The sequence below is a fragment of the Netta rufina genome (assembly GCF_964035555.1).
Source record: "Netta rufina genome assembly, chromosome: 1".
NCBI lineage: Eukaryota > Metazoa > Chordata > Aves > Anseriformes > Anatidae > Netta > Netta rufina.
Genome location: NC_140123.1, coordinates 74,133,364 through 74,412,474, shown reverse-complemented (window position 1 = coordinate 74,412,474; position 279,111 = coordinate 74,133,364). Strand labels below are relative to the sequence as shown.

At 36.3% G+C, this 279,111-nt stretch overlaps 1 protein-coding gene across 2 annotated transcripts; it reads left to right on the top strand.

Moving 5' to 3' along the window:
* Window positions 1-35,575: 35,575 nt before the first annotated feature.
* Window positions 35,576-171,163, top strand: NLGN4X (neuroligin 4 X-linked; the record flags this gene model as incomplete). Of its 2 annotated transcripts, XM_084306532.1 has the most annotated exons (6): window positions 35,576-36,047; window positions 103,720-103,779; window positions 107,022-107,174; window positions 157,788-157,973; window positions 160,598-161,387; window positions 170,314-171,163. In XM_084306532.1, 6 exons carry the CDS (start codon window positions 35,576-35,578, stop codon window positions 171,161-171,163), a joined length of 2,511 nt encoding a protein of 836 aa, XP_084162658.1. The 2 variants fall into 2 exon arrangements, with proteins under 2 accessions (XP_084162658.1, XP_084162659.1); XM_084306533.1 differs by lacking the exon at window positions 103,720-103,779.
* Between the last annotated feature and the right edge of the window lie 107,948 nt (window positions 171,164-279,111).

Here is a 279,111-nt window from a genome sequence, read left to right as displayed (position 1 = left end):
TATGTGGAGCTCTTGCTGTTTCAACTTGATCTTTAATTTCAGTATGTCTCAGCATGGTCTTGAAGCTCTCTTTGGACTCTGTTCTTTTGACTTTGGGCATGTTCTTAATCTTTTTTTTTTTTTTTTTTTTTTTTTTTTTTCCCTTCAGATTGCTCTTTTACCCTCCCCTTTCTCTTGTCTTTCTTCTTTAACTGTATGTTGTTCTCCTTTTTCCTCCTCCTCCTTAATCTCAGGCTTGGTCTCTCTCTTCTCGCTGACCTGAGGATCAACCTTTTTCTTTGACACAAGTCTGGCAATCTCTCCCCTTCTTTGACCTTAGACTTAGCCTTTCTTATACCCTTTGTTTTTGCTATATTTTATTTTACATTCTTTCCTGGCATTGCTGCTTTCTGGCCTGGAGTTCCTCTAAGGGGATTTGTCATTTCATTTACCATTCAGAATTTCTTAACACGGCCATGGCAAATCACTCTCTTCTGCATCATCAGCAATTCTGTTGTGTGTGTTTCTGTTTTGGGCTCAGACTTCATGAGTTTAATTCTTCCTGACTTGTAGTAGCAGTCTACAAATTTTTCAGAGTTTTTTTTTTTTTTTTTTCTGTAATACAAACTGCATCTACCAACATTGTTTCCAGCTTGCTTTTTATTTTGTTTTGCTTTTTTTTTTTTTTTCCTCTCACAGATTTTCCATTCCTTCCTTCCTTCCTTCCTTCCTTCCTTCCTTCCTTCCTTCCTTCCTTCCTTCCTTCCTTCCTTCCTTCCTTCTTTTCCTCTGGGTCTTCTCAGTATTTTCACCTGTATTTTCACCCAGTATTAACTGATAAGGTTTGTTTGCACCCATATTGCACTGTCATTTTCATCCTTTGATCCTTGAGATTACTATTTGCTGGTGTTGCAAAAAATATCAAATTTTCATAATGAAGTTATATATTATTCAAATATTTACTGTTCTTTTAAATATTTACAATTGTTCTGATCAGGAGTTTTAATCTGTTTTATCGCATATAATAGCTTTGTTTTGATACAAGTAGTTCATGGCAATTGAGATGTAACCCACATGAAAAATGAATCTGCATTTTGTCTGTCTTATTAGCAAAGATTAGTATCTAAACATTTCTGAAGGCAAGAATTTTCAATAAATATTAGCTCTATTTTATAAAAACTGGGACCTCCACAAATTCACATTACTTGTTTCTAAGTGACATTGTGCCTTACAAAGAATTTCATTCCTCCTCACTGGACTACTTCCTGTAGAGATAGCCTCAGCCTTCCACTTTCTGTAGTATTATTCCTCTGCTGCTGCAGGTATCTGTTTGGTAGCAGCCTGTTTTCTCTGAAGAGCAGACTGTCATTTATGTTATTCTGTTCTGCCTGCTTTCTCTTTCCATATCTGGTCAGGGTTTTTCCTGATCTTGCAGACCTTGCACAGATTCATATATTCCCACTCTTTCTTGTAGCTTGTCTCTGAAGACACTCACCTGTTCTGTGGGATATTCTAGTGGCTTGTGGCTGAGGATGCTGTCCTTCACCTCTGTCTCCAGACGAGTGTCAGTATGTTTTTTCTGCTTTCTCTGAGTGTGCTACCACATCTGAATGTGTCAGGAAGGAATCAAGGCCAGAAGCACATGTATGTTTGTAGGTTTAACTATTTAATGCAGAAAGAAATGAAGCAGAGGATCATGAGGAAGCTGACATATTAGAGGGAGAAAGAAGCAACACAAGAACTTCCACTGTATCTTTCTTGAAGACTATGAATACAACAGAGCGAATAATAATTTAAAGGAACTGTGTATATTACAGGCTTCCTGTCTTCTTCTGATGTGCTACTTTTAATTCAGGTTGAAAATTTTTTCCCCCCAGGAGGTTTGTCTTGTTACTGAATTAAAGCAGAAAGAAATGAAGCAGAGGATCATGAGGAAGCTGACATATTAGAGGGAGAAAGAAGCAACACAAGAACTTCCACTGTATCTTTCTTGAAGACTATGAATACAACAGAGCGAATAATAATTTAAAGGAACTGTGTATATTACAGGCTTCCTGTCTTCTTCTGATGTGCTACTTTTAATTCAGGTTGAAAATTTTTTCCCCCCAGGAGGTTTGTCTTGTTACTGAATTTCTGCTCTCTGGCCAAAGAGATCAGGCACCTTTAGAAAAAGAGAAGTCACATTTCACAGCCTTTACACTTACATTTACACTTACATACAACACTTTATACTTGCATTTTGCTGAGGCGATCGGCTCCGGGGCAGACGTGTTCTGCAGCGGAGCAGGGGGACCGAGGCGGGCAGGGCTTTTTGTCCGGCATCGAGGCCACTCGGGGGAGCCGCCGGGACCCGGCTGTCCTCGCGAGGGAGGCTGACGAGGCGAGGGTGGAGCCAGCAGCGCCCCCTCCCAGGCTGTTTAAAAGTTGCCCCTAGGGAGCGCGAGCGACCAGGAGCGCGGCGAACAGGACGGGCAAACAGGGCGTGGCACGTCGAAGGGCGTGGCAGTTTGCGCGGCAGTTTGCGTGGGCAGGGCGAGCGGGGGGCCCATTGTCGCTCTTTTGCAGCTGCCTCTCCCTTCGGTGCTTGTAACCTGTTTGCGTAGAACCTGACCATGGTATCGACCAGGCAGAAAACCGTGGCCTCCGCATCTCGTGCGGCATCTCCAGCCACGGTCGCCAGTGTGGCTACTCAGACGGAGGGCTCGGGGAAACACGCAGCCGTCCAGGTCCTGGGCTGCAGAGTGTGCCCCAGCCTTCTGTCGGTCTCCGACAGCAGTGGTGGGTATGCCTGTGGGAGGTGTGCCCAGGTTGAAGAACTGCTCAGCCAGGTAGCGGAGCTCCAGGAGGAGGTGAACAGGCTCAGGAGCATCAGGGAATCAGAGAGGGAAATTGACTGGTGGAGGTGCGCTCTACCCTCTCTGAGGCAGGCTCACGAGACTGCCACGGCACAGGCGTCTCCTGTTACGCAGAAGACGGAGGTTCCCTCCTCCGGCCAGGCAGCGGGAGGAGACCTAGATCAAGGGGGGGAATGGAGGCAGGTGCCTATTCGGGGTGGTAGGCGAGCCCTCTCTCTGCCCACCTCACCTTCTCATCTACCCTTAAATAATCGATATGAAGAACTAGAGCAAGACAATCTAAATGACAAAGTAGACAAACACCCGTCCCAGTTGGAGGGGGCGCCTAAGACAATGCGACCTACACATCGCATTGCCACATCATCCTTCAAAAAAGAAAGAAGGGCTATTGTTATGGGGGGCTCCCTCCTGAAAGGGACAGAGGGGACCGATATGCCGACCGGACCCAACCCGCAGAGAAGTCTGTTGCCTCCCTGGGGCTCGGGTGAGAGACTTTGCCAAGAAAGTCAAGCGCCTGGTACGGCCCACTGACTACTACCCGCTACTGGTCTTTCAGGCTGGTAGCGATGAAGTAGCAACGAGAAGTCCGAAGGCGATCAAAAGAGACTTTAGGGATTTGGGGCGACTACTTAGAGGATCAGGGGCGCAGGTGGTGTTTGCCTCTGTCCTTCCGATAGGGGGGATCGAAGCTGAAAGACGTACTGTTCACATAAACTCGTGGCTTCGAGACTGGTGTGACCGGCAGAATTTCGGTTTCTTTGATCATGGGAAGGTCTACGCTACACCGGGCCTGATGGCACCAGATGGGATGCGCCTCTCTCGGAGAGGGGTAAGGATCTTTGGTCAGGAGTTGGCAGGGCTGATAGATAGGGCTTTAAACTAGAGTCGAAGGGGGAAGGGGCTAAAACCAGGCGCGCCGGTGAAGACCTAAGGGATGGTACGCTAGAATCAGAGGGGCTGTGTGCCAGTGAGGTCCTTTGGTCAGATCCACAAAGTGCTGAGTGTAAGGAGACGCACTTGAAATGCTTTTACACGAACGCACGCAGTATGAGGAATAAAATAGATGAGCTAGAAGTCCTGGCCCAGTCCCGCAACTACGACATCATCGGCATAAGCGAAACCTGGTGGGATGAGTCCTGTGACTGGGGTGTTGCGATAGATGGTTACAGGCTCTTCAGGAGGGACAGGCAGGGTAGGCGAGGTGGTGGGGTTGCGATGTATGTGAAGCAGGGGCTGGACTGTGTGGAACTTCAGGTCGGCGATGGCAAAGTTGAGAGCCTCTGGGTAAGGATCAAGGGACGAACGAATAAAGGGGATGTCGTTGTGGGAGTCTATTACAGACCGCCTGGCCAGGACGGTAGCGCCGATAAATTATTCTTTACAGAACTAAGAGAGGCCTCGAGATTAACTCCCCTTGTCCTTATGGGGGACTTCAACTTGCCGGACGTTTACTGGGAGTGCCACACGGCTGACACGAGCAAGTCCAGGAGGTTCATGAAGCACCTAGATGATAACTTCTTGGTGCAGGTGCTAACGGAGCCAACTAGGAAAGGTGCCCTCCTAGACCTGTTGCTAGAAAACAGAGAGGGTCTGGTGGGAGATGTGGTGATTGGTGGCCGCCTCGGCCATAGCGACCATGAAGTGGTTGAGTTCAATATTTATGGTGACAGAAGGAAAAGTGCCACCAAAACCTCATCCCTAGATATGGGGAAAGCGGACTTCAGGCTGCTCAGGGAACTAGTCAGCAAGGTCCCCTGGGAAACTGCTCTTGAAGGCCTTGATGTCCACCAGTGCTGGTCACTCTTTAAGCGATGCCTCCTAGAAGCACAAGATCAGGCAATTCCAAAATATCGCAAGTCAGGCAGGCAGGGAAGGAGGCCGGCGTGGCTGACCAGGAATGTTCTAATGGAGATTAGGCGGAAACAGAGAGTGTTTCGCTACTGGAAGGAGGGCCAGGCGTCATGGAAAGAATACAGGGATGCTGTTCGTGTTTGTAGGGAGAAAGTTCGAGTGGCCAAAGCACAGCTAGAGTTGAAGCTGGCTGTGTCTGTGAGAGAAAATAAAAAGGGTTTTTTTAGATATGTAAATGGAAAAAGGAGAACTAAAGAATACATAGGGCCGCTCCTTGATAGGGAAGGTCTCCTCACAGACAATGACGTAGGTAAAGCAGAGACGCTTAACGCCTTCTTTGCCTCTGTCTTCAATGCCGATGATGGGCTTCGGGACCCAGGGTGCCCTGAGCTGGAGGGCCGGGACGGTGGGGATGACAAACTCCCAACTGACCCTGAACGTGTACGGGATTTGCTACTCCACCTGGATCCCTACAAGTCCATGGGTCCGGATGGGATTCATCCCCGGGTGCTGAAAGAGCTGGCGGATGTCATCGCGGAACCTCTTTCAATTATTTTTCAACGATCCTGGGAATTTGGAGAGGTCCCGGTAGACTGGAAGCTGGCAAATGTTGTGCCAATTTTCAAGAAGGGTCAGAAAGAAGACCCTAGCAATTACAGGCCTGTCAGTCTCACGTCAGTGCCTGGTAAAATCATGGAGAAGTTGGTTCTCGGACTTATTGAGGCACACCTGGGGGACAAAGCAGTCATTGGTCCCAGCCAGCATGGGTTTGTGAAGGGTAGGTCCTGCCTAACTAACCTGATTTCCTTTTATGATAAGATCACCCGTATGGTGGACCAAGGGAAACCAGCTGATGTGATTTTTTTGGACTTCAGCAAGGCTTTTGACACGGTTTCCCATAGGATCCTACTGGACAAAATGTCCACCATACAGCTAAATAAAAACATCATACGATGGGTGAGCAATTGGCTAACGGGCAGGGCCCAAAGGGTTATGGTAAATGGGGCTGCGTCAGGCTGGCGGGCGGTCACCAGTGGGGTCCCTCAAGGCTCCATTTTAGGGCCGGTACTTTTCAATATTTTTATAAACGATCTGGATGTAGGAATAGAGGGTATTTTGAGCAAGTTTGCTGATGACACCAAACTTGGAGGAGTTGTGGACTCAAATGAGGGCGTAAAGGCCTTACAGAGGGATCTGGACAGGTTGGAGAGCTGGGCGATCACCAACCGCATGAAGTTCAATAAGAGCAAGTGCCGGGTCCTGCACCTGGGACGGGGAAACCCTGGCTGCATGTACAGACTGGGCAATGAGACGCTGGAGAGCAGCCTAGAAGAGAGGGATCTGGGGGTCGTGGTAGACAGCAAGTTGAATATGAGCCAGCAATGTGCCCTGGCAGCCAGGAGGGCCAATCGTGTCCTGGGGTGCATCAAGCACGGCATCGCTAGTAGGTCAAGGGAGGTGATTGTCCCGCTCTACTCTGCGCTGGTGCGGCCTCACCTCGAGAACTGTGTGCAGTTCTGGGCACCACAGCATAAAAAGGACATGAAACTGTTGGAGAGTGTCCAGAGGAGGGCTACGAAGATGGTGAAAGGCCTGGAGGGGAAGACGTACGAGGAACGGCTGAGGTCACTGGGCCTGTTCAGCCTGGAGAAGAGGAGGCTGAGGGGAGACCTCATCACAGTCTACAACTTCCTCGTAAGGGGGTGTCGAGAGGCAGGAGACCTTTTCTCCATTAACACTAGTGACAGGACCCGCGGGAATGGGGTTAAGCTGAGGCAGGGGAAATTTAGGCTGGACGTCAGGAGGGGGTTCTTCACAGAGAGGGTGGTTGCACACTGGAACAGGCTCCCCAGGGAAGTGGTCACTGCACTGAGCCTGTCTGAATTTAAGAAGAGATTGGACTGTGAACTTAGGCACATGTCTGAACTTTTGGGTAGACCTGTGCGGTGTCAAGAGTTGGACTTGATGATCCTTAAGGGTCCCTTCCAACTCAGGATATTCTATGATTCTATGATTCTATGATTTGTTTTAAGTAAAAAAATAAAAATAAAAAAAAATACCAACACTCATTTCTTAGACGTCTGTAAATCAACGTTAGCTCAGTTGATATACATGAAGAGTGGGTGGTTTGTTTTCTTACTGAAAGCCCACAGTCTTTGACTACCATCCAGGATACCTATTTTCCACACTAATTACAAGCGATGCCTGAGGTCTGATTCAGTTATTTAGCATTCAAATTAGGGAAAAAGTAGAAAAAGGGCTAAATCAGGGAAAAAGTAGATTTCACTTCCATGCTTTTGATACTCTTCCAATTGTTCTGTGTCCACTTCCTGCTGCTGCATCATTTAGCACCTTTTTAGCATCTTAGATCATTTTTGCATCTTTTCTCTTCTGAACATGGCTCCCCTCAAACTTTCCAGACAATAAACCATTCAAAAAGCATCATCTGTTTATCAGATATTCCAACTTCTGGGCTACTGATGTTAAAAGAGCATCACAGAACTTCCCAGACACATTTTCCTATTGCGTCCTCTATAATTTTCTATTTATAGTATTAAAAAAAAAAGAAAAAAAAAGTTACACTTGTTATGCAATGTTCAAACCATGGGGAGAGTTTATTAATAAAATTGTCATAAGAATGAATTTTATATGAAGCTGAATAAATAAAGTGTGTAAACACTGTAACTGATACATTTAAAGATGTGTTTTAAAGATGCTGACTGTGTTTAAAATGCTACATTTTGTCACACACACTTTATGAGCTTGACTGCTCAAACTGAATTTGCTTACAATACTCCAATCATTGTGATGAATAAAACTGAGAATTAAAGAAAAAAAAAGTGTCTTGTAACTGGATATTGTAAAGAACAGTCAGAGGTTTTTAGAATAGCTGGAGAGAGTGGGTCATCATGTTTGCGGAAAAAAAATATAGTACAAAGATTTTGTTTCTAAGGTATTGACTAAGATAACTATATAAATATACTGTCGGAACACCAGTCTTAGTTGCGTTTGAATTATGTTTGCTCCATCACTCTTAAAATCAGAGACTCTTCAGATAGTTCTAGGAAATGAGTTAAATACGTAAGCTTAAACTGAGTAACTATAGGCTAACTATAGTACCATCAGACTATGATGGTACTATATGAGTCATTGTACTGTTGACAAAGACAATTTTTGACTTTAGAAAAATAAACTTAGAAAGGCTGCCAAATTCCCTTAACAATTATATTAGACTTTTATAATTTCGAGGAAACCAGTTGTCACAAACATAGAGGAAAAAATGTCACTTCTAAAAGGAAAATATATATTAAATACCTCTATGTTTTGTCTTAGAACTTGACTATTATTCCTCTAACATGCATGCCCATACTTGCCCTAAGAGCAGATTGATAGAAAGGAAGTGCAGTATTTGCAGTTGTTTTTATAGAGAGCAATATTATATAGATAGAGTCTAAACAAGAGGTGTAAATGGACAAGAGTGGTGAGAACAAAGTGGTTTAGTAGATTATATAAAGTCTAAACTATAATCTAATTGTCTACAGTTAAAATCAATCTGACAAGGAGAATTAGAAGATCTGTAAGATAAATTGAAAGATAAGAACAGTAGAGGAAGTAAATTTGGAAAACCTAATGCACAAACAGCACTTTCTTAGTTTTTATTCTTCTAAGCTAAAGACTATAGTGATGTTATAGAGAGACAGTAGATGCAGCCCGTGTTTACCAGCAAAGCTGAGTTGAGTAACATTCAACAGTAGCAGAAATTAAACTACAAAGACTGACAAAATAAAGAAATACAAGTTTAAAATAACTGAAAAAGGAAACTGTGTTAGCTTTAGTGGATTTTCACTGTCCAGCCATTCCTTAAATCCTTTCTTATTTCTTATGTCTTAGATTTATTCACTTACTACTCTTGGAGAATTAGAATGTCTGTCAAAATCTACATGAGCAGTGAAATCTCCAATTAAAATGAAATTGTTATATCGAGATATTTAAGATATTACTATAGCTTGGAATAAAGATTGCCCTAAACTTCAACATCTGATTCCTCAATGGGTGTGTATGAAAATTTACACTGTTACCAGGTTTTCTCTGTGATAAGTGTCCAGATGGACACTTTCACAGTTTAGCTGGCATGTTTCATGCATTGTTTATTCATAAGGAATGTTCTTTCATTCCATATTTGTAAATTTGTCCCTTTATACATATCTCCCTGAGATATGGATATTCAGATATCCATCCACAGGTATATATTTCCAGTTTTTAGAGATAATCACCTTCATTATATGGGACTAAGGACTGTATTTGCAACTGTTACAATGAATTGCATTTATAGGGATTGATTTGTCTTTAATAAGTCAAAAAAAAAAAGGTAACTGAGAATTATTCATTGTGATTAAGACTGCAGAATCCACTAGTAGCAAGTAAGTATTAAATCCTGATTTCATTTACACTATTATTTTAGGTCAAAAGTTAAGTCCAAAATCTTTTTTCTTTTCTTTTTCTTTTTCTTTTTCTTTTTCTTTTTCTTTTTCTTTTTCTTTTTCTTTTTCTTTTTCTTTTTCTTTTTCTTTTTCTTTTTCTTTTTCTTTTTCTTTTTCTAGATATAAGAAAATATTCTGATATATGAGATGGAATCTCAGTGCTGTGATCCTTAGGATCTTTATTTATAAGAAGTGATAATTTCTTCTAGTCACTATACATATGCATACTTGGAAAGTCTGTGTTTGTATGTGTGTGTGTATAGATATATACTTTGAGATAACAGTTTATCAGTTATCTGGAAGTCATGTTATGTCTTATTGACAGGCAGTTGGACACTGAGAGCCATGTAAGTTTGTGGAACACATTTGTCAACTCACTGCTTTGTTAACAAGTTAGTAGGACTGCTTGACCCTTTCTTGTGCAATTTGTTTTAAAATCGTACTTTTCACATAAAGTGCTTGTCTGTATTAATCAACATAGTTAAAATACGAACAGATGATATGAAATTCATCTTGGTGCATTAAGAGAAATAGAAAAAATGAAAATAAATACAAGCAGTGCATGCATTTCCCCTGCAGAATATGCATCTATGCCATAAATTCAAATGTTCAACTGTACTTTTTTTTTTTTTTTTTTTTTTTTGTGGGAAGAAAAGTATTTTATCTAATACGGTCTTGGAACTGAGGTAAATTACCTGAAATAACTTTCTTGACACGTTACCTTTTGAGGTTTAAATTGCAGTGTCTCAATATAGTCCTGACAAAAAAGACTAAGTAAGTATTTAATCATTTGAAATAGTCTATCTAAAAGGATAACATATTGGTAAATAAGATATCCATTGAAAAGTAATTTGGAGTACAAGCTAGAGTATTGAATTGCTCACTGTTCACAAAAAAAACTTATGGTACATTCATATTGTTATTCTGGTCATAATTCCTTTTGTGAAAATAAAAATAAAACAAACCCACTAAAAATTTAGTGAGAAGATAGTTAAATCCAGGGAAAGTAATTGAAGTCCTTGAAGTGAACCAGGCTTCTCTGAGACTTAAATATTTAAGTTTGACTGAAGGTCAGCTGAGGAAATACCCTATTGCCACTTTGCCATAATAATTTCTGTAAACGTCTATGCTAAATAATTTTAAGTAATAATAAAAAATAATCAAATGATTTCATATTTGATATTTGAATGTATACAACATACATTTAAAGAAATATTTTTATAAAGATCATGTTTTTTTTTTTTTTTTCACTTCTTTTGTCTTAAAGTACTTTCTCTAGTCTTTTTTTTTTCCCTGAAATTCATAAAATTAATATTTTTGTGGTTTAAAGGCAATTTACTTCCTTAGCAATGATTGATCAGAAAAGAAAAAATGTTACTAATAACTGTTAGGACAAATGTTAATGCACTATTGTAATGTAGTTATACTCTGGGTACCAATATTATTTATTATTATTTTTAATATTGAAAATCAGAATTATAGGTGATTTCATATGTGTCTTGTTTCACTGTCTATGACTCATAAGCATACATTTTATTTTTTTCTCTTACTGAAGAACATTATATATTTCTTCCTCACAGGAAAAACTTGTGCTGTAAGTGAAATGACAATATGCTGCTTCCTACGAGGGGATTCTGAAAGCTTCTCAAAAACACAGCACAGTGGTAAGTACTAAAAATATAGTCACAACAATTAAGTTATCTGAAAAATAAATCACAGATATGAACATCAAGTCTCTCTTGCTAGTGTTCTTAAATTTGTTTTAAATATATGTTTGTGATGACTCTTCCAGCTAAAATGCTTATGTACTGCCATGTGTTCACGGAATAAGACCTGGAATATAATCCATTCTAAATATTAGTGTTTATTCATTATATTCTTTTTTAGTTCTTGAAATATGGAATGGTACCTCTATGTGGTTCAAAGATGTTGGATTAAGCCTGGATATTGTGACACTGTTAGCTAGTAAGGTTTCAGTTTTCCAGGCCATTCTATACCAGATAGAGCTAATAAAGTTCAGTTTTCAAAACATGGTTGGGTTCCAAAGTTCTTGGAACTCTTGGAGTTCTTCAAAAGGGGACATTTAAATAAAGCACCTTGGTTGCTGTTTCATTTTATATTCTGTTTCATATTGTTACCATAAAGATCTATCTTTCTCTCACTTTATTAGCAACGTATGACATAGCATAATTCAATATACAGTGTACACATAGACACAAATGTACATGTCTATATATGCATAATTATATATATATATACACACGTATTTAAGCATTCCTATGATATCAATATGAAAAATGTGGCAAGAATTTAGATTATAAATGTACACATAGACTATATCTTACTTGCAAAAGAGATCAGATTAATCTATTGCCTTTTTTTCATATCATGCCTGATGCATTGGTTAATAAGGAAGGATGGACATAAACAAATGACCAGAAAAGTTTCTCTGATGACATAGCACTTCCTTCTCACTTTACATGCTCTATGAACTTTGAAGCAGATGTATTTATTTTTTTTTTTCTGTAATCATTGCACAAGATGAAGCTTCAATTTACACGTAGGATTATCATTCAGTCTTACAATCAAGGAGAAGAAATAATAAGGTATCTGAGGTGATAATAGAGTTGTGAATAAACAATAATTTGAAGTATGACAGACTAGTTACAAGATATGAGGGTACCATTATGTGAAGTGTAAAAATCAGATGAAAAATATAACAGCTTTGAAAACTCATGTGATTTTTGCATCACTGAGCCATGTTTATTCCAATTTGTTGTAATATAAATGTAATAAAATAAAACATTTTATGAGCAGGAGCCTGTTTAATAGTTTAGCACCCATGTTGATCATGATTGTAGCTGAACTCCTAGTCATTATAATAACAAATAGTACATATGCATGAGTATAGAAGATAGGATTCAATTACCTATACTCCTCAGAGAACTCATTATATATATATATATAACTTTTAGGAAAAAGGAAAGCAAATTATATAAATAATACAAACTTGACATAAAGAAAGCAAAGCTGAAGTAAAAGTCAAAATAATGACTTAGTTTCTTTGTAACTAAAAGTTTATGGCAGTTTTATGTTTTCTTGTACAAAATCAGCCACAGAGAAGTTCCAAGAATGGAGAGAAACTCTCATGTCAAGATCTGTCAGAATATACTGAGATAAATCACAGAAGAATGGGAAGGGTCTGGAAGGGAAACTGAGGGATAGTGTGTAGTTTTCACTATATTCTCAGAATTTTGTTTGCTTGTTTTGTTTGTTCGTTTGATTTTGATTTTGTAATAATCCAGATGATTCATGAAGAATGAGAAGAAAGGGAAGCAAGCAATAATAAAACAGAAAAGTGAGATAGAGCTTACTGATGTCTGTTTTTTAACTCCAGCTTAGGTTTGTGGACATCAGAAAGCAATTGTGTCTTTTGAAAATTTCCTTGTATGTGAAACAATAATTGGACTGTACACAAAAGAAACCAGAACTGTAGAAAGTAAAACTTCAAATCTGCTTCAAATTTATTTTAATTTCTCTGCTTGCTGATATCCTGAACTGTAAGTTGTCACATGCATGTATGTTCAATTACCAACATTAAGTTACTCCTCCAAAACACGACCAAAATATGCTACTATATGTTAAAGAATTTTCTATTTTGTCTAGAAGAAGGCTATATTGTTATGAGAAGTTTGTCAAGAGACAAACTGAAGTGGATCTGAAGGCTTTCAGAAAAGTGATGTCCCAAACTAACTCTGAAGATCAGTATTTGCAGCAGATGATAGGTATCCATTTCAATGAACAGAACTGTGAGGGCGATGTGAATCATTTTCAATGTTGTTTCAAAAATAATGTTGGTGACTTTTGCTATATTGTACTTGCATTTAAGAGCAATGCAGAAAGGAGTCCCCATGATTTGATCATTTCAACATTTTTCTTCATCATAAACCAGATAAAATTCTTCATCATGAACCAACAATCAGAATGATATTTCTCATGGAAAGAAAAGTGCAACTTATGTTTAGAGTATGCAGCAAGCACTTGCCATGCATAATATGGAAATAAACATGAAAGAAAGCAAACAGTACTCAGATTTTGATCTTACTTCATAGGTAGTTGTCTGTTTAAATGGCGTGATTTCATTCTAAAATTCTGACCTGACAGCTGACTGTGCAGATGGAGCCCTGTGGTAGGCCATAGAACGCTGTGCAGTTTCTTTAATGTGCCCACATACTGTCTGATTCTTGATCATGTTCTCAGATTCTGATCAAGCCTTCTGCCTTGCATCATTTATGATAACAAATGTGAAGGAATAATAAAGCCTTCACATTGGAATGGAGCTATAATTTTCTCCAATTCTAGACTTACAAGTTTTAGGAAACGGATCAGTTTTTAATTCTCTGAGGAAGACCAGGGCACAATATAGCTATTACCCGTAGAGTTGTCAGCTTACTTCAGTCTCCTTTTCAGCTCTCAGGATTCAATGCTGTTGATCAAAATCTTTGCTTTGCTTCCTGTTGTCAGGTTTTATGAACACAAATGCCAACATGCTCAGCTGAGTACTCCAAACTCTTGTTAAATGGTACTTTCATCAGATGGTTTTTTTCTGAAATATTATCAGTAAATCTAACCTTACAAATTCTGTGTAGCAATCTCAATAGGTTCATGACATTACTGATGTTGTGGTGTGTGAATTAGAACTGATATATTTTATTATTGCAACATTTAGTTCTGTGTTTCATTGTGACTGATCTAAACTACTTAAATGTATACACACTCTAATGATCTCCACCAAAATGTCGGTTTCTGAATAATCCAAGTGAGCAAGATTTATGCAAATACAAAATAACAGTCACCAAAACTTTCCAGGCGGGTTATTTTATTTTATTTTATTTTATTTTATTTTATTTTATTTTATTTTATTTTATTTTATTTTATTTTTTCAGGTGGCAATACAGTTGAATATACATAACACCTTTACCTAAAGGTATAAAAAGTATAATTTCAGTGGTGAGTTCTGATGACAAATAAAATTCCCACAATTTCCTTAAATCTTTAAGAACTATAAACAATTCCGTAACAATTCCATAAATACAATTGATTTTTTAGGCAATTAATTTGAACATTACATTACTTAAAGCAGTGTACAATGATGATAATGCAGAACTCAAAATAACATAATTTCAATGTTATGCAGACTGGATGGCTAACTGGAGTTCACTGAATCATAACATTGTCAGCAGCAAGCAAGTGAAGGAAAAATAAAAATTAATTACATTGTGTTTTCCGTAGGCAGCTCATATGAATGATTAAATTATTGTTATTATTTATGTTTTCATGTTAAATTCAAAGAACTGAAGTGCAGATTTTACTATTAACCGGAAAGATGAAATAGGAAATGTACTGTACTGAGCAACAGAAACCTCTTTTTAAATTATTATTATTTTTAATTAGGAAGAATAGTAAAGGACATTTGAATATAAGGTCCTAAGGCAAAAAAATTACACGCACAAGATTGTTTTTAATGCTATCAAGGTTCAAAACACACTGCATCTTCATTATTAAGTAATATGATTAAGCAATATTACAACTGTGATAAGTTTTGCTCATTTTGTTTGGATAACTCAGTGGTATGATGAAGGAAGACCATCTCCTACACCCTTTGCTAAATACCCGTTTAGGTCTTGGATTATCAGCTCTAGTTTTTAGAGTAGGAGACAATGAAATTATGTAGAGCATTTTAATGCAGAATAAAATCATAGAATCATAGAATGTCTGGAGTTGGAAGGGACCCACAAAGATCATCAAATCCAACTCCTGGCTCCACACAGGTCTACCCAAAATGTAGGTTATGAAATCAAGAGACACATTTATAAAACATGGAAAAGTCTCAAATTAAACGGTGTATGTACATATCTGTTTTTTTTTTTTTTTTTTTTTTTTTAATATTATTTTTATTTATTTGTAATGCACATGTAGCACTATAAGAAACTCAGCACCAGTACTGCAATTCTGGGACAAAGTAGGTAGAAAAGCTTCGTTAGAATCTCAAAATTTTGTTTTGGTGATTTTTTAAGAAACTGTATAAAGATGAAACTTGTTTGAATAAGACATCTGTTTATCAAACAGCATATCAGGAGAATTAAGCTTGTTTGTTCTTTGAGACAGTTTTGGTTACTTAAATTCTGTCTTCTAGTGCATTGAGACAGTTTTGGTTACTTAAATTCTGTCTTCTAGTGCAATTTTAGGTGTCCTGTATTTGTCTGTTAGACTGCCAGCACCACTCCAGAAGGCCCAGATCTCCAGTATTATGTTGTATCAGCTAGCCCTATGTGGAAGGGTTGCATACTCAAACATACACACCTACATTACCATGTTCATGTTCTGGATAAGTACCTAGGGTACATTAACTAAATAAACTAGATCCCTATTGAGACATCTAGCTCACAGGTAGTCATTTAGACAGAATAAAGTAAAATAAAATAAAATAAAATAAAATAAAATAAAATAAAATAAAATAAAATAAAATAAAATATCCGCTATCTAGAACTTAAATTTGTCCCTAGTTTTTGATCTGAAAACAGATATATGTGTGTGGTAAGCAGCAAGCCAATCAAACAAGATGCTGAACATCTGCGTATGTACAGAAGGTTATCTTTGTGTGTCTAGGGAAAACTGTGATTCCTGTGAGCTTTTCAGGTTCCTAGAATATTACCTGGGATTTTTGTGGCTCTAGGCCACATGTAAAATGTAAATGTAAAAAAAAGGGGCATGTAAAATGTAATGTAAAAAATAAATGTAAATGTAAAAAAAAAAAAAAAAAAAGTAATGTAAAGGAGAGGGGCTCCATGAGTTTATGGGCTTCTGAAGTTAACTAGTAAGTAACATGAAGACTATGTGTATCCTCTTCTGAATATAAATCTTGTGCTAGATACCATTTTTTGTTGATGTTGTTGTTTGTTTTTATTTAACTTCAACCCCTTGGAAGTTTATCTTATGGGAAGCAGAGGATTGAAGCGGTCTTCTTAGTCTTACAGCCACTGACAAGATTGCACATAGCTGTTCTGGATGGATAGGAGTGAATTTGAAAATGTTGTTGTTTCAGAGAAGGCTGAAGGAGAGGAAATAGTCTGCATTTTGTTTTTGAGAAACTGACTGGATACTTCATTTGATTAAGTGCCTTTAAAAATCCTAGTATTGTATTGCTTGAGGAAATAATGTAGCGTAGTTCTTTAGTAGTGAAAAATTACCAAATTATTTCTATTCTGTTCCGAATACAAGAAATTCACCACAATTATACTAATCACTGCCCTGAAAACATATTGATACAGCTGTTGAGTGACTAGGGTAGATGATGGCATGTTTCTTTCTCTCTGAAATGAAAATAAAATAAAACATTTTATTTATTTATTTATTTATTTTTCCCAGCAGGAAGTCAAACTATTTGTAGAAATGTCTTAGAACTGAAAATCATTATTTGATTCAGAAGGTAAATGTTTGTTTGTACATGTGAATATATTATTCATTTAGATTTAATTGAATTACATTTTAGACCCAGACACCTAGTATTATTGTTCAGCTGTATATTTTATAACAGCTTTTTTTTTTCTATTGACATTTTGACCAAAATAACTATATACAGCATTTTTTCTATTGAATCTTTTATTATAAAAGACAAAAAGTTTCTACCTAAAAGGTTCATTACTAAAAAAATGACAGTTTAAAAAATGACATTTTCTTTCATATATGCTGCTTTGCATTATTCTTTCCCAAGGACACACACACACAAGAGAGAGAGAGAAAGAGAAAGAAAACACAACATGATGTGCAATATTGTTATCCACTACTTGAAATAAAGTTCAGAATTATTGTGTGTAGGTGAAACTATCTAGGTCACATCAAATTTAGATTCCGTCTGTTTTCAGGTATTACAGTGGCTTCCTCTCCTGATCAGATATGAACTATCACTATTTTTTTAACCTGTATGTGTCTTCAATGATAGTGATGGAAATTTATCCATCTGTGCTCACAGCATGAATATGGATTTAAAGCTTACACAACTATTCACAGAATGTTATCAAAACCAGATAAAATCTTTGTTTTATTTTTTTTTTGTTTTAACATTATTTTTAGCAAATAATTGGTAAAAATTGTTGCTCAGTTATTATTTAAAAAATCTGCAATTTTTGTTGTTGTAAGAAATGAATAATTTCCACTTATATTTATTAATAAATTTCACCACTTCCCTGGGCAACCCATTCCAAGGCATGACTACTCTTTCTCAGAAGAAATATAAACTATACCTTCCCTGGTGCAACTTGAATCCATTTCATCTAGTCCTATACCTAGTTATCTGCAAGAACAGGTTGACAGCCAGTTCACCACAACTTTCTTTCAGGTTGTTGTAGAGAGCAATAAGGTCTCCCCTGAGCCTCCTCTTCTCCAGACTAAACAACCCCAGTTTCCTCAGCCACCCCTCATATGACTTGTGTTCCAGATCCTTCACCAGAGCCTTTGTAGCCCTTCTCTGGACACGCTTCAGGGCATTGATGTCCTTCTTGTAGTGAGGGGCCCAAAACTGAACACAGAACTCGAGGTGTGGCCTCACCAGAGCAGAGTACGGGGGGATATCTCCTCCCTGGCCCTGCTGGCTACACTATTCCTGATACAAGCCAGGATTCTGTTGACCTTCTTGGCCACCTGGGCACACTGCTGTGTCATGTTCAGGCGAGCATCAACCAACACCCCTTGATCCTTTTCCTCTGCACAGCTTTCCAGCCACTCTGCTCCAAGCCTGTAGCATTGCATGGGGTTGTTGTGACCAAAGTGCAGGATCCAGCTCTTAGCCATGTTGAACCTCATCACATTGCCCATAGATCCATCCTGTCTAGGTTCCTCTGCAGGGCCTTCCTATGCTCTGGCAGATTGATACTTCCCCCCAGCTTGGTGTCGTCTGCGAACTTACTGAGGGTACGCTTAATTCCCTTGTCTAAATCATCAATAAAGATATTAAAGAGGGTGGGCCTCAACACTAACCCTTGGGGAATACCACTTGTGACCAGTCACTAGCTGGATTTCACTCCGTTCACCACTACTTTCTGGGCCTGTCAATCCAGCCAGTTTTTAACCCAGCAAGGAGTGGATCTGTCCAAGCCATGGGCTGCCACCTTCTCCAGAAGAATACAGTGGGAGACGGTGTCAAATGCCTTGCTGAATTCTAAGTAGACTATGTCAACAGACTTTACCTCATCCACCATGTGGGTCTCCTGGTCAGAGAAGGAGATGCACCTGGTCATGTAGGACTTGTCTTTCATGAACCCATGGTGGCTGGGCCTGATCCCCCCACTGTCCCACATATGCTATGTGATTGCATTCGAGATGACCTGTTCCATCTGGGTCCTCCTTACAACCCTTCTTATAGATGGGCATCACATTAGCAAGTCTCCAGTCATCTGGGACCTCTCCGGATGACCATGACTGCTGATGATGGAAAGCGGCACAGCAATCACATCTGCTAACTCCCTCAGTACCCTTGGGTAGATCTCATCTGGCCCCATGTACTTGTGATAGTCCAGGTGAAGCAGCAGGTCTCTGACTGTCTCCACCTGAACTGTGGGGGGTTTCTTCTGTTCCCCATCCCAGACTTCCAGATCAGGAAATTGATTACCCCAAGGATAAGTGGTCTGACTAGTAAAGACAGATGTAAAGGAGACATTAATTCCCTTCCTTCCTTATAGCTATTTCTAATTATTATATATATGTATATATATATATATATATACTACATACAACTTTGTATAAGGCTCTAAAAGTTAACTCGTTAACTCTTTTTCAGTTTGTCATTCTTCCCTTCAGAAACTTATACACATACACGTAGTATGACCTGAAATGTAAATGCAAAACAAAACAAATAAACAAACAAAGAGATGGAAAGAACTTACAGATATAACAATATAACACATTAATAGGCAAATGAAGCACATCTACTTCATAATTAGTGTTATAAAAGTAAATATCTATTACTAAAGCTTATTTCCAATTAAAGTTAATTTTCCCTGCATAGAAAAACACTTGCACTGTATTTATAGGTAATTAATTCAAGGAATATATATAGTATAATGTAATATATATATAATTATCTGCATGTCAAGGTTTGCTTTTCTGAAGCTGATCAGAATGCTGTCCTAACTCAAGTAATGGACTTCCTATCACAGAATCACAGAATCACGGAATGGCCAAGTTTGGGAGGGACCTCTGGAGATCCTCTAGTCTGACCCTCCTGCCAAGCAAGATCACCTAAAGCACATTGCGCTGGATGGCATCCAGACAGGTTTTGAATATCTCCAGAGAAAGAGACTCCACAGCCTCTCTGGGCAACCTGTGCCAGTGCTCCATCACCCTCACAGTAAATAAGTGCCTTCTCATATTCAGACGGAACTTGCTGTGCTACAATTTGTGCCATTTGCCTCTCTTCCTGTTGCTGGGCACAACTGAAAATACCATCCTCTTGACATCCTCCCCTCAGACATTTATGCATATTGATGAGGTCTCCTCTCAGTCTTTTCTTTTCCAGGCTAAACATGACCAGTTCTCTCAGCTTGTCCTCATATGACAGGTGCTCCAGTCCTCTTATCATCTTCATAGCTCTCCTCTGGACTTTCTTCAGTAGCTGTACTGGGGAGCCCAGAACTGGACACAATACTCCAAGCCTTACCAGGGCTGAGTAGAGGGGAAGGATCACCTCCCTCGACCTGCTGGCAGCACTCTTTCTAATGCACCCCACGACCGTTGCACCATTGGCCTTCTTGGCCACAAGGACACATTGCTGACTCGTGGTCAGCCTGTTGTCCACCAGGACTCCCAGGTCCCTCTCCACAGAGCTGCTCTCCAGCAGGTCACCCCACAGCCTGGTGTTTTGGGTTATTCCTCCTTAGGTGTAGGACCCTGAACTTGCCCTTGTTGAACTTCATGAGGTTCTTCTTGGCCCAGCCCTCCAGCCTGTCTATGTCCCTCTGAATGGAAGCACAGCCCTCTGGGGTATCAGCCACTCCTATATTTGTGTTGCCAGCAAACTTGCTAAGGGTGCACTCCATTCCACCATCCAGGTCGTTGATGAATAAGTTGAACAAAATTGGAAACAGTACTGACCCCTGTGGGGCACTGCTAGCTACAGGCCTCCAACTAGACTCTGCACCATTAAGCGCAGCCCTCTGAGCTCTGCTATGCAGCCAAATGCCAATCCACCTCACTGTCCACTCATCTAGACTGCACTTCCTGAGTTTGCCTATGAGGATGCTATGGGAGACAGCGTCAAAAGCCTTTCTGAGGTCAAGGTAGACCGCTCCACCGCTCTCCCCTCATCTACCCAGCCAGTCATCTCATCATAGAAGGATAGCAGATTGGTCAAACACGACTTCCCCTTGTTGAATCCATGTTATTCTATTCCTGATCACCTTGAGATGACCTCCAGGATGAGCTGTTCCAAGGATGACCCTTTCCAGAGATGGAGATCAGGCTGATTGGCCTGTAGTTACTTGGGTCCTCTTTCTTGCTCTTTTTGAAGACTGGTGTGACATTGGCTTTCTTCGTTTTACACTGGGATACTTCCCTGAATTTCTTTGGGGAAATTAATTTATCTGTAAATATGAAATTCATATTATTTGAACCAAGTATTTTGGTCTTCCTGATTTTAGAGAATCATATATATATATCATTGACAGGAAAAACAAAACAAAGCAAAACAAACTTAAATTCAAGATTTTGTCGGAGTAATTAAGCACTACTAATATAATTATTAAAATTTGAAAATCTATAAATATGACAATACTTCTAAATAAATTTATCTATTCTGCAATGCTTGCTAATTATTATCACATCATAGCATAAACTGACCATAAACAAACTTTAATTTAATTAATATTCAGTTTTTAAAATATTTGTTTCAAATGTTGTAATTTTTTTCTTTCGTTTCCTAGAAAATGCAAGCTATTTATAAGTCTTTTATTTTTCATTTGAATGACAGTTGATTGGCTTATTTCAGTGACATTGAAAGAAGTGGATGATGCTCAAGTCTTCTAAGATGGTAACATACATATTTAGCAAATTGATTGGAAGGCTATTTTACCAAAAATAAACTTGTAAATATTTTTTCTCAGTGCTTCTGATATACCAGTTGTGAGTGAAAAATACTATTTACCTTGTATATCCCAATTTTCTCAATATATTTGCTTTTAGACTAAGGAGTAGTTTATTTGGGTAACACTGTTACATATTGATTTTTATGTTTTTTTTTTTTTTTTTTCTGTTTGACCATCAGGAAATCTAAGCACTGACAGGAGGCAGGTTTTGAATACCTGTGGCGGTTCTGAATACCTGCTGTGCAACCTGCTCCAGGTGGCCCCACTAGAACAGGGGACTCAGATCAGATGTTTTGTGTTTGTTATGATTATGTTCTGGACTGAAAGAAAACATTGCTTATTATTATTTTTTTTCCAAGTGATTTCTAGTTAAAAACAAACTAGGGTTCATTTTATAAGGTGCTCTTTTTGTGTGTGTGTGAAAAATTCATTTAAATGCTTAGCTGCAAATATATAAAGAAAATATAGAAATAACTCAGAGTTTGTGGTGGTACTAACCTTTTATTTTGGAAATATAAAATATTTAATCAACATTGTCAGAATATGACAACAACATTTAAAATGTTTAATATTACCAATGTAGACCTGATGTACAGAGAGAAAAGTGTCTTGGTGACAGAGTTTAGGGAAAAAAAAATATGTTACAAATATGGTGAAATAGTTATAAGATTTAAATATGCCAGGAAATCATTGCCAGAGAAATAATGAATGAAGAATACTGTATACTCCAGTGCATATGAGAGACAATAATAATTTTTTGTTTCTTATTAAAAAAAAAAAAAAAAGTGGTTAACAACTTGCCAAAGTGATAGTTATATCATCAGTTTGAGAATCAGACTTCAAGGAGAGTAGCAGCAAACAAAAGCAAAAATTATTTCGATTTTTAGTTTTCTAGCAATCAGTAAAATTACTGATGAAAACACATATGTACACTTTCCCACCACTTTAAAAATAAATAATTATATAGAGCATTGAGCAAGATCTTTAGGTGATAGATTTCTCCCTCTCATGCCAAAGAAGGCATTATAGAAGGAATTATTTTGAAGAATAAAAGTGTAAGTCAGATCAGACAGGAATTACTGACATATCTCCAATATGAGGTAGAATAATCTTCTCCTCTGTCAAAGGGATTTAATTGTCTGCCCTGACCTCCATCTGTTCAATTAATTGACTGCATTAGTTTGTGGCAGATATTTTTGGCTGGTATTATGTCTTATTAGTGGGATTTCTTAAGATGATATAATAGTAGCACACAGGAAGCTGTAACTCCTGCCATGTGACAACATACATTTTTTTCAAGACTAACCTAAATCAGTTGACCATGGGCAGGAAAAATATATTAGCTCTTCCTAGTCAACTTGGCAGCTGCAAATTGTATTCTCATCCATTGTTTCTGCAATATCATCCATGTGGGAATGATTAAAAAATAAATAAATCCTTTATAAAATAAATGAAATCAATTACCTTTACAATGTAAAAATCAATTCTACATATATATCTTTCTTTATATATTCTACATATGTAAAGAGAATAAGAGGAGGTAGGAAAAAAGGACAAGGGAGAATAAAAATTCTGTAGGAAAGAACTGTGATTTAGTGAAAAGAACAAGCTAGTGGTGTGCACTCTGTGAGAAAGGTTTGAGAATTAGCCATAGGACTGAGTAGGCCACATGCAAAAGAGGAAAAAGATGGAAGATATTTTGGTAAGAGGACACATTTTGAAGCATGACAGACCAGTCTAGGAAAGATCATAGAAGCAAATAATATCCTGTGTTGTAAGGGACTCACTAGGACCATCTAGTCTAAATTCTGGCTCCACACAGGACCACCCAAAAATCAAACCGTATGTCTAAGAGTGTTGTCCAAATGCTTCTTGAACTCCAACAGGCTCAGTACCCATGACCCAGGCTCCCTGGGAAGCCTGCTGAAATGCCCAGTCACCCTTTGTTCTTCGGCTAAGTGAAGAACCTTTTCTTGACATCCTACCTGTACCTCTCCTGTCACATCTTTATATTGTTCCCTCAAGTCCTGTCACTGTCCCCAGAGAGCAGAGATCAGTGCCTTGATCCACTCCCTTTGTAGGTCAGATTCTCAGTCTGACTTAAATCAAATGACCTCAGCCACTCTTCATACGTCTTTCCCTCTAGACTCTTCACCATCTTTGTTGCCTTCCTTTGGACACTCTCTAATACTTTTATATCTTTCTTATGCTGTGGCACCCAAAACTGCACAGGTTGAGGTGAGGCTGCACCAGCACAGAATAGAGATGGACAAGATAGTGTAGTATAATGTTTTGTCATAATATCATATTGTTAAAAATATTTTTTTTTCTCATTTTTTAATTTATTTTTTTTTTTAATTATGAAATGCACTAGTGTATCTACTAACCTTCTGTTTTCTTTTCTCAGCTGTGATCAGAACTTTATACTATGTATGAGTCCACAGTACAGCTACTGTGAATATTGCTACATGTATGTGTTTTGTGGTCAAAGAAATCTGTGAAAAATCATATGATTCACTTCTCCATCTGTTTGCAACTTTGACAGTACTCATAGTTTTGCTTTCCTGTGGAAATAGTTAGAGTGTGCTAAATGATAATCGTGTTTCATAGGTTATGTTAGAAAGTCATTCATAAATAGTACTTACTGTATCAAAAAGATCATTGGAAACACTTCAGAAAAGAGTTATGTTTTCTGTCTAACTGAGAAATATAAGCATAACAACCATAAACTTCTAACGTAATTCTATTTTTCCTCAAACCTATCAGTTTTATGTTAGGTGTAGATGGTGAAAATGAACTGATTACCTTGTTCACTGAGATGTGTCTTTGCTTAAGGAGGATACCATGCAGTAGTTTTGTTGTTGTTTTTCTGAATTAACAAACAGGAGGATTTTGGGAGGGAGAGTTAGTATTGAAGAATAAAAAGAATGGAAGGTGATGAGAGAAAATAGCTGAAGGTTAGTCTAAATTCTCTGTACTCAATCTCTTACCAATGGATGCCATATCATTTTTAATTTACCACCAGTAGAACTGGTCAAAGAACAGTTCTAAAAATTGGAAACTGAAAGCAGAATATGCTCTTTCTGATTTTATTCATGATAATTTCCTTTGTGTATAAAAATAACAGGAAAATTACAACTTTTCTTAATACTGTATGTCATGGTCACGGGGATAACTGTATATTGGTAAGAGGTAAGAGAAGAAATCATAGTTCTGTATTTCAGCTGTACTTGTACTCCTTACACATAACCTTCAGGATGTTTTTATGGTGGCTAGGGTTCAACATGTTTTATTGTCAAACACTTATGTTACAGTAGGAGGAGTTGCTGCCTGAAGTGTATGCTTCTGTTTTTGGCAGAATATCTACATTTTTCACATATGAGTGAGAAGAACATGAGCTTCACTGCTGAGCTTAGTTTAGAGGAGGTATATTCTCATTGTGGTAGGCAAAGATGGAACCTTTCCAGTAATGGGAGTGGCAAGGAGAGCAAGGAGGAAAAATGTAAATTTCAACATTCATTGTTGTTTTTTTTTTTCTACTCTGTTACCAGTTCTACTTACTGCAAAGTAACTAAAATATACTATGCTAAAGTTCTGAAAAATATTTCATGCAAGAAAATATAATTAACTAACTATGAGAAGTTCTGACCTGTGCTATTCTCTGATCATACCTGGGCATTGGCTGAAAGGTAACACTGTGCCTGGAAGTTTGCTAACAACCATACAGAATAAATGCTTTGGCGGGACAGTGCTGTGTAGCTCATGTTCTGTCCCTGTTTAGTTTGCTGCTTACACCTAAATTCCAGTGCTACTGCAGTGACCTGAGAACAAAGATCTATATCCTTAACAGGACTTCCCTATGTTAATATCCTGCTTAATTTTTAGGGGTCCAAATTACAAAATAGAATTCAAGTTCTGAAGTCAACTAATGAAATCACACTTCATTGTGAATTCAGCATAAACAGGACATTAAGCAGATTATATGTCATAGACTTCATTTTGTGTGGATTCTTAAGATCATTGATTGGTGGAGGGAGTACAAGGCAGCAGACAGCATAGGAATGGCTGTCTTGCTCTTGTCTCCTAGATCTAGTGATTCTGGTGACCCCATTCTGTATAACACTTTCTGGAGACTTGAACTGCTGAGGCAAGCTGTCTTTCCTCTTAAAGATAAGAGGCTCAAACCAGCATTTGCCAGAAGAAAAATAACTAAGTTAGAAAGAAAGCAGCACAGGAACAGAAGTTGGAAGACATTCTTCCCTTCTTTTGTGAATTTGTCTACTTTCTAGCAAATACAAAACTTAAGGGGAAGAGTAAGTGAGAAAAAGTGATGATGTGATAGTATTTTTTAAAACTAATCCTGAGTCCCAATTTCATTTTCAGAGTGCTTCATGAAATGACTACCACAACTGTATAAAGGCTTGCTTGAAAGAGAGAATATCTGTCTCATGGAGTTTCAGCTTTATGAGGCTGCAAAGTCATAGCTTTCTCATAGTTCAAAGGTGAAATTCCCAGGGTAAATGTCTTTGAATTTAGGATCAAAAAGGCTGCACATAGTCCTCACAACCATCCCAGCCTTGTTTGAAATCTAATGCTTATAACACTAAAGTTGGGAGGTGTGGGTTTAAACTTCAGGTTAATGAGGGTAGTCACTCGATTCTCCCATTTCTAATATGAGCACATAATTATGTCATTATCATATATATGCAAATGAAGACAGTATCACCACCTGGTAACTGAACTAGGTAATACAATGAAAATATCGTGCCTGTGTCTCCCACGTATTTGCGTTTTATGAATATGTGCATTTATTTTATGAATATGAATAGGGCTGCAACTGTTTTTCTGCTGCGTAATGTATTAGGGTAGAGATAACTATGTGCTCAGCTGGATTAAATTGCTTTTCTCACCCTGTATTTCGTAATTATAATACATGTAATGTTTCTTCTTCTTGGACTGGAATGCCAACAGGATGATACCAAATTCTAATCATTAAATAATCTCAAGAGATCAAATTGCCTAATAATTGGTCTTTCAATCCCTTTCTCAATTAGTCCAACATGGGTTTTAGATTCTTGCATCCCTGAAAAGGACACACACATAGGCTTAATGAAGAAGACAGAAAGAGCCCTGATTTATAGGTAGACCAAAAAAAAAAAAAAAAAGATTCCCTCAGGAATTTTCTTAGGTCATTTGACCTTGCTTGCTGGACGGAAGTTAGACACATTCAGGAATATTTATTTTCTGTGTCTTGAAGTGATAGTAGGCGATGATCTTTAATATATGTGAAATTTTATTTGAATTATAAAGGTCGATTCTACAAAACTAAGAAATGCATAAAATAATGATTTTTGTATGAACCTCTTTCTTTTTATTTTTATTTTTTTTATATCCATAATTCTAAATTTTACTGAAGACATAAGAAATTTTACTCTACAGGAGATTTTTCCATACTGAAACTCAGAGCTGAACATCCTCTTTCAGATCATGACCTTTTCTTTTGGAGTAACACATCTAAATTTCCAAAAACAGAGGTGGCAAAAAGAAATAGAGAGACCTACAACATTTCTTTTACAAGGTCACAGAAATAAGAGCTGGAAAATAAGTTAGCAGCCATGCTAGACTGTACTGATTATATTTTTTTACATTTCCCTGAATATATACTTGAGGAATAATATTTTCTTAGACTTCGTAATCACAATTAGACAAAGACTACCAAATAAATTAAATGTACGTTGCGATCGATGCCTATAGTCATATTTCAAGCATTGGACGCTTTCTGAACAAAAAAGACTTAGTACTCTGTCACACTGCCTTGCTATATATTGTTATATATTACACATTGTTATATATTTTTTCATGATTATGATTTTTTTATGACGTCTCTTAAATTCTAGCTTCAAGCATTTGAATGGCTAGTGTCAATTCAGTCATAAGAAGCTTAAATTCTTAGGAATAGTCAAATTTTGACCTGAATAGAACACACATGGAATTTTGGCATAATTAGTAACTTGAAGAGTTTAAACAGTTTATACCTTGCATTTTTTTCAATGCGTTGAAACAATTGATTTTTTTTGTCACTCCATTGACGTAATTGATGACTCATTTATTTGCAATCTTTACCAACTTATTTCAAGAAGCAGATAAAATCATGAGAATTGTCTACCCATTAAAATTTCTCCATGCTCGTGTGTAATAGCAATTAAAAATACAGTATAAATATCAATGCAAGAAGTCAAACTGTCTTAACTGGGCATTTCCTGTTAGCTTTGGGTCCTCCTGGGTACAATAGTTTTTATCATTTTACATACAGGGAAAAACTAAGGAAAGACTGTATCTGTGATTGTTCAACAACAGCTTTTTCTAACTAAATGCAAATGCTTTTTTTTTTTTTTTTTGGTATCACTACTATTATTATTATTTTGTGTCACTAAATTTTTAAATCCACAAGAGAATATTAATTGTGAATTAATGAGGGATGCATTAGAATGTGATGTAAAAGACAAATGACGGTATTGTGAATTACTAAAAAAAACCTCCAATCCCTATTATCTGCTGAACTTCTGTGATTGAACAGCAGTCTAATCACACTGACATATAGCTTGGTTGATCCATTAATAAATGTAGATATGGTGTTCAAAGTTCTTCAATTGATTTCAGCAATTTCTTGTCCATACTGAGGTTTATAATACTGAGTTAGAGTTATTATAAAGTCTGGAATTTATTTATTTATTTATTTATTGGCAGTATTTGCGATGTAACAAGTGAATAATTACAATATTCTTCTGGTTTTAGGCAATTAACATAGTGAGTTAATCACTAAAATGTATTCTTATCTAGTTCATCCCAAATATGGGATGAACTTTTCTAAGATGCATAGTTTTCATAATTTTCCAGTCAGAGGTAGGCCCAGACATGGTATTTGCTTTTATTCCATGCAGTAATTAATGGGGGAAAAAATGATCACACATTTGGAAAGTAAGTCATCAGTAAGTTATCAGTATGGGATGAAAGGAAACATGCTTTTACTGCAACCCACCACTCGTTTCACTAGCACCTAGTTTGGGAGTAATGTCTTCAAAAGTCCCAGCAGCTATTACCCAAATAAATACATAAAGAAGGTAAAATAAATAAAGAAGGTAAATAAAGAAGAAAGTAAATAAAGAAGACAAGTTACATTTCTTTCTGTAGACTCAGCATGTAAAGGTGTATTAAATAGGTGACTGGATAAATATAGATACACATCTAACTTTTTGTCATAATATCTAAGACATTCTTATATATTATATAAAATATTCTTATTTTTCTATTTAAGATTAATCTAATGGCAATTGTTGATTATATGTTTACCTCTTCCAAAAATTTTAAGGATATACAAAGCAAAATTAGCTAGTTCATGAATAGCAGGAATATCGTCTCCCTTATGTCTTGATATTTTTACATATTTTTTTTCCATGTGTCATTCTGTGTGCATAAATGCGTATGTATGAAACTGACTTGGTGAAAATGGCAATTTCCCTAGCAAAAAGCCCATAAAGTGAAAAAGTGGGATATTTTCTGGTTAATATGGTCTTTTTAAAACAATTTTCTTCACAATAATTTTTAAACCATTTAAAGATTTGTTGCATGTGGTGTTCATTCATAGATTATTAAGTATTTAAACTTTTTTTTTAAAGAGAGCTCTTTAATAAGAAATTATTTAAAACCCTGATTGTTTCTATCACCATTCAGCTGGCTAAAACCCAATAGTTTTTAATAACTAGAACATGATACTGTAAATAGGCTTTTGATTCTGGCTATTTATCATCTTAGAATTGCTTTTTGTGAAATGAACCTGTCCTGTACTTGCACTGGTGACTGCCTGCAATTTGTTTATATCTTTGCACTGTTTGGCAAATGCTGTGGGTCAGGCTGTTATGGATCAGACTGTGGGGTTGAGATAACTAGTTATATTATTTGTCTTAGCCACCAGTGTGTTTCTTTATGCATTCAGGATCCTTAAAAACAAAATTTCTCATTCATTTCTGATTCATGCATGCAATGAATCAGAAACACAAACGTTATGTGATTGGCTCCGGGGCAGACATGTTCTGCAGCGGAGCAGGGGACTGAGGTGGGCATCAAGGCATCAAGGCCACTCCAGGCAGCTGAGGGAGCCGCCAGGACCTGCCAGGACCCAGCAACCCTTGCGAGGGAGGCTAAGGAGGCATGGGTGGAGCCAGCAGCACCCGAGACCAGGAGCTGTGGACAGGATGGGAAAACAGGGCATGGCACAGCATTCGCGGGGGGTTGGGGGGGGAGGGAGGGGGGGGGAGGGTGCGGCAGTGCACACCAGGAGGGTGAGCAGGGAGGGCAGGGTGCCTCACTGCTCTTTTCCAACGATCTTTTCCAACAATGGTTGTAACCTGCTCATGAAGAGGTCAGCCATGGTATCCACCTGGCAGAAAGCCATGGCCTCTGCATCTCTTGCGGCCTCTCCAACCATAGTCACCAATGTGGCTACCCAGACAGAGATCTCGGAGAAACACGTAAACGAAACACGAAATTGGTCTTGGGCTGCAGGTTGTGCCCGAGTCTTCTGTCACTGTCTGACAGCAGCAGCAGTGGGTGCACCTTTGTGAGGTGTGAGGTGTGCCCAGCTTGAAGAATTGCTCAGCCTAGTGGCAGAGTTTCAGGAAGGGGTGAGTAGGCTGAGGAGCATCAGGGAGTCAGAGAGGGAAACTGACTGGTGGAAGCATACTATACCCTCCCTGAGACAGACTCACAAGCCTGCAACAACACAAGTAACAAAGGTTCCCTTATCCCACCAGACAGGCACTACACAAAAGACAAAAGTCCCCCCATCCTGCCAGGCAGTAGGAGGGGACCTAGATCAAGGTGGGGAATGGAAGCAGGTTTCTGTTCAGGGTGGTAAGTGAGCTCTCTCCCTGCCCACCTCACCTTCCCATCTACCCTTACATAACAGGTATGAGGCTCTAGAATATGACCGTCAAAATGATGTAGAAGAAAGCCCATCCTAGTTGGAAGGGATGCCTAAGGCAAGGCAACCTCCCCTCCCTCCCCCCCCTCCCCCATCACTACATCATAAAGAAAGAATGAAGTCTTATTGTCATGGAGGACTCCCTTCTGAAAGGGACAGAGGGCCTGATTCACCATCCAGACCCAACCCACAGGGAAGTCTGCTGCCTCCTCTGGGGCTGTGATAAGAGACATTGCCAGGAAAGTCACTCACCTGGTACAGCCCTCTGACTACTACCCGCTACTCATTTTTCAGGCTGGTAATGATGAAGTAGCAAGGAGAAGTCCAAGAGCAATCAAAAGGGACTTTAGGGCTTTGGGCCATCTGTTTAAAGGATCAGCAGCACAGGTTGTGTTTCCCTCTGTCCTTCTGATAGGAGGGGTCAGTATTGACAGGCAGACTGGGCTCGTCAATACATGGCTCTGAGACTGGTGAAACCAGCAGAACTCTTTTTTTTTTTTTTTGATCAAGGGAAGGTCTACTCAACACCAGGCCTGTTGGCAGCAGATGGGATGCACCTCTCTCAGAGGGGGAAAAGAATTTTTGCCCAGGAGTTAGCAGAGCTGACAGGGCTTTAAACTAAAGTTGAAGGGTGAAAGGGATAAAACCAGGCCAACCAGTGATAAACTTAAGGGATAGTGTGCTAGAATCAGAGGGACTGTGTGCTAGTGAGGTTCTTTGGTCTGCTCCACAAGGTGCTGTGTACAATGAGACCCATTTGAAGTGCTTCTATGCAAACGCACGCAGTATGAGGAATAAACTAGATGAGCTGGAAGTCTTGGCCCAGTCCCAGAGCTACAACATCATTGGCATAAGCGAAATGATAACACTGGTGTATAGCAATAGATGGTTACAGGCTCATCAGAAAGGACAGGCAGGGCAGGCGAGGCAGTGGGGTGGTGTTTTATGTGAAGGAGGGGCTGGACTGTGTGGAGCTTGCAGTGAGTGATGTCAAAGTTGAGAACCTCTGGGTAAGGATTAAGGGATGAACAAAGGGGATGTTGTGGAAGTCTATTACAGACCACCATGCCAGGATGACACTGATTAATTATTCTTTGAGGAACTAAGAGATACCTCGAGATCAACTGCCTTTGTCCTTATGGGAGACTTCAACTTGTCAGACATCAACTGGGATTACCACACGGCTGACAAGAGCAGGTCCACAAGGTTCCTAAAGTTCCAATGATAACTTCCTGGTGCAGGTGGTAAGGGAGCCAACTAGGAAAGGTGCTCTCCTAGATCTGTTGCTGGAGAACAGAGAGGGTCTTGTGGGGGATGTTGCAATTGGTGGCCATCTTGGTCATAGTGACCATGAAGTGGTCGAGTTTAAAATTTTTGGTGACAGGAGGAAAACTGCCACCAAAACTTCAGCCCTAAAATGGGGAGACTTCAGGCTGCTCAGGCAACTAGTTAGTAAGGTCCACTAAGAAACTGCTTTTGAAGGTGTTGGCATCCATTGGTGCTGGTCAGTCTTTAAGCAATGCCTCAAAAAAGCACAAGATCAGGCAATTCCAAAATATCAGAAGTGAAGCAGGCAGGGCAGAAGCCTGGCCTGGCCGACCAAGGATCTTCAGCTGGAGCTTGGGCAGAAAAAGAAAGTGTGTGGCTGCTGGAAGCAGGGTCAGGCAATGTGGATGGAATACAGGGACGCTGTTTGTGTTTGTAGGGAGAAATTTCATGCGGCCAAAGCCCAATTGGAGTTGAAGCTGGCCAGGTCTGTAGGAGACAGTGAAAAGATTTTTTTAGATATGTGAAGAGAAAAAGGATGACCAAAGAAAACAAAGGTCCGCTTCTTGATGGGGAAGGTCACCTCATGGATGAGGACATAGGCAAAGCAGAGATGTTTAATGCCTTCTTTACCTCTATCTTCAATGCTGATGATAGGCTTCGGGACCCAGGGTGCCCTGAGCTAGAAGACCATGATGGTGGGAATGATAAACTCCTAACCAACCCTGAATGTATGCAGGATTTTCTGTTCCACCTGGATCCATACAAGTCCATAGGTCTGGATGGGATTCATCCCAGGGTGCTTAGAGAGCTGGCTGACATCATCATGGGACCTCTCAATTATTTTTCAATGATCTTGGGAATCTGGAGAGGTCCCAGTAGACTGGAAGCTGGCAAATGTTGTACCAATTTTCAAGAAGGGTAAGAAAGAAGACCCTAGCAATTACAGGCCTGTCGTTCTCACATCAGTGCCTGGTAAAATTATGGAGAAGATAATCCTTGAAGTCATTGAAGCACACCTGGGGGACAATGCAGTCATCGGTCCTAGACAACATGGGTTCACAAGGAGTAGGTCCTGTTTGACTAACTTGATTTCCTTTTATGAGAAGATCACCCATCTAGTCAATCAAGGGAAACCAGCTGATGTGATCTTTTTGGACTTTGGCAAAGCTTTTGACACAGTTTCCCATAGGATTCTATTTGACAAAATGTCCAGCGTACAGCTAAACAAAAATATGACACGATGGGTGAGCAATTGGCTGATGGGCAGGGCTCAAAGGGTTGTGGTAAATGGGGCCACATCAGGTTTGCAGATGATCACTAGTGGGGTCCCCCAAGGCTCCATTTTAGGTCCAGTCCTCTTCAATGTTTTTATAAACAATTTGGATGTAGGACTTGAATGTGTTCTGAGCAAATTTGTTAATGATACTAAATTGGAGGACCTGTTGACTCTGTTGAGGGTGGAAAGGCCTTGCAGAGAGATCTGGACAGTCTGGACATCAGGGCAATCACTAACTGCATGAAGTTTAACAAAAGCAAGTGCTGGGTCCCACACCTGGGACAGGGCAGTCCTGGCTATACGTACAGACTGGGTGGCGAGATCCTGGAGAGCAGTCCCTCAAGAAGGACATGGGTGTCGTGGCTGGTAGCAAGCCAAATGTGAGCCAGCAGTGTGCCCTGTCAGCCAGGAGGGCCAACTGTATCCTGGGGTGCATTCAGCATGGAATTGCTAGTCGGTTAAGGGAAGTGATTGTCCCACTCTACTCTGCACTGGTGCCGCTTCACGTTGACTTCTGAGTGCTGCTCTGGGCACCACAGTACAGAAAGGATGTGAAACTGTTGGCGAGTGTCCAGAGAAGGGCTACAGAGATGGTCAAGAGCCTAGAGGGGAAGATGTATGAGGAGCAGCTGAAGTCAGTTGACCTGTTCAGCCTGGAAAAGAGGAGGCTGAGGCGAGACCTCGTTGCGGTCTACAGCTTCCTCACAATGGGTAGTGGAGGGGCAGGCACTGATCTGTTCTCTTTAGTGACCAGTGATAGGACCTGCGGGAATGGTGTCAAGCTGCGACAAGGGAAGTTCAGGTTGGAGATCAGGAAGAGATCCTTCACTGAGAGGGTTGTCATGCACTGGAACAGGCTCCCCAGGGACGTAGTCACAGCACCAAGCCTGTCAGAGTTTAAGAAGCATTTGTATTGTGCACTTAGTCACATAATCTGAATTTCTGGATAGACCTGTGGGTGCCAGGAGTTGGATCCTCGTGGGTCCCTTCCAACTCGAGATATTCTGTGATTCTATGAAAATTTGGTTCAGCAGAAATAATACGTAGCTGGTATTTTTCCGGTCTCTAGTGTTCAGGTGTTTTACATCATTTGTGGTACATATCCTCAGATAAAGTCATTAAAGAATGGCAGGGGTTTTGAAAGAATTTAGTTTTTGTTTTTCTTTTGCACAGATGCCTGTCTTCGTCTCAAAGAATCAACATAAATATCTCTGTGTATCTGTTTTTTTTGCTTTGTGTTGTTTTGTTTTGTTTTTAATTTGAAATCACTGTCAATAAGTACTTAACTTGGAATTTTCTGCTTTTGAAAACTGATTTTCATGAGACAGAGTCCTGACTGAAAATTGAACCTGGTAGTCCACATTTAAAAATGGCTTATGTGATAGTTTGTGTTCATCCCATAAAATGTATAGTATTAGTATTAGTTTCCTATAATAAGGATTTTTCAAACTGTGGAATTGCCATTTGTGATTTTAAGTTGAAAAATGTTTTAAAAGGGAGCTCCTCCATTTATTTGGGTAGGGAGAAGAATGTAAGTATTAAGAAGTGTTGTATTGTTATTTATGCTTCTTGTAATGGTATGCAACTTGTATTTCATTAAAAAATAACATGATTTATTTATGATTTGCCTTCTGTCTAAGAATTTAAATTAGGAACATGTAAGAAGGCAAAGTTCCATAGTTGTAACAGTGTAGGTCAAGATCTGATTTCTGAGCAATTGTATTACACATTTATTTTTCAGTTGCAATTGTCCCTTTTTGTCAGAAATTGTACAAATAAAGACAATATGAAAACCAATGCCATAGTATCTAATTTTAACTAATTCCATTTTCGCATTTGCTTTGAACTAAGATAATTCTATTACATTCGCTGGAATGTCTGAATTATGTGGAGGGAAATTGTTAATCATACAGAATATTAGGCTTACCTGTGGAAAATAATATATAGAAGTCATATAACAACAAAGAGAGATTATCCAATGCAGCAAAACATCTAATGAACATTTACTGTGGGAATACAAGTGTGGTTAAAAAAGGAGATGTTTATTCAGGGCAGAAAATACCCTGGAGCAAGCAATTAAATGTGGGATAACTTTCCTAAAAGCATTAACATTTGGGCTGTGGTTTGGTTTGGAAGTACATACAGAAGCAGAGTGTTTGGTTTGTTTTATAGCCTTGGACAAGTTTGTGAAAATTTTCAGTTTTCTTACCTTGTGTATCTTCAGAAACACATAGCTAAACAAGGTGGCTAAAGTTCATAAAAGATTTGTGGGTCGTTCCGTATAAAAAAAGAATGAATTTGATTTATTTGTTTATTTTATGTAGGTTTATGCCAATAAAATGTGTCTGTTGATTTTAACTGTTTGCTTTCTTTTGGCTACAGGCTGACTGAGTGGGCTAGACTTGACTGGAAGGAGCCATTTTGCTGGGGAAGTGGAGTAACTGTCGATCTGTCCCCACTGTACTGGCCAGGAGAAGCTGTGTGTTGCCAGGAGTAAGCCAACACTCAAGTCTGGGATGGTCCCTGGGGACAAACATTATTTTGCTTCTTCAGATGTTGGAATTTGTCTACAGTCAGTCAACTGAGGCACACATTAGCTTTTGCTTTTTTACTGCCTGAACAAGATTACACTTTTGCCTCACTTCATCTACTTTTGCCTGCTTTTTTATTTTATTATTTTCATTTTCTTTGACTCCTTTTTCTCCTGGTTGTGGAAGAAAAGAACACTGCTGATGTTCATTTAAATGATGTCGAAACCAATGGGACTTCTATGGCTGCCTTTGATCTTCACCCCCGTGTGTGTCATGTTGAATTCTAACTTCCTCCTATGGATAACTGCACTGGCTATAAGATTTACTCTCATTGATGGTCAAGCACAATACCCAGTGGTTACCACGAATTATGGCAAAATACGTGGTTTAAGAACACCTCTGCCCAATGAGATCCTTGGTCCAGTGGAGCAGTATCTGGGTGTTCCTTATGCCTCTCCTCCAACTGGAGAAAGGCGATTTCAGCCTCCAGAACCTCCATCATCTTGGACGGGTGTCCGAAATGCCACACAGTTTGCTGCTGTTTGCCCACAGTACCTGGATGAGAGGTCACTGCTCAACGACATGCTGCCAGTCTGGTTTACAGCCAATCTGGATACTGTGGTGACATATGTTCAAGATCAAAATGAAGACTGCCTGTATTTGAATATCTATGTACCCACAGAGGATGGTAAGTACTCTCAGGAGCACACTTCAGCTCACTCACCAATTCCTGCATGAGTTGAGTAGCTAGGTCTTTAAATCATCTTGCTCAGTTTCCCCCATATTTTATCTGTAGAAATGGATCATGTCCATGAATACTCATCATAAAGAATACTTCACAGATTGAACATGTTTGCATGAATTCTTCTTCATGTATCAGTGTAACACCACAATTTCATTTGCAGCCACAGTGTAACACCAGTGTATCCAGTGCCACAGGGCAGGGTGTGTAATCTTACAAATCTTACATCTGAACTAGAGCTGAGTTCAGATGAGGAACACAGGAGAGGAGAGAGGAACAGGGAAATAAACATTAACAAGAAGTAACTTTGTATTTTTCATTGCATGGATGGTACAAATGCTGCAGCATACTCATTTTAAAGAAGAATTCTCCCTTCCCCCTCTTTTTTATTATTATTATTTTTAATTATTTTATTTTACTTTATTTTACTTTATTACCTTGGAGCCTATGGTTAACTTATGAACACAAATGCCAACACACAACACCTTGAAAGTTTTCATGATCTCAGTCTTAAATATTGTAGCATTTTGGCATGCTAGATATATCTTTTGAGGTGCAAAATGGTATTGCTTCTTACAGAAAACAAGACCTTTTTTCACCAATCCTCAAACGATTATAGTTTATATCCCAAGGAAATAAAAAACTCTTCTGACAATTATATTTAATATTCTGCTGAATGCCAGTTCTTTCAGCCACTTAGAATGTAGTTACTGGTGCATAAAGTGACAGATTTCTCCCAGATATGCAAATCTCTTCACTTCAGCTGAGGGTTTGATTTGCATAACTAAGACATTGTTATTTCTCAGTAACCATACTCTAAATATGCAAATTTTGTTCTTTATTGTAATCCTTTTGACTTGATTGGCTTCTTTACTCAGAATTTCCAAGCTGTTTGGAAGCCTTAAACATACCACCTTTTTTTCCAGTTCTCATCAACTGAAGCCAAAAGCTAAAAGCTAAAAATAAAGGGATAAGGTTTGGGAATACTGGGAACACTGCAAACACATACTATCAAGCTGCTTAAATCAGAGGACTCTGAAAGACAAGGTGTGTGTAGGCTGCTCTGTATGTGTGTATATGTATGTGTGTTTATGTTCACGCATATGTATTTACTAGAAGGAGCCACATGTTTCTTTCCCTCTTCTAGTTTCATTGCACTGTACCTCACTCCTAGGTTATTCACATATATAGTTCCCATAATTCTTTATATTGTGGATTTTGTCTGCAGCTTTTAATTTGTCACTATGGTGGGTTTGTCCTAAGAAAACATTTAAGGTTAAGAATTTAATTGTTCTCACTGCTAACTTCATGTCATTTTAAAGGCCAATGTCATTACATTCATATATTCCTCTAATCTAGTAAAAATAAGTTTTTTGTTTTTTGTTTTCCATTAAATAAGGCAGAAAATTAGAAAGGGAAAAAAATATATATAAATTTCTAGAATAATATTTTATTTTATATCATGTGGGTAATAATGAAATACTGCGTGCTGAATGACTAAGAACCTACAAAATTCCTTGTATTGTGGGTAATAGCAAATGAGATTTGCTGTTAGCTTATAAATAAAAAGGACTGATAAAATTAATTGCACTCTTGTACACCTTTATGTCCACTTAAATTCTCATCATTTTAGATTTTTTGTTTATACAAAATAACTTCTTATAATGGTAATAAATTGTCTTTTATATATTCACTCTCAGGAAAAAAAAAAAAAAGTGTTTAGTTGAATAAAATGACAGAAAAGTTTTGGTGTTGGTAATGAGCTGAAGGCTAGATTGTTCCTGTGTGATATGACAAGTGTTTTTAACCAGCTCCAACAGAGAACAAGAAATTTCAAAATGAATATATGGAATACATGATGTTTTAATTGTATGCTGAAATTTTATCACTACTTAACTATAGCTCAGTGTAGCTCTTTAGTAAGGAAAATACGCAACCTTCTGCTCATAAAGAAAACTAAGGAGAACTGACCTCCTAAGTTACTGTGTCTTCTAACCACAGTAAACATAAATAACCTTAAATTGTAGTCCATACAATCTGATTAAACACATTATGCTTCATTATATGAGTCATAGTTGGCAGAAATAAACTATGTTGTTACAGAGACCATGAAATTAGCTTTTGAAGCAGTCTCAAAGTGAGTGACTTTGAGTTAAATTAACAATTCCAATTCTTTCTCAAGCACAGATTTATTTAGAAAAGCTTTGAAACTGTTTTATGTCTGCAATAAAAGGTGAATGGAATCATCCCAACTAATTAATGTTCTGACTATGAAACTTAATCTGAATCATTTTATGCCTTAAAAAAAAAAAAAAAAAAAAGATAAAAAACAAGAACTGATGAACTACTATAATGAATTGACTATGGCCACATGCAGTGCTTGCTTCAAACCAGTTCTAGGGAATTAATAACCAAATTGTAGCTTTGTTCTTTTTTTCTTTTCCTTTTTTTTTTTTTTTTGGCACTGCATAACATGGCCTGTTTCTTATTGTTTCTGTGGTTTGGGCAAAGGGAACCAAATTTTGGTCATGTGCTTTGAATAATGAACTGAAGAATAAACACACACATTAATTCATCTGATTTCAGAATCATTTCACTAGAATTCTGCCAGTATAAACTAATGGAAACAAGAGTAAAACCCAGGCCCTTTAACTGGATAGATAAGATTTATATATTTGAATCTTATATTTTATATATTGTTTTATATATTTATATCTTATATATCTTATATTTATATCTTATATTATATCTTACATTTATATATCTTATTAATAAATGTATAAGATATATTATATATTTACGTTATATACTATTATTTATTATTATTTTATTATTATCATTAATAGTATATATTATTAATATTTTATTAATAATATTATTATATAATGAGATGTTATATGTACTAAATGATTATGATTCAGTTTAAAGAAACACACTGAAATGAAACAACACAAAATTCGATAGTTGCTTAAAATACCTGGAGCATCTACATAAAGGAATTAAAATGTCCATTAAACATTTAGATCTGTAATAGTCATTGACTTTTTTTTTTTTTCTGACCCATATGTTCTGGATTTCAAACATCAAATGGCAGTGGCTGAAAAACTTGTCAGAATTTTCTATATTAAAATCTTCCTAAAAAAAAAAAAGGATCCTTGTTTTTAGATATATATTTTTTTTCCGTTTTAAACAAAAATATTATTTATGGTAAAAATTAAAGCACATACCTAACTGAATATTATGAAAATTATGTCCATGTAGAATTTTATTATTTTACTTGAAAATTCACTTGAAATTCACTTGAAAAATTGTTTGTACTGACACTTTATGTAGGGTAGCTTTTATATTTCATTAGGTAGAGCATTTTGGTATTTGATTTTTTTTTCCTTTGACTTTGAAAGAGTTTTGCTACCACTATAATTCTTCAAGATATGTTTGTTTTCTCATAATAAGTATAAACAATAAATACAATTTCTCATAACAAGTATAACAAGTATAAACAAATAGGTGGTTATTTAAAAGATAAGAATAAGCAATAAAGAAATATTTTTAAAAGTCTAATCTATTATCATAAGGAATTGAAAATAATAATTGAAAAGAAATTAAAAGAATAAAAGAAATTTAAAGAAATATAGTAAAATTAACACTCTGTCCAAACTGTTTTCTAAACATTTATCTTGATCTCCTGAATAAACAATATCCCATTTGTGGGGAGTGTATGTTGCATTCTCAGCTTTTCCAGTTACTTTAAACTGCAATTTTCCACAAGAATACTTGAATGTCAGTTTTGTGGAGGTCATCTAGGGAAATGATATTGAGGACAGCCTGTTTATTATAACTTCAGTCTGAATATAGGTTTATCTGCAGTGGAAATGCTAGATTGAAGAGGACACAGACTGTTAATCGGCTGTGCTTAATCCCTGGCCTTTATCAACTGAATCTGTGGATGCTGAAGGAGCTTGCTAACTCCTATCGTAACTGGGAAAAAATATATAGAAAAAAGATATATATTTAAAAGAACTTTAATAAGCTATATATCTAAAAGAACTTTAATTTGGATTTCTTTCATGATAAATGTAAAAGTTGTATTAATATCACGTTGAGATAAAAATCTAAAACATCTTTTTGTTGTTTAAAACCTCTCTTCAAAACAAACAAGAAAATGAAACAAAAAATGATTTTTTTTTTACAAACATATATATTTTACTTACTTTGTTATATGGGAAAAGGGTACAAAGTGGGTAGCTCGTAAACCACCATATATCTACTAGGGATTGATTCATGAAGTATTTGGAATCTTCAGAGAAGATTCAGCAGAACAGAGAACTACTCTGTGAGATTCTGAATCATTTATATCACAATAAGTACTGCTAAAGTGACAAGAAAAAGTGATAGGTAATGATACATATTAAGGATGAGTAGGCAGGTCATAATTTTTTGATTAGAATAGAGAAATTGAGAATGCTCTCCAGGATTAGTGATGCATACATGTATAACTGTAGGGTACCAGGAAGAAACAAAGTCAGCAAAGAGATCAACAGTATTCCTTCTCTGAGCAGTAGTGTGGTGGAAAGGTACTTGCTTCTTTAGACTCTGTTTCTAGTTGAATAAGCAATGAAGAAATCAACAACTTGATCAAAGCCAACAAAGAAGAGGTGTGTTAGGTGATTTCTATAACTTGGATGCTATGCCACTTTTTGTTATTAGGCAGATATCTGCTCAGTATATAACTGGATGTTTGCAGCCTTCTTCACATCATTTCTGTTGAATTGCAGCATCTGTTTAATTTGGAAAATATTTTTTTAACAAAATTGTCTCTATAAAATTAAATTGATAAAAATCTGTTCAAACATTTATCTTTTATTTTATTTTTTATTTTTTTTTTTTGGGGGGGGAGAGGAGAGAAAGACAAAGACAAAAATAAACAAGATGAGTCAGCTTAACAACTATTTGATGACATAAAAAAAAAAAAGTAAGCTATTCAGTGGGTTATTTATTAATATGAGGAATAAAGGTACCTATATAAAAATAGTAACAGAATGAAAGATATATGTAATTTTTATTAAGTTTCTACAGTCTTGACCCTCCAAGAATTTATATAATTTCAAGTTTCAGTAGATATATCTGGAATTTATCAGGTAATCTCAAAAATGCAATTTTTCTACTGTTTCTTCACTGCTTTTGTAAATGTAAGTAGCTATATAAGAAATCAAATCCAGGTTTTATGTAAATATCTTGAAGAAATCAAAAAACTAATATCTAGTGTTTACATCTCTGTAGTTTTGATACTTCCTGACAATCTTTATCTTTATCTTTATCTTTAATTAAAATCAATTATAATTTGTGTACTCGATATAGAAATATACAGTTTTACTTCTCTTGTTTGATGTATTTAGTTATATTTAAAATATTTATTTTTTTAATATATATTTAGTATATTTTATTTTATTTTATGGAGGATAATGTTTGAACACTTTTGTATTACAAATAATGTTTTTCTTCAACAAAACATAATATAACAACGGTTTGTTTTCATTTTTAAGATTGTCACAGTTTCTGTCAATACCTTTCAGTCAATCTCTGTCTTCTTTGGAAAGTTGCATATTGAGTATCAAAATTGCGTTGTCACTCAAATATATTTCAGACATACAGTACAAAAATTATACACAAATAGAGGTACCCCTTTTTAAAAAGCTTGTGTATCTATCCAAAGTGAGAGGTATTAACGATAGATAACAATTATAATATGAAATGATAATGTTGGAATTACTGCATATAATCCCAGTCAAAAAGAACTGCAAAATTTAACAACAGAGAGAAAATCTCTCTCCATTTAGAAAGATAGAGTTCCCATTGTGTCAGAACACCTCAAACCTTTCACTGCAAGGGTTCAACATATCTCCTCTTCTTAATCAAAAAATATTGCAGCATCTGCAAGAAAGAAGAAGGCATATGTCTCACTACCCTCTGCCTACTAGGATAAAGCTATGGGTAATCCAGGCCCTTATTTCACATTGTTGCTTTTAACAGTCACAAATACCTTCTGACAGCAAAGAACAGGAATCTAATCTAGATGAAATAAAATTCTTAAATCTTTAGAGATAAACTCAGATTTAGTTGCTGATTTCAAAATGTTGTTCTTCCCTTCAAGAGTTGCCCATTCCACAGGCACTTTACAGGATTGTACCCAAATGGCTTTTTCAGGAATTGATATGCAATGAAGCCTAGAAAGAAGGCTCAGGATTCAATATGGCATTATCTAATCTGAACAGAACTTTTGGCAGAATTCCCCAGAGTCTCATCATTGCCTCATGCTGAAAAACCTGCTGGATGGGGGGGGGGGGGGAGGAGAGGGAATGTTCTTTAAAATGCTGTAAATCAATGCTTCTACCGCAGAGAGAAATTAATGTTAGTGCCCCTTTGGAGATGTAGAGGCTGTGCAATTTGGCTCTGTGATGAAAAAAATACAACAGTCTTTAGTCATGTGGGTCATGAGACAGATCAGACAGACGATTTTACTTCATTCTGTCCATTGACTCCCAATAGTCTTTTTAGAGTATTTTTTGTTTGGTTGGTTTGTTTTGTCTTTATAACTTTTTCCACTGCATTCCTGCAAAACATTCCTATATATGCTGGCCCTATCTGCTGTGTGTCTTCTTGCTTTCTTCCAAAACACATAACAACCTGACATCTAAAACTGAGAGTTTCTCTTCTACAAGCAATGGCATGGGTCCTTGGTAGATGTCTGTTTAATGAATAGTACAAAAAATACTCTAATGTTAGTAGCATCTTGATTACACCATTTTGACTAGCTTTGATTTCATTCCACTTATAAAATTACACTGGAAAAAATAAGGCTTTATGATCTCATTAATCGTGTTTCAAGTTTTGTTTTGTTTTGTTGCATAGCTCTGCACATTTATTGAAAGTTATTTGTATCTTTTTGTTCTGGTTTGATTCACTCTCCCTTAGTACATTAAGTGCAGCTTCAGACAAAACTGACATTTGCTGAATAGCTCAACTAACTAGCAAAGTTCATGAATCTGCATCTGTGGAAATACTTAAAGGAATTATTCTTTTTCTGATTAGCAGGGATCTGACCTGTTATAACCCTCAGAGATAATAGAGTCTTGGAGTGATTTTCCAAGAAAAATCTTTTAAAAGTAGACTGGAAGAGAAGTAGAAAAAAAATAAAGAACAACAATGTGGCCGTCATGGGTAATGTGTGAACCAAACAACTATTCATTTCTGCTCTATAAATATTTAATTATCTACAAAATAAATCAATAAATTAATAATAAGAAGAAAATTGTTCCTGAACATTGCACAGTACTTTGTTTTGTCATCCTTTTTTAAAGTGAAAGAATATCTCCAGCATTCAGTTCTTTGCCTCAGTGCTTCTTGCTTATAATTCCAGATAAGCATAATATTCTCCAAATGCCAGATAAGGAATTAAATGTTCACATTTTGTGATGACAATGCATTAATTTTTAGCCAAATAGAGGACAAAACAAAACAAAACAAAAAATATATTTAATTTGTGTTTGTGATATTATCATCATCTGAGGGAATATGGATGTATTTGTTTTCTTAATATTTAGGGCTTTTTTTTTTTTTTTTTTTTTTAGTGTGGAGATTGCTCTTGCTCTTCTGTTGCACAAAGAGACAAGCGATAAGAAATAATTATGAACATGAACTAATGCTTACAGCTATCTGCTGGTGCTGATGTGTTAAAAATCCATTATAGAAATGTTATAATAAAAGGAAAATTTATCTTTTAAAGTTCTTGCTGTAGGCAAATGTCTAGTGAAGAATAAATTTATTGGCAATGGTAAGCCAACTTCATGCACTATATATAGGGAATTTTAGTCAAAAATAGGATTTCTGGTGTCTTGTTCCAAACTAGTTATTATCTCTGGGTTGTTGTTAAATAGATTTTTAATTGACAGGGCATGAAATATTTAATACAATGGAGAGAAATTACTTTATGCTGACTCAAATGAATGTCTGATAATCACTTGTAATGTTTACAAGCCATCATAGCTGGAAATCCTGGATGCATTGTCTGATTTAGTAAATATTCAGTTAGGCAAATGAAAGCCCAATTCAAAAATGTAAATTTTATCCTTTTACAAATAACTTAAAATACCACATAAAAGATAATTAGATTCTTAGAGTGGCTTGAAGATGTTAAGCAGTTAATTCTTCATTTGCAATACTATAGCACCAGTTCTGCTTTCATTTGCTATTCTTGCTTTATTTATCCAGCAGAGGGAGCACAAGTTTCCAGCAAACTCATTTTTTAAGAGCTTTGCAAATGGTGCTGGTGAATACAGTAGAAAAAAAACCATGCAGACAGGTTCTGGTTAATGCCCCTAAAGTAGATCACAAGGGATCCTGTGTACCTTTGCAAACCTGAAAATTAATAACACTGTGAGTGTTGGTTCTATTTTTGTGGAGTGAGGAATTTATGTACGAAATAAAACCTGTACAATCAAAACATGCACTCACGCTTACAAATTTACAGCAAACTTTTTATTTTTATTTTTTAAATTAAATGATGTTTTAAATGAGAAGCATACTGAGAATATACCAGTTAAACCAAATAGCAAATGACACTACTTGATTTTAAACTTACTGAATAGCAGAATTGATTCTAAAGTAGAAAAAAAAAATAGTTCTGTTAAGTTATGGTGAGTTGGCAGCAATATTTTAATAAAAAAGCTGCAGGAGGAGCCTGGTGCGAAGCGAGGGTGGCACCACCTCTCCAGAAAGGGATGGCAGAAAGTTTGCTGGGTCAGTCCTGGGCTAGAGGCTTGTGCGTGAAGCAGGGTTAAGGACTGATAGGTTTTGTTTGTGTTCTGTTTTTTTTTTTACAAAAATCATTTTGTACTCCTAATTTATAGACTTGATTTAGACAGAGTCAGATATTTGTCAATGAATGCCATTGACTCTCCATTTTCTTTTTTTTTTTTTTTTATATGCAAAACACCAAAGCATTTTGCACCCTCTTATTTCACCAAGGCAAAGAATGTTAAACATGCCTAAGCTTCTGCCTCACTAATAATATAGAGAAATTAGTTTTCACTGTATTCATACTGGAGTTAAGTTATATTAAGTCATGCAAAATGCCAAATTGCAAAAATAAGGGTTTCCCCTCCAAAATACCCTTCCAGACATAATGTAGGTCCTTTAAAATGACTGGTACATTAGTGTTCTTGCTGATTTGAGATGCTTTTCTCATCAGGACTCTTTCTACCTTACCTTGTAGGTAAGGTGAGGGTTCTTGTGCTGCCTTTAGAGAATAGGTACAAGAGTAGTACCTATTTAGTAGCTGATGTAGTAATTGATGACTAGGGTGTGTCTGTGGGAGTTGGATCACATCAGATGTTTACTATGATGGCATCTAAAACCATGCATATGGCATAATTATTATGCTTAGTCACTAACAATTACCTCAAAATATATTTAAGTCAAAGAAAATGACAGAAATGTTGTACAAAAAAGAACAGCTTAGTATGACAGTCTCTTAGTGGGATTATTTGAATAAAAACAGATTGAAGAAAGAACTGAATACAAATAAATGCAGTAATACGAACTAAAAAATAAAAAATAAAAAAATCTAACAATCCACTATGGATGGCTTATTCCTTATTTTCATTAACAAGGGATTATTTATAATACCTTCAGTCCTATTCCCAGAACAAAAATATGGTATATGAATTGAATAGGTAAATTTTTATTCTTAACTGTATCTGGTTTTGTTGTTGTTTTGTTTTCTTGTTTTTGTTGTTGTTTTTAACCATTTTCACAGTAACCCACTAAGGGATTTTTTTAAGGCATTTCTTTTCTCTTTCTTCAGTCTCACTATTTGTTGTAACTTCTTGTTGTTACTGAGTTCTGTCATGGTCTCTTTGCTCACATTACAAGTGAATGTCTTATGTACACAAGGTATAGCCTCAATTTCAATTTCCACAAAAAGTGCTATCCAGATCTTTTTCTCTTGTTTTACTAAAGTTAGAAGCAAAAGAAGCTAAAAGAAGCAAAATCTGAGAAAACATGAGTAAGGTGTCTTAAGTAATTTTTGGAAAGGAGACAGCTACCAAATAGGTGGATCAGAAAAAGAACTATTTAGTGGGTGTGAATGAAACATTTGTACGAGGGAGCCTGCTTTTCTTTCACATCTTAATCCCTCTGTACTGCATTCCTTCAGAGAGACACTATGCTTAGTGGTCTGCATTTGTATTGCAGGAAACTACGAGGATCTCATGAGGTCTGTGGTTGTACATTGGAATTTTCTTTAATTTAGTTCTTATGGTTTTGTTGGTTTAGGTTTGGTTTGTTTCTATTTCATTTTTCATTTTTATTGAAGCAACTCTTGCTCACAACTTATTTGTCATCATGAAATGTTTGTCCCACATCCCATTGTATGAATGTGCCCAACAAGTATTTGGGATATTGCAAGACTTGAGGCAGGGATAATATTCAGGTATTACAAGCATCAGTTCTCTAAATGTATCCAGTTGCCTTAAAAATGTATCTAGGAAAATAGCGAAAGATCTCCATCATGTAATACCCATCTTGCAGTCAATTGACAATTCAAGCAGTCATTTAATCTTTTTGCACCTTTGAAAATATGGCCTGTAATACTTAAGATAATTTTCTCTTACATTTACATAATTGAAGAGGTTAGTAAGCAATGATAAGCATAAAAGATACTAGCATATATCAATCTTTAGAAATATTATGAAATAATTTATGCCTCTTGTGAGTGTTGCTGCCACACATGTTGTTTCCTAATAGATTATCACACTTCTAAATGTAGGCTCTTTTACCTTACTTGTTTTCCTAATAATACTAATTATGTTAACATGAATAATAATCAGGATGGCTTTAGTATTGTGATTATCAACTTACTTTTTAAAAAATCTAAATATGTAGCTTTTGGTTTTGGTTCTCTCTACCTCCCATTTCCTTTTTTTTTTTTTTTTTTTTTTTTTTTTTTTCTGCACTATAAGTGGGTTTATTTTAAAGGATTTTTTCACCCTGAAGCTCTTACTGAATTATTTCTATATGTGATATTTTACCACAAGTAAGCTAGTTTCTTGGCTGTTTTGTCACTTTTATGTTTCTTATGTAAATATTAGGTGGTACCATACATAACTTGTAATTTACCTGCTCCATTTTATGTAGAGGCTCATAACAACTTAATTTCTAAATACACAGGGGTGAAGCAAAAGTACCTGAATTTTCATTCTTTTAATTATTCATTTTCCCTACCAAATGTATTGTATTTTACAGGGTTTGACTGAGATGATTTTAGTCATCTTTTACATCTGCAGATTTCGCTATGTGCTTCCACTGCACCATGTTTACTTAGATTTTTTTTTAATTTATTTCTTAAGATGTGTTTTATTTCAATTTATTTTATAATATTTTATCTTAAAGTCTTGTTTGCCTAAGGCAACATTTTTTGTGAAACTTTTTTTTTTTTTTTTTTTTTTTGAGAAGAACTGGGAGAGTATTTTGTCATATTTGCTTAATTTCTCCCAGAAAAATAAATAAATAAATAAATAAATATATTATAAATATAAATATAAATCTATTCCTTAGGCTTCTAATTTCTCTTCATTTTTTTTTTTCTTCCCTGTATACAAGTAATAAATAATTTAGTAATAAATTAGTAATAGTAACAGTTAATTAAGTAATAAATAATTAAGTTAGGCTGTTACAGGAACGTTGTCGATACTGATTTTTTTCCTAGGTAATGACCCATAAAATATGAGTGGTCAGGAATTCAGAAAATTTGATTTCTGTCTGAAGTGATATGATTTGGGATATGTAGAAATATTATTTCTATACTTGTTGGTGTGAGTAATCTCAACAGGTGAGAACTTTACAAGATAGGTTTTCTAATCAATGCATTAGACAGATTTCGTAAAGTCTGAGGGGAACTGAGAGTATTTCTTACAGCTATCCCATGAAATTATAGATAGACAATCTGCCTTTGTGCCTTGGTTGCCTGTTTAGAAAATGAGTATCAAAATGGCTTTTTCTGATATGTCTCTGGGTGGTAAAAAGACTTTACCACCATTATACCATGATGATTTTAAAAAAAGAATAAAAATCAGTAGAGGAGTGTAAGCTTGCTATCAACATTTACATGTAATCCTTTGCTTTCAGTGTTCACAAAGAAAGTTGTTTTCCTTGTTTGTTTGTTTGTTTGTGTTTTGTTTTGTTTTTTTTCTTTTTCCAAGAGATAGAAGACATGCTATAGGAAATAAGACTATATATATATATATATATATATATATATATATATACTTGACTAAATATTATTATATTATATTATTATATATCATTTAGATATTGAAAAATGGGGGAAAACTTTGTGATTGGAAACGGTATATAAGATGCCATGTATTTAAAGTCAGAAGAGGTCAGGTAGCTTAATGATGAATGAAAGAAAAGTTGTTATTAACGTGTGTTGTATAGTTAATAGCTTCACAAAGCTTATCAAAAGCATGAATGACAGCAAAGCATATAATAAAATTAAGTAGTCAGAAATTGATTTTGGAAGAAAGTATGCCGTTTGCATGCTTATTCAACATAATGGTTTGGAAAATTTTTATCAGTCTTTTAATTTTCTTTACTGTCTTTCAACTAATAAAGAAATTACTCCTGAGTACAATATAAAGTGTTTGCTCTAACAGACTGACCAGGTGGCTCTAATCATTAGCTGATGTAATTATTGCAGACTGTTCTGAAATGCATATTTCTCATGACCTATAAACATTCTCCTGAGACTGGATCTAATAAGATCTAATAAGATCTAATACTTGTACATTGGTCCATCACTTTTGGAATTCCAAATGATTTTTTTTAAGCACAAAACTTGTTTAGTGCCCTTTGCAGTGAGCTAAGACAGTGTAGATCTAAGGCTTTAACCTGTGTTGACCATTTTCATTTTCTTGTGGTTGTTAAGCAAATGTCACTGGGAGCAATCAACATCTCCCTTTCTCACTTTCTCCCTTTCCCACTTTGTCACTTCTCCCCAGAGCTTAATTCTTCAAAGACACTATGTTCTTTTTGCATGCATCACATTTCCTTTTTGCAGAACTAGACAATGATTTTGTTGAGATAACCCAAGAGGCAGTCACACCTCTCCCTGTTCCCAGTTCTTTACTAATAATAAATAAATTAAAAATAATAATAATTTGGTCATGTAGTCCCTAATTTGCTTTATTATCAGTTAGCTGCAACCTTGACTGTGACTTTAATTTGATTTCAAATCTGAAATGTTTCCATGGTGGTTGTGTTTCCTTTCTACTGACAGGTACATTGTTCCATCTTCTCCACGATCTAGAATGGCAGAAAAGAGCTAAGAGTAGTCAACTGCAGTATAAGAAACAGCTACATGAGTTATGTGCACATTCTATAAATATGCTGACTTGTAGTCAAAATATAAAAAGTATTAATGATATTTAAGCTAAAGCATTTTATTTTATGATTGTTGTGAGTTTAAGGTATACATCCCATGAATTCATCCTATATCTCATCTGAGTTGTAATGGTAATGGTTCACACCTTGGTAATTTAAACATGTTGGATCTAGTAATTAAGATGACATATAAATAATTGTAGTCATTGCTTTTGAAAATAATATGAACTTCAGGTGAAACAGAGCAATAGAGCAAGGTTTACCACCCTATATGCTTATCAGCGGTGAAGTCAGATGATGTCACTCATTTAGCCTACGATCATTTTTAAAGTTTATGAAGAAATAGTGTTAAGATCCTTATTTACTGTTTTCCAAAAATGTGTTGGCTTGCCTATAACCCAGAAAGTTTGTGTGATCTTGTGATTTTTTTCATGAAGAATGAAAAATCACTGACATATTTGACTGATTTCTTTGAAAGTTACTTTTGTATTTGTTGGCTATTTCATGCAAAGATATACTCAGATAATTCTCATTACTCTTCTTTCCTCCTTACTGTGTGATAGGGTATCAAAGATAACATCATGTAAGGAAGCTAAAGACAAACTCCACATTTTTTTCTGTAATGTCATATTCCATAGGTAAGGCTATTGGCTTAAGAAATGAATAAAGAAAAACAAAGCGTTTCTTTATTTTATGAACAGGGTTGTTAGTGGTACAGATTGGAGGAAATTACTTTAACAAAGCTGGATGACCTCTCTTTTCTTCTGAAAAGAAATATTTGAGTGCAGACATTATTAATTTAATTTAATTTAATTTTATTTTATTTGGGGGTGGGGGGAGAGCTAGGAGGGGGCAGTTATATGCTCTGTTAGATATAATTTAAGCACTCCATTTTCTTTTCTTCAGTTCAGTAGATGGTAGATCAGATCTTGTCCAGTCTCCTCTCAGAGCTCCCATGGAAGTAATATCTGATAGAAGACAAGTCACAAAGTGTGTCCACGTTAAATACATGTATTTAGGCATAGAGATGGAAGAAGCTGGGCATGTTTGGGAACAATCCAAAACTTTAGCGATGTTGGGAACTACTAACACTTAGCAAATGCCCACACAATACATTTCTCTAGTTTGGACCTCATGGGGCAGGACTGACTTGCCAGCATAATTGTTGAAGGAGGAAGCAGCAGCGACATACAAAAACTTCAGTAATTTTTACAGTCATAGAATCATAGAATGGTTTAGAAGGAACCTAAGATTATCTAGTTCCCGACCTCCTCCTCCTCACCCCTCCCACCCCGCCATGGGCAGGGACACATTCCACCAGACCAGCTTGCTCAAAGCTCCATCCAACTTGTCATTAAACACTTTCAGGGAAGGGACATCCGCATTCTTCATTGGGAAGGCCTCGCCCAAATTCATAACAGGCCAAAGAGAATGTGGAGCACATCATTTCAGCCTTCTGGTGAGAAAGGCTTTTAAAGAAAATCTACATATTTCCAGAAAGAATAATACAGATACCAAAGGATAAATGGTTTAGAAAGGTTGTGATGAGATGCACACTTTTCATTACAACCTTTCCCACTTTTTTTTTTTTTTTCTGTTGTTGTTGTTTTTAATAGAACAGCATTTTAACTATTTCTTAGCTGTTAATTATATCTATCTTCAGCTTTATTTACAAATAAGTTACTTCTCTAAACATTTGTCTTTTTATTTTGTCATTTGGACATTTATTCAGTCATATTTGATAGTTCTTTTTCATCTTTCAATATAGGCCAAAACCAGTCCTTTATTTATTCATAAGTATATTCTTGTTTCCTAGAAAAGTCTTGATCTACGCTTTGATATTGGGATGTTGTCTTAGGTTTCTGCAGGTACAGATACTAGTTTTGTAGTCTGCAAATGACTATATGGTAGGCTGACATTGACTTGTAAAGAGAGTTTACATAATATTTTAAAAGATTAAGTATATTCCAATAAGTGGAAATGAGGTCCAAGCATTTGTATTAGATTGAAAGTATTCAGTTCAAGAGCAGTTAAACTGGTGAAGAGTTCTTGCATTAAAAAACTCTTAATTTCTAATATATCCAAGTATATATGTTAATTTAAAAATATATTACTTTTCCCTAATCTAATCCATACTTTAGTAACCTGAATTAAAATATTTTAGTTAGGGGTGCAACTTTATGGCATTAGCCATTTTAAGGGCTAATGAGGGATTTCCATCTCAGGGAAGATCATGACTACTCTGAATCAGGAAATTTGAGTAGCTTAAGGCAATCTATTTCCATTGCATTTAAATTGATTAACTTTGCAGTTATTAATGAGCATTTGTACCTGGATAATTAGAAACTTCTCATGTTTTAGTGCATTCTGGAACATCTTGTGCATTCTGTCTCTTGAATTTTTCATTCTCATTCTTCTTCAGTTACCATATTCATACATATTATATGTAAAGATGCAAAGATGTATTCTTAGTTGTTTCTTTTTTCTTATTTGTTTGATTTACTTCATTAATACGTTACACAAATTTTGTTACAGATATGTTAGTAGTTCTTAAATTTTAAGAATTTTTTTTGTTACTTCTTTGCTATCTCATGGACTTCTCTTTCCCCAGATCACTAATTTCTTTTCCAGTGTGTCTGGTAAGTGTATCTAAAAATAGTATTGCTGTATTTTATTGCACACAGTGGCCATCTAACTATCTGTTCTTCCTTTCCTTTATTGTTTCTAACGATCCAGATGGATGTTCCCTTAAAATAAACAAACAACACCAACAAAAAGATTTTTTTTCATCTGTATCAATTTTAATTGTGTATTTACCCATTCCATGATTACAGCATTGTATTCACTAGAGATTTCTGTATCAGCCCATGTACTTAAGATTTCACTAAGCTGCTAAAGAAGCACAAAATTATGACCTTACAAGATTGATAACATCATTAGTTAGCATTAGCTATCTTAGTAATTATTAGTTAATTTCTTTTACCTGTTTCTTCTAGGACAGGCATATAAGAAACTGGAAGCAGGTATTCTGAAGTAAAATATAGATGTGATTTTACTCTTACGGATATCTTCACTACAAGAAACTAGCTCCACTTTCGTTGATCATAGTCATATTCAGGGGTACATGAATCTTTGATCTGACTCCATACAGTCATACTTACATATATACACATATATCTTTTTTTTTTTTTTCTGTACCAATCTTGTAGATAAAAGGAATATTTCTTTCTTTAGAGCTGTCAGCATAGCACATCCATTAGCAATAAATAGATGTAAACCTTTTAAATTAACAAACTGCCTCAAAGCCTGCAGAGTAGTCTCCAAGTTGTATGACAATTTAGACGGCCATTAGGAAAGTTTTTGTGTAATTTTGTTTGTTTTGTTGGTTTTTTTCCTGTCATTTTTAGTGAACTTCTCATTTCACTGTATTTGTATATAAATATTTTTTCTCAATATTCTCAATTTTCTCAAATATTCTTAAACTTTTAAGAGTGTCTTCTGGGATGGATGCAAGTAAAAGAGGGCAGAAGAGAAATGGAGACTCTTGTATTCATTATGGGCATTTAAGGCATTTATCAAGAGTATGGCAGGCAGTCTGTTTTCTCTGCTAAGGGAGCATGAACCCACACATTCTTCTTAAGACGAAAGTACTTCAATCACTATGAAATAAGGTTATCACAATTTTAGAGTGATTTTTTTCTTATCCATTTCTATTTAGAGGACATAAGAGTTGAATGATTGTTGCTCTAGACAGCATCATAGAAAACTTTGCTAATGTGCTGTTGGAGGAAGGAGAGTTAGGGTTTCTAACTCCTTCTTCCATGAATACTTACTTATTTCGCATTCTGAGTATGGAAAATGAAGCTACATCAAGAAGTTTATTTTGAAGAAATAGAAGTGATACTTCAGTATAAAGCCTATCAGTTACAAAAACAGCTAAAATCAATTTCTGTTCCTTTTAACCTCCTTTGACTCTGTCACTTTCTTCAAGTTCTCTCTTTTTTGTTTGTTTGTTTGTTTGTTTGTTTGTTTGTTTTTCCTCCCTGTCTTGACACTTTCATCAAAATTGATTTCCTTATTTACACCTTTCTGGGAATGCAAGAAAAATTCAATGCACTCAATTCTCATTGGATATCTTATTCAATCTTCTTTCCTTTTCTTTCCACTAAAACAGTAAGGCATTCTTTCATCCCTGGAAAATTTAATTGTGAAAATTCTATGGTTTACTCCATCCTAACACGAATATTTAATACATTTTCACCATTACATTGCATGGATAATATTGTTTTCAATCCTGGATTTGAGAATAGCGAATTTTAATCCCTGGGTATGGGGATAGCAGGCTTCAGGCTGCCCAAGGAACTAGTTAGTAAGGTTCCCTGGGATTTTGCTTTTGAAGATATTTGGGTTCATCAGTGCTGGTCACTTTTTAAGTATCACTTCTTAAGAGAACAGAAACAGGCAAATCAAAAATTTCAGAAGTCAAGTACCCAGGACAGAAGGCTGTATGGATCTTATTGTAGAGTTTAGGTCAACAAAGAAAGTGAACGGCCAGTGGAAACAAGGTCAAGTCACATAGGAGGACTTTGGAGATGCTGTTTGCCATTGTAGAGAGAAAATTTGTCAAGTTTCAAAGCTCAAAGTTAAAGTTGGCCAGTACTGTGAGGAACAATAAAGAGGGCTTTTAAAAATATGTTAACAGCAAAAGGAGGACCAGAGATAACACTGGTCTGTTAATTGATGAGGATGGTTACCTCAAATATAGGCACATACTCAAAGCAGAGACTTTTAATGCCTTCTTTCCCTCTGTCTTCAACACTGATGATTGGCCCTGGGACCGCTGGAGGACCCTGGAGGACCATGACTGCAGGAGTGACAGACTCCAAGGCAACCCTGAAGTTGTGCTGGATTCCAAGAGGATTTATTGTTCCAAGTGAATACATATAAAGGCCTGATGGAACTGATGGGATTTATCCCAGGGTGCTCAAATAACTGGCTGATGCCATCACGAGACCTCTCTCAATTATTTTTCAGTGGTTCTGGGAATCTGGAGAGTCCCCATTGACTGGAAGCTGGCAAATGTTATCCCATAGGGCAAGAAAGCAGACCTTGGTAATTACAGGGCTGTCAGTCTCTCTTCAGTGTCTAGTGTGGTGGTTTTACCGTGCTGGGCAGCTAAACACCACAACCGCTTTCTCACTCCCCCTCCTTAGATGAGGAGGGGAAGAAGTAAAACAAAGAGCAACTCATGGGTTGAGATAAGGATAATTTAATTAAAGGGAAATAATAATAATAATTAAAGAAATATTATTATGAAATAAACAATTTAACTAAAGGGGAAAAAAAAAGGAAAGGGGAAAAGGGAGGGGGAAAGGAAAAAATAAAAAGGAGGAAAACAAACAAATAAAACAAATGAAGGCTATGTGGAAGTGCAGCAGAAAGAAATTACTCTCTACTTTCCACATATGAGCAATGCTTGACCAAGTCCTTGGAGCAGGGCCTCAGCGCACATAGCTGGTGTTCGGGAGGAGGACTGACGTTTTCACAATGAGCCCACCCCTCCCCTCTTCTTCCTGTTTCCACCTTTTATTGCTCAGTGTGACATCATATGGTATGGAATATCCCTTTGGTTGGTTTAGGTCAGCTGCCCTGGTGATGTTTCTCTTCTTGCTTTTTGCCCACCCTCTAGGAGGGTTAGAGAGAGGCCCAATGCTGTGCCAGCACTGCTCAGCAGTAGACACAACACTGGTGTGATAACACTGCTGTTCCAGCTAGAAGTGCAGGGCACAGCACTGTATGGGCTGCTGCAGGGAAAGTTAACATTCCAGCCAGACCCCGTACACCTGGTAAAATTATGGAGAAGATAATTCTGTGTGTTATTGAAAAACACTAGAGAAACAACACAGTCATTATTCATAGCTAACATGTATTCAGAAGGGGAAAGTCTTTAATATCCTTTTATGAAAAGGTCAACCCACCTAGCTGACCAGTGGAAGCCAATTGATGTAATCTTTTTGGATTTCAGCAAAGCTTTTGATACTCTTTCTCTCGTTCTCTTGATACTCTCTTTCTGGACAAAATTTTCATCATAGAGCTAGAAAAATACTTAATATGATGTGTGAACTCTTGGCTGATGGCTCAGTCTCAAAGACTTAGAGTAAACAGGGTTGCATCGGGCTCTTGACTAATCAATAGGCCAGTTGTCTTTAATGTTTTTATAAATGATCTGGAAGCAAGACTCAAATACATACTAAGTATGTTTGCAGACAACACTAAATTAGGAAGAGCTGTTGACTCCTTCAAGATTTTTGCAGAAAGATGTTGACAAATTAAAGAGCTGGGCAATCACAAACCACATGAATTTTAAACAGTGCTGGATATTGCATGCAGGACAGGGCACTCCTGCATGTTTGTCCACAGTGAGCAACAAGAAAATGGAGAGCTGTCCCTGGGAAAGGAATCTTGGGGTTTTGGTTGACAGCAAGTTGAATGTGAGTCAATAGTAAGCCCTGGCAAACAAAAGGGCCAACTGTATCCTGGGGTGCATCAAGCACAACATTGCTAGCTGACTGAGGGATGTGATTGTTCCTCTGTACTTTGCACTGGTGTGGCCTCACCTCAAATAGCGTGTGCAGTATTGGGTGTCACAGTATAAGAAGAATATGAAACTCTTTGCATCCAAAGAAGGGCTACAAAGACAGTGAAGGGTCTATAGGGGAAGACTTATGAGGAGCAGCCGATGTTACTTAGTTTATTCAGCCTAGAGAAGAGGACTATGAGGGAAGACCTTACAGTGGTGTGCAGCCTTCTCAGAAAGGGGAGTGGAGAGGGAAATGCTGGTCTCCTCTCTGATGACCCGTAGGACCCAAACAGCATGAAGTGCTGGGAGGTTTATGTTAGGAGAATGTTCTTCACTGAGAGAATGGTCAGGCACTGAAACAGGCTCCATAGGGCACAACGCTAAGCCTTCTGGAATCGAACAATTTGGACAACACTGAGATATATGGTCTGATTCTGGGATGGGCCTATGCAGAGACAGGAGTTGTACCCAATGATCCTTGTGGGTCCCTTCCAACTCAGGATATTCTATTATTCTATGTTTTGTTTGTTTGTTTGTTTGTTTGTTTGTTTTTGCTGTCAGCAGCTCTCATGTGGCCCAGCAATGCAAAACTATGTGAGCAAAACATTACTACCTGGTATGATAAGAAATGCAAACAAACAAACAAACAAAAAGAACTACAGAAAGGTTTTCATAATATCTTAGAACCTACTTTTAATTTGGTCCTGTGGAGGACTGTATTTGAATTTGGTATCTTTTCAGATGAAAGTCATAAGAACAGAGTACAGTGGCTTATCCCTGCCCCCTCTGGTGCATGCTGCACTGGTTAATATGATTATGCTGACTGGGGTGATGGTTACTGCTGTAGAGAAGGTAGAGCTCCTAAATTAATCTTTGCTTTCCTCAATGGGTACATTAATTTGGATCTTTGTTATTCAAACTACTGTTTTTTTTTTTATTTGTTTGTTTGCTTGTTTTTAAAATGTGTAGCAATGTGAAGCATTGAAATTGAAGCTGAAATTAATTAGCAATGTAATTATTTTTATAGAATGATTGACATAATTCCACGAGGTTGATTTCCCTGTGAAACTAAACTAAAAATATATTCACAAAAGAAATCTTATAGTCTTTCTAATAAAAACAAAACAAACAAACAAACAAACAAACAAAAAACTAGAACAGATGAGTGTATGTATATGGCAATCACAAAAGAAAAAAAAAAAAAAAGATCTGTTTCCAGTTTTCACGGGATGTTTCAAATCTACTTGATTAATTAATGTTTGATAAAAAAGTTATTTTTACATACATACACACTAGATGAAAATAGTAAAATAGTACCAGTAAATTGTTAATATGCTTGCAATACAGAGTAGAATTGTTTGGCACTGATAACAAACAAATTGCAGCAACACTCTGCTGGACCAAATGTGCTCTTTGACTGCAAATTAAGACCAGCAATATCATATGAATAACAACATTAGGTATAGAATAGAGCTAAAAGGAATATTGATTTCTCTTCTAGATCTGTAATTAGAGCAACAGAGAGAAATATTTTGCATAATTATAATAGTAGAATAAAAAGTGTAAAAGCAAAACTATTAAAGATCTCACAACAGTGAAAGATTTTTCCACAATAAACTTCTTTGGAAGACAGCAGTAAGGTAGGCAGTCCGGTCTCAGAAAAGACATCAAATAATACGTGGGGATACCAACCTCATTCAAAGCTTGTCCGAGTGGTAGCATTGTATAAATGTTCAACTGGAATATTGAAGGTATTTCAGCAGAAATGAATACTTGTCAAAGTTGAATAAAGTAGGACATAACGGATTTATAAGAGGCTGCCCTGCAGGTGTTACTGTTCATGCCTATGCAGCACCCTTCACTGTTGTTTAATTGCATCTTCAAGGATGTAGCATTTGGTGTTTCATCTCTACTGGAACTGCAATTTGGTGTTTCATTGTTACCTAAGAATATACATCAAAAAGCTTGAGATTTCCTCTGACTGCTCAACACTAGAAATGATGAATATATCAGATCTCACTGGAAAAGCTCCATGACAGGAGATGTGATAGTGTGCAAGTGTGGATGTGTAACTCGGGTGGAACTGGGGGACTTGTGTCCCCTATGTGGTCCTTTCACAGAATCACAGAAACATTTTCATCACTTTCATCATATTACTTTGTACCTGTGATCACTTTCATCACATTACCTTGTAGATCCTAGGTACAGCTTGGTGCTCTGGTGTGTGAGGTTATAATTACAAAGAGGGATTGTGAGTCCATGATGATTAGCACTGAGAAGTATCAAAAAGGTGTGGCATTTGGGACTTACGTGGTCTGAAGCCACCTGAAAATAGTACAGATAAATAAATGATATGTTTGCTCTCAGAAACAGAAAGACATAGATGAGGTCAACAAGAATTCTTTATATTACTGCAGATGTTTTTTTTTCAGTCACCCTGTACTATTTTAGATCAGTTTAAATATGTATTTGATACATATACATTTTTTTTTCCTTCAAAGTCAATTTAAGTAAAAGGCTAGCCTAAAGTAGAGCTTATCAAATTTTATTTGGAAGTCTAAATTGTACAGCAAGCTTAGGTTGCTGAACTTTGTGTGTCTGTGTGTAAAAAAAAGTACAAACAGTTTCTGTTTACTAGAGAAGGAAGGGAACTGATCAACTTTAACTTGACTTTTCTTGTTCACAATAATTAGAAAAAAATAATATTTCATTTAATGAAATAAACCAAATGATATCTTAATTTCATGTAAACAGTAGTAATTCAATTTAGCAGTATCAGATATTAGAAACAGATTTTTCTGTTTGTCAATATTCATTTAAGCTAATACTACATTTACTTCAGTTTTCTCTGACATGGAAAAAACATGCAGCACTGTATTGTTTAGGTTAAATTGTAACAACCATTATATATTTGTAATGTTGTAATAAAAAAGGATTTTCATCCTACAAATATAATTTTTCCCTATGTTAACATTGCCATTTGATAATAATAAATCCATGATATTCAAAATAGTTGCCATCAGAAGTATACATTTGTGAGCTGGAGATTTAAAAATAAAATAAAATAAAATAAAATAAAATAAAATAAAATAAAATAAAATAAAATAAAATAAAATAAAACAAAACCAAACCACAGCATTTTGAGATGTAGGATGTTTCTGTGATTAAATGTAATAGTCTAATAGTCAGCTGCTAGAGGCAAAACCTTGGCAGAAGGTCTTCAGTATAAAATTCTATGCTAAGTATTGCTAAGCTAACCTCAAATGAACCAATGTATCTACATTGTGCAGTGCTGTATGGGGAACATAACGGGTTGCTTCACCCAAACTAAGTGTTACCATTTAATATAACCAATTAGCTTGGGCAGGAGGAATGTAAAACAAGTCGTTCTTCTTCGAGTCACCAGTAAGACTGGAAGCAACAACCCCAAACAGCACTACAGGCTGGGAGATGAGTGGTTGGAAAGCTGCCTGGCGGCGAAGAACCTGGGAGTATTGGTTGATAGTCGGCTGAATATGAGCCAGCAGTGTGCTCAGGTGGCCAAGAAGGCCAACAGCATCCTGGCTTGCATAAGAAATAATGTGGCCATCAAGGCTAGGGAAGTGATTGTTCCCCTGTACTCGGCTCTGGTGAGGCCACACCTCAAGTACTGTGTTCAGTTCTGGGCCCCTTGCTGCAAGGTCACTGAGGTGCTCAGGTGAGTCCAGAGAAGGGCAATGAAGCTGGTGAGGGGTCTGGAGAACAAGTCTTAAAAGGAGCGGCTGAGGGAGCTGGGATTGTTCAGCCTGGAAAAGGCTCAAAGGTGACCTTATCCACTCTACAGGTGCCTTAAAGGAGGTTGTAGTGAGTTGGGGGTTGGTCTATTCTCCCACGTGCCTGGTGACAGGACAAGGGGGAATGGACTAAAGTTGTGTCAGGGGTGTTTTAGGTTGGATATTGGGAAGAGCTTCTTTACCAAAAGGTTTGTTGGGCATTGGAATGGGCTGCCCAGGGAAGTGTTTGTCTATATATTTACTGATATTCTTCATTCATTCTCATTAAATTAATACTTTACAGGTTTTCAGTTCATTTGAATGAGCTTTTATATGTGCATTTACATGGATTGTAGTCGAGGTTGGCCACCTCAGAGCTGGTGCAGCCATAGCTGCAGCACCCGACCACAAGATACAGGGGGATCTTGGGCCCTTGCTTTGCCAGGGGAGGCACTGGACTGCAGCGTGACCAGGCCGCACCTGCCATCTCTCCAGAAAGAGGCTGACTGGGAGTGGGCATTGCCAGGGCAACAGTGACTGCACCCACTCCCTCTGACTAAAAAACAGCCTCTGTGAAGGTGGCAACGTGTCCCTGCCCACCATGAGGGGCCAGCAGCACGTGCATACTGCTGTGCAGCTGGTGTGGCAGGGCATGGGACCTCTGCACTCAGTATTGGCAGTCTGAGAGGTCACACACCTATCATGGTGTCCACTAGGCAGAGAGCTCTCTCCAGAAAGACTGTGGTGACCCAGATGCAGGGCCTTCTCAGAGACGTGGCTGTTCAGGCCTCTGGCTGCAGGGAGTGCCTGAGTCTGCCACTGCCAGGGAAGGAGGGCAATGGGGAGACCTCCTGTTCTCAGGTGGAACATCTGCTCACCATGGTGGCTTAGCTCAAGGAGGAGGTGGAGAGATTAAGAAGCATCAGGGCATGTGAGCAGGAGACTGACTGGTGGAGTAACTCCCTAGTGTGCCCGCGAGAAGGGCACTAGGGGGATGCCCCCCAGAGTGTGGTAGAGCCAGTTGCTGTTGGGCAGAGGGAGGGGATCAAAAAGATGAGGAGGGTTGGAAACAAATCCCAGTTCGGTCCTGCAGGCAATCCCCTTCCCTACCTACTTTGTTTCCCCAGGTGTCCCTCTGTAATAGGTTTGAGGCCCTGGATCTTGAAGGACAGGTAGGTAAGGATGTGGTGGAAGGCCTGCCTATAAGGTCATGCAGGAAGAGGCAGTTGACACTGTGCCTCAAGACAGCCTCCAAAAAGAAAGAAAGAAGGGTAATTGTAGCAGGATATTCCATATGAGAGGAACAGAGGACCCAATATGCAGAGTTGACTCTCATCAAAGGGAAGTTTGTAGTCTTAGAGCCCAAATCAGAGATGTCACCAGGACACTCCCCAGCCTGGTGTGCTCGACAGACTACTACCCGCTACTGATCTTCCAGGTAAGGGGGGAGAAAGCTGCATCCCGTAGTCTGAGGGGAATTATGAAAGACTTTAAGGCCTTGGGATGGCTGGTGAAAGAGTCTGGGGCGCAAGTCATTTTCTCCTCCCTCCTTCCATTCTGGGGTGATGTCGTGGGATGGAACAGAAGGATCCGGTCCATAAATGATTGGCTATGTGACTGGTGCTACAGACAGGCTTTAGGTTCTTTGATAATGGCTGGTTTTATAAGACACCAGGCCTGACAATAATATGCGGGAAAGCTTTATCTCACAGGGGCAAAAGGATTCTGGGACAGGAATTAGCAGGGCTCATTTGGAAAGCTTTAAAATTTAATCTTTAAAGACCGGGAGACCTCCCACCCCACTAGGGTGAAATCGGCATGCTCAGATCTCTCCCTGAAGTATCTGTACACCAGTGCATGTAGCATGGGGAATAAGCAGGAGGAGTTAGAAATATGTGTTCAGTCAGGAGACTATGATCTAGTATCAATTACAGAGACATGGTGGAACAGCTCATGTGACTGGAATGTGGTCATGGATGGGTATGTTCTACTCAGGGAAGACAGGACAGCAAGGTGAGGTGGCGGAGTTGCTCCTTATATGAAAGAGCAACTGTGTTGTATTGAGTACTGTCCAAGAGTGGATGAGGAGTGAGTTGAGAGTCTGTGGGTGAGAATTAAGGGGCCGGCTGGCATGGGGGATACTGTTGTGGGTGTCTATTGCAGGTCACCAGATCAGGATGAGGAAGTTGAAAAGGCCTTTTACAGGCAGCTGATAGCAGCCTCGCGAACACAAGCCCTGGTTATTGTGGGGAATTTTAACTACCCTGACATTTGCTGGAAGGCCTACTTAGCCATCCTTCCACAGTCCAGGAGATTTCTTCCGTGCACTGATGATAACTTCCTGATGCAAATTGTGGATGTACCAATCAGCAGAGTAGTTCTGCTGTATCTTGTCCTCACTAACAAAGAGGGGCTGGTTGAAGTGGTGAAGGTTAAGGGCAGCCTGAATTGCAGCAACCATGAGATGGTGGAGTTTGGGATCTCATGTGGCAGGAACAGAGTACCGAGCAGAATCACAACTCTAGACTTCAGTAGGGCCAACTTTGGCCCTTTGAAGCATTTGCTAGGGGAAATTCTATGTGACAAGGTACTTGAAGGAAAAGGAACCCAAGATAGCTGGTTAGCATTCAAGGACTGCTTGTTCTGAGCTCAAGAACAGAGATTCCCAACACGTAGGAAATCAAGAAAGGGAGCCAGGAGACCTGCGTGGTTAAACAGAGAATTGCTTGGCAAACTCAAGTGGAAGAGGAGAGTCTACAGATCATGGAAGGAGCCAGCCTGGCCACTTGGGAGGGATATAAGGCAGTTGTCAAAGAATGTAGGGAGGCAACTAGGAAAGCTAAGGCCTCCCTAGAAACTAACACTAGAGGCAATGTAGGACTACTCATTAACGAGGTGGGTGCCCTGGTGACAGAAGATAAAGAGAAGGCAGAGTTACTGAATGCCTTCTTTGTCTAGAATGCCAGAGGCTCTCCTGAGGAGCCCTGTGTCCCTGAGGCCCCAGAGGAAGTTGGAATAAAGGAGGAGTTTGTCCTGGTTGATGAGGGCTGCGTTAAGGAGTGATTAAGCAATCTGGACATCCATAAGTCCATGGATAATGATGCATCCACGGGTGCTGAGGAAGCTTGCAGAAGTCATCACTAGGCCACTCTCTATCATCTTTGGTAAGTCATGGACATCGTAAGAGATGCCTGAGGACTGGAGGAAAGCAAATATCACTCTGGTCTTCAAAAAGGTCAAGAAAGAGGATGCATGTAACTATAGACCTATCAGCTTCACCTCCATCCCTGGCAAAGTGATGGAACAACTTATCCTTGGCCTTGTCTTTAGGCATATCAAGGATAAAAGGGTTGTTAGGGACAGTCAGGCAGTCAACATGGCTTCACCGAGGGGAAGTCGTGCTTGACCAACCTGACAGCCTTTTATGAGGATATAACCAGGTGGATAGATGATGGTAAAGCAGTGGACGTGTTGTCTCTTGATTTCAGTAAAGCCTTTGACTCCATCTTCCACAGCATCCTTGCAGCTAAACAGAGGAAGTGTAGTGTGAACAATCGGGTAGTGAGGTGGACCATAAACTGGCTGAAGAGAAGAAGCCAGAGGGTTGTGGTTAATGGGACGGAGTCAAGTTGGGGTCCCGTATCTAGTGGAGTCCCTCAAGGGTCGGCACTGGGACCAGTGTTGTTCAGTATATTCATCGATGATTTGGATGAGGGAATGGAGTGCGCCATCAGCAAGTTTGCTGGTGACGCTAAACTGGGAGTGGCTGACACACCGGGAGGCTGTGCTGCCATTCAGAGGGACCTGGACAGGTTGGAGAATAGGGTGGGGAGAAACTTAATGAAATATAATGAGGGCAAGTGTAGAGTCCTGGATCTGGGAAAGAACAACCCCAGACACCAGGATAAGTTGGGGACTGCCCTTCTGGAGAGTAGTAAAGGGGGGAAGGACCTGAGGGTCCCGGTGGACAGCTGGATGACCATGAGCCAGCACTGTGCCCTTGTGACCAAGAAGGCCAATGGCATCCTGGAGTTTATCAGAAGGGGTGTGGTTAGTAGGTTGAGAGAGGTTCTCCTCCTCCTCTACTCTGACCTGGTGAGACCAAATCTTGCATACAGTTCTTGGCCCCTCAATCCAAGAAGGACAGGGAGCTGCTTGAGAGAGTCCAGCTCAGAGCCACAAGGACGATTAATGGAGTGGAGCATCTCCCTTACGAGGAAAGGCTGAGGGAGCTGGGAAACTGAGGGATGACCTTATTAATATTTATCAACATGTAAAGGGTGAGTGTCAGGAGGATGGAGCCAGGCTGTTCTCAGTGACATCCAATGATAGGACAAGGGGCAGTGGGTGTAAGCTGGAAAATAGAAGGCTCCACTTAACTTTGAGGCAAAATTTTTTATTTATTTTTATGGTGAAGGTGACAGAACACTGGAACAGACTGCCCAGGGGGGCTGTGAAGTCTTCTTTGGAGACATTCAAAACCCACCTGGATGCGTTCCTGTGTGACGTGATTTAGGTATTCCTGCTCTGGCTGGGGGATTGGACTAGATGATCTTTCAAGGTCCCTTCCAATCCCCAACATTCCGTGATTCTGTGATTTCTGACTTTTGCTGCTCTTTGACTCTTTCTGATACCTCTGAACATAGCATAAGGAATGAAGATACTCAGCTGTGGCCCATTTGTTCTGAAGCTGCCCAAAGATGAGCTGTATGAAGTTCAACAAGGCCAAGTGTCGGGTCCTGCACCTGGGGCGCAATAACCCCAAGCAGAGCTACAGGCTGGGAGATGAGTGGTTGGAGAGCTGCCAGGCAGAGAAGGACCTGGGAGTGATGGTGGATAGTCGGCTGAATATGAGCCAGCAGTGTGCTCAGGTGGCCAAGAAGGCCAACGGCATCCTGGCTTGTATAAGAAGCAGTGTGGCCAGTAGGGCTAGGGAAGTGATTGTCCCCCTGTACTCAGCTCTGGTGAGGCCGCACCTCGAGTACTGTGTTCAGTTTTGGGCCCCTCACTACAAGAAGGACATCAAGGTGCTTGAGCGGGTCTAGAGAAGGGCGACGAAGCTGGTGAGGGGCCTGGAGAACAAGTCCTACAAGGAGCGGCTGAGGGAGCTGGGCTTGTTCAGCCTGGAGAAGAGGAGGCTCAGGGGCGACCTTATTGCTCTCTACAGATACCTTAAAGGAGGCTGTAGCGAGGTGGGGGTTAGTCTGTTCTCCCACATGCCTGGTGACAGGACGAGGGGGAATGGGCTAAAGTTGTGCCAGGGGAGTTTTAGGTTAGATGTTAGGAAGAACTTCTTTACCGAAAGGGTTGTTAGACACTGGAACAGGCTACCCAGGGAAGTGGTAGAGTCACCATCCCTGGAGGTCTTTAAAAGACATTTAGATGTAGAGCTTAGGGATATGGTTTAGTGGGGATTGTTAGTGTTAGGTCAGAGGTTGGACTCGATGATCTTGAGGTCTCTTCCAACCTAGAAAATTCTGTGATTCTGTGATTCTGTGAATTTTGCTGCAATGGTTACAGAAATGTTCTTCTAATATTTCTGATAGGTTATTGGTTTTCTGTTCAGTTCCTGACCCTAAGGCAATGAAACTACTTTATACAACATGACGTGTAGCTAGATTATTCAGTCATGTTGGCCATGACTAAGTTGTCCTGGATTTTCAAAAGTAAATTTGACAGTAGCTTTTGGCCAACAGCCAACAGAAAGTTTTCAGAATGAATTCCCAAGGGAACAGGAGTTAAGGTTGTCTCTTACAGTGTGGTCTGAGGGAGCATGTTAATAAAGGAACGTATTCCTGAAGAACAAGCATTTATTTCTTCTCATACTTTTATTTCTTTTGTATATATCATGGAGTAATAAAAGTCCCATCAGAGGTTTCAGATAAACTTTTTTTTTTTTCTTTTTTTTTCTTTTTTCCTGGACTGCTAATGCATCTTCTATTGGTAGGTTTTGCAGTCTGATTTGTCTTTCAGTCACATTTGGCAACTTCAGAGATGGACTTTAATTCTGACACTCCTAAGGATAAAATGCTTGAACAATATGGTGTGGCATGTCATGGACAGTTGTTTATGTCTTTTTTCTCTCTTAAATACCAAGTGTATTTGAGATGAGTTTTCTGCTAAATTAATACCTTTCTTTGTTTCTTAGTATCATTTCCAGGTTTTCATATATAGTATGTGTATAAGCAATGGAAGAAGCAGTACTTGGGTATATATTTATGGTTTGTCATTAAAATAGTTCTGCTACAATAAACACTGCAGCTACCCTAGCACATCATCTGGCAAAGTACATGCTATGCTTGGGCATGCTGAGGGTAAAACAAAGACGAACAACTAAATAACCTATTTGACTCTCTGCTATCAGCTGATCCTTTTACAACATTTAGGACCCACAAGCAGGCTCATGTGCATGCACAATAGAATCCATCTTAGAAATGAGAGGATGATAAATTTAATGAGGGCTGAGGAAGAAGGATTTTAATGTAGTAATTTTGTCTTTTTCTAGATCATTTTCCCAAAGCTGCTGAAGGCATACTTTCTCCCTGCTGTTTCATTATTACAGCAAATGAATACTGTAAAATAGTCTTCCTCTCATTCCATCTTCACAAAATAATAATGATATTTTATATGGAAAGTGACGTATTGTTTTGCAATGCTATTGAATGTAATCCACAACTATCTTAAAGTCAATATTTATTTTAACAATGAATACGAAGATTTATTTCTAGAAGTGCAATAAACACTACAAGTGCATGACAGTAAGACTGTCATATTTAAAACAAGGATTGGGACTTCAGGATCATAACAGTGAAAATGTTGACAATGTAATGCATTAAGATAAATAATTTTCCATGCCTATTCAGAATTCATGAGGTAAGAAGATTATATCTACAACATACGAGAGAGTAAATCATGTTATGCAAAAAAGGTGGGATGTGGTACACGGAACTTTTTGAAGGTTTCACATAGCCCTCTTGCTTCTCAACTGGTTATATACTTAATTTTAACTTTCATCAAATTTTGACATTGTAGTTAGTTTGTAAATATGCAAATGTGTCTATAAACAAGTATCTGTGAAGCTGAATCAGTACAAGAAAGAATAAGCTTCTCAAAGGTTGGACCAGATGATCTTAGAGGTCTTTTTGAACCTAAATGATTTGATGATTAATCACAGTTGATTTTTATATGCCAAGGTACATTTTTGTAACTTCTGTGTCATAAAGTCTATTCTCAGACTGTATGTTCCATCTTTTTTATTTCCATTGCAAATGTGAAATATGATGCCACAGGCTTCATAAGCCAAAACAGCAATGCCTTCACTAACACAAGTTTTATTATTATGACTTTGCCTGTCATGTCATAAATCTTTGCTGCTTGATGAAGGGAAGGCATAGTGCTTTTAACAAAGATGGTAGAAAACTCTAGAATAAATTATCCTACTGATAAATGGGGAAAAAGCAAAACCAACCAACCAAAACTCCAGAATAAATTATCCTGCTAAGAAAAGGAAATTTAGATGTTTTAACACAAACCTTAGAGCAAGAAGTTAATCCATGAACCCATTTTTTTTTTTCCTTCAAAGGTTTTACTTAATATAGAAAAGAAGACTTTTCAGCTTACTCGATGTTTATAGGATTCTGAGCTGGTTCTGAGTTTAACAATTTTGCTTCAGAAAAGAATGAGTATGTGCTAGAGTCAATGATATAAACAATTACTTATGTCCAGATTGTTCCTTTAAGAAAAGTCTTGAATGACATCTGGTGCATAATTAGCATTGTCCCAGAAAGAGCCCTAGAATAAGCCTGTCTAGTGGCTTAGAGACAACCTGCAAGCTCAGTCTCCTTTTTGCTCTCTAATTCCCACAGAAATTCAGTTATTTTAACATAGCAGAGGTAAACATTGATTGCTGTTAAAATGCAGAATCTAAATATTGTGTTCTCCATGTAAACCTACCGACATCAATACAATTGCTCTGACTTCACCACTGCACTTATTTTGTTGTTGGTGGTTTTGTTGTTGTTTATTTATTTATTTATTTATTTATTTATTTTCAAATGGGTCATTGTTGTGGTGTAACCCAGCAGGCAACTAAGCACCACACAGCCCTCTCCCCCTTCCCAGTGGGAGGGGGAGAGAATGGGGTGGGGAAAAAAAAAGTAAAAGTTTGTGGGTTGAGACAAAGATAGTTTAATAGGGCAGAAAAGGAAGAGAAATAATAATAATAATAATAATAATAATAATAATAATAATAATAATAATATACAAAGCAAGTGATGCACAAAACAATTGCTCACCACTCACTGACCAATGCCCAGTGTGTCCTCAACCAGTGGTCTCCACCGCCCTGGTCAGCCACCCCATATAATTGTTCAACATGATGTCATATGGTTTGGAATATCACTCTGTCAAGTTTGGTTCATCTGTTCTGGTTGTGTCCCCTCCCAGCTCCTCGTGCATCCCCAGCCTCCTCACTGTCAGTGCAGCATGAAAAGCTGAAAAGTTCTTTGCTCTGTGTAAGCACTGCTCTGCAACAACTAAAACATCGGTGTATTATCAGCATTATTCTCATCCTAAATCCAAAACACAGTACCATACCAGCTACTAGGAAGAAAATTAACTCTATCCTAGCTGAAACCAGGACAGTCATTGAAGATGTAAACCTTTGCACTAATTTCACAAGTAAAATTGACTGTAAATTGGCCTGATTTCAGAGGAGCTATGTGCCTAATACATACATACACTTTTCAAAAATACCAGAGTCATGACCCCATTCCAGAAATGTGTTTGTCTTTTTATTTCAGTCTCAGTACATGTAAGTCACTTTCACTGTGTTGTAAATTGGTTCCAGATATTTCACTAACATTTTTAAGATGTTCTGAAGAATAGGGTTACTTGATTTATATCTGTATGGCATGGTTTGTCATTATAGAAGAAGGACTAGGAACAATATGAGTGGAAATTGGTTGATATTTTTTTCTGTTGCAACTAGGAATCAGAGATTTTTGAGAATCAGCTGTATTAAGTGTCTAAAGGCTTGTCATTCCCAGGCATCTACTCTTTTATCAGTTGTAGTTCTTGCTTCCCGATTACATAATGTTTTCCGATTCAGTTCTTAGAGATAAAATTAGTTTTATCTTTCCCCAGAAAAAAATCTTAATCCTTCCTTATTTGCTAATAACTTCTCACCTGCTCAAATATTTCAAGGAATACAACCTTTTCTATTGCAGCTCTGGAAGCAAAGTCACTGCTTGTCATACTCTAAGATATTAATTGCTGCCTCTGCTAGACAAACTACTCAGATGATTTTATCCTAGATCATTTCAGTCACAGTTTTTTAACTCAATCAGTTTAAACAGTGGTTCTTTGCTAATGTGATACATTTTTGTCTCAGATGAACACTGGAGAAAACAAAAGTACAGTTGAATTATCTTCTAATAAGAAGACAGAATGAAAGATGATGCAGAAAGGATGAGATTTAGTCCACATATGACTATTTTCAAAAAGTGTCACAGAATCATAGAATGGTTTGCTTTGGAAGGGACCTTAATGATTATCTAGTTCCAAACCCCTGCCCATGAGCAGGGACACCTTCCACTAGACCAGGTTGCTCAGAGCTCCAACCAACCTTGCCTTGAACACTTTCAGGGATGGGGCATCCACTGCTTCTCTGGGCAACATGTATCAGGGCCTCACCACCCTCAGAGTAAAGAATTTCTTCAGAATATCTAGTCTAAATCTCTCCTCTTTCAGTTTGCAGAAGTTACGCCTTGTCCTATCACTACACTCTCCAGTAAAGAATCCCTCTCCAGTTTTCTTGTAGGCTCCCTTTAAGTACTGAAAAAACATTGTAAAGTCTCCCTGGAGCCTTCTCTTCTCAAGAGTGAACAACCCCAGCTACCTCAGACTGTCATCATAGGAGAAGTTTTCTAGCCCTCTGACCATCCTCATGGCCCTCCTCTGGACTCGCTCTACCAGGTCCCTGTCTTTCTTTTGCTGGGGACCCCAGAGCTGAACACGGCACTCCAGCTCAGGTCTCATGAGAGCAGAGCAGAGGGGAAGAATCACCTCCCTCCACCTGCTGGCCGTGTTTCTTTTGATGCAGCCCAAGATAGCTTTCAGCTAAGCCCAAAATGGCTTTCAGGGCTGCAAGCGCACATTGTTTCTTCTTTCCTGGCACTGTTTTTTTCACTGACTGCCATGACTTCTCAAATTTGATGGACAGTGGCTTAGCATCTTCATCTGCCATTGTCTTCAGGATCATATAGCTCTATAGATCTACTGTATACATCTCTTGTAAAGATAGACAATATAAGCAATAGAATCATAGAATATCCCAAGTTGGATAGGACCCATAAGGATAATTGAGTCCAACTCCTGGCACCACACAGGTCTACCCAAAAATTCAGAGCATATGTCTAAGAGTACAGTCCAAATGCTTCTTAAACTCCAACAGGCTTGGTGCTGTGACTACATCCCTGGGGAGCCTGTTCCAATGTGTGACCACCCTCTCAGTGAGGAACCTCTTCCTGATATCTAGCCTGATGAGACCGATGACCTGGAGGTAGATGTTTCCACCACCATGCACAGCAACGATGATGACTTGTACTGGCCCCCCACGATCAACTGCTCCATCCTGCCCACCGCCCCCTGGGCTGCTTGGGAGCCCATCATTGACAGAAGCCACCTCCCCAAGTTCCTCTCCATACGCCGCCTTTCTGTGACTCCTACATGACGGAGGAGTCACAGAATCATAGAATCACAGAAACACAAGGTTAGAAAGGACCTATGAGATCATCTAGTCCAACTGTCTTCCTATCACCAATACTACCTACTAAGCTACTAAATCAAACCTTGTCCAGGCACTTCTTGAACACCACGAGGGATGGTGACTTCATCACCTCCCTGAGCAGGCCATTCTAGTGCCTAACCACTCTTTGAGAGAAAAAGCTTTTCCTGATATCTAATCTAAACCTCCCCAGACGCAACCTGGGGCTATTTCCTTGAGTCCTATCATTAGTTGTCTGGGAGAAGTGGCCGACCTCCTCCTCATCACAACCTCCCTTCAGAAAGTGTAGCATTGAAAGAGGTCACCCCTGAGCCTCCTCTTCTCCAGACTAAACAACCCCAGCTTCCTCTGCCACTCCTCATAAGATTTGTGCTCCAGACCCCTCACCAGTTTTGTTGTCCTTCTCTGGACATGCTCCAGGACCTTGATGTCTTTCTTGTAGTGCGGGGCCCAAAACTGAACACAGTACTCAAGGTGTGGCCTCACCAGATCAGAGTACAGGGGACTATCACCACCCTGCTCCTGCTGGCTACATTATTTTTAATACGGGCCAGGATGCCATTGGCTTTCTTGGCCACCTGAGCACACTGCTGGCTCACGTACAGCTGAGCATCAATCAACACTCCCAGGTCCCTTTCCTCTTCACAGTCTTCTAGCCACTCTGCACCAAACCTATAGCACTGCATGGGGTTATTGTGGCCAAAGTGCAGGATCTGCCATTTGGCCTTTTTGAACCTCATCTCATTTACCTCAGCCCAGCAGTTCAGCCTATCCAAATCCCTCTGAAGAGCCACTCTACCCTCAGGCAGATCGGCACTCTCTCCCAACTTGGTGTCATCAGCAAACTTACTGAGGGTACACTCAATCCTCTCATCTAGGTCGTCAATAGAGATAGTAAACAAGATAGGCTCCAGTACTGACCCCTGGGGGACACCACTTGTAACAGGACACCAGCTGGACTTAACTCCATTAACCACTTCCCAGTGGGCATGACCCTCCAGCCAGTTCTTTACCCAGAGAAGAGTATATCTGTCCAGGCCACGGACAGCCAGTATTCCTAGGAGAATACTGTGGCAGACTGTATCTAAGGCTTCACTGAAGTCTAGGTAGACTACATCAACAGCCTTTCCCTCATCTACCAGTCTGACCACACGTTCATAGAAAAAGATGGAGTTGGACAAGCACGACCTGTGCTGGCTGGGCCTGATTCCCTGGATGCCACACATGTGCTGTGTGATCTCACCCAAGATGATTTGCTCCGTAGCTTTCCCTGGAACAGAGGTCAGGCTGACAGGCGTGTAGTTCCCCAGGTCCTCCTTACGGCCCTTCTTGTAGATGGGATTTGCATTGGCAAGCCTCCAATCCTCTGGGATCTCTCCAGATAACCAGGAATGCTGATAGATGGTGGAAAGCAGCTTGGCAATCACTTCCAGCAGCTCCCTCAGCACAGTAGGGTGAAGCCTGTCTGGTCCCATGGACTTGTGATATTCCAGACGGAAGAGCAGGTCTCTAAATGTCTCTTCCTGGATCTCAGGGGGTGATGCTCTACCTGAATCACAGGGGACTTCCAGATCATGGCATAAAGTACCCTGAGGATAGCTGATCCGACTGTTAAAGACATGTAAAGAAGGTGTTGAGAACCTCAACCTTTTACTTATCCTCGTTGATCACATTCCTTGCTGCATCAAGTAAAGGATGGAAATTTTCCTTGCTTTTTCTCATGATGTTAATATATTTGTAAAAGGATTTCTTGTTCTCTTTTACTGCAGTGGCCAATCTGAGTTCAAGATGGGCTTTTGCCTTTCTAACTTCCTCCCTGAATATCTTAGCAACTTCTTTGTAGTCGCCACAAGTAGTCTGTCCCTACTTCCAGAGGACGTAGGCTCTCTTTTCTCCCAGAGTCTCAACAAAAGTTCCCAATTCCTCCATGCCGGTCTTCTTCCCCTCTGGCTCACTTTCTGGGACTCAGGAACAGCCTGCTCCCGTGCCTTTAAGATTTCCATCTTGAGGGGTGTCCAGGCTTCCTGGACCCCTTTGCATTTCAGGAGTGACTCCCAAGGGATCCCTGCAATAAGCGTCCTGAACAGTCAAAGTCTGCCCTCCGGAAGTTCGGGATAGCAGTTTTGCTAGTTACCCTTCTGACATCACCTAGAATAGAAGACTCTGCAATTTAGTGGTCACTCTGCCCAAGACAGTCCCCAACTTTCACATCTCCCACCAGTCCTTCTCTGTTAGTGAAGAGCAGGTCTAGTAGGGCACCTCCTGTGGAAGGCTCTTCAACCAGCTGTATCAGGAAGCCATCTTCCACACACTCTAGAAACTTCCTAGACTGGTTTCTCTGTGCAGTATTATATTTCCAGCATATATCAGGGAAGTTGAAGTCTCCCATAAGAACAAGTGCTGGCGATCATGTAACTTTTGTGAGCTCCTCATAGAATGCCTCATTCATCTCTTCATCCTGATTAGGTGGTCTATAACAGACCCCCAAGATGTCACCCCTACAAGCCTTCCCCCTGATCTTTATCCACAAACACTCAAATTTATCATTCCCAATGCCAAACTCTTCAACATCAAAAACACTTTTTAATATAAAGAGCCATACTACCACCCTTCCTTCCTTGTCTGTCCCTTCTGAAGAGCTTGTAGCCATTCATCACCATACTCCAGTCATGGGAGTGATCTCACCATGTTACAGTTATAGCAACTAGGTCATAAGTTAGCATGTTGCACAATCGCTTCCAGATCCTCCTGTTTGTTGCCCACGCTGTGTGCATTGGTATAGATGCACTTCAGATGAGACATCTGCCTCACCCTCCGCTTCAATATTGTTCTCCTAAGTACTTCTCTGGTGAGCCCTGTTTTATCCCCTTCCCCCATCTTAGCTAGTTTAAAGCTCTTGCAACGAGTTCTGCTAGCTCCTGCACTAGGATTCGTTTCCCCCTTTGAGACAGGTGAGTTACATTCATCAACTATAGGGCAGGGGTTGAGTAAACTGCCCTGTGATCAAAGAACCCAAAGTTCCTGTCTTGACACTAGCCTTTCAGCCAATTATTCATTACCTGTGTTTTCCTAGCCCACTCCGTGTCCTTCACCTCCCCAGATGGTACAGAACAAAACACCACTTCACTCCCAGTCCTTGAACTATATGCCCCAAACTCTTGAAATCTCTTTTCATAGTTCATAGGCTTCTCTGAGTGATTTCATCACTGCCCATCTGAACTGTGAGTAGTAATCAGTGGGGTGAACCAGCTCTGGGAGTTTTCTATTTTTGTTCCTGACCCGGGCCCCAGGTAGGCAGCACACTTTCCTACAGCTCAGGTCTGGTCTGCAAATAGGACCCTCAATTCCTCTGAGAAGGGAGTCACCTACCACAACCAGCCTTCTTTCTTTCCTGGCAGAGGCAGTCTGAATGCTCCACAGCTGACTGCCTCATCCTTGGTAACCTCTTTAAGGAACCTTCCTGTGCCTCCCCATCTACCTCCCCTTCAATGTCCAATGCCACACCTATTGTTTAGGGGGACCTGGGAACTCAAGGGAAGCAGAGGGGGGGTTCACCCATGATGCCAAGCAGGGACCCTTTCCCAAACCTCAGGTCTCCCTTCTCTGCCCAACAGGGACAAGGCAGGGGGTCCAGCATTAATTGTGGGGTATCTCTTTGGCGCCTTTCCCTCTGGCATGCCAGGGAGCTACTCCAACAGTCGATCTCCCGCTCACAGTCCCTGGTGACCCTCAGTCTCTCAACCTCCTCTTTCAGCTCTGCCACCATGCTAACTGAATCTTCCACCTGCTTGCACCTCACACAGGTGGAATACCTGCTGCCCTCCCACAGCAGACTGGCACTCCCTGCAGCCAGAGACCTGTATAGCCACAGTTCTGGACAGGCCCTCTGTTTGGGTGTAGTGGGTTTACGTGGCAAGGTTTTGGTAGCAGGGAGCCATAGGGGTGGTTTCTGTGAGAAAGATCTAGAAGCTGCCCCATGTTTGGGAAGGGCCCCATTGTTTTCCAGATCCGAGCCAATAAGCGATGTTGTTTTTCGCCTCTGTGAGAGCATATTTAAGACAGGGAAAAAACGCTGCGCCACACAGCAGCCGGGAGAGTGAGAGGAGCGAGGAACAGCCTTGCGCCAAGGTCAGTGTAGAAGGAGGGGGAGAGGTGCTCCAGGCGCCGGAGCAGAAGTCCCCTGCGGCCTGTGGTGAGGACCATGGTGAAGCAGGATGTCCCCCTGCAGCCCATGGAGTACCACGGTGGAGCAGGGTTCCACGCTGCAGCCCGTGGAGGAGACCACGGTGGAGCAGGTGGCCCTGCACCGATGGAGGCTGCCGCCTGTGGAAGACCTCTGCCGGAGCAGATTCTGGGCCGGACCTGTAGCCCGTGGAGAGGAGCCCACGCAGGAGCAGGTGATCTGGCAGGAGCTGCTGCCCGTAGGGGAGCCAGGTTGGAGCAGTTTTCTCCTGAGGGATGGACCCCGTGGTACGGACCCATATCTGGAGCAGTTCTGGAAGAGCTGCTGCCTGTGGGAAGCCCACGCCGGATCAGTTCATCAAGGACTGCATCCCGTGGGTGGGACCCCACAGCACAGGGGACGAGAGTGACCGAGAAGGAGCGGCAGAGAAGAAGTGCTGTAGACTGACCATAACCCCCATTCCCCGTTCCCCTGCGCCGCTCGGGGGGAGGAGGTGGAAGAGGGTGGATGGGGGGAAGGTGCTTTTGTTTTTTTTTCCTTTGTTTTCTCACTTCTCTCGCTTGTTAGTTGTAGGCAATAAATCTTACTATCTCCTTATGCCGAGTCTGTTTTGCCCGTTACAATAATTATTGCGTGATTTTCTCGTCCTTATCTCAATCCTTGAGCCCTTTTCACATATTTTCTCCCCATTCCTCTTTGAGGAGGGGGAGTGAGAGAGCGGCTGTGGTGGAGCTCGGCTGCCCACTCGAGCGGAACCACGACATTGGGTCACAACAGTCTCTCTGCCTGGTGGAGACCATGGAAAAAACTGTGGTCACAGAGACTGCCGGTAGGTAGGATAGACTCGCAAGTGAAGAGGGGCAGAATTCCTGTGCCCAGCCATGCAAGCTCTCACACCCACCACTGCAGCATGCTGTGGTTGGTTCTCACACGCTGGTCACCCCTCCCCATGCCTGGTGGGCAGCGATGAGACACTGTTGCTGCCCTCCTGGATGGTTTTTCTGGGCAGGGGGAGTGGGCGCAGTCACTGTTGCCCTGGCAACGTCTAATCCCCATCAGCCTCTCTCATGAGAGCTGGCAGGTGCTGCCTTGTCGTGCTGCTATTCCGGGCCATCCCTGGTGAAGCAAAGGCCCAAAATCCCCTGTAACTTGTGGATGAGCGCTGCAGTTTTGGCTGTGCCAGCTCCGAGGTGGATGAACTCGTCTACTCAAGTCCATCAAGGATTTCTTCCGAGGCCTCAACATAAGTGCTGTGCATTTGCTGTGGGAGCCTATCAACCCAGAGGGGCTGAAAGGGTTTGGCTATGCCGAGTTTGAGGACATAGACTCCTTGCTGCAGGCTCTGAGCCTCAATAAAGAGTCCCTATGGAATACAAAGATATGAGTGGACATTGTTGATCAAGCTCAGGATAAAGATTATGACGACTGCGGCTTCAGCAGCTGAACCTGAACTATGCAGCATGCCCAAGGAGGAGAAGGCCTCTATGGCCCATGCACTGCAGTCCAACCAGATGGCCTCCATCTTCAGGGGGGCCAAGCTGGTGGACACAGCAGCCAAGATTTTGTACTTTAAAAAATTTTGGGACACTGCAGTGGCACAATCAGTCAGCACACAGCGCACAGTACCTAAGGCAGTACGTGGAGCAATTCTGAAGTTGTGAGTTCAAGCCTCATCTGGCACAGGACTTTTACGGGCTCCAGCAGGTGTACAGGTATCCCCTACCCTCCCTTCTCCTCCCCTCTCCCCCTTCCCCCATGCTGCTACCTTGGGGTTTTCCATCCCAGGATTCTGAAGGAATTGGCTGGTGTAGCTGCCAAACCATTCTTGATCATATTTGAAAAGTCATGGCAGTCAGGCGAAGTCCCCGATGACTGGAAAAAGGGGGAAACATCACTCCCATTTTTAAAAAGGTAGAAAGGAAGACCCAGAGAACTACAGACTGGTGAGCCTCATCTCTGTGACTGGCAAGATCATGGAGCAGATCCTTCTGGAAGCAATGTTAAGGCACATGAAAGACCAGGAGGTGGTCCAAGACAGCTAGCATGGCTTCACCAAGGGCAAACCATGCCTGACCAATCTGGTAGCCTTCTATGGTGGAATGACTGCATCAGTTGACAAAGGAAGACCAACCAATGTCATCTACCTTGTCTTCTGTAAGGCTTTTGACATGTTCCAAAAAGCATCTCATTGCACAGTCTGTACATATAGCCAGGGTTGCCCCGTCCCAGGTGCAGGACCCGGCACTTGCTTTTGTTAAACTTCATGCAGTTGGTGATTGCCCAGACGTCTAGATCTCTCTGCAAGGTCTTTCCACCCTCAACAGAGTTAACAACTCATCGACAAATTTACTCAAAACACCTTCTAGTCCTACATCCAAATCATTTATAAAAACACTGAAGAGAACTGGACATAAAATGGAGCCTTGGGGAATCCCACTGGTGACTGGCTGCCAGCCTGATGTGGACCCATTTACCACAACCCTTTGAGCCCTACCTGTCAGCCAATTATTCACCCATACACACTGCTGTTTTTGTCCAGCTGTATGCTGGAAATTTTGTCCAGTAGGATCCTATGGAAAACTGTTTCAAAAGCTTTACTGAAATCCAAAAAGATTACATCAGTTGGTTTCCCTCAATCAACTAGATGGGTGATTTATTAACTGAACATGAGCAAAGCAACAGCGAAAAATGCAGTGTGTTTATTTTACTAGATATATTTTGTACTTAAGTCTGGCAGGAGGAAAAGAATACTGAAAAATCAAAATTATACTGTCATATACTGTAATAATCTGCTTTCCGTATTATTTGTACCCTAGCTAGAGGCATTTTCTCCATCTAAACTTGAATATTTGTGAATGTAGAATTAAAAAAATGTTGATGCTTTTATGAATATAATGGTCATCTCTCTTGTGTTTTAAAGATCTAAAAAGTGTTTCTGAAAGGTTTGTCTGGAAAATATAAGTGCAATGTAACAAATTTACTGTGGTATGACATAGAAAAGCTACTACTGCATTCCAATATCTATCACACTTCAAAATTGAGGTAGCTGTAAAAGTTACCTGTCAAAAGGTGAAACAAAAACTTTCTTGTTTCTAGTTGTAGTAATAGGCAAATGATTACTGTTGGTGTGTGATATTTGGTCTAATCACAACTGCTGCTTCTGCCCCAGCTACCTGAATAACCAGCTCTCCAGCAACTCTATCATCAAACCCAGTTTAACTGCTACAGACTCCATGTGTGCAGTGTAAGCACTGGCAGTGGTGCTTTTTTGATGCTTTCAGAAGTCTGTTGCTGCATGGAAATAGTTTCTTCACCTAAAGCCAAAACTTGGTGTGGCAGTATATGACCATTATACAGCTGTCATACAGAAAAACCTTTACTTTAAAGTTCAGTTTAACGCATTCCATTAAAACCAAACCAAATCAACCAATGAACCAGCAAAAATGAACAAACAAGAACAACAAACAAGCAACAGAAAGTTATATTATATACTTAAAGAAGAAATGTTTGTAGTGCTAGTGAAATATCTGACATTTCTCCACGATTTATATGCTTCTAAGTTTATTGTATAATATTTTCATGTAGATGGCCTTTCATATCATCAGAGTGAGCCTATCTGCATGTTCTAAACTTTTGTTTTATATATTTAGAAAATATTTTACTTCTATTTGACTTCCTTCTTTTTCATGAAACAAGGGCATTTCTATTCATGAACACATAGAAATACTATAGAAATACAACAGTTTTACTTAACACTATCCAAATCTTTCTTGGCTATGGTGATTATTTGGACAGGTTGAAAAAGTGCTGACTGAATGCGATGTGTGCATTGCATTGCGACGGGTTACATCACTAGTCGTAACATGATGTAACCCAACGCAGCATGATGTAAGCGTCGTGAAACATTGGAGATTTAAAGAAACATCAACTCTACCTTTTGTCCCTCTTCCCCTTTGCAGGATTTAGCTGTTATTCTTCTTCCAGGAATTAACAACCCATACCATTTGCCAGTATATGAATGCTCATATCTTGTTATTATTGTATACATTGACAGCCTCCCTTCTAATTATGGTCAATGTAGTCTCAATCCTGAGTCATATGTTATATTTATTTCTACGTATATCATGTAGGTACAGTTGCTATTTATAAGACAGCATAGATTTCTGGTGAAAATAATAATAATAATGGAATCATGTTTTGTTTAAAAATATTTAATAGAACTGAAAGGTGCACGTGGATCAATGCATACTTGAAAGACTGGTGTTATAGCCAGGCAGTCAGCTTTTTAGATATGGAACTCTCAGAAATCTGGTCTGCTGGGGGTTGATTTGGTTCATCTGTCAGAGAAGGGAAGAACATCTTCAGATACAGCCTTGTCAAGCTGGTGAAGAGAGCATTAAATTAAGTTGCCAGAGAAGGGGAACCTCAAAACTCCCAACTCTATCAGTTTGATGCCAGCACCAGTAATAGATGTCCAGAACCACAAAAGGGATCAGAGATCAGTGGGAGAGTACCAGAGGAGCAGCACAAAAGAATTCCAACCTCATTATCTGAAGAAAAAAAAAAATAAAAATCATAGGGGACTTTGCTTAAATGACTCTATGCAAATGAGCATAGCAAGGAGAATAGTATAGAGAGGAGTTAAAGATGTGCACATGTTTGTAGGGGTATCACAGAATCACAGAATCACAGAATTTCTAGGTTGGAAGAGACCTCAAGATCATCAAGTCCAACCTCTGACCTAACGCTAGCAGTCCCCACTAAACCATATCCCTAAGCTCTACATCTAAACGTCTTTTGAAGACTTCCAGGGATGGTGACTCCACCACTTCCCTGGGCAGCCTGTTCCAATGCCTCACAACCCTTTCAGTAAAGAAGTTCTTCCTAACATCTAACCTAAAACTCCCCTGGCGCAACTTAAGCCCATTCCCCCTCGTCCTGTCACCAGGCACGTGGGAGAACAGACCAACCCCCACCTCACTACAGCCTCCCTTGAGGTACCTATAGAGAGCGATAAGGTCGCCCCTGAGCCTCCTCTTCTCCAGGCTGAACAAGCCCAGCTCCCTCAGCCGCTCCTCGTAGGACTTGTTCTCCAGGCCCCTCACCAGCTTCGTCGCCCTTCTCTGCACCCGCTCAAGCACCTCGATGTCCTTCTTGTAGCGAGGGGCCCAAAACTGAACACAGTACTCGAGGTGCGGCCTCACCAGAGCTGAGTACAAGGGGACAATCACTTCCCTAGCCCTGCTGGCCACACTGTTTCTGATACAAGCCAGGATGCCATTGGCCTTCTTGGCCACCTGAGCACACTGCTGGCTCATATTCAGCCGACTATCCACCATCACTCCCAGGTCATTCTCTGCCTGGCAGCTCTCCAACCATTCCTCTCCCAGCCTGTAGCTCTGCTTGGGGTTATTGCACCCCAGGACCCGGCACTTGGGTTGAACTTCATGCAGTTGACCTCAGCCCATCGGTGCAGTCTATCCAGATCCTCCTGCAGAGCTTTCCTACCCTCGAGCAGATCGACACACGCACCTAACTTGGTGTCATCTGCAAACTTACTGAGGGTGCACTCAATGCCCTGGTCCAGATCATCAATGAAGATATTAAAGAGGACCGGCCCCAGCACCGAGCCCTGCGGGACTCCACTAGTGACTGGCCTCCAACTGGACTTGATGCCATTCACCACAACTCTTTGGGCCCAGCTATCCAGCCAGTTTCTAACCCAACGAAGCCTGCGCCAGTCCAAGCCAAGAGCAACCAGTTTCTTGAGGAGAATGCTGTGGGAGACGGTGTCAAAAGCCTTGCTGAAGGCAAGGTAGACCACATCCACAGCCTTTCCCTCATCCACCCAGCGCGTCACTTTGTCATAGAAGGAGATCAGGTTCGTCAAGCAGGACCTGCCCTTCATAAACCCATGCTGACTGGGCCTGATCGCCTGCTTGCCCTGAAAGTGCTCCGTGATGACTCTCAGGAGGATCTGCTCCATGAGCTTCCCTGGTACTGAGGTCAAACTGACAGGCCTAAAGAAGAATCTAGAAACTGCCCCATGTTAGGTAAGGGCCCTGCTGCTGCCCAGAACCGGACCAATAAGCGACATTGTTTGCTCCTCTGTGAGAGCATATTTAAGAAAGGGAAATAAAACTGCTGGGGAACAGCAGCTGGGAGAGAGAGAAGAGTGACAAACAGCCTTGCAGGTGCCAAGGTCAGTGAAGAAGGAGGGGGAGAGGGTGCTCCAGGCACTGGAACAGAAGTCCCCTGCGGCCTGTGATGAGGACTATGGTAAAGCAGGCTGTCTACCTGTAGCCCATGATGTTCCACAGTGGGGCAGTTCTCCATGCTGCTGCCCATGGAGGAGACCACAGTGGAGCAGGTGGACCTGCACTGAAGGAGGTTGTGGTGGTTGTGGAGCTGCAGCCCTTGGAGAGGAGCCCACGCAGGAGCAGGTGACCTGGCAGGAGCTGCTGTGTGTGCGGGACCCATGTTGGAGCAGTTTGCTCCTGATGGGTGGACCCCATGCTACGGAGCCATGTGGGAGGAGTTCTTGAAGAGCTGCTGCCTGTTGAAAGCCCCCGCAGGATCAGTTTGGGAATGATGGCATCCTGTGGGAGGCACCCCACGTTGGAGCATGGGAAGAGAATGACTGTGAAGGAGCAGTGGAGATGAAGTGTTAGGAACTGACTGCAGGCCCCATTCCCCATTCCCCTATGCCACTTGAGGGGGAGGAAGTGGAAGAGGGCAGATGGGGGGGAAGGGTTTTTCAGTTTCATTCCTTTGTTTCTCACTTCTTGTGACAGCTTATTAGCAATAAGCAATAAATATTACTATCTCCCTACTCTGAGTCTGTTTTGCTCATCATGATAATTGTTGAGCGAGCTCCCCATCCTTATCTCAACCCTTGAGCCCTTTGTCTCATATTTTCTCCCCATTCTCCTCTGAGGAGGGGGAGTGAGAGAGTGGCCATGGTAGAACTCAGCTTCCCACCCAAGTAAAACCAACAGAGGAAGTCAGGCAAAAATGCCAGGAGTACTTCATGAATGAAAAAATAGCTCCTGGCCAAACTCAATCAGAAAAAGGAGGACTACAGAGAGCAAATGGGTAGCCTGGGAAGAATACACACAAATTGTCTGAGAAGCCAGGGATCAGGTTAGGAATACTAAAGCCCTATTAGAATTAAATTTGGCCAGGGATGTCAAGGGCAACAAAGAAGGGCTTCTGTAGGTATGTCAGTGATAAAAGGAAGACTAGGGAAATTGTGGGCCCTTTCCAGAAGGAAACGGGAGACCTGGTTACCTGGGATATGGAGAAGGCTGAATGACTTTTTGCTTCAGTCTTTACCTGCACCTATGTCACCTAGTGACATAGCCCAAGTCCCAGAAGACAAAGGCAGGGACTGAGAGAATGAAGAATCTCTCACTGTAGGAGAAGATCCAATTTGATCTGGATCCACCAGAAACCTGAATGTGCACAAGTCCATGGGACTTGATGAAATGAATCCAAGAGTCCTGAAGGCAATGGCAGATGAAGTTGCTAAACCACTGTCCATCGTACTTGAGAAGTCGTAGCAGCCCAGTAAGTTTCCAGTGACTGGAAAAGGGAAAACATAACCCCCATTTTTAAAAAGGGAAAAAGGAAGTACCAGGCAACTACAAGACAGTTGCCATCATCTTTATGCCCGGCAAGATCATCGAGCAGATCCTCCTGAAAACCACGCCAAGGCACATGGAGAACAGAGTGGTGATTAGTGACAGCCATCATGGCTTCACTAAGGGCAGATTATGCCTGACAAATCTGGTGGCCTCTTACAGCTGGCTTAAAGCATTGGCGGATAACGGAAGAGCAACTGACCTCATCTACCTGGACTTTTACAAAGCATTCACACTGCCCTATAGTACATGCTTGTCTCTAAAATTGAAAGACATGGATTTGATTTAGATGGACCACTTGGTTGATAAGAAATTTTCTTTATGATTGCACTCAAAGAGTTGAGGTTAATGGTTCAATGTCCAGGGAAAGACAAATGAGTGGTGTTCCTCAGGCTATTGGGTATTGGGACTGGTATTATTTAAGGTCTTTTTTTGGTGACATGGACAGTGAGATTGTGTGCATCCTCAGCAAGTTGGCTGGTGATACCAAGCTGAGTGGTGTGGTTGACACACTGGAGGAAAGGGATGCCATCCAGATAGACAGGCTTGAGAGGTAGGCCTGTAAGAACCTCATGAAGCTCAACAAGACCAAGAGCAAGGTCTTGTACCTGGGCTGGGGCAATCCCTAGCACTAATACAGGCTGGGCTATGAGTGGATTAAAAGCAGCCCTTCAGAGAAGGATTTGGGGGTGCTGGTGAATGAAAAATTGAACATGAGCCAGCAGTGTTTGCTTGCAGTCCTGAAAGCCATCATGGGCTTAGCTGAAAGCTATCTTGGGCTGCATCAAAAGAAACACGGCCAGCAGGTGGAGGGAGGTGATTCTTCCCCTCTGCTCTGCTCTCATGAGACCTGAGCTGGAGTGCCGTGTTCAGCTCTGGGGTCCCCAGCAAAAGAAAGACAGGGACCTGGTAGAGCGAGTCCAGAGGAGGGCCATGAGGATGGTCAGAGGGCTAGAAAACTTCTCCTATGATGACAGTCTGAGGTAGCTGGGGTTGTTCACTCTTGAGAAGAGAAGGCTCCAGGGAGACTTTACAATGTTTTTTCAGTACTTAAAGGGAGCCTACAAGAAAACTGGAGAGGGATTCTTTACTGGAGAGTGTAGTGATAGGACAAGGCGTAACTTCTGCAAACTGAAAGAGGAGAGATTTAGACTAGATATTCTGAAGAAATTCTTTACTCTGAGGGTGGTGAGGCCCTGATACATGTTGCCCAGAGAAGCAGTGGATGCTCCATCCCTGAAAGTGTTCAAGGCCAGGTTGGTTGGGGCTTTGAGCAACCTGGTCTAGTGGAAGGTGTCCCTGCTCATGGGCAGGGGTTTGGAACTAGATAATCATTAAGGTCCCTTCCAAAGCAAACTAATCAAACAGTTCAGTGATTCCATGATTTATTCCTTTATTGTTGTTATTATTATATTTTGAAGCTTAATACACATAGTCAAAATATTTTTGATTGTTGTTGCCAGTTTTATGTCAGGCCCACATCTTTTCTTGGTTTTCTGTTACAATTCAATGCATTTTTTTTACCAGGCCATTTTAGCTCTGAATTAGTCAATCCCGTTTTCTCTATTGGTTAGTGTGATTTTCCTTGTGCCTCTTTCAGGACCAGCATTTGTGTACGCCACTTATTACTGTGTTCATTCTAAAAGTATGCTCACTAGCAGGCACATATTTCCTCTGCAAATTTGAATTTTCCTTGGAATTTGGCTTTACTTTTTTGTGTGCTTGCATGCAAGTACTTATGTGTTTGGCTTTTATGGTTTGAGAAAGGTTTTGTTTGTTTGTTTGTTTGTTTTAAGACTATTGTGAAGCAGATATAAGTTTTTAAAGATGAGGAGAAGATCACATCTTATCCCTTAGTAACACAGATTTTTTTTTTTAATAATTCTAAATTTGGAAGAGAATGTCAAGCTACAAATCAATTAATACAATGAAATGCAGAATAAAATCAAAACACAACTTTCAGGAAAGCAATGTTTTAATTTTTAAAATTAGGATTGTAAATATGTAATATGGAAGCTCAGCAGTAAATTTACTTCAAATACTCATTACAGCAAAGATATCTCTTCGTTATGACTTTGCATCTTTTTGCTCATTCAGTATATAAGCACTCACAAAGGAAGGATTATTTCTTTCTCTAAGAAATTATTTTCAAAAAGCCAGAAATGAAGGCCCTCCACCATGTACCCAGTGCTTTCATTGCTTGTTGTACTGTGGGGATGGGGATGGCAGTGAAATAGAGGAGCTGATTTTCTGTTGCTGCACTCTCTCTAAGAGATTGACAATTGACTAGGAGAAGGCAGAAAGGATCCTCCTGTGATTAAAAAAATAAAAAAATAAAAATGTAGAGCTGGTATCAAGTACCCCTTGCCATTCTTTCACTGAAAATCAAATTTAGAAAAGTCATTCCACGTGAGTGCTCAGGACAGTAATGGATCCTGTCTTCAGTCCTAGTATTACTCGAGCACCTGCTTTTGGTTTCACTGTTGTTGCATCTTGAACAACTATGTTGCTGCAAAAGTCAAATTATTCCATGCCATCATTAAAACTGAAGTTTAAATTGTTTTATAAAACTATTACAATAATTTTTATCCTGGTCCTTTTTCTCAAGCTGGCTGCTTTATAATGCACCAGAATAAGGAATCCTGATAGTGAAAAAGACTTGTCACATTTAACCTTCACTGCAGTTTTCTTCCCAGGTAGTTGGTTGTTGATATATTTTGTGAAACATACAGTCCATGATTTCTGCCCTATAAGAATAATGTTAAATATAAAGCAGTCCACTTGAGTCAATAAAATAAAAAATCATAACTATCTGTTTTGTCTTCTGTAGAGTAGTTAATGTCAGTTAAATGGTGTAATATGATTAAAACAATACAAAATGTTAAATGTTTTGTATTTCTTTCTTTGTTGTATGACTTCATTGCTTTTTTAAAAAAAAAAAGTTTTTATACTATTGAAGATGAACAAATTTTAAACATACCAAATTATTTAGAAGAGTTTAGGAGTTTAACACTTGTGTTCACAGAAATGTTACTCTAAGTCTTACCTCACACATAACATAGGGGAACAATAATATTATCCCTTTTATATTTCTGTTCTTTAGATCAAATTCATTTCAATCTCTTTTAATAATAAGCCCATTTTTTCTTCTAACAATTTAGAGTACTGATGTAAGACTTTATATTTTTTGCTATATTCTGTGTGAAAATAAAACTCAATGTGTATGTATCATTGTGGTGGTTTCACTTGAGTGGGCAGCTGAGTTCCATCACAGCCGCTCTTTCACTCCCCCTTCTCAAAAAGAAAGGGGGAGAAAATACAGTGTGAAGGACTTAAGGGTTGAGACAGAGATGGAGAGATCACTCAACAATTATTGTGATGGGCAAAACAGACTCAGAGTAGGGAGGCAGTAAGATTCAGTGCCTATTATTAACAAGCTAGAAAAGTGATAAAGAAAAGAATGAAACCAAAAGCAACTTCCCCCCATCCACCCTCTTCCACCTCCTCCCCCCAGATGGTGCAGGGGAATGGTGAACAGGGGCTGTCAGTCCTTAATGCTTCTTTGCCAATCCTTCATGGTCACTTTCTTCCCCTGCTGTAGCCCTTCCCTCAGGATGCTGTCCTTCCCAAAGGATCCTGTGGGGGCTTCCCACAGGGAGCAGGTCTTCAAGAACCACTCCAGATATGGGTCCGTAACATGGGGTCCACCCATCAGGAGCAAACTGCTCTAACATGGGTGCCCCACTGGTGGCAGTTCCCCCAGATCCTCTGCTCCTGCATGAGCTCCTCTCCAGGGGCTGCAGCTCCAGCCCCAAATCTGCTCTAGCAGAGGTTTTCCCAGGGCTGCAGCCTCCTTCAGTGCAGGTCCACCTACTGTCATCTCCTTCATGGGCTGTAGCATGCAGATTTGCTCCACCATGGTGCACCATGGTCTGCAGCCGGGACAACCTGCTTTACCATAGTCCTCACCACAGCCCACAGGGGACTTACATGGATACTTCTTGGAACACTTCCTGCCCCTCCCCCTTCACTGACTTTGGTGTCTGCAGGGCTGTTTCTCATTCCTCTCTCTCCCAGCTGCTGTTCCCCAGCAGGTTTTGTTTTGTTTTGTTTTGCTTTGTTTTGTTTTGTTTTGTTTTCCCCTTTCCTAAATATGATCTCACAGAACCACAAACAACATCGCTTACTGGCTTGGCTCTGGCCAAAGGCAAGGCCCTTATCTAACACAGGGCAGCTTCTGGATTCTTCTCGCAGAAGTCACCCACATGGCTCCGTGCTACCAAAACCTTGCCACATAAACCCACTGCAATCATTTCTGATAAGACCTGCCATATCTGGTTATTATGCTTTAATGTAAAATATTACTATATTTTCAGAATTACTTCACAATATGCTTTGACATTCTCAGGACTGTTTTGTTTGTTGTTGTTGTTGTTGTTGTTTTAACAGTTCTCACTTCTCACTGCTATGACTAGAGAAACACTCAAGCCTTTTTTTTTTTTTTTTTTGGAAGTTGTGGATACTTTGGGACTTAGAAATTGTATTTCTAGCTCAAGTTGTTTCCACTGTGCATGATGATTCATTTTTACACTTCCTACAATAAACTTCCTACTTTAAACCTCCATCTCAGTGCTAGTCTTGCTTTTTATTCAAGAAAGAGAAAAAAGCACACCTATTTTACAATTCATCTCAACCTTGGGCAGACATTCTTTCTCTCGACTAACTGTAGAAGATTGCTGGGGTAAATAGGTCACATTCCGTAGGCATTTAGATGTATGTTGACTTCAGTTTGAAAAGCAGCACCTTACGTGTCATCCATCATTTATCTAGCTTTGTAAACTAATATGTAAACTAATATTCTTTCTGGTCTTGACTCATGTAGTTTCTGTTACTGGAAGATACCATCATTTGTCTTCTTTTTCCAGGTCATTAGCAAAATGTTAAACAATGTGAGATTAATGTAGAGAATCTTTCACTACACCATTAATCTTTTGCAACATTGAAAATTTACTTTTGGTTACAATTTAACATACTCTGTATAGCTTTTTATTTATTTTTTATTTTTTTTATTTTTTTAATCCACGGCATTACTTCACCTCTTTCTCTGTGAATGTTATATCCTCAACATCTTCCCACCAAAGTGGGTTTATCAAATACTTTATGAAAACTCAGTAAATTTTATTTGCAAGTTTCTTTTTAGCAAGTATTCTCTAGAACTGCTTAAAGATTTCTAGCAGATCAAAGAGCAATGTTTTTTCTTTAAAGACAGCTGTGGGTTCTATCAATGTATCTAAATGCTTTTATGATGCTTTTAATTTCTCTTTTCCTTAGGCTATAGTAACATTATTTTTCTTGATTTTAATATGAACATTATCTGTTCCTACTAATCTCATATTATAATAGCTTAATTTAATTAGCCACTGAAGTTTTGTTTTGTTTTGTTTTCCTGACAAATCAACAATTTTATCCTCAAAACATTTTAGAGAATACAATATGGTTTATCCTTAATGAATTTAAGGATATATGTGCTAGCATTTCGTCTTCTGACACTTCAGTTTATCAAAAATGTAAATTATTTTGATTCTTTCTTTTGCGTTGTTAATTAAATTACTTTAATAAGATAAATGAACATTATCTTGTTGTTTTTATTATAAAAATAGATACCCAGAGAAGAAATAGAGAGTAAATGAAGAACAAAGTTAAATTAACAAATATGAAATCACAGAAAATGAAATAACGTTAAGTTACTACTGAATTGCTGAAGATGGGCAATAACTGAAGACAGCATGGGCTCTACTTAATTTGATAGTCTAGGGTAGTAGAATATGTATTATGGGTAGTTAAGCATAAAGCTAGAGTATAGCTAACTGAAAAAAATGGAAAAAAATTGAACATCATGGAATAAAAACATGAATGAAGGGTCAAAGACTTGTAAGAAAGTCTTGATTGTAAAAAAGTCATTTTAGAAAGCTGCCCGGTGTGAAGAAAGTATGATGATAGAGGATGAAATATCATGAAGAACAATGAAGAAAGAAGAACAATGAAGAAAGAAAATAACTTGTCAAATGATGTCACTTTCTTGATGTGGAAATCTGTGAGCTTCTGTTCAGAGAAGGAACATTTTATTTTAAGAGAAAGAACCCCGTCAGATTCTTTGTAAGTTGAAATATTCTAGCAAGTTACAGCATGGGCTTGGATGGGTCTTCAGAAAAACAGGGAACATCTCCCCAGCACCACCAAGGTGATTTAACACCGACTGAACCAGAGCAAGCCTGACCCACGTGCATTGGATGGGTCCTGCACAACCTCCGTCCAACAGCCCCTCATCCAAATTGCTTTACAGGCCCCTACTTTGCAGGCTCCCACATGCTTTATGGAAGGTTGCAATCTGCTACATGCAGCAGCTTCTAACCTCTACTGCCAAAAATAAAGGACTTAAAATCGTGTCTTCCCCATCACTCAATCACAGCCACAGCAGGTGGAGGAAACTCTGTTTTGTGCCATACCACTGATGTTAATGGATTTACAACCTATTTTCAAAGGCAGGAAAGGCAGGAGCCCAAATCTAAGGGTTGTTACTGGAATAGCTTTTTTTTTTTTTTTTTTTTTTTTTTTTTTTTTAATAGCAGAAATTAATAATAAAGGCAAGAAGAGATATAATGCAGTAAAGTCAATATGGGACGGAGAGGGGCAGTGCACTTTGGTCACTATGAATATTGTATCAGTTAAAATGTGTATGACAGCAAAGCTATATTTAAATGCTGAAATGCAGAAATATGTTTGCACTGAACTTTAGGTACAACTTTTGTGGAATTATACTTTTGTTGCAGGAATAATTGAACATATGCCAAAACTAATGTGCTACAGGTTTTAGAAATTGTGCAAAATCAAAGCACACCCATCACTAATGCTATGAGAAGCTGTTGATAATCTTTGTATAAACATTGTTCTGATTACATGAGGATCTATTACAGAATTTATGTTGAAATTCAAGCAAAACACAAAATTTTACACACAAAAAATATGCAAGATATCCAATTTTTCATGGCTTCTCTTATTTCTGAGGGATTCAATGACTGTGGTAATCAATAAGCTGAATTTTCTTCCTTTCTCTTCTTCTGCTTTCTATGGCTATTTTAATCATGGTTTGTTGACAATACTGGTGGCACCCAAAAGAAAAGAAAAAAAAAAAAAAGCAAAACATTGAACATTCTCATCATTTTCCCATGTTGCTAAAAGGTCCAGGTATGGCATGTTAAAAGGAGCATGGAGAACATGGCAAATGCCACACAGGCACATATACATACACATGCGCACACAGTAAAAGTAACAAAATTTGGCCTGTGGCAGTTGGCTTTATGCCTGTAAAAGAGTCTTCCTTCCTTCCTTCCTTCCTTTCCTTCCTTCCTTCCTTCCTTCCTTCCTTCCTTCCTTCCTTCCTTCCTTCCTTCCTTCCTTCCTTCCTTCCTTCCTTCCTTCCTTCCTCCCTCCCTCCCTCCCTCCCTCCCTCCCTCCCTCCTTCCCTCCCTCCCTCCCTCCCTTCCTTCCTTCCTTCCTTCCTTCCTTCCTTCCTTCCTTCCTTCCTTCCTTCCTTCCTTCCTTCCTTCCTTCCTTCCTTCCTTCCTTCCTTCCTTCCTCCCTCCCTCCCTCCCTCCCTCCCTCCCTCCCTTCCTTCCTTCCTTCCTTCCTTCTTTCCTTCTTTTCTGGATTTTGAAGTGTGATATTTTCTTCTTGATGCTGTCAGTGGTAGGAAGCTGGCTGTGGTGCCAATATATCTGTTTTGTTTTTGTAAGTGTTCTTTAGTACTGATATGAGTGACTGAGTAACAAAACCAGACAGGCAGATATAGTTTGGACACCCTCGCTAGCTCACTTTGTCAGTGACCTTCAACACACTTACATCCAGTATCTTATTTTCCTCAGCAAAATGCCCAATTATATTTAATTTCCTCAAACAGATGGTAGGTGTTTAAAATTGTAAATTGCACTAACTGAGTCAAGAAACATTCAGATCTCTTTTACAACTGAATACAAATGCAGAAATAAGTTCTAGTTTTTGCCTGTAGGAACTCAAGTACATATAGCAGTAGATTTCACCAGTATGCATACAATAATATTCTTTAAAGAAACCAAAAGAATAAAAGTTTGACCTCTTCTTTTTGGTAAGAACTATTCATTTATGTTTATGCAAAGAAGACTGGAATTTGATTTCTCATAACTCATTGCATGTACAATCCTTGTTATTCAATGTATAATTCTACAATTCCTATGATTCCCTTTAAATGCAAAATTCAACTTGTCTTTCTTAAAGCAAAATAGTAAAATCATATTACTTAACATAATTATTATATCAATATATGATTTTATATGTTTAACATTTATATGTTTTAACATGCAATGTAGTAATTATACCATATAAGTCCTCTTTAAAAAAATAATAATAAAATAATTGATTCTAATCTTATACTTTTTGTCACATAATGAAAATTTACAAGCTACTGTGGTTCTTTTCTAAATTTCTGGTAAAGCATGAAACCAACACTGGAAATACAAAGCTTAAATTCTGCAAGTGAATTTAGAAAGCAGAATGGAAAACTAAATTGAGACATGAATTATCATTAACATTGTGCAACAGAGAAAAGATTATTTCACTAGAGCAGTTATATAATCCACAAAACATTACAAATCAAAATCAGCTAACTAATATTATCAAGTTATGGAGATCACTTGGAGCAGATACTAGTGAGAGAAATGCTGTGATGTTGAAATATAAAAGCTTAAATCATGATTCTGGCCATCTGTTTTGAAGTTAGCATAATGCAACTAATAATTATAAAACATGCATGAATTCAAACAATCCTTCTTCAGCTTTAACATTTGTAAACCGATAAAATCCTGGAACTCAGGTACAGAGGCATATAATAGTCAACCTGACCTTCTCTTGAGAGAGGTCTGCTGCTTATGAAGGGCTTGCATCAGGGATTTCACCAAGGTGAGCCTTGTACAGTCTGACTGTTATCCACTGCTGTTGTTTCACATAGGCATAAGAGATGCAGCCACTAGCAGTCTGAGGAATATCAAGAGATATTACAGCAGTAATAGTACTGGGTACTATTACTAATAGTAGCAGTACTAATTACTAATAGTAGCAGTACTAATTACTAGTAGCAGTACTAATTACTAGTAGCAGTACTAATTACTAATAGTAGCAGTACTAATTACTAGTAGCAGTACTAATTACTAGTAGCAGTACTAATTACTAATAGTAGCAGTACTGGGAGCAGCAGTAAAGGACTCAGGAATGCAGGTAGTTTTTCATCAGTCCTCCCAGTCAAAGGGAAGGGGTTTGAAAGTGCCAACCACTCTGGCAAATCAATGGATGGTTGCAGGACTGGTGCCACAGACACGAGGGGTTCAGCTACATAGACTATAGGACTTGCTTTGAGAAATATGGTCTGCTGGCAGCTGATGCTCTTCCCCTTCTCTGGCAGGAGAAGGGGAAGAGCATATTTGGTCATATGCTTGCCAACCTGGTAAAGAAGATTTTAAACTAGAGCTGCTGGGGAAGGGGAACCTCAGTACATCCTGCTCCTCCAACTTTGATATCAGTGCCAGATAGATGCTCAGAGCCTGGAGAATGGTCACAGGTTAGCAGAACACCTGAAGAGCAGCACAAAGGAATTCCAGCCACTACAACCAGAAAGTCAAATTCCTCAGGGGCCCACCTCAAATATCTCTATGCTAATGCATATTGAACGGGAAATAAACAAGAGGAGTTAGAGATATATGCATGCCTGCAGGGCTATAACCTCATTACAGAGACATGGTGGAATAGATCCCATGACAGGAGTGTTGGAATGGAAGGATACGGGCTCTTTAGGAAGGACAAGCAGGGGAAATGAGGAGGAGGCATCACCTTCCATGTCAATGAGCAGCTGGAGGGCATGGAGCTCTGCCTGGGGATAGCTGAGAGCTGACAGAAATGTTAAGGGTCAGACTTAAAGGGAAGGCAGGGACAAGTAACATTTTAGTGTGAGTCTGCTACGGGTCACATGACCAGGAAGAACAAGCAGATGAGGACTTCTATAAACAGACAGAAGCAGTCTCATATTCACAAGCCTTGGTCCTCATAGGGAACTTAAACCACACCAATATTTGTTGGAGGGACAGCACAGCAGGGCATAGACAGGATTTATGAAATGGGTTTAGACAGGATATATGAAATGGGTTTATGAAAGGCAGGTCCTGCTTGATGAACCTGATCTCCTTCTATGACAAAGTGATGTGCTTGGTGGATGAGAGAAAGGCTGTGGACGTGGTCTACCTTGCCTTCAGCAAGGCTTTTGACACCGTTTCCCACAGCATTCTCCTCAAGAAACTGGCTGCTCTTGGCTTGGACTGGCGTACGCTTCGTTGGGTTAGAAACTGGCTGGATAGCCGGGCCCAAAGAGTCGTGGTGAATGGAGTCAAATCCAGTTGGGGGCTGGTCACTAGTGGTGTTCCCCAGGGCTCGGTGCTGGGGCCGGTCCTCTTTAATATCTTCATTGATGATCTGGACCAGGGCATTGAGTGCACCCTCAGTAAGTTCGCAGATGACACCAAGTTAGGTGCGTGTGTTGATCTGCTCGAGGGTAGGAAGGCTCTGCAGGAGGATCTGGATAGGCTGGACCAATGGGCTGAGGTCAACTGTATGAAGTTCAACAAGGCCAAGTGCCGGGTCCTGCACCTGGGGTGCAATAACCCCAAGCAGAGCTACAAACTGGGAGAGGAATGGTTGGAAAGCTGCCAGGCAGAGAAGAACCTGGGAGTATTGGTGGATAGTCGGCTGAGTATGAGCCAGCAGTGTGCTCAGGTGGCCAAGAAGGCCAACAGCATCCTGGCTTGCATAAGAAGCAGTGTGGCCAGCAGGGCTAGGGAAGTGATTGTCCCCTTGTACTCAGCTCTGGTGAGGCCGCACCTCGAGTAGTGTGTTCAGTTTTGGGCCCCTCACTACAAGAAGGACATCGAGGTGCTTGAGCAGGTGCAGAGAAGGGCAATGAAGCTGGTGAGGGGCCTGGAGAACAAGTCCTACAAGGAACGGCTGTGGGAGCTGAGCTTGTTCAGCCTGGAGAAAAGGAGGCTCAGGGGCGACCTTATTGCTCTCTACAGGTACCTTAAAGGAGGCTGTAGCGGGGTGGGGGTTAGTCTGTTCTCCCACGTGCCTGGTGACAGGACGAGGGGGAATGGGCTAAAGTTGCGCCAGGGGAGTTTTAGGTTGGATGTTAGGAAGAACTTCTTTACCGAAAGGGTTGTTAGACATTGGAATGGGCTGCCCAGGGAAGTGGTGGAGTCACCATCCCTGGAGGTCTTTAAAAGACGTTTAGATGTAGAGCTTAGTGATATGGTTTAGTGGAGGACTGTTAGTGTTAGGTCAGAGGTTGGACTCGATGATCTTGAGGTCTCTTCCAACCTAGAAATTCTGTGATTCTGTGATTTCCTGTAATGTGTTGATGATAACTCCCTTCTCCAAGTGACAGAGGAGCCAAAGAGTGCTAGGTGCTATGCTAAAGCTCATTCTCACCAAGAAGGAGGGACTGATGGGGAAATGTAAAGCTCAAGGTCAGCCTTGGCTGCAGTGACAATGCAATGGTGCAGTTTAGGATCCTGAGGGCAGCAAGGAGAAAGCATTGCCCATATCTTATATTATACCTGCTCATTTGCCAGTATAGTATGTTACATATACTTCTGGACAAACTCTGCAGTGAGATTTGTATATCCTACAGGGACTTACATGTTCTTGGACCTTTTTTTTTTTTTTTTTTTTTTTTTCAGGCAAAGGTGGCAAAAGTATCAGAACTGAAGTCAGTTTCATCACAGTGCATACTGGTATTTTCATAGAAGTCAACAGGACTGCTCATATGCTAAAAACCTATGAGTTTTGTGAGTTTTGCCAGCTTAGAGGCAATACATAGAAAAGGAAAGGGTGTTTATTTAAATATTTCAATATATATAAGAACTGATTGTTGGATTCGCAGTTTTGTGATTCAGGAAAGTAGCATATAGATATCTTTTCTGAATTTCAAAATGACTTCACTGGTGAGAGGGGTGAGATGGGTGAAAGCAAATGCTGTCCAGTATTGTGCATACAGACGTTAGCATTTTTACATTCACACCTCATCAGGTGCACCAGTTCAGGAGAGAAATGTAAGCTGTCTGAGGTCACTGCCACACTTTCATACTGACTGTGTTGCTCTTGATCCTTGTACAGAAAAAAAAAGTAAAAAAAAAAAAAGTATTTCTGCCTGACTTAATTTAAATAACTATATGATTTTTTTGTTGTTGTTTGTTTTTTTAATGAATGTTTCATTAAACACTGTAGGCTCAGTCCAGTCCTCAGTCAAACAGAGCAGATTCAGTTACAATGGAACTGAAAAAAAACTACCCTTATGTGTTGGAGGTCAGTGAAAGGATAAGCTGGCTGCACAAAGCCTTCTTTCTTCTGAGCGGTTGTAGACAGTTTTGTCAAAGCAATGTACTTTATTTAGAAGAATGTAAGTTCTATATGTGGTGTAACTGCATAACAAAGATACTTCTTTTTTTCTTGAACATATGTAACTAACTTATTTCCATGATAGCTATTAATTTTCAAAAACAATAGTGATTTATATATTAAAATCTATCAAAAAAGTATTAACTTTTGTGATTTAATGTGATTTCATTGTTTTTAAAATTATTTTCACTATTTTTTATTCAAAACATTTTTAATTTTTGTAGATTAAAATAAATCTCTTACAGACTTTTGTTCAGATTTTTTAAAGTATTTATTTATGTAACGATGAATTATTCATAAAACCTGGACACACTGGGTATTGGTCAGCAGGTGGTGAGCAATTGCATTGTGTATCATGATCATCATCAATATTAATATTAATAGTATTCTTCCTTTTCTGTCCTATTAAAATATCTTTATCTATGGGTTGCCACAAGCTTTTATTTTCTGAAATCTTTGACTGAAAGAAATGGATGCTCTATTTATCCAAAGCTACATAAATGAGGGCTTTATCTTTTGAAATTTATAAAGAACGATTAATGGGAATTAGCTGCTAATATGAATACAGAATAGTATTATCAGAGTGCACTCAGGCCAAAACTTTATGTAACGGCATAGCTCCTGAATGATAAATATTGTTACTATTTATTGTAAGCTCTTTTTGGTCTTAGCCAGTTGTCAGGATCACATATCAACTGTACAGATAGTCTGAAAATTTTCCCTGCACTTGCATTTGCATAAATATAATATGTTCTTCGTTGAGCTTAATCTAATTCAACACAATGGTTTGGAATAAACTTGTAAGAAAAGAACTCCCTTATCAATCAATCAAAACTAGTAACTGCTATTAAACACTACTAAATAATTATGTATAAAACATTCCTACCTTTCTAACGTGGTTGCCTCCTTCTCTGAAACTTTCTGGAACAACGTGATCACTCTGTGTGACAATTAATATATTTCATTGCCCTGTACTAACCTGTTGGAAGATATAACCTCCTATATCACCCATCTAGTTTATTGAGGGAAACCAACTGATGTAATCTTTTTGGATTTCAGTAAAGCTTTTGACAGTTTCCCATAGAATCCTACTGGACAAAATTTCCAGCATACAGCTGGACAAAAACAGCAGTATGTATGGGTGAATAATTGGCTGACAGGTAGGGCTCAAAGGGTTGTGGTAAATGGGTCCACATCAGGCTGGCAGCCAGTCACCAGTGGGATTCCCCAAGGCTCCATTTTATGTCCAGTTCTCTTCAGTGTTTTTATAAATGATTTGGATGTAGGACTAGAAGGTGTTTTGAGTAAATTTGTTGATGAGTTGTTTACTCTGTTGAGGGTGGAAAGACCTTGCAGAGAGATCTAGACATCTGGACATCTGGGCAATCACCAACTGCATGAAGTTTAACAAAAGCAAGTGCCGGGTCCTGCACCTGGGACAGGGCAACCTATATGTACAGACTGTGCAATGAGATGCTGGAGAGCAGCTCCGCAGCGAGACACCTGGATGTTGTGGTTGATAGCAAGCTGAATGTGAGCCAGCAGTGTGCCCTGTCAGCCAGGAGGCCCAGCTGTATCCTGGGGTGCATTCAGCATGGAATTGCTAGTTGGTTGAGGGAAGTGATTGTCCTGCTCTAGTCTGAGCTGGTGCAGCCTCACCTTGAATACTGTTTGCAGTTCTGGGCACCACAGTACAGAAAGAACGTGAAACGTGGTTCAGGCTGGATATTAGGAAGAGGTTCTTCACTTTGAGGTTTGTCGCGCACTGGAATAGGCTCCCCAGGGGTGTAGTCACAGCACCAAGCCTGTCAGAGTTTAAGAATCATTTGGCCTGTACTCTTAGTCACATGGTCTGAATTTTCGGGTCAACCTGTGTGGTGCTAGGAGTTGAACTCAATTATCCTTATGTGACCCTTCCAACTTGGGAAGTGATTCTATGATTCTATAACCTCTTTTAAAGCATGTCAAAGCTAGTTAAGGTCTGATTTAATGTAGTTATTTTTACCCAGGGAAACAGCTTGTGGGGAACACATAATATAGGGCATAGAGCAGTCATTACTCCTGTCTTATTTGGGAGGAACAATAAGACAACAACACTGACCTGTAAAATATGATGAATTTCATCCCACTTTCAATCTTTGTATATGGAATAATTACAGCACAGAAAAATGCAAGCAATCTTTCTTAAACTAATGCATGGGCAATCATGTAATTGAAAGCTATACACAATGCATAATACAGAGCTGAGGTTATATTAGAATTTCATATTTTTTATGCTATCTATTTTACAACCTGATAAATTTTAGTTATCTGTAGAAGTCTCTGCATGGATTTATTTATTTTTTTTTCTTCTAACACATTTGTTAGAAGACTGTGAAATAACATCTTATTTTATTTTTTAATTCTCACTAATTCATGAAACACAGAACTCTTCAGAGATTTTTGCTGCAATTTTTCTGTCCATCCTGTTTTTAATATGACACAAAGTTGTCATTTAATCCTTTCCTTTTTTTTTTTTCTTGAAAAACAATCAATCTCACAAAACAAACAAACAAACAAACAAACAAACAAACAAACAAAACAACCTTTTCCTGTCTATATAGCAGCAGATACATATTTGCTGAGGTCTGAAATTCTAATGATGTTTTTAGTGCAGCTGGAGCCATTAAGAAAATGCTGTGGAGGAAAACAAATCCAATCATGTTACTTGTTATTTAGGCAAATGTTTCTGCTGTACAGAGCTGACTGTTTCAATACAATTATTTGTTTTTTGTCGCTGTTTTTGTTGTTAATGGTATCAAAATAATGGCCACTGTAATCTTGTGTCTTCTGCTATTCAGAGACAATGTAAGTGTTACAACAAAACCAAACAAATCAAATTCCAGAAAAATCAAGTGAAATTCTAAGCTTTCATTGATTTCCACACTAAAAATCATCTAGAGTAGTAGGAATATAAGTCTTATTAACTAGGAGAGATGGGAAACATCTAATTTATGTCAAATGACTGCATTGGAATATTTGAATGAAGTTATTCATAGGAGTTGCATACAATGTATAAAGGATTAAATTCTGAAAGGAGAAATTAAAAAAAAATACTTGAAGAAGTTCTAACATTTTTAAAATCTATACCAAATGAATAAATATCTATATTTATTTATTTATATATCTGTAAAATCTATACCAAATAAATAAATAAATAAATAAAATGCAGTTTATTCATGGAAATTCTTACCCCAAAATGTAATTCTTTTTCTTATAAACTTGTATCATGATATCCAACATAATTTTATGATAATGTTTACAATGCTTGAATCAGTTTCCTCACAAAAGAGGAAAAAAGTGCATTCTTAATGTACTAATCAGTGAGATCACAGCTTCTTCTATTTCTTGTCCCTCTTTTAATCCTCCCTTATGCTTTAAACCTAAAGTTTTCCAGAAGATGTACATGTAACAGATGTTAAAATCACTTGCTATTAATTTATTTTTCTTTTAATATCATGAATAAACTGAGTCCCTTGACTGTTTACTACAATTTATCTGTCCCTGAGGACAAGATATGAGCATTTAGTAAAAACCCTGTACCCTGTATTCAAAAGACTTATAAAGTCTTTTGAGATCTTGCATATGTCTTGAAATATTTGGACTCCTGCAAGCAAGGATGATGGCTAGCATGCCTGCTTACCTGCCTGTCCTGTGATTTTTGAATTTGTCAGATTATCTCCAGCTAAGGCAAACCAATCTACTAAAAATCCATCATTTTCTATCCTTTGACAGGTAATTCTTGCAGGGAAGTCAGAATCTTTACTATCAGAGTAATAAACAATAATCTGAAAAACAGTAAGTTGAATGGGTTTTATTATTATTATTAATTTTTGGAAATGATAGAAGATTAATATGTCCTCAGTCCTACACTTGTACAACCTCATACAGAAGCGACACAACTCTGTGAAAGAAATATAACCTTTCTTAGAGATATACAAGTAATCTTCACCTAGCATACTGTTTCATACTTTTGCATAAACTAAAGCAGAAACTCCTATTTTAAAGATGCATTGTATTTTAAAATGGAGGCTAATTGCATGTGTAGAAGAGTTGCCTGCAATGTTTTCTGCAGGTTTGCAAATATTTACATCAAGAAAAAATGTGCTGACAATCAATTATAAAAACCCTACTGTTTTTTTCACTAAAATAAGTATATCAAAAAATAAAATCTTACTTCAATTATTGTGTCATTAACCAGATAAATTTTCTAAAGAAAAAGTTGTCCAGAACAGTAAAAGAAACTATTGTTAATATATATTTTCTGCTTTTCTGTTTCATTTCTGAAAATGAGAATTCCAAAATACGTTTGTCGTCTTTTAACTTTTGACCTCAGAAAATAAAAGGAAATTACCTAGTTATGCATGTGGACAATGAATGCAAACACTTACATTTTTTACATGTAAAATTGTCAGATTTTAATTTCATTTTAGCACCATTATGAGAAGAGAGTTCCAGAAAATAAACCCATGCTTTTTTTCTGGATGTCTATTAACCATGAAGAGCATTTTCATGTACATATATGTATATATTTTTGCACATATATACACCCAACCATAAACGCAAACACACATTGGCAGTATATGGTAAGTAAGAATTAAAGGACATTTCAATGTAGCCAGTGTGCATATATTTCTCTCCAAATAAATTCAGCAGGCTTTTTAAAATACAGATACATAAGGAGGTGATTGCTTTTCTTTAATATGTCTTCTAGTGTAGGTGATCCACAGACAGGTTCTAAGACAATAGTCTTTTTCTTCAATAATCTTTTCAATAGTCTGTTAATTATCTTTTTCTTCCACTTTTATTTGAAATGCCTACATGCCTCATTTGATCTCTCTTCAACAGCCAAGTGAGAGCTTCTTGGTACATCTACAAAGGTATCTAGAGAGTCTTGGCCATAGTTGTAAACCAGGGATTTAACAATTGTATGCTAAGTGAGAATCAAGATAAAGCTAACCCACCAGTCTTGGGAGAAATGCAGAAAATATAATTCCGCTTTCCTATTGCTCCCTTGAGACAGTAATGAACTGTTGACTTGAGCTATTGTAAAACTATAATAACTCTCTTGGGATAGGAAACCAAGAGCTTTAGAGATCTATTGAAAGGTCTGCATAAATAAGAAATATCACATATCACAGAAAGAATGACTATTAAATCCTGTATTAACCAAGTCTGAGCTGGACCTTTCCAGAAGATTGAACATGTTCTGTGTGAAACTGGGAGGTCGTGTTATAATGTGTTGTGTGATTTATGAAAAACTGAGTGCTTTCCCAAAATTACATAATTACATGGGACAAAGGTCTACCATGTGACAGATGGAACATATAAAATGAAAAAAAAAAAAAAAAAAAAAAGGCTTGGCTTCAGCTGAAACAGTAGTTGATGATTTTTTGCTGTCATTAGAATCTTCAGTATGGATGGCTAAAATGCACTGGTAAACTGCAAATAGGACCTGACTGCATTCCATATATATGATATATATTATCTTATTGGAAGTAGATTTAACATGAATAATAAATATGTCTAAGAAAACCTGCAACTTCAGAAAATCTACTTCTGAATGAGATTTTTAATCATATTCAAAGGAAATATGAGCCAGAGAGCTTGTGTAGCACTTGAGGAAGGATTCAACCTTTGGGCTATAAGTAACTTGGAAAAGGAAAAAGAAAAAAAGAATAAAGTAATGCAAAACTTGAATAGTGACTGAGATTTAGAACCTCTATCTGACATTTCTCAAATAGATAGATTAGAGAACAAATATATTTCACTGACAGTGATATTTCACCTTGTTAATTATATACTTAGTAGATATAATTGAACGTACTCATGTACTACATACAGAATAACTTGTGTGCAACTGAACTGTTTTTGTGTGTACAGGAGGTTTTGTGTGCACAAGAGTTTCATCTCCTGCTTCTCACATTCAACTGATTAGCGCTCTCTTTCCTAATCCTTTACTTCAATCAACAAAATAAAAATGTTTTTTACTGTAACTTCAATTGCTTTATTTCATTTTTCAGTTAGCATATATAACAGCAGTGGTTCCAGATTATTTCTATAGAAAAACTTTATGCTGGCTGTATCAAGAAGACACAAGCAAACCAGTGAACAAAACATAAACCAAACAAGACATACTAATATGTCTTAAGTACTTTAACAACCATTAAGCACATTCTTTCTTATTTACAATTACGTATTGAGATTTACTTGGAACCTTTAATTTGGAGGGCTATAAGGGCTAGAAGAGTAAAAGCAAGTCATAAAATTATTAACTTAACTTAAAAATAAAGTCTACTTCCCACCACTCCAAGTAAGTTGATTAGACTGCTTGTAAGACTAAAGGACACTAAATTTTTTTTCAACCTTATTAACTTTATGACTAAAAGAAAAATAAATAATATCTGTGTTAACAAAACTTAATTCCTAAAAATTCTTTAAAACTTAATACTGGAATATCTGAAGATATTCAGCAATAAAATGTAAGTTTTTCTAAAATAAATAGAAAAAAGGCCTGAGTTTATCCTGAGTTCATTCAAATCAGCAAAACATACCCTTTGCCTTACACAGGAAAGGCACAGTGTCAAATGACCAACCATTATACAGAATTATATAACAACATTTAAATAATTTTATTAACATTTAATATTATAAATGCAGAGTTTAAATAGTTTATTTACTGTTTATAATAGTTTATTTAATTCTGTGATTCTGTGATTCTGTGTGATTTAATAGTTTTTAATAGTTTTGTCATGGTTTAACCCGGCCGGCAGCTAAACACCACGCAGCCGTTCGCTCACCCTACCCCTCCCTCTCTGGGACGGGGGAGAGAAATGGAAAGTGAAGCCCGTGAGTTGAGATAAAGACAGTTTAATAAGACAGGAAAATAATAATAACAATAATAATAATAATAATAATACAATGGTGATAATAGTACTACTACTAATAATATGTACAAACAAGTGATGCACAATGCAATTGCTCACCACCCGCTGACCGATGCCCAGCCTAACCCGGTCAGTCCGGCCCCCTCCCCCCGGCTAGCCACCCCTATATATTGTTTAGCATGACGTCAGATGGTATGGAATAGTGCTTTGGCTAGTTTGGGTGACCTGTCCTGGGTCTGTCCCCTCCCAGCTCTTACTGCACCCCCAGCCTTCCCGTTGGCAGGACAGAGCAAAAGGCTGAGATGTCCTTGGCTTGGTATAAGCACTGCTCTGCAACAATTAAAACATCGGGGTGTTATCATCACTCTTCTCATCCTAAGCCAAAACACAGCATTCCACCAGCTACTAGGAAGAAAATTAATTCTGTTCTAACTGAAACCAGGACAAGTTCATTTATTTAAAATACAGAGTTTAATAGCATTTATATATCTGTGACATATTCACACTTCATATGCAAACTCAAAGTCAAGTGACTTTTATATATTGTATATTTTGAATATTGTATATTTCAAGTATATTTCAGTCCATCTTGAAAACACAGTTCCCAATAAAGACAAATAAAAAAATATATGGTTAAATTGGTGACATAACATTATTTATTTAGTAGCCATATTTCATTTCTAAACTAATGTACAAATTGTGCTTGTTCATATTTCACTGTTCGTATAACCTTTTACATTGCAGAAGGCTACTTGCTACAGGAGTGAGCACAACATAATGTGACAAAGGTAGTTTAGTGTCATTTTTTAAAGTCAGAAAACAGATATATTTATCAAGGAGAGGTGTGGGGAAAACTATCATGCTTATTTCATCTTCCTCCCATAAATGCAGGCATGTGCGGACATGGGGGGGAGGGGGGTATATGCTCGTATGCATGTATATGCCTCAAAAGTTTGTTGTAAAAGAACATTAAAACATTAAATAAAAAATAAAATTTATTCTTTACCAAATTTTTAAACGAATAAATGCAAGTTCTTTTCCATGGTAAGTAACTATTTTCAGTTATTTTTTTCATTTAATCTAAAGAGTATGGTACATGGTATAATACAAACTAGGGCTACTTTTTGACAAATTTTGTGTCAGGGATTGACTCAACTCTGCTCAACTCTGTGTTTTTCCTATGTTTTCAGTTTCCTTTTTTGCATATCTTTTTTGTTTATTTGGGAAGAAAATATAAAATTTAAGGAGTTCTATATGGTTTGTCTTAGACCATTCAAGTTGTGTAAGACTCAATGCCAATTTTACTTGAATTGAATCCGTTTAAAATTCAGGTTGTGGCTAATCGTTAATGAATCTTCATGAGGATGAATAACATGAAGACATGTTATTGAAGACAGTGACTGAAGCCATTATTTCTTCAAAGTGACAGAAATCAATTGCATTTCTTATGTAGAAACCATACTTACTGGGTTTTTTTTGTTTATATTATTCTTTTTTAATAGCACATTAATTTTTTTTTTTTTAGCACTTTTAACTGAAGTAACTGCATTGTCACTGAATATAATACATTTTTTCAAATATTTTCAATTTGTTCTTCTTGACATTTTATGTTTATGTGCAGTTTGCATCCTTTTTGTTTTTCAACTTCAAATGTAACAGGTTTTGACATTTTTGTTACATTTTTTTTAACTAATGTTTTTCTAATTATTTTTATTTTTGAGAACCTGCTGTTTTTGAATTCTCTTTTTTCCCTTTATTCTCCTCCTCAATATGAACCCAGGAGCCAACACAAAGAAAAGCGCAGATGATATAACCAGTAATGATCGTGGTGAAGATGAAGGTATTTTTTTTTTTTCAAAACTCAACCCTGATGCATGAACATAAACTTTTTTAAAAAATTATTTTTATTTTAATAATATTAATTATTATTGTTATTATTGTTATTGTTATTTCAACATGATTTTTAGTCACTTATTTGCAGAAGCACACTTCAGTGTTCTTCTTTATTTTCTTCTTTAAAAATTGCTTTGTTTTTCTTTTTAAAATCCAATTTAACATATGAATGTAACTCCCCTGTAAAATATGTGTAAAGGTTATTCCTAAATATGTGTGAAGTGAGTAATAAATATTATTTAAAAATATGTACTGTCATTGTCCCCCTCCACCATTCTTTCTTAGGTGAGAAAATGGAATTTGAAAACAGGCATGTGCTCTTTTCTCTCTTATACATTTTGTAAATTCATGTGCTTGAAAAATCATGAAAAGACCTCACATGTATTCTTTCTTTCATTTCCATCATTTCTCCCGTGCACATACTGTACTGGATGCTGTTGCATCATGGTTTATCTTTGATATTTTTTATTTTATTTTATTTTATTTTATTTTATTTTATTTTATTTTATTTTATTTTATTTTATTTTATTTTATTTATTTTTTCCCTGCTTGTAATCAGCTAGCCTCTGAGATACATTCATTATGACTATGAGCAGATTCCCACTGAAATCAATTACAATCTTTTTCATTGACATCTTTCAGTCTTAGATTGGATTTCCTGAAAGGAAATGTTAAAGTTTACAGTGAAGTACCCCCAAAAAAAGTTTTACAAGGAAATACTTTTTTCTTGCTTTGGCACAGCAAAGGCAGGATACGCTAAAATAGAAAGAAGTCATGAAATCTTCCTCTATTCTCACCCTTCCTTTTCATTAAAGTTACTGTCATTTTATAATCTCTTTGTACTTACCAAATTAAGAACAAATATTTTCAAATTAAATGAGCAAATGGGAGCCTTGGGAAGTTTATTGTTCTGGATTTGGAGCAATCCATCTCTTATTCCTCTCCTGCTTGGCCTTTCTAAAGTGCCTTTATATTTTTCTTCAATCTGACACCAGTTCAAGTACATTTGGAACGTTTATCCTCTTGGTTCCCCTTAGAACCACATGTATTGTGTTGAGGTTGATTTTTAATCTCCTTTTTTTCTTGGCAGATCATCTCAATTTTAGCTATTTTACCCATATATAAAATACCATAATAAAAACCTCTGGTCTTTAATTCACACTTGTTGCCCTTGACTGTACAGTCTCCATTGCTGAATTGCACTATTTCTTATAATATAAAAATGCTCTGCAGAACAGAGCAAAGTTACTCCATTATTCTCTGACTTTCTTCCTATTTCTCTTCAATTTATGCTTTTTTATAAATGACAGTATCATTATTTGCTATAACAAATTGTGCAGCTAATTTTTAAGCTAAAGATAAATAGCAAGTGAAAATAAAATTGCTCTAAAACCATTAGATGTTTAATGATGAAAACATTTTTCAGATTTTTTCAAACTTTATAAACAGTTATAATTTTTTGATCAACAAGGACATCCAGTTTAGATCTAAACACATAAAACATAAAGCTTATTTCCCTTATGTTGAAGCCAATCATGTTCCCATTGAAGGAGAAGAGGAAATCTCCCATTGAATTCAGTAGTGAAAGATTAAACTCTGAGTAAGAACTATGTAATAAGAAAATATTAAATACAACAACTCATGCCATGAGACTTTGGGGAGAGAAAGTGAAGGTTACTCTGTACCACAAATAATTGTTTTAAATAATTATCACTTTCATTTACTGAGAGCTTAGCTTAAAATTTGCACGAGACACTTTTTCATGTACTTTTCTGTGAATTTACAAATAAAAAAATACATGTATTAAAATGTACTTCATTGCTTTACATGACCTGTTTAATAGTAACATTACTCTTGTAGTTAAAATAATTACAAAGCTTTTTGTTCTTCTGCTCAAGTACAACATATAAAATACGACACGTAGAGTATGTATCTTTTTATGACAAGGTGGAGTCTATAACAAGCCTTAGATTCTTATGTCTAGGTAGATGTACACTGGTAACCAATCATATTTTCTTTGTACTCAACTGATGTTTTTTACATTTAGGATTGTGCGTGCACATGAGGAAATTAATAATTGGCTGTATAAATATGACCAGCCATAATTTACCTTTAAGTATGTTCAAATTAGTTCCACATATAGTTAATTCTAACAGCTGCTTGATGAAATGCCTTCTGTTTTTTAACCTTAGACCATATTTCAACTGTTTCTGTAGAGCATAAGTTCCTAATTTAGTTAGTCTGATCTCCGGAATCAGGAGCCTACATTTTTTATTATTAGAGGAAGAGATATAAATATAGTCCTAAATATACTCCAAATCATTGGTTAGTGCATCTTTATGACTCACTCTGAAGTATAAAAATATTGCTATCAATTTCATTTAACTTATTTTAGAGAAATCCATCTGTTTATCTGTATCAAAGTAGTAAATAGGTTTTCTGTGTGTACAAAAGATTAGCTATATAATTCAGGCTCATAGATTTAATGATTTTCTTTAATGCTTAGCTACTACAATGTGGTAAACCATGACATAGAAGACAGTGATTGATTTACATACAAATACAAACAAACAAACAGAAAAAAACCTGGGTTGTAAACTCAGTTAAATTCTCTGTGTTTTTTAACTCTTGGGCTATCTAAAAGGAATGAACAGTTTCCTATGTTTACTTTCATAAGAACAATTTGATTTTGTGATATTATCTGATACTGAACTATTGGAAATATAATTTCAACAAATGTATCTCAGCGAGGAATAGGAAAGTATGGATCATTATTGTAATTTTGTTATTATTTATGTATTAGTATTTCTAAATTGGAACATATTTGACTTCGAATACTTTAAAAATACAAGATTATTCCACTTTTTTTTTTTTTCTTTTTTTTTTTTTTTCTATTTAGGCATTTAAGTGTTTACATCTGAATTAATTTATTGTAATATTAAAGACTTCTAAGGGTGTTCTGAAAATATTTAATAGAAAATAGTATTTGAAGTAACAAAGAGAAATATTTAAAATATAAACATATTAGGCTTATAGGAACTGTGTAAGCTTGCTGTTTTAAGTGGTGATGATGACATGGAAAACATGAGAAACAGCTAAGAATAGTTTTAGCAGTTTTATAAACTGTTAATCCTATATTTCATTATTTTTTATTACTTTATTATGTTTTCCTTACTTGAATTTTTTCAGACATTCATGATCAGAACAGCAAGAAACCAGTTATGGTCTATATCCATGGTGGATCTTACATGGAGGGTACTGGCAACATGATTGATGGGAGCATTCTTGCAAGTTATGGAAATGTCATTGTTGTCACCCTCAATTACAGGCTGGGGGTTTTAGGTAAGTGGCACTTTTTTTCATCACCATAAATACATATATTGAAGTACTTAGATGGTATTTTCATTAAATAGCCAGTCAGATAGAGATATTTGAATGTTTATTAGATCTACTGATCAATCATAAATCCTCGAACCATTATTTATTTATTTATTTATAAAAAGAACATTCTTGCTGGTGGATAGTTTGACTGCATTATATCATTTTGAATGTTGTTTAGTATTTTCTGGGGACCAAGCTACGTCACACCAAGCTGTCTTCTCGGCTGTTTTCACATTAATCAAAAATTACTGGACTTTTGTAATGAAGTTAGTGCTGGTTTCCCTTCAATTTATCATATCATATATGCTCTTTGTTCAGTATTTAACAACTGTTGGGGAATTGTGTCTATTTATCATTGAGATATCCTGAATTCCTCATAAAAAAGAAGAAAATTAATCAAGAATGAGTACTTACTTGTTTCAAAATGGTTGCTAATAGCAAGAAGGATGTTACTATTTGCAATTTTTGTAGGCATGTTTGTTTTAGGCCAGAATTTTTATTTAATACAGAAAAAAAAGAGGCTTTATACACTGATGGAATTTATGTTATAGGTTAAATGGAGTCAAGGGGTTTCAAGGAGTGATATAGAATTATCTTCCTAAACATAAGGAACATTATAAACATGAATTATACTGTTAAAATGAATTAACACTACTGTCTTTCAAACATTTAATTAATTTCTGCCTTTTAAACTGTCTTTTTCCTTCTCTCAGCATTATCGGGAATAACAGAATATCCTTAGATCCATGATGTACTGGGTGTGGCTGGGATGGAGTTAACTTTCCCTGCAGCAGCCCATACAGTGCTGTGCTCTGCACTTGTAGCTAGAACAGCAGTGGTATCCACGTGGCAGGAGATGAAAACTTTTTTCTGCTTTCTCTGTGATTCCATCTTTTGGATAAACAAGCATATAAAAGCAGGTTTTCTCCAAATGAAGCTTTATTTAATGAAGCTTCATTTCTTTATTTCTTTTCCATAGAAAACTAAGCTAAAATTTTGCTCATCATAGCAGACTTTAGAGCTACTTTTTGTCACCTGTATGCTTATATTTCCAGCATTTTAGGAAGCAATTTAATTGTGCATTTTTGATTTACAAAGATTTTAAATCATTTCTTGATAGCAAAGCTGATCTATGTTCTTGTTATGTACTGTTTTGGAACAGAAGAATCTTCTTTTGCTGAATTATTAAGCAATGTTCTATCTCATCACAACAAAGAGATTATTTTTGTCCCTGAATTTGACTCTTATTCAAATATAAAATAACTTGTTTTTGTTGTTGTTGTTGTTGTTGTTGTTTTGTTTGTTTGTTTTTGTTTTGTTTTTTTTTTTTTTTGTTTTGTTTTTTGTTTTTGTTTTTGTTTTTTGTTTTTTTTTTTTTTTTTCAAAGTTAGAGGAAGATTTATACATAAAGCAAGGAAGATAAACGTATTTTTTTTTGTATTTATACGTGCAGTCATAGTACTCAGAAACACACCCAAAAGAAGAAAAAAAAAAAAGGAGAAAAAAAAAGACACAACAGGTTTTTTATGTACATGTATATAAGCTTCAACAAAACATTTTTTGTTGTTTTTGTTTATTTGTTTGTTTTTTGATAAATAAAAGTGTATGCCCAAGGATCATCGTGATAGCTGTCACCAAAACAGTTTATTGAAACACTCTATTTAAAGTTTTTTATCTTTTTTTTTTTTTTTTTTTAACAAAATGTATTGAAGGATACAGACGTTGCTAGAGATATTTAATTGTCCAGCTTTTACATATCCATCTAAAGGAAGGAGAAGTTTGCAATATTTTCTTTTACGAATTAATATTTTATACGTATATATATATAAATATAAATAAATTTTAAAAAAACATCAAAAATGAACATTAAAGTAAATAAGCATATGGAAAAAAGCATGTTTATTCATTTATATATATATATATTTATATATATATATATATATATATAATTATTACCAAATATCATTTTGGGGTTGGCAGTATTTGTATCTAGCACAGAAGTTTATCTTCTTCAGGAGGAAATTCTCACTCAGAGAGTGGTGAGGCACTGGAACAGGTTGCCCAGAGATGTTGTGGATGCCTCATCCCTGGAGGTGTTCAAGACCAGGTTAGATGAGGCCTTGAGCAGCCTGATGCCAGGGTGGCATCCCTGCCTATGTCACGGGGGTTGGAACTACATCATATTTAAGGTCTCTTCCAACCCAAACCGTTCTATGATTCTATGACTCTATGGCTCTGTGATTCTTTATGAAACATATATTTATTTATGTAGGTTTGTTTCAAACCCTTTTCATTTGTGAGTTTGTACATACAAGTACACATACAAACATGACAAAAATGACAGGACTTGGTAATTCTATTGCTATTATCATATCCTGTGACAGGGAAATACACACTGCATTGGTCAGACATCATAATGAGTTACTGAAGCCCCTATATACGTATCTTTCCTTTGGAAAAATTGCACCTGAATGTACCCAACTATTATTATTACTATCATAAATGTTAGTTCTATAATTTCGGTATATTTAGTAGATTTCCTTTCATTCTATATTTGTCATTAACAACAGCAGATAGAAAATCTATGTAGATGATCACTGTACAATATTAGCCAGAAAAATTTCAGCTTGAGGTCCTGGGAATTTATCTGTGACAGAAAACTGGAGAACAAATTGTTAACAGTGTTTGCACATGTTTAAGAAACCAGTATTTTGACAATGCATCTTCATAGATGAGGGGAAATTTAAATTATTAGAAACCACTTGCTTTACCAGACTCTTCTTCACTGGCACAAGGTGTCTGGCTTCTAGAAATACATATATAGTTATGATTTTTTTGTCAAGGTAATAGAATATAAACTATACTTGCTTCTTTTACTACAGGATATAATATAATCTTTAATTATATATAAATAAATATATGATAAGTATATATTAAATATATAATGTTTATTATAATTATTGTTTAATTTTTTGATCATTAATCTATGATCACCTTATAAGTTATTGAAAGTCTTTGAAAAGATCTGTGTCTAATAACAGATGGCACTCCATTATTCAAGTTTTTAAACTAAATATTAGCAGGCACCACAATGACAAGATTTCCCCATCTTTGTGGAGATAATACTTTATAGATTGAAGTCTGGTTGTCTGTTGGCTATAACTGAGATACTGAAACTTCTAGTCTTAAGTAATAACCAGAAAGCAGGCATCCCACGCAGAAAAAGAAGACTTTAATTGCAGTAGCTGAGACACAGTGATCTATAAATAATTATAACTGGCTGAGAGAGACAAATAGCTTCATTTCTGTCTTTTCTTATTGCATCTGACTTAAGAATAAGCCTTTGGACTCTGCTCTGAGTAATATTTATTTGTATCTCCAAAATAGATAAGAAATGCTGTTCTCTCTTTTGGAGGACTGCGGAGCTGCTCTGCAAAGAAGTACCACAACTTTTTCTCTGTGTTCAAGCAGCACTATGGCAAAATAACAGACAGCTGGACACAGGACTTTCCAACCTTTTTATTATTTCTTTTTTGGATTCCTCTGGATAAAAGTACTGCTGGTATTCTTATTGGGATTTCGAGACCCCTAAGGATGAATACAGTGGTAATATGGGTTGCAGATATTGTTTAGAAGGCCATATTTTCCCTTTGAGTATACATCTCCTGGATAGGATCCTTTGAGACAGTAAAATAGAAGAGGTTTAGCTTTTCCTTTTTACACAATATATGGGTACTATGCACAGTGTAGTGCTGCTGTGCCACGTTTAAGTCATTGTACAACACTTTAGGGTTTGGGGAGATCTTGACTGCCCAACTCAGCATCTCTCATTCCCACTAATGCATCACCACAATGCTGAGAGAAGACACTGTTAAAGTTAAAGGAAATTGGAAATTTTGAAAGTGCAAGTCAGTGCTCCTATATTGTGATAAATTCTGCATTGTACCACACAGAAATACTAAAACTTACTGCCCCTCCAGCCCAGAACTCATGCTTTGAGCAATGTGTAGGATGGCGTTTTTTTATATATTTAAGCTATTAAAAAAATAATAAAAAAAAATAATAAAAAAAAAGAATTTTCAAAAATCCCATACTACTTAAGGACTTATTTAACTGAAAAAAAAAAAGTATAAATACAGAAGAGTTAGATGATTGGGCAAAACAGATATCCTAAGTCTAATAATGTTATGGTATTACAGAAGAAAGATGGTTAGAACAACCTGACTCACTCAGTTTGGATATTGCTTAATTTGTTATTGTTCAAATTCTTAATCTTAGTGGGTATGCTATATATATATTTACAACCTAGCTATCAATATTGTGGTAACATCTTTTTCAGGGTTAAGTAACAGACAAAACACAGAAGGGGAACTTCTGGTTCCCCTAGCAAAACTGTTGTTTTGCTGTGGCATGACCTGAATTGTTTGTTTCTTGGGGACACTTGAATATGCTGAGCCCCAGATTAGCTTGTGTAACAGTAGAAACAAAATCTGGAAAAATAGGAGTGAGAATTCTGGAAAGAAAGCCATAAATCTAGCCTCCCTTCTTCCCCCACCTCCACATCTACCAAACAAACCAACCAAGCAACAAGAACAAAAAATCACAAAACAAAACCAAAACCAAACCAAGCCAACCATCCAACCAAACAACAGCAAAATGCAAAGCCCCAACACCCCAGAATTATTTTATGCAGTTAAATTCAGATGCAGTGTTATAAAAATGGAAGAAATCTTCAGAAAATAATTAACATATTCAAATATGAACTTGATGTTCTTGTGTGAGCTATTACAGCCAAAACATGAGATGAATTCTAGAAATATGAATCATATTTTGGAAGCCAGAATTAAATGAAACATCTAATGTAGTAAATGAGACACACTCAGAGTTCAAAATTATAAAATTTGTTTAGCATTATGGACACCATTTAGAATTTAACATTTTCTTCCTCTTAGAATTCCAAATCATGCTGGTAAGAATGGACTTTTTTTTTTTCTTTCTCCTTCCTTTACGGTAATAAACATGCATTTTAAGTACTCAGTCTTGAAAGACTGGGCTACCTTTTAACAGAAATTATATCCACATGTAATTACAGCTCTCTATAAATATTAGGCAATTTAATATAAATCAGAATTTATTTTACAAGGAGTCTCTGTACTTATGCAAGTTATAGAGAACTTTATCTTTCTTTACTTCACTAAGTGTTTGGTTTGCAGGTTAGAACACAAATACATTGAAACAGTATACGTTGTAAATGAACTGCTTAGGTTTTGACTGACCAGAAGCACATCTGTGGACTGCAAAGGGTGATGTAAAATGTTATGTAGGTTACAGATTCTTTAAAAAGTCACTATAGTTTAAGTAAGCAGAATATGAGATAATTTAACTTACTGAAACAGAGAGGTTAATGAGTCAGTGACTACTCAGGTAAACCTTGAATAAAACACCAGTTTCCTCATAGCAGTTTGGAAATTTTCCCAGGTAACATGAATGATGTAAGCAGTTATAAACTGTTAATAAATCTAACCTTCAAGGTAACATTTTAATTAGTACCTTTACATATTGTTAGTTTGTGAAAAATATATGTTGGAAGCTGTACAGAGGTAATCAAAGAAATGAGTAGTATATGACCTCACTTTTCACCTAGAACAGAACTGAATTCTTTCATATTCACAGTGTTTGTACAGTATTATACTGTAAGATTCAAGATTTATCTTCACCAGTGTAGCTGTTGAGCAAAATGACGCCTTTATGTGTGTGTTTTTGTTTAGTTTAGTTTTTGTTTTGTTTTTCGAAATTGAGACATGCAGATCTGTTCTCTTTGTGCCTCCAGGCCGCCCTTCTTTATCTCCAGTGTGTGCCCACTAGTACAAGAAATTTAAAGGTGATCTGCTGGTAGAAAGCACCAGAGGTAGATTAGTACTCATGAAATGACCCTGGAGCTGGAGCATGCAAAGTAAATCACAGTTCAGTGCTTACACAAGAAAGGAGTTTTGTTTAAACTCAATTTAACTTATAATGATTGTTTACATCATTGATGCCAACGTACGCATCACTACATTGTGTTACCTACATCTTTCAGCTTCATGCACATTATTCCCTGGTTATGTTGGTCCCTGGCCTCCCCTGTTAGTTGTCCAACAACTGTGTCAGCTAATGTGTTACCATAGTGATTTTCTGCTTTAGTAAAACTAGTTCCCATCAATGATGGATAAATGTTATTTCTGTTGGTACCAACACATTTTTTGTGTACATCAGAATTATTGTATTTGATATTCATTTATTTGTTTGTTTATTTATTTTATTATTTTTTTTTGTTGTTGTTGTTCTATTATTTATAACCTGTTGTTAGGTCACAAAGTTGGATTTGCACAAACGCAGCTGAGAAATCACATACATATCCCACTGTTTTTAGACTGTCATGCCACTACATCTTCTGTTTCAAACATGAGAAGCAGCAAGTACATAAGTTACAGTATCAACAGAAGCTATATGCATATTAATTGAGTTTCTAACATTAGATATACTCCTTTCATAGAAAGACTGCATGGTAGCACTATGATTACATCTTATAATCACAACAGCTCTTAATAGCTTGTTCTGCTCTCATGTGATTTACTTCTTTAGCACCTGAAATCATCTGACAATTTAAAACTCTTGACAAGATTAGGTAATTAAATCAGTAGTCAGGGGCACATTCTTAGAAATGTGATTGTTAAAACTGGAGTTTAGCAATACTATTTTGAATGAAAGTTCCTCTTACCCAAGTACAATGTGATCTACCTCTTCCAGGCTTGATGGATTAACCCAGCTGATTGAACTAGTCAAGAATGCTGTGAGAAAATATTTTTTTTTTTATCATAAACTATATTGTCAATGGAGCAGAAAAGTAAAAGATGCTGTAAAACATAAAAATGAAAAGTTTAAAAAGATGAATTTCAGGTAATTCTCTCAGTAGCAGTCATCATTTGAGCGTTTCTAGCAATATCAAGGTAAGTGCTGCTCTATCTAGATTAATATAAACACATTTATGTTTTGAGAAGTGACTATGAAAATGTTCTTTTTTTCCTTAGTGTATATCAATTTAGTCATTATTATATATATATAATATACGTATGTTTTTTATATTTATATATTTTATATATATATATATTTTTCCCCCAGATTTTTTCCCCTGCAGGTACCTTTTTTGTAGACAGGAACTACATGTTTCAGTTATGTTAAATGTTAACATAAATCTTAAATGTTTCAGTTTAATAGTATTATAAAGATTCTGGCTGAACAAAAGAAAAACAGGTTAAAACCTTCATTTTATATGAAGTCCTCCACTGTTTGCAGGGTTTTGCAATGTTTATACATAAATTAAAAGAAAAAATGTAAAGTGTTACTCACTCACTGTAACAAGGCAGTATTCTTTTCTGAGGAGGCAGGGGAGCAGTGTGCAAAGGGTCATAGAGTTAAAGTTGCATGCTTTCACCAACCAGTGAGATGTACTCTTGGAAGGAACACAAAACAAACACATTTTTGTTTTAATTATTTCAGACCTTTTTGTCATTCCTTGTAATGACAAATTGATGGACACAGAAAAACTGAAATATTTTAACTGCTTTCAGTAACCTATCAAGCCAGTATATATCACAGTATACAGAGAGGAAAAACAAAACAAAACAAACAAAAAAAAAAACCTCTCTGTGTGTTTATGGAGCTTCTGTTTCAGAACTGCCAATTAATTTTTGCCTTGAATAGCTCCTAAATCTATACAAGGAATCTGAGTATTAAATGAATAAAACGTAAGTGATAGATGTTAAGTGAGTTCTTCAGTAGATATCTTCAGGTAAAGGTCAGCAGTTGACAAAAGTCATCAATTTTCATCTTTTCATTTCTGCCTTCTAAATGTTTTCCATTTAGGGAATTGATAAAAATGTGTTCTTTTGGCATTCATTAGTCCCAGGTCTCCTATGGTAACACTGGTTCACTTAGAGCTTAGATTGATTAAAAAAATATAATGATGCAAGATGTAATACAATTACAGTAGGAAAAATGGGAGGACTTATAATAAAAACAACAATGAAAAAAATGGTTTCAGAGTTTTCAATTTTTATTTGTTTCTTGTTTCCCAAGCTATCTGTGGATTGTATTATGTATTCACCTAAAACTAAGTACCCCCTTTGGTATCTGGGAAATGGTAAAGTAAGCACTTATAGCCTTTATCGAAACTTAAGAGAAGAGACTAAAACCAGAGTTTTATTCATTGCTATAACATTAGATTACATAAAATCAGATCTTGTATGTTTAAGAAAATCAAATCTCTCCAAGTAGGTTGCATAGGTCTGTGTTCATTTTCTAGAAATGTTAAAGATTTTTTTAACATTTACTTAAGTATGTGATTCTATATTTGATATACTATCAAAAATATATATTTTTTTCACATTTCAGTTGTGCTCCATTTATAACAAATAACATTTGATTGTAAATATTTGTGCTCTGTGAAAATGATGTTCCTATGTTTGAATAGCTAGTAGTTACCTAATTCCCTACAAATCTCATCCATAGCTAATTGAGTTTCTATGAAAATACTTCGGCAATGACATGGTTGAGAGCCTCTGGTTAAGGATTAAGGGACAAGCAAATAAAGCAGATGTCATTGTGCCAGTCCCCTATAGACCAAGCCAGGATGGTAACACCAATTAATTATTCTTTAAGGAACTAAGAGATACCTCTAGATCAGATGGCCTTGTCCCTATAGGGCACTTCAATTTGCCAGACATAAACTGGGAATACCACACAGTTGATACAAACATGTCCAGGAGCTTCATAAAACAACTTGATGATAACTTCTTGATACATATACTAAGAGAGCTGACCAGAAAAAGTGACCTCTCAGATTTGCTACTTGTAAACCAAGAGTGTCTTGTGGGTTAAGTGGCAATTGGTGGCTATCTTGGTCATAGTGACCATGAAGTAGATGAGTTTAAAACGTTTAGTGATAAGAGGAAAAGTGATACCAAAATGGGGAAGAACAGACTTCAGACTGCTCAGGGAACTTGTTAGTGAGGTCTCGTGGGAATCTGCTTTTAAAGACATTGAGGTTCATCAGTGCTGGTTGTACCACCTCCTAAGAGTGCAGGAACAGGCAATTCCAAAATGGCAGAAGTCAATCACCCAGAGCAGAAGGCTGGCTTGACTGAGTAGGGGTCTTCTAGAGCTTAGGTCAACAAAGAAAGTGTATGGCCAGTGGAAAAGAGGTCAGGTGACATGTGAGGACTGCAGAGATACTGTTTGGCATTGCAGGGAGAAGATTTGTGTGGCCAAAGCTCAGTTAAAGTTGAAGCTGGCCAGTACTGTGGGGGACAATAAAAAGAGCTTTTAAAAGTATCTTAGTAGCAAAAGGAGAACCTGAGATAACACTTGTCTATTAATTCATGAGGATGGTCACCTCAAATATAGGGACATACTCAAAGTAGAGATGTTTAATGCCTTTTTTCCCTCTGTCTTCAACACTGATGATGGACCCGCAGAATTTGCTACTCCAGCAAGATATATATAAGTCTATGGACCTCAATGGGATTCATCCCAGGGTGCTCAAAGAGCTGGTTGATGTCATCATGGGATGACATCATCTCAATTATTTTGCTATGGTCTTGGGAATCTGGAAAGGTCACAGTCAACTGAAAGCTAGAAAATGTCGTTCCATTTTTCAAGAAGAACAAGAAAGAAGACATTGGTAATTACAGCCCTATCAGTCTCACTTCAGTGCCTGATAAAATTACGGAAAAGAAAATTCTGGGAATTATTGAAAAACACCTTAAAGGCAATGCAGACATTGGTCACAGAAAACACGCATTCTTAGTTAATGGATTTAATACTCTTTTAGTTCACCTAGTTGACCAAGGGAAGCCAGCTGATGTAATCTTTTTGGATTTCAGCCTAGTTTCTGATACTTTTTCTTATAGTATTCTTCTGGGCAAAATGTCCAGCACACAGCCAGACAAAAGCATTATGTGATGAGTGAACAGTTGGTTGATGTCTGGAGCTCAAAGTGTTATAATAAATGGTAATTTAATGGTGGTAAATGATGAACCCTACTAATGACTAGCCACCATCAGACTGGTGGCATTCCTCCTGTCTCCATTTTAGGGTCTGTTCTCTGTAATGTTTTCATAAAAGACTTGAGTGCAGGACATGGAGACATAATTGGTAAGTTTATGGTCAACACTAAATTGGGACAAGCCGTTAACTCTGTTGAAGAGAAGCCTTGCAGAGAGATCTTGACAAGTCAGTAAGCTGGGCAATCACAAACCACATGAAGTTTAACAGCAAGTGTCTGATTCAGCACGTGAGATGGAGCAATCCTGGATATATGTAGTGTCTAGGGAACAAGACTCTGGAGAACAGTGGAAAGGGATCCCTTCCCATGTAGAAAGGGACCTGAGGATTTTGGTTGACAGCAAGTTGAACAGGAGTCAACAGTATTCCTTGGCAGGAGGCCCAACTGTATCCTGGGATGCATCAAGAATAGCATTGCTAGATGGTTGAAGGAAGTGATTGTCCTGCTCTAGTCTGTGCTGATGCGGCTTCACCTGGAGTACTGTGTGCAGTTTCGGGCACCACAATATAAGAAGGACATAAAACTATTAGACAGTGTCTAAAGGTCACTCATAGTGCAACAAAGATGATGAAAAGTCTAGAGAGAAAGACATATGTGGAGCGGCTGAGGTCATTTGGTTTGTTCAGCCTAGAGAAGAGGAGAGGTGAGACCTCATTGCAGCCTACAGCTTCCTCATGAGGGGCGACAGAGGGGGAGGCAATTATCTCTTCTCTCTGGTAACCAGAAACAGGACCAGGAAATAGCATGAAACTGCATCAGGGGAGGTTCAGGTTGGACATTAGGAAAAGGTCACTGAGAGGGAGGTCAGGCACACACAGGAAATATTCCTGAGGGAAGTGGTCATAAAACTAAGCCTGCTGGAGTTAGAGAAGCATTTGGACAACGCCCTCAGACATGTGGTCTAATTTTTGGGTGGTCTTGTGTGGAGCCAGGATTTGGACTGGTTGATACTTTGTGGCATCCCTGCCTATGGCAGGGGGGGTGAATTAGATGATCTTCCAACCCTTCCAACCCAATCCATTCTGTGATCCTTTTGGGTCCCTTCTAACTCAGAATATTCTATGATTCGGTGATTCTATGATACATTTCAAAACAGTAGAAAGGTATAAAAGAATACATTGATTTTCACAGAAGATAGTCTAGTCTACAACCATTACCAGGTCAAGACTAATCAATCATGACAAAAATTTCAAACCCATTTACTTTCAGTGAAATTTTGTTTGTCCTACTGAAACACAATCAATTAAATTTTCCTTCTGTTCGGAATCTTTTAGGGAAAAATATCACCAGTAAAGCTTTATTCTTTTGGCACAAGTAACTTAGTTCAGATCACTTAGCTATTATAATCCTTCAGGATATTTTTCTGTGAACTTAATAATTTTCCTTTTATTGCTAATATTCCCCTGTTGCTTTTACAAAGGGAAAAAAAAAAAAAAAAAAGGTTTTCTCTCTCTCTTTCTCTTTTTGATTTTTATTTTACTTTTTTTTTTTTTAATTTATTTATTTTATTTTATTTTATTTTATTTTATTTTAATTTTAATTTTTATCTTACTGTGGAAAACAGGAGGAATCAAACACACATTGGTTAAATACAGATATCTTAGACTCAGTTGTTTTTCAGCATAGACTTGTATTGATAAAAATACAAGAAATTCAATTCTGAATATCCTTGAATAAAGGTTAGCTTGCAGATGTTGAATAGAACATAGAACAAACTATGACTCATAAGGTCCTAATTTCATCTCTACTTTTCCTTTGCTCTTGAGAGGAATTACATTGCTTCATTGGAGACTTCTTAAGGAAGCAAAAGATTTCCCTTTTCTTCTAATCTGTGTTATAGGTTGATAAATGAAGCAAACCTGTTTGTTCATAGTAGAAGAGTGATAGTAAGCGCGTAAATTGCTTTTCTCTGTCCAGCCATAATGAGGATCTCTGAACATGTTTATTCAATTTACATCATAAAGTCTCTGGGAAAGTAACTGTCTTTCTGGTGGTTGGTTTGTCCAATGCAAGGGCTTTCCTTGCCTGTGACTGTTGCTCCTAACTGGTAATGCCACAGAAATATAGTAAGCAGCAAAAAGAGGCTCCCTTCTGTTTGCTGGAGGCTGTCAGATTGGCACAAGCAGATCCAGAATCTTCTGAATAGCTTTACTTTCACAGACCTCATAATGCAGGTACAATGCAACTTCCAGCTTGCAACCTGACTTCTCTGATCTGTTTACATCTTCTTCTGCAGATGGGCTATGCTTTTTTTTTTTTTTTTTTTTTTTCTTTTTTTTATATTTCTTTCAGAAATGGACTTATCTGCATATACAAATGTTAAAAATGCATGTTTAAAGGAAAGACGTTTTAACCATTTTCTTTTGCTTCATGGAAATGTTTGCTGCTTGTCAAATGTACAGAATTGGCTATTTTATCAAGAAAGAAAACCTGTGCTTTACTGAAAACATATGGACTCTCATTTATTTGATTTTTTTCATGTGATTGTAGTCAAGGCTCAGATGCAAGCAAACCTTATTGACATCTTTATAGTTCCTACTGATGCCAGCTAGCCATACCTTTGCCTAATAAGAGAGAATCAAGCTTCTGTTTCTTGATTCTGAGAGAATCAAGAGAATCAAGTCTTCTGTTTTTCTAAATGTGTTGATGACTGGATAACCCGCCTTTAAAAAGTTATTAAAAAAAATAATAATAATCCCTCTCTTCATAATGGTTATTTTAATTAAAAGTCAGTAGTTTACCTCCTCCCTTTTAGGTCTTTCATACAGGATGTGTACAAGGACATCATTTATGAAAAACATTCTAGAGATTTAGCTTAAATACAGTCTTCTTAAATAAATTTTAAATATATATATATATAGAGAGAGAGGAAAAAAATCCATTCTGTATGCCTGCTAAAGTAACATAGATGTTGAATTACTTTTCTGGTTCATAACTACATTCAATATACTCAATAATCTGTAGGACAAATTTGTCTCGCATTCATTGTGAAGTCCTCCTGTTTTTACCTCTCTGTTTAAGACATCCAGTTTTCACCTTCAGATTGCTTCCCTAACAGCTATCATATTTTCTTACTGCACAGAAGGTCCTCCTTTCCTTTTAATAATTTGACTCTATTGTTTACAAAGATAATAACAGGAAGTAAATCTATCAGATAAAGAAATATCACAGCCTGGTAATCAGTTACGTATCAGTTACATCAGAAAGGAACTAATTGCCATTATCTGGGCATCTGTCAAAAGACAGTGTTTAAAATAATTATATATTAACATTCTCATATATTAGAACATCTATGTCAACTTAAAGAGGAAAATTTACATTTAGAAGCCCTGTAGCCTCCCGCTACCAAAACCTTGCCATGTAAACCCAATGCAAATATACAATTACATACAATTATATACAATTATACAATTATATATTACAATTGTATAATGCAAATATACAATTATATTGTACTTAGGAAACAACCAGGCACCTTCCCTTTGTTTGTAAGATGAAACATCTTTACTGTTGTTTACTCAAAAAACAGGAGTGCACCAAAAATTTCTCAGCAGGGTCACTTGGTTAGTTTCAATCTCACATGGCATTAGTTAAATGATGTAATTGAAGCAGTATAATTCAGCAGAAAGGTACTGTACTCAAGAGTCCAATTGCAGAAGTTAGAATCTATTCAGCATTCTGGTATTCAGAATGGGATTTATTTATTTATTTATTTATTTATTTATTTATTTATTTATTTATTTATTTATTAAGGAAAACTGCAGGATCAGCTAGAGATACACACATATTCAAATAACTATATCCAGTTCAGTGTATTATTCAGTATATTGTAATTGTATTGTAGTTAATTATATCCTATGTTTCCTATGTTTACTTTTTTTGTTGTTGTTCTTTCTTTTTTGGTGTCTGTGTGTGTTTGTTTGAAAAAGATGAATAAATTAAAAACGGATGACAATGTAGAAGTAGTAATGCTGACCTGCAGTTGTTAAACAAATTTTTTTAAGTTGCCTGTAAGCAGCTACTTGTACCATAGCAATAGGGACATTGTATAAGATATTACAAAGCACATGCAGCTGTATTGGCTTAAGGTTGTTTTTTTGTCCCCATAACTCAAATCCTGAATGTATAGATTATTTATATATATGAAATAATATAGGAACAGTTCCCTTCAGGAAGACAATATACTTCCTGGGCTTCCTGTAAGAAAACTTAGCTACCTCTCATGTCATGCTGTTAGTCTGCTCTGAATGTATCATGGGATAACAAAAACAAAAACAGTTAGTGGACTCTTGCTGAAACACAAATATTCACTCCATCTGTGTTCTCAATATGATGTCCATGTTAAATATGACTCTCCTCTCCTCTCCTCTCCTCTCCTCTCCTCTCCTCTCCTCTCCTCTCCTCTCCTCTCCTCTCCTCTCCTCTCCTCTCCTCTCCTCTCCTCTCCTCTCCTCTCCTCTCCTCTCCTCTCCTCTCCTCTCCTCTCCTCTCCTCTCCTCTCCTCTCCTCTCCTCTCCTCTCCTCTCCTCTCCTTATTATTAGTGAAATATATATATTATTATATATATTATTATATATATATATTATATATTATAATAATATAATATATATATAATTATATTATTTTAATATATTATTATAATATAATTATAATAATATATTATATATTATTATATATATTATTATATATATATTTCACTAATAATATTATATATAATATATATTATTATTATATATTATTATAATTATTAGTGAAATATATACATATGGTAGTTGTGATAAAATATTTAGGATTATTCAATTTAGAATCAATGAAAATTTCTAAGGTAATGTAGTATATGCTCCTGTCATTTATGCACAAACTTTTTCTTACAGAAATTCTGCTCTCTTCAGTGTGCAAAGGGGAAAAAAAAATAAAGAAGAAAAATAATTTCTCAATGTTTCTGGCTATCTTTTTGATAGGAGACGGTGATCTACAAAGTGATGTTTCATGCTCCAGCAGTTGCTTATGATAAATAAATCTATATTTGAAACTTTTCTGACATTAATTCAAAACATGATCTCAGGTCTAAGGAATTTTTGTTTTCTGAAAAGTTTTAAAACATTTGTAGGAAAGAAAAAAAATGCCATAAACAAAATTGTACTTTTTCATTCCTTTTTAATTCAAGTATCTCCTTTTTAATATCAAGGAATACCAAAAATAAAATAAAATAAAATAAAAATCAACTAATCAACTGAGTTTTAAAGAGAATAATGTTCTGTCAAAAACTTTTACAGAAATTGGTAATTACAGTAGATAAAGCTGATTATATTAAGAGAGTCATTTAAAAGACAAGAAAGGATATTTTTATACTGTGCTAAATAAAATATAAAAATATAACAAATAAAATATAAAAATATTAAGAAGCTTGAAAGCTACACCTGTTAAAAATATGTTTAAAAATCCCTGTTTCAGCAGTCTCATTTTCTAGTAATGGCAATTTAAATCAACATGTGAGAAACAGTAAATTTTTTTTTTTTTTTGCACTATGGGAAACCCTGCTCTCTTAGCCTCCATGAGACCTGAAATATTTAGGAGCTTACTATTTGTGTATAATAGAATTTGAAATACAGGCTTTTCACTGAAGAAAGTAACTCTTTATTTTATTTTTTTTCTTTTGTTTTTGTTTTGTTTTGTTTTATTTTAACCAGAATAACTGGCAACACAAGGGTAAGGGCTGAAGATGTTTCAGAATCATCTGTTGTGGGAATGACTCTGAAAATAAATATTGTCTTGTAGATACCTGAAGGAGGTGCTATTTCTTTCACTTTCTTTCACTGTTAAAATAGCATTTCAGACTGGAATTATCTGTTGGGGGATGGGGGTGGGGGGTGGGGGGGTGTATCCATCCTTTTGATTTGGACTGTTTTACAAGTAATTTTTATTCACAGGAAATAATTTGTCATTTTCTACAAACCATCAAATTATGTAAATATATTCAACAAACTTTGTAAGTTATCTTAAAGAAAAGTTATCTTTTCTGTGCTTGGTAAGCTACTAAGCATAAATTAAAGCAGATTCCCAATAATACAGATTTTTTTATACAACATTTATCTGATATAGTTAGCCAGCCTCTTCACCCATGTATCCTTCCCTGAGTTGGTTGAAGGAGCAGTGTAATAAGATGGAGATAAAAATGACATTATATGTGTGAAACACCAAACAGAATTGGTATAATAATACACACATTGGTGTCACTTACAATGCAAGACATGCTGAATGAATGGAATCCTGACAAGATCCCTGGAAGGGACAATGTACACAATATATAATGGGAACATTGCACCTCAAATCAGAAACATGGAAAAGACCTGACAGCATTAACAGCTTTGAAAGCAGAAGACATAGTCCCAGTGTTTGGCATCTAACCTTTAAGAAAAATAAATCAATACATTTTATCTATCTATCTATCTATCTATCTATCTATCTATCTATCTATCTGTCTCCCAAGCTTTTAAATGCAGAAAATAAAAAGGATTTGTCAGAATGGGGTGACTGAGTTACAAAAATATTGTAAAATTCCATATAGTTTGAAAGCAACAAATGGAAATGAGTTTTCTTATATATGTGACTACACTAGCAATTATACCTTATTCACATAATGTTCTTGTTGATGGTTATGTCCATGACAATAAAACCAATTAATAAGATAGCTGTTTGTATGACAAAGGAGATTATCTGCATTGTAACCGAAATATTCTGGAAAGATATCTTTGGGAAATATGACAAATCAATAAGATGATGTATGTACAACATAATTTTCCTATTTCCTCACGAATGTGTAGTAATTTTCAGTTTTTAGTTACAAATATTTTATAATTACAGAATTGTTACATATGACTTACAGATAACAGATATTCTAGTGTAAACCACCCCAAGAACTATTTTATGTAACATGTAGTTCAACTATTACATCCAAATGATGCATAAGACATAGGAGTAGCTCAAAATAAAAAGAGAAAAGAACAAAGAATCAAAGTGAAAAACAAAACGTGCTAAAAAGGAATTAGGACATTTAATTCTCTCTTGTTACTTGTTCAACAAGCTGTATTCTGTATATAGCAGGCTGTACTTGCTTCTGTTGATTTATTCATATAATAAATATCTTCCTTAAAGAAACTAGTTCCTCTAGCTTGTCATTTGCATAATAGATTAAATGATCATATCAATTTACTTTGACCATTTAAGTGTAGTTTTTAATTACTGAAATAATTGCTAAAACTGATTTATCTTTTAATAGTCCAGAGCAGAAAATAAATAAATAAATAAATACATAAATAGTAAAATAGGGATATTGGGGAAAATAGCAATCATATATATATAATATATATATATAGCAACAATCATGTGAAGGTGACATCATTTTTCCTTAACTTTTGTTCTTCAAGTGCAGGACAATATTTTAAATAAATAAAAGTAGATTTCATGGGATATAGCAGTAATTAAATCATCCGAAATTTCTTTGATTTTACTTTTCACTGAAATTTTTAATTGTTTCATTTCATCAAATACTTAGATACATAAAATAGTTATTCTGGAAAAGCTACTGTGATACTGTCATGAGATTTAATATGCTTGACTGTTAATCACATTTTCCTCAATTCAAATGGACTTCCCTTACTACAGATTGTACCCAAACTCTACCAATATACTATCTCCTTTCTACAAGTGAGCAGTTATGATGTATTCTAGCATATACACAGACCAAGAAGACTGGACTTTACAAGAGAATGAAGTTATGTGGACCATAATCACAACAATTTGCTTTTCCAAAAAAATAATATATATATATAATTTACTAAAATGTATACACTGTTGCAAAGCAATTTAATTTTTACCCATAAAATTCCAGGAGGAAAGCACAGCACTCATAGACAAAGTTAGTGACTTATGCTCAGTATAAAGAACAATGAGATTTACAGCTTCACTGTCTCTTAAATATTTCAAACTAGACACAGCATTGCTATGCAAAGTATTTAATATACTAAGATACTCCCAAGACAGTCAGCAAATGGAAGAGAAATGAAAAAAGTATCAGCATACTTATCAGCTACTATATGTAAAAGGCAGGTTAATGAATTATTGAAATTTCCTGATTTAGAAGACATTCTTATTTCTGTCTACAAGTACAGGACATATGGCAAAGCCAACCATCTGCACCATCAGTGCTTGTCTGCAAGAACAACTTTTTCAACATTGTTAGCAGCCAACATGGTTTACAGGAGCACAGCAACAGTGCATAAATGGCATGAGCATGCTGAAATGTGATACCTCATGTGATAAATGATACCTCAATTACCATATCTTTAAAGATCAAGTTCAAGCTCTACTTTTCATACTTAAGTATTATATTTCTTCATATCTTACACCTGACCATGCATGTGGCCACATTTCTATTTGAAATTTATCTTCAAATGAGAAAGAGCAGAAGTAGTTTGAAAGAAAAGAGAACAAATATATGAGATAGCTCCTTCATATCTTGGTTGAGCTTCTGTTTTAGGCAATGACAGATAATTTTTTAACCTGAATTACTTTACTATATTTGAATAAAGTAACATTTCTCGTGGAGTGAAAGTTCTTTTATAAGAACAAATCCCATATCATGTAAAAATTATTAGGGGAATAATAATATTATAACAATATTAATAGGGAAAAAATAAAAATCACTGTAACAGAAAATAGTAGTCTAGTGCTACTGAGTGAAGGGAGGACTGAGGTCTAGATTCAAATAATGTAATACAGATGTCTTCACTGTGGGTTTTTACATAAGTTAGGTCCAATCAGTAGAGTCAAGGGAGCCATTCAGCTCTCACTAAAGTTGATGCCCATGTCTGGAAGACTAATTATTGACTGTATTTTTTAGAAATCTGTAGCTTATAGGAGCATAGACACCTTAAATGTTAACTTTGATCCTGAAGACATATGAAATTAGATTTATTTTTTATGTTTTAATTTGAAATGAATAAAGTACAAAATGTGTAAAGACTCCATGATATTATTAGAGTGAAGAAATTGATATGATTAGCATATAGAAATTGATATGATTAGCATTAATATCCATGGATATGATATTGACCATTCTAAATATAAAAACAATTTAAATAACTTGTCCTTACAATAAATAAATAAATAAATAAATAAGTAAAGGAAAGAGAATCACTGTCTTTAGTGCAGAGATGTAATGACTCTTTGAACACATTGTTTTCTTGCCCGAGTGCAAAGATATAGTAAAGACAGGAAAAGAATTCACATATAATAAAGATTGAGATACCCTCGATAAACATTATAGGTTGGCAGGATCTTAAATAATATTTTATTTCAAAATAATACAGGAATAATTCAAAAATTCTCAAAATTCACTTCTGTTTATAGCTTTAGAGGTGATTTTTTGATTTTCATCTCTTTTGAATACCTTTTAAGAGTAATTTTGAGACTTATGTTGGTGGGTCTACTTGTATCCAAAATTGTTTTTAGGCAAAAATGTACCAGCCACAGTGATGTGATGTCTAATCTGTCTATTTCACAGTTAAAAATGGTCATCAGTGGGTTTTAAATACTTTAAATTAGGAGTTGGACTCGATTATCCTTGTGGGTCCCTTCCATCCCATGATATTCTATAATTTTATAAATCCTAGATAGAAATGCAATCCAATGGATTAGACACAAGTTTAGATTTATTTATTTATTTATTTATTTTTTCCTGGCTCTAGTGAGCCTTCTTTGCTGGTTTATGTCTCTTGAATTCCTGTTTGTTCAGGTTGGAGCCAGAGTAGGAAAACACATTTTGTAGAAAGACTTTATGCCTATAATATTATTTGGCCTTTTTGAAACTTGAAGTTTGAAGCATTCTTACAGAGTGTAGCAAATATGATTTCAGTTCCTCTCAGGCAGAACCAAGAATCAACAAGAGACGGATTCTCTTAAGTTTCTACTATCTATCTCAGATTCCAGACACCCTAAAAATGACTAACAAAGTTCATCCAGTGGATTATAGAGGATGAGTTAGAAGGATGGAATCTTATCTACCTAATAGAGGTACTGAATCCATTAAATTTGAAATGGTTTGTCTCAGCAGGGCAAGTTAAATGACTTGCATTTTCCTGGGAATATCAAGACAACAGAAAAATCCAAACCTTGTAACATGCTCACTGTCTGCTAGAAATGTCCTTCTCTATCTCCCAGCATTCTTTAGTTTGTTTGGCTGTTATTAGGCTTGTTTGTTTATTTGCTTGCTTTCTTGTTTTTATTTGTGTTGTTTGTTTTGTTGTTTTTATTGGTAAGACATTGTTTTTAACTCTACTTTTTGTGAATACGAGGGGTACGTTGTGTAGTTTCACAAATGATGTATTTTTTTTTCTGCTTTGAAAAGATCTCTGACTCAACTATTGTCACCAGTTTCTACCCAAGATGAATTTTACGCACTGTATTTATTTTCTACATTAGTGTTGCATTATGTTGGCACCAGTATAACGGACCTGTCTTTAGATTTTGTCTTATGGTATTGCAAAAAGAGCGAAATTCTCTACTAATGTAAATTAAACAGCTACATTGATGTAGCTAAGTATTGTCTATTTGTCAGAAGAAAATTTGGTCAAATTTTAAACTATTTGGATCAGATTTATCAAGAAATGCAGAGCTGTTGCTTCTTTTGCGTTATCAGAGTGCTGAACTAACTCCACAATATACTTAATAATTGCATTAGTAACTAATTTAACTACATTGAGTGTTGGCTTGCTGCCTTGCATCCAAGAAGAATACTTACTGGCAATATTCAGCAAAATACTATTTCCTAATATTTTTTGTTGCTTTTGTTTGTTTGTTTTTCCCCGCTAGAGTGGTTTCTCAGTGCTACAGTTCATTGTTACATACACCCTGACACTGTTGCCATCATCTTTCACATACAAGGAAATATTGTACAGTTCTTCTTCCCCTCAGAGATAGCACTGCACATCAAGAAAGACTTTATTATTTCTACATATTCTTTATGAACACATGAATGATTTCTGAGGATACAAATTTTATTAAAAATAACAGGAATTTTCTTACACAAAATCATATGAAATATACCCATTTTAATAAGTTAATATTTAATCTTCATCTTAGACTTAAAATGGCAGTCTATTCATTTGCAGACAAAATGGTCCTGCTCCTTACTTAAAATAAGAGCTATAAGAGAGCTATAAAGTAGACAGGTTTTACTTGCACCTCATTTTTGCACTTGTATTCCATTTTATTGAACAAAATTGATATATTTTAAGTAAGGCTTTGGAATTTGACTTAGTCATAGAATCATAGAATCATAAAGGTTGGAAAAGATCTCCAAGATCATCTAGTACAATTGTCCTCCTACCACCAATATTACCCACTAAGCCATATCCCTGAGTACCACATTCAGCCTTTCTTTAAATACCCCCAGGGATGGCAACTCCACCACCTCCCTGGTCAATCCATTCCAATACCTAGCCAATCTTTCTGAGAAGAAATTTCTCCTGACTTCCAACCTGAACCTCCTTTGGCACAACCAGGGGCCATTCCTTCTTGTCCTATCTCAAACTAAACAAACACAGTTCCCTCAGTCACTCCTCATAGGACTTGTGTTCCAGACCCTTCACCAGCTTCATAGCCCTTCTCTGGACAATAGGTCCTCAATGTCCTTCTTGTGGTGTGGGGCCCAAAACTGAACACAGTACTTGAGGTGCAGCCTTGGGCTCAAGCCCAGGGCCCCATCCAGACTGGTCTTGAACACCTCCAGGGATGGGGCACCCATAACTTCTCTGGGCAACATCTTCTGGTGCCTCACCAGACTCTGAGTGAAGAATTTCCTCCTAACATCTAATCTAAGTTTCTCCTCTCTTGTTGCTTAAAGCTTCCCCCTTGTCTTGCCATTATCTGACCAGGTAAAAAATCTTTCTCCATCTTCTTTATAAGCTCTCCTCAAGTTTGGTCTCCCACAGTGAGGTCTCCCTGAAACTTTATCCTCTCTTGGTTGAACATTTCCAGCTCTCTCAGGCTTTCTTCACAGGAGAGGTGCTGTAGCCCTCTTATCATCTTCATGGCCCTCCTCTGCACCTGCTCTAACAGGTCCATATTTTTTCCTGTGCCAGAGAACCCAGACCTGGATGCAATATTCCAGGTGGGGCCTTATAAAAGCAGGGTAGAGACGGACCATCATCTCCCTTTGACAATTATATTCTTCTGATTCTCACAAACACTAAAAATCACGAAACTCTACTGACTTGCTGCAAATGTTGTATTTTCTTTATTTTTTAATTAATTTATTTATTTTTTATAAAATACAACAACCTAATTTTTACCTTAGTGTTTGCTTGCGGACTTGATAAAGTCTTCTGTATCTAGTTCTATAATAATCCTGTGAGATATTTATTCTTTTTATGATCTGTTTTCCAAAGCCTGAGACTAACTTTTTTTGCCTTACGTTTGTATCTTTCTTTACATGCTTTTGACCCACAATATTCCTAGGGATGACTATAGCATATGCCCTGGTTTCAGCTAGGATAGAGTTAATTTTTTTCCTAATAGCTGGTCAGGTGTTATGCTTTGGATTTAGGATGGGAATAATATTGATAACACACTGATGTTTTAATTGTTGCAGAGCAGTGAAAAGCCATGGACTTTTCAGCTTCTCACTCTGTCCTGACAATGTCTGGGGGTGCAGCAGGAGCTGGGAGGGGACAGACATAGGACAGCTGACCCAAACTGCCCAGAGGGGTATTCTATACCATCTGACATTATGATAAAAAATATATAGGGGTGGCTGGCCAGGGTAGGGTGCCGGCTGCTCGGGGATAGGCTGGACATCGGTCATTGGATGGTGAACAATTGTATTGTGCATCACTTGTTTCATACACATTATTATTAGTAGTACAATTATTATTTTTTCCCCTTCCCTTCCCTTCCCTTCCCTTCCCTTCCCTTCCCTTCCCTTCCCTTCCCTTCCCTTCCCTTCCCTTCCCTTCCCTTCCCTTCCCTTCCCTTCCCTTCCCTTCCCTTCCCTTCCCTTCCCTTCCCTTCCCTTCCCTTCCCTTCCCTTCCCTTCCCTTCCCTTCCCTTCCCTTCCCTTCCCTTCCCTTCCCTTCCCTTCCCTTCCCTTCCCTTCCCTTCCTTCCCTTCCCTTCCCTTCTCATCACTAACACAAATCTGATTTAAGAATAACTTGGAAAAAAATAGAAAGGGACTGGTTTTCTTTCCTCTGCAATTTAATGAAGAACAGATTGATTTAAAAGTAGTGGTATTATTTTAATCCTAGTATGTAGGGTGGATATATATTATGAAATACAAGCAACCTTTGGTAGTTTCAGGGGAGATATTTGTTCTCCCTTTAGGAAGCACATGCCCTTAGTATTAATCAGATTTTATTCCTGTTTGACAGATAAGAATACTTGTCCTTGTTAAAGAATGCACAGACATAGAACTGTAGCCAATCTCTCCATTAAAATCGTATTTTAGACAGGCAATCACAGGGTAATGAAAGGAGGATAACAAGCACATAAAGAATATGATGGTGGCAGAAGATATGGGTGCTAATTTATTTGAAGAGAAGGTGTTAGGAGGATAATCTAGTGAAAAGAAATAGGAAGTAAAGAAGAATGATAAACTGAGGTGAATATGCTAAAGAAATGAGAGCCGAGAACATTGACAATGGAGTAGAAGATTTAGAAAAATATGGGCAAATATCTCATTCAAGAACTGCTAAAATTATTAACGTGCTCAACTTTAGTTTCTACAAAATTGGTTCTAGTAGCCCAATTCCTTTGTTGCCTTGTTTCTGCTGTCTTCTAGCAACCATACGAACGAAAAGAAACATGCAATTAATGTCTTTATATCTGGGGTCAGCTTCATTTAGTAACTCGCATCAAGAGAATGGCAAAAGGGAAGAGGATCTCTAAGTTGTGCAGCCTTTGCTTCGGTTGCTTGTGTTCTTGCCAGTTTCAGCTAGCTCTTGTCTGCATTTTTTTCCCATGTCTGCTTTGCCTTATGTGTTGATCTACCCAGCTATTATCATTCTTAGATGGCATAGGGATATAATGGATTAACATAACATGGAATGTTAAGCCAGCTACTGCATGTTACCCTCCCATGCAGATAAATAAATAAATAAATAAATAAATTCTCTGGTTTGATTCAAAAGATTTATCCATTTATTTCCAGTGTTATAATATCTTTGCTATTCAGTTATTTCCAAAACATTGCTTCCAGTACAGCTGATTCAGTGTAACATGCACATAACAGTACTTGGAAAAGTAACCAAGAGCAACAAAATACTGCTCTGAGAACATACTCCAGAAAAGAAATGAAGAAAAGGAAGATAACAAAGAAAATAAAAGGCAAGATACCATTTCTTTATCTGTATTTGTAACAGGAAGAACTGTATTTTCTTTTTCACTATTTAATCAAATTTAATTTTTTTTAGTTTCTTTTTTTTTTTTTTTCCTTTGATGTTGAAAGTATACTCTTCACTTATTTCTAGAGTTACCACAAGTAACTCATTATTAAATGGCCTTTATGACAAATAGTGAAGTCCACAGTAAAAGAGATTGAGAGACTTTATTATTTCTCTCACATGTAAATTCCATATGCTACCGAACTCAAGCTGGAAGTATAATCGTAAAACAAATATACAGTTTATTTTATGCAATGGAAGCATTCAGAATTTGGATATGAAGAAATTATTTTCTTACCAAAATCTCTTTCAGTAGCAAGTCTGATGGTATTGTTTTTTACTGATTTATGACTCATTTGTTACCTGTATATAGGTTAGGTCCTACAAAAGAATAAGAGGAAACAAATTATATCTTTTTTTTTTTTTCGCATATCACTCTGTTTAATCTCATGAAAATGGTCTCATTCTGTCAATTGCACTCTTTCATAATCTACCATCGAACAGCATACTGATTTTTTCCTTGATCTTTTCATTTATCCTTTCCTATCAGAACACGTTGAAGGTACTAAACTGATCTCTTGCTGTTATTATCTCTGCTGAAAAATGTACCACAATTTTTCATTTTGTGGAAATAATAAAAATGGAAAAAAGTGTTTTTATTTGTAATCTTCAGTGAATATTCTAATTTAACATTTTGCTTCAGAATTTGGGTACCAAGTCAAAGTAACATTCATTGAAAATACTTAACCGTCAGAAGTACTGATTTGCCAAACCAGATTTTGGTGATGTTTCCAGGAGTTTGGAAGAGTCCTTGAACAACAAGATACAAAGCCCAAACTGTATAGGAGACATTCAAGAATGTGCAGTGGAAAAGATATTTTAGAACAACATCATAAGACTAAAACAATATTTCTTCCACCACCTTGTTCTTTAAAAAATCATGATCTTTTAGTGTCCATTTAATCATTTAAAATATTTTTCACAATCTGGGTTTGTAAAAGTGCTCGGCTGTTAGAGGTACAATACTAAAATGAGTCAACAGGACATTGCTATGGCTTTCTTTTCTGTGAAATATCAAGTAAAATATAGAAATCAACTGATCATGGGTCTTTATGAGGGATTAGGTAGCAAATAAAGTGGGGATTGAAATAAACACTTTTACCAAAGAAAGCAATTTGAGCAAAAACAAATTTCAGAGCTTAAATACTTATAATAGTTGAAATGGAATAGACATCAGAAAGTGTCATTACTGTAGTGTCAGTTTTGGACTTGAACTAGAAATATGGTTGATGGTTGATTATGATCCGTATACATAGCATAAATATTTGTGTAGCTTTGAGCACATTTAGTGGTAATTAAAAAAAGAAAAAAAAAGCATGAGCGATTGTATTGATGTTTGTATTCCAACCTTCAGAAATTTGTATTGGTTTAAGTATGTTAGAGTATATCTAAAGCAAAGAAATAGTCCCACTGCCACCTTCAAGGAAATGTGTCTGCAGAGGGAGCTATTTTGGAAGAGATACTGAACAATACCATAACTAGCATTCAGTCAGTCTCCTCTATGCAGGGTGTACTGGGTCTGGCTGGGATGTTAACTTTCCCTGCAGCAGTCCATACAGTGCTGTGCACTTGTATGTAGCACTTGTGGCTAGAACAGCAGTGGTATCACACCAGTGTTTTATCTGCTGCTGAGCAGTGCTGGCACAGCATCAGGACTCTCTCTAACCCTCCTAGAGGGTGGGCAAAAAAAAAGTGAGAAAAGAAACATCACCAGGGCAGCTGACCTAAACCAACCAAAGGGATATTCCACACTATATGATGTCACACTCAGAAATAAAAAGGTGGAAAAAGGAAGAAGAGGGGAGGGGTGGGCTCTCGTTGTGAAAACATCATTCCTCCTCCCGAACACCAGCTACGTGTGTTAAGGCCCTGCTCAAGGACGGGGTCAAGCATCGCTCATTTGTGGGAAGTAGAGAGTAATTTCTTTCTGCTGCACTTCCACATAGCCTTTATTATTATTATTATTATTATTATTATTATTATTATTATTATTATTATTTCCCTTTCCCCTTTTCCCCTTTCTTTTTTTTTTCCTTTACTTAAATTGTTTATTTAATAATAACCTTTCCTCAATATTTTTTTATCTCAACCCGTCATTTGTTCTTTACTTTACGTCTTCCCCTCCTCATCTAAGGAGGGAGAGTGAGAGAGCAGTTGTGGTGTTTAGCTGCCTAGCACAGTAAGACCACCACACAGGGATACTTGGTTTATTGCTTCTTAGCTATTTAGATAATACAATGGACTTCAGTTTTCCTCAAGATTTTATTGTTTGTATTTGGGTTTGTTCTTTTCTTCTCCTTCCAGACATCGTATAGGACATGAAAGACCAGTTAAAAATGCTACTTTTGGGTCTGTACTAGCCTGTGTAGGATTATATGACAGCTCTGAAGATCCTGTATGAAACCTGGCTTATAAATTCTGTATTTCATGTGCTTGTAGCTGCTATAGAATTTAGTATAAAATGTCTATATTTTGCATAACCATCCATTTAAGAAATATATGCAGCTATCTTATACTATTAAGTAAACCACAGAAAGACTAAAAGAAAAGTTCATAACTTTTAGCCTGCATTAAAAATGGGGAGATTTGCCTTCACACAGTTTCCATTGACTGACTAAAAGAACCTAGATGATAAGCTTCAGCAGGATTCTTAAATCTTATAAAGTTAAATGAAGAGGAATCCTACTGAATGCTTTTCCTGAAGCTTCTGAGTTTGACTAAGCTTTTGTAACACCTTAAAAACTTCAGTTGAGATTGGGTTGTTATATGATTTTCTACACTGCTTGAGTATTTTGAGGCCACAATGGAGAATTCAGCTCTGTGTCCTATCTAATCATTGCTCTCTACTGTATATGCGTTCAGCCTGTATATGAAGAAAAGTCTCATGAGTGAGAGTGATGGGGAAAATCTGAAATGAATATGACTATCTAAGACGTACTATTTTCAATTTGATTTTCATTTGTTATGTTAAAAAATATTAGTTTTTTTTTTTTAAAGCAAAACAAAACAAAAAACTTTAAAAAACATCAGAGAAAGTCAAAAATATATTGAAAGTTTGAATTGACAAATGCTTTTCAGTATTCACAGCAAAAATGACTTTTTGAGTGCTAATCGGGTTTCAAATTGACATTGACATTTTAATGCATGAAGCTTAGCTTTTTTTCCTTCTGTGTCTTATGTCAATGATTGGTCAGACGTTTAATATATTTAATGTTCTACAAAATATCATTACATGGGATCTGTTAAGTCTGTCACTTCACATTAAAAACAAACAAACAAAACTACTGTTGTGTTAATAGTGTGGTTACTTTTTATAGATAGATAACATCCATAGTTCCTGTGCATACTTCAGGAATTTATAGACTGCACTAATAGAAACCAATCCTTAAAATTTTCATAACAGATGCCACAGTCTTCATTCAGCATAGACTTAAAATCAATGAGAGCTTCAGATAAAACTCTGAATCAAAAAAAAAAAGGATTGGTCCCCATAAGCAAAAGTTCTTAAAGGTCTGCCCCTTTGCCCATAGCTCTTACAACTAAAATGTTAATAATTTATTGCTACTCCACATCCACGTTTGTAGCAGTTTTGTAATTTTCTTTTCTTCAAATTTTGAGGGAGATGGTTCTTATCTCTAATGATAATACCTCAATGTGCTGATAAAAATGTTTCTGCATTATTCATTTACTATTATTTCTCCATCCCACATTACTCTTCCAAATATCGGATTCTCTATTAACCTTTCCCTTTGGCTTTCCATCTGAGAAATGGCTTCTTTCCATCTGAGAATGGCTTCTTCCTTTACATCTTAGTAGTATCATAAGTATCTTAATATAAAGTATGAAGTACATCTTCTCAAAGAAACAAGAACTTAAGTATCATACTATTTTTTCTTTTCATTATATTATGATTCCAATGTTTCTTTGGAGTTTTCGTCTTCTGGGAAACATTGATTTGTTATTTTTATAAAAGTTCTTAAATTTTAGTTTTATTAGCAATGTTTTTAATTCTTTGAATCCTATGATCTCATTTACTTGCCTGTGAAACTTTTTGTCATACTTTTAATTTTCTCAAAGTTTACTGTGAAAGGGATGTTTTGCTGTGGTGCTTCTCCTGAGGTCGGATAGATACAGGTAGTGCTGGAGGAGCCACGGTTCTTAGCTTTCACTTTGATAAACAGGCTACCATTTGAGTGTGCTGTTTGTCTTATACTGTAAGCATGGTTGCAAGTAGAGAAATTGTCTAATTGTCTAATTTCACATAATTGAGCTATAGACTAACCAGGGAGATATGTAATGGAAAAAGTCTTCTCTAGCGAAAGGTGTATCACAGTCTGGTGTTTTTATCTAGTTTGCTGGCATATGGTAAACATGAAATTTACAGCTACAGGTCTTTGCATTTTTTAAACGGTTCCTATGCTGGATTTTGGAAACACTTAAGAACACATGTGGGTCTATTGATTTTAGAAGACGTAGTCATGTGTGCACAGTTATTCTTGTCCGTAAGTATTAGTAAGAGTGGGATTTAAGCAGGTATCCTGCCTAAAAATATCACGTCGTCATACCTATGCTACCCTAAAAAGGTGATGGTAACTTATTTATTTATTTATGTGTTTAACACAGGAAGCAAGTGAACTTGTTGTTTGTTTAGGGCTGCGTTTTAATTTGATTGCTCTGCATTTACAATAAATTAGCCTGTGCTATTTTCTTAAAATGAAATAAATGCTGAAAATGTTTATCTTTTTTTTTTCTGTTGTTCATTCCATGACTTTTCTACATATGCCTTTGTTCTTTGTAACAGATTAGTTAAAATCTAATTTAAGATGCAAATTTGAACATATTTTTTCAGTGATTTCCACTTGTTGTCTGACCAGTTGCTATCTTTATGATTTTTCAATATATTTAAAAAGTAATTATTTTTTATTTATTAATCTTCAGTTCCCTTTCTCATATTATATTTTGTGAAATGGCTAATTTCCATAGAAAATATTTATGTTTACTTCAAAGACGGGAAGAGATATAAATGTGAACATTCATGGCATAAAAGCAATATAATTTGATTGTCTTAGATTCATGGCACAGCAGTAATGTAAATAGCTTTTGTTACACAGTTTCTATACTTAAAATAACATTAATTTAAATGGTATATGGTCTTCTCCACCAGACATTAGTATAAACCTCGAATGCTCTCCCCTACCATCATCCTGAAATATGTTGCAAAATTATTGTCTATGAATTTGTCTCTATATTTCCCAGAATATTGTCTCAGCATAGATAAATACTCTCTCACCATTGGAAGACACTAATCCTCAAGTACTGTTGTAATAAGTAACATAGAGTTCCTACAAAAGACACTAAGAAAACTGGGTTAACTGTAGAATGCACTCAGAATGCACTATGAATCATCATAAATAAAGCTAATATTCACTTTGTTGTGAAATTTAATACTGTTCATTTAAAATTGATTTTTTTTTTTTCCTGTGATGGAAAGGTAATGTATGTCAATCATTCTGAGATTCTGAGAAGTATAATTTCTTCCAGAATTGTTGATTTAATGTCATGTTGGAAACCATCTGAATGGTTATTCTAACCAAATTGTACAGGACAAGATGAAGGGAAGAATTTTTCCCTAATTCTTGTAAAGATGATCAGAAGTTATCACATGAAAACCTCCCTTTAACCACTAAATTACAATGCATTACACATTCACAGCACCATATTCACCTACCTGAGGTGAATTGAGGGCATACAGTTCAGAAAAACGAAATGAATCAATATCAATGCCTGGTCTCTAGTATAATAAGAAGTATAAGGGAAGGAAAATGTGGTCAGGAAAATCATAGCTACAAAATAAAGTAATTGTATAGTTATGTAGCTTCTTATGTCAATACTTTTCTCTGTATTAGCAGTTTAATTCTGTCTCTGTTAGGATGTTATTTTCCCCTGTAACTGCTACTGTTGGGCTTTTAGTTAGTTCCATTAATTTAAGATAAAATCCTATACCTTTCACGGATATGCAGAAATTTATGATGACTCATCTCTCAGTCCTATGTTAGCACATAAACTTTAGTTCTGTTCTTTATTGTCAGACTGAAATATAATCTGTGTCCATTGAAATTATGGTAATGTAGCCTCACAGCATCTTCAGATTTGCCTTTCACTAGGCAAAGCCATATTTTGTGAAAAAAAAAAAAAAAATTTTGGACTTAAACTACCAACTGCTTCTTTGTTGGGTTTTATCAAGTTAACATCAAGAACTAACCATTAAATTATTATTATTAATGAAGATGATGATGATGATGATGATGATGATAATAATAATAATTTATTTCTGGTGTACTGACCATTGCTCCTCTTAAACTCCAGTACATGCTGTACCTATGGCTTTAATTTCTTCTTATGTATAAATTGGTGCTTCACTCTGGGTAAAGTGTTTTTGTTTGGAAAAAAAAAAAATACTAGGTGGGTTTTTGTCATGCTGATTGGGTGTTTTATCCTCCTTGCATCAGATTTATTTATTAATAAGATTTATTTTCGGAGATTTTCTATTTATTTTCAGATTGTTGATGAAAAATTTCACCTTATAGCCTTCTGAACTGAGGACTGTACTGGAGTACATGTACTGGAAACATGTACTTCTTTATTCCATTATTCATTCTAAAAACATTTTTCTCTCTTTCCTTAGTTTTCAGTCTCTTTGCTCCAGTTTCTTCATTTGTAAAATAAAGGTAGTCCCACATTCAAACGCTTAAAGTCATGGCACCAGTGAAGTACCATGACCAAGTTAAAAAAAATAAACAAAAAAATGACAAGATAGCTCTTATACAACATTCCATCAGTCCTATTCCATCAGTCCTTTTTCCAGAACAGCAATAGGATTCATGCATTTTTTGAACTTATTGCAACACTAATTATCTTATTGCAACACTAATTATCTGGGAGGTATCAGAAGATGACACAGACTTATAGAAATTTTAAATAAATTATCATGGTATTAATCTTTTAAAAAATATGCTTCTTTGGTTTTAGCCAAATTCACAGCATGTATTTCACTTGATTTGAAAAGAATATCATGTTCTTCAAATTTTTGTATAAAGAGAATTTTTGTTTAAAAAAATATTATGAAGTTGGAAACCTGAAAGTATGAGGGTAATTGACACTTTCAGATTTTCATCTTTCTGTGTAGCTGAAGAATTCTACCAAATTATATGAATATGGCCTAAAGGCAGACCCTGGAAGTAATAAATATAATATGAACAAGAATTTAAAAATTCTCAAATCAGTCTATGGAAATTAAATCTTTGTATACATCTATTTTCTTATTAGAATGGAAATTATTTTTGTTTGTTTGTTTTTACATACATGCAACAAAAGCAAACAAACAAAATACACTGAACTTCAGTCCAGGAATTTGGACATTTTCCTATTCTAATTTTAATTCTCAGACATTATTCACTATGATCTAGTATTAGAAAACTCAGATAAATATATCCATACTCTGATCATATGTCTTTGCAGCTGTTTCACAGTAGGCTACTAATGTCAGGAAAAAATCTTGGCTCAAAGTAGGGAAAAAAAAGAGTAACTGTGAATGGGCTCAATGACCCACTTACAAAAATATTTGGTGACCTGCCATGAAATAGTTAGAGAATGAAGAAAGCACCATAAAAATTCTGCATCCTGTTGGGAGCTCTGATATCTTCCTTAAGAATATTAGTACAAAGACTTCTTGTCATAAACAGACAAATAGTGTTTGTGAGTCATCACTTTCATTTCAAAGTAGCACGTAATCAAATTTTCTCTTTACATAATGCCACAAATAGAGCAAATGACAACAAACAACTCAACGACTCACATAGAAGAACATTCACAATATCCAGGATGCTTTAAATGTTCTATTCTTAGGTAAATGCCAACTACCACCAAAAGTTTCACCTTTACTCATGTACTATATATAAATTAGCCATGCAAAAACAAAGCCTCTATCTTAGAGAGATGTGAATTTAAAAGATAGGCTTCCTGAAAATATTCAGCAAGTTCACTTTTGACAAAATATTTTGTAGTAAACAGTTTTGCAAGCTATCTCTGGAGAGATTATTCTATATTTTTGTGGAGATGTTGAGATGTTTATTTGGCAGATGGAACCTTAAGTTGCTTGTTCTTGCTCAGGTGTTCAATTCAGACACTATTTTTATGAATCTTATAGATGTCTGACTCCATCATTAGTCTATTCTACAAAAATAAATGGTTGAATTAACAGTGCAATCAGTGGAGACAGATAGGCAGCTCTGACAAACTTAAGAAAAATTTACTTTTTCCAATATAGTTTTCTCCTAAGTTTAGGCAAAGCAACTGCCCTACAAGATGGCATTGAAATCTGTCTTCTTGGGAACCATGCTGACTTGCATGGAGGGGAAGGCAGCATATCAAAGTGGTCATTTTGCATCATACTCTGGTAGTATTCACCCAAGTTTTGGGAAACCTATTTTATAGACTTGCTCAGTCCCAAAGGAGATATTCTGAGTTATGGTAGACTTTTTTGGTAAACTAAGTATTCATGCAGACTGGGAAAATGATGGATCCAGAAATTGAAGAGGCAAAAGAAATTGATTTCCCTGAATGAATAAAGCATTTAGAGGAGGGAACATTAATTGTTATTATTAGTATTATTTAGATTAAATTTTTATTGCTTTTTAAATTCCCATGGGAAAACCAAAACAAACCAACTACAGTCCAGAGACTAGGGTCTGCAACCTTCTGTCAGTTTAGTGTTGTTTTTCTTATGTCTTTTCCTAGCAATAAAGATGACTCAAAGGGATGAAATCTTAAAAAAAAAAAAAAAAAAAAAAAAAAAAAAAGACAGAGCAGAGAGAAGAGAAGAGAAGAGAAGAGAAGAGAAGAGAAGAGAAGAGAAGAGAAGAGAAGAGAAGAGAAGAGAAGAGAAGAGAAGAGAAGAGAAGAGAAGAGAAGAGAAGAGAAGAGAAGAGAAGAGAAGAGAAGAGAAGAGAAGAGAAGAGAAGAGAAGAGAAGAGAAGAGAAGAGAAGAGAAGAGAAGAGAAGAGTTCAGCTGGAAGTCAACTTCAAGATCAAGTCCAATTGCCTGACCACCTAAGGGATAAACAAAAGTTAAAGCATATTATTAAAGGCATTGTCTAAATACTTCTAGGACACTGACAGGTATGGGACACCAACCACCTCTCTAGGAATCCTGTTCCAGTGTTTGAGCACCCTCGTGGTAAATAATTTTTTCCTAATGTCCAGTCTGAACCTTGCCTGGTACAGCTTTGCGCATCCTGTCATTGGTTACCAGGAGACCAGCAGCTCCCTCTACACTTTCCTGTTGAGCGGGGGAAGAGAGCATTGAGTCTCTTCCCCTTAGCTTTCTTTTCTTCAGAGTAGACAACACAAGTGTCCTCAGCCTCTCCTCATAGAACATGCCTTCCAGCACTTTTACCAGCATTTTGCCCTTCTCTGGAGCATTTCAAGTACCTTAACATACATTTTTTATTTTTTTTTTTTTTTTTTTTGTGGGGGGGGGGAGGATGTTTAATACATTCAAAAATAATTTGCCCTCTTGACTGCCAGGGCACACTGTTGACTCATATTAAACCTACTGTCAACCAGCACCCCTAGACCTTTTTCTGCTGAGCTGCTCTCCAGCCACTTGTCTCCCAGTCTGTATTTGTGTCTGGCATTATTCCATCACATGTGCAGAACATGTTATTTTCTTTGGTTGATCTTCTTGCCGTTGATGCTTTTCCAGTGCTTCAGTCTATCTAGATCCCTCTGCAAGGCCTCTCATCCCTCCAGAGAGTCAACAGCATCTCCCAGTTCAGTATCATCAGCAAACTTACTGCATTCCACTCCTTGTCCAAATCATTGATAAATGTAGTTGGTGATCACCATGTATTATCACCAGCTGCATTCACTACAACTCTCTGAATTCTACCATTGAGCCAGTTCATCACTCAAAGTCGTGTGAACCTGCTTATACGTGTTCATTGTTACTCAATGAACACTAAATGCATATATTTATATACACATATGTGTATTTATATACATTCATAAAACTACCAGTGATGTTCTGGAGGCCAATATGTATTAAAAACACACATAGAACAACAACAACAAAAATAGAGTTCAAATTAAAAAAAAAAAAAAAGAGAGAAAGAGAGAGAGAGAATTACAATTTCTTCATAATACCACTAGGACATTATGTAGTTTCCCAAATGCATATTTGAAATAATTAATTCTTCTATTATATTTCATTTTATTATATTTCATTCTTTTGAACGAGACATGATGTACGTTTGAAAATAGATCTTAAAACAATTTAGTGTTTTTTTTGGGAAAGACATTTTAAGTCATACTTACATCTAAATATAACTATAGCAATAAGAAAAGTTAGAGATGGTGAATTCCATAGTTAATCACCCTCTTTATCCACAAATCTAGTGAATGAGAATAATAGTTCATTTACAAAATAGGGTGGTGAAGTGCTTTGAATGTTAAAAAAAGACCATAAAATCCATCTAAGATTGTAGATATCTTCTGTAAGAATGTTTTCATATAAAGTGATAGTAAGAAATAAAAGGGAAAGAAATGGAAAGATAGTAGAATAAATAATTTTTTGTCTGTGACTGCTGTTAGCCAATGTGTATTAGTTATATAAAGTAACCTTCTGTTCTGTATCTAGGCAACAAAATCATTCAATTTTAGTAGTAAAATATTAGAGTAAATAAATAATCATTTTAATAGGCACATACTGCAAAATAATAAACTACTTGTTTACATTTTCTTAAGGATAAAGTGAAGTAAAAATATTTTCTTAATAAAAGATAAATAACAGATTTACAATAATAATAATAAATAATAATAATAATAAAAAAAACACTTTAAACATAGTAAAGCATCAATATTAGAATATCCTTTGTGTTTGTCTCTAGTAGCATAACAAGAAGACACTTTGGTACAAAGTTGTTCTCGCCTTTGATTCTTTTCATTCATGAAATATTTTTATACCCAATAATGCTTTATTTAGACATTCAGAAACAAACAGTTGTTCTGGATATCTAAATATGAAAACAAACTTACTTTTTTTTTTTTTTTTTAATACTTAACACTCTATTATCAGAATTATCCTTCTGCTGAGCAATAGTATAGGGACAACAAATACGAAGTGAATGTGCTCTTATTGCAGTTAATGCTAACCTCTTTTTTGTTAACTTACATATAACTGAGAGCTATTTTAGAATTGTATTCTTGAATCATGACAGTATGTTCATATAATTTTTCTCTCTTTTCTTGATGCTATGAATTCCTGGAGAATTCTGCAGAAAGTTTTCTGTAGAAACCAGCGCAACAAGCTTAGTCAGGGCTAAAGAAGATGAATTTATATTCTTCAGAAATGGTTTATAAAGGAACAATTATTTCTGTTATATGCTTTGGTTAAAAACAAGTAGAAAATTATAATTTTTTTAATGAATACAGAATAGTTTCTGACTTTTTTTTTTTTCTTTTTACCCCCAGATAACCTCTGTTTCATACATAAAGTAATATAAAATAGAAATAAAAAAGTCCATGTAGTTGTAATTTCTTAAAGTGTGTATGTATAAATCCAGAAACAATTTTTTTCTCTTCTGTATACTTTATATCCTTTCAGGATTTTCTTAACTTTTTACTGTATTAAATAAACTGAAAAACAAACAAACAAAAACAACAAAATAAACAGAACAATGACAGGAAATAAACATTTTCACTTTTGTAACCTAGTTAAATTACAGACTTTTGTTTCAGTCATGCCTCATCTTTATAAAATAAGTGGTAGGACAAATTGGGCTGTGAAATACTGTAGTTTTGAGAAGCATTTTAATTGCTCTGAGAGCCTTGCATAACCCCAACAGTCTTTCAGGTCTTCTGACCCGTGCTACTTCCCAAGAGGAATTTCCAAAATTTCTATCTCCCTGCTAGTTTCTTTAAAGAGAAGTAAGTGGTCACCTCCTTCCCTTGTCTTTCACCGTCACCTTGCTGTATTGGAATATGATTCCCATCCCACCTGCTTCACTAGGCATTCACACTTGCTAGGTGTACTAGCAAGAGATTAGTCCCATTAAACTGCTTCTCATGTAAGTGTCAAGATAGACTCCTCCAGTGGCAGCTGAAAGCAAGAGTGCAACATCAGTGTTTTAATTTACCTTCTAGGATTTCTTTTTTTTCCCCCTTTCTCTATTTCTACCCAATAACTATGGAAGAATTTATCAAGATTAATATTCCTTTGCAAAAGTTTGCCTGTATGAGTGGGATCCTCCTACTCTTCACATCTCTGTTTGAGAAGACAAATTCTCAGTACTACTGTGAATATCCTCTAGCACCTCATCAGGGACTGTGTTTCTGGAATATGTTGCTTTATACACAACAACAGTGTGTGATATCGGTCTGGAAGCAGGGGATATCACTGGATGATTTGCAGTAGTTTCACAAAAATCAGAATATTTGAATGAATATTTGGAAAAAAAAAATGGAGAAAAAAAAATAGAGAGTAATGATTCATTATTGTTAGCCCCTATAATTATAGTTTTAAAAATGAGTAATTCCACTTCCAAAGACAAGTTTGGGTTTATATACTAGAAGTATATAAATACTTCTGGATTTAAATGCTAGAAGGAAGCAGTAAGCACAACTAGCGCAAGAAAGTTATACAAGCCAAATTACTTGCATTATTTTTGACTAAACTCCATTAGCAACAATAACAACAAAGTATGAGTACAAGAGGCTGTGGAAATGATGAAGGGATGAAGGTGTTTATACTTCCTTTACCCCTTCACTGCCCTCCTGCCCTCTTTTATTTTTTTTTTTAAATTTTTTCTTTCTTTTATATTTTTAAGAATAGTAATTGTGGAACATGACTCTACAGTCATGGTAAATGCATCCTTAGAAAAGCTAATTCAGAATATTCCATGTATGTGAATGTTCAGCAGAATTGATTTGGTTCACTTTGTTAGAACTGTGAATGCTGAGACACATTATTTAAATCCATTGATTTCTCACAGGGGATTCATGATTTACAAAACTAGTCTGAGACAATCTATTTTAATAAATTCTGTGGATTTCAGTGTCAAACTTTCAGAGCAGAAAATTTTGCCAAAAGTTTCTTTTGAAATAAAGAAGGTATATTTGCAAATAGGACTTTCTCCTATCAGTAGACATTACAATAATATATAATGATTACATTACTAGGAGTTTTAGAAATCTGTTCATGTAATTCCAGAAATATTACTTGATCTGAGTCAAGCCTTCTAAAGCTTTGTTTTGAACGGTAGATGGAAACAGAAGTACATTTTTACATTTTTATCTTTTTGAAACAAACTCCTTTTAGCCATTTCTGAAACTGCTTATTAGACCCCTCAGACAGAACAGTCCTCATGTCAACAACACATAACAAGCATGTAAGGGTTGGTAGACTATGGCAATGTCACTCCTTTCTGTGGAACCACAACTGGGGTGATTTCTGGGGGCCCCGTAACTCAGAAAAAGAATGTGTCATACCTCAGATTGTGTACCTTGTGCAAAATAAGCAGTGGTAGTGTCTAACTTTGCCATACAGACACCTGAGAAACATCCTTGAATGTCAACAAGACTTGTGGTGAAAAAGATTATGTATACCCAAATGTCATCCCCCTGAATATAGCTATTTTGGTAACTTCAGCAATAGTACTCATTACCTTTGCAGTCTCATGTACCAATTAGCTTTGATAGATGCAAAGCAACTTTAACCATTTTATCAAGCATGTTACAAAGGAATGAAAACTCAAAAGGCCAGAAAGTGTTTTGTTTTAGTTCAAGCTTTTACTAAAAGCTGATGCCAAAGGAAAATTATCATTACCATATTCCAATATCCTCCAGCATAAAATATAAATTTTAAGGTTATATATTTTCTATGTAATTTTCATCTTTAATACTGCATGATTTTGTTTAAGTGGGACACCTTGTCTAGATCCACTTAACTAAGTTCTTTAGCAGACCTTTTAGATGTCACAATGTATCTTAAAAATTTCATTTTAAGAGAGCACTTAGTACCAAAAATTAGTGATTAAGATAAAAAGTAACAAATCATTTACACTGGTTAGAAACCATTTGTTCTATGTCTTTCTCAAAGGGGACTGTATAGTATGCTTATTAATCATTTTTACAAGATTTAAACAGAGTATATAGCACGAAAAGACTTAATAATAGTCTCACTTTTCAACTTTACTTTTGGCTCCTAGAAATTTTACTAAACATTTTGTCAACAATTAGTCACAGTCAGACTAGTGAACAGAAAGTTAGACTCATTTCTCCCCAGTTCCTTTCCTTAGTGTTTTGTCAAGGAGTTAAGCATTTTTCAGAGTGTTAGGGATGTTACCGATTCTAGTCAAATATTATCAACAGAGCCCATTTGTCTAATTCCTCAGAAAATCCTACTGCATGTTATACAAGCTTTCAGAATAGCATGCTACATAGTTTATAGGTTGTTGACACAATACTGTGTCTACAAACATGCACTACAAATAAATAATGCAAGAGATTATATAAATATATATATAAAATAAAGTCAAATATAGTTAGTTTCTCAGAGCAAGTGTTTGTTAGCATTAAAGTACTGCAACATTCCTGTTCATTTTTTACACTTCATTATTTAAAATTGTGTATTGGTGGTCTAATGATTTACAAATTCACAACACTCCGCATCATGAAAAACTCTACTTTTTTGTGAGCCTAAATATAAAGTTATTTATGACACAAAATATATTTTTATGAATTATGTTTCACTTACTAGTAGAAAAATGTAGGAAATTAAAATCACAATGGAAGGTAAAGAAGTAGTGCAAGTGCTTTATTTGCACAAAGAATTGATTTAGGTTTTCTCTCAGTACCGTATGTACTTTGTTTTCTGTGCTTACCAACAATGAGTTGGTAAGCCAACAAATTTTACTTCAACACTGTTTAAAGAATACTTAGGAAGACAATGTCTAAAATTGATCTATAACCAACTGATGCACCCCATATGGGATATTGATGAGTGTCCAACCTTTAGGCTGAAGTGTCATCTGAACATTACAAACATAAAATTGCTTTCCTAAAAGAAGAAGGGTTAACTCAGACGTTTTTTTCATCATAGATGAACTGTCACCAGTGTAATATCTTCTGGCTTTCAAATGTCGCTGAGTGAATTATAGCTGGTGCAATGGGCCAGGTACAATTGTCACATTCCAGTTCTGTGTTTGCAAGCATGCTCTTCCGTAAGCTTAAGAAAGGAAGCAAGCAGCAGCTGCAAACAATTGCACAACTGATAGATATATGAAATACACCTATGTGAGGTGCTTTGTTTGTGGTTAAAGTCATGAAGTCTTTGTTTCTCAATGTAATGGTTAAACAGCAGTTGCACGTAAAGTGCGTATACTTGCTATTTTTAGAGACAGCAATACAGTTATACTCCTTTAAAGCCCTAAACTCTGAAACAAGCCATTATGAAAAAATATTTCTACTTGGAAAATGAGTTTTTGTTCTTCTACTTGACATAGTTAATTCCATTCTGATATAGGTAAAAATAGATATTTTACTCTGTATCCTATAGCCTAAAAATTGGTGTATGTCTTTCATGGGCTAATAATAATAATAATAGGAGGGGGGAAAGCATAAATTTACTTTTAATAGTATTTGAATTGAAGTTATTATTCTATGTTCTAAATGTAAAATACACTGTTATCTTTTAATATCTCTAGAGAAAAGAAACAAACAAACAAAAAAATAAACACAACAAATATTTTCAGTTTTATAATCTAAACTAAGTGTTGTGTACTGTTGCTAGTTTAGGAGAAGGAATTTATACCTGGATAACAACAGAAAGAGACACAACCCGTTGAGCTAATTCTTTGTCTGCTTCTTGCAACTGAGAATGGTACTTAAGAGTATCGGACCAGAAGAAAAGTGAGACCACTGCTAATGATCAGTTGTTAACCATCACCCTTTTCCAAGTGGTCAATCCTCATGAGAAGGCTGCCATTTGAAAGCACATAGGCTTTTAAAATGGATGAATGAAGTCACGTTGGCTATTAGGAGAAGGGTTTGCATATTTTATCAGCTGCTGCTTTCTTTTTTTTTTTTTTGGCATAGTCCTTCTGTCAGTTTTTAGAAATTACTTGCCTCTACAAGTTGTCCATTACAAGTTGTAAACAAATGTAAATATTTCATTTTATTATTTTATATTATTTTCATTGAGATGTCTATTGTGTTGTTAGTCAATATAGGTTTCTCCTCTGCTTTCCAGTGTTTCGCTGCATTCCTTCTTCCAATTATGTATTCAGTCCTAGCTCAAAGTGAGTCAGACAAGAAAAATATGAATACTGACACATAAAAATTAATCTTCCTTTCAGGGATATGTGTTGTAAATGGGGCACAAAATCATAATGACCTTTGTACTCCTATTGATAATAAGGCCACTCTGATATCAGATCATCCAGCTGGAAGCCAAAATTCATGCCAGCCACCTGCACACCACTGAGTCATTTTTGAGGCCTTTTTGATCACTGAAGATTTTTCACAGATCATCTATTCTGAATGTTCCAAGGATGCCGATCTGTACATTCCTAGGGCAGTGCCAGGGGTGTTATAGACACCTGGATATTAATTATTCAAGAGGCCATAATTAATCCCGAACTGAAGTGACTCTTGCCATATTTATTTTGTTCTGCACAACTTTTCCCTCTGTAGTGCCAGAGCAAAGTAAGAACATTAACCTACCTCCAGATTTTTGTCATCCATTGAATCCTTACACTCAGCTCATACCCCTGCAAAAAGCTCAATGGGTTCAATGCTATCTGTTACAATAATGTACATCTGCCCTGACAGCACCAAATTCACTCAAGGCAAAAAACACTTTTGGTGTTGTTAGTTGCCATTCAACTATTAGTTAAGACATCAAAGAGCAGTATTCTTACTGGAGAAATGACTACGACATAAAAAAATAAAAAGTCAAAAGAAGGTGACTACTAGTGGTGACTATTGCCTAAATTGCCAACAGGTGTCACTGGAGGGCCACTTGGGTAGACTTTCTTTCCCTTTTTATTTCTTCCCTTCCTTTTTTTCAATACTAAGAAAAACAAACAAACAAAAAATCTATGAAGTTCTCAAAGTGGTGAGCACTTATTTATCATTACCACACTGATTTAACATGGTTTAACCCAGCCGGCAGCTAAGTACCACTCCATTCAGCCATTCGCTCCTGCCTACATAACCCCTCACCCCCTGCCACCGCAGATGGGGGAGAGAATTGAAAAAAATAAATTAATTAATTAAATTAACCCTGTGGGTTGAGATAGAGGCAGTTTATTAGGATAGAAAATAAAGGAAAATAATAATGATAATAGTATTGGTAATGTGTACAAAACAAGTGATTCACAATGCAATTGCTCGCCACCCGATGACCAATGCCCAGTCCATTCCCAACCCCCACCCCAGCCATTAATGACGTCAGATGGTATGGAACGCTCCTTTGGCCAGTTTGGGTCAGCTGTTCCGGGTCTGTACCCTCCCAGCTCCTGCTGCATGGCCAACATGTTCACTGGAAGGACTGAGAAGGAAGCTGAAAGGTTCTTGGCTTAGTGTAAGCACTGTTCTGCAACAACTAAAATATCAGTGTGTTATCAACATTATTCTGATCCTAAATACAAAACATAGCAACATACCAACTGCTAGGAGGAAAATTAAATCTATCCTAGCCAAAACCAGGACACTTCTAAATATTTTGTATACAATGCCAATATATATTTTACACATAATTATGTTATATATATTATGGTATATATATTATATGGATTACAGTGTGTGTGTGTTTATATATAGATATATATGTATATATATAGAGAGAGAGAGAGAATGTTTATATTCTTCCTCCGCTGTTGTTTTTCCTAGCAAGAAAAATTAAAACTAATCTGTTATCCTTTTATTCAAACAATCCCAATCTTTTCAATCTGGTAATTAAAGATAAAATTATTTTGCTGTTTTTACAGATGGTTGACATTTATGACAGGCAGGTTAACTTTTTGGTCATTTATTGTCTTTGCTTAGTTTTTACAATAAGTTACATTCCTTAATTTACATTAATAAATTATTATTTAATTAACATTAATTAACATTTCTACCCTGTGTCCTTTAAGGTTTTCTCTGATATTGATGAACAGCTAAATACATATATATATATTTTTTTTCATTTGATATTGATCATTTAGTTGAAAAGAATCAAAAGTATATTAATTCAATCAGTTTCATGTAGGTTCCATCTGTATTTACTAGTAACAAAAAAGTATTTCCAGCTTTCACAGTCCTACAGAAGAACTTTTCTTGGTAAAATAGGAATGTCTAAAAAACAATCAGATGCTTTAGAAATGGAGCTTTGTGCTATAAGTGTGGAGTAAAGTACTGTGTCTGTGTGGGATGAGTTAAATTTCTTCATAGCAGCCATTCTGTTGCTGTCTTATGATTTTATAGCTAAGACACTGATGATAGCACACCAATGCCTTGGCTGTTGTCAAACAGTGCTTACACAGGGACATAGCTTTCTATTTTTCCCACTCTGTCCTCTGCAACTTTGGGGTGGGAAAGAGATAGGAAAGGGACACAGACAGGATAGGTGATCCAAGTTGTCTAAAGGGGTATTTCATGATATAACATCATGCTCAGCAGTAATGGAGGCAGAGGAAGAAGCAGGGTGGGTCTGGCTTCCGAAGTAGCCCTTGTTTTGAGACTGTCTAGGCATCAGTCTGCCTGTGGGGGGGTAGTGAGTGATGCTCTTTGCTTTGGCTGTCTTTTTCTCTTCATCTATTAAATTGTTTTTATCCCAACCCACAGATTATCTTGCTTTATTTCACATAAAGTGTATTGTATTTTCTCCCTGTGTCCTGCTGGTTGGTTGGGGGTAACTGAGCAAGCAGCTGCGTGGGCCCTTGGCTGCTGGCCAGGCTGTCTCATTCAATTGGTTTTCTATACACAAAGTACTTTCATCTTGTTGTTGAGTGACTTTGGATTTGACTATTTAGACCAATTTTCAAAACATATTTTGATGGACTACACCAGACACTTGTTAATTGTTCTTCCAAGACCCACAACTTTTTATTATTATTATTATTTATTATTATTATTATATATTTTTTAATCTGGTTACTGTGATATTGTTTAATGACATTTATTATATTATTTTTAATGACTATTTAGTTTAATGACAAGCTTAACCTGCGAGCATATGGAGAAGTAGTTACTGAGAATACAATAGACCAATAAATGCATTCTGCAGTGTTTATTGCTTTCATCTTTATTTAATATTAAAAAAAAAAAAAAAAAAGTAATAATAATCTACAACCAGAACAGTTGACAAAAGCTTTTCTAGTGGCATTTCTTATAGAGTTATTGCTATTTACCGTGAAAAAAAGACAATAGAATTGAATGTTGAATATATCTTCAATCTTGAATATATCTTTCAATGTTCAATACTTTAGATAATCTACATTAGCCTAACCTCATTGCACAATAGTTTCAGAGCATTTTATACTGAACAAGGCAAATTTAAAAACAGTTAAGTGTCATTTACAAATTTTAATTGGATTCATTAAAAGTATGTTATAGTAGAAATATCATAATAGCTTAACTGAAGGAAACTTTTGACCTCCCTACTACTTTGATAAATTTATGCTAATAAGCTTTTCACTGCTTATAAATATGTATAAAAACAGGTTTTTAATCTTACTAATATGCATCCTATTGTTTTTTGTTATTGTTTTCCCCCTAAGTGTTCTTATAAACATATGAGATTCAGGATATATTCAAAAGGTTTTTATGGATTTAAGGCTGGATTTTCTCCTAAATTGTAAAGAACACACTTTAGACTTCAGTACTAAAGCAGTATAGAAACAAAGAATATATTCTCACTTCACCTTCTCTCTGATTTATTCTTTTGTACTGTTTGTAGTAATGTTTTTGTCTTCACAATAGAAGTAATTTGAAAGAATCCATCAAGATAGAATCATAAAAGACTGTTCTCATGCTTAGGCCTGAGTTAGAAAACTGGGTTAAAGACGTTACAATACGTATTAACACAATTTACTATCTTAATATGGAATCTATAAGTTGTTTATTATTATTATTATTATTATTATTATTATTATTATTATTATTATTCACTACAATTTTCTTATTGCTCATCATATCTGGAGCTAAAATTTAAATGTGTCTTATCTGGAACTGGGCAGGGTAAGTAGCCTTAGCAGATATAAATTTATTTCTGCTACTTTAGAGTAGCAGGCCATACCTGAGAGCCTGAGTTGCTGAAAATTAAAATAAATTGTTTTGACATCTAGCTAAGCATCTTGTCCCCAAAATCTGTTTGGAATGCTTGGGGATAGATCAGGAAGGGTAAGCATGGCATAAACATATATGAAAATTTCCTCTAATACTCTCCTAGTTTCCAACTATTTGTATCTCAGGGACTTCCTGTACTGACTGTGGTCTCTGTGTACTCAGTAATACCCAATGAATTTCATTTCATATTTGAAGATTTTAATATCTGAACTCAGCAAGTACACTTTTACAGTGGTAAACGTGTACAGTAAAAAGCTATTAGAAAACATGAAGACCCTGCTGTATGTTTGCTGATTACTCTTTGCTTTAAAAATGTCCTACCCTGGCAATTAAAAAATTTAAACAAAACAAAACAAACAAAAAGAAATGATTATGCTTCAAACCATATTTTCTTGAATCTTACTTATATTGCTTATGCCATATTTCTGATCAGATGTTATACAAATCAATTATTTTTGTGAGATTTTTGCCTGCCAAATAAATTGTAGTAGGCTATACAGGTCTGGGCAGCAGTTGTGAAGAGGCATATGGACAGAATACATTTAAAATTAGACAATATAACAGAGATTTAGAAAGAAGCAGAAAAATAAATCAAAGTGCACTAACATTTATTTTTTACAGGTTTCCTGACGATTAATTTTTCAGTATGATATCTTGGCTGTTCAATGCATCTTGTTAACTTTAACACAAGCTTTTCTGTAAGGGCCGTGTCATCAGCTCAGAAACTAAATATTTTGTTTTTAAGAAAATATATTAAGGGAAAATGAGGAAACAAAGGTACTTCATTTGCACTGAAGAGTGTACCTTATTTTAAGATGCACTTCTAAAATTTTTTGTAGTAGCTACTAAAACGTGCGATAGAATAATGTTTATTCTTCCCTTATTTATATGTTTGCCCTGTATGTAAAGAAAAAATATATAAAAAAATGGTTACCTTCCTGCTTTATGATTTTTTTTTTTTAATTTTATTTTTAGTCCTAAAAAAGTTGGTGTAATTTTCCGGTACTGAATTATATTTGTAAATTTTTATAGGATTTCAAAACACTTTGAAAATACCGTCTTTCACACACCAAATCAACCCTGTCTATTTGTACTAGGAGATTTTAAACTAACCATTAGGAAACAAATTTATAACACACACACATAAAACAAAGATAACAAACAAACTATCCCAAGAGTAACTAGAGAAAATGATTTTGTTTGCTTGTTTGTCTGTTTCTAATAAAAAAAGTTACCAAAGAGCACAACCCGGGGGGGGGGGGGGGGGGGGGGGAATGGGGAAGAAAAGAAAAAAACAAACACAACAGTGCAGTCTTTTTCATTTCTAGTTTTCCTAGCTTCCTCTTAGTTTTCTAACAACTTATAATCTATTACATCATGGCATGGACCACAGAGAATGATATTTGTGCCCATGTAGTTATATATACCAAATAGAAAATTGAAACATGAGAACAAAATAATCATAGAGCAGCTCATATTTAAACTGAGAAAGTAAAAGTAATGAAGTAAAAGTACTTGAAATATATAGTAGAGTACAAGTGTTCTTAATAGTTGCTACCGCTGTTCATCACTTCGAGTAGGCAACTTACTTTCAGCACATATGCCTTTGTTATAGAATCCTTTATTTGCAGCTGGTGTTGACATTGGAATTCAAATGTCATTTCTGACTAAGTGGAAGGGATGAGTAAGGAAGCAAGAGAAAAATTTGGACACAGATAAGTAGCTCAGTGTCTAGTATTCTGTTAATACTGTTTCAGGTGGGGAGGAAAAAAAAAAAAAAAAGGAAGGGAAGGACAAGAAATCAATGGAGGAACAAGCACAGTTGAAATGTAGGCTTTCAGCCAGACATCAAATTGATTTGATTTGAATTAGGCCCAAGGACCTACCAACACTGGGGGTCCGCCAGTCTCTGTGTGGAACATGTGACTGCTTCAGCAGTCTGTCTGTCAGAGCTTCTGTTGCTCCCAACCACCCCTCAACCCACTTGAGGAAATACAAGGTCCCACATGCCCCAAGGATGTCACTGCAAACTGCCCCACAGGGATGACCCCTGGCTGGGCACAGGTTCCCCATGGAGGGGGTATTCTGTTTGGGCTGTACAAAGGTTGTGATGCCAGGGACCAACTTCTTGCATTGTCAAAATGTTCAGGTGTTGTCTTCCTCTCACTTTTCTCTCCCTAACTTTAAAAATTTTCACACTTCTTTTGTATTTTTTTACAGGCTGATTTTACTTTGCTTTAAAAGACTCTAATTCCCTGGTTGCAGCTCAGTTCAGCTGATGGTCATCTTGCCCTCTGCAAGAGGGCCTCAGTTTGGGGCAAATGACCTAAAAGAGTTTGGGTCATTTCTTTCACACACATGGGTTATGTTCACATCTCTTTTTTTTTTTTTTTTTTTTTTTTTTTTAGCTATTGTTGTTCAAGGCATTAGGCAATGGAAGATCCATGTAGGTGGCCTTCCAAACCATTATTTAATGGAAAACAGATTTATAAAGTCAAGAACTAAATATTACTATAAATGCCTTTCTGTGTCATTATGTGGTGGGGGAAAAAAAAAAAAAAAAAAAAAGGAAAAAAAAAGGGAAAAATAAAAGGAAAGAAAGGGAAGGAAGGAAGGAAGGAAGGAAGGAAGGAAGGAAGGAAGGAAGGAAGGAAGGAAGGAAGGAAGGAAGGAAGGAAGGAAGGAAGGAAGGAAGGAAGGAAGGAAGGAAGGAAGGAAGGAAGGAAGGAAGGAAGGAAGGAAGGAAGGAAGGAAGGAAGGAAGGAAGGAAGGAAGATTTTTGTTGTACATATTCAACGACATCCTTTCTTTGTTGCACTAGGACAGTGGACTTCCATATTCTATTAAAACCTTATCTATGGATTTTCATTTCACAGGCTATCCTTTGAATCACTCTGTACAGTAAAATGGAAAATATTCTTATTTCACTTAAAATCATATACTTATCAGACACAGAGTATATCAAAGCAAAGCTTCCTTCCTGTTTGTTTAGGATTTTATAGTGACACATGAAGAAGCTATTCTGAAATCTTCACAGTGGCTACAGGAAAATAAAATAAAAACAAAAAGTTGTTAGTGTTGTGTATTTCTTGATGAATAGTTACTTCTTGCCTGAAATTCTTGAAATAGCATTGAATAAATATTTTGATCTAGTACTCAGAGCATGAAATAAAATATATACTCATAAAGAAAAGACAGATTTATAAATTCAGTTTGTGTCATGTGGGGCTGACACTTTGCTTTGATGATTAGTTTAGAAATTAAGAAAATTTGCTCTTGTAATTAATGAGAATCAGCAGAGAACTGTGAAAACAAAACAAAAAAAAATCTTAATTTGTCTAACATCAGATATTCACTGACTGCAATTTTACTCAGTCACCTTTCAGAACATTTGGAAGGAATTCAAAAACACAAAGATCAACCAGCTTGATGCTGCTATAAGAGGTAAAACGTGGTTAGGCTCTGAATATTAATTACCATGCTGCTTTAAAGGTTACTAGAGTCACTTTCTCACAGGGAGGTCATAGTTCTGATTGAATAAAGGCTTAATTGTAAAATATTATAGAGCATTACAGTGAACTGCAGCAACAAATCCAGCAAGCAAGTTATTCTTTGATAGCTCTAAAAATGAAATAAAGGCATGACCTTTTTTCAAAAAGGTCAATTACGGATTTGTTGTTTTTTTGTTTGCATTTCCCTATTGGTATGAGAAAGAACATGTTATTGCTATTTTAACCACCATGCTTGCCACTACTAGGGTATTTTTTTTAATGAGAAAGCCATATCAAATGCTATTTAGTAATAAATGTATGATTCATATTACTGCAATTGAAGTAAGCGTTTTGTGAAAAATACAATATGAGATCAAATACATATGAGTTCATGAAACACTTTGTGACATTAAATAGCTATTAATAATTGCTATTTAAATCTGAAGAAAATATTTTCTGGATGCAAGATAGTAAGTTTTATTTAATAATGGCTAATCTTGCACATAGAAATGCAATAGTGTAATGTAGTCTATATAGCATTTGAAATTTAACATTTAATCCTTTATATGATACTGTTTTTAAATCTTGAGGCTGGATTTACATCTCATTGTAGAAATTTTACCACAGAAAACATTGTGTAAATATATCTGTGAATGTCCGACACATCTAACTGTTTCTTCTTTTTGTTCACCTTTGCTTCTTTTCCACTTCTTCCATTTTCAGTCATTTAATTAATCCAACCTTGTGAATTTTCTCCCTTCTTGTCACTGAAAAAAAGACAGTCAGTGCAAATAAATCTGTTCCCATTTGCCAAAGGAGTTCAAATGTAGTGCAAGGTCTATTTTCCTTAGGACTTCAGGTCTCCCTTGTAGTCCTTGCTAGGAACAGGAAGGCTAAGGTGTCTCAAGGTTGCAGACAGTGAATCTCTTTCTCACTTTAATTTCAAACTGCTCCAGGACTGCAGATCTCCTGAGTCCTGGGTCCCTCTTCTGGCAAATTTGCCTGAAATGAAAATTTGCTTGGAAATATCAGTGAGTTCCTTCTTTGACTTGACAAGCAACTACCAGTGGTACCTAAATCAGTAATGTCCATCTGCAAACATTGTTGTAAGGTATTCTAGTGTTGTAAGGTATTCTAATAGACTCCTGGCTTCCAATTGTCTGACAGGAAAAGGTCTGTGGGAGTTAGAGGGGTGTAAGTACATGATTCGATGTGGTAATTTGAACATAACACAAAGTCTAGACTGAATGATGGGCATGGATAACATTTCAGGTTAGCTGGTTTCAGAAAAGAAAAATTAATCTCAGTCCTAGTCTCTCAGTCATTTTGTTCTAAGTTGCAAGACAGGCAGCAAATGTGTCATGCTTTGTTTCTAAAATCTGATAAACACAGTACAGGAGCAAAAAATAGCAGCACAGTTCTTCCTGCAATTTCCAATGAAAGAAACAAAAACTGATTTGTTCAGATAAAATATCTCGATCAAAAACTGAATTGCTCACAATTTATCTGCTATCTTCCTAATAAATAACCGTTGCAAAAATTTGAGTGTAATTTTTCTTTCCCTGCATTGTTTCCTGATTCTTTTTCTATTTTTTTTCATCCTTATTCTTTTTCTGAGCTTGTCCATACATATCACAAGTACAATAATTTATAGAGCTATATAGGTCAGAAGAATTTTGGACAATGTTAAGAAGCATTTAAATTAGTGTGTTAGTGAGCATTGTTCATAGTGGAAGACTTGTTATCTCACTTATTCCTGTACGTAGTCTTTGCATAAAAACAATTTACAATTTTTTATACCTTAATCACATGAAGTTGTCAAATGCTTAAAATCTTCAGATATTTTTTCATTGATACATAATTATTTCAGAAAATAAATGACGATCTTTCACAAACATTATCTCTGCATTAGGGCAAAACAAACCAAAACCAAACAACACAGAATGATTTCCTCAACCTGCACTGGAGACATGCAACTAGGACTGTAACTTTTTTTTACAAAAAAGGGGGAGAGGGGAGCTCAGAATATATGTTTACCTTGTAGCTAACTCTTTCGGTTGAACTAAAATTATCCCTTTTTTCCTTACAGGTTTTTTAAGTACTGGGGACCAAGCTGCAAAAGGCAATTACGGATTGCTTGACCAAATCCAAGCTTTACGTTGGATTGAAGAAAATATTGGATCTTTTGGAGGAGACCCAAAAAGAGTTACTATTTTTGGATCTGGGGCAGGAGCTTCCTGTGTCAGTCTTCTGACACTCTCTCACTATTCAGAAGGTAAGTATCTCCTGAGCAAAACGTAGTTCAGTAACAGTAAAATGATTCTTTTGTAAATCAACAGTACACTTTTAAAACAAAATAAACCTTTATATACGTGTATATATGCATATCTATATAATTTAAGGAAAATGGCCAAATCATGTTGGCTGAATTAGAATGACACCATGTCTGTAATTTTTTGTAAAATACCTACTATCCAGTATTCTGCATTTGTATTAATCAACACAAATATTTTACATTAAAAATGCATGCTTTTGTAGTAGAAATTTCACACAAAAAAACTGCCACAGGCCATATATTATTTTTCTGGATTTATCAACAGTCTCCACTGAATCTTCCATCAAACAATATGAAGTATTTAAAATTAAACAGAGCAGTGATATTTTTCATTTCTTAAACATTCTTGTCTACCTTTCCAGCATGTATTTAGATGTTTTCCTTACTAAATAACAATATAACTCAATTTCATACGAAAAAATGTTTAACTCTCCACAAGTAGTACATGCTCCTACACAGAGTTCTTAAGATTTTTGGTAAGCTGCAGAATTTCTGCCCTCAGAAAACAGTCAACCAACCAACAACAACAACAAACAAAGAACATATAGCAACAGTAGTGTACTGATTGTTATTGGCAAGACCAATTCTGCAAAAAAATGAATAAAAGACAAGACCAATGTGATGGCTTTACACTGATGGCTAACCATGTTCTCTCACTGCTCTCTCACTCTCTGTCCTGAAAGGAAGAGAGTGAAAAAATATGAAGAAAAAATGGCTTAAGGGCTGAGATATGGGCTCCTGTTCACTGGAAATTACTCACCAAGGCTCAGCACAGGGAGATTAACATAATTTATTTTCTATTCTTAGTAGACTACAGCAGTGAGAAACTAAAAGCAAACTAAAAACACCTTCCCTCCCATCCAGCCTGCTTCACCTTGGTCCCTCCGTGAATTGAAGATGAACTTTTGCTCTGGTGCCTGGAGCACCTCCTCTTCCTCCTCCATTGACCTTGGTGTCTGCAGGGCTCTCTCTCTCAATGTTATCTCACTCATCTATCCCAGCTGCTGTGGCACAGCAGCTAATTTCCTTTCTTACACATGCTCTTAAAAAGGCACAACCAGTGTCACTTATTGGATCAACTTTGTCTAGTGGTGGGTCCCTTTTCCAAGTGGGAAAAGCTGGAACTGGCTCTTATCTAATATGGGGCAGCTTCTGGACTCTGCTTATAGTGTCTGCCCCTACAGCCCCCCTGCTACATAAACCTTGCCAAAAACAAACAAACAAACAAACAAACAAATATGTATTGTATTTATAACTTCATGTTACTCCTATTATAATCAAACATATTGAAATCTATGGCAGAAGTCTAAGCCATAGCAGTCATTTGTAGCTAGTAAACATATCCTATTTGAAAGTACATAGAATTATTTCTGACATTTAAGGGAATTGATACAATACTGTGAAGTGAGTAACTGTTGAGTAATCCCTGCTAAAAGCAAGCAGATGGAATAATGAAAAAAATCAACTAATTGCATTACTGAAATTTTATATCCTGTGCAGTAAGCAGTCATCACAAAGGTGTATTGGCCACAGCCCCCTTTCCCTGTAAATGCTTGAAGGTCTTCAAATATTTTTGTAGCTCTTGCTGTCTTCGGTATTTCAAGAGCTTGAGTGTAGAAACCATGTGCAGAAGGTGCTCAGGCTTTTTAGTTTAAGTATACAATAGGCCATTTTAGTTATCTTACCTGGAAAAAGATGGGTCTGATTCTGAAATAAGCTCCATGATCTGCAGTGCTCTGGTGTCACAAAGAAACTCTTTAGCTTGTGTCTTTTTTTTTTCTTTTCAATATTATAAAAATATAAAACAACCAGAACTATTCAATTTTGCCTTATTTTCTTCTAAAATATGCAAACATTTTAAATCACCATATAAGCATTACTAACACTATGTGTGTGTGTATACATATATATATATATATATATATATATACACCCTCTCAGGTGGTAATGAAAAAAAAAGTCAGAGGAGAAGGTTCAAGCCTATTAAATTGATTTTAGCAGAGCAGATTTTTTCAAATTATATGATGCATAACTTCTGTGAAGGAAATGAGAGTGTGTAATTTTCATTTGACCTTTAAACTACTGAAGAGTGCATTTATGAGAGTCATTTACATGGTGAAGAGGATATGATTGCTTGTAGTTGCCATTCCTTTAAAGAAATTTTTACGGGATTACCACTGTGCTAAATCCAGGGGACTAGCATTTGAATTAAAAATGCAAGAAAACTGCAGTACAAACATGAGTTTTGTTCTTGAACCAGTAACCTGAAACCTTCATGTTTTCTGTATGTGAGCATCAAGAACAAGAGAGAATTTAATTAGTAGCCTATTACATATACTATTAAAAAGGAGCAGTGAGTAGAACATATAGAAACTGAATTGAAATATAAGAATATGCATCCTTTAGTTATTGCATAATCAATACATTCTTTTCTTAGTGAATGCTGATTATTTTATTTATTTTACTTTATTTTATTTTACCTTACTTTATTTTATTTTATTTTAGTTTAGTTTATTTTTTGTAATATATAACTTGGTTTGTATTTAAACAATTTGCACCTGCAGGTTTGTTCCAAAAGGCAATCATACAGAGTGGAACAGCCCTGTCCAGCTGGGCAGTGAACTACCAGCCTGCCAAGTACACTAGGATATTGGCAGATAAAGTTGGCTGTGACATGCTGGATACCACTGATTTGGTTGAATGCCTTCGAAATAAGAACTACAAAGAACTCATTCAACAGACCATCACTCCAGCCACATACCACATTGCCTTTGGGCCTGTGATAGATGGAGACGTGATTCCAGATGACCCCCAGATTCTCATGGAGCAAGGAGAATTCCTTAACTATGATATAATGCTGGGTGTGAATCAAGGGGAAGGCTTAAAATTTGTGGATGGCATAGTAGACAATGAAGATGGTGTTTCCCCCAATGATTTTGACTTTTCTGTCTCCAATTTTGTGGACAATCTATATGGTTATCCAGAAGGGAAAGATACACTGCGAGAGACCATTAAATTCATGTACACCGATTGGGCAGACAAAGAAAACCCTGAAACAAGACGGAAGACCCTGGTAGCTCTTTTTACTGACCACCAGTGGGTTGCTCCTGCCGTTGCCACTGCTGACCTTCATGCCCAGTATGGATCTCCAACATATTTCTATGCATTTTATCACCACTGCCAAAGTGAAATGAAACCAAGTTGGGCTGATTCAGCTCATGGTGATGAAGTCCCTTATGTGTTTGGCATTCCTATGATTGGCCCAACAGAACTTTTCAATTGCAATTTTTCCAAGAATGATGTCATGCTTAGTGCCGTAGTTATGACATATTGGACGAACTTCGCCAAAACCGGGTAAGTCTGATCTTCAGCATTCCTTTCGGTTGATAACATACTACTAAGCTAGTCAACATTCTGTAGCAATGGCCTCAAACCCTGATTGTGCCGTAGCACTATAGCACTATTTGGTATGCATGAGACAGTATGTAACTGGGGCTTATTCATATTTAATACATTTTTGATTAGTGTGTTCCCTCAAACTATTTTTTTTCAGTAGCTCAGTGAGAAGAATAAAGCACTGTATTTTTGGTTTAAAAATAGGAAAATTATTAGTAAAAAACACATCTCAGGGAAAAAGACGGCTCACTTAGATACTGAAAAATCAGAGGAAATTGAAGGAACTGGCATACAGATAGCAATTATCTCTTACAAAAGTAAAGAAGTTATTATTATTATTATTATTATTATTATTTATTTTTTTTTTTTTTAACGACCTTCATAGGAATAGAAGCTCAGGGAAGAAGTGGATCAGACAGACATAGGAAAGATTTTTTCTTTCCCTCTGGTGGCTGTAATGGCCACAAAGTACTTCACTAGGATTAAGAAAAGACTCAGATATAAATTTTGCTATGAGAAGGTTGAACATTTAAATTAATTCTGCTTACAAAATAGAGACATCAAGGTTTAGCTGAAATACAGTTGTAAACATCAAGGAAAGATCCCTCAAAGCAGCTTAATCTGTGAGTGCCATTAATAATTTCTGCCCGCTTTCTATAACATTCCTCTAAAGAATATTGCAGTGTTTTACTTGAACAGCAAGGGCTTTTTTTGTTAACCTTGAGTCTTCGGTACTCAGTTAAAACAAAGACACTTGTGGCACAAAGGGGCTGTAAATCTTTCCAATGAAAGTTTAATGGCAGGATTGGACTCTGGAAACTGCAGCTTTACTGCAGTGCAGTGAATGGTATGCAGCACTATAAGAAAAATTCAGAGGTGCCTAGTGTGAAACACTCAGCTCTAGCAGCCTTTAATGAATCCAAACAATGTTCAAGGGAGGGAGATTTTGCAGACTGAACAAAAACCTTGAGCATGAATTGAGTAAGAAGCAATCACAAGCTTCAGGTCACTTTACAAGGAAAAAGAAAGCTTTTGTTGTGTTACATTTTAGACAAGCAGGTACTTTAAAATGCAGAAATTCCACAGGGCTACAACATGAGTGAATGAACTGTGGAATATTTAGATGTTTTTGGAAACAATAAGTCATCAGTTGGATGACTGGTTTGGACAAACTTAAGCACAAAAGCTTAGTTTATGGACAGAGAATGCTGCATGCTGGCTGTACTGCACACTCAGGAAGACTATTTTACCATCATTGTGTCTTTATTTGTATGAATCGAGTGTCACATATATGTAGAGGACTTCATATAGATGTGTTTGGAATTGGTATGGAGATCTCCACAGTGTCGCTGTTATATTTAATTTCTTTATGATTGTCCCATGTAGAATAAGTTGAATTTAAGCAATTTTTGAGGAGCTTCTTGCAGTCCCATTACTTGTAGTCATAAGCAGTTTACAGCTGTTGCTACATGAAAGCCAATTTCAGCAAGCTATACATACCATCACCCAGTTATGAATCCATGGTCATACTACACCTACATAATATAGCAGGTACTTCAGGAGAGCCATGAATCATTTCTGAAGCCTCCCTATAGTTGAAGAGACAGAAATGTGGCATTACAAACTTGCCATGTTGTAGACAGAAAGATACATTATTTTAAAAGACCTCTAGATGTAAAGATTCATTTTTCCCAGGTAAGGGGAAAGACCAACCCAAGATAGGTGGGTTTTTTGTTTGTTTGTTTGTTTTTTTCTTTCCCCTTAGTTTATATGAACAATATAAAGATTAGCAATAGCTAATATGATATTAATTATTCTGGATAATACAGGAGAATACTTGTAGGAAAATAATATTTTAAGATTGTGTTTCCTCTGTAACCACTGGTACAGGGAAACCAATGTAACCAATTGTAAAGGGAACTCTGTAACCAATGCTAAAGGGAAGCTTGTAGCACCTCAAAACAAGAGTAACAGGGCACATATATCATAGAATCATAGAACCATAGAATATCCCAAGTCAGAAGAGACTTATAAGGATCATTGTGTCCAACACCCAGCACCACACAGGTCTACCCAAAATTTCAGACCGTATGACTAAGAGCATAGTCCAAACATTTCTTGAACTCCAACAGGCTTGGTGTTGTGACTACATCCCTGGGGAACCTGTTCCAGTGCGAGACAACGTTCTCGGTGAAGAATCTCTTCTTGATATCTAGCCTGAACCTCCCCTGTCTCATTTTGACACCATTCCCTCAGGTTCTATCATTGGTCACTAAAGAGAATAGATCGGTGCCTGCCCCTCCACTCCCCCTCGTGAGGAAGCTGTAGACCATGATGAGGTACCCCCTCAGCTTCTTCTTTTCCAGGCTGAAAAGGCCAACTGACCTCAGCCACTCCTCGTACGTCTTCCCCTCTAGGCCCTTCAACATCTTTGTATCACTTCTCTGGATACTCTCCAAGAGTTTCACATCCTTTCTGTACTGTGGTGCCCAGAACTGCACTCAGTACTCGAGGTGAGGCCGCACCAGCATAGAGTAGAGCAGGACAGTCACTTCTCTCAGCCAACTAGAAATGCCATGCTTGTTGCACCCTAGGATACGGTTGGCCCTCCTGGGTGCCAGGGCTGGCTTATTTTCAGTTTGCTATTAACCACAACCCCAGATCCTTCTCTGTGGGGCTGCTGTCCGTATATCAAGAGTGTATATGGAAAAACCATTCTTCTCTCTACACCTCATGCAATCTGAAATCTATGTGGTGTCCTTTGAGGTCCTACAACTCTCAAAAATAAAGGGTTGGTTATCTTTTTCTTTTTTTTTTTTTTTCTTTCTTTCTTTTTTTTTTTTTTCTTTTTTCTACCTTTTATTAAATTAATAATTTTAAATTAATAATTTCCCTTACCCTGAACTGGACATTATTTCTGTTTTTACCCATGGCAATACATGAAAAATCTGTTAAGTGACAGATTTTGCCATTTGATATTTCCCCTGTAGGTGGACCTTAAACACTAAAATTGACAATTTTTTTTATATTATTATTTTAATGTCTCTTGAGATTCTTTGAGTCTCAATGACTGTCCCACAGAGACAACATTGAGGTACTTATTGTATAATTATGGCTCAGGTAGTGCATCATTTTAATGGCTTTTAACTGACCTGCTGTCACTGTTGTTTAATGAACAAAGCTAGGTTTGGAGGGCAGGTCAATCCTGTAAAAACACTAGGTGTTAAAGGCACAGCCCAAAACACAGTGCTTTATTGTGTTTTACTTTGAAGACGGTTATCAGCAAATAAGCGGCGACAATTAAAGTGACTTTAATGGCAAATGAGTCATGCTTAAAATGAATACTTAGAAGATGCTTTTGCTAATCCTCCATTTTTTACCTTGCTCTTATTATATTATTATTTTGTTTGTTTGTTTGTTTGTTTTTTACATTCACAGTCATCTTAACCTTTTAAAATATTGTTTCTAGCATGGTTAGAAATAGGGAAATAATTTGTTACAAAGTAGGCATGAGAAACTACCTTTGGGATATAAAAATGATGTGAATATGTGGCTTTTCATTCCACTATTTGGAAAATTAAGCATGGGAGCTTCATTAAGAGGTGCACTTAAAGCTTTAGTCTGCTGCCAGTAGCACTATCCTACCATAATGGAAATTTTATATGCTCAAATGTTCAGCAAATGTTCAAATATTAGGGCCATGTTACATCCTTCACAGATATATCGATATAGGGAGACTGAACAATGTGAGGGGTTGTGTGTCAGCCCTTAAAAGATAGTCTGCCAGCTACATGCTTGTGAAGAAGGATTTGAAGATTCATGCAGTAGATATGAAAACATGCTCTCTGAGGCATCTATTGGGTTTCTAAAAATTACCCTCTTTTGAGTAGTTACAATACTCTATTTTTGCCCTCATTCATCCAGCTCTGTGTTGGAGATGGGAAAGATATAGGTTGGAAAGACATATCCTTGATTCATTTTTAAATTGGAAGAATACTCCTGAGTTATATCCTGCCATTGATTCTTTATTATCTGAGTTAATAAAGATATCTAAATTTTATATTCAGTTCAGCTTTCTAAAGGAAGACCTAATAAGATCTCCAATGATTAAAATGTGTTTTCAAATAAATTCTCTCTGAACTCTCTGAACTCTTATGAGTTGCATTTCTTTTGATGTTTTTATCTGAAGAAATAAACATTTATTTTGGGTCTGTTGGTCAAATGAAACAGAGTACTTATGGTATGCTTTCTACAATATTTACAATAGCTGACTGAGAACATGCAACAGTGGGACTTGGTGATAAGTGAGGAAACGAGATAAGGAATTAAAAAATAAAATAAAATAAATAATAATAATAATAAAAAAAAACATGTTTGTGTACCTCCTGTACCAGTGCTTGAGGCAGGAGTAGCTACATCACTATTACTATTGTGACAACTTGAAAAATTAGTGTAAGCATGAAGAAGGTCTACAGAGTTTGTTATTTTTTTGGTTGGTGGTGGTTGTGTTTTTTGTTTTGTTATGTTTGTTTATTTGTTTAATATGGAGTTAAAAGAAAAGAAAGAAAATAGATTATGAATGGGCCTTTCAGTATCTTAGAGACAGGCCCAGTTTTTAATTGTTGAGACATTTTACTCTCTGATGAAGTCAGAGAATGTCACCAAAAAAAATGAAACTCTTTAAATGCATTAATGTAACAGTTCCATTATGCTGACTAATGGTCAATGCTTTGCAAAAGCACATAAAAGGCATTTTAACATGCCATGTGGAATTCTGAATAAGAGAAAATTTCCTAACATTTCTTGACATTCTTCAGAGCCAATATCACCAGGTGTGAAATACTCAGTTCCCTCATTTGTCCTATAGGTCATCTAATAATTCACCTTGTGAATAGGAATGTGTGTTACTCTTCAGTCAGCATTAATTGCAGACACATTTATGCTTGAGAAAAAAACAATGCTTTGAATGTATGTTTGTAGCCTGTGAAGTTTGAATTAAATGAAAATAAATGGCAACATGTTAAATTGAGCAAAAGCAGTGTAGACTGAAAGTGGGAGAGAGACATCATAAGTGACATCAGGTGATTCTGCACATTAATAAAAATACCTTAGACAGGACAAGAAAGACCACAATATATATTGCATACAAGCATTTAATAATAGGGGCATTTTTTTTTTTTGATAGAGAATGTGTTTAAACTGAATCCTGTAAATGATGAAAATAATCAGAGAACAAAATGAATGAAAGTATCAATTTTGTTCTAGCAATAGGGTAACTAAAATAAAATAAAATAATAAATAAATAAAACACTGTCAACTAGTGGGATTGGGAACCATTATCCATTATGAGATCCATTAACTGAGGAAGTTCAGAACTGAAAACATATTGGTCAGATTATATTTCTATCGTAATGATTTGAATGGAGATTAAAGGAGGATATTTCAGCAGTCTTTTGTTCTGTGCCTTCTTGAATTTAAACCTCAAGAATATCCATAAACACCAGTGAAGTTAGAAGCTGAAAAAACTAAATCTGTAATTAAAATAGTGAATGTTTTGTCAAACATGTAATAATTTCCATTGTATAATGGAAATGATTACATCTATATTTTATGTCTACAATACTGGAAAAGTATTTATAGTAGGGTATTGGAAAAATATTTATAAGAAGATAAACTTTGCAACATCACGAGGAAAAGACTTAACATACTGGAAGTTGTAACCTTCTGATTTTATCACCAATGAGCATAGAAGAAGGTCCAAGGAAAGTAAAAATCTTCTTATAATGTATAATTTTGGTAAATCATCATAAGTCTGTAAAACTAAGATCCATTCTTTAGTAGATTCTTTCTTTAGGACTGCATTTAGTCATTTAATTTTCTTTTGAAAAAAAATAAATAAATCTACACATTCTCCAAATTCAGTGACAGTATTTCATCGGTTCCGTTATTAAGTGATCACTCTAGACTTGATGCCAAAAGTAACATTCTGATACCCTAAGAAAAACAATGACCTTTCTTTAGGACTAGCAAACACCCAGACACCCCCTTTTTTTTTTTTTTTTTTTTTTCTGTGCCTTGTTTCAATATGCCCATGCACAGCCATGTAAACAAGTTCTGAAATACAGGATTATTCACATGTGTCTGTAAGTTTCTCTCTTGCGTTTGAAGGAGGCTTCTTTCTCATGGCTGAAGAAGGATGCAGTAGAATTTGATATTCCTAATAGATACAGTTAAAAAGAAGACATAGAGATGCTGAATGGAAGAGAGGGAAGGAAATGGAGGTGTTTATTTACATGTTTTGTAGTCTGTAGGAAAAGAGAATGTTAATTTCAAAAATTTTTATTTGCTAAAATCATCATCTCCTGTTATGTTTATAGGTCCATTTAAAAATAATCTAAACACTTTGGTACTTTAAATGTAAACAAAGGTAAACTTTCCATTACCTTCAACAGGGCCAGGATTCCTCCATCCCCTCTTTCACTTCCACCTGGGGAAGGAGTAGGGGAAAAGGATTAGTCCAGTCAGCCGGACTGCTCAGCTTCTTCATTCCCTACTACTGTGTATGAAATATTTGTGTGAGCTAGCTTATGTCTTTTATAGTATCCTTCCTAGAGTCTTTTGTGCTGTGAATCAGAACAGCAAGTGAGGAGAACACAAGGGGGATTTTGTGCTGTAGCTCTTCCAGGATTTTGAGTTTCTGACCAAAAATAAATAAATAAATAAATAAATGTTTTGCATTTTAATAAACTTGTTGATTTTTTTGTTTGTTTGTTTTAGAATTTATGTGTTGAGCCTGAAGGTAGATATATTGTACTGGAAAAATATTTTCCTCTCTACATTTGCCAAATCCTTCAGTCTGCTCTTTAAGAACAGAAGAAATACATTTCTTTCCCTCTGGAGTGCATGATACAATTCCTCAAACTAACAGCATATTAAAATCTATTCCCCCACTGCTTGAAAATGGATATTAATCTTCTAGTTTCAGCCAGGATGAACAATTACTAAGAAACTAAATTCTATTTTTTTTTTTCAGAATTTACAGGATTTGTTTATTTTTTAGTCTGTAAAATATCAACAAATAATATAAAATAATTAAAAAATAGCCACAGCTCTAGAATTCTTAATTTATATGTTATTGAGATAGGAAAGATTTGATACAGGGTAGTATGGGGGGGGGGGGGAAGTCCCACAAACATAGTAAAACAAAGTACTAAATATTTATAGAAATAAATTTCTTCTTCTTCAAAAAAAATATAAATTCTTTCAAGTAAACAGGTGAATGCAGGAATCATAAGATTATTAAACCCAAATTAGCACGTTATGCTAAGAATAGTTAAGGAATAGCTAATAGTTAATGAATAACAAAGGAACACTAAACTAGGCAATCATGCTCAAGAGGAAAAGGAAACTGAAAAGGAAAAAAAAAAAAGAGGGCTTTAAAATCTGTAGCAGTGAGTCTTTGTATTCCCAGGACAGTATAACAATAACAGTATATTAGAAGAAAATCAAAATATTAAAATATGGAAGGAAAAATTATAGGAAATATTAAAGGAAAAATATAAAAGGAAAATATTAAAATCATTTTCACATGAAATATAATAATGCATATGGGAATGGAAAGGAGAATGGATGGTTCTCAGAGTAATGAGCAGAAAGTGAATCATTATAATTTATCACAAAATCTCAGAAAATATGCTTTGCTACTATAGAAGATTCAAACTCATGCAGAACAAAGTATTGCACTGTGATTGTTATTTTAAATCCTGTATTTGTCCATGCCCAGACAAAGTCATATTTATGTACGGTTTAACAAAATTATAAACATACATGTACACCAACCATATTTAAATGCCTTTGAGTACATATATTTGCCTTTATTTTAAAATGTTTTGAAAGAAAGAAAGAAAAAAAAAAAAAAGATAGGAAAAGCATTATTTCAATTAAATGTATTGGGTTAATAACTTTTAAATTATCTCTGTGCTACTGTACCATGCCACTCTTATCTCTACTGCTACTTAAGTACTATAAAACTTGTTGACAGCTAACATAAGTCTTATCCCTAGAAGCTGGGATGGAATTTAGGACACACTGTCCTAAATCCACTAAGTATAGATATTTAGTAGTACTGAGCACAAGACAGTTATCTCTTAATGCAAACGATGGAATGATTTGTAACATAGAAATATTTCAAAAGCTTTTTCCAAGAGTAGGTCTCTGAACAAAGGGATATTAACAGTTCAGTAAAGGAACAGAAAGACAAATTGCACCCGTTTACATGTATTAGCCCTGCTACTTCACATTTTGAAGTTTTTAAAGTCATATACAGCTGGTATAAATTCTCATAGTCACATGGATTTCCAACATTGCTACAGAGATTAGATGCTTATATTTATTGCTTGCAGCAGTGGAAGTAGTGGTACCTTAAATGAGAATGTTCATGTCAAATCTTGAGAAGGTACACTTTTACTTTACTTTATGGGGGAAGATAATTAGTACCTCTCTAAGACCGCTTTGGAGTATGAGACTGACTCACAGAACTCCAGATGAACTTTTGGGAGCTGAACACATTCCTTTTTCTGTTTTCATGTAAATAAATATTAGTGTGTCTGAGGTACACTGTATAGTAAGTATTTTTTTATTATTATTATTTTGTTTATATATTAGCATCTGTTATAAATTTGGGAGGTATTTCTTCTGTTTTTAGGTTAAGTATAAGATATAAGGATATAAGGATATAAGGATATAAGGATATAAGGATATAAGGATATAAGGATATAAGGATATAAGGATAGGATTAACTAAAAGACAAGTTTTTATTGTTGTTGTTGTAGTTGTTGTTGCTATTTTCAAGTAACTGTAATATTGCTTGTTTTTATTTTTGTAGAGATCCAAACCAGCCTGTTCCACAAGACACAAAGTTCATCCACACAAAACCCAACCGCTTTGAAGAAGTAGCCTGGTCCAAATACAATCCTAAAGATCAACTTTATCTCCATATTGGCCTGAAACCCCGAGTTCGTGATCACTACCGAGCAACAAAAGTTGCTTTCTGGTTGGAGCTTGTGCCACACCTTCACAACCTGAATGAGATATTTCAGTATGTTTCCACAACAACTAAAGTCCCCCCTCCTGACATGACATCATTTCCTTATGTTACCCGACGTTCTCCTGGTAAATTGTGGCCAGCTACCAAACGCCCAGCAATGACACCTGCCAACAACCCCAAGCATTCCAAAGACACCCATAAAACAGCTCCTGAGGATACAACAGTACTAATAGAAAACAAGCGAGATTACTCCACAGAGTTGAGTGTCACCATTGCTGTGGGGGCGTCCTTGCTGTTCCTCAATATCTTAGCTTTTGCTGCATTGTATTACAAGAAGGATAAGCGGCGCCACGAGACTCACAGGCGTCCTAGTCCCCAGAGGAACACAACCAATGATATTGCGCACATACAAAATGAAGAGATCATGTCCTTGCAGATGAAACAGCTGGAACATGACCATGAGTGTGAATCACTGCAGGCCCATGACACGCTGAGACTAACCTGCCCACCTGACTATACACTCACTTTGAGAAGGTCCCCAGATGACATCCCTCTCATGACGCCCAACACCATAACCATGATCCCAAATACATTAACAGGAATGCAGCCTTTGCATACTTTCAACACGTTCAGTGGAGGACAAAACAGTACGAATTTGCCCCATGGACATTCAACCACTAGGGTATAGCTCAGCCCTTCCACTTTACCCTCACAAGCCACCTGGAAGAAAGAAAATAAATAAATAAAAGAAGAAAAAGTTATAATACCATCCATTGAACAACTTGTCCAAATATAAAGTAAAAAAAAAAGAAAAAAAAAAGTAAAAGAGAAGGACGGTCATTATTTTCTTACTGATCCTTCCCACTGAAACTCTCTGATATTAAAGATCAAGTACAAACCCTGTGAAATGTGAAAAGTGTACATTGCTGTTACAATACTGCTTTAAGATCTCAATCCCTTTAATTGAAAGTTGAGTCCAGAAGAAATCACTTAAAATTGTGTTTTGAGTGTAACAAGCAGAGTCTTCTGGAACACAGAGCCAGTGACTGTACAGGTGTTTGTTCTTTTTTTTTTTTTTTTCTTTTTTTTTAATAAATAAAATAATAAAAAAAAATCTTTATGTGCCATACCATGAATGGCCCTTGTTAAAACAAAGACATCACCATGGGCTTTTTCCCAGCATATGAAGCTGTAATCCAGATGGGGGAAATAAATAGAATTTTATTATTAAAAACAAAAATTAAAAAAAAAAAGAGGAGGACTGACTATGCAGTAAAATACGTATAGTTCTGTGCAAAGAGATGATTTGCCAGCCTGAACTATATTTAAAGAAACTTTGTAAAAATGTACATAGCTGTGAGTTTAAAAACAACAAAAAGAAGCTTTTATTGTTGTTTTCAGTTTGAAAAGAGCTTTTAGAAAGATTGTGCATTCAGTTGTGACCTATGTGTATATACATTAGTCATACCACCTCTGTTTCCTCCAGGCCAAAGGAGGATTTACTTCTTAATTACTAGTGATAAACAAAAATCATGCGGTTTTTCTAACATGTTTCATTTATATGAGGCCATGGTGTCATGCAGAGGATACAGTTGTCTGTGTGACCTGCATATTTTCTCTTACAGGTTACACTAGTGCATGTTAAAGTATTCATAGGAGATTGTTGCTTTTTTTCTGAAACAGTTTTTTTATATATATATATAATTTAATTTTGTGTTAGCCTTTATTAAATTGCAACATAGCAATGGATCGGAAAATGGAAAAAAAAATATATGAAAACAAAACAAAACAAAACAACACATTACTATAATAAGCTTGTTGAACTGAACCAACAGACATCCAATAATGTATATACAAAGAGTCCAGTTTGTAGTTCTCGGTTATTGTAGTACATTAGGAAGAGTTTTGTGCCCTGACAATATCAAAGAAAGCTTATGTTTTGGTCAATTTTTTCTGAGGAAAACTAATTCTATATTCACCAGCAGTTGCAGAGGGGTCTCAGCTGGGAGAGCACCTTCTTGTTCTTACTAAACAAACAAACACAAAAACAAAACAACAACAAAAGAAATGAAAGTGGGGAAATGGTGGCTTGGACGTTTTTTAAAGTTTTCATAAAGAGTTCAGAAATTATCATGGTTTAAAGAATTTCTCTGCCCTGTACCTGGCTTTGTCCTTGAGAGGAGCACCTACCTATCAGAAAATACTTTGCTTGTTTGTTACACAGCAATCACATAGTTGGTGAATATTATGGAGACAGAAGCAGAGAGTTCATCAGATCTCTTGCAACTGAATGTAACCAAAAATTCCAGATAGCATCAGGAAGGCAAAATTCTTAGTTGATTATTCCCTTTTGCCCTTCCTTCACTGGAAAACTAAAATCCATGCAGAGCTACCAAACAAGAAATTTAGCAATTTGATTCAAACAACTGATTAGAATGTGAAAAGCTAAAAATAAGTTCTCACAGATGAAGATCACTTTGCATTTTAGAACGTTACTGCATCAAGAGATTGTAACCAAAGATATTTGAACAAAATTGGTCTGCACTTGAACATGATTATCCCAGATGTATTTTGTATTATAAATTCATGACTAAGCTGCATCAATATCATATGTCCCATAAGAATCTAACACAGGATGCCTTGTACCTCTTTTTGTTTTCTATACTTTTTTTTTTTTTTTTTTTTCCTAATAAGACATCTTGGAATAGTCACTTCAACAACAACAAAAAAATAGAAGACCGAGGCCTATTCATCTGAATGACTCCTTGTCATAGCAAGCAGTAAAACATTCTGAAGGAAAGAAATAAAAAAAAAAAGAGATAAAAAGAAAGTTAATGACATGATAAAAACACAACATGTGGATGATATATATCTTATATATATCATGCACCGTACACCTGACCTGGATACGTAGGTTGGAATGTGGTGAAGCAACAAGCCCAAAGTACAAGTAGTAGCAAATGGAAAACCATCTTTTTCACTGATCCATCACATAATGTTGATTAATGCTGTCTCTATACCAGGCCATTTCCACCACCTATGTAATGCCTCAGCCAAGATGCAGCAGCTCGTAACTCTTAAGAAAATAAAAATAAAATAAAATAAAAAAAAATAAAAAAGGTGAAAAAAAGAAAAAAAAGAAAAAAAAAGAAAAATGAAAAGAAAAATGGTAATGATGCTTGGCATCATAATCAGTTGGGTATGTTTGTAATGTGAATTACAGTATTTGTTTAGTACTTCCAATTGTCTTCTGCTAGCAATATGTACAGTACTGTGTCAGGCTTGTGACATTTGGGTAAAAAAAAAAAAAAGTTCCTGTAAGTGAATGATTTTAGCTTTTAAAAGTAATTATAATCAAGTTGATTTAATAATTTAATACATCTGGAATGATGTATGATTTATAGAGGGAACAGATTTATAGGGTCTTCATAGAATTCTATAATAATGATAACAAAATATACTTTACAAACTGTAAAAGAAAAATGAAAGTACTTTCCCAGGCTTATATTCTTGACCTTAAGAGGCACGCAGGGTTTAATTGTTTCTTCTGTTATTGTTTTGCTACTTTTTTTTTTTGTTTTTTTTTTTTGTTTTTTTTTTTTGCCTTAAGTAATGATAGAAGATATATATGGCTGGACACATATGTATAAACTTTTCAGCAGCATTTTTAATAATAAAATATCACGGTATTTTCTAATGCTTTGTGCGAAGAACTACTTGTTCATCTTTTTTTTTTTTTTTTTAGAAAGTCTTTCGGAGGTACGTTTTCTGCCCCATCTCCTCTTCATTATCTAATGTAAATGATGCCTTGATACACAGTACAGAAATATTAAAGTAACAAAGGTTGCACTTTTAAGTTAGCTTTGGGTTTTCATGGCCTTTGTAGTTCTATAAGCCTACCAGTAAAAGGAAAAAAACTCTGCCTATGAAGATATAAGAGAATAAGCTCCATATATTTATTACCTGTATGCACTGCAACTCCCATTGAAGTAATAGTTTAATTGTTGTTTTAGTATTTTCTATAGCACTGAAAAAAAGCTTAGGTAAGCAGCTTCCCATAGTGGTGTATAGCTTAGCAGCTGAAAAATGTTACCTTCTGAACTAAGGTTCAAAATAATTCAGAAAATGTTATGCTTTTAACCTCTGCAAGTAAATATACTTTAATTTAGTATTTAAAATTCAGATAAATTGCTATTTTTTTTTAAGAAAAAATATGTAGGAGTAGCAATATAAGTTACTCATATATATTTAGAGAAAATACGTATTTGCAGGTATGCCAATATCATTTTTCCTTTTAAAGTTGAGTAAGCAAATATATATTTTTTTCTTTTATGCTATTAAATTTCTTTTATCAGCCAGGTTTCCCTTCAGTGGAAAGGTACATAGATATTTTAGCAACGTTGGCTGGACATTGTTTGCTTTCTGTAATTATTCTGTTGAATAGAGGTACTAACAATAAGGTCTGATGAATTTTGAGTATAATATTGAAGAGTATTTGCAAAAAGCAAATTCTGAATGATTCATATCAGATTTTTAATATGAAAAATCAAGATTCTGAGAAACATGTGCCTATTGACCTAATCAAGCAGCTTGAATTTTGAATATTCAATTTGTATATAAAGCTTTTTTGCAAATAAACTGCAGATTTAGAATTGTTCCGCAAATATGTTTAGTTACAAGTAATCTCTGAAATGTCACAGCTTGCTTTGAGATAATCTATACACAAGAAAAGAGGCTATAATTGTGTCATTTCTGTGGATTGTTCACCTTAAATTGCTGGGTGAACTCAATAAATAACTTTTTTTTTTTTTTTTCTCCAGTTAATGAATTTCACATTAAAAAACAAACAAACAAACAAACAAAAAAGCTTCAGAAGTTTGTTCATGCTAACTAAATATTGTGTTGTTTTCTTTCTTTACTGTCTGAAATATAAATCTGCAGATTAGTATGTTCCTATTTACACTTAAAAATAATTTAATAATATTTAATATCCATAAAAATCATACAAAAGAATACCATGACAATTATGTGCTTGTCTCAGATTTATAGTTTTGCATCTGTATTTAATTATTGTCAACTGTTTCTCATATTTTCATCTACAGCTGTTTGACATCACAAAACTCATCAACCTGAATCTCTCCAGAGGCCATTAGCAGCTGGTAAAACCTGGGATTTTCATCCCACTAGAAATTATGATATTATGTATTTAATATCATAATATTTAAAAAATATTTATCAGCATCTCACATTAGACTGACAAGTAAGGTATCAACCTTTCATGAATGCAAATGAAAAGGAAGGGATTTGGAAATGTCTAAATATCTTGCTTGAGCTGTAGCATAATAAAAAAGATTTCACTTTGGGATGCAGTTTTGATTCAAACCATTTTGTTTGGTGTTCAGCTGTGGCCAACAAGGCCCTCACTCTGTCTTCCAATAGTTATGTTTTCCTAAGGAAGTTATGCTTTTATAGTCTTTTCTGTCCTACACAAACTAGTTTATCCAAATTTTACTGTGGTATAGAAGCCCAAGACACTCAGAGATTACATGGATGCAAGACAGTCATAAAATAAAATCAGAGAAAGAATTTTGTTGTAAGCCAAATGACTTGATATGCCCCTGAGACAAAGCAGTAATTAAGGAGAACATGCATTAGTATTGCAACAACTGAAATGTAAAATAAGCTTTTAATACATCAGGTACATTCAATGTATTTATTTATTTAAATTGAAATTTGACAAATGTTTATAATATGAACATTTTCCCAACTGCCTTTTCTGCCCTTTTCCCATAAAAACAGCAACACCTTACCAGCCAGTTCTAGTCATTTCTGAAATACCCACTTACATAAATGAGAAATTAAATTAATGTTATCTTTTTGTTTTCCCTACTACGTGTGACTATCAAATACTGAAAGCATAAACAGTTCTTCCTCTACTACCTCTTTCCAGGGATTATAGTTTATCCAAATATTTCAGAGTAGTCCCCTTCCCCAAATTCCAGGTTTAATTAAAAAGGAAAAGCTAGAACAGAAATATACAAGCTTAGACTAGAGAGCAGAGTTATGTTTCTCTCCAACAGCCAAAAACATGGCACAAAAAATATTGTGAACTTTATTTATGCTTTATTAAAAAGAATAATAATCACAATCTTTTCTAGAGACTACTTTTTCTTCCTTCAGCTTGTGATGTATGATGTAACACTTTTTGTTCTACCCAAGTCAAGTTTCATGTCATCCCATATCTTTTACCATGAATTCATCAGATACTTCCCTCAGAGGTACAGATGTTACCAAGATGTTTTTTGTTGTCACATCAGTTATGTTTGTCACCAGATTTGTTCCATTCCATGCTGTATTAATCTCAAAGAGAATTTTTTCATCTGTCATTTTCCTTGCTCTGTTTTAGGTGTCCAAAATGTTCCACTAGAGGAATATTTGCATAACAATATCTATAATCCTTGAAATGCCTCAGTCTGTATGGATGTCTGTACTTTACGTCAGCCCAAGAGTTGTGGTTTGACATGGTGTATGTCTTAGTGGGAAATGTCAGCTTGAAGCCAGGTTGTCCTGTTACTCTGCTACTTACATCATTGCTATTATTCATTGTCAACATTTTTTTTTCCTATACTGCTCTTGAATCTTTCTTGAGTCTTTCATCCTCTCTCCCAGAAAGATTTCTCAAATTAAGCTGCATCATCAGGCCATAAAAAAGCTTTCTAAAACATTTATATTTCTTATAGCTTTTATAAAATATCTCCCATCAGAGCAAACTAACAGGTGTCAGGAACAGATAGCCTTGTATGACAAGAATTCATGGTATAAGTGGCTACTGGCTCCCACTTGGTGAAGAGACTTGTTTCACATATCTGTGGAAATAAATGTAGTTACCATTAATATGATCTAAAATGTCATTACATTACATCAAATTAAACAAGACCTTAAGGTAAAACTCATAGAAACTGCAAATACTGAGGACCACACTCTCATGTCCTGCATTACTGATTATTTTGTAAAGGCAACATTCGATCTGAGAGAAGTTGCATGACTGTTTAGTGCACTTCAGTCACTGGATATCTGACTTCAGAAGCTAAGGTGGAATTGGTATATTTTAGGAAAAGAAGATGATATTACAAAAGCATTTTTAATAGAGTTTGTGCTTTCAAGACTGTCTATAAGGAGTAGCAAAGTAATTGCAGGAAGAACTGTTTAAAATAAATAGGAATAAAATGCACATTGTTTCTAAATGAATGTGTCATGCAGAAATACAATATGATATAATATGGTAAGATATGAAGTTTAAACAGTGTGATGGATTTCTATGTGGAAGGTCAACAGAAAAAAAGTACTCAATGGATACATTTTCACAGGAAATAGTCAAATGAAATCAGTACAGATGAGATTATAATGGAATTTTGACAGAGACATTGTATCATAATGCTATACCATATGGATTTAGATACATTGAACATAATCTATAGTGCTCATCTGGGTATTGAAAAGTATAAAAATTAGATCCCAATATGCCCTAGATTTGCCAGGCAATAGTGCTGCAATCAATGGTAGATAATATAGCAAAGCTGTATGTGCAGTTGTGTCAAGAAATGAAAAACTAAGCTTTCAAATCACTTTATTCCAAGCAAGGCAATGTACCAGACTCAATAAAGAGGTAATAATGAAAGAAGCAATGTACAGGTCCTGTCTGGAGAACCATCCTCTTATGTAGGGGCCAACAGAGGAGGATTATGCTCCAAATCTACTTTTCTTTTCACTTTCCTGATGTTGAGGCATGGAAAAGGAAGGCCCCAGGAACAGGCTGTATTCCAGTAACCATTTGCTCTTTCACCATCAAAATTGGTGTTTGCATTTATTAGAGGTCCCTCTAAGCTGAATGTGGGATCAAGAAACAAAGAATAGTAATTGATTGCTGTTTACCAGCAATTTTTTTCCTTTTCTCAGCAAAGGACAATGAGGAAGTAGGGATAGAGGAACATTGTGCTACCAGCTTTTCCCAGGACACAGAGAGAACCACAAGCTCCTCACTCAGTTTGCAGAAGAGCTGCCAACTGCAAGAAAAGGCTATGAAGGCACTCAAGGAGCAGTGACCAGTGAGAGAGTGAGAGAGTGAGAGAGCTGCTGGACAACAGTAGCTCATGGGATTGGTTTGTGAGACTTTAATGCCTATCTTTTCTCTGTTATAATATGCTATTGAAAAAATGTTGTACTCTCCCTAGACTGTAGATTTTGCACCATTAATTTAGCAGAAAGTCAGTAATAGTTTGATTCAAATGAATCAAATTAAAAATTTCATTATCAAAAATAGAATGTGTGAGAGCAGCATTAATCAGGGTTGCTGGAATCTTCTGATCTAACTGCAGATGTGTCATTAGATTTCCAAATCAGACACTTAAAATCAAAGAGGTCTGATGACCTCTGTGATAAATGACCAAGTGAACATGCACATAGATAAAATATGTTGTTTCATTTGCAACAGCTCTCTAAATTATTGCTTCAGTAAACAGTAAGTATAAAGTTACTTACCTTTTCTCACTGAGTCTGTAGGATATGAAGTAATATATGCTAAGAACACACGGAATCACTGCCAGCAGCTCTCAGACCTACAACAGACAGATAAAGAAAACCAAACATACTAATTTCTGGAATGTAGAACAGCTAGAACCTCTTTTAGGAACCTGGCCTTCTTCAGCTTCTGCTACCAACACACCATCTAGATCATGTGTGCAAAGGATTTTCCTGCAGAGGACAGTTTGTTCCTCTAGATGGCTGCCATCTATCTAGTGACTAACATGGATTGAAAACAGAAAAAAAAAAAAAAAAGCCCTCTTTGGGGTGGTAATAATATCTCAATGACTGCACTGGCAGAGATAGTTTACAAACAACTTCCTTGGCACTCAGCAGCTTACTAGAAAATGAAAAATAAATGTAAAACTATTTTCAATAAGCACCTTGTGAGAAATAACACCAGCCACTAAACAGAAAACACAGACCGTTTGTATTAATAAGATCACTGCATTTTAAAGTAATTCAACAATGTCCATAAATTCTTATGGATCTGGAATGTCACGCTTAATAATATGGAGACTGCAAGTAATCCTGAAGGAGTTGGTAAACATGAAAAATTCCAGTTTGTGCTTTTATACTAAACTGACCATACATACTCTTCTGTTTTGAACTCAAGATCTGGTCATATCTTTATGTGTCTCCTGTAATTACTCGTTTTTGATGCCTTCTATAGAGGTTTGAACACTGAAACTTGTAGAGTTTTATTGCCATCTCTATTCTTCTCAAAAACAGAGAAATTAACCACAGGACAATTCAAACATTTTTTTCATCTCAATGATTGTTTGAAGGATACAGTAAAGTTGTTTGAGAGACACAGTGGCATACATCTTTTTACCACTGTCAAATTCCTACTGATTTTTATCACGACAAGCCAATTATTTTAAATTTTCTTAATATTACTTTAATAAGCAAGAAGGATGACACTGTCCCCTGTCCCTTTTTCCCTTTTAATTTCACAGGAAGAGATAATTTAGGTCTGAAGTAGGTGACTAATTACTGTCTTCTATATATATAATTTTTTTTTCAGTTGTTAAGAAAATAGAATGAAGAAAACAGTACTTTTTTCCTTCTTAATGGGGCATGACATTTGTTAAGACTGTGATTTTTTTTATTTATTTTTTTTTTTTCTCAGGAAGAATTTAGAAACCTCTAACACAAATGCAAAAATAATGCAAACTGATTTGCATTTGCAAACTACAAGAAATTTATTTATTTATTTATTTCATTATTTGTGAAAAAATGAAAAGTACACAAAACTGTATTGCTTTTACTTCTGGGATCATTATATGCCTCCACAAATTTAGCAATTGATATGTGAGCAGTTTCTGTAAGATTTGAAACATGTAAATATGAAAATTATTTCATTTTATAAGATACATTATTTGGACAAAGGAGGCATTTGATAGATATACCATTTCAATAATTTTAACAGGCAATCTGGTGATTTATCTGCAAATACAGAACCTTTGTTGGCACTCCTATTTTTTTTTAATCGATTTTTATTATTATATTTTATATAGAAGCCTACATATTTAGATATCTGAGGCACGTTGCTGCATCTATCTCTACATACAGATATAATTATGACATATACATGTACATGGTAATTATTTGCTTCTTGGCTGCCAGTTTTCACTGTAAGAATATAAAACTTATTTTCAATTAATGAAAATGATAATGAAAATGAAAAATACCAATTAATTTCACAGGCATTTTGGAACTCGTCTTTTTAAACTTTTTTTTTTTCCATAGATATACACAAGCTTTTCTTCAGACTGACACACAGATATAACTGAGAGGAAGGTGAGAAGATAACTTAGATTGTCTATTTTCACCAAGTTAGTGAAAATAACTCCTCAGCTGTCATAATTCTGTTGCAGAATCTAGTCCTCAGTTGTTCCTCAGAGAAAGAGAAAGAATACCATTCATCCATGGAAAAATGAGGTTATGGGTAAAAGTGAGTGATACAGAATGGACATAACCAAGTCAGGAGGATGGCAGGAGCTACAGAAGAAAAGGGGCTGTAAACCACGGACACATGATGAGAAATTGGGAAGTGATCTGAGTCTGCTTCAACTGAACTCACAGGGAGTTCAGAAGAAAAGTGTACACCACAAAGAAGGAAGAGAGAAGAAACAGGAAGCCCATAATACTAAGAATAAAAATTCAGAAGACAGTACATGTGACAAAGAATATTGTACTGCTGAGGTGTGTTTACATTAGTATTTTGTTTCAGGAGCATACTGTTAAAGTAAATCTCCCAATTCCCATTTATCAATCTTTCTTCACAAATTAAACTTTGGATCCTATTAAAAACAGTCTTGGAGCAGATGAGTTGCATTCATTTTGCATGAAGATACCTATTAAACCATATGATCTATGAGTGCACCTCATGCTTCTAAGCAAATGCCTGAGATCTTGAAATTTTTATTTTGGATGCAAAACAAATGATTTTCTGACACTTCTCCACAGCCCTGGTGCCAGTCTTTGTCATTTTTGTATTTAATGGGCCACCAGTTTAGCAATATTGTTTGTTGTTTTATGTTAGACATTGGAAATATCTATCATAAAATGATAGACATTTCCCGCTATGTCATGGCTAATTCATCCTGCTAAGTTCATCTAGTGGTACTCTGCCATTGATTTCAACTGCAAAGTGCCTCCTAAAGTGTTGAGTCCTAAAACCATTTGCAAAACACGTACCTGTCTTGAAATTCTGCTCAACCCTATGAAAAAAAGGGTTGACTGTTGACTTTTCACAGCACATTACAGTGACAAAAAGATATTACTTTTCCTTTTTCTTTGCATATAGGAGGCACACAACTATTAGAAAATCTAATTCTGCTCCTGGTGGTATAAAGATTCAACAGTGCACTGGAATTTACTTGTTGCCTACTTTTAGAACCCCAAATATTTTGTTAAATATGTTAGTGGCAAAACATATCCCCTTTCCATTATGCTATATGTTCCTAACACTAACCTAAAATGCCAGTCACACAACAATGTTCTAAGTGGAAATATGCAACAAAATTATTATTATTATTATTATTATTATTATTATTATTATTACTATTATTACTATTATTACCATTATTATCATTATAATTAACATTTGCAACATAATAGTAATAATAATAATAAAGCTTCAGAACTTGAGAGTTTATATATGCATATTATTTTAATGTCTAATTTTAATATAATCTTTTTGCATTATCAAATCCAGTCACTGATTAGCATGCATTTCTTGGGTTATTACACTCATTTTGGCAATTCTTTTTATTATGAGATTTTGGCAAGATAATTATGAATTTCAGTGTTAGGCTTAAGTATTCCACCTTGTTTATATATACTAAACAAGAAGATATATATTACAGCCAGAGACAACAGATTTTTCACTACACTATGCAAAAGGAAAATATAATTATATATAATGGTTTATTTTTTTGTTTCATACAAAGTGAGCATTCTAGTATCAAAGCTGGGCTTTATACACATTTATTATATTCTAGTTAGAAACCCTGGTGTTAACTAAGAACACAGGGTGCTAAGGGATGGAGATCACTGTTTCTTTTACTTCCATTACAATTCCATAATCAGATCAACAGGACAGAACTCCTAGGGTGTCTCATAATCTACTGCAAAGCCTAAATTTTAAGATTTCCTCAATTTAAAAACATTTAAAACATGTATTTTCAGTCCATAAATTAACTTGCAACATTTTTTTTTTTAATCTTAGCAAAACCTCCACAACATTTACATATTTATAAAAGACCAAACTATAAAAGACATACTATTCTTGTAGAAAACACAACTTACATCTATTGTTGAATGTGACTCACATCATGTGCTAGCTGCCAATCTAAACACATATTTTCTACTGTCTTCAGAAGTACAAATTAACATTTTAAAAATAAATTGTCTTGAATAAGATAGAGATTGTTTGATTAAATTCGAAGTTTGTAGATATGGTACTTTAAATCACATTTTATTTCTATTTTCACCTACTGAATAATCATTAGCTTAAACTTTTACATGTTTTCAAGATTTCCCATGAATGTGAAATCTTTAGAACAAAGAATTGATATAAAACCACCCATAAGTTTAAAGGATCAAAGTAAAACAGCTGTTTACATGGTAATTCTTTATCGTGTTCTACATTCCTGATGAAATTGCATGAATTAAAAAGATAATAATAATAATCCATTGACATTTGATAGAAAAAGTAATTTTAGCCTAAATTACCGTATTTTAGCCAAAATTGCTGTATTAAAAATGCAAGTGTGAATGAAGGAGTCAGAACATTTGACAACCTAAATTAAGCAAAATGTCTTAATTTATTTTTATCAAACCTGTGTCTCCATGAAGAAAAAAAAAGGATTACAGGGGCTAAAAATGCAATTGCATAAAATAATTTAAAATGAAAAATAAATAATTTAAAATGTAACAACAAAACAAACTAAGGATATCCTCAAATCTGAGGAAAATATTTTCTTTTCCTTACTGGGTAGCGGAAGTAATTAAAGTTGATCACTGTTCAGTTCTGAATGTCTGAATCTCAAGTGCATACATAAGGTTCACCACAACATTTTAATCAGATTAATTTTCTCAAAATCTTTTCTCAAAAAGAACATTTAACCTTTAAATGGAAAACTGTTTCTGCTGTGGAGATTTTTTTATTTTCTGCATCTGTTCACATTTCTGTGATATCTGTAGCTCCTCTGAACACATTAACCATAGTAGAATAAGAAACAAAAATATCTACAATGACTACACATATATTATATATACTCTAACAAAAAAATAGTATTAGTTAATTGGAAGAAAAAGAAACCTATTTAGTTATTATAAGTCATTCACAAATATCATAACTTTTGTACATGGATGCCAACATATTTTTAGGTCTGCTTTTCATAACCCAATGCCCTATCACAATAAGATAATTTGAAATGACCAGAACTACTTACCTTTTAATAATTATAAAGGAGAAGCAGATAATTTCTTTGTTGTTTTAAAGGAAGCAGTGCAAACAGAATCTTTATAAACTCAAAGTGTAGTTCGCAAACTGGGAATAGAAAAACATTCTCAACAAATGTCCATAAATTTATGTTCCCACTTGTATATATGCATATATATTTATATGTATAATTTTCTTTTGAAATACTTGGAAAATGCAGATATTCTTTAATTCTCTCTTAATTCTCTATCTTCTTAATAATACCTCTTTTCCATGACACTTAATATCAACAATTTAGATGATCTGCACACTTAAATAGATGATATGTAAATACTTCAGGGCACAATTGTTTGCAGTTTTAGGAAATATAGATAATAGGAAAGTCTTAGTGGTTTGGAAAGTTGCTCTTACTGTTTTCTTTCATGATTATTCTGCTTCCTCATTTATATATGATCAAGATTATTGCACCAGGCAAGGAGAGCTCTAGCTTTAGCTTCTCAGACTGGGAATAAGGATATAGACTAGAAAGCATTCAGTAGCTCTGGACTGCTGCATCCTGATTCAAATGCAAACATCCTTCAAGTCATCCACACCTAGGAATGAAGGAATAGTTTTCTGATTTTACTCTATGGACCCTAGTAATACCTAACCTGAGAATAAGGAGCAGTGGGATAGAGAATTGAGAGCATTTCTGTATTTTTTTCACTTTATGGTTATTCAGCTATCAAGAAGGAAAGGAAGAATGGAAAGTATAAGAGGGGAGTGAAACCCAAGGGGAAGATACACTTGTGTAGGAGCAGAATAGATATATAACACTGTGTTTGGAGAAAGAAAAGATGGAACAGAAAGATGAAGGACTGTGCTCTGTAGTCTGAAGAAACAGAAGTGAAACTGATGGAGAAATTGAGAGAGCAAGAATAGGTGTTTAGGTGAAGAATTAATTCTGAATAATGAAAACTGAGTTACTAATGTCAGAACCACTAACATTTTTTAAGACCACTGTAAGCAAAAAAAAGTTTCTGTATTTGCAGAAGGTTAAACAAAAATTATATTTATGCCCAGGTATGATTGGAATTAATTGTTGCACAATTAAAACCTGGAGGCTTTAAGAGTGAGATGACGACTGCACCAACATCTGGATTGTTTCATAGCATTACAGCGTGAATTACAGTGGCTTTCCCTGGCATCAAGCAAAAAGAGCGATCCAATAAGGCATAGACTTCATCTGGCAGATAAGTCTCAGTTAGCTTGGTCTTCTGCAGAGCAGGCTAGGCAGGCCAGTAGCCTTTCTCTATGATTTTAATAATAAATGAAATCAGGTTTCTAGTGGTCTGTTTTACCAACAGTAATTGAATTTTCACCAACGACTTTGGGGAAAGGAATTGAAAATGGAAGCTACAATCCATTTGGGGTGCATTAAAGACAATATAGCCAGCTGGTAGAAAAAGATGATTCTCCCTCTATTTTTAGAATTGGTGTGGCATCACCTGGAGCATTGTGTGCAGTTCTGGGCCCCACAACATAAAAAGCGTAAAGTACTAGAAAGAATCCAGAGGAAGGCAGCAAAGCCGGTAAGAGGGCTGGAAGGCAAGATTTATGAGGAAAGGGTGAGGACATTTGGGTTGTTTATTCTAGAGAAAAGGAGGTGAAGAACTGACCTCAGTGCTCTCTACAACTTCCTGAGGAGAAAAGTGGAGAGGGAGGTGCTGGATTCTGCTCCCTTGTAACCAAAGATATGATGCATGGTGGTGGCACAAAGGTGTGCAAGGAAAGGTTCAGACGGCATTAGAAATAATTCTTTACCATGATGGTGGTCAAACTCTGGAACAGGCTTCCCAGAGATGTGGTCACTGCCCCATGCCTGTCAGCATTCAAGAGGCATTTAGACAATGCCTTTAACATGCTCTAACTTTTGGTTAGCCTTGAAGTGGTCAGACAGTTGGACTTGATGATCTTAGAAGATCCCTTCCAATAGAGGCATTCTGATTCTAATTATGGACTATCTTGTAGCAAGTATGTCTGAAGCAGTCATCTGTGAGCTCAGCATTTTTGTTGAGATTTCATAATGAAAAAGAAACTGTTGTTGGAACAAGATGTAAACTTATAAAAGGACTATGACAGAAAAACCCTGAATAGGTGAAGAGAAAGTTTATATTTACAAGGGTGAAGTAATGGACATGTATGAAAAAGGAAATACAGTGTATGACAGACATCATGAGGGAGACAATAGAAGAATTTATAACCTAAGACAAAAGCAGAAAGCTGGAAATAAATAAAATAGCAACAGATAAACAAGGGAGGTTAAAAACAAAACAAAACAAAAAAACCCTCCTTTTCAAAAAGCAGTTGCATTCTTCCTATTACATTTGTGTACCTGTTTCAGAAATGTTATGCAAAGCTATGTCATCTCCGTATTAGAAATCTTTATAATGTGTACATAATAGCAATAGCCATAATGGGTTTTGAAATAATGGGTTATAAAATAACCCATTAGCCATAATGGGCTGAAGAAATGAACGTGTAGTGAGACAGTGCAAAAGTAATAATTTTATGCAAAATACATACATTCCCACATTACGACTGATATATTCGAGTTAGTTCTGTCATTTTCTAGACTACTTATATACCCATGAATTAATTGTGTAAGAATATACAGACTCTTTCAATTCTTTTTTATGTCTTCTGTTAACATGTTGGCTGGTATGTGGGTGAGGTTGGTGAGTCCACAAATGAACAGCCTAATTTTTTCCATTGACAAGGTGGGTGACTGCAGTCAGAACTGGAAAGAGTAACTTTTGTTTGTTGTAGAAAAGAAGTCACTGTGTTCTGTTCAGCTTTTCCAAACATACTTTAATACGTCTTCATCATCACAGTCCACTCTTTTCTCAAGCAATATAACATTATAATGTCCAATACTTGTAAATCAGCTATTCTAATGCATATTTCATCCCTTTTTTGGCTTACCATTATGAATTTCATTCAGATTGATACAATCAGTATTCCCATTTTAAATATAAATATATTTATATATATATATATACACACACATATATTCCTTTCTAATAATTAATTGTGGAATTTTATGTGGAAGAGCAAATATCTGTTTCCTGTTTCCCATATGCTATTTCATTTTTCAGTGTGCTTCACACACTAGGCTATACTATCTAACTAGTAATTAACTGTCCTAACCTTCCTTCTCCTTCATGCACACACGTGAATGTGACTATTTTAGCCTAATCCTGTGGGGACCCATGTGTATGTAGCATGAATGTAAACATAAGAATATATCCAGAGGCTTTGGATATAATGGACATAATGACTTGGTTTGTCCCAGATTGCTCACTGCCCGCCCACAACTACCTCAGGAGATCTACTAAATGACTTCAGTGGTACTTCTTTGCCTAGTGCCAGACTACAATATGTAAGGAACAAAAGCAGCACTCTCTTAACTATTTTGGGGAGAAGAGTTTGTTGACCTATGCACATGCAGTCACAACTCTGTTTCAGCAATGAGACAACAGACAAACATTCTCAAGCAGTAGAAGATAAGACATAGTACAACAGTAGTAATTTGTCACTATACCAGGTAGAAAGGATGGAATGAAAAACAGAAGCCTCGAGTGTGAAGAGACACCCTTATGCTATGAAGACATGTGAAGCACCCAAGTCTGTCAAGGGTTCTCTTGGCCACAGTCTGTGGCTGAAAAACTTCCCTCCTAGCTTCCTAGGAAGATGAAAGCCATAGTTCCTTAAAATGAAAATTTAAGGAACTTTGAAAATACCTTATTTGCCCTTTTCCTTTTTTTTTTTTTTTTTCCTTCTTTTTATTATGTTTAAAAACATTCTTCAGAATTATAGTTAAATAACATTTAACATTAAAAGATTACAAGAATTCATGTCAAAATTCACTCTTGAAGACAAAAAAGTGTTGTTAAAAGTGTTCACTTAGCACACTTTGTTCACACAGTTGTCATAATAGGTTTCCTCATACAAGGTTGAATGAGCAATTAATATTTTGACATAAAACCTGCAAGAGTTACATGCCCATTTGTGACTTTGGAAAGCACTATGCATTCCAAAAGCTTTAATTTCACTGGTTCTTTGATTACAGATTTATGAATCAGTGTAAATCTGTTCCCTCTAAAAGCAATAGCTAAATTTCTACTGAATTCAACACTGCTGAATCAAGAAAGACACTCAAGCTCTCTTAAAAATAAGATACATGCGTAGCAGTTGTTTTGTCCTTTTTAAACTGAGACCTTCTCATGTATGTTTTTCCTCTCTGCTAGAACCTGAAAAAAATAAATTGCTGGTGCTGTATTAATAATATGTTATAATTTTAGCTTATCCGTGGTAAAAAATTTATAGTTAAGAACATGTTTATACTGTATTTGTAGGACTTAGTTCACTCTGGTCAAAACACATCTCACAATCTTTTTTTTTTTTCTTTTCTTTCTTTCTTTCTTTCTTTCTTTCTTTCTTTCTTTCTTCCTTCCTTCCTTCCTTCCTTCCTTCCTTCCTTCCTTCCTTCCTTCCTTCCTTCCTTCCTTCTTTCTTTTTTTTTTTTCTTCTTTTTTCACTTTTTTTTCTTTTTAATTAAAAAAATATTACTAGAATTGGTAGTCACACTAAATCTCCTATTTTAATTCATGTAATAAAGTTATAATCTGTTACTGAAAGTTGAGAAGAATATTGATTAAGACAAAACAACATACAGTTTCACTAGTACTTGACTAGATAAAATACTGTAGAAACACCACATTTAGAAAATAAATTAAAGCCCCAAGCAAAAGGAGCTGTTCAGATTATTTCATTGACATCAAAGAATAATTTATTCCAGTGTTAACGTAACTTTTTTTTTTTTGCTTGTTTTTTACCTCATCAAAGATTTCCTATTTACACAGGAAACCTCTTAGATTCCTACATTTTTATATAATCTATTTTTTTGTTTTCTTTTCTCACTCACATTAAAATGTGGTGATTCAAATTTGAGGGAAATAACAAAAATCACAAGATTTTAAATGTCACTTTAAATTTTAGTATATACCTGCTTCTTTCAGTGTGTACTTTTCACAGTAAGATTTGATTCACATATAAATAATATATAATTGTCTGTAAAAATTTCTTACTCTATTAAAAAAAAAAAAAAAAAAGGGGGGGGGGGAATGATAAAACGATGGAAATTTTATTATGCCAGGAATTTTTCACTGAATTGTATTCCTATTGAAATTTTCAGTATATTTTTCCAGAAATAAAACAATAAAACTTGGTTATCTTTGAAAAATATCAAATCAGAGTGACTTTGATTTTTTTAATAGGTGTTAAAAACAGTTCTCTGTTTCTGAAACAACATAATGTCAAGACAAATGAACTAGCAATTTACTCAGTTTACTCTGTGGATTGTAAACAATAAGTAAATCATGTTCATTTGACCCAAAGAATTAAGCAACATGGATAAAAGTGCAAAATGCCATACCAAAGAAACACAATCATGATATTAACAAACTCACACTGTGCCACAAATTACACAGAAGCACATTCTTAAAAGCTTCAGAACATCTCAGAACAAAGGGAGAAGAATAAAGGGAAAAAAATATTCAGTAGTTGGAGTATCTCATCAAATTGTAGTTGAAAAATAAATTTATTTAAGACTCAAAATTGACAAAAGAAGAATAATCATATATGGTCTGATACTAATCCAAGAAGTGTTTAATTGCTTCAAAGTGACAAAAGCTATTTTTTTTTTAAATTTCACAATAAATAAATTGTAAAAGAAACAAGCACTTGTGCATTTCCTGTGTGACATGTTTAGAACAATAATTGGCCTCATTAACTACAGTATGTTTTCTGTTTATATTTATTTTACAGGTTCAAAGGTGGGTTTGATTTGATAAGGATATTTATGCCACAATAGCATTTAATGCAGAAGAAAACAAAAGGAGCAAACTAAAACCAGTTTGTGCAGCAAGTGGAACAACAGTACCTTTTCTCATATTCATACTGAAATAGAATAAATCACTGCATTGCATTGAATGGAGCTTACAGGATATGAAGATTTGCCACAGAAGGTTTTCCTTGAATGTTTTTACCACAGACATAAGTTTATTGCTTTTTTCTTCTAATACATATATTTTAATGAACAAAATAGGATTGCTTCTACACTACTCTTTGTTTTGAAGGGAGTATAAACTAATTATTGAAAATGTAAATTTCCTTACTACTGCAGTTCTCAGATCAGTTTTTCCCCTTTTTGCCTCCACCACCATATCAATATTAATTTACAGATAATTAAGGATATTCATGACTGTTCTAGTTAGACTGCTTTACAAGAAATGTGTATTTTATTGATGCATATTAATCTATAAAAGTGACATGTAAGTCAGTTGAAAACTAGCATAGCTTTCAAAAAAGGACTTTTTTTTTTTTTTTCATGGTTTGATGTCAGGATGTCAGTCTGAGCAGACAGATTAGGTGTACATATGCTACATCTGTCTCTTCAATTTCACAGCACTGCTGGTAATATTTTTCTTCCTGCTTTTTACCTTTTCACAATTATATGACCATTCTTCCATATTGTAATTGGCATATGCATGATACTGTACCCTTGCCTTGCCTTGCCTTGCCTTCCCTTCCCTTGTCCCTGTCCCTGTCCCTGGGGGGGGGGGGTGGAACTGCTGAACTCTCATGTTAATTTTATTTTTCAAGAAGAATTCAAATTAGTATTACCGCCATTTGCACACTTCTGTCCTCACACGCTGCACATTAATGACATTTGATAAACTGATGCAATGACTTGACGATAGCAGCTTGGCATATCAGTTTTGATGGCAATAATGAGAATATCATTCACAGATTCCTGCCCTCAGCTGACTAATGCTATTAATCCTGTGATTCACCATTCCTCATAAATGAGCAGGACAAAAAAACTTCACAACCTTAATGTCATCATTTACCCATAGATGATCAATGGTCATTTTAGATAATGGGTACTGTTATTTTCTTTTTCTTCCCCATCACCATTTCCCTTAGCTCTTTAACTTCCTCTAGATAAGGTCTTAAAGTCTTATCAAACTTACATGTCTAGAAGTGATACTGGTTTACTTCAATGAAAATAATGCCTGAATAGTCTCAAGCAGATCTCTAACAATTTTTTTCACTTTTAAGTACTACTGAAAGTCTAAAATATGTAGAAAGCCAGTACCACTTTTGGAAGTATGTTACAGGTCTGTAACTCATTTTATTATTACTATTATTTTCAGTTATTATAGTCTCATCCATGTGTTTATCACATAAATCCTTATTTTTTGTTTTGAATTTTCTTGTTCACTAAAATAATGGCAGAGGTTAATATAAAAATTTTCATGATTTGAAATGCAAAATATATATTTGCTTTACAGTAATACAAGGTATTCCATGCAATCTGAATTAACTACATTTTAAATTCAAATGGAACTACTTCTGTGGAATGCCTTAATGATGGACCATTAAAATGGACCATGATGGAACATTAAAAAATTAATGTTTTAATACACATTGACATAATGCCCTTCAAATGCATGTATACAGTCATACAAGACACCATTAATAAGTCACATGTAAATGAGGAATAAGCAGATTTTTACTCTTTTTCTGTTATTACAGTCTTCAAATCAAAATAAGAGGAAGAATGCCAGTGTTTTAGCTTTTGCAGAGAAGCAAAATATTCTGATCATTTCACCCTATATTTTCAAATTTTTGAATATCTTCATAGGCAAAAGCAACACAGGTTAGGAAAACTCTCAAAGATCTTGGCAAACTTGTGACTTCTGTTATGTTGAATAAAGAAGAATTACATTAAAAAATAAAGGAACCCATCTGGACTGTAAGGACAAAAAGTTCTTCCATGATTCTGTTAGCCAAATAATTTGTGAATTTTTCCATATGCAAAACATCAAAGTATGCATCAAAACAAACAAACAAACAAACAAATAAATAAAAATCAGCTTATCAGAACCTCTGAGAAATCCATCCTGAATTATTTGTTAAACAATAGTGTATACTAGTACATTGCCAAATTGAACATCATGTGGCTTGATCAACGCACCCTTAGTCACTTCCCTTAGGAATAAAAGATTAACAAAAGATCTTATCAGTAGGATTTTCAGAAGGTCACTTCTCTTGTCTATTTCATCATACTGCTTGTCAGAGCAATCTCTCATAATTTGTCCATATTCAGTAATGAATACTTCTCTGTAAATGTCTGTGTTACAGTATTTAATATGCTTCTGTAAAAACAATCTGAAGCACTGCTGGATGTCTGCTGCTGAATTGCACCACATTACAAGCTACTAGAACAGTAAACTCCACTAATGTCTCTCAGGGGAATGAAATCAGGACACACCTTATTGAAACAAATGAAGTAGTGAACTAACCTTGAATTAAGTAGACACAAGTCATTAAACCTATCACTGTCTATTAAAAGTTATCTTCAGGACTGACTCTGTAATAATTAAAACAAAATAAATTTTAATTTTATTTTTATTTTTTCCAAAGTACAGCTTTATTTAGTTATTTATTTATTTATTTTTGGTATTTACAAACCAACATATAGCAATTGTTTGTTTCTGATTAAAAAGGGAGATCTTCAAATAAAGAGACTATCTTGTAACCTACAATAGTTCTGCTTCAGAAAGAACATTCAAGAGGGATTTTACTATTAATCCTAGGTAAATCCAAAATATTTTAATATATTTTTGCTCAGCAACAGAACCAGAACATCCTAACTGTTCATATAGCTTGGATTCAGTGCTATGTAGATAAAACCCCAGTGTTGTTGAAAGCACCCTGCCAGTGCTTTCCTTTTCTTTTGTCCTTAAATATACACTTTCATAGCAATGTTCCTGACACAGCAGCTTCATTTTTATTCAATAGTTAATCATGCTATGTATGATTACATGTATCCTTGCTACGAATCTTTGTGTAAGGAAAATATTGCTAGAATATCAGCTGAATGTTTGAACCTCACAGATGTGCTACTTCCTTTGAGTTATATTTACCTCACATTCATTTTTCTTATTTTTCTCTTTCAGTCTGTTTATGTTAGGGCTCAGCCTTCAAAATATGTTCCAAAACAGGTCTCCTTTCTGTCATATACTTGCTATTTTGTAATCATTTTAATGTGATCAGGTATTGAATGAAGAACAGGAGGAAAGGAAGGACTGCCAACCTTTCCAGCCCATTTCCATTCTAACAAACACTTCCTACCACATTTGACCAGTCAAGCTTGCAGAAACATTAATTTCTGTGCCACACTCTTTATTCCCCAGCAGACAGGTATTGAGATGAAGTCATCTGAGAGCCAATAGCAACATAACAATTAATCATGAGAAGCAAGCATGAAGAAAATCTGTTTTCTATAAAAATCCTAAAAAAGATGCAGAAAACTGCTCCGTGCGGATGAGAAGAACATTCAGGTGTACTGTAGACAAGAATGAGAAGAGGACTTTTTTAAAGGACTTTTTATAAATTCAGGGAATGAAACCCTAGGATGGATCTGTGATTTTCTGAATATATATTTGCCAAACTACAACTATTTGAAAACAGTCATTTTTCTGGCAAAATTTTGCTTGTGTCTTGTACTGATTTATTCTCCTTCATCTCCCTGTTCTCATAAAGAGGCCCCCCTCTAAATAATAATTAAAATTTCTCATAAGGAAAAAAAAAAGTCTGTTTTGCTTTGTGATTGTTGCAGGTCATGCACCTGCATGCCCCCCCGCCCCCCCCCCAAAAAAAATAAAATAAAATAAAGGAAGGGCAACATTTTTTTATCAAAGTTTGTTCCAGACAGATCCCAGGGAAGAGCCCCAGAAAGCTTAGTCACTCACTCTTCTGTGGACAGCAAAAAGCTGGGCAATTAGTGTCTGTTCAGGGGGGTGGGTATTCTCCATTCTGGAAGTGTTTTATATATATACCAGCCTCATGCACACAGAGATATATTAAGTATCAAAAGATACTATATTAGGAAATATAATCCAACATTACATATTTCTGTGATCTGCTACATTTGGGCTACAGTTAAACCGATAGCCTGGCTCTGAGTGTTATTCCTGGTGTCCATGATAATGTAGAGCCATGCTCTGAGCAGCTTAGAATATCCCAAGTATTTCCCACACTTATAGTAAATACATATTCATTTAGCCATAGTGTTATCTACCTCATCAGCAAACCCTAAAATAACTGAGATCTTATATTCTACTGCATCATGGAGACAATCATTTTGTATATTATATTTCCAACTGAAATATTTGTTCTCTGTTGTTTAGTCCTTATTTCACATTGCTTCTCCTTTTTTTTTTTTTTCTTCCATCTAATTAACATTTCACATCTCTTAGCTTCTTTTGTAGGTTTGAGTAATTTAGTCCTATTAGCACTTCAAAAATCAGAGAACTTTGAGTAGTTTGCTTAATTGTATAAGTAGTTAATTTCCCATTACTTAGAAACTCATACATAGTAAGCGGTCTTTAACCTTTCAAAATTTCATATGAAGATTACAGTATGAAATAATGTTTTTTTTTTACTAATTGATTTTATAATGTTTTAAATTAATTATAAGAGGGAGTCAACAAAATATATTTTAGTACTTGTTTTTATAAAGATTTGCCTGCAACTAATATGCCAGAGTTTCCTTAAAGTTATATCTCTTCATCTAATATATAAACTCTGAAAACATAGCTATCTATCAGAGTCTTCTCTTGAAAAAGAGAGAATCTCTAAGAATTTTTCAAGTCAATTCATAAATTTGGCAGCATTTTATATCTATGTATATATCCCCCAGGAAAAGCCTTGTCAAATATCTACCCTAAATCTATATAACAAATTACAGATATTGTTTTGTCTTCTTCTCTTAGAGTTGTTACTTTGTAGCAGAATGATTTCAATTTTACAATGAGGTTATCATAAGGTCCTGAGCACACAGATACAAGCTCTCTGTTCTTTAATCTTTCCAAGGAGATGCAGTGCAAGTTACCAAGCTAAAAGAGGCAGAGGTATCACAAAAAAACGGTCATGAAAAAAGCTTTGCTCCTCTGTAGGAGAGAGGGGAAGAAGGAGAGGGAAAGACTACGGTGAAATGGAAGAGGAAAAGGAAGAGGAACAGGAGGCCATGGAAGGAAGAGGAGAGAATTCCAAGCTAATTCAACTAGATCCCCAAATTTTTCATGTATTTAAGTTACAGGTCAGCATAGACTATTTCTGTCTCAAGACCAGACTGTGGATGCACGTAGGTATATCTTGCTGTAATCAATAGGAATGGTTCTTCAAATATCTTTTAAATGTCTAATGGCTCTGGTTCACAAAGAAAGGCTAATTAAAATCCATCTGGAATACAAGTCATTTTCTCTCCAGTTCATCCTCCGTCCTCTTGGGTTCTTCTTCTTGATTGCTACATTGCCTGTTCAGTTTTCTCTCTGTCAGATTCTGAATTTGTCCCTCTGTCAGATTCTGAATTAGTGCAGTCTACAGCCTCATGTATAAAATAAAATAAATAAAATAAAATACATAAATATATATATATTTTTAAAATGCTGGTTTTCACTTAAAGTGGCAGAATGTATCAGAACATCTTCAGAAGACAGCCATGTGTTAAGGAGAAGAATCCACGAGGAAAAGGACTACACTGGAAGAAAGACAGTGTAGTCCTTTCTAACTCACAGAAAAACATCTCCAATAAGGAAAAAAACTATACTTCCCAACTCAGTAAAGTAATTTAGCATAAATGATGTAAGCGATACATTATTGTATTAAAAAAAAAAAAAAAAAAAGAGAAGGGAAGGGAAGGGAAGGGAAGGGAAGGGAAGGGAAGGGAAGGGAAGGGAAGGGAAGGGAAGGGAAGGGAAGGGAAGGGAAGATTGAAATGATTGTGAACAGATACAGTGAAAAAGTATTTTTTTAATTTTTTTTAATGAATCTTTTAATATTTACATTTTCAAAATTATTTTTTCCACTTTGAAAATTATTAATGTAATAATAAAACAAAGTAATAAAACAAAATAATAAAACAAAATGTTTTCCCTCAAAGGAGAATTTTACTTAGGACAAATGCATATATTATTGAAATTTAATAGTTCTGAGGATAAAAATAAACACAAAATCACCAACAACAAAAATCCCACCACAACACAGATGTTTCTAAACATCTTACTTTTTATCTTTTACTAGATTTTAATTTTATCTAGTTATAAATAAATAAATATATAAGTATCACAACCAAAGAATCACCTTTTTGTATATCTCCACTTAGGAAACCAAGTCCTACTGAGTTTCAATGAGTGTCTGTGTTTGATACTGTCCCACTGAAGTCACTGATTGCAGGATGAATCGCTTTATCCCTTATACACTTTGTAACTGCATGAGTCACACACCATGCAGCAAGGGAAGTGAGGCTATCAGCCAGATTTGTCAGGATTGAAGCCAACATTGCTTTGTTGATCCGCTCCTAGGAAGAGCCATAGAAGAATGCAAATCAGTCCTTGCCCTTTGCTGAAAAAAAAGAAAAAAAAGAAAAACAAAACAAAACAAAAAGAAAAACACAGCTTAATGTTTCTAGATGCCTCAGTTCCAGAAAATATCCCCAGAATACTGCTACATTCTCATTTCCCAGACTATGCATTTTAATGAATGTAAAAACAGTGAAAGTTTCACTTAATTCTTATCAATCTTTATCAGTTAAAATATATATATATATTTGTCATTCACTATTTATGACAGCTTTGATATACATATTTATATGACCCCTTCATTGTTTCCTCACTAGTTTAGACATTTAACAATTATTAATAAATAAAATGCAAATAGAAATCATCTGTTAGTCTTGATATTTAAGATAGTCTTTTAGATGGAACCTAAATATATTTTGACAGATGCTGTTACCGTGATTTTTAAAGTAGTACAGTAAAGAAATAGAATCATATCACATCTGCGTATCTGCTTCAAGATATATTAATCCTCACTTTATGCAGATAGAATAGATAACTTTAAAGCCAAGAAAAATCAGTTTAAATTGGGCTATAGAAATCAAGTGTTAAAATTGTAGCACTGCAGATAGTGCTACTGTAGATGTATTTATTAGTAACAAAAGCAGCAGTAAACAATTATGAGATCAGACTCTTATGTTTGAGAGAAATAATATAACAAGAACATGGCCTGTTGTACAAGGTTGTTTCCATGTACCAAGCTTCAACAAACCAACAGAGGAGGAACACTTGTCTTGAATGGGCATCCCAATTGCCATGGAACATTTTCCCTTACTATGTTCATTCAAAAATGAGCTTTTTAGTGACAGAGAAGCATTATGTTCAGTGTTTAGAATTAATCCAGCTCTAAGCTGGGTTAACTGGTCCACAGATTCTTTGGGCAGACCACCAGAGCACAGAGGACAATCTATATAATGGGACTTTCTTAAATTATTTCCGGTCCGGATATATTCTCTTGTCTCTTCACACTTATGAACTACAAAAGAGAGAACTTGAAGCCTGCTGGGAAATTAGCAATTTCTTTACCAAGCATCACAAGTGCCAAACAGTGACAGTTATATCTTGCTTTTGCTTTCAGCATTACCTGTTTCTCAAAGCTAATTATTTAGCTCTATAAAATTGCCAGATCATAAACTCCTGTAACCAAGCAATTCATTAATCCCTTTAAGCTAATTAAAGACAGAAAATTAAGATGCAAGTAAATAAAATGGTTTGAGGAAATTTCTTTTATTTTCCTCTGTTTTCAATCTAATTTTGGATAGTGATACATCAACACATCCTTAGCATTTTACAGGTAGACAAGAGAGCTACACCTTCAGGACCTTACCTTTTTAATACCATCCTTCTACTCCTTAGTATACGGAAAGTAGGATTAAATGAATTCTGGCTTGCACATTAGCAAAGACAGTATATAATTCTTTACCATCAACTTCTTCTCTTATACCCGCTGAATCTCTAGGGGCTCAGAGGAGGACCATGGCTGACACTAGTAAGAAATCTAGACACTGCATGACAACCCTTCCTTGGGGAAGGTAAATTAATATTGTCTGTGCTTATTTACATTAATCTCCCCCTGCTACTTGAAAGATTCTTTTTGAGCAAGAGACATGCAGAAAAAAAACATTTTAAAGATGCTTCTGACAGCCTGATTTTCACTAGAAATGTACTGAGAGAAACAATACAGAGAAGACAAACATATGCAGTCCCTGAAATAGTGCAAATTCAGCCCAATTTTGCCATAAGCTGCTGTGGCAATGTGGTTAATTCCTTGTGTCAGGGATATTTTGACATCTGATATAATACCTAAAATAGAGGTTCTGTATGCTGGTATACAATCAGCTGGAAAAATACAGTGATATCAATCCACTACTGAATAATAATAATAATAATAATAATAATAATAAATGATCTTACTAGTGTTAAGTGTTTTTTTTGTTTGTTTGTTTGTTTGTTTGTTTGTTTTTTTTTCAAAGAGCTCTAGCTTTGAGACTATCTTCAATGAAAGATAGAAATAAAGGAAAAAAAAAAAGTCTTATCTAGTCTTCATGCAAGTGTGATGAAGATCTTTAAAATAATGCACCAAAAAGGTTCAAAATGGAAACCGAGGAAAAGCAAAACTTACTAAATTGTAACATTATTTTCTGGTTGGTAAATTGTTTGTTGGAAAAGATTCTATTAAATCTCATAGAAGATGTCTAATAGAAAGAAGAAATAATGGAAAGTACCTGCACTCAGTCAGTTTACTTTAGTATTTCTAGGCACCATGGTAATAAATTACTCCATTAGAATGGAAGCAGGTTATATGCATCGTCTTGTCTGCACTCCAAATTCACAAGCCCTTTTTTTTTCTACTGCTCTTTCATTAAGATTTTCTGACAACAGAAGAAAACAAATCTTAAACTAGAAGTGAATTATGTTTGTAGCTAAATTGTTTGCTTGCAGTGAACAATGTGTAAAGTATGAATTTTTATTCTTACCACTTGCATTGCTTGTCAGCTTTAGTCCAGTGTAATTTTAGAATTAAAACCATGTCAGTCGGGCCTGGACAGGTAGAAGTGATTTACGTTTGAAACTAAATTGTTTGCTTGCAGCAAGACAATGTGTGAGCTGTGATGTTTTACTCTTATCACTTACATTTCTTGTACACTTTTGTCCAGTGTAATTTTAGAAGTAAAGCCATGTCAGTCAGGCCTGGCTGAGTAGATATGAAACAGAACTCATCTCAAGAAGGAAACAAACCAAAACCAAACCAAACCAAACCAAACCAAACCAAACTAACCAACCAACCAAACAAACAAACAAAAACAAAAACAAACAAACAAACAAAAAAACATAAAGGTTTAGCATTGTTTTTAAAATTGTTATTTATTTCCAGCTGTGACAGACTGCAAGCAAAGACACTATTTAATTCTGGTCTGTTTCTGTGATAAATTGCACAAAATAAAATATTACTTGACAGACAAGAGCATGCATGTCCTTTCCAACCTGCACTATTCTGTGATTCTGTGACTTTGAGTCTTGGAATTCAAACTTAGCTATAAGCTTCACTACCTATTCTTGTTTCTAAATAAAAGGGCTAAGAGATGCCTAGCTCTCCTAGATAACTGATGACAGCATTTGGCTTTTACAGTACCTTTTACAATCTGCAGTACCAGATTTCTTTTGAGGAAACTAAGTTAACAGTGAAGTTGAGGAGTGCCCTAACAATTGAGTAGCATCGTCAGCTTGGGGACAAAAGTTTGTGTTTGGTTCTCATAGCAACACATTTGCACCTACTGCACTGCTAGTAAAAGGTCATCATTTGAGGAGCATCTGAGGACAGGTTTGGATATGTAAGTCAAGTCTTCATATTGGTGGATGAATTGTTTCCTGTGGTTAAAATCCTATCGATAGCAGAGAAAATAGCTTGTGTTAGCTGAAAAGGCAACAGAGTCCTTAATGATGAGAAAGCACTCTTCTAATATGACAGTTATAATTTAATGGAAGCAATTGACATAAAGCTGTTTAATTATGATAGTATAATATGTTGTTTCACATTACTTTGTGCAGCTATAAAGCAAAAAAATGAACAGCAGTAATGCATGGCACCTTAGCTGATTGTTAGTAATGTGCCTGCAAATTAACCATAGTATTTCTTAATAAACTCATTATTTAAATTATAGAATAAAAATTGTCATCGGTATTTGTGAACTTATCTTATATATTTATCTATCTATGTTGTTTTAAGCAGATTGAAAGGACATCATCTTTTCTAGAAGCAATTGTGGTAGTAGGCATTTGTGCCTCTCCCCCTCCCCCACCCCACCTCCCAGTGTGTAGCTCCGATGTGTTGAATGGGTTAATTAATACTCCAAGGGGAAAAGCACATAATAAGCCCTTTTGAAACAACTTGAATAGAACTGAATAAATTCTAGTTTTAGGTATGGTATTGAGTTTGAAGGGACAGTGCAGAAACAAAAAATCCTGTAACAATGCTGGTTTACCATAGCTAGCTGAACATCCCTTTCATAACTATCAAAAGCATAGCATTATTTTCTTATGATGTAGACCCTGTGGCGATTTTAGCCTGAATCAGTGCTCCTTCATGGTTGCTCTCTTCCCCTGCCCCATGTGGGGTCCCTCCCACGGGATGCTGTCCTTCCAAAACTGAGCCTGTGGGGGCTGCCCACAGGCAGCAGCTCTTCAAGAACTACTGCCACATGGCTCCATACCACGGGGTCCATCCGTCAGGAATAAACTGCTCCAGCACGGGTCCCCAACAGGTGGCTGCTCCCCCCAGCCCCCTGCTCCTGCGTGGGCTCCTCTCTGTGGGCTGCAGCTCCAGCCTGGGGCCTGCTCCTGCAGAAGCTTTCCAGCCTCCTCCAGGCCACATCCACCTGCTCCACTGGGGGCTCCTCCACAGGCTGCAGAGTGGAGATCTGCTCCATGTGGGACCCATGGGCTGCAGGGGGATAGCCACGAGGGGCCTCTCAACATGCCACAGGGGAACTGCTGCTGCGTGCCTAGAGCACCTCCTGCCCTCCAGCTGCACTGACCTTGGGGTCTGCCAGGCTGTTTCTCACTCCTTACTCTTCCAGCTGCTGTTGCATAGCGTTTTTTCCCTTCCTTAAAGCTGCCTTCCCAGAGGCCCACCACACTTGTCACCCTGACTCAGCTCTGGGCAAAAGCGGGTCCCTTTTGGAGCTAGCTCTGATCGGACATGGGGCAGCTGATGGGCTCTGTTCACAGAGGCCAGGCCTGCGGTCCGTCCCCCTGCTGCCAAGCTCTTGCCATGTAACCCAAGGCATACAGCAGTCTGCTGATACTGAGTTTTAAAGACAAACAAATTCTCGTTACATGACATTATAACAGATAACAGATGTGGATGGAGAGGGAAAAGGAAAAAAAAACCAACTCTCTAGTGGTTAGGGAACAGCAATATCTTATGGTAAAGGTCTAATGACCATTAAAGTTATTTATTTTTTCTATATACAAAATAAAATAACTTTGAAAGGAACCATGTTCTTCCTGTAATTAAATCATTAAAAAAAAAAAAAAAAAAAAAAAAAAAAAGCTGGACAAACGGACAGACATTAAATATCTTTTTGTCCATCCCCGATATACTTATTGGCAGCATCCATCTTATTTATTCAGTCTTTATTTAACATGCATATGTAGTCAAGTTCACAAGGTTTAATACTTTCTCACATGAAAGGCATTTCATTTGGCATTCTAGTAACTCTTCCCTGTGCTTATTCTATTTTGAGTTTTATTTCCTTTAATATGGGTGCCTGGACGAGTGCATAGAAAGGTATTATATATGTCCTGATAGTTGCAGTTATGTTAAAATCTCCCATTCACTATTACATGATATATCCTGAATTGTATGAAATACCTTTTGTTTTGTCTTGTGTTGTACTTGTGCTGCAGAGTCAGTAATCTGTAGTTCTTTTTTCTTTTCCCTCTCACTTTGTGCTTTGGCAGTACTTTCAATTCAGCACCCACCACCAACACCTGAATGAAACTGCCAGCCTTAGGACCTGGAGGAGCACAGAAAAAAAAGGGCATAACAGCAGGAAAATTAAGTAGAAATTAAGCATGTGTATAACAATTTTAACTGCATTATCATTTCTTTTCCGGTGACAATTAGAACTAGATTAATAATGATTGTTGAATTAGACAGTTCAGATTATAGGAACAATAAATTCTTGGCTTTAGTTAGGTACATGGCATGCAGCTTCTTTGCTCATAAACAAGATTTTGTGCTCAGCCCACACATCATTTTGGATCCAAGCTTTGCAGTTTACTGTAATAAAATATATATTTGAAAGTGTTTGGGATGGATTTGACTTTATTGTTCTTTCGCAGAGCTCTGTAGTATGGTATGGGCATTTCCTTACAGTCATAAATTATAAAGATTAAGTGCCTTCCATGTCAGGAAAAAACAAATACAAAAACAAAAAAATACAAATAATAAAAAAATACTCTACCACAACTTCATTCCAGTAGGAAAACCCTTGTGCCTAGAAAGCTGATGGCTGTATTATCACTCATGTCTAGAAAGCCTCTAGACCTCTATATAGAGGTCTAAATCATTTTAATTTATACCAAGTAACTGTCTGAATGGCATCTAAGAGCAAGCAGAGTTCTACAAGCTGATTTTGGAACAGATAAAAATAATCTTATCCTGTTTTAAAGTGTGCTGCCTTCTCAAATGTATTGAATATACTTTATTGTGTAAGTAGAACCACTCAAGTCTCTTTTAATTTTTATCTTTAGAAACTTAATTGTTTTGCAGCTTGCTTTGGTCCTTGCTCAGGTAAAAATAAAAATAAATCTATTTTAAATAAATCTATTAAAATAAATCTTTTCATCATATATTCTTTCCTTTTCCCTTTGAGGAGAGGCAGAAGAGAGAGGTTGTGGTAGAGCTCAGCTGCCCAGCTGGGTAAAACCCCCTCACCCACCTTTGCCAGACTGGACACCTTTTTCTAAATCTGTTCTTCTAAATCAAGTACATAATCCCTGTTTTATCTCTTTTAGTCTTAGTTTCCATATTAGTGTCCTGACTCCTGAAGAGACTATTTCATCACTTAATGATTAAAACAGAAAGGGTTCTTGTAGTCCTAGAATAGATTATGTTCAGTGAGAGCCTCAAGGAGTTTTTATTGCAGTTCAGTGAGTCTCTGCTGAGACTTTTTTCGACACATATAAGTTATCCAGATTTGTCTGTTGTCACTTGCAACAGACTTTACATACATCTTTTCTGAAATCCATACCACTACTTTAAGGGAATTGAAAGTTTTCAGACTAATAATTACCAGTGCTTACCAGTGCTATTACTGATCCCACAAATCAAGATAAGAAGGCAGATATCACCATGTATCCTGAATATAATAATGTTTAAGTGAAGATGTAGGTCATTCTTACATGAATCAAAATGAAAAATTAAAGTGAAAAATAAAAACTTCACCCAGCATATTATCTCTCATCTTCTGGTGAGGAGTCCTTTAATGGCAGGGTTGTTTGTGTTTTGTTGTTGTTGTTGTTGTTTTCTCATTTGTTTTGTTTTGTTTGTTTGCTTCTTTGTTTTTTGCTTTATTAGATAATTTTTACTGGTTAATTTGAAAGATTTCAGAACTGGAACAGTTTCAACTAAATTATTCTAGAACTGTGGAAGTGGGAGTAAAATGAAATGGGATACACAAGACGTAAAATTGGATTCCTGCCTCTTAATAAGCACGTTATGTTGCCATAAAAAGAAAAGCCAAATATATCTTTGTTTTCTTTCAAGCTGGGGTCTTCTAATTCCTGCTGTAAGTAAGACAAAGATGGCAGGGAAGAAACAAAAGAGGATTCTAAGAATATCTGAAAAAAATGTTCTTAGATATGTTATAATATATGATAGATAAGATAGATAAGATATATTTAAGTTATATGTTATATGTATATATGATATATATAAGATAATATATATAAGATATATAAGATAATATATATAAGATATATAAGATATTATATAAGATATAATAGTGATTAATTGGAGAAAGAAATAGAATGGGGTTAGTGTCAGGGAGGAGGCACTCAGGGCTTATGTGAGCAATAAAAGAGCAGATTTCTCCAAATACTTCAAAGATACCAATCTCAGTTCTTTGCTTCTGTTGAAGCATGATGCCATATCATGAAAACATCACCTCTTCTGTCTCTTGGATGTGTCCCCTTGTATTTGATGATCTAATATTCAATTGCTTTAATATGTCTTTACAGTATCCTGCTTCAGGCTCAAGAGCTGTGCTTGACCTATTGTACATACTTCAAGAAAGTAAAACAGTAACTTGACACATACTTTATATTCAGTAATGATCAGTATACAATGGTGGAGAATTCATTGCATTCTTCATGATCTATTCTAATAATTGGATATGTTTATTTCTGAAAATCTATGTGAGCTTGTATAGCCAATGATTTTAATTCTAGCCAATGATTTTAATTAAATCACTTGGTGACAGACTGAGAAAGTGTTAGAATTCTCACCAAATTATACTACTAATGTACATTAATAAATTGGATGGAACAAATTAACTAAGAATTCTGTGTAACAACATGATGGTCTAACCTTTTAGTGTTCTCCTTATTCTTCTCTAAACCCTTTGTTTCCTATTTTTCAAATACTTCATGTTCTATGGATAGCAATGGCTTGACTTAGCTGCCTAGGAATAGACTTTGCAGTGCAAGCTGAGTTGTTGCAGAATATCCTATGTAGAAATCTGTAAAACAAATATTAAAGATTGCTATGAATTGCCTATGAATTAGTGTGTGTATACAAGTGGACATGTCTATAGTGAATCACCAGCAGAAACAACTAAAGAAGGACTAGAAGGTATATGTTAGCATCACATGTGTGATTTCATTCATGTGAATATGTGGAGTAAACTAATATAGAAGTGAAGTATCAAGAACAGGACTGAAGTGAAAAAAAAAAAAGATAAAATAATTGAGAAATTCAGGAATCTTACATGAAAGTTATGAAGAATGAAACAAAAGAATGGTGCAAATAGTCTCAAACATTTAGGAGAAAAAAAAAAAAAAAGAAAAAAAAAAAGTCTTGTTTAAAGTCTTCTTGTGCTTGAACAAAGGAGGCAGATGCCTCTGACTCCTTAAATGTCTTAGTGGTATTTATATGTTACAGACCATGGAAAGAATCTGCTGTGAAAATCCATAGTTCTCTGAGATGAAGATCAGACAGGTCCAATATGGTATCACTGTGGAAAATGTCTTCTGAAATGAGAGGAATAGTATGATTAAAAAACCAGGTAATCAGTGTGGTTACTTGTGTTAGTTATTGACTGCAATTGAAGAAGCAGGAGACTGAGCTTAAGAAGTTGAAAAAATATGTAGATGGTTACAAAGGAAGGAAAACCTATTCAAAAGACTACTGAGAGTGCTACTGTGAGGGGTGCTCAGCAGGTTCCAGTGTTGGCAGAATAAGTGGTGGTAAAAGCCTGAGCATGCAAAGAGGCAAAAGGACAAAGGGAAACAGGACCAGGAAGTCTTAATGGCAGTGTTGAGTGAAGACTGGGATCCAAAAGAAGTAGATGGAGGTAACTGGGGATCAAGTGGAGATAAAAATGAAGAGTGGCCCAAACAAGCCACAAGCCTCACTGTACAATGGTGGAATAATGGTGACTCAGGGCACGATATCTTCCAATTCAGAAAATTGTACTTGAAAAATTCTGCTGTTGTTGCTGTATTCCATTTGGCTGGTAAAAGACAGTAGTGCTTTTATATCCAAAAAATGCAGGGGATATTATAAGATTTTCCTGGTATTTTTATTATATCCTCAGATTTTCCTTATTGGTCTTTTTTTTTTCACTGTTATTTTGAATTCCAGTGACTTTTTTCATGATACAGCCTTGTAATTGTTTTGAGTAGGTGCTGAGAAAATAGATGTTCCATGTGATTTCTTCCATCTGTAGATGCTTTTTCTAAAAAACAACAGATTACACTGATGGTAATATTCAGGGAAAAAAAAAAAAAAAAAAAAAGAATCATCTGCTAATGTAATTGTTTCTATTTGCATGTTCTCCAATAGCACATTCTTCTATCTGCTCATACTCACCAAACAATTATTTTTGAAAAAACAATTAATATTTTTATACTCAAAAAAATCATATAGGATCTAATGTGTTTTAAATAAATAAATAGATAAACAACTTTATAGTAACCTTTTGAGTGTTTTTTTTTTTTTTTTCTTGAAATCGTTAATAAGTGCCACAGACTACTTAATGACTATATGAGCACCTTTATATTCAGTAAATTACTATAAAAAATATAACTGGAGATGTGTAAAGTACTTCAAAATAGTCCGAATAATCAACTTTCAATGGTCTATGAAATAGATTAATTATTCTGTCTTCTCACCAAATCTTAACTCTTCAGATTTAGTTAAGATAAATGCTCTCCAAAAACATAGGATCGACAGTTCTAGAATTAGAAGGACATTCTACTTTAAATGAGTGGGGATCATAGAATACACCTTGAATTTTCATTGTATAGTAAAATGTGTCAAGAATGCACGTTTAAAACTTTGAAAAAATTACTGAAAGAAAGGTCCTCCATGGCTCCTTTCTGATCCGGAAACTGATAAACGAGTTGTTAATCTGCTGGGGATTTTTAAAATTAACTGTGTAAAAATGGAATGAATACTTGCATCTGTACTATCTAAAACAGTTTTCTTTCCAGAACCTTAGTGAAGAAAGTGAAAATATTTTCATTTTAGTTTTTAGTTATTTAGTATAAAAGGTCTCAACTAAAAACAGAATGTATGGCTACCCTCATTTGGTTTCATTTTGATAATATTCAAACTTAAATATTTCATCCTGGCAAGACAGAGACCTTAAATTGAATATAGAGGCTTCCAATCTAATAAGCAGATCAGTTCTTCCAGATGTCTCAAACCAGAAATCTCCATAGGAAGTCCTATAGCAGGAACCGCTGAAACCAGCAGAGGATGAGCCTCATAAGAAGCAATGCAAGTGCATAAATGACCAGATCTGCCTGAGCTAGCTTTCACTTCCAGTAACTCCACACAACACAGTGCCTCTCCTGTCCTTAGAGACCATCATAACAGATAGAATCTAAGTCATGGGCTAAAAGAATTCAGTGGACATTTTTATGGACATTTAGCAAGGGTGGTCCATAGACTATGGGAATGAAATCTGTGTATTAATTGAAGTGTGGCAATTAATGAGGATGTATTGGAAAGTGTGGGACCTGAGCATGACATAAGTGGTATGGAATACAAGGTGGATACTGTCATGGGTTTGTCTGGGATAGAGCTAATTTTCTTCATAGAGGCTTGCATGATGACATATTTTGGAATTTTGATGAAAATAATGGTGATAACACACCGATGTTTTTAGTTATTGTATGGTAGTGTTTACAGAGTCAGGGACATTTCTACTTCTCATGCTGCCCTGCCAGTGAGGAGGCTGAGGGTGCACAAAGAGTTGGGAGAGAACACAGTCAGGACAGCTGACTCAGGCTAGACAAGGAATATCCTATACCACATGGTGTTATGCTCAGCTGGTGTAAAGGAGGAGGAAAGAGGGGGAAGTCAGAGAGATAGCATTTGTCTGCACAAGAAACCATTACGCGTGATGACCCTGCTTTCCTGGAAGTGTCTGAACACCTGCCTGATGATGGGAAGTAGCAAACAAATTCCTTGTTTTGCTTTGCTCGTGCATGCAGCTTTTGCTTTACCTGGCATACTGTCTTTATTTCCAACACATGAGGTCTCATACTTTTGCCTGATTTTCTTCCCCATCCCACCTGGGAGAGTGAGCAAGCAACTGTGGGGTACTTAGCTGCATGCCAAGGTTAAACCACAACAATAGAGAAAAATAGTATGGTATCAAATTGCTTCTTGAGGCTTGTGAAGTTTACACAGTCCAAACGCACAGGGTGACATATAATAAAAAATAGCCAATATAATCTTATAAAAGATCAATCACACAAGTATGTCTGAAGAAATACCTGTCTTCCTTGCCCTGATTTTGGCTGGGAGATATTTAATCTTCTTTATAGAGGCTCATATGATGCTGTGTTTTGGATTTTTGATTAGAAAGACAAGACACCAATATTTTGTTTGCAGCTGAACAGTGCTTGCACAGTGCCAAAGACCTTTCTGCTTCTTATCCTGCCCTGCCAGAGAGGAGGCTGGGGTTGCACAAGGAGTTGAGAGAAGACACAGCCAGGACAGATGACCCAAACTGACCAAAGGGATATCCCATACTGTATGACATCATGCTCAGTAACAAAATTGAGGGAAGGAATGAAAAAGGGGGATATTCGGAGTGATGGTATTTGTCTTTCCAAGAAGCTGTTACATGTGATAAAGTGCTGGTTTCCTGGAAATGACCGAACACCTGCCTGCCAATGGGAAGCAATGAATGAATTCCTTGTTTTGCTTTGCTTGTGTGTACAGCTTTTGCTTTACCTTGTAATCCGTATTTGTCTCAGCACATCAGTTCTCACACTTTTACCTTTCCAGTTTTCTCCCCCAGCCCACCTGGGGAGAGTGATTGAGTGGCTGCATGGTGCTGAGCTGCCTGCTGGGTTAAAGCACAGTATTTATGGAATTCCCTTCTGAAAGCATATGCAAAAAAAGTGGAAGAAAAGCATACCGTTGGGTGTTTTTACCTGTTGATTATGGAACTCATGTAAGAAATAACTGAGTCGCCCGTATTTCTCAGTCAGTGAGTTTCAACAAAATACTTCTACTCCTTAGGCTCTAATTGCTAGGTAGGATGCAAGATGGGACTATTCTTCACTTGTTCTTTAGGAAGACTAAAACAAATGGAAGCCTGACTTTGTAATGTGATGGCAAGGACAGCTCCAATTCAATCTGTTTATTCACCCTAGTGTGGCTTAGACTATATCCAGCAAACCTTAAAAACAAAACAAAACAAAACAAAAACAGTAACTGTTCATGTAGAAATAGTAATGCAAGATGTAACACTTACCAATGACTATTAAGTGGTTTATACATATCTACATGTATAAATATCTCACAATATCTTTTACATATGAATTTGAGGATTTAATATCATACTCACTTTCAGATCTCTACAATGAAACTGTCTGTGTGTTTTTGGACTCTCTGAAGAAAAGCACTTTAAAAGTAGTTTCTCTTATCTTAGATGTTCACGTTACAGCAGATCAATCTTTGGGATCCTATCCAAAAGAAATTTTATTACATCTAAATAGGCATCTCACTATCAGGTATGGTAGTTTGACATAGTTTGTAGTTTGAGGTAGGACATTTGGTCTTAAAATTTTATAGTGTTCCCACTGAAACCAATGCTAAACTTTCCTTATGCACTCTCTCTCTTTTTAAAAATATTTTTTAATGCTATAACTTGGTCACTGGCTTAGAGAATGTTTTTATCCAATCTTAAATCTAAGAAATAAAATTGATCCGCTAGTACTTTTAGCTTGTCTCTGTTAAATGCCAAATGGTTTCCTATCTGACTTGAAACCATCTTTGGCCTGCTATACTTTTAAAAATCTCAAAAAATCAGGCATCTTATCACTGCCTTCAGACACAAGTTCAATGCCTGGCATATTTTATTTGTCCATTTTACATTCTACTTTTATTCCTACTAATGTTCTTTATAGCCACAAAAATAAATAATTTCATTCTTTGATATTTATAGTCTTTAATTGTAGATTCATTATCTACACAATAATTTCCACATGATCTTTGTCCATCTAAAGTATTATTTGGTATTATTATTATTAAAATACAGACATTTTCAAAGAAATATAAGTCACACAACATCATTTTAAGGGCAAGTAACATATTTTAACATGTATGACGATGTCAGTCCTAGTTGGATATCTATAGATACTCTCCTAGGTATTCTTACAGTGTGGTGTGGAAATGTTAGACAATGTGATGAGATATGGTTGTCAAGATGAAAGACATAACGCTATACTAATAGAATTAACACAATGATTAATCCTTCTTAACAATATTATTTCACTGTAATATAGATGTCATAAAGAGCCTAGTTGTTATGTAGTCTAAACACCAGCATTAAAAAACAAACAAAACAAAACCAAAAAGCAAACAAACAAACAAACAAAAAGCAGTCATGTTGCAGACTTACCATAACAGTAAATACGTAAAATCTGGTACATATATTGATAGTACTGATTGGATAGTCCAAATCTGGGGATATTTTCTGCCACTTAAGCACTGTGATGTTTCCAGAGTCTCACAGAGGACCATATATATATACACATATATATGTTAATGAAGATTAACATTATATATGTTAATGAAGATTAAGGAATTGTCAATATTTCTCTGATGAAGACACATCTAACTTGAAATACAAGTAAATATGCAGTCATAGTCTTCATCACTGTTAAATCTTTGACATTGCACATGTCAAAATAGCCATATCTGTCATCTTATATATATTCTATATGTGCTGTGCTCTTTCTTATGTGACAGGCTAAGAGCAAAAAGCAGACTAGTAATTCACAGTTCAGATGGTATCACACTGAAAACTGTGCTGGAACTACAACAAACTATACATATAGTTTGGGGATTCTGTGAAAATTGGGATGATATCTCTTAAAATTTGCAGTAAAAGCTGGGTTATCTTGTGTTGAATTGGTGGAAATTACCAGAAAAATTAGCATTTTTGGAGTGACATGCGATTTGGGGTATGACTAATCATATGGAGCAAGTTTTAAATTGCCTGTAGGTATTTAAGTAGACACTCTATAGGGTCATAGCAGATTTACAATTACATCTCTAAACTAGAATTTTACTCAAATGAGAATGTAAAGATTACCTAGCATGAATTGTTACAATTTTTGCAATGCTAAAATGTTAGTACAACTAGGAAAGAATGTTGTACATTTATTTATTTACTTATTTATTGTGGTCCATAGAGTTACTGTTGAGAGGATTGAATGAAATTTACTTAACAAACAAAATGATTGCTCCACTCTGAAAGGGGTTACTTACAATAACACAAGACAGCACACTATGCACAATGGAACTAAAAAGTTAAATCATTCAGACAATCAAATCATTCAGATAGGCTTATATCCTTCCCAGAGAAAACAGAGGTACTACAATAGTCTTTTGGAAAATCTGTTTCAGCAAACAGGACTGATTATGAATAGGATGAATAGGATATTGACACTGTTAAGAAATATACATCATACAGTTATATGGAAAATGTTACAATTTCATTACTATGTTGGTAATTCATTCCTACCTTAAATTCTGCATCTAATATTTTAAAGTGATATTTCAGAACTAAACACTTAGATAATAAATAAAAATTTCCACTGGTGAAGAGGATGAGGTAAAGGGCTTTATTCAGTGAAATGATGGAAAGGCTTAGATTATTTCATTTGGAGAAGGGATAATGGAGAGTAAATGTGACAGTAATATTTAAGTAAGGCAAGTAGAACTGCAGGATTAATTGTGTCAAATATCTCTATCTGATGCTAAATATAGTCATGTTTTATTTTATTTCAATTATGGTTCATATAACATTTATAGCTCTGAATGCTTGAAAAAAATCTGGGACTGACATGGTAAAAAAAAAAATAAATAAATGTATATATCTGTATAAGAAGGAATAAGGATAAATACACCTCTTACCTGGACGCTTGTCAGCATAGACATCTCCACAAGAAAGAGTGATAATCACCATAATTTCTATTCATGTCATTTTGTAAGTAATGTATACGAACAAATTGATCCTGCCAAGAAGTCTCCTGATAAATTCATAGAATCAGAATCATTTAGGTTGGAAAAGACCTCTAAGATCATCAAGTCCAACTGTTAACCTAGCATGTCAGGTTATGTATAATCAGGTAAAGACTTGGTAAAATATACCCTCTGAAATTAAAGATTAAATTGTAAAATGACTTTCATATTCTTGCCTTTCCTAGCTGTGAAGTTATTTCAATTAAGAAAAAGAGTATTTGAAACTGATGAGAAAGAAGAACAATGTATTGAATATTTCTTTTTTTCTTTACTAAAGTCAGAATATTTCTTTAGCTTCATGAAATGCTGCATCTCTTAGATTTGCCTCTGGCAGGTTTTATTAAATCTTTCAGGAATCCAAAAATGAGTTCAAGTTCATCTTATATGTAACACCTTAGGGAAGTGAGCAGGTACATTCTGTTTTGGCATATACCATGCGCATTTTTTTTTCACATGTTCAAATATAAGTAGCCTGTGATTAATATAGGATAATGTAATGGAAGTGACTACATTTCTTAAACCAGGAGAATTAGACAGTACAACACAAATTGATAGTGAACTGCCTACTCTCCATGTCTCTGGGTGGATATGTAAGTTACCATAATGGTTATTGTACAGTAAAACTGTTCACTGTACAGTAAAACAGACACCCACATATTTAGACATAAATTCACACTTAAAGTTTTTGTATACAAATTTCCTGATGGATGATGTATGTAGAGTGTCTTCCTTTTTAAAGGCATCTGGTCAAGGTCTTTTGCAATGGTCAAACACCTTTCCAGTGCAAAAAAGGGTTAATAAGAAAAGGAACAAGCCAGAAATACATGCAGAGGCACAAATCTGATTAAGGGATAATGACATAGAAAGATGAGAACAAACCTGGCTTGATGCAGGAATTTATAAGGATACGTGGAATGTGAGAATGTTTATTTTTCAGTAAGATTTCTTGTCACACAGGGATGAGAAGGGGGCAAACGCATATAAAACCTGATCAATTAGTGTTAACAAAGACAGCAAGTAACAAACCTGATCAACCACACTAATTGACAAGCAATCAAGAAACTGCTGGCAAACTGCAACTGGAAAGGATGTAAACCTGATGCTTCAGTCAGGATGTTGATTAAGGACTATTTGTTCTTATAGAAAATGTTAAAAAAAAAAAAAAAAAGAAAACAAAAAAAAAAAAAGAAAAAAAAAGTGGACTTTCCATGAAAGAAAAAGGTTTCAAGTTGTTAGAGTCATTTGACAAGGCCTGAACACACAGTGAGAAAATCCTTCTCCCTCTAGCTGAGCACCTGTTTTCCTCTGATTAGACTAGAAATCTCAACAGGCCAGCCCACTGACTCCATGTTAAAAAAAAAAAAAAGTGTGTTACAGCTCAACCCTTTGCTCCCTTTATTGAAGGACTACCTTTAGGATATGGGAGGCATTTTTTTCTGGCTAGAATATACATTTTAAAATTGGTTAGCTTACCCTGGAGCTCTAGGGTGGGTTACTTTTTCACGATTAAACCAAAATTGTCACTAAGCAAACTAGTTCTAAAGTCACATCCTTCCTTTTTAAAAGAAATGGGATTATCATTGACCTTTGCTTTCTAGTAACATTTACTTCCTCTGTTGGAATCGTTTTGCATACTGTTAGCAAAATTCTGTGTCCTGCTTTGCTCCAAAGAGGGAGACAAGCTGTGGAGTGATGTTCCTATGGCTCTTACAGTCAGATCTTTCTCCTAAAGGGGAAGAAAAATCATGGAAGTAAAGCATTAAATGTTACTTGACCATCCATTTCAACTCAAAGTCCAGTCACTGTAATACACATGTACATGACATTTTGCTTTAAACACCTTTAGAAACTGTTCATAGCACTTTTTTATTTTTTATTTTTAATAAACTATAAGAAGACAATATAGAATAACTGTTCACAAAGAAAAAAAATACGTCTGACTTCCTTAAGCATCTTCATAAACACTTCTTGTATACATTGAAAAGAACTAACTAGATCCATTCTGTCAAATAAAACTCTCCATGAAGACAACATGAGACACTGATTACCAGAGCAGATATATATTTAATTATCATTCTCTATGCTCAAATATTTTTCCTCGGAAATGTCTGATACAGCAGTATCTGGGGAATGTGGGGAGAAAAAAAAAAAAAAGAGTGTGATGTGTCACCAGTTAAAACAAGATATAACATTATCCAAAGTTATATCCTAGGAAATCCAGCATTGAGTTGTTTGATTGTTGGTTTTGTTTTAACTTTTAAATGATCTAAGAAAATGCTGTTCTGTGTACATGTTTTATGAGAAATGGATTAATATAATCTACTACTTCAGGATACCTCCTCTTGAGTGGGGTGAGTGGGTATTTTTACTGGCCATTTTTATCACATAATGTCAAAGTGTAAAATTCAACAGTTCATTCCATCAAGGGAATTTACCATGTTACACAGATAGATGAGTCTTTGAAAACGATGAGGGCAAAGTTTCCCTGAAGGAAATTTATGAATCATTCAGTATCTTTTAGAGATACAACATAAACTATATAATACAGGTTAACAACAAAAGACATACAAATCCCAAGGCTGCCTGTAACAAATTCTTGGTCCCTTGATGTTATTTAGGATTTGTACTCAGGTTAGCTTTCAGTTCAACTTAAGGAGAAAGGAATTCCTACTAATTGGTGAATTCTAACTTGATAACTGCCCCCTTTTGATGTCCCATATTAGCCCTAATTTGAAGGCTCGTGGTGATTTAACATTGTTAGATAGAAAGGCACCACCACACTGCTCTCTCACTTCTCCTTAGAAGGATGGGGAGAAAATATGATGAAGAAAAAATTCATGGGTTGAGATGAGTATAGGGAGATCCCTCACCAGTTACCATCATAGGCAAAACAGACTCAGCATAAGGGAGACTGATATAATTTATTGCCTATTGATAACAGACTACACCAGTGAGAAACTAGAAACAGACCAAAAAAAAACACCTTACCTCCCATCCATCCTTTTCTACCTTGTTCCCCCAAGTGGTGCAGGAGAACAAGGAATGAGGGTTGTGGTCCATAATGCTTCATCACTGATGTTCCTTCATCTTGATGCTCTTCTGCTCTAGCGTGGAGTCCCTCCCACAGGATGCCACCCTTCCTGAACTGATTCAACATGGGCTTCCTACAAACTGCAGTTCTTGAAGAAGTGCTCCAGCATGGGTCTGTACCACAGGGTACAGTCATTCAGGAACATATTGCTCCAGCATGGGTGCCCCACAAGTGGCAGTTCCTGCAGGACCTCCTGCTCTACCACGGGTTCCTCTCTACAGGCTGCAACTCTGTCCTGGAGCCTTCTCCTGCAAGGGGCTCTCCATGAGACTCAACCTCCTTAAGGCCACATCCACCTGACTGTGGGCTCCTCCATGGGCTGCAGTGTGGAGATCTGCTCTGCCATGGTTCCTGTGGGCTGCAGGGAGACAGCCTACTCCACCACGGTCCTCTACATGGACTGCAAGAGAACTTCTGCTTTGGCACCTGGAGCACCTCCTGCACCTCCTCCCATCCTTCTCCACTGATCTTAGTGTCTTCAAGGTTGTCTCTATCAACATTTACTCACGTTTCTCTCCCAGACGTTCACAGCAGTTTATTTCCTTTCCTTGATCTCCTCTCACAGGGGCACAACTATCATCTCTTACTGGCTCGTCTTTGGCCAGCAGAAGGTGTCTTTTGGAGCTGGCTGGAATTGGCTTTTATCTAACATGTGGCAGAAGCCACTTTGTCACAGAGGCCACCCCTGCAGCCCCCCTGCTACAAAAACCTTATCACATAAAATTAGTATAGCTCCATATAATGCCTGTCTCCTTAACTGATTCTGTGCATAAAGATGGCTTTCCTCTAGTAAAACAAAAAAAGTTTTCTTTTGTCAACATTCAGAGTGAAAAAAAAGAAAAAGAAAAAAAAAAAGAAAAAAAAAAGAAAAAAAGAAAAAGAAACAAAAACAAATTCAGAAACACCCCCCCTCCAAAAAAAAAAAAAAGCTCCCCACCCCACCTAAAACCAACTAATCAAATCAAACCAAACCAGTCATCCCTCTTCCCCCCTCCCCCCTGCAAACAGCAAATGATCACTCCATTCCTAAAAAGACAGGGTTGTCTTTTCTATTTAAATATAAGGATAAAATATAAGATAAAATGTTACCCTAGTATTTAGATTTTCTTTTGTCTTTTCTCCATCACGAATTTGTGTTGCTGTTAACTATAAACTGTCTGAGACATTCAAAGCTTCCTATAGAATCTGATCAATTCATTTTTATACATAAATGCATTTTTTCCTAAATTAATTAGGACTGGATTCTCCCTGTGTGTATTGTTTGGTTGTTAGACATGAATTCATGCTTAACCTCACTGACAAAGCTTTCAGAGAGACTGGGAAGGAATGGAGTGATCTAACTCACTTCATAAAGACGTGATAATTGTCATATTAGGAGTCTTAAAGATCTTCAGCTTGCTGCAAAGTCTAATAATACAAAGGAAACTCCTTTCACTGTGATATTCATGCCACTTATAGGACAGCATTTACAGTAATTAGGCAAGCCAAACTTGTATTCAGTGTCCTAACATAAGGGTGATTTCTCAATGTATATCATTCATGGGGAAAAAAACAGGTGAAAACATGTTTATGAATACAGAGTCTAAATACAAGAATATTTGAAGTTCATGATTTTGTTTGCTTATATGAAACTGAGATAAGTATTAGTTATTTTATTCCATCTTCTGAGTGGCCAGCTCATATTACAGTACTGACGAATTGTGTCCTATTCATAAACTGAGCTATATTCAACTACTGATTATTGGTACATTTGGAAAGGTCATTATTCATCAACTCTTAGGCAAGCATTAATGCATATAAGTAGTCCATTGAGGCATTCTTCTGAAACCCTCTGTTTTTATTTTGAAGCGTGTTTTCTCTACTTATTTTTCACATGCCCTCTCTAGAGGGCACAACCTGACAATATGTTGGATTTTGGAGCTGACCCCAGCCAAATACTTCTGAGTGATTTCATGGCAAGCATTTTGATGCATTGAGAGCAGTGTATTCTCGTGGATCTTATGGGGACTTCAGTCCAACTTTTGTTCCTTCATTTTACAAAACTGCTTTTCATGCCTCTCAAGCAGAATCACTCCTTCCTACTAGAAGTGCTTTCAGCACTTGATGTTAACAAGCTCTATGCTTCTCTCTGCAATGACTGTAGGAATGTAATGAGCTTCTGGCATTGTATGGTGTCACTATCCAATCCGTTACAGATAGTCACTCAAGAAGACAACATTATTATGCTTGGGATTTTATTTTCCTGTTAAATAATCTAATTAGGTTCACAAAGGAAACAAGTCTGCTTTAAAGTGTAACATTGACTAAATGAAGGTCTGAACAAAGATATATCCTTCATAAATACTATTTAGTATTATTAAATAAGGCTGTGATCAACCTGCTCTGAGAAGAATATCTTACTCTCAAATAATGAATATGCAGAAACTATTAGCACTTAGATATGAAGCAGATATTCCTCCTCAGCAGGGGAATGACAAAGTAAGTTTAAAATACTGGAAAGCTGATTCAATCTCTAACATTGGAAAATGAATCCTACTATAACTTGACAGAGTTTTGAAGGATTTCTCATTAGGAAAATATTATATCATGTGTGAATATATGTGAAGCAACACAATGTTAAACAGTCAGGATCAGATTCACTAATTAGATGAGATCCACACATATTTATCTGAAATACAGAAGGATAGGAAACTGGATTAAATTCAACATCAGAGAATTTCCTTCATATTAGATAATTCCATTCAATTTAATGTGTGGCAGACTGAGGCCATTTACCTGCTGTTTAAAAAAATGGTTTAGGAAAATATCCAAGTATTAAAAAAAAAAAAAAAAAAAAAAAAAAAAAAAGAGTTACTATCAAAATTTCTATGAGGGTTCTCTGTTTCCATCGGGCTCTTAGTGACTGCTCCAAAATGTTCCTGGAGAAGCACACAGATGGTCTACTCATGCTTGCCATTGGACAAGAAAGGAACCACCATCAAGACATGAACATTTTGCTTTAAGGATTACCAACTGGCTGTCTGTAGTCACTAGCAAGAATTTTAGTGCAAGAATTTTAGCATTTGAATAGAGAGAAAAAATATGTATCCCATGCTTTTTTTTTTTTTTTTAAGTAACACTTTCATGTTAAAGACCTTTTTATTATTTTTCATCCCATGTTATTAGAACAATGACCTAAGACTGAGAAAATTAAATGAGAGAATTAACCATTGTCACTCTGATTTCAATTACACTTAAATTGACATATAATTCATATTCTTTTTCTGATTTAGTTATGTCTTATTTGGGGATTATTACAACATTCTTGTTAAAGTTTTGCTATAAAATTAACAATGCAAATTCTGTTTTGAAGAAATTCTTCTGCAAGGAACTATTGATAAGATACATGCCATTCTACATCTGCTGTCACCTTTGTCTTTGCTCTCTCTGCATGTATGTACTAATAGCTGCTTAGAAGGGGGAATGTGTATTCTCAGATACCTTTCATTTTCTTCTTTCTCTCTTTCTCTCTCTCTTTTTTTTTTTTTCTCTAAGTCCTTACATTAAGTAACTGTTAAAAAAATAAATAAAAAACTAATTGACTATGTAGTGAAGGGAGATTGAATTTCTAGTATTGTTATTTGTATAGTAGATATACAGTAACACAGTAACTCAGCTGAAAACTGAGTAATAGCATAGCTGTTTCCCAGCATAGTAACACTAGGTGAGATCACAGTAAGTGAAGAAATAATTAGAAATAGTAAAGATCACAGTAAGTGAAGAAATAATCAGAAATAATTATAAGAAATAATCACATAAAGAAATAATTAGCATGAGAAAATTTTGGAGGTGCAGCTTTGTTATATGTTATTTTTGTTTTTTTCTTGCTTCATCCTTGTAATTAAATAAAAGGTGATGAACATTTCTATAAAAATAGAATGGTAAATCTGTTTCTATTTTAGATGAAAAACAGTGCTGAACTATGGAGCCAAAGATAAAATAAATAATTTTTGTATTTAGTACTATAAAGTATTTACAGGACGTAAAAAAATACAGTGAGAAGCAAATATTAAAAACATATCTTGCTTCATCCCTGCAGTTGCTTTTGTATTTTCTTTCTTTATCTCTTGGTAGAATCACATCCAGCTGTCCATGGTTTCTCTTTGTTAAGCTCATTTGGAACTGCCTCTGGACCTAAGCTATGTTAAAAAACAAAAGCATTTCTCTTTCTGCTTTTACCTCCACAAAGATGTCCTCTTTAGTCAGCTTAAGCAGAGGAAAGCTTCATTTCTTTCAGGGTGTACACATCACGTAAAATTCTGTGCCTACCTATCATACTTATTTGCTGTCAACCTTGGAAAAATATTTACCAATTATCTGAACTAACTCAATTTGTTGGTTGTGCTGTTGCATTTCACACTTTCACTATGTAAGCACAGATGTGAAATGACTCTTTTCAAAGCATTTATTCTTCACTCTCCACTTTTTCTGAGCAGTTTGGTAAAACAAAACAAGTAAGTGGTGAGATTCTTGCAGTAAAATAGCATTCAGGCTGAATTTCCCATGAATTTCATGTCAGAGTAAAAATTAAGCTTGTCGTCCTTTCCTGAGTTATTTATGCTATTTTAGAGCATCAAAACTGATATATTTGATCCATATTTCATTCAGAATCAGATTTGTTTTCAAATACCTGGAGCATTTTTTTCCTGAAATGGTTTGAATTTATTTATTTTTTAATAACTCTTTATGCCTTATTTCATATCTTACAAAGAAAATCTCTTGATCTGTTTTCAAGGGCAGTAGTAGCAGTGCTACTAGGACAGTAGCATTGCTTAGATAGAAGAATGTTTCTAAGGAGCTCATTCAGTTCTCTCTAATGGTACATATGAAAATAATGTACATATATCAAATGTAAGTTATATTCTTATGTAAGTTATTTAGGTATGTCAGTTGATATATTTATATATATATGTCAAGAAATGGTCACAGCACCAAGCCTGCTGGAGTTCAAGAAGCATTTGGATAAAGCTCCCAGATATATAGTTTAATTTTTAGGTTGTCCTGTGTTATGCTAGGAGTTGGACTAGATGATCCTTGTGGGTTGCTTCCAACTTGGGATATTCTATCATTTTATGACTGTATGATTGCAATGGGCTGCCCAGGGAAGTGGTGGAGTTTCTGTCCCTGGCAGTATTCAAGGGACATGTGGACATGTTGCTAAGGGACATAGTATAGTGATTGCATTCAATAGGTCAGGTTGATGGCTGACTTGATGATCTGGAATGTTTTTCCCAACCTAGATGATTCTATGATTCTATAGCCATATAGACATTTAAATGCATTTGTGTACACAGGTATACATGTATACATGTGCATACATATTAATTTATATGGTTTGCATTTTAAGCATATTTTAAAATAAAACTGAATTAATTTTTAAGATTTTTTGTGTGTTCCTAGAGACAGATCCAAGAATGCATGTATGCATGAATATTTATGAATAGAGACCCTGGGCTGAAAATACTGTATGTTATCTGAAATACAGTAATGTCTAATCACGTATTTTCTCCATCCAACTGAGAGTTAGAAAGCTGTTTCTTAGATTAATTATTTTCCATTATTTTATAGAAAAATACAACTTTAAAGTCTAATTCTCTCTTGAAGTCTACTTCAACCCTTCAGTTAACTTGGCTGCTATCATCTGAATTACAGTTTAGAACAGTTAAGTATATAGCTCAAAAATTACATTTATGTGATTGCACATCCGTTGAAGAGTTGTTAAAAGAAAATACGGTGGCACAGGCTATGAAATAAAGAGCTAAAAGGATACATTATGGTCTGTGGATATTGGAGATGTGGACTAAATCTATTCTAATAATAATGGAAGTTTTCATCCATTACATGTGAGTAAGCAGAGAATGGTCATATACAGCTTAGAGGAACACTTTAAATGTATCCAGCTCTAAAATAATCTTTTTTATTTTTTCAACACAAATTTATTTGCAAAATTAGAAACAACAACGACTTGACCTTTTTTTCTCTACCTATTTATACAGCGATCTATAATATCGTTCAACAAAAGACCCCTCTCCAGAAAAAGGAATAAAAAGACTATTTTTTGATGTCTATTTTTTTTCACTGCAACTATAATAACATCTGAATCGAAGTTATTTTCTATCATGTTACATCTAATATTCCTTTTATTTGTCTTCCCTTATCCTTGGAGAATATTGATATTTTTTGTGTCAGTCATCTGTCATTGATAATAGATGAATTTTTATTTCTTATTTATGTGGTGACTAAACAGATTCCTGCTGAAGAGTGATATAGAAAATGTTGCTGACCATTAACACTTAGGACTGCCATTAAGCTGTACTACATTAATGGGTAATGTGCTGCAAGGTACAAGAAACAAAGACGGTAGCAACTGGTTCTTTCAAAAGCAGAAATACTTCAGACCTTTTCTCCAAGCAGGAGAAGATTTGTATTTAGGCCCATCACAATTCCTGTAGGAATATTTACACAACCATTGTATAACTAGCTGCTACCCTTGCTGAAATCAACAAGAGGAGATTCTGCAGGTTAAAATACCAATGCAATTACACAAGCATGAACTAGAATATACATACCATTGTAAGAGATCTAGCTGCTACATAAGATGGTTATACTATCTTTTTCCTGTTTTTCTAATGGCAATCCCATAATTCTGGCATTCTCTCGTCTACAATATTACAATATAAGAGGTAACAAAAACTCTTGATTTCAGAGGAGGTTATAGTGTAATGCATAAGTTTTATTTCTGAGAAATATGGAGTTAAATATCTTCAGACAGAAGAAGTCATGGATACAGAAATACTGTATAAATACTGTAACCTCAACACTGGTATATATTAATGTTGAAGATGCTTTTTCAGCTGAAATTTCTAAGGAAATTGGAAATTTCCTTGCATTGTCTGAATGGCTTGTTTGGCTTTGTATGTGTTAGATGACTAGTTGGATGGTTAGATTCATACCTCCGAGGAAGCACGCAGGAGTAATCCAACCCCCTCAGATATAAGAAAACAGATATAATTCTGCATTTCCCAGAACCAGGAATTTCAGGTGCTAAGAGAAATATAAGGTGTCAGTTCTCTCAGTGGCCATATGCTAGCTAAGTAGTTCAATAGGTTTTCCTAAAAATACACCTTTAAACTGAAGCATATCAGGAGTTTTATCATATCTCTGTTTTAGTTTGTTTGTTTACTTGTTTGTGTGTTTTCTTGTTGACATAAACTTCTATACTTGACTGCATTTAATCAACAGAAAATCAATGCCTTTAAGTGCCTCTTTTGGCATGGTTTACTTGATCTCTTAGATACCTACATAATGATACATGATGATAATTGTCATCATGGTTTTTTTTTGTCATCAATTTCTATCTATTATTTCTAAGGGGACTGGATGATGACTAGCTGAAATGTGACTTTGCATTTGATCAGATTAAGCCTATTCCTAATATTTACCTTAGTTATTTCCTCATTATTTAAGGCCATCCCTTATTCTGGTGGTTGCATCTTAACATTTTGAAGTCCTCTACTGCATTGATAGTAATATATCTAGCATATAACTAGATATCATTGCTAAATGGAGGAAATGTTATACCTTCATTCAAGAACTGCAGAAGCAGTCCTTGAGCGGCCTGCATATAATGATAGATTAACTGGATAACAGAAAGCCTGCCTAAGAAAACGTCTCTACAATCACTCTAAAAGGTCTTCTACCCTGTATTGACATTTAAGTTTGCCTATGAAATTTCTCATAATTTCTTTATTTTTATTTCATTAATTATTATTATTATTATTATCATCATCATCATCATCATTATTTCTATTAGTAGTAGTTCTTCAAACTCAATAAATTGGGATTTGTGTCATGTAATGCTAGAATAATAAGTACTGCCAATTGTATTACAGTTGAACATTGTAATCTTTTTATTATATATTAATAGATAGTAAAGTAATCTTTTTATTATATATTAATAGATAGTAAAGCTGGCTACCAGACTGAAGAATATGTTGGATTTTCAAACATATGAAAACTTGTATATGGTGTTGAGGACTTATATATATTGCTGGCATACAATAAAGTATAAATAAATAACCTTGTACTTAAGAAAATGTAATATTGATGGATAAAGTCTTGATGCTATTGCTAAAGAAAAAAGATCTTTGTAACTGACAGACAAAGTTTTGCATTGAGAAATGGAAAAAAAAAAAATAAAAACCAACAACCTATGCTGTTTTGCTATTTTTTTATTTTGAATTGCATTGTCATTAAAAAAAAAAAAAAATCATTAGAAATTTAGCTTCATGACAGAAGAAACTAGGAGCATCGAACAATCCAAAATCTCATATTCATTCATTCACTCATTTATTTATTTATTTATTTATTTATTTATTAGGGGGGATATTTGACTTCTACAGAGAGGAAAAAGTCATATTTTTATATCTCATGATATTAATATTTCATAATTTCATATTTTTCTTATTCTAATTTAAGTATTAAAATTTCTAAAGTACTAAGAAATCCCCATCTGTTAAGTTCATTTTTTTCAATTTAAGCTATATAGAGAAGTACTTCAACATTTTTGTAATGATACATATATCACTTTCTGTTCTTTTAAAAAATCTTTTCTCTGATGAAGACTCCAGAGATTAGCAAGGAGAGTCATAGACTGAAAAACAGTTAACATCCTTGAACAGAATTAGTAAAAATGTGCTGCTAACATGCCTAGGTACATGAAGAGTTAAACTGTCCTTAGTTGTTACTAACAGTTATGATTCATTTCCTATTCTCTTTTCTGTTCACACACACCAACCCTTAAAATTCCTTAATAAATGTGTACCCAGTTCTTGTTACACAGCCTCTCAGTCTTAAGATATTATTTATTATCCTATTTTTTAAATCAAAGTCAGTTAAGTTTTGAATGTTTTAAATACCAGAGTATTTTGGAGGGATGTATTTTTTGTGCCACAACCTTCACAGAATACCAGTCAGAATCAGTTTCTTACCATTTCCCATTCCGGACAAGTAAGCATTTGGGTGGACGATATAAAGTAGTGCAGTTTTAGCAATAAATATTAAGTGATAAAACCCCACCCCTCACTAGCTGTTCATCCAGCTAGTAAGAACATTCCTCTATGAAAGAATAAATTTCTAGAAAACTTAAGTCCTTGGTTTTGATCATTTAAAGAATATTTTTACCCAGAGACCTTCCGCTTCTCTGCGGGAGATATTCACCTGATTATCTGTGAGCAAATTGAATGTCTGCTTTATAGACCTAGAAGATCTTCTTTCATACTTAAGCATCTTTGGAACTTTTTAGGCAAGTCTTTTAGAGTTGGAATTTGATGAGATGTTGCTCAGAAATCCTACAGTTTCTGCATCCAAAACATTAGTGTGTAAACAAAAGGGTTTACATTAGTAAAGTCAAAGAGAAACAAATAGCTTTTTCCTTTTTCTAGTCTGTTCATTTCCAGGCTATTGTATGTGGCATATCTCACAATGAACAGGTTTTATTTGTCAGGATCGTTACGGCTATGTATTCTTTATAAATAATTTTCTCCCTGTAAAGTAACAAAAGTAAACATGACTAGTTAAATCACATCAAGATATGCAAAAATAGAAAATGCTTTCTAGATGTTCAGGTTCATATTAATGTGTGAACAGAAAAATAGAAATAGTAAAGTCACATTGCTATGTCTTGTTATCCTTGTTATCTTACTCTATGAAGTAGAAATATATGAAGAGCTGAAAAATTGATGGTAATGTTTGTTCTGCATCTGTGTAATTATGATTAAAAAAAAAAAGAAAAAATTTGACAATTTATACTCATAGTATCAAGGCCATAAACAGCCATACATAATTCAGCTAAAGCTAAAAAAAAATAATAATGAGTCTATCTCCCCACTGTGTATAGCCATCTAGCCTAACTTTTTATGTTAGGTTTGTAATCTTAGTCTATTTAATCTTAGACACACCTATGCTGAGTGACAGAGCTCTGGGAGGAGGTGAGTAGGTTGAGGACCATCAGGGAGTCAAGGATGGAGACAGACTCCTGGAATCACTCCCTACCTTCTGTGAGACAGGCCCATTGGGCTGAAGGGACACACAATATGGAGGATTCCCTATCCTGCCTTCACCCAGCTGCACTTAAGAGGCAATGGCAACAACCTCCTGAGTGGTGTGGCAGGCATGTCTCCTCAGTGACTACCCCTCCACCATCACCATCACCCCCAGGTGCTTGTGTGCAATAGGTTTGAGGACCTGGAAATGGAACCAAACAACATTGAGGAGCACAGTTCATCTGGCTGGAGGTGTCACTGAGCTTAATTTGGCATATGCCCTGCATCAAAACAGTTCCCACTGAGAGGAAAAAAAAAAAAAAAGAAGAAAAAAAAAAAGGGTTCTTTCATAGTTTACAGATGTAAGACATGAGTAAAAATAGACAGATAGAAAAGAATAAATAGAAAAGATATGAGATATAAGATATGAGATATAATAGTTTTCCTTTCAGAAATATGAGGTTATATAAATCAGGTAAAAAAAATCCCATTTCTTAGTTTATGAAAATGTTATATATATAAATATCTCTCTATATATATAGATAGATATATGTGAAATACTATGTATTTTCCCTAGCTGGTTCATCAATAATTCTTTTTCCCTGCCCATCAGTTATTTTTCAATTTTTGTTTCCTTTCTACAGATATGTATATATGTATAAAATTTGATTTCTGCATGATTTTATTTAATATCCTTGATATCAGTAATCTATCCTAACATTCCCCCCGAAAAGAAAAGAAAAGAAAAGAAAAGAAAAGAAAAGAAAAGAAAAGAAAAGAAAAGAAAAGAAAAGAAAAGAAAAGAAAAGAAAAGAAAAGAAAAGAAAAGAAAAGAAAAAAGAAATAAAAAAAAAGAAATAAAAGGAAAAAAACAGGTCAGGAGCAACTTGTGAGATGAAAACTTTTGATAGGGCACTTGTCATGTTAAAGCTAAAGACAAGTTTTCTGTCTATGAACTAGCAATCTTTTAATATAACTAAGCAACTATTGAATTATCTGCTCTATATGTCTTGAGACTTCATCTGAGTCTTACAAAATACTCTGGCTCTGACCTTTTCATGCATGATAAGTCAAATGTGGTGACATTATCAAAATCTGTATTTTATTATTTTTTATATTCATCACTTCTCAACACTATATGAAAAATGATGTCACCTTTTTTTTTTCAATTGCAATAAAATATTTCTGTTATTAAGACCCTACGAGGCATGTCAGTGCAGAAAAGGATGTCATATATTTTTGTTCAAATGATATGCTTCTCTACCTCACTAATACAAACCCAGTTCCTAACTGAGTGAGGTTACTGCAGATTTTTATCTGAATTTCATGTTTCAAATGCTAGATCCACTAAAATCAGAAAAATCTTACCAATTTTTCCACATAAATATTGTATCAGACATACATCAGACATACATGTATCAGACAGACATAAAAATGAATTGAAGTTGAATTTATGTCACTTGTAGACAGGTATTTTCAAATGCTATTATTTGGAGAAGGAAGACCATACGGAAAGAGATTCCAACAGTGATATGTTAATTGGGAAATTAAAAAGCATTAAAAAAAAAAAAAAAAAAAAAAAGAACAGAAATATTTAGACCTGTTTACCTGTAGGTAAATGAAACAGTGATTTCTATAAGACTTTCAAGATAATAATATATTATTATACTGTAAATACCGAAATACTGTAAATATATTCTTAAAATTATTTTGCTTTCCATTAGGCTAATTTTTTTTTCCCCTGTCCTTCAGTGAATGTACTTTAATGAAATACTCTATTGTGGATGAAGATCACAAGTTAGATATTCTTGTATTTCAGAGAAATAGAGTTAAGACGAATAATAATTCTTTTGATTGACTTATGAAACAAAATTTTTATATTGTGATTTATCTTTCTTGTCTGGTCCAGTCTTGCTCTGCTCCTCCCCATTCAATTTTACATAGAAGTAAAACCCAAAAAGTAGCAGTTATACACTGACTTTGTTGTTTAATAATAATATCAGACAGTCTATATATCAATCTAGCTTCAGTCATAACGTTAACCATGTAGTTACATATGTAAGAACATGAGTGACAGTTTGGGAATACATCAGCAAAGAACACAAACGCTATTATAATCACTATATTTTTGTTCTTAGGTGCATTCTTACTTTAATATTTGTTCCTACACTCACTCTGACTCATTTAGTCAAAGTTGAGTTTAACATGAACTGTACAGAGTATAGATGATAAAATATAGATGATAAAAATGTATTTTTCCTGAATTTGTATTGTGTTTACATGGCAAGGTTATGGTAGTTGGGGGCTGCAGGCTCTGTGAGAAGAATCCAGAAGCTGCCCCATGTTAGATAAGAGCCAATTTCTGCTGGCTCCAAAGAGACCCACTGCTGCCCAGACCTGAGACAGTAAGTGATGTTTATGCCTCTTTGAAAGCAGATTTAAGAAAGGGAAAAAATGGAAAAAAAAAATGCTGGACAAGAGCAGCTGGGAGAGTAAGGAGTGAAAAACAGCCTGGCAGACCCGAAAGGTCAGCGCAGAAGGAGGGCAGGAGGTGCTCCAGGCACGAAGCAGCAGTTCCCCTGTGGCATGTGGAGAGGCCCCTGGTGGAGCAGGCTGTCCCCCTGCAGCCCATGGGTCTGCAGCCCATGGAGCAGATCTCCACTCTGCAGCCTGTGGAGGAGTCCCCAGTGGACCAGGTGGATGTGGCCTGGAGGGGGTTGCGGCCCACGGAGAGCCCCTGCAGGAGCAGGCCCCAGGCCAGAGCTGCAGCCTGTGGAGAGGGGGTCTGGGGGGAGCTGCCGCCCGTGGGGGACCTGTGCTGGAGCAGTTTGCCCCATGGTATGTGGGAGCAGTTCTTGAAGAGCTGCTGCCTATGGGCAGCCCCTGAAGGATCAGTTTGGGAAGGACGGCATCCTGTGGGAGGGACCCCACGTGGAGCAAGGGCAGAGAGTGACTATGAAGGAGCAGCGGAAGCAAAGGGCTGCAGGCTGACCACAGCTCCAATTGCCCATTCCCTTGCACTGCTTGGGGGAAGGAGGTAGAAGAGGATGGATGGGGGGGAGGTGTTTTTAGTTTGTTCTCCTTTTTTTTTTTTTTTTTTTTTTCCTCACTTCTCTAGCTTGTCAGTAATAAATAGCATATTGCCCTAATCCCTATGCTGAGTCTGTTTTGGCCGTGATGATACTTCGTGGGTGATTTCCCTGTCTTTATCTCAAACCTTGAGCTTTTTACATCGTATTTTCCCTCCCTTTTCCACAGACAGGTTGAAGGACACGTGATAAGAAACATATGTTTTTTATTGGATGCAAGTGAAAAGCTTGTAGGGATTGTGCAAAGGTTATTATGGAGTGGTTTAATGTCATAGTGGTAATTTGCATAAGTGTGGAAAGCTTAGGGAAAGAACCAAAAGGGGAAAAAAGGAGGGATCCAGATGGACCAGAAAGATACAAGAGCAGAAAAATAGTAACTAACTGGGTGTAAAAAGGGTGTTAGTCTATACACTTTGCATTAAAGAGTACAGTTAAGGCAGGGTGGCAGAATTAGCTATCCCTGAACTCAGGATGACTTTGCAGAAGTTGTTTCAGAAACTAATCCTATCCCTTGTTTATCTGTTTATGAGACATTTGATACTTTTTTTTTTTTTTAATTATTTTTTTGTGGATATAAATGCAAAATTAGCATGTTTTCTATTGAATCTGAATGAAAATGAACTTTCTTGGGAATAAAAAAAAATAATAGTGAAGGAAATTAAGATCTTCCCATAACATCATTTTCTGGCTTCAAATGTGTTGTTTGTTTTAAATTCTGGAACAAATTTAAAAAAAAAAAAAAGTTACTTTTTAAAAAGTTACTTTTTTAAAAGTTACTTTTTTAAAAATTTACTTTTTTTTTTTTTTTTTATGTTGTTAACTCCAGCAATATTCCTTGTGTTGCAGATTCAGGTTGTGTGTCGAAATAAATTTTTGATGCTATCTAGTACTATGTATTTTCTCTAGCTGGTTCATCAATAATTCATTTTCCCTGTCCATCAGTTATTTTTCAATTTTTGTTTCCTTTCCACATCTAGCCCTTTCACAGCAATCACTAGCAGGAAACTTTACTAACAGAATGAGTCCTTTTGAAGTCAGTAAAACTCAAAGAGTCTCATATATACATAATTCTCTAAGTTTTACTTCAAACTACTCTTCATATATTTGGAATGACTGAAACTAGAAAACATTTTCTAGATATAAATCTTAATTGTAAGTCCCATGAAGTGGGTAAAAAGAAAATATCTTTTGTTTGGAGGAGATATTCTTTCCTTTACCTACCCACTCTGAACTTATACATGTTTTTTATATATGTATATATAAAGCATAAGAGCATAGTTGAACATTAGTTCCTTTTGTCTCTTTGACTTGACTTGTAATCCTGAGCTATACTTGCATGAAGCTTATTTACATCATGTTCTGTCATTCAGGAGCATACTAATGATGTAAAGTGTAATGGGTTTATAGTAATTTTGTACTTTATTGTATAAAAGGTACCACTAGGGTAATTGTTTAATGTTCTATCCATAGAAAATATATGTTTCTATACTGTGAAATATTTGGCAAATGAAGAGAGTTCAGCCCTTCTGAGTAGCTCCAGACAACCTGATTCTGCTTGCCAGCTTTGAGGAGCCAGAGGACATCTATCTGTGAAATACTGCAGCATCTTTTTTTTTTTTTTTTTTTTTTTTCCTCTCGTCTGTGTTTTCCATTTGATTTACTCTGTTGCCTACCAAAATGAAAAGACACAGGATGCAGTGCTCTTCCATTGAATTTTCAGTACTAGACCACAGAGATAACTGATCCCCATGTTCCCAGTGTGGGTATATTCACTGAACATAATTTTACCTAGTAATTTATTGGTTGGCACTTTTACCTATGTACCTCTAGTGCATCTCTCAAAGTAAGTGGGAGCAGAAGTACAAACTTTAAATTGCATCAGCCTTAATACAAGTAAAACATAATAAAAAATAAGGCCACATGATTTAAAAGACTGGTAAAATTATTAGAAGTATCAGTTTAGTGAGAAGTGTTAGGCAAGAGAAATATTGGACTCCTAGGGCAAAATGCATTGTTCAAGGATTTGTATCACATTGGAAGCTCAGAATATCCAATTTTACCATATAAAACTCTTCAGTGTTTTCTTCCCAGGTGTATGCAGCTCTCAGTACTGATAATAATTAATTACTATTAAAATTTAGAATTATTTAAAAAACAAACAAAAAAAAAACACAAGTAGTGTGCTAAATTATTAAAATAGTTGGTTCTATCTGTAGAAGACTTAAAAGCTGTGTAAATGCTGGATGAACAAGATTTCATATTTTGACAGTGAAAGCTATAAAATAACTATGATCCCTCTTTCCAGGAAAGAAAAGACACTATAAATTTTTTCTACTGAGTGTATCTTTTAACCAATAAACCAAACTTTGTTTTGTTTTTGTTTGTTTGTTTTCTAGTTATAGGTATGAAAACCAAATACTTCATCATTATTTATATTATTTAACCTGTATATATATATATATATATATATATATATATATATATATACACACACACATATATTTCTAGGAAATCAATGAGTGCTATATTAATATATTTTTATTCTCTCAAAAATGTTTAGCCTATTATATTTTAAATTAAACTTTAATTCAGATCAATATTTACTACAACCCCAATGAGTATCCTTTAGTTATGAGGGATATTACATTAATTAAGAAAACACTAGCTCTCTATGAAATCAGGTAACTTGGGCACAGCTGTGCTACAAATATAATGTTTTTCCACATAAATAAACCTTAATTAATTAATTCTTTTTTTTTTTTTTGGGGGGGGGGGGGGGTCTGGGGGGAAGGTGAATGAACAGGGGAAAGCTGTTAACTTTAACAGAAGTGATTAATTTATTTAATCAGGAATTGTTAGCAACATATGTTTAGATAAGGGTAATTTCGTCAACATCAATTTAAAATATCTCTCATGTTGAAAAACCTTAGGTCTTGTAAACAGCTCTGAATCTGTTCTGTGTAATGTTCTCCATAGAAATCTCTTCACATCAATGTATTTCTCATAACAGTTGAGCTAGTTTCAATTAATTAAGTAAACTACAGTTAATTACTTATCACATTGCTGGGTCTCATAAAATGGTTTGTACTTAACCCGCCACTAGCAAAGTGCTAATTTCCAAGAAAACGCGCTTAGGATACTCAGTCCTATAGCGTTGTTTACCTTGGTGGATGGATACCATCTCCTGTACCCCAGCTGCTATTCTCATGCCAGTAGGAATTTCACAGAATCAGAGAACAGCTGAGGCTGCAAGGGATATCTTGAGATCATCTGGTCCAACCTCCTTCTGAAGTAGAGTTAGCTAGAGCAGGAGAGGCTGAGGACACTTTGGCTGTCTAGTCTGGAGAAAAGGAGGCTAACAGGTGACCTCATTGCTCTGTGCTGGGTCTGTCTGGGATGGAGTCACCTTTCCCTGCCCATGTAGTGCTGTGCTCTGCACTCGTAGCTGGAACAGCGCTGGTATCACTCCAGTGTTGTGTCTGCATAGTACTGGCACAGCATCAGGACTCCCTCCAAGCCCCCAAGAGCCAGCAGGCTGGGGGTGGGCAAGTGATGGGGAGGGGATATTGCCAGGGCAGCTGACCTAAACCAACCTGAGGGATATTCCATAACACCTGATGTCACACTCAGAAATAAAAAGGGGGAGGGAAAAAGGCTCTTGTGTGGGAAGGGGTTGTGCTCCTAAACAACCAGTATGTGTTTTGAGTTCCTGCTTCCCAGGATGTGGCCAAACATTGCTCATTAATGGGAAGTAGAGAATAACTCTTTTTTTTTTTTCTTTTTTTTTTTTTTTTTCCCCTTTCTCTCTGTGCTTCCATGCGGCCTTCTCAAACCTCAAGCTTTTTGTGTCGTATTTTCCTCTGGGAGGAGGGAGAAGGGAGAGAGCGGCCATAGTGGAACTCAGCTGCCCACCTGAGTAAAACTACCACATGCTCTCAACAAGTTCCTGAGGAAGGGAAGTTGAGAAGAAGATTCTGATCCTTTCTCCCTGGTAATTGATGACAAGGATGCATGGGAACAGCACAAAGTTGCACCAAAGAAGTTTCAGACTTCACATTAGGAAAAAAATTCTTTACTGTGAGGGTGGTCAAACACTCTAACTGGCTTCCTAGTGAGGTGATTGACACCCTCCTTTCAGAGTTATTTGGATAGTGCCCTCAATAATATGCTTTGGTTAGCTCCGAAGAGGTCAGGCAGTTGGACTAGACGGTCTTTGAAAGTCTCTTTCACGTGAACTATTCAATTCAAATTGATTTGATTTGGTTTGATTTGATTGATTCTAGGTTGCCCAGAACCATATCGAAACAGGTTTTTGTTACCTCCAAGGAGGGAGACTCCACAACTTCACTGGGCAGCCTTTGGCAGTGCTCAGTTGTCCTCACAGGAAAGAACTGCTTCTGGTGTTCAGAGAGAACCTTCTGTGTTTAAGTTTGTGTGCATGTCTTGTTCTGGCACTACTTCAAAAAAATATATTTTCTAAGTACTAAGCAAGTTATTAGAAAGTTTTTGCAATTAAACAAACAACAAAAACAGAAAAAAAAAAAAGTATTTTTAATTTTGTTTCCCACAAAAAAGTCTGGTTTCTACCAAATGAAATGTTTGTTTTCTACCAAATTTCTTTTCAACCATTCTCTGTAAAATATTTAATGAAACAGAAAGGTAAGAACAAGTGGGCTGTGTCATGGAAAACTTAGGAACTAATTCCCAACAAGATAAATAAATAAATATATAATGTTCTTCTATTAATTTTGTATTTTATAATTAATTTGTTAATTTGTAGTTCTATATTAATATGCATTGTAGATATTATATATTGATATCTATATATTATATATTGACCTCTCTATATGTATATATACATATCATTTCAACTTCTCAGCTTCATTATGAGAACAAGGTGTACATTACTTCACAACCTGTTTTGAAGACAGATATCAATGGTTTATAATATCGTATCTATGAACTTGTTATTCATGAACTCTTATAATACTTAACGTTAGTCTCCTGTTGCTGCTGTTAGGAGAAATTACGTGCTAAACCATCTAGTTACAAAAATTATAATTAGGCAATATTTCCAGTTCTGTTTCCTTTTCCCCCCTTGGCATGTGATTGACCATCACTTTGAGTTGCACTAGCTTTGAAATGTTTATTGTGTTTTTGTATTCTTGTAGTTATATCAGCATATATTGTAATAAACTTTTCATTGAGTTACTCCAAATCAAGTGCAAAGCTATTCACCATTATATATAATGACACTTCCATACAGAGGGGGCTATGATAATTCAGAAAATGGTAAAGCCTGCTGAACATAAGTTTCCTTTGAGTTTTCCTCTCTTTTCCTGGTAGGAATATGTTCTCTGTTTTTATTTCTATGCCTGTAGCAATATTTCTGTCAATCCCTTGTTGTCTGAACAGTCCTTGTAAACTTCATGCAAATATCTACGTGGGCAGTTCTTGGAAGCCAAACTACTTAACAAAGTGAGCTTTATCAAAGCATTAAGCTGTTAATAAATGAAGAATGTTTACTCTCAGAAGAGTTTCAAAGAGTGTTTTGATGAAGATGAGATTTTTTTCTCTTTTGCAGCTGTCCTTGCTTGTGGAGGGGAGCTGGCAGCCCAGATCAGGCGGTCTGCCAGAGAAGAAGTAGGAGGAGGTGGGCAAGGTTTCAGTGCAGGTGTTCCTTTAGAGCCTGCTGTTTCATTGCATCCTAAACTATATCTGTGAAAGTAAGGCTGCTTTGTTCTTTTATGTATGCCACGTGTTATTTTTAACCATGATAAAAACCCCAGAAAACATTTGCACTAATTAGAATAGAAAAATCAAAGTGAAAAAAGACACTGCTCTATGATATAATCATTTTCCATCTTTTCAATAATGCTGTTGAGGTCATTCTCCTGTACAATTCATAAATAGCAATATTGAATGAAAATATTCACAAGTAACTAATTAAAGCTTGACAAAATATATATATATATATATTTTTTAATGTTGTCATAGAGATGTAACTTAATAGTTAAGTTGTCCAAGTTGTCCACAGAAGTTGTTTAACATGTGGACATTCCAACCTGCTAAGTGATTCAAACAGAAGCTGAATTTCTATGCTGCTTTTAATGCCTGCTCTTTCAGACTTTGTTATGGTTCCTGAACTGAAAGATAACCTTTTTTGTCGCTCTCTCTGATTATAGTGGGTGTGTGTACTATTTTCTTTGCTTATGATTAATGTCTTTGTCCTTTGTTCAACCTAATGTATTTCAATCTAACTGAAATTCCAAGACAAGACCTTGGAAAAAACAAACAGACAAACAAACAAAAAAAACTTTTGAGTACTGTTTATTCATTTAATTTTTGATAGACTTGATAGACACAAGACAAAGACAGAATGACCTGAATACACCACACTTAGGGACTTCAGATCAATAATAATAAATTCAATTGTCAATAAAGTCTTCATGATTAGTTAAGCAAATAATACTATATTATTAAATATTTTATATCTGAAGGTTTTAAACTGAACATCATCACAAACAGTAGGAAATACAATTTAAAATATATTGTTGTGAGGGTTACAAAAACTCTGTTTTTTCATCACAGTGCCAAACCATTTGAAAGGAACAGAAATTTCTCCTGCTCCTTTAGGCGTATACTGCTGTCCTACAATGAGATACCCAGGAGGCATAAACAGGTATTGGTCTTTCTTCTGGCTTTTTGGTCTCTTCAAACAGTGGCAGAAGAAGGTAATGCAGAAAAGAGATTCAAGTATTTATGCAAATTGAACATAACTTGTTTTTCAATTTATTGCTAAATCTTAAAACTAAGGAGCGAATCATGTATGATGTATGATTTATTTTTTTCTTTTTAAAATTTTTTTTTTGTCCAACATTGAATATTTCATTTTTCCTGGCAGGAAATATTGCACATGAAGTACTTGGAATAAAACCGAAGGGTGTGTAAAATTAGATCCACAAAGCCAAACACACAAGCTCTCATTTTTCAGCCGGCAGATGGACACAATGTGAGCAGACTCACCGGTAGACTTACCAATGCATTTCCCTATGTCTAAAAGAATAAGTCTAGGGTTAAGAACTGTTTTCTCTCTTATTGACCACTGTGTACTTAAAATACTATGGAGCTGCTGTGACAGAAAAGACAGAGGGATCTTCCATAGACTCTTCCTTATGGTCTCCTGTAAAGAACATGTGGTGGGTCTTCATTTGTGTTGTCACCAAGGAATCTTTACCTATAAAAAAAAATGACAACAGCAAAGATTTCATCAGTCCAAATTATTTCAATCAGGCCTCTTTCATTACTTGTAAATCCACCTTTTTCATATGACTTCACTATAAACGGTCAATCCATTAAACCCGAGTCCCTCTCCTCACACCATTTCCATTTATATCTGATCTTTTCTCCCCTTTCATTTTTGGGGTACTTTATATCTTTCCATCTTGTAATGTCAAAAACAATTCTCTCATTACATTACAGTAGTCAAAGGACAGAATTATTTTTTTTCTAACATGAAACCAGAGTAAAGGCAAAAATGACTTTTACTTTACTGATACTTCTATACCATTATTTTACTTCTTTTTTTCTTTTTTTTTTTTTTTTTTTTAACAGGGAAAAACAAAGCAAAACAAAAAAAATATTACATTTTAAAGAAACAAGGATTTCTAAGCTAGTATGTCAAAGTGATGGCTCTCCTTAGAAGATACTGATGAAGAAAAAGAGAATAATGAAAATGAATAGAAGAGCATTATAACAAAGATGATTTTCTGCCTTTGTCAGTAGATAGTTAAGCACAGAAGACTGAAAAGAATTATTTGGGGATTTACTTTTTGGTCAGAAAGGACATAGTTTAAACATATTTTGTTCTTATACTCTACATCCTTTTGCATCTCTTGGCTTCAGTGATAGAGCTAAAGTTGATACTGTTTTTGAAAGCTGACTAAAGGCAATAGAGGAAGATTGTATTGCCATGGTCATAAATTATAACTACGCTTATGGGGAACAGAATTAAAGTAATAGAAGGCTCTTAAACAGTGAAAACAAATTCCATTGGCTGCAAATTGAATCAAGACAATTTCAGATAGGAATTGAGCATACATTACTTAATGAGGAGGAAAACTAATTGTCAGACAAACAATATTCTGTTCCAGTGACTTCTCCATTACATTAAAATTTTAAATTAATTAACAAGTTAAAGGCCTTTTCTATCAATAATTAGAACTGTGTTAAAAACCTGTTTTTGCAGCACAATAAAAATCCATTTGATCTGAAAATTTTCTATTAACTTGCCTAAATAGAAAGACCAAAAAAATATATTTTTTTCTTTGTTTCAATTTTCAGTAAAAGCATGACAAAAGGAAAAAAAATTGATAAATTTAACTACTGGTCATAGATTTGGCAAAAAATAGCTGCTCTTAAACCAAGTCAGAAATTCAGCAATTACAGCCATTGCCTTGAAATTGGAAGACTGTCTCAGGTAGAAAATGGATTGGAAATTGTGTGTCCTCTGTCACACCTGTGCTGCTGAATATTCTGAGGTGAGTTTCTCTTTGTTAAATGTCATTGACTAACCTAGAAAAAAAAATAAATCAGTCGAAATAAGTGAAAATATTAACCCAGTTTCTTTGGTAGGGCAAATGCTCTTATCCTGCCTTCGGAGAATTCAAGACCCCTACTTCTCTTGTTCTCTTGTACTATTATGTTATATATAGTACTACTTCCAGGCTATATCACAAAATATATCACACTGGTATATCATAAAAGGAACACTGAGTTATTTCTTTCTCCTCACATCATCTTTCTTAATGCCTTTGGACACACATTTCTTTAACACGTTACAAGATTTTATATAAAAATAAAAGGAAAAGCATCTATATACCCAGTACTGCCCTAAGGAAGAAGATCTGGTATTCTCCATTCTACCCCCTATAATCTGCCTGACAATTAGTTGAGTCCACTTTGGTTTTGAGTGCACCACATTACAGTGGTAGTTTTGCAGCATTGAGAGCTGTGCAATACAGAAATATCACTAAGGCATCCATGTACAGAAATAAAATGTTCTACTTTATACAGTGTTTACATGGGTTTATCTCAAAGCAATGTCTTTAGACCTTTGCTTTTTTTCATTTTTATATGGAATGACTGACATATATACATAGATGCAAATATTTTTCAAAACACAGTCCTAAGTGATCTGAAATAACTAGCAAACCAATCTAAATAACAGCAACAAAACAACCAACCAAACAAAAACACTAAGGTGCTAAAACAAGACCATTTTTATGTTCATGCCTTGTGGGCTGACATTCTGATACATTCATCATTCCCATCATTCCCTTGTCATTCTTATTTTCAATTTCCAATATAAAATCCTGGGATACAGCAGAAAAGAGCATAGGATCTATGTAAGGTGTAGATACTGTAGGACATACGTTATTACATTTTAAATTATCAGTTCAAGCTATTTTATTTGTACAAACATCAGCAAAGAAAACAAATGACATGGAAGCAAGCTGCACAGCTGGATGATTAGTAACCAGCAGTAAAAGTCTGTTAATCTTGAAATAATTAGCAGGATAAAACTCTAACCTCACTGAGAAAAATTGTCTCCGTTTTCCTTCCCTCTGTGCAGAGGGATTTCATAAGCGTTAGAAATCAATAAGTGCCATTTAAACCCTCATTTAACAGTTTAGATAGCACTTAAGTGCTGCTTAGACTTTACGTTAGTCACATGTCGGCAGGTAAGACGACAATACAGGTAAAGAAGAGGAAGACATGCTAGCTTTTTCATTGTGAAATGGAAAGAGTTAACGGAAATCCCTCTCCAAAAACTAAACCCAGAAATGATTCACTAATTCTAATGTATTATCAATGGAGCCCTTCTCTCACTATATACAACAAAGAAAAGCAGTAGGTAAACAACGCTAGTCAGGAACAGTTTTCTACTGTAATATAGTAATAAATACCTCTAAGCCATCAAAAGAATTATACACAATCAATTCTTAATGAACAACATGTTCAGTAAGCTTCTTCAGCTTTTTGTTAACGATTCATGGAGAGGTTTTTTGTTTGTTTGTTAATTATTGTTATTATCAACCAAAAATAATCAACATTATTTTGATATTAATGTATATTCCTGATTGTTTCTGCCTCTGATAGATGCAGATACATGATTATGGTTAAAAGTCTGTATCCTCATTGAAATTGGGAGCTTGATTCTCACCAGAAGAAAATATGAAATAAAGACAGAAATATTAACCCATTTGGGTTCATTGCTTTGGTTTGCTTTGGTGAGAAAGATGAATTACAAATGTGAACAACATTGCCATTTGAATGTAATCTTCAGTGCTGCAATGTGTCAAAGGAGAAGAGAGACATTAAATAACATGGATTAATTCAGGATGTTACCAATATTTCAAGTGGATATAATGAATATACTTCCCTCACCTCCCCTCCAAAATACTGTCCAATCTTGTATTTATGAACTTTGCTACATATTTCTGTGTCATAAGTTTAGCAAAAAGTATAATCTTCTGTGTTTTGTTTCTTTTTTTCCCTATCAAGAAGAAATAAGTTGTTTTTCCATTACTAGACCGAGATCATCCTCTATGCTTAGCTACTGAATGATTTGAATACATGTCCCTTCAATGATTTCCTTCAATTTAATCTTAATTTTAATTGGTTACCTTAAGGTTTTTCACACATGAAATTTTTGAAGTCAAAATGCATTAAAATATATATTTGGCTTGTTCTATCTAGGTCAGCTGTCTTAGTGTCTGAGCCGATATCTTTCATTTCTGACTTGGAAATTAACATGACAGGACAGAGTTGAAGGTTTCTTTTCTGACAGATTTCAGTGTTGCTCACATGTTGCTCAAATATTGCTCACATGCTATCTACATGCGGACATAGAAAATGAAGTTTTTTTTTTTTTTTTTTTTTTTTTTTTTTTTTTTTTTGTGGAGAACAACCACTGAGACTTCTCACCTGATTTTACTTGTCTTCTGTGAATCTTCATCTCAGCTTTCTCATACCCAACAGTGAGTTCTGTGTTGGATACCTAGTTTCAGACAGTTCAAGGATAAGTTGGGAGACAATTTTGCTTTGTCCAGTGCCATCCCTGACTTCTGGTAGTGAATGGTTTGTTGTTTTCCTGGAATTGTAACTTTTTGAGGAACAGCTCTTTGTTCACAGCTTTGTGTAGATTAAAAAAGAAAAACATTTAATCATGGGCAACAATGATTGTTCCTGATTCATGCTGAAAGTAGAATACATGCTATTTGATGCACTTCTTTCTCTCCCATTATTTGGGGACCTGAGAAAATGTCTTCATGCAGACATTGTCTGACTCCCTGTTACTCTGTTACTCCAGGCATGAAACCAAGCAAAGTCTTTTTTCTTTCCACTCTGTATTGTATCTCTGTGCATAGGTCAGAGGATAGCACCTCTCAGTGCCAAATAAGAGAGAATAAGGGAGCAGTAAGTGGCTGGGAAGATGATCCTAGCAACCTACAAAGACAATCAGTGTGCTTTGGAAGAAAAAGGAGGGACTCAGCTTGTCATACTGATATTCAGGAGGAAAGAGCTAAATGGGTGGGTGTTGAGGAGGCGTGTAGCTTATTTGGCATGCCAGGATAAAGTGGACTACTATCAGCAATAGAATAAGCTAACACAGAAATTTCATCCTTTATTTAGTCATGCCCCTTCTTTACAAAGGTGATAGTGAACAACAGAGACTATTGAGTAATTGACAAGCAGAAGTTTCTAAGGTCTATGGGTGAGGCAGCTCAGGCTAGGTGAATTACTAATCTAATCCCTAAACTTTGTCCCTAAGCTTTGACCTAACAGAACAGCACATATGAGAAAATATTTAAGCAGAAACAGGTGAAGAGGAGGTGGAATGTCAGGTATTGCACCTAGAGTTACAGAGAAAACAAGTATAAAGGAACTTTTTACAATGTTGTTTTGAGAAATGTTGCTACATAAATGGTTGGACAAGTGGGCTAAATCCAGTTACCTTCATGTAAGCTCCAGTACTAGTTGGCAGGCCGTGAACAGCCAAGATGCCCATGCAGAACTGTCATGTTGATTAGATGCAGCACCCATGGGAGATCCAGGATCTTCTGTAGCAGGAATTAAAAAAAAACATATTTATCTTCTGCAGCAGGACTGGAGGCCAAAGAAGGAAACATTAGAAACATGCAATTATATGCTTATGTGTAAGATAACTGAATCCTGACTTTTATTCTGAAGTGAAAACTATCCACAAGCCCAAGCAAAAATACAATCCATCCCTTCATTGGATCAATTTGAAATAAGATTTACCTAACAGTTTGTTATGGTGACTTAAGGTTTTGTTTTCTCTCTCTCTCTCTTTTTTTTTTTTTATTATTATTTTTTTTCCCTCCCTGTTCCCCTTTCCCCTTTCTCCTTTCTTCTTTCCTTCTTTTCTCTTCTTTTCTCTTTCTGTAAGCATCTTCCAGAAAAACAGCTAACCCAAACATCTACAAAAAGATATATATGTTCTATTATGAATGATTGTTCAGGTTGCCTCTAGATGCACAGATACTATTCACCCAAGACCTGTTCTGTGGCAGGTGAAAGGGCAACCCACACATCCTCAGAGCTAATCTCTTTTTCTCACAGAAAGGGAGGCCTTATCTGTATCTCCTGTGGTGAGTAACCTCTGGTATATGCTGTTGCATATACCTTAGTGCATATACCCTGCACTAAGGTATTGTGTGAGAGAGCTGCTTAGCACAGCCAGGGAGAGAGCAAGGAACTTTCTGACAAATAAGCAGTAGAGCTAGTTGAGTGCCAGTGCCTGAGGCTGCACCCTAGACCTGTGCAGTGTGCAAGTACAGAGTGTCAAAGTACGATATTACAGTATTAGTTCCAGTATTAGTTCTGTTTTTCTCCACTTCCCCTTCTGTTGGGTTTACTAATGAAACCTTCCATCTTAAAATCTACTAAAGCAGATTTGTGAGGTTATCCACATATATGCTTTTTTTTCTTTTTTCATTTTTTTTTTTTACCTTTGTTTACTTTCATAAAGGAGATTAACTTTTTATGTGCAGCTTTCCCCATCTAAGTTCAACAGTCTGTAGGTACACAGTGCAAAGATAGGTCACTTCCTTACACGTTGAAAAATGAAGTTAGTCCCAAAAGAAACAAAACAGCCTTGCTTTCCCAAGCCTTTTTTTGGCTGAGGCTGAATAAAGCAGAACCCCAAAAGACAAAACTGTCTAATTCAGCAATGACTCTCTGCATTTTTGTTAATTTCTTCTCTTCATTGTACCGTGTTACATGAGTTTGTCCCAGCCTTGCCTTGATCAGTAGGTGAGTAAGACAAATAGTTGCTGACAGCAATGTAAGGGAGACCTAAATGTCATGAACCTTGGGATGGGCAAGGGAGTTACAAGACAAGTTACAGGAGAGCAATACCCAAAACTTCTGGGAAGTCACTGTGCAACCATCCATGTCAGCATGAGCCAGCGTTTAGCAATAAAATGCCACTAAGGGAAATGGGGAAGACATTGTTACATGGCTGTTTGGCAGCATGTGGAGGCAGAGGAGCAGGGGGAAGGATGCATTGATGTCCAGGAGATGCCCAGAGGCTGACCCTGAGGCTGGTGAGAGCAGGAGTTGCTTTCCCCCTTGCAGGCTCAGCTCTGCTGGCTTACTGTGGTGGGAATATGGGCAAGTCTCAGGGAAATGTAGTTCCCCTGTGTAGCTTTCCCTACCACAACCAATTCTTTGTTTGGACCAGTTAACAAATTGAGATTAGCATCATCCTGTTGCCTGCTGTGCTGCTTCCTTCATGACATTATATTTCATATGTAATTTCTTTAATAGCAATTTTTATAATTTATCTTTTTCTTTTTTGCATGCTGACTTGGCAATACTGTTGGTCAAATGCATGATCTACAGCTTCTACACTAATCACTGGGAATGTTCTGGTACACATTAATACTTGTTTTCAATGGTAATTCTTATACCATTAGTTGCTCATGTAACCTATGTCCATAACTCCCATCAGTATTTTTATTATTTTATTTTTTCTATCCAAAGTCTCATCTGAGCATTTCATGACTTTTCACTTATTTATCCTTGTGGGTCAAAATAAAAAAAAAGATAAAAAGTCAAATATGCAGATAGCAAACAAAAGACAAATACATCAGAAGAACTTCCACCCCAGACAGGTTTCTCCTTCTCCTCAACAAAACCTAAACCTGTTCTTTTTAAAAGGCCAGTAATTTCCAGTCCCTTTAAAAAATAAGTTCATTTTATTGAGTGTTGCGATGGTAAAATAGCTCACAGGTTATCTGGGTAGCTAATGTGGCCTTCAGGCCAAAGATTAGGAAGCTTAACTGAAGGAGGTTAATTTTCAACTAGACACTTGAGAAACCAAGTTAAGTTCCCACAATTAATGCTCAACAACCATAAGAAGTTCTTTATTCAATGGTATCGTGAGGATCTCTATTTTAGTTTCCTAATTCTTATTAAGAGATATATGAAAAAAAAAAAAAAAAAGTCCAAAGGTTAAAAAGGATGCCTGAGTACTTTTATGTATATAAATATGTATATATAAATAATCTCTACAAATTGAGAAACAAACAACACAAACAAAAATAAAAAGATAGCACAAAATGATGTTCTCAAACATGACAGCTGAAGTATGTGAACGGCTACTATCTCTTCATGCATTTTCAAGAAATTTGATATGTCTGATTTAATAGTTGAGGTTCTCTTGAATTAATGATACCCTGATTTTTACGAAGAGTTGGACACATCTCTCCAGCCCTGGAAGAAGGATGAATGTTGATGTCCTTTTTCACCTCCTTGAGTAGGCCCTCCACACCTACTGGCAGTAAGAACTGCATACCTGATTAGGGTCAAATTTACCTTAGAGATGCAGTGACGTTAGTACTCATGCACAGAAAGCCTCCCTGAAATTTTTTTCATTGTCGCTGTCAATAATAGAATGATTGACTAGAATGATTGTCATTTTGAAGGCACTCCACAGAAATAGACAGGGCACAGGCAGCACAAACTGCTGCTGTCCTTCCTTTCCTTTCCTTTCCTTTCCTTTCCTTTCCTTTCCTTTCCTTTCCTTTCCTTTCCTTTCCTTTCCTTTCCTTTCCTTTCCTTTCCTTTCCTTTCCTTTCCTTTCCTTTCCTTTCCTTTCCTTTCCTTTCCTTTCCTTTCCTTTCCTTTCCTTTCCTTTCCTTTCCTTTCCTTTCCTTTCCTTTCCTTTCCTTTCCTTTCCTTTCCTTTCCTTTCCTTTCCTTTCCTTTCCTTTTTTTTTTTTCTTTTTTCTTTTTTCTTTTTCTTGGCAGGTTTTCAGTGCTTCTCTTCATGTTTTGTGAGGCTATATGCAAGGGAACTGGAAGTAGGATACTCGATAATAGAAACATCTACCTCTCCCAAAGAAAGAAATTCCCTATGAAAAAAACAGTGATGCTGCTGACATACTGCCAACATCCTGTCTTTTAGTAGTTAATCCTCCAGATATTAAACTCTGTGAAATCTACATGTTGCAATGCCCAACTATCTTTAAATATTTAGTTCTAAGTGGATGTTTTAGGTCACAAAATAAATATCTTACAGGGCATGACTTCCAATCCCTCATTTTTTTCTTACGTCCTTTAAACTGTGTCACATCTCTATTGCTATCTTTCTCCCAGAGATAGTGATGTGTTCTGCAGAATGGATAATAGGGTTAGATTCACAACCAAAAATAATACATACCTAGAGAGATTTATATCATGTGGCCTTGGTTTTCTGCTTTATTTGATTAGTAGTTTTTTTTTTCTTTTTTTTTTTTTTTTTTTTTTTTTTTCCGAACAGTGCTTTGTGCATTTCTTGTGGTTTATCATCTGAGTGAAAGTATCTTGCAGGATCTAAACATAATGCTATATTGTTATATCCCTTCCTGACTGAGATTTTCCAACATGCCAAGGTCCCCTTGGAAAGTAATTGGACTGAAAGAGAAAACTAAACCAGAAACCTGCAGAGTTATAGGCATGTCTTGGTTCTCTTCTGAACAAAGAGATTGAGAATTTCATGTGAAATGTTTTTGACCTTTCAAGACCCAACCAATTGCTTCTTCTGATTAGTTATGTAGCAATTTCAAAACAACCCACATACAGACTATGGCTCCAATTATGTAGAATTTACAGGGGCACAATTGCTCTGTGTTCTCACATCAGAAGAGTGTGTTTCCACTTAACAGCTGAAAGAGCAGCTAAATGTCACAGTCTGGTTGTAAATAGATTTTCCTGACAGATTAGTCAATTATTTCTATTTTCAAGATAAAGTACATTTATACAAAGTTTAAGTAACAAATCTGTCTACATCAGCAACTGTCCCAATATTTTGCTGTAAGGATTAAGTGTAAAAGTACAGGGTATGTTTGAATCAAAATTTCAAGTTGCATGTGCATAGCACACTCTCTTGGTGCCACTTCCAGTGGAAATCATTAACACACGTTTCTTCAAGCCTCCTGCTCTCACCATTATTGAAGTTCTTTACCTACATCCAGATTAAAGCTTCTTAACAATCAATGAAGGTTTAATTTATCTTTTCTTTCTTTATTTATTTTTTATTTATTTATTTACTTATTTTATTTTCCTGCTGAAATCAGTATGTGTAGAAGTTTGAGATTCCACTCTCTTGTCTTGACACCTCTGATCTTTTAACAACTTTTTCTGAATCAAATGAGCTTCAGTGTGCATATGGACTTTTGTTTGTAGTTTAGACCATCTTTCTTATAAAGTCACATGAATTTATCAGTGAAGACGTAAGAATGGAATTATCAAACTCAGACTCTTACACATTGAAGATATATAGGAAAAAGAAACAACACTCTATATGGCTATTTACTTGGTAACAGTTGGAAAACACATTCTAACGTAACTTCAAGTATACAATCTTGAAAGAATCATAGAATTATAGAATGTCTTGGGTTGGAAGAGACCTAAGACATTCATCTGGTTTCAGCCCATCTGCCACAGGCAGGGATGCTACCCTGGCTTCAACTTGCCTAGGGATACATGCAGCCTGGTGTTGAACACTTCCAGGAATGGGGCATTCTTCTGTCCACAGGCTGCAGCTCCAGCCCGGGGCCTGCTCCTGCAGGGGTTCTCCATGGGCCACAGCCTCCTCCAGGCCACATCCACCTGCTCCACTGGGGGCTCCTCCATTGGCTGCAGCGTGGAGATCTGCTCCATGTGGGACCCATGGACTGCAGGGGGACAGCCTGCTCCACCAGGGGCCTCTCCACAGGCCACAGGGGAACTGCTGCTGCGTGCCTGGAGCACCTCCTGCCCTCCTTCTGCACTGACCTTGGTGTCTTCAGGGCTGTTTCTCACTCCCCACTGTCCTAGCTGCCATTGCGCAGCAGTTTTTTCATTTTCTTTAGTCTGCTCTCACAGAGGCATAAACCTAACTTACTGTCTCAGCTCTGTGAAGCAGTGAGTCCCTCTGGAGCCAGCAGAAACTGGCCCTTATCTAACATGGGGCAGCCTCTGAACTGTTCTCACAGAGGTCACTCGTGCAGCCCCCCAGTACCAAAGCCTTGCAATGTAAACCCACTACAACAGATCTATTTTGTTGTTGTTGAATGAAAGTAAATATGTGCCAGAACAATAGTGCTACTGGTATGGAACTTTTATAATCTGACAAATAAAAGAAACAAGTTACCATCCAATCAGCTGAGTTGATATTATTAATATTTTTTCACCCTAATAATGTAAACTCTCATTTGTTATTAAAAAAAAAATATAAATGTTCATTTTAATAAATAATGGAATTTTCCTACTTAATATTAGTGAATTTGAATTAAGACAATACAGCAACATCCAATTTTGAACTTTATGTATATTTATTTTTTTTTAATCCATTCTTTCATTGGAAATATCAACAGCAGTTTTACTAACTTTTGTCAGCAATGGAAAAGTTAGAGGACTTTTTGATTCATCAATATGTTCACTTAACTTTGATTCTAAGCAGATATTGAATATACTACACATTTACTGGTAAGACTAAATCATACATTTCAGGGTTAAATCCTTACCCAAGTAGAAACTCCTTTGTGTAGAACTAATGGAAGTAGGTTTTAAAGACTCCTGTGACATGCTGATAAGATAGCATGCTTGGAGTCACTCAGAACTTCAGAACAGACTTCAGAGTTGCAGGATAGTAGCAACATTGTATAAGCCATACCAACTTTATTTTTTTATGGCATTTGAGGAACATGAGAAGAAAGCTTTAGGTGCATGATATCTCACAGCTGCATTAAGAATCACTAAGCTTATTATCTTGGGAAGAGAGAATGTGTCTGTGTTGGGCACCTGCACCACTCACTACCACATGTTGTTCCATGCACCTGCTGCTGTCAAGGCCATCTGTGACCATGGCACCAGATGGGATCCACAAGTGATCTCTGGGTTAGAAAATTAAGTTCATAAATTATGAAGATCTTGAAGATTAAAATTTTGAAATGACCTCCTTCCCTTTATTAATGGCTGGGGAACAAGACATTTCTACCTTATACATACATGCATGAAGAGATGTGATAGGCAATGTGGCACTCTGTCATACAGGCATAGAAGGCCACTTTGGCTCACTGAAGCTCGATTAAAAGCAGTAAAACTTGACATAATGTATCTCAACCTTTGCATGCATTTTTAAACATGTTTTGCAAAATACTGTACCATTTGAAACTGCTAGTTTAGCTTGGCATTGCTGGTGGCTATGTTGTCACATTACATTATTCCCAAATCAAAGGCCAACAACTCACAAAAATGTAGAAAACCAAAAGTGAGATACAGTTTATAATAAAATGCAAAACATTTCTTATTATATCTAATTATATAGTACTTGAACAATTTTCAGGCAAATATTAAAAACAAAATATGAAAAAAATAATATTTATTTTTCCTTTTCAAACAATATAGCTCTGAGGAGATATGGATAAAATAAGGAATATCATTATTTAAAACATATTTGTTTGTTCCAGAGGGAAAAAAAACAACAACATGTCAGCTCAGATAAGCTGCAAAGCTTCTCTGTGATAGAAAGAAGCCCAAATGACATATGGTCTGATTTTTTGGGTGGTCCTCTGGGCATCCAGGAGTTGACTCAATGATCCTTATGGGTCCCTTGTGGTTTCTATGATTCTAAGAAGCCCCAATGGGGCTCTCTGTCTTTTGTTTGGAGCAGCTTTTAAGCTGATTCTTGTGCTTGATCCTCTTTTGATTCATTTTGCATCTACATGCCTGTCTCTGGGCATGGGTCCTACTGATCATGTTTCCAGGCACAACTACATGCTTGAACCTTTGCAGTGACCTGTTACCATGGCCTTACCAGGTGTTCACTGGATTCTGAACTGGCCCTGGTCACCATCCCCAGCTTAGCCTGGCCCTGCTGGGTGCTGTGGGATGGGGCCCTCCTGGGGAGGGCCTACTATGACTGCCCATGGCACCTTGCCCTCGGGACAACAGGCCATCACAGTGCCCTGACATAGATGACCCCAGGTGTCATCTATGAATGAGATGGTAATGAGATGGTAATCTGTGTTCCCACCCCAGGGAATACAGAAAGATTTTCAATTCATAATTTATTATTATTATTGTTTATTTATGTATTATTATTCCTTGGTCCTCGGGATTGCTCTATTAACTTCTCAGCTATTCTACATTGACTTTAATATGGGCTTAGACAGCTACTACATAGATACCTACACTTATGTGTCTTCATTACTGAGCTGAATTCTACTTCTCTGTTGTAAACAACTAAAATTAAAGCATCTGAAACTGGAGCCAATTTAACCTGTGGGGGCAGTGGCAGAGGATAGGATTTAAAGCTTCTTCTGTCTAAAGGAAGATATGGGGTCAAGTAGCTTTTTTTTTTTTTTTTTTTTTTTTTTTTTAATAGCAAATTCTTTTTGTAAATCTTAAAAACACAATATTGCTAATACTAATGAACACCAACCATGCTTTTAGAGGACTAATTAGAAGTTTTCAAGTGGGATCAATTCAGCCGCTCCTAAGTAAGTATGATTTAGGGTGATTTAAGAAAAAAATATTCTAGGGTGACTTAAGTTCCTCCAGTGCAGTCTGCTTGGCCTCCAGATCACATATCTGTCTGGTGGCAGTTCAACGTGGATGTCTGAGGTACCCTTAAACATCCCAAATGGCAACAGGTGTTTATGTGTAGGAAACTGTTCCTCTGTAAATAGGTAACATGCCATTCTCAGCAGATGCCTCTTACGAACAATCAAAAAGCTAATTATCACTCTGTGGGTCACTGAGTTTCTGTATTTCCCAAAGCCCCAATTATTTACAGTTTCCACGATTAAAAATGTTGGGAGAATATATTTTCTTGCTAGAGTGCTAAAGTAAAGGTAATGTGCCTTGTAGTCTGTGCGAAGAGTAAAACATTAACATTACCTTTCAGGTATGATAATTAGCAACCTAATTTGTCTGAATGAGGTGAACATCCTCTGCAGAAAACCTTACAAAATATTGTAAGCTGAAGCCAGAAAAGTGCTACAGAACTGTTAATAAAACATCTAATATTCCCCAATATAATTTTCAAACTATAAAGAAATTTCCAACCATGAAAAAAAATAAATCATATGCTTAGTGTGACATTACTAAACTAAATTGTAATTCACTGAGTATGTAGGTCATTTCTATTGATATTGTGATAGCTTGTTCATTGCTTGATCCTGTTTCAGCTTCTGTGCTACAACAGCCTTCAGCCTTTCCTGTCATATCGTCACTTATATTGTCTAGAGTATTTTCTTGTAACTTGTCTGATCTCTGTGTATGTGGCACTTCGATGATTTATTTTAGTGGCTTTGACATAATGTCAATTTTTAAAAAATAATTTTCATGAGAGTTAATGAGTTTAAGGAATGTGTGTCAGTAAACTCTTAAATTAAAAGGATTTTTAACAGTCTTAAATTCTCTGGGTTGTAGATTATATTTCTATACCTTTGGTTGTTTCAGAATGACTGGTTTCCTTCAAAGAAAATAATACAAAGCAAAAGACACACAAGACTTCAACATCAATTTATTCTAATCACTGCAATTTTGAAGTATGTACTATGATAAAGGGAATAAACGGTGAACCCTGATATTTAGCAAAAGTACTATAAAATTAACCATTGCAATGCATTCAGCTTTGGGGATGCCTGAAGGTCTCTTACCTTTCACAGAGGATAATTCTTACATGGTTTTGCATGGAAGTGAAATGAATTAGCTGAAGTGGAAAAACTGGGAGGAAATTGTGTCAAAACAGTTTTGCTTAAAACGTGTAAGTAGGGGAGTTTTGACATAGAGCATTTTATCTGAAGGATTGGTTATCCATACAATTTAAGACATGGAAATAGTAACTTTTAGATAGTTCACTAAAATACAGTATAGAGTTTGATGTAATAAATAAACTATCTTCTAAATAGTTTCAATAGATCTTCTAAAGTAATTGTAACCAAATAATTAATTGAACTCTACCTAATTTAACTTTGATTCACATGAATAATTGTGAATAATTAGAATGCAAAGGACTTTTATTGCATATCCATATATATACTTAAATGTATATGTAAAGCTGAGTTGACTGTAAACTATGTGGATTACGTGCCAGATGCAATCTAGGAACAGCAGCAGAAAGCTCAGAAAAAGTTAATACACAAACTTTATGTGCTTTCAAGTCAATAATCTTATCATGGTGAGGGTAGATTGCCACTGGAATCAGTAATAGCCAATTTAGCCTAGATTAGTTTACTCTGTATTTGCTATTATAGCAGGTATTCTCTAGTATTTTGTTTTTCTGTCCTTTTTTCCACTTTTGAAATAGATTATTTTTTGTGGGATTATTATAATTTTTTTTAAAGTTCCTTGGGTGAATGTTCTAAAATTGTACAGGACTATTGAAGTCAATGAAAGCAAACTGATTTACATTTTCTGAGATCCTGTCCTTATGGGTAGACTCTAAAATGGTATTTAAAAATACATATTTTCTAAGGCTATCTTCCTTATCTGCCCACCCAGAGGCTCACTCATCCTTCTCAGTGGGAGAAGGGGAGAAAATTGTTTGAGAGAGTTCATGGTTCGAGATAAAGATTTGCTTACAATTATTGTCATGGGTAAAAAATACGTGACTAAAGGAAAAATTTTCTACCAAATAAAACAGATTCAGGGGAGGAGGGACGAAGGGAGAGAACGACACACGGACTGACATATGTTATTACAATACCTTTTCTTCCTGGTCTCCCAAGTCCAACTTCATTCTTTTATTCTGGACTCCTCCCTAAGAGGTGCAGGGAACACAGGGAGTTTTTGTCAGTACATGGAACTTTCTCAGTGCTGTGTCTTCCCTCTCATGCTTGTCCCTAGCTCTCTCATGGGCTCTCCACAGGCTGCAGTTCCTTCAGTAATATCTACCTGCTCTGGTGTGGGGTCCTCTGTGGCCTCCAGTTGGATATCTGCTCTGGTGCCTGGAGCACCTACCCTCCTATGATCTCGGTGTTTTCTCTGTTGTTTCTCATTCTTTCTTTTCTGTCCTTCTCTAAAAATCCAGAGTTTTCTTAAACATGTTTCCCCAGAGGCACACCCTGTGTGGCCACTGGGCTCAGCCATGCTCTGGGGTAGGGCCATTGGTGTCAGCTGGATGCAACTGTGTCCAGCACGGGGAAGCCCTGGCCTTTCCTCACAGAGGAGCCCTGCAGCCCTCCTGCTGCCATCACCTGGCTACCTGCACCTTGTACATTTCCTTAGGTTAGATGTAGTCATGAATATTAATGGATTTATAAAAGTTTTTGGCTATCTGCCTTATATAACATTTAAATTGCTTGAGCACTGCCAAAGAAGATGCAAAGCAACTATTGATTTTGATGAAAATAAAATAACTGTCCTTGTGACAATTACTTAAGAATAAATTAACGCTATTCTGAGATGCAGTTTGCATTTGTAAATGTAATGAAATATTACTCACTTTTATATAGAATCATATCATAGAACCATTGAATGGCTTGGGTTGGAAGAGACCTTAGAGTTCATCTAGTTCCAACTGTAGTGGCTGGAACTGGTTGGAACATGTCAAGGTTTTGGTACCGAGGGGCTACAGGGGTGCCCTCTGTAAGAAGAATCCAGAAGGTGTCCCATGCCAGATAAGGAACAGTTTCTGCTGTCTCCAAAGGGACTCACCACTGCACAGAGTCTAGCAAATAAACAATGTTGTTTGCACCTCTGTGAGAGCATATTTAAGAAAGTGTAAATAAATACATAGATAAACCTGCTGTGCTACAGCAGCTGGGAGAGTAAGGAGTGAGAAACAGCCTTGCAGACACCGAGGTCAGTGAAGGAGGACAGGAGGTGCTCCAGGTGCCAGAGCAGAAGTTTCCCTGTGGCCTTTGGAGAGGACCATGGTGTAGCAGGTTGTCTCCCTGCAGCCCATGGTGTACCATGGTGAATTCCCTGCAGGAGCAGGCCCCAAGCCAGAGCTGCAGCCTGTGAAGAGGAGCCCACGCAGGAGCAGGGAGTCTGGGGGTAGCTGCTGCCTGTGGGGGACCCGTGCTGGAGTAGTTTGTTCCTGATAGATTGACCCTGTGGTATGGACCCATGTGGGAACAGTTCTTGAAGAGCTACTACCTGTGGGAAGCCTGAGGGCATCTGAGAGATAGAAAGGAGTGGAAACACGTCTCTGCTCAGTGTCTCAGGTAGGACTCTTCCCTACCTACCTCACCTCCCTAGGTGCCCTTACACAATATGTTTGAGACCCTGGAGCTTGAGGGACAGGGTGGTGAGGATGTGGGGGAAAGTACACACAAGGGGCTGTTTAGGGCAAGGAATTTGACTCTACACCTCAAGACATTCTCCACCTAAAAGGAAAGAAGAGTAATGGTTATAGGCAACTTCCTTCTGAGGGGAACAGAGGGGCCCATGCGTCAGCTAGACCCTACCCATAGGGAAGTCTGCTGCCTACCTGGGGCTCAGGTCAAGGACATTACAAAGAAACTTCCCGACCTTGTTTGTCCCTACAATTATTACCCTTTTGTGATAATTCAGGCTGGAAGTGATAAAATTGATGAGAGAACCATGATGGCTATCAAAAGGGACTTCAGGGGACTGGGGCGGTTACTTGATGGAGTATATATAGGCTGGTGGTGTTTTCCTCTATCCCTTTGGTGGTGGGGAGGAATACTGAGTGGATCTGGAAGACCAGCTGATCAATACATGGCTGAGAGGCTGGTGCTGTCACAGGATTTTATTATTATTATTATTATTATTATTATTATTATTATTATTATTATTATTATTATTATTATTATATTGGTATTAATAATTATATTAATTATTAGTAATTATTATTAATAATTATTATATTAATTAATTATTATATTTAATAATAATAATAATAATAATAATAATAATAATAATAATAATAATAATTTTATTATTTCTGATCATGAGGAAATTTACTTGGCACCTGGCCTGATGGTTGCTGATGGGTCCCATCTGTCTCAAAGACTCTAGCCTGGAGCTGTCAGAGCTCATTGAGAGGGTGTTAAGCTCGGTATGAAGGGGAATGGGGGAAAATGAGGCTTGAAAGGGATGAGCCTGGGGGAGCAGTCCCAGGGTTGAGGGTGAGGGCAATGGTGCAACTCAAGTGCATCAACACCAATGCACACAGCATGTGCAACAAACAGAAGGAGCAGGAAGCCATTGTGTGGCAGGCAAACTATGATCTAGTTGCAATCACTGAAATGTGGTGGTACCACTCCTATGACTGGAGTACTGCAATGGATGGCTACAAGTTCTTCAGAAGGGACAGAGAACTAGGTGTGGCTCTCCATATTAGAGAGAATTTCAGGGGGTTGAAAATAGTAAGGTAATAGTAAGGTAAAGTCCCTGTGGATAAGGATCAGGGGGTTGGCCAATGAGGCAGACTTCCTGGTGGGGGTTGATTATAGTCCGCCAAACCAGGATGAAGAGATGGGTGAGGCATTCTACCAGCAGCTGGTGGAAGTCGCTCAATTGCCAACACTTGTCCTCATGAGTGACTTCAACTTCCCGGACATACATGTATGCTGGAAATACAATATAGCCCTGGGGAAGCAGCCTAGAAAGTTCCTGGAGTGTGTGGAAGACTGCTTCATGACTCAGCTGGTTAGTGAGCCTACCAGAGGGGGTGCCCCTCTAGACCTGCTGTTCATGAACAGAGAAGGACTGGTGGGAGATGTGGTGGTAGGCAGTTGTTTTGGGCAGAGTGACCATGACATAGTAGAGTTCTCTATTCTTGGTGAAGTCAGAAGTGGGGTCAGTAAAACTGCTACCTTGTATTTCCAGAGGGCTGCCTTTGAACTTGGTCAGGACACTGGTAGGGAGGCTCCCGTGGGAGTCAGTCCTGAAGGGCAGAGGTGTTCAGGAAGGCTACACACTCCTCAAGAAGGAAGTCTTAAAGGCACAGGAGCAGGCTGTCCTCATGTGCCTGCCATAAGATGAGCTGTTAGGGAAGAAGTGTGTGGCTGAACAGAGAACTTTTGCTGAGTGTCTGGGAGAAAAAGAGAGTTTATGTCCAGTGGAAGAAGGGGAAGGCAACTCAGGGAGAGTACAATCACTGTACTCCATCAGCTTTCCAACATCAGCAGCAGTCATGGTGTCCAGAGAAGGGCTATGAAGCTGGTGAAGGGCCTGGAACACAAGTCCTACGAGGAGCGGCTGAGGGAACTGGGTTTTTTTAGTCTGGAGAAGAGGAGGCTCAGGGAAGACCTTCATGCTCTCTACAACTACCTAAAAGGAAGGTGTGGGAAGCTGGGAGTTGGCTTCTTCTCACAGATAGCTAGTGAAAGAACTAGAGGGAATGGCCTCACGTTGTGCCAGGGGAGGTTCAGGTTGGAAATTAGGAGACGACATTTCTTCTCAGAAAGTAGTCAGGCATTGGAAAGGATTGCCCAGGGAAGTGGTGGCATCACTGTTCCTGGGGGTGTTGGAAGGAAAGGTTGGATGTGGTGCTTAGGAACATGGGTTACCGGGTGATGTTGGTGGTAGGGTGGCAGCTTTTCACCCACCTTCTTGGCTGTGCTGCTCTCAATGTGTTTTTCTCCCAGTCTGTATTCATATTTGCATTTAGCCTTGTTGAACCTCATTAGATTCACATGGGCCCACTTACCTAGAGTTTTCACGTCCCTTTGGAAATCATCTCTTCCTTCTGACATATCAATAGCACCACACAGCTTGATGTCACCTGCAAACTTGCTGAAGGTGCACTCAATCCCACTGTCTATGTCATTGATAAAGTTATTAAACAGTACTAGTCCCAAGGCAGATCCCACAGGGGCAACACTCATCTCCAGGCTCCACCTGGACATAGGGCCACTGACAACATTTTGGGTGCAGCCTTCAAGCCAATTCATAATCCGCTCAATAGTCCACTTTTCAAATCCATCTCTCTCCAACTTGTAGATGCCATGTGGGACAGTGTCAAAGGCGTCACAGAAGACTGTGTTACTTGCTTGTCTATGTGCATATATATACATATTTATATACATAAAACACATATACTGTGCATTATTTGAAGTAACCAAGTAACCAGAAAATGTTAACCAAGAGTGATATAGTTAGGCAGAGCAAGCATTTCATCACTGGAAAAGAAGTGAGAAGGAAGTGTTTTTTCCATTGGATGAACACTTTCTAAGGTCATTCCCAATCCCTATTTATAAGTGTGAAAAATGTTGCAAGAACATTATTGTAATGCAAAACCACAGTCATACCCTTCAACCAAATGGGTACAGTAAGTATTTCACAATTCACTACGTCTGTGTATGGGAAGAACTGCTACTTGATACCAAATAAATTAGTTTTTCATATTTATTTGAAAATTTGATAGCTGAAGCTTTTATATGTTCATTAAAATATGTTCATTCATATGTTCATTAAAATATGTTTATTAATATATGTTCATTTATATGTTCATTAAAATTAATGTTTTATGCAATGTTGCCATGTGGGGATTCAGTTAACATTTTAAAGCATTTTTGTTGCTTGGACACCTGTCTATTTCTGACATTTACTTTACTTTAGCAAAGAGATGGACACATAGGTTTGGTGTTATGTCAGTTTAGATCACATTGTTGTCTTGCATTCTTTTATGTGTGTGCATGTAAGAGTGGTCCCATCTTTGTAACTTTCTTCTTGTATCAGGCAAAATTCAGACTTTTTTTTCCTTTTTTTTTTTTTTTTTTTCTTTTCCCCTCCTTTTGATGAATCAGCATTTTCTGAACAGGAAAACATTTATTCAGTAAAATATCTAAATACTTTTACGCATATTCAGTATATATTCTAAAAGCAATGTTTCTAGGGGTTATTGGTGATCTTGTTATGCTGTAGAAACCATGCAGCACAGTCTACAATATCATTCCCAACCTTGTAGTTCCTTTGAAAATTCAATAAACTCTGAACTGGTCAAGTTGCCATAAATTCCTATATTCTGTCTCAGTGAATGCAGCAAAGATGAGGAAGTGAGACATCATCCTTCTGATTAGCCTGGAGACATCTGAAGAGTGTTACATGAAAAGTAATAAATAATTAAGTCTGCAATTCTGTCTCTATTTCTCTGTTCTGTACTTTGTGGAAAAATCTTTGATAGTGTTTTTGCTATAATTTACTCTGATTTATGCCCTGCAGTATTATCTCATGGGCCAATATCTTTTATTTCAAACTCCATTCCCCAGGCCTGATAAAAAACCCTTTTTGAAAATTGCCTGTGTTTCCAGCTTTCCCCCTTACACCCTTTATATATATATATATTATATATATATATATATATACACACACATACATATTTAGTAAAATGTATATTAAATTGTTATTCTCAGCTATCAGGGACCTTATTATCTGTGACTTCAGGAGCTAGAAAAAGAGGAAAGAAGCCAGCAATTGAAAGCCAGTGTATTTGTTTGTATCACTGCTTAGCTACTGGTTCCAGCTTCCTTTTCTGTTTCCTTGGAAACAGATACTGGACAAGCAAAAACAAAGTAAAGGCTTTAAAATATTGACTTTAAAAAACTGTTCCTTATTTTAAAAACTGTTGTTAGATCCTGTCCTCAGAAGCATGAATTAAAATACTTTGCAAACTACTGCCATATGGTAACTTACTCCTATTGTTGTTGCAGCATGTATACCAGAGAGGTATTTGGTGGATAACCTTAAACAAATTATTCATTTGCATAATTTGCTCATATCTTTCAAAAATACAACTGTATGATTAGAGAGAAAGAAAATTGTATGGAAAAACTGTCAAAGCCACAACAGAGGGCAAGACCTCTCTGTCACATTCAGCTCCTCTATGAGAAACACTGTTTCCACTGTGGAAGCATTGCCTACAGGCACTTGAAAGTGCTTATTTCTGACATATTAAATTGAATAACATTTCAGCTGTATCTTTACCAGAAACAATATATACATATATATATATATATATATATATATATACTATATATACTATATTCATTCTAATTCAGGAAATGAGATACTTAAATATGTTCTGTATAAGTGCATATATATATATATTTCACTTGGGACTGATGAGACTGTCAAATAATCCATTCTTTAGTGGTTCAGTTATTGAAATCTGTATGCCTTTCTGAAATGTATCTGAATCTTGGTTCAACAACCTAGAACAGCTCTGGAAACCTTGAAAAAACAGGAGTTTTTAGCATTTATTTTTTTAATCCCTGTCAAAAATACTGGGACAGCATTATTTTTGAAAGTGGGTTTAGTCCTGGCCAGAACTGAAAACACATCCTGAAAAAAGACTGAGGGGGTGGGGGATGAGGACAGGGGTAGGGAAAGACATGGACAGGCTGGAATATCTGCTAATAATCTGATAATAATATCTGAACATTAATATTTTAAATAGTTTTCTAAATGAAAATATGAACAAGTTGAAGGCTAATGTGAAATACATTGTGTGTGTGTGTTGTAGATTTATATGTGTCAATTATAAAATGAGAGATACCCATGTTACTGACCTCTCAGTTAAGTATGATTTTATGAGAAGAATGTGAAAGAGAATCACCTGTTGCTCTGTAACAAAGCGAGTTGAAATCTCAAGGGCAATGCTTGGCAGTACAGCCTCTTTCAATGAAGCTGTCATAGTGGCAAGTGCAAACTCTGATAAGTCCTGTTGTTTACACACAGTGTAAATTGTTGCTATATAACTGTTGTGATGACTGTACAACTCAAAACAAAATCCATTGTGTATTCAAGGTTTTTATGCTTCCAGACAGATGGTTTCCTAATTGCAAGCTTTCACTTGGTAATGTCTACTTTTCTTTTATATTCTTTTAGTTCCTGGCAAAATATGTTGTTTTGTTATATAGATAATACTGGAAAAATTGTGAAGGAAATGGCAAAAGGTTCAATTAAAAGATATGGATACAGAACTATGAACTACAGACATTGTATACAGGATATTTATGTTCCAGCAAGAATTTCTCAGGTTGTGAATAAGCAGAAAAAATGTCCCTGAAAATAACATATTTTTCATTCTCCTGTTCTATGTGTACTCCAAGCTGTTGTCATAGACAAACTTTGGATTCCTTTTGTTCTGATTTCAATGCCTATGCTTAAGTTGTTGCTTCTCTTCTCTTCTCTCTCTCTCTTCTCTTCTCTTCTCTTCTCTTCTCTTCTCTTCTCTCTCTCTTCTCTTCTCTTCTCTTCTCTTCTCTCTCTCTTCTCTTCTCTTCTCTTCTCTTCTCTTCTCTTCTCTTCTCTTCTCTTCTCTTCTCTTCTCTTCTCTTCTCTTCTCTTCTCTTCTCTTCTCTTCTCTTCTCTTCTCTTCTCTTCTCTTCTCTTCTCTTCTCTTCTCTTCTCTTCTCTTCTCTTCTCTTCTCCTCTTCTCTCTCGTTACAAAACGAGGTCACTAAGCTAGAAACTATATTCCTTTAATGACAAAAATGCATGTTTTACATTTCACACCAGAGTCTAATAGCACCTTAAACCATGAAAATTTCAAATGGGAAACAGCAACGTGCAGAACTAATGGAGAGAGATACAACCACCAAATAGAAAAACAACGTTATTATCTTCAAATGACTGAATTTATAGCATGAAACAGAAAACTTCCATTTCTATTGTTCTCATGGATGTAAAAGCATTAATCAAGTGTTTGATAGGTTCAGATACAACCACTGTGTTAATGTTTTGCATAAGACCTAAAACCTGTAGCGATATCACACAAATTGCAGATCTGGGCATGTTTATTTGAACCAGTATTAACTTCAAAAGTAAAGGATGATTGATTAAATAGCAGCAAGGCATAATAGCTTAAAGCACACTTGTCATATTCAGTGCAAATTTTGGAAACAACAAATAGATACTTGTCAAAACTTGTCATTTATATGCTGCTGCATGATGATAGAATGCACGGTGTTTTAGGTGTCTCTTGTCAACAGGATGTAATTAACTGTGGCTACATTTAGGTAGTGTTTTTGCACACAAGATCAGCAGCTCTGAATCCCTCTGCAGGGAGTATGTTTGTTTAGTAAGGTTCTTAGCTTTTCTGAAACTCTGTCATCTGGTTCTCTCCAGGGGTTTCAAAGCAATCATCCCCCTACTACAAGGAACTAGTAGTAAAAACAAAACAGAACATACCAAAAATTACCAGCTGCACAAACTCACTGAAACATATTTGGATTTTCATTTTGTAAAAACATCTTTTAAAAAGAGTTTAATCCTAAACTTTGTTTATGAACTACCATTATCTAGCTTATGCTGCAACAGAATAAATAATATTGTGTAAAAATAAATGGTGTTTTGGTGAAATCTAACCAATCTGGAAGAAATATAAATTTTATTTGATCAGTCTATACTGATAATATGAATAATAAAATATTCATGTGTTTCCTTACAGTATATCTAATGATCATAAAAAATCTGTCAAATAAGAATGAAACCTATATGTGAAGCTTAGAATGCTTTTATGATAAAATAAAGCTTTATGAATATAATGCTGCTTCAGACACTGCATCTCCATCTGTCTTAAGGTATGTCATTATCCTGGCACTCAAGGTGCAACATTTTAAGAAGTAATCAGTATTATATACAATATATAATAATATATATAATATATAGGTTCTGCTATTATCAACAACTTCAATGTGTGTCTCAAAGTGAAATGAGCATGTAGCTTCGCTAAGTTTTACTCATGTGAAATACTCTCTTTCCTTGCAGGTTTTCCCTCACTGAATGAGAACTTCCCTTTGGAAGTGTGAAGGAGTTCAGTGTTTAAAAAGTCTAACTTTACATATGGTTTGGTTTCCTAGGTTTTCTTGATAGTTTTGAAACAAGACAGGTTTTTGTAGAGAGTAATTTAAAACATACATTTAATGTAGAGTAGTCCAAATTGTCCTTTCCAAAACCTATATCTGTGCATTGGCTCTATAAAGCAAAACTACATCCAGCTACATCAAATAAAAACCTAAAAACCTAACTTCCCTTATTTTACTATATCAACTTGAAGAAAAAAAAAAAAAAAAAAAAAAAGCTTATCTAAAAATGTTAGATTTTTATGTTACTTAATTTTTATGTTATTGAAAAAAATGTGAAATCCCATTAGATCCTATATTATCCATTCACTTGCTCGTAAAAAGCATATGAACATACTTAATGAAGTTATTAATTTATATCACTGCTTTTCCCGTGATCACAGAAACACAGAATGGTTGAGGCTTGAAGAGATCTTGAGCTCAACTGGTCCAAACTCCTGCTCAAGCAGGGACACCTGTGACTGGTTGCCTAGAACCATGTCCAGATGACTTTTGAAGATCTCCAAGGAGGGAGGTTCTCTAACCTCTCTGGGCAACCTGTGCTAGTGCTCAGTCACCCTCACAGCAACAAAGTTTTGACACAAATGTTTTGACACAACCTCCCATGTTTCAGTTTGTGCCCATTGCCACTTGTGTTGTCACCTTCCCTTTGCTTGAGAAGCTAAACAGTCCGAGCCATCTCTGTCAGCCTTTTGTCATATAACAGATTCTTATATGACAACATATTTCCAAATATTTGTATTTTCTGTTATTACTGTGTATCATTAGTGTTCAAAACACATTTTTCAATATTAAAAAAATAACGACATTAGCTAATTTCCTAATAAATTTTTAAGTGTAACAAAACCTTCCTCCTCAATCAACATTCTCATCAACCCTCTTCAAAACAACAGCCTTTCATTTAACCATAGGAGACAAAGGCATATACAATAGAGTTTAGGAGAACTGTTACTGATTCTTGTAGGATTACAATAGCTTACTAGCAGAAATGTTATTTTTAAATAGAGAATGTATTCATCTGCAATTTGCAAGCACTATCAATCACAGCAACCTTGCTCTGAAGAGTATATAGTTTGCACTAAAATATACAGAGCATAGTTACAGATGTCTCCAGTTTTAGAGTTTCATTGTACTGTATATGAATGCTAAAGAGATAACAATGGATTTGATTAGTTTCCAGCATTCGCTACTGTTACTTACTTTTTTTTTGAAGAAGTTGTGTGTTTGCAGCTGTATTATGACTTTTTTTATTTTAAAGCTTTATGTTCACATGAAGAAAAAGGGAAAATCAAGACTTGTATTCAATATTTCTGCAATTTGATGAAAATTATTTAAATTGTTTATTTTTCTTTTTATGTATTTTATTTTGCTTTCCTTGTTCAGCATGACAATGATAAATGAATGACAGATAAAAATGCCACCTTTCTATCAGCATCTCATATAGCAGTTTTAATAACTCAAAGTTTCCTAACCCTTCCAGCACATCATACTAACTTGTTTATATTGACTCTGAAACAGACAGAAGAAATATAAGAGAACTGAAGGACAAACTAGAATAGATGGTCAAACTTATAATTTGTTTTTTGCAAGGACATAAATTTAAGACAAAAAAAGTATTATTTTGATCACCTTATTTAAAACACCAAGCTCCTGTATGTCATCTTGGATTGCAGTTTTTATACTTTGAAAGACTGCTTTAGTGGATTGACTTAATTTTTCTGGGTAACTCTATTATTATGAAAATATTAATGCTGTTTGTTTTTGTTGTAGCAGAGCAACAGAATAACTTATCAAAGCAATGCATTATTACAACAGAAATGTAAAGACAAACCAATGTTATTTTAAAAAATGTATACTATTAAATGTAGTTCTAGTGCATTATATTATTGCATATAGAATTTATTTGTGTATTCTTTATACACACACACACAGTCTATATTATAGATCAGTTTGAATATTGACAGAACCCATGCCTCTTTTTCTGAAGATCTCAGTCTGGAACATTTATTAAAAATAGGTGTAGCTATGTAGTTAATGAGGTACGGATGAAAAAAGATGAAGAGAAAAAGTTATGGCATTTGCCTTTTTTTGTGGGTGAGAGAATACTCTTCATTGAGAGCTGCTCATAAAAAGCAAAAACCCAAACCTACCTAGATTCCTGGCAACCCAGATGTCTCTCTTCTGATATATTTATTCTTAGCACTGTTCACATATGAACTCTTAAATAACAAAAATCAATACAATATAATTAATATAATATAATATAATTAATATAATATATAAAAATAACACATAATATTTTGTGGATTGCTGCTTAGAGTCCAAGAGCCAATTTTCTCTCAAAGAGTTTAAACTACCTCCAGAAATTAGCCATACAGAGCAACAATTTAAAAGCATTTAATAGACTCCCTCAACAGAAGAACAAAGCAAAGGGAAACATTAGATTTATTTATTTATTTATTTATTTATTTATTGCAAGCATATTTGCACCAAAATGTTAATAGTTTTTGTTGCCTTTTTTTTTTTTTTTTTTAATTATTCTTTCTCTACTTCTATGTTGAAATAAGTTTAAAGCTGTGTGAGAACGCACAAAAGAAAAAGTATTTTTTAAAAATGTCCTGTTTTCAAGCTTAATGGACAGGAACAGATACTGTAAACTGTAGTATCTGCATATTAGACTGCAGCTCAGATGTGATCCATGCTGTTAAAATTTTCTATCAGTAATTCTTTGTGACATTTTTCAAAGATAAGTAGTCCTGCCGCAAGTATGCTCATTTCCTGTCAAGCACCTGCAGGTCACACATGAACATGAAAGACAGAAATCTACACAGAGTAGTTTTTCATCTTGAAATAAAGTTTCTACTGTCATATTACTGTGTTTGCTAGGAACTGAACCAAAGCCACTGATTGCAGAAACAAATCAGACATGCCTATGAACAAAGTTAAGTGGCATCATTTTGGCTGTGTGAGAATATTTTATTCCATTTTATTCACAGATTGGGTCATTTCTCTAACTGGAAAAGAAGGCTCTAGTTGTCTTAACATGGCTCCTTCTCAATCTAGTGGTAATAGAAAATTTATTGCCCTACCTACACCTTTAGTTTGTAGATTAATGCTTTCTTGGATCTTGCAGAAAAGCTACCAACCCAATTGCTCTTGAATACATATCAGTCAGAATCAGTCAGAATAGCTACTATTTAAATTATTAAAGCTAGCCCATTTCTTTTTGTCTGAAATGGATTAAAGAACAATTGCTTATACACCTCACATAACATTTGAGGACAGGGATTGTAAATTTTTAATTTAGGAAAACCAGAACCAGAAGAGAATTTGGGTATATACATGCTCAAGCTGTTGTAAAACCCACTGAGGCAGTTTGTTCTTCATCTCCATAGTCATCTATTACTTTGTGGGATGGGGCAGAAAATAACGGAGAGGAAGAGCTCTAAGCGTATGAACAAGAATTTGCATGGGTACATAAAACTGAATATAAAAATTATATATTCATTTTATTTGTCAGTGTATGTGTCACTGGCAAATATTAATGTGCTTAATTTTACTAAACTAACCCCTTTGAAGCTTAATATGATGTTTATATATATTTGCATGTGTTACATGCATATTAAGTTGTTACTTGTCTGAACAAAAAAGCATACAGATACATAATACATAAAAACACATGGTCCCACGTGTCATCGCGGGAACTCTCTCCATTATTTTTTAACGATCTTGGGAATGTGGAGAGGTCCCAGTACACTGGAAGCTGGCAAATGTTGTACCAATTTTCAAAAAGGGTAAGAAAGAAGACCCTAGCAATTACAGGCCTGTCAGTCTCACGTCAGTGCCTGGTAAAATTATGGAGAAGATGATTCTTGGAGTAATCGAGGCACATCTGCGGAACATTGCAGTCATTGGTCCCTGCCAACATGGGTTCATGGGGGGGTAGGTCCTGCCTGACAAATTTGATTTCCTTTTATGATAAGATCACCCATCTAGTTGATCAAGGGAAAACAAGTGATGTGATCTTCTTGGACTTCAGCAAGGCTTTTGACATGGTTTCCCATAGGATCCTACTGGACAAAATGTCCAGCATAGAACTAAACAAAAACATCATCCGATGGGTGAGCAATTGGCTGATAGGCAGGGCTCAAAGGGTTGTGATTAATGGGGCCACATCTGGCTGGTGAATGGTCACTAGTGGGGTCCCTCAAGGCTCCATTTTAGGGCCGGTCCTCTTCAATGTCTTTATAAATGGTTTGGATATAGGACTAGAAGGTGTTTTGAGCAACTTTGCCGATGACACCAAACTTGGAGGATTTGTGGACTCTGTTGAGGGTGGAAAGGCCTTGCAGAGATATCTGGACAGATTGGAGAGCTGGGTGATCACCAACCACATGAAGTTTAACAAAGGCAAGTGCTTGGTCCTACACCTGGGACGGGGCAACCCTGGCTATACGTATAGACTGGGCAATGAGGCGCTGGAGAGCAGCCCTGCAGAGAGAGATCCGGGGGTTGTGGTTGACAGCAAGTTGAATATGAGCCAGCAGTGTGCCCTGGCAGCCAGGAAGGCCAACCATATCCTGCAATACATCAAGCACAGCATTGCTCGTTGGTTGAGGGAGGTGATTGTCCTCCTCTGCTCTGCGCTGGTTGGGCCTCACCTGGAGTACTGTGTGCAGTTCTGGGCACCATAGTACGAGAAGGACATTAAACTGTTGGAGAGTGTCCAGAGGATGGTGACGAAGATGGTGGAGGGCCTAGAGGGAAAGATGTCCGAGGAGCGGCTGAGGGCCTGTTCAGCCTGGAGAAGAGGAGGCCGAGGGGGGACTTCATCATGGTCTACAACTTCCTCGTGAGGGGAAGTGGAGAGGCAGGTGACCTATTCTCTGCAAACACCAGTGATAGGACCCATGGGAATGGTGTTAAGCTGAGGCAGGGGAAGTTTAGGCTGGACATCAGGAAGAGGTTCTGTCGTGGTTCCGCTCGAGTGGGCAGCCGAGCTCCACCACAGCCGCTCTCTCACTCCCCCTCCTCAAAGAGGAATGGGGAGAAAATATGTGAAAAGGGCTCAAGGATTGAGATAAGGACGAGAAAATCACGCAATAATTATTGTAACGGGCAAAACAGACTCGGCATAAGGAGATAGTAAGATTTATTGCCTACAACTAACAAGCAAGAGAAGTGAGAAAACAAAGGAAAAAAAAAAAAAAAACAAAAGCACCTTCCCCCCATCTACCCTCTTCCACCTCCTCCCCCCGAGCGGCGCAGGGGAACGGGGGAATGGGGGTTATGGTCAGTCTACAGCACTTCTTCTCTGCCGCTCCTTCTCGGTCACTCTCGTCCCCTGTGCTGTGGGGTCCCACCCACGGGATGCAGTCCTTGATGAACTGATCCGGCGTGGGCTTCCCACAGGCAGCAGCTCTTTCAGAACTGCTCCAAATATGGGTCTGTACCACGGGGTCCATCCCTCAGGAGAAAACTGCTCCAACCTGGCTCCCCTACGGGCAGCAGCTCCTGCCAGGTCACCTGCTCCTGCGTGGGCTCCTCTCCACGGGCTACAGGTCCGGCCCGGAATCTGCTCCGGCAGGGGTCTTCCACAGGCGGCAGCCTCCGTCGGTGCAGGGCCACCTGCTCCACCGTGGTCTCCTCCACGGGCTGCAGCGTGGAACCCTGCTCCACCGTGGTACTCCATGGGCTGCAGGGGGACATCCTGCTTCACCATGGTCCTCACCACAGGCCGCAGGGGACTTCTGCTCCGGCGCCTGGAGCACCTCTCCCCCTCCTTCTACACTGACCTTGGCGCAAGGCTGTTCCTCGCTCCTCTCACTCTCCCGGCTGCTGTGTGGCGCAGCGTTTTTCCCTGTCTTAAATATGCTCTCACAGAGGCGCAAAACAACATCGCTTATTGGCTCGGATCTGGAAAACAATGGGGCCCTTCCCAAACATGGGGCAGCTTCTAGATCTTTCTCACAGAAACCACCCCTATGGCTCCCTGCTACCAAAACCTTGCCACGTAAACCCACTACAGGTTCTTCACCGAGAGGGTGGTTGCACACTGGAACAGGCTCCCCAGGGACGTAGTCACTGCACCAAGACTGTCTGAATTTAAAAAGTGATTGGACTGTGCACTTAATCACATCGTCTAAACTTTTGGGCAGACCTGTGATCCTTATGGGTCCCTTCCAACTTGGGATATTCTATGATTCTCTGATTCTAACAAACATGCTGTAGATTAAACCAACACCAACCAAACAAAAATAGCCCAGTCCTCAACAGTGATTTTATAGTTCTGTGCTGTGGTTTAACCCCAGCAGGTACCACACAGTCATAGTGTTTAATGCCACCACAAATCTTGCCTCCTCGATGGTGTTCTTCATATTATAGCTGTGAATTATAATACATAACTGTGTTGTGTATATATGTGAATGATAATACACAACTAACTGATGCACATCTGTGTATCATGAAGCAGGAACCACTACAAGCTCTAACTTTTAGTAAATTGCTAAAAGTAGATTGAATGAAAGAATCCATTTGGATATGCAGGGTAATCCGCTGTTGGGGCTATTGCTGGACTAGCAACAGAATGTACATTAAAGTGTTTTTTTTTGTTTGTTTGTTTGTTTATTTATTTATTTTTGTTTGTTTGATCATTTGTTTTAACTAAATAAATATTAATATTTTAAAAGCTGTGGCCAAATTGGGTTTATGTGGCAAGGTTTGTGTGAAAGGGGTGGAGGGATGACCTCTGTGAGAAGAGCCCAGAAGCTGTCCCATGTGAGAGAAGAGCCAGTTCCAGATGTCTCCAAAAGGAGACACTGCTGGCCAGAGCTGAGGCAATGAGCTGAGCGATGTTAGTTATACCTCTGTGACAATGCAATAACATTTAAGAAAGGGGAAAAAAAGATGCATAGCAGCAGCTGGGGGAGAGAAGTGACAAAATGTAGAGAGAAGTGACAAAATGCAGAGAGAAACAACCCTGCAGACACCAAGATCAGTGAAGAAGGAAGAGCTGCTGTCTGTGGGAAGCTTATGTAGAATCAGTTCAGGTAGGACAGCATCCCATGGGAGGATGTTGGAACAGCAGAAAGGAGTGAGGAGGAATGAGTAGCAGAGATGCAGTATTATGGACAGATAATGACCCTTTTCCCATTCCCCTGTGCTGCATAGGGGGAGGAAGTAGAAGAGGATGGATGGGGCTGAGGGCAGGTGTTTCCAGTCTGCTTTTAGTTCTTACTGCTCGTCTGTTATCAAAAGGCAATAAATTGCATTAATATCCCTTACACTGAGTCTGTTTTGCCCATGACACTAACTAGTGACTGATCTCCCTGTCTTAATTTGAACCCCCCCCTTTTTTTTTTTTTCTTTTTCCTCATGCTTTCTCCCCTTCCTTTTGAGGAGGAATGAAAGAGTGGTGTGGTGGTGCTGAGCTGCGCATCAGCACACTGTTTTGTTTTTGATAGTCTTGAATATACTTCCTTATATTCATGTAATTAATTTTCTTGTTCTCTTGCCTTTATGGAACCACATTCTGACTGACTGAAACACTTGTTAACACACAGGTCTCTTTTGATTAGTTCTTTTCCAGATAGAAAGCTGGAATCAAACCATCGGTTTGTCCTCTTTCTGTTCATCTTTCTGAATTTTAGGGGAAGCTGGAATTATGGCTAAAGCAGCCACTATCTCATTTCCTCTCCTTATTGTAAGATCCTTCCATAAATTTGATCAATTAATCTATTTTTTTCTTGCAATAAAATATATTCCGTAACAAAAATGTTATAAATGCACTTCCTTCTGCAGTGCACATAGATAACTTAAGGTACTAAATATGACTAATTAAATTTAAAACAAAAGGTATATAAAGAATAAAAATATCTGGTTTCCACTTATTTACTCTCTGAAATATATTTTTTTTCTAATACTCTTAATTCTAATTTTATTTTTATATTTGTGGTCATAGAATAGGCTTTCTTATTCTGCTTGCTTCTGCCATTATAAATGGGCTCACTATCAATCAACTGGACAATCCTCTTATCTCTGTGTATATCTTTGTGTGTCTTTGTAGGGGACACAAGACTGACTTGCAACAGTACCTGTTCTAATAATGTTCCATTTTTTTTTTATTTTATTTTTTTCAGGTTACATATTGACTTTTTATTCTATACATTTGCATTACTTTATACCCCCCAAAATAAATAAATAAAAAATTGACTAATCACAAAATTTATTGGTCTTCTTTAATACCTCAGAGAAGAACATAATTTTATGTGTACATATATCGACTTACGAGGATATATGTATTTTCTTTTTTCATAAAAAAGTGATAATATTTGGTATTATCTACAAATCTTATCTCAATATTTGGTATTATCTACTGCAATTTTAGAACAAAAGTCCAGGAAGTTTATCTGGGAGAACCCCTGTGAGCCACTGAAAATAAGTTGTAATCGAATACATTTAAATAAGTTATAAAAGGATGAAATCAGTATTGAAAGCTATTTTATTTCTATTCTTCTATAATGTTTCTGTTATTTCTATTTCTATATTTATTTTTATTCTATTTCTGCATTTTCCCTTTTCTAAAATGTCTCTGATTATATTTGACAGAATTTTAGCCACAGGGAGTCTCAAAATAATTGCCATTGTGTCTTCTGTGGGAGCAGTGTTGTATCCTCAATGTTTTACAAATATAAGCAGGGAAATTTCTTGTCCTTTTATTTATTTATTTTTTTTTTTGTCTAATCTATTTTTTTTATCATCTAATGCCTATAAAAGAATACTTTTATACTTAGAAGTTAAGGAGTTTTAGGAAGACTTCATTCTTGTCTGATATAGATACACTCAGTACTTTGTAATCCAATTCTTTTCTGTTCCCTGGTGTTTTGAAACACTACCCAGCCATTTGAGATTAAATTTGTCCTACTGTGGGGGGTGGGGTGGGAAGTTGACAATGGCCAACAGCCAAACACCTGCACAACACAGCTCAGAAACTCTTCCATGGGCTAGGGAGATAAAAGATAGTATCACAGAATCACAAAATCACAGAATTTCTAGGTTGGAAGAGACCACAAGATCATCGAGTCCAACCTCTGACCTAACACTAACAAGTCCTCCACTAAACCATATCCCTAAGCTCTACATCTAAACGTCTTTTAAAGACCTTCAGGGATGGTGACTCCACCACTTCCCTGGGCAGCCCATTCCAATGTCTAACAATCTTTTCAGTAAAGAAGTTCTTTCTAACATCCAACCTAAAACTCCCCTGGAACAACTTAAGCCCATTCCCCCTCGTCCTGTCACCAGGCACTTGGGAGCCTGGGACCAACCCCCACCTCTCTACAGCCTCCTTTAAGGTACCTGTAGAGAGCGATAAGGTCACCCCTGAGCCTCCTTTTCTCCAGGCTGAACAAGCTCAGCTCCCTCAGCCGCTCCTCATAGGACTTGTTCTCCAGGCCCCTCACCAGCTTCATTGCCCTTCTCTGGACTCGGGGCCCAAAACTGAACACAGTACTTGAGGTGCGGCCTCACCAGAGCTGAGTACAGGGGGACAATCACTTCCCTAGCCCTGCTGGCCACACTGCTTCTTATGCAAGCCAGGATGCCGTTGGCCTTCTTGGCCACCTGAGCACACCGCTGGCTCATATTCAGCTGACTATCAACCAATACTCCTAGGTCCTTCTCTGCCAGGCAGCTTTCCAACCACTCATCTCCAAGCTTGTAGCTCTGCTTGAGGTTATTGCGCCCCAGGTGCAGGACCTGGCACTTGGCCTTGTTGATCTTCTTACAGTTGACCTCAGCCCATCGGTGCAGCCTATCCAGATCCTCCTGCAGAGCCTTTTTACCCTCGAGCAGATTGACACAGTCACCTAACTTGGTGTCATCTGCAAACTTACTGAAGGTGCACTCTATGCCCTCATGCAGATCATTGATAAAGATATTAAAGAGGACTGGCCCCAGTACCGAGCCCTGGGGAACGCCACTAGTGACCAGCCTCCAACTGGATTTGATTCCATTCACAACTCTTTGGGCCCGGCTATCCAGCCAGTTTCTAACCCAACGAAGCGTACGCCAGTCCAAGCCAAGAGCAGCCAGTTTCTTGAGGAGAATGCTGTGGGAAATGGTGTCAAAAGCCTTGCTGAAGTCAAGGTAGACCACATCCACAGCCTTTCCCTCATCCACCCAGCACGTCACTTTGTCATAGAAGGAGATCAGGTTCGTCAAGTTGGACCTGCCTTTCATAAACCCATGCTGACTGGGCCTGGTCGCCTGCTTGCCCTGCAAGTGCCACGTGATGACATTCAAGATAATCTGCTCCACGAGCTTCCCTGGCACTGAGGTCAAACTGACAGGCCTATAGTTCCCCGGGTCTACCCTCCGGCCCTTCTTGTAGATGGGCGTCACATTTGCTAGCCGCCAGTCGACTGGGACCTCCCCCGATAGCCAGGACTGCCTGAATGATGGAAAGTGGCTTGGCCAGCTCCTCCACCAGTTCTCTCAATATCCTTGGGTGGATCCCATCCGGCCTCATTGACTTGCGTACATCCAAGTGCCGTAGCAGGTCACCAACCATTTCCTCATGGATAGTGAGGGCCACATTCTGCTCCCCATCCCCTTCCACCAGCTCAGGGTACTGGGTATCCAGAGAACAACCAGTATTGCTGCTAAAGACTGAGGCAAAGAAGGCATTAAGCACCTCAGCCTTTTCCTCATCTTTTGTAACTAGGTTTCCCCCCGCATCCAGTAAAGGATGATGTAGTAGGTGAGAAGACTTGTGGATTGAGATGAACACGGTTTAGTATGTTAGGCAAAAGTTATGCACACAAAGAAAGCAAATCAGGGAAGTTATTCACTACTTCCCATTAGCAAACAAATGTTTATCCACTTATTGGAAAGCAGGACCTCAGCACTCCTGATGGCTACTTTGAAAGACAAATGCCATAGCTACAAAACTTCCCATTCTTCCTTTCCTTGAACTTTTATTCTTGTGTATGATTTCATATGGTATGGGGCAGTTTTGGTCATCTGTCCTGGCTGTGTCTCCTCCCAACTTCTAGTGAACTCCCAGTCACTAGCAGTGCTAGGGGTGCAGAGGAGGCAAGTGTGAAAAAGAAAAGTCCTCAACATCGTGCAAGCATGCTCAGCAACAGCCAAAACACTGGTGTGTTAACATCACTGTTTTAGCCAGAAATCCAAAACATAGTACCATACATATTGCTATGAAGAATATAAACCTTATCCCAGTCGTATCCAGTAACACGTATATGCGTTATTGGACCTCTGTGGAAGATGGGAAAGATAAACAATATTATAACCTGCAGTCCTATTTAAGTCTTTTTACATGTCTTATATTAAAAGAGCATTCTTAATTAGTCCAAATCAAAAGAAAACACAAGTGGAACTTGGGAAATTAAGCAAGTTAAGCAAGTTCACTACTGGACTCATTCCCACTTGTTCTGTATTTATATATACTGAATATATAACTTGTTAGTAACAGTTTCCATTAAAAGTTTTAAAAAACAAACAAACAAACAAACAAACAACAACAACAACAACAACAACAAACGTTGTTATCCAGGACAACAGTGAATGTGGTACTTTCACATCTACTGATCCAGAATTCCTAAAAACAATCAGTAGGAAGGTTACACTGAGAAATCTAGTAAAAAAAAATGGAAAAAAAAAAATTCAATGAGTTGCACTGGCTTTATCCTCTGTAGGTTTTCCAGTTTATCTAATGATCTTAGAATTTTATTGATAACAGAGCAACACAATAGAATGCAAATTTTTATGTTTTGCTGTTAAGCAGGTGTCGAGAAATGCACTGCAAAATAGAAACAAGAATTTTAGAAACAAGAGTTTTAGATGTGGCCTGGTTTAGCAAACTAATTTGCTAACATAATAATTTAACTGCTTACAAGAAAGTGTTTATTTGAAAAGAGCACAGCAAGCAAGTCCAAATAATTTCTATTCAAATTTCTACACTGGCAGAACTCCACGGTTCAGAATATCACAAGACACTAGAGTTGCAAAAGTCTGGCTTCTTCCTCTGTGGAATGCTTGGCAAGGAACTCAGAATGATACAAAAAGGAAGGATGAAGTAAATCAGGAAAGAAACAGGAAATGAGAATGAATACCATGAATAGGAAGAATGTATTATAGGATAACTGATGGCACTTGATCTTGTTTCAACATTATCTTGCAACTCAGACAGATTTTTTCCCTCAATGATATTTATTCCAAATATCAACTTTATTTGTACTGGATGGTAGTATCCCTTCTGATTTATTATTTTGCTAGACTGAACAAACCAAGGCTTTAAAATCTCTTCTCATAAAGAAGGCTGCCCATATTCTTGATCATGCTAGCAGGTTTTTTTAAGCATTTGTTTCACACTGTATCAAAACAGATAAAACCTCCCTTTATCAAAAGCAATCAAAACTGTGCATACTATTCCAGATGAGATCTCCATAAGTCCTTATGCAAGGAAGTTTTTATCCATATTTACTGGATATATTGTATGGTTTGGATATCTGGTAGTCATTTGTCTCTTTTTCATAATCACACCAGACTGTAATCTTCTAATTACTCATGACAGACAAAGGACATTTTTTTCATTATTTATCTCTGTAAAGGTTCAAGGAGCTTGCATCCTTAATGCTTTGAGTTACCAAAGCCAATTCTGTTTCTATTATTTCCACCATCAGGACCAAACAACTTTTCCGAACAATATACTGAATCTAATCGGTATTTGAATATACTTTTTTTTTTTTTTTTTTTTTTTTTTTACCATTTTATTGTATTAACTTCAATAAAGGGACAAAGGCAAGGAACAGTTCATAACAATAATTAACTTGCTAAATATTTTTAAATGTGAAATCCTACAATCTTACCACTGCAAAAGGATTTATATTTTTTTTTTGATAGAAAGAGAGACTATGAGGTATAAATTTATATAGTCACCATGAAGAATGATATCAAGAGATACTTACATGAATCTTTTCCCAAAGAATAAAGAATGTCATACATAGATCTTGTTTGTTCTTAAAAGATAATATTTTGTATTTAAAATTTCATTATCATACATACATTAATGCATTTTGTACATATGTATTTTTGCATTCATTTGAATCTTCTTACTATTTTATTTTATATTATATTTTTGTCACACACACACACAAGAAAATAAGCCAAGCCAAACCAAACAGGTAGGGAAAAAAAAATCCTGTTTTACATACCTTCTCTCTAAAACTGGGCTCAGAAATGTAAAGGCAGAATTGTGGGAAATGTAATAACATTTATTAGCTCAAAATACAAGGGATAAAGGCCAATACCCATAAGCTTGGAGTTCAGTAGTGGGAAACAACAGAAAAGTAAGATAAACCTCCCTGCCTTTAATCTGTCTTCTTCATTCCCAGAGAGAGAGTGACTTATAAAACATAGGAATACCTTATTGTACTTAAGTTCTACAGCAGACAAGTGTGCAGTGATTTTATGTTCTCACCCCCTCAGATTTCATTCAGTCTTTAATAGTTATTGGCTTAAGCATAATATTTAACCATTATGTTCAACCACAGTATTAACACAAATAGTATGAAAGAAGTTGAAATGTGAATGCTTTTAAAACTGTGGCTCATCCCCTCCTGGCTAGGACATTGGACCAGTATTTCCAGTATTTCTTTTTGACTGAAAATAATGCAGTGTAAGCATTATTTTCTATATTCAGTGAAAAGAATAGTCCCAGGAACTGGAAGGATTACAAAACAGTGAGTTGGAAAGGATATAACATTTTTATGAAATTATCCAGAAAAACATAGAGGCAGTCTACATTCCTACTGAAGCTGTGCTGTAAGTAGGTCACAAAGCCAGCTGAGATTGCATTATTTCTGCTTCACCAGTTAACACCTTTGGATCTGAAGGCAGATATGATTTATGGTGGAACACAGGCTGACAGAACCCAGCTGGAAACATTCATAGTATGTGAGCTGAAATACAAAAAACAAACAAACAAACAAACAAACAAACAAACAAACAAAAACACTAAAACTGGGTTAGTGTTAAAATGTAAAATGCAATCTAGGTCATGCAAATGGAGATAAGTAATTCATTCTCAATAAACTGCCAGACAAGGACCCTAAAATAACAATGTTTTTGTCTGATTTTGATTAGAGATTCCATTAATCCTCTTTTTTTTTTTTTTTTTTTTTTCTGTAAGAGTATTCTCCATTCCTCCTCCTATCATACAAATTAAATGCTACTGCAAACAATAATCTATTGCTGCGTGAAGGTGGTTTAATGATATATGATAAATGAGTTAGCAGTTCTGTCACAGGTGAGAGTGGTGGACAAGTGTCCACACATCAAACATGTAAACTTCACAATTGGTATTGTTTGTTGGGTAGATGTTGCTTGTTGGGTAGATCAGCAAACACCAATGAATCTAACATTTAGAACACAATTTATTTATTAAAAAAAAAAAAGGCATTTTGATTTAATTTTAGAAATAAAACTCGAAAAAAAAATCCTACTGTTTTTCATTTCATGGTGACTGTATAGATTTAAGTATGATTTTATATGACATTAATTTGTAGAGTCTTTGGTCTTTGTGCTATTCATTGTCTTTCAAGGGGTAAAATGAAACTACTAGACTTCAGTAAAAAGTTTCATGAAGAACTAGAGTTAAATCTTATGCACTGGATATATTTGCAATGCATCCTTAGAACAACGTCTGAGCACAATCTAATCCTTAATTTACTATCCACATTGGTATGATCTTGCATGTGTGCTCTGACACCTTCTGCCTTTGTTGACCATCCCCATGTCAATGTCCTGCATACACAAGAACTTTGACATGCTAACCCGAGTCTTCCTTGTGAGACTATGTGAAGCTTCTCATCTCCATTCTGGTAAAACACTGACAAAAAATAAAATAAAATAAATGCAAAAAAGTACATTCAGATGTCATTGGTGTAATGTTCTGTTTAAAAACAAGCAAAAATGAAAAAGGTATATATCCCTGTGAAGAGAATAAATCAGTATGTCCCTATGTGACAATACACCATATCACTAATGAGTTCAGCTTACCTGATTCGGAAGTAAAGTGTTAATATGATTAAGCATTTTTGCTGCAAAGTTATGTGAAAGCAGCTCCAGTTATGTGATGGCCTTTTGTATGCCCACACATTTCTATACACACAATTCTATACGTGATCATCACATGACCTGTATTTGGTGGATGGCAAATATAAAATAGCAGAGTTTTGTTTTTCCTTACCTTTCTTCAAGATGTATATCTTTCTCCAGAAGTGACTATACATACATTTTCTCCACTTTTCTTCAAAAATAATTTTCTCTGACATAAGGTTTCCTGTTTTCTCAATATCCTTCAGTATACACCTTTATGGCTTTATTATTCCCTACTATTCCCTAATGGCTTTATTATCTCAATTAAGTCATGTTTTGTTACTGTCCTCTTTATCATAGCTTTTGTCACACTATAAAGTTGGTACCTCTCCAGGTTGCTTTTCAAAGTCATCAGTAAGTTGCCATCTGTTTTTGCAGTCCAGGTTTTCTGGAATAATCCTATGCTTGGACTTTCAAGCCTCTGCTATCATCAAGAGGTAAAGTCTCTTGCATGTTCCCATCATCTTAGTTCGGAGCTGTGATGTAGACAAGTTTCCTATACAGTCTGGGGTGACAAGTGACCATGAGGGGAAATACTGTCAAACTTCTTTAGCTGAACATTTATTTTTCTCCAGTAGTAGGGCAGTATCTCAAGAGAAAAAAAAAATAAAAAAATAAAAAACTTCCATCTTCTGAGGATAAGAATAGAATTCAAAATGCACCACAGCTGAAAAGCTTTGGATGGCAGCCATTGCAATGCCAATTATCCTCAGCCAGCCCCAGATCCTGCAATCCTAAATAAATCATAACCCAGTTTTGATGAGCGATAAGGAGAACACATACTGTAAGAATACTCTTTTACCCTGTGCTTAAAGATCTACTCTGGAAGATTAGTCTTGTGAATTTTCATTTTTTCTATATAATGAAAATTCAGCTTTTTGCCTTGTAAATGGGTACCACATGCTACAGAAAATATAGGAAAAGTTGCTTTCCCCACTTTTGATTTCCTCACCTCCTCAACCCAAAAGCATTGTAAAAATATGTTGTAGAAGAATTACAATCCTGAACAATTCAAGGTCACTACAGTGACTGAGAAATAATGTGATGTGGGGGAAGGGGGTTGATTTGTTTTAAAAATATATAATTCTGTTTCATTAGGCATATGCTCCATTCAGTTTATTATTTTTCTTTGAACATGCAAAAAATATGCATGGTTCAATTTCAGAACTGTCATTTCATGTTTAAAACTGAATTTCAGATGTATGTCAAAGCCTCCTATAGATGCTGTGGAAAGACACCACTCATTCGTTTTGATCTCCTGCAGCACAGAAAGCCATAATCATATCTTTTGCATACCGTTACCATATCACTATCCTGCCTCTCCCTTTTTGCTTCTTCCTGATCTACAGATATCCTATGCTATTTGTGCTCTATTTTTATAAGTTTAAGTTTTTCATTGCACCTGTATTTATATACATTTACATTTACATTTACATTCACATTCACATTTATTTAATTTTTTCCCTTTCCTCATAAGATATCTCATTTTAAAGGTTTTGTGTGTATATTTTTATTTACTACCCCACACTTTTCTAAAACTTTTATTTCTTGCACGCTTTCCTCCCTTATCTTAGTTTCATCTTCACTGTTACCTTGTTCCCTCCAGCGAACATTTTTTTTTTCCACTAATCATGTCCTCACAAACCTCTTTGTTTATCTGATGTATCCTTACTATTTTTCTTATGTTCTTTTTATATTTTTCTCTGTCCTTCTAATTTTCTAATTTCCTAATAAAAGGAAGCTATGGTGAGAATATTTTAATATGGACAACTTTGTTCTTCAAACTAACAAAAAAAAAAGGGTAGCAGGGAAAGCTTTTTTTTTGTTGTTTTGTTTTTTTTTTTTGTGTGTGTGTGTGTGTGTGTGTACACAAAAACTGTAAGTCTCATATGGCAAAAGTTAAAATAGGACAAAGAGACTTCTCTAAAATAATGAAAAACAAATTCTACTTTACATAAAGGTGAAACATAGTCTTAATTTCCATTTTTAAAGTAAAACTTACATGCAAATTATTTTTCATTGTCTGTTGGATCTACATGTATAATATAGCATAAATGTACAGATTTAGCATAAATTGCCACATTTGTATGATTAAAAATACTCTAAAATAATGAATTTTAGAGTATTAAAAGTACTCTAAAATAATGAATGAAATAATGAATAATGAATCTATTAGTTTTAATGCTTATTATTAAAGAAATAAAATGTAGCTTAGTGAAACATGATAATGATATTGAAACAAAATTATTATTTAACAAAAATAAATTTATAGAAATAGCTTTTTTTTTTTTTTTAATATTAGCAATTAGAAATTATTGAAAACTTGCTTAGGAACCCCCAGAAAACTTAGTGGTTTCAGTACAAATATAGAGCAATAACAGAATAAAATGTATTTGCTTTTAGTGCTAACTTCTAAGGTGAGGGGAAGTACTCCTAGATATCAGCTTTGCAACTAGTGTGAGGAAAAAGGTATGGAAGAACAGAATTAGCAGATTGAAGAATTAGACTACGGTGTATGTAGGTCTCCAATGAGATCTGTTTGTCACCTGGAAATATTTTGTAGCCAGAACATGTTAGCTACTGTACTTTTTAAGTGACTTAAAATGTTCAGAACTGAAGAAGTAATGGAAGTGGTTTTGTTAGGCTATTGCAAGTTAATAACACTCTCTTATAATTCTGTTTCAGAGGACACACGTACTTTTTTTATATGTATTTCTTACGAAATATTTTATTAACGATCCTTAATAAAAATGTAACAAAATCATATATGTTAGCTGGGTCTTTGATTTTGGTGGTTTTGATCCTATTTTGGAAGGGCAAAGACAGCCCTTTTAGCTTTTTCAACCTATTTATTTAATGGAATTTGCCTAAAAAGATTTAAGAAGTTACTCTTAAAATGTTTCTTTGGTATTCTGTCTCAAATGTTGTGATACTGATCATACATTACTGAAATCAGTGGAAGACTTCCTGTTGCTAGAGAGCATTTAAAACCTTTTTACAGCAGTTTTGAATTTCAGATTCAGAGCCAAGTCATCAGAATCACCAGTGCTTTGAAAACTCACTGATAGCATTGGAAACCTTTAAATTCCTCACTGATTATAGCCTTCATAACCGTTATTTGCTGACTTTTTAAGGAAACAGTATAGTGAAGGACATGAGTTAGAATTTGAAAAACATGAAGGGAATATATGTTCTCCATTTCTTTCTTCTACTCTATGAAGGGAAGACATAATGTGTTTATTTTGAAGAACAGAAAAGATGGAAATTGCAATAGGAAATAGAAGAAAGAAATGGAGAACATATATTTAAACAACTACTTATCTTGGCCTATCACTTTCTTATAACAGTAACCAGCAGTAGATCTAGACCGAACCTGAAAGTTTAGAGTGATGTTTCATAAAATGGACCTTACCCTCTTCAAAGTTGCCCTCCATACAATTCTCACATTATTTATGTAAAGTCTTTCAAATAATAAGATTATACACATAGGTAGCTAATAGGATTTCATTCTCTTGGAATCTTTACCATGAAACATTACCATGCTGATGGTTGCCTAGCTTTCAGCCCATATTATTTACTTCTAATTCATGCCAACGTTGAGGTTCCAGATTCTTTTCTTCGCCCTCTTAAACTAAGAGCTGTTCCAGAATAATTACAAAATGGAGAGCTAAGGAAAGCATAAACTGATGCAGCTTGTGTAGCTCCAAACTCAATTTCAAAGCAAAAGTTGAGAAAATATAAGAACCTAAGTAGAAGTAATGTATGTCATACGGCCATTCGGGGCAGACAGATGCCACTTTGGCAGTAGAAGCATTATCATTATCAGCACAGCAGCAACCGAATTTAAATGGTATATATGTTTAGAAGCTCTGCTCTTTTTCTTGACCCTTCTTCCCAATCCTGCCATAGTGTGCATGGAACAATAAATATAAAAATTAGTATACTTTACTGTTTTGTTTGTTTCTTTGTTTTGTTTTGTTTTGTTTGTTTGCTTGCTTGTTTTGTTTTGTTTTGTTTTCAAGGATGTCTGTAGGTTTGTCTCTGAGCATCATTCTGATGAAACTGTAACTATTTCTTATATATGTATGGAGCTTATCATATCTATCCACTTTCAGTTAAATAAAGGCCTGAAGTCTGGCAACCCTGATCAAGCTTGCAACTTTAATCATGGACACTTTTGAAATTTTAATTACATGACAGGATCAATAAAACTGAAAAATGTTCATAAACTCTCCAACTGTAATACAATTAGAATTTTGAGGAAAAAGTATTAGCACTTGAAAGTCTGAAATTCTAATATACAGATACAAAATTGCAAGTCTGCAATTTTTTTGCATGTAGAAAGTGAGAGTTTTCTTTTCCTTAAAAACAAATAAATAAAAGCTATTTTTTGAAAATGCTTCCTATAAGTGTTTTTTTTTTTTTTTTTTTTTTTTTTTTTTTTCAGACAACAGTGTAGATCCTTCACTTTCATGCAGTGACTACTCTGCATTTGTACCTATTCATTAGTCTTGGCTTTCTTGAGTTTT